The sequence below is a fragment of the Zalophus californianus genome, chromosome 1, assembly GCF_009762305.2.
Source record: "Zalophus californianus isolate mZalCal1 chromosome 1, mZalCal1.pri.v2, whole genome shotgun sequence".
NCBI classification, from domain to species: domain Eukaryota; kingdom Metazoa; phylum Chordata; class Mammalia; order Carnivora; family Otariidae; genus Zalophus; species Zalophus californianus.
The window spans coordinates 14,510,972-14,746,989 of record NC_045595.1 but is presented as its reverse complement, the minus strand read 5'-3'; the positions used below and the strand labels follow the sequence as shown (position 1 = coordinate 14,746,989).

General features: G+C 51.0%; 10 protein-coding genes across 18 annotated transcripts; 4 read left to right on the top strand and 6 right to left on the bottom strand.

The window, feature by feature from the left end:
• Positions 1 to 3,283: 3,283 nt before the first annotated feature.
• Positions 3,284 to 11,737, bottom strand: CILP2 (cartilage intermediate layer protein 2). The gene is made up of 8 exons (XM_027587853.2): positions 11,623 to 11,737; positions 10,499 to 10,597; positions 9,266 to 9,538; positions 8,450 to 8,605; positions 7,134 to 7,412; positions 6,336 to 6,444; positions 5,985 to 6,142; positions 3,284 to 5,743 (listed from the first exon to the last, which is right to left on the bottom strand). The coding sequence occupies exons 1-8, from the start codon at positions 11,684 to 11,686 to the stop codon at positions 3,408 to 3,410; spliced, it is 3,474 nt and encodes a 1,157-aa protein (XP_027443654.2). The 5' UTR covers positions 11,687 to 11,737; the 3' UTR covers positions 3,284 to 3,407.
• A 597-nt stretch (positions 11,738 to 12,334) lies between these two features.
• On the bottom strand, positions 12,335 to 20,773 carry YJEFN3 (YjeF N-terminal domain containing 3). 2 transcript variants are annotated; one of them, XM_027587861.2, is made up of 6 exons: positions 20,184 to 20,773; positions 16,706 to 16,814; positions 14,512 to 14,622; positions 14,158 to 14,271; positions 13,949 to 14,077; positions 12,335 to 12,588 (listed from the first exon to the last, which is right to left on the bottom strand). In XM_027587861.2, exons 1-6 carry the CDS (start codon positions 20,381 to 20,383, stop codon positions 12,340 to 12,342), a joined length of 912 nt encoding a protein of 303 aa, XP_027443662.2. In that variant the 5' UTR covers positions 20,384 to 20,773; the 3' UTR covers positions 12,335 to 12,339. The 2 variants fall into 2 exon arrangements, with proteins under 2 accessions (XP_027443662.2, XP_027443663.2); XM_027587862.2 differs by having other exon boundaries at positions 13,927 to 14,077; positions 20,184 to 20,769.
• Positions 20,774 to 20,823: 50 nt separating this feature from the next.
• On the bottom strand, positions 20,824 to 30,299 carry NDUFA13 (NADH:ubiquinone oxidoreductase subunit A13). Its single transcript, XM_027587864.2, has 5 exons — positions 29,970 to 30,299; positions 23,043 to 23,121; positions 21,706 to 21,777; positions 21,242 to 21,311; positions 20,824 to 21,020 (listed from the first exon to the last, which is right to left on the bottom strand). Exons 1-5 carry the CDS (start codon positions 30,061 to 30,063, stop codon positions 20,901 to 20,903), a joined length of 435 nt encoding a protein of 144 aa, XP_027443665.1. The 5' UTR covers positions 30,064 to 30,299; the 3' UTR covers positions 20,824 to 20,900.
• Positions 30,300 to 30,770: 471 nt separating this feature from the next.
• Positions 30,771 to 32,226, top strand: TSSK6 (testis specific serine kinase 6). The gene has a single exon (XM_027587863.2). The coding sequence runs from the start codon at positions 30,924 to 30,926 to the stop codon at positions 31,743 to 31,745; it is 822 nt and encodes a 273-aa protein (XP_027443664.1). The 5' UTR covers positions 30,771 to 30,923; the 3' UTR covers positions 31,746 to 32,226.
• Positions 32,227 to 35,327: 3,101 nt separating this feature from the next.
• Positions 35,328 to 139,820, bottom strand: GATAD2A (GATA zinc finger domain containing 2A). 5 transcript variants are annotated; one of them, XM_027587854.2, is made up of 13 exons: positions 125,827 to 125,953; positions 99,754 to 99,842; positions 74,009 to 74,277; positions 50,971 to 51,103; positions 50,717 to 50,848; positions 49,376 to 49,465; positions 48,596 to 48,727; positions 47,932 to 48,099; positions 46,019 to 46,298; positions 42,054 to 42,352; positions 41,310 to 41,384; positions 40,817 to 41,012; positions 35,328 to 38,889 (listed from the first exon to the last, which is right to left on the bottom strand). In XM_027587854.2, the coding sequence occupies exons 2-13, from the start codon at positions 99,766 to 99,768 to the stop codon at positions 38,759 to 38,761; spliced, it is 1,920 nt and encodes a 639-aa protein (XP_027443655.1). In that variant the 5' UTR covers positions 99,769 to 99,842; positions 125,827 to 125,953; the 3' UTR covers positions 35,328 to 38,758. The 5 variants fall into 5 exon arrangements, with proteins under 5 accessions (XP_027443655.1, XP_027443656.1, XP_027443657.1 ...); XM_027587855.2 differs by lacking the exon at positions 125,827 to 125,953 and adding an exon at positions 139,521 to 139,820 and having other exon boundaries at positions 38,759 to 38,889; XM_027587856.1 differs by lacking the exon at positions 125,827 to 125,953 and adding an exon at positions 107,618 to 107,730 and having other exon boundaries at positions 38,759 to 38,889.
• Positions 125,849 to 146,877, bottom strand: LOC113916078 (transcription initiation factor TFIID subunit 4-like). The gene is made up of 4 exons (XM_035726870.1): positions 146,832 to 146,877; positions 139,819 to 140,039; positions 139,521 to 139,737; positions 125,849 to 126,213 (listed from the first exon to the last, which is right to left on the bottom strand). The coding sequence occupies exons 1-4, from the start codon at positions 146,875 to 146,877 to the stop codon at positions 125,849 to 125,851; spliced, it is 849 nt and encodes a 282-aa protein (XP_035582763.1).
• A 9,582-nt stretch (positions 146,878 to 156,459) lies between these two features.
• Positions 156,460 to 183,867, bottom strand: MAU2 (MAU2 sister chromatid cohesion factor). Of its 3 annotated transcripts, none has more exons than XM_027583053.2 (19): positions 183,547 to 183,867; positions 176,226 to 176,243; positions 175,773 to 175,838; positions 175,002 to 175,097; positions 173,819 to 173,913; positions 171,834 to 171,861; positions 171,395 to 171,550; positions 170,057 to 170,203; positions 169,880 to 169,970; positions 168,594 to 168,697; positions 167,945 to 168,022; positions 167,616 to 167,681; positions 165,605 to 165,691; positions 163,965 to 164,014; positions 163,705 to 163,782; positions 163,392 to 163,503; positions 160,661 to 160,751; positions 159,638 to 159,765; positions 156,460 to 159,258 (listed from the first exon to the last, which is right to left on the bottom strand). In XM_027583053.2, the coding sequence occupies exons 1-19, from the start codon at positions 183,820 to 183,822 to the stop codon at positions 159,184 to 159,186; spliced, it is 1,842 nt and encodes a 613-aa protein (XP_027438854.1). In that variant the 5' UTR covers positions 183,823 to 183,867; the 3' UTR covers positions 156,460 to 159,183. The 3 variants fall into 3 exon arrangements, with proteins under 3 accessions (XP_027438854.1, XP_027438855.1, XP_027438856.1); XM_027583054.2 differs by having other exon boundaries at positions 165,608 to 165,691; XM_027583055.2 differs by lacking the exons at positions 175,773 to 175,838; positions 176,226 to 176,243 and having other exon boundaries at positions 183,547 to 183,861.
• A 305-nt stretch (positions 183,868 to 184,172) lies between these two features.
• SUGP1 (SURP and G-patch domain containing 1) lies at positions 184,173 to 216,459 on the top strand. The gene is made up of 14 exons (XM_027583052.2): positions 184,173 to 184,213; positions 185,921 to 186,095; positions 191,900 to 192,000; positions 194,202 to 194,402; positions 196,479 to 196,602; positions 197,135 to 197,235; positions 198,172 to 198,295; positions 206,136 to 206,491; positions 213,167 to 213,273; positions 214,161 to 214,338; positions 214,721 to 214,827; positions 215,647 to 215,792; positions 215,879 to 216,008; positions 216,260 to 216,459. Exons 1-14 carry the CDS (start codon positions 184,180 to 184,182, stop codon positions 216,284 to 216,286), a joined length of 1,911 nt encoding a protein of 636 aa, XP_027438853.1. The 5' UTR covers positions 184,173 to 184,179; the 3' UTR covers positions 216,287 to 216,459.
• A 2,734-nt stretch (positions 216,460 to 219,193) lies between these two features.
• TM6SF2 (transmembrane 6 superfamily member 2) lies at positions 219,194 to 226,075 on the top strand. Of its 2 annotated transcripts, XM_027583057.2 has the most exons (10): positions 219,194 to 219,437; positions 221,054 to 221,157; positions 221,587 to 221,684; positions 221,753 to 221,856; positions 222,266 to 222,348; positions 222,745 to 222,869; positions 223,065 to 223,166; positions 223,467 to 223,559; positions 224,242 to 224,361; positions 225,299 to 226,075. In XM_027583057.2, exons 1-10 carry the CDS (start codon positions 219,343 to 219,345, stop codon positions 225,503 to 225,505), a joined length of 1,131 nt encoding a protein of 376 aa, XP_027438858.1. In that variant the 5' UTR covers positions 219,194 to 219,342; the 3' UTR covers positions 225,506 to 226,075. The 2 variants fall into 2 exon arrangements, with proteins under 2 accessions (XP_027438858.1, XP_027438859.1); XM_027583058.2 differs by lacking the exon at positions 221,054 to 221,157.
• A 948-nt stretch (positions 226,076 to 227,023) lies between these two features.
• On the top strand, positions 227,024 to 233,705 carry HAPLN4 (hyaluronan and proteoglycan link protein 4). Its single transcript, XM_027583056.2, is given in 11 exon segments — positions 227,024 to 227,155; positions 228,065 to 228,182; positions 228,480 to 228,842; positions 230,395 to 230,730; positions 231,141 to 231,169; positions 231,171 to 231,233; positions 231,235 to 231,387; positions 231,389 to 231,406; positions 231,408 to 231,428; positions 231,430 to 231,471; positions 231,473 to 233,705. Coding segments are annotated over 11 exon segments (1,197 nt in total). The 5' UTR covers positions 227,024 to 227,152; the 3' UTR covers positions 231,524 to 233,705.
• Positions 233,706 to 236,018: the final 2,313 nt, after the last annotated feature.

Genomic DNA, 236,018 nt, shown 5'->3' with positions numbered 1-236,018 from the left:
CCCTTCGGCTTCTGCTCTCCATGTCCGCATGAGGATTCCCTCCTCCTGCCTTCACAGACACAATTCTAGCTGCCCTAAACACCCTTCCTGCCTTGCCTGTGGGCAAACTCCTACACATCCTGCAAGACCCAGCACCTATGTCCCCTTCTCTGGGAAACATTGCCCTTCCCCCCAGCGTACAGCGTCCCTGTTTGCTTTGTGAGCGTGGGCAAGTCCCTTCAGCTGTGAAATGGGGGTTGTGTGTGTGAAAATTACCCTCCCTACAAGCCTATTTTGAACCCCAAGACAATAAATGCACATTAAATACCCTTGAAGTGAGTCAGGACTTGGGGCAGCAGGGAGGGCTTGCATCCAGTCAGTGCTTAATGTGTGCTCATGACTCTCTTCCTCCTCTTGGATTCTGAGCTTTTAAGACTCTCTTGTTTTAAGCATTGTTCCAAGATTTTTCTCCCACTCATGGTGTTAGGAATTTTAAGAACCCCTGGTTCTAAAATTATAAAAGTCTAAAATGCCGTGGGCGGGCTCGAGGGCCTCCTTGTGCCCTGAGCTGACCCCAGGGCTGGCGGAGCCAGGGTCTCTGGGGGGGGGCCTCATGCCCCCCACTCTCCCCAGGCTGAGGGGGTGTGGTCTGGCAGCCCCTGTGGGGGGGGAGAGCAATGGATTTCCCAGGCGGCGGATGGCCAGCGTTGCCGGAGGGAGGGGGCTGGACTCCTGGCTCCGCTCGATCCGGGTCACAAGGCAGCAGCAAGGGGCACAGGGCTGTCAGCTCAGGCTGACGGCTTCTTTGTCTTGGAGACTCAGTTTCCTCATCTGGAAATTGGAGTTAAGTGCTGCCCTCTTAAAAAGTGTCAGCAGGGATGGGAGGAGCTGAGGCTGCCGTCCCTGCCGTGTGCCCGGCATTCGCTTTGGCTCTGCCCTCCACCTGGAATGCCCTCCCCAATCCACTTCCCTCCAGGAGCCCCTCGTCCTCCTGGCCCAGCCACTGCGTCTGGGGAGGGGGCTTAGAGATGACACTCATCCAGCCCTGCCCTGCCCCGGGGAAGGGAGGCCAGCTGCACGCCCCAGACCTGGCTGCCCCAGGCCTGGCAGCAGCCCCAGCCCCAGCACTCTCTCAATGAAAGGTATTTGGCCATGGAGACTGACACCTCATCACTCTCAGCCTGGAAGCCAGCTTTACCCGCCGGCTGCAGGGGGAGGCCCCCTGGCTCTTGCTGGTCCCCGGGGACCCCACCGGGCAGCCTGAAGCAGGGCCTTGGGGCAGGTAAGCTTGGAGCCCAGGTTACCTTGGGCAAGGACCTGCCCCTCTGAGCCGAGCCCTCCCTGTCAGCTAGCGGTGTAGACACAGTAAGTTCTGGGTAAATGCACATGCCCCCTGGCTCCCGAGGGACCTCAAGGCTTCTCTCACTCCAGTCCATTTTAGCCTATCCAGGGAGAGGCTGGGGTGCCAGCAACGAGGGCCTTCCAAACCTCGACTCCAGCAGAGTCCTGAGGCCCACCCTCAGAGACTGGGGCTGAGGCCCTTGAGTTTGTCAGATTCTCCCCCACCCTCTAGGCCCCCAAGGCCACCCCCTGGGCAGGGGAAGGTTGTTGCCCCCAAATGAATGGCCTGAGCAAAGACACGAGGGCTGGAGAGGTTGGTAATTGTCAGACTGAGAGTTCTCTAGATGGACAACAGCCAGCGGACCGTGTGGGCCGAGTGCTGCCCCCACAGGTGTGTTGGGGTCTGCGTGGGAGCCCATCTCCCTACCAAGGCCAGGCCCTGAATGTTGGCACAGAGCTGACATCTGCAAATGCTGGACAGGTAGATGGGGGGTGGGGGTGGATGGGAGGGGTGGGGGCAGCAAGTGGGTGAGCCGGCAGGCAGGTGCTGGAAGCGGAAGTGGGTGGTGGGTATGCAGAAGGCCTGAGCATGCCCTGGGTTAAGGGAACAGCCCTGCACCCCCACTCCCTGCTGTCACCCCATCCCTGGGGCGCTGAACGAGGCACAATGCCTCGTATCCCAGGTCCCCAGCAATGCCGCTTCGACGCCTTCCTGGGGCCAAGGGAGTCTCATGCATGTGCTGGAGGGGGGCTTCTGGGCCATCCAGGCAGCCCTGCTCCTGCCAGGATTCACCCCAGAGTGTGGGCAGCCCTTCGCCTCTCCTTCTGGGGGCTCAGTTTCTCTCTCTGGAAAGTGGGGGTGTGGTCAGAACAGGGCCTGTGCCATGGGGTGCCAGGAGGACTCGCCCACAGAGCACCAGCAAGCAACATTCTGCTGCCTCCGGCCCGAGTCCTGCTGAGGTAGAGGGCCCAGGGCCGTGGCGGGGGGCAGCCTGGTCACCATGTGGCCGAGGCGTGACCAGGCCTCAGCCAGGTGGGGCTGAGGGCGGGGCAGCATGGCCCTGGCTGAGGAAGTCCAGAGCAGCCTCCGCTCCTGCCGCCTGGGGCCTGCGCCCCCTGCCAGGGCCCCCTCCCCACACGCCGCAGCCCTTGGGCCTGGGGCCAGATGGGAGCCGCCAGCCACAGCCAGGCTCAGATGAGAAGGCCAGGGCGGCGGCATCTACCGTGTTCAGCTGTCGGGCCGCTCAGGCTTGGGCGGCCCACGAGGCGGCCCTGCACACACGTGTCACAGACACTTCTGCGCGCCTCAGCCAGGACCCACGGGCCGGCCTGAGGCCCGTCTGGGACCTGGCCAAGACCTCTGAGCGGCTTGCACACCCATGTCCGGGTGTCCACCTGCCAAGGTCTAGGGCTAGCAGCCCCAGCCTCCAGCTTCCCTCCCCAAGACTGACACCATGAGTTGGAAATGAAGCGTCTTTAATTGATTCCCTGCACCAACCCCCCTGGGGGGGAGGGTGTCTCCAAGCACCAAACCTGTGAGAATTGTGCCCCTCAGCCCCAGGAACCAAGAAGCCCCTGCCCGACATTCACTGGGCCAGGACCACCCCCCTCCTACCCCCTTGACCAGCCCCGTGGGCTTCGTTTCAATAAATAACCCCCAGAGCAAAGCTTGGGGCAGAGGACCCAACAAAGCACCCAACTCAGCAACACGCAGAGGGCGCTTCAGGCAAAGGTCGGGAGGGAATCTCAAGGGGCAGCATATCTGAAACCAGGGTCAAAAACCGCACATAAAATCAGAGCCAGCGTGCGAGCTGGGAGCCAATCGCCCCAGGCGTCAGTCGGATGCCTGATGGTCTCCCAGGATGCTGGCTCCTGCCATCAGGAAGAACGCCATTCTGTGTCACACAGCAACAGTTCCCTGCCTGGTCTTTACACATCGGACATTCCTAGGTCTTGACTCTGAATTCTGGGCAGGGGAGGGGGGTGGGCAGAAACCTGGGGAAGGGAGCATCTGGGGAAGGGGGCCGAGACTTCCCAGGTCCAGAGGAGTCCAGGGCAAGGCAGAGGAGGGAGGTGGCGAGCCCAGGTCACTGCCGGGCCCTGCCCCGGCGGGTAAGGAGGGGACCTGTGGCTTGAGCCTGTGCCCGGGCTGCCGCGCCCATCTCCCTGCGTATGTCACCAAGCGCCGTTGCTGGGGACTCCAGCAGCCTCTGGAAGAGGCTAGGCCGGCCGGCCGGAGGCTCCCGACACTGGAAGGTGACCGCGGTGCCAGCATCAGCCTTCATCTCCCGAGAAAAGCCGTCAGAGGAACCATCAAAGCAGCGGCCGATGGCAATCTCCTTGGCCAGCCTCGGGCTCTGGTCGGTGACCGTGTAGACACCGTAGTTGTGACCCAGAGGGTCCAGTGGGGCCAGCATGCTGAAGGCAGCGGGGTCGTCAGCCGGGGCGGTTGGGGGGTGCCGGGCCAAGTAATCCCGCAGGAGCCCGTTGACCGCCACACGGCGGCAGCTGCCCTGGGGCATGATGGTCACCAGCGTCCTGTCCACCTGACGCTGGTCGAAGAGCATCCCGCTGCACTTGAACTCCACGCAGGCGGCGGACGTGCCGGGGCGTTCGGGGTCTCGGACGCTGCGGGCATCCCGGAGCCCGTAGAGCTGACCCTGGGTGCGCGGGTGGCTGCCCCCCGCGTTGTGCGCGCGGACCATGTACTCCTGGGGGCCCTGGATCTTCACTTTGAGGAAGCAGGCCCGGAACTCCTGGGGGTTGGGCCACCAGGCCAGGAGGTCTCCAGTCCAGGAGGCCGGCGCGCCCTCGCGGAACGGGACCACGTTGTACTCGTATTTGTCGGCCTCCACGCGCGCGAAGCGGAAGTGGCTGGCGGTCACCGGGGCCTCCTGGCATTCCCGCAGGCTGCGCCACGGGTACACCGGGCCGTTGGCCTCGGCCGGGTCGCCGGGCCTGGGTTTCGCCAGGTTGATGCGGAAGCCGTTGCGTTTGAGCGCGGGGTCGTCGTGGTCGGTGCGCTGGTAACCCAGCTTGTCCAGGAGCGGCTGGGCCACGCCTACGGTGGCCGGGAGGGGGCGGGGCCGGGAGGGGGCGGGCTCCAGCTCCTCCCCGCCCAGGGTGGCCGTGACCAGGGCCGTGTAGGCGTCGGGCCGGTCGGCGTCGCAGAAGGCGGGGAGGCAGGCGCCGTTGGGGCCGGTGACCGCGCTGTCGAAGCGGCCCCAGGCACGGGGGTTGGCCGAGAAGCCGGGGGCCGGCTCCAGGTTGACCAACGTGACCACCACACCCTCCACCTGCTCGTTGGGGGTGAACTTGTCGTTGGCGTAGGCGCGCACCTTCACGAAGCAGCGGCGGCGCTCGGGGACGTCCAGGTTGAACAGACGCCGCTCGCGGATCTCCACGTTGCCCACCAGGAAGACCCGCTCCTCCCGGCGGACCCGAGGGGCTGCCGACTCCTCTCGCTGGAAGCCGCTCTCCTCCTCCCACAAGCCTGTGTCGGGGTTCAGCGACCAGAGCTTGAGGGCCTCCACGTGGCCCGCCATGCGGATCTGGCCGGCGTTCACGCGCACCGCCACGGGCCCCGCGTGCAGCAGCTCCGCGGAGCCGGCCGCACGGAGGTCCACCGAGAACATGCCGTAGGTGCGCAGCGGGGCCAGCTCGCCGTCACTGTCCACAAAGCGCAGGTCACTGGGGGCGGCGGCCGCCGACGTGAGGTCTCGGGGGTCCACGAATGTCACCCGGGCCTCCACAGCCCCCGTGTAAGGCTCACCATCGGCTCTGCGGAAGGCTCCCGCGGGAAGGACCAGCTCGCCCAATGGGGCCTCGTCTTCCAGCTCCCCAAGAGGGATCGTGTTGCTCTCGCTGGCATCTAAGATGATGGGGGCTTTCTTCCGCATGGCCTTGACGTCGTGGTACACGCCGCCCCCTCGAGGGTCAAAAGGCAGCACTTTGACAGTGTCCATGAACTCCCCACTCGGGTCCACGAAAGTTACCACCAGCCGCTGCGTGGAGGGTGGCACCTCGATGGTGAAGTCACCCTGGTAGGAGGTGAATCCAATGGGCTCCTGGCCTAGCAGGATCTGGGCGAAGCTCAGGGGTTCCCCTGAGTCAGAAGCCAGCACACGTCCCCGCACCAGTCCCCGACGGGGCAGACATTTCTGACAGCCGCACTCAGCCACCACCTTTACCGGGAGGACGTAGTTGGAGCAGTGGATCTCCCTGGTCTGCAGGCGGCGAACAGAGCAGCAGCGGGAGCCCGCATCCCCACATCGGGGGCTGGAGCCTGTGGGGCTGGGGCAGAGGGTGTCCGGGCAGAGGCCCACATCCAAGTAGGTGGGGCCACTGCCAGGCTGACCACAGTCATCTGGGAGCTTGATCAGGTGCTCTTGGGGCTGGGGATTGCAGGCTGGCTGGCCTGGGGCTGCAGAGCAAGAAATCAATCAGATCAGAGGAAGAGGGAGGGCTCCATCTGAGTCCAAGTTTGGGGGCCTGAATGGGGTCAGGGGCTCAACCCAGGGGCTCAGTGGGGGCCTGGGATCAGACTCAGCAAGGAAAGAGAACAGTCTAAAGTTGGGGCTCCATTTGGGGTTGAGTTTTGGCTGGTGTTAGGTCTCAGTTCAGTTTCAGAGCATGCTCAAGGTTGGGGGGCTGAGGGTGCTCACCAAGCACGGTGAGGCGGGCGGTGCCCGAGCGCACAGTGCCCGCGTCATTCCATGCTTTGCAGTGGTAGGTGCCTGCCTGGTCTGGCCGCAGCCCCCGCAGCTCCAGATGGGCCCCGTACCTGTGTTCTTGCCTGTCCAGCAGGGTCCCGTTGTGGAACCTGGGTGGCAGGTGGACAACACCGTGGAGGCCCTTGGCATAGGGAAGGGGCTACATGTGCCCCCAGCCCCCCACACACAGCCCAGGAAGGTTGCAGAGCAGCTTCGTCCCAGTCTCTGAGGCACCACATTATCTTGGGAAGTCGAGTCAAACCACAAAGCTGAAGGCCCTTGGGCATGGGGCAGGGCACTCACCAGGAGTATTTCTTGGGCATGGGGGTGCCTGAAGCTTTGCAGCAGAAGGTTACATTCTGTCCAGCCTCTTGCACTCGGGCCTCAGGGTGCTTCACCAGGTAGGGCTTCTCTGGGGGCAAAGGCGGCAAAGGTCAGGGCCCTGCCCCATCCCAGCTTCTCCCAACAAACCTTCCCAATGGCAGGGCCCCATCCTTTCTCTTCCAGGGATGCCCTGTTTCACCTTTGCCTCTTCTGATAACCTCCCCATTCAATTTCATCCCATGGCTGCTCAAAATGGTGCCCCATCTTTTTTTTTTTTTTAAGTAGGCTTCACAATCAAGAATCACATGCTCTACTGACTGAGCCAGCCAGGTGCCCCAAGATAGTGCCCCATTTTTTTTTTTTTAAGAGAAAAAGAGTGTGTGAGCAGGGAGGGGAAGAAAAATAAGGAGAGAGAGAATCTCAAGCAGGCTCCCCATGGAGCCCATAGCAGGGCTTGACCTCATGACCCTGAGATCATGACCCAAGCCAAAATCAAGTCACTTAACTGACTGAGCCACCCAAGCGCCCCAAGATGGTGCCCCATCTTAACGCTTCCCTCTGCAAGTCCCTGTCTCACCTCGCACCTTCTCCAATGTCTCACGTTTTATTCATGCCCCCCATGATGCCATATTTAGTGTTATGCCTCCTCCAATGTCACATCTTATTTCTTCCCCAGTGACCTCATGCTGCATCACATCCTCCAAAGTACTTGGTGTCATCCAGAATTTCCTTGTTAGTTTCTCAGCCCCCTCATTCACCTTTCCATAGGGCACTTACCCAACTTATTGAGGACAACAGTGACCACAGCAGACATGGAGCCATTGGCCTGGGCCTGGCCCAGGCCTGCAGAAAAGCCATCCCTTTGGGCACTGACGTTGGCCCGGCTACTGGCACAGACTCCAGGCATCCGGAAGGTTCCATGGGCATCAGTGATGGCCACAGTGCCAGACCAGTCTCTCAGGGAGACCCTGGCTCCTGGCAGTGGACGCCCAGATGGGGTGACCACCAAGCCCAGAAGGATGTGGTCAGGGCACTTGCAGGTCTTGGAGCTGCACCCTGGGGGACACAGGGAGGCAGAGGGACAGGGGGGCCTCTTCACTCCCTCCTGGGGAGGGCCTTCCACAGCAAAGATGCCTAGACACCCCCCTTTCTGACCCTCAGAGGCCTCAGCATGACCCTGCTTGGAACAGCCCCTAGTATGAGTGGGGATATGGGGTTGAGTAGTCAGAACTGGGGCAGAGGGAGGGACCTGTGGTCCAGAGGGATGGGGGAAAATGCCATGGAGGAGGGGACAGAGGAGGTGACTCTCACAGGACAGAGAGGCTCCTTCCAGCATGAGAGAAAATGTCCAGCAGGGGCTGGGGGCCCGGTTAGGGGTTGGGTCTTGGGCTCAGAACATCTCCCTCCCCTCCCAATCCTGCGGTTTCTCCATAAAATGGAAAATTCCGCTGGAAACTTCAGGGCAGAGGCGTCAGGAGGGCAGAGCCAGGCGGGGTAGGGTGGGGACCCCACTACCCCATTGGCCACCGTACTCCCCCACCCTGCCATGGGCTCTGCGGGCGCAGTCTCCAGACCATGTTTGTGGAGCCCAGGCGAATCGGAATTTCCAGTCGCCTCCTGGCTGGCCTGGTGTCTGGTCCTGGGAGGGCTTGGGCATGGTGTCTGCCAGGGTGTGAGCGCGTGTCCGCGTGGGCGTGAGGGACAGGCGGGGGGCTGCGAATGCCACGCGTGTGCACCCCGAGTGTGTGAGCCAGCTTCTGTGTGTGTCCCACGTCCAGCAGGACATACACACACACGGCGGTGTACCCAAGGTAATGCCCACTTGGATGTGCACACGCCTGGACGCGACGCTCAAGGCGTCCACCCACCCAGATGTACACATTCACCAGTGCTCCTCAGGGGCCCAGAAGGGAATGAAGGGCCAGTCCAAGTTTTGGCCCTCCAGGACCCGCCTCTTCCCTTCAAGCCCCGCCCCATCAGGCTCCATCCCAACCGGCCTTTCCCCCTAGGTAGCCTTGGCTAAAAGCCGCCTTGTTCCACATCCAGGCTCCGCCTCTAACTCAGCACTTGCCTCCAGGCCCCATCCCTCCTACCTGGACATGTAGGGCGTACACACTTTTGAGCCTCCAGGGGACGCCCTGGACACGCATCCCCAGCCGGGCTTGGACAGCGGCGGCGGCGCAAGCGACGGCCTGGCCCGCAGCTCCCTGAACAGGGACTCCACGGGCCCCACGCGCCCCACGTGGCCTCTGCGGTAAGGGCGGAGAGGGGGGAAGGTGAGGCGGCCGCCCACCCTTCCAGGGACTGCGCCTCCCTGGAAATCTGGTAACAATGTGGGACTGGAGGATGCCCCCCCCGCTAAGTTCATCAGAGGGTGGGTATCCCCCAGAGAGAGGCCCTGCCCACTGCCCCCATCGGTTGTCCTTCAGGCGCACCTGTCGAAGGCGCAGTTAAGGTACCGCCCCATTTTCCCCAACCCCAGATAAGCTTCCCGAAGTTAGCCCTGCTGTTCTCCCTACGTCCCTCACATATTTGGGGTCAAAACACGCCCCCACAGAACGGGGCTGTGACAGATTAGCAAATGAGGACAGCTGGAGGGAGATGAGCTCCTGGGGGGTCCTTCCCGTTCCCTACCTGGGCCCCTATTGGCAGCCCCTCCCTTCCAAAGCCCCGCCCCCATCTGATCCTTCCGGCTCCTGGGGCTCTGCTAAAGAGCCCCGCCTCTTTCTAACCACGCCCACATCCCCCAAACCCTGCCCCCTCCTCCATTACCGCCCATTCAGGCTCCACCCACCAATGACCCATCCCGGCCAATCCCCACTCTTTCCTCAGCATGACGGCTCTCGAGCCCGCCCTCTCCCCAGACCCGCCCATCACCACACAGGCCCCGCCCCCGGCCCCGCCCTCACCGAGCGGGCAGCGGAAGCGCACATGGTAGTTGGAGCAGCGGCGGCCGCGGGGCTGCTCACGGTTGAGGCACCAGAAACCTCGCGTGGGGTTCAAGTGCACGCGCTCGCCTACAGTGGACGGCAGGGCCCAGTCCGTGGTGCGCGCCTCTAGCGCCAGCGGCCGCGGGCACACGCGCGCTGGTCCGTAATAGAAGCGGATGGCGGCCAGGCTCTCGAAGTCGCCATCGCCGCCGGGGTGGTCCACGTTGAACCAGGACGTCCACTCGCTGGCCTCTGCGGGCACCGCACGCGCTGGGACCCGGGCCGCAGCCTGTCGGGCCCCATCAGTGCACGCAGGGGCCCGGGAAGCTGCCTGCCCACCCCCATCTCCGAGGTAAGGGCCTTACCCTGCTGTCTAAAACGGTCACCCCACCCCCAGTGAGCACGGGCTAACCCAGCCCGCCCATGACCCCGCCAAGATCCAGGGTTCTCTTGGGCAGAAGGAGCTATAAAGGGATCGCGGGAGGTTGGCCTCCCCTAGCACCAGCCCCAGTTCTGCTGCCCAATTCTTGAGCTTGCCCATCGGTGCAGGCCGACATTTTGCCACGCTCACATCTTGCCACTGTCTGACCAGTCCCCAACCTTAGAATTGAGCCTGCCCCCCATCTCAGAATTCAGAACCCCTGAGGTGTGAGGAGGTACAAGGGCAGCAGGAGGAGTCGGGCCTGAGACCAGCCCTAGCTGTAGCTTTCTGCCGCCTGGCCGCTCCAGGTCAGAGCCAGCTGGGCCCTTGCTCACTGCCTGGCTGAACCCCTCACAGAAGTCACAGGTGGGAAGGGTCTGGCCTCCCAGAGGTCAGATTCGGCTTCCACCAAACACCCCCCCCCCAGGGGGTGCTCATTCCTTTCCTGACTCAAGAGTGACTTTCCCAGCTAGGAAACTGGAGACCCAGGTTCCAGAACTAGAGGTCTGGAATCTACTGGAAGCACCCTGCATTGATGCCTCCAGTAGGGGCGAGGAAGTACCCCCCCATACACCCTACATTGGTTTCCTCCTTGACAGCCTGAACTCTCACCCCTCTGCTCCTAAAATTTAGACCTCTTGGGACACCTATGCCAGGGGCCACCATGTCCAGGGACCAGGATGGTACTGGCCACTTCTACCCCTTGCGTCCCCTCCTCACATGACCACACCAGCTAGAGCTCGCACAGTGAGTCCACAGCAGAGTCAGGACTTGGACCCAGGATGACTCACCTTCCCAGTCCTCCAGGGCTGGCGAGGACTGTCCAGGGCGCAGTGATGGACCTTCAAAGCCCCAGGCAGTTGCTGTGGGCTCCTCAGGGGGGGGTGTGACTGTGGAAGGGGTGAGGAGCGGGGGGGGGGGGGCGGGGAAGGAAGCATACTGATGGGGACTTCTGTGAGCTCCTTCTATGCAAGGTGCTGTCATGATCATCCCCATTTCACAGGGAAGAAAATTGAGGCTCTGAGAAGCCAGAACCTAGCTCTGGCTGACCCCAAGGAATGCAGAACCTCCCCCTCCCCTTCTAGGAAGCCTCCCTGTGACCCCTACCCCCAATCTCCTGCCACCCCATCCCTCCCTCTGCCCTGGCCCAGATACCATGGGCTGGGGAAGTCTGTGTGTCTGCTTTGCTCCCCAGACCCAGTTCTCCCCGAGTGTACTCAGCGGCCATGAGCTCAGTTGGCTGTTCCTCTGCCCTCAGGCTGAGCTGCATTCCCCTTCATCCATTTGTGGGCTGGAAGTCCCTCCTTCAGTGCACCTTCCATCCCTTCACTTGGAGCCCAAGCTGCCACTGGGAGGAAGTCTTTGGAATCTAGCCTGGCTTCTCTGACCTTGAGTTATCTAAGATAGCCAGGCTGGACCGTGACCTCAGACAAGTCCCTTCCCTGTCTGTGTCTCAGTCTCCTCGTCTGAGAAATGGATCCAGTGCCCTCTCCACTGAGGGGGATTCCAGAGATGGGAATTTTTGTGAATGGTGTGTGTGTGGAGGAGGAGAGGAGTTATGTGAGAAGGGATGGCTCTGACCCCTTAATCCTGGTCCAGGACCAGGTGCTTCAGGGCTGAGACAGGCCCCCTGTGTTCCCCGGGAAACCAGAGGAGCCTAAGGTTCATATCTATACTCCAAGTGCCCCTACTTCTCTTTGAGGAGGGAAAAGAACAGAGGTTTCCTCCCCTCCCCGCGTTGTTGGTCCCAAGGATCCATCTCCCCGACGCCCCCACTCCACTCCCGGGCTGACGAAGGGGGACCCAGGCCTGCGGATACGAGCGGATCCCTCGGTTCTGTCTCCGGGAGCGGCTGCAAGCCAGGCGGGCTGCCAGGGCTCCTAGGGGTCTGGGCTGGGGTCAGGGGGCGCCTCACCTCGAGCCCCCGCCAGGTGCGCGACGACGACAAAGAGGCAGAGTAGTGGCGGCAGTGACGCCATGGCCGGGTCCGAGCGTCCGAGGGAGGGTCCGGGCTCCGCGGCGCGCGCGGATCTGACTCCCGCGGGTCTGGCGGCCGCTGGGGCTGAGGATGGGGGCGGGAGGTGACCGCAGGCCACGCCCCGTCCAGGCCACGCCCCGTCGGAGCAATGCTCCCTGGCCCCCGGTGACTTCGGTGCGCTCGCAACCTCTCCCGGTCGCCCCCTTCGGTGCGTCCGGCTGTGCCTCCGCCCTCAGGCTGGCCTGCGTCACTCCCCCCCACTCCCCCGTCGCCAGCTGGAAGTCCCTCCCTCAACCCACTCTCCATTCTCCACCTTGGGTCCCAAGCTGCCTGTGGGACGTGCCTCTCTTGGACTCGAGCCTGAAGCTGCCCAAACACTCACGCTTTAGGCAGCCCTTTAGGCGGCGAGAAATCCTCCATCGGGTCTAACTTCAATCCTGTTGGCGTTAGGCCACCCCGAGCAGGCTGGAAGTCCCACCCCGAGTCTATCCTCTACTCTTCTGGCGCTAGTTTTCTCGGCCAGCGACGACTACCCTCCATCCCTTCGGCCTGGGCTCTGGGGTACGGTGGCAAGTCCCTTCCCGAGTTTGCCCACCCGGGCGGCGAACCCGGCGCACAGAGAAGGAGGAGGCCAGGTGGTGGTGGGACGTCTGTTTATTGGCGCGGGTCCAAGCCGCCAGAACGCAGGTGGCGGTCACAGCGCCGCGACGCAGTCGGTGCCGGTGTATCCCGGCAGGCGCAGAGCGAACTTTCGGCGCACGTCGTCGGGCACGAACCTGCCGGCCACGAAGTGGTGACGGCCGGAGAAGCGGCCGGCGCAGCGCTTGGGCGCGGCGAGCGATACCAGCACGTCGGGCCGGAGCCCATCCTCGGTGTCGCCGCCACCGGTCTCCGCGTCCCAGCCTGAGGGAGGAGGGGCGGGAGGGGAGGGAATCGGGAGCTGGGAGGGGTGCTTGCCTTCAGACGAGAGACACTTGCCTCCTCACCGCCCACTTCCCCTTCCCCATCAGACCCAGCCTCTGCTCTCTGACACGTGAGTCTTGGTCAGACCTGCCTCCGCCCGGAACCTGGGCCTCCGCCCTCAGACCAGTGTCTCCCCTTCTTTGGAGATGTTTCCCTCCTCTGACCAGAGCGTCTGTCTTCATACTTTTCTGCCCCTGCTCCCATCATGCTACTAATTTTTCTCCTCTATCTGACTCAGCCTCTGCCTTCAGACTACATCATTTCCACTTGCTGCCCTTTCCCAGTCAGACCCATGCTTCTGCCTTGTGACCCAGCATCTGTCCCCATTCCTCCCTCCCTATCAGTCTTGAGCTTTCCCACTTAGACTAGAACCTCCTTCCACCCAGGCTTCCTAGCTGCCTTCCCCCTCTGACCAGATCCCCACTCTCCTTTCAGAGGACAGACTTGCCCCCATCCTCTGACAGGCTTCCCCCATCAGATCTGTCTCCTTACTCCTGGTCCTTGACTCTGACAGAACATGGCCTGAGCATTCATCATCCTCACTCAACCTGAGTGTTCATCATCCTCCTTCTGACTAGAGACTCTTCCCTCTGACCTGACATCTCTGTCTTTGCCCTTGGACTAGATCTTGACGCACTCCCTCACTGGGCCCTAGCCTCTACCACCTCTCAAATGAGCCTCTACCTTCAGACTAGGGGTCTTGCCTTTTCCCCTGCTTCTGACCAGAGTTTGGAGCCACTAACTAAAAGCCTCCTCCCTCTGACTTTAATCCTTCCTTCTGTGACCCTAGTCTCCACCCTTGGACCAGACAGCCCATCTCTTCATAGCTAACCCCCTGCTCTGTGGCACCCTGCTGGGATGGCCTTGAGGTCTTGCAAGCTGGGGGACATCCCCCTGAGTGTGGCCACCCCCGTGGAGGGTCTGGCTGGCCAGCAGCTGTTTGTTCCATCTGCCCGTTGCCTAATGGCTCCAACAGGCGTGGGGCGGCGGCCAGGACGGGTGAGGCCTTTGCCGAGTGAGCTCACGTCTGCCCAGGCAACTGGGCCAGAGTGGGCAGCGGGCACGTTGGGCTGGGTGTGGGGAGATGGGACAGGGAGTCACCTGGGCAGCAGCCTCGGTCTTCCCTATCTGAGGGATGGACATGACCCTCACCCAGAGTGCATGAGCCATCCACGCTAGGGAAACTGAGGCTCAGAGACAGGCTGGTGCCACCAGAAGCTGGAGTGCAGAGGGCCCCCACCCAAGCCCCCAACAGGCCCCCCGTCCTGCCCGGCATGCCTGAGGGAATGTCCAGGCTCACAAGGGGGATGGACAGCAGCTTGAGTATGGCCAGCGTCCGCGTGCAGGGGCCCCCGATCTCCCCCGGCTGCACGCCAGGGCCCAGCACGGCGTCCACCACCAGCCCATAGGCATCGTTGATGAGCTGGACCTGAGAGAGCAGGCAGGGTCAGGGGGCAGCCTTTGGGCACTGTCCCCTACTCCCCCCCTCATTTGCCACCAAGCGCTGACCTCCGTGGGCAAATAGGACAGGAAGGGGATGTCCATCTTCTCACACTGGGTGGTCAGGTCCCGGTGCAGCAGATCCAGTGAGCGTGTAGGGTAGAAGATGGTTGGTTCGTACTCCTGGGGGCGGGGCACGGAAAGGAGTCAGCACTGGGGCCCCTTCCAGGCTCCCTACTGGGCCTTAGCCCCCAGACCTGGATACCAGGCAGCAGACCCCGCCTAGGGCAAGCACTGGGCTTATTCTGTAACCTCTCCCGCCTCAATGTTCCCCTGGGACCCTATCAAGAAGAGGGAGCAATTTCTGCAGGGACAGGGTTGAGGGGGTGACCCTAGGAGGCCAAGGGGGTCCTTGCTACTCACAAACATCTGCAGGTGCCGGGCACAGACCAGCCCCACGGCTCCGTTCTGCTCCGGGCCACACACGACCAGCACTGTCCTCTGCTTCCGGGAGAGAGTAGGCAAGGGGAACACCTGGCAGAGGGCACAGCAAAAGCAAAGACATGATGTCTGGAATTCCTCCTTGTTCGGGTGGGGAAACTGAGGCCCAGAGTAGCAGAAGGGATGGGCATGGGCCTAGAGGCAACAGAACAGGAGAGGCATTCTGGGCAAAGGGCATGGCCGCTGGGGGCCTCAAGTTCCTCCTGGGAGATGCAGAGTCCCTGCTTCAGGCTCTGCCAAGCTGGAGCAGGAAAACGTGCCGTCTGCCACCACTCGGCGCCCAGAGTGCGGTTTGTTTATTCTCCGCCTGAGTTGCAGACATTCTTCCACCTTTTTCCACCGCAGTGGCTGCCCCTCCCCCGCCCACGTTTCCAGGTCTCAGCCCCTCCTGGAGGCCCCAAAGCTGGGGGGGGGTGTGCTTTTCCAACCCAAGATGCCCTGTCTCTCTCCATCTGCCTCGCCATACCTGTCTTCTCTATGTCTGACTCTGTGTCTACCCCCCATCCGTCTCTCTGTAGTCTTTCTGTGCCTGCATTTCTGTGTCTCTCTTTGTCTCTGTCTCTGTCTCCCAGACTCTCTGCGTCTCTGTGGGCCTGTGCATCAGTCTCTCTCTTTTTTTAAAGGTTTTATTTATTTATTTGAGAGAGAGAGAGAATGAGAGATAGAAAGCACGAGAGGGAAGAAGGTCAGAGTGAGAAGCAGACTCCCCGCTGAGCAGGGAGCCCGATGTGGGACTCGATCCCGGGACTCCAGGATCATGACCTGAGCCAAAGGCAGTCGCTTAACCAACTGAGCCACCCAGGCGCCCTGCATCAGTCTCTTTAATGCAGGAGTTCAGAGCACTGGTGTTCCAGCCGCAGCACTGCCCTGACTCCCTGTATGGCCTCAGCCCCCTCTCCTCTCCCAGCCTCCCTTGGCCTCTATCAAATGGGAATGACAATGGCACTGACAGGGTCACAGGGCCTCTCTGAGACCAGGGGCCCCAGGGGGCCTGGCTGTACCCTAACCTCCAGCTACACAGAGGGCTTAGTATTTCTTTGTCTCCTCCCCAAGGTCTCAGTGAGGTCCTGCCCCACCCCGAGGGCACCTGCGAGCCCACCATGCCAGGCCCAGAGCCCGAGACTGGAGATGGGGGGGGGCAATGATGTCTGGGCTGGCTGGGACTGAGGGCCTTCTGGACAGACTTGGGGCTTTCAGGACAAAACAAAACGACATTCAGTCAGTAAGGGCCAGGCAAGTATTTACTACGTTGGACTCTGGGGCTTTGATGGTCATCATTTCCTTCTCCTGTGGGAGCTTCACTCAGGATATGTTTCATTTGGAAATAGGAACGTGAAAAAAAAAAAACAACAAACTGAGCCTACATAAAGAAAGAGATTGTGTTTAACAAAAGTCTGCAGTGGTGACAAGAAGAGGAGGAAGAGAAAGGTTACATGCTGGAGCCCTGATGCCATCAGGCACTTCTCTAAGGCATTTGTGTTTATTAACTGGTGTCAGTTTATTACGCTTGCTTTGGAAGAGGAAACAGGCCCACAGTTTGACGACGTGGCCAAAAGCACTGGAAGGCAGCATCATCATTGCTTATTACTCTCGTGTCTCTTGGAGACACCTCGAAGCTGGGGCTTTGCCCTGGATCCAGACACAGCTCTGCTTACTTACCCCGTGGGACCTACACTTTGCAGGCCACTCCCTGCCTCTGGGCCTCAGTTTCCCTACCTGCAGCATGGGGTTATTTGGAGGTACTCAGCCTGCAGGAATTGATGTCTCCCTTACTGAGATCCAGGAGATGGCAGAGGCGGGTGGTCACAAAGGGCCCCAGGAGCATCCTGCAGTAGCCTCAGTCTCTGCTTCCCAGCCTCCAAGTCTTTGGGCACTCCTATCTCTGCCCTGACCCTCACTGACACCTAGGGTCTTGGGTCCCTGCCTGGTCTAGACCAGTGATGAGCCTCTCTAGGCCTGTTTCCCCATCTGAATGATGGGCTGGAGTAGCTCCACACAAAAAAGTGGCTTCTTGAGTCCTGGACCATTTTGGCCAGCCAGGTCATGCAGCTAGGCCTCGGCTCTGATGGGCTGGCCATCTGGATGGGGTCAAGGTCAAGGTTCAGGGGTCAGATACCTTGGTCACAGCCACAGCACTAGCATGGCCACACAACTCCACCAGCTGCTGCCGCCCAAAGCGATAATCCTCCAGCAACTCCCGCTCCAGGGCAGCCGCCTCAGCAGTGCTGGGGGACAGAGTGGGGAGAGACGCTCAAAGACACAAAGAGAGAAAGACTTAGAGAGGTTCGGATGGAACCAGTAACCTTCCACCAACGTTCCCAGCCAGGCCCTAGAGCCACCCCCAACCTGAGTTTCCCTGCTAGACGTGCATGCGGTTGAATGGAGCAGCGGGTTTAAGCTGAAACTCAAGGCACGGGCGCCCTCTGGTGGTCGAGGAGCGCGTGGTGGCGCATGTTGGTTCTACTGCCCCAAAGCGGGGGACACTGGAGCCCCGCCCAGATGCGCCCACCCCCACCGCGGGAAGAACCCAGAAGGAGGAATGGGCGGGAAAGACTGATGACGGTGATGGGCGAATTTCATGCAGCGGAAAACAGTGAGCAAGCTCCAGAACACTGGAGGGGGCAGACTGGGCTGGGGGAGGAGGTGCATGAGGGAGGTGGATTTTGAAGGCTGCAGAGGAGTTTGATGGCTCACTTCAGGAGGTGGATGTGGAACCCACAGCTATCAGACCTATTGGTGACCCTTCAATAATTGTGGCTAGAGAGATGGGGTTTACTCATTTGAGGTGAAGGTCTGCCATCAACTCCCTGAGTGACTGGGATCTGTCACATCTTAGCTTTGCTTCCTTTTTTGCAAAAGTAAAGTCCGCGTAGGCTTAGATAAATTTCAAGGCCCATTTCAAAATGCAAACACGGGCCCCATAACTTAAGAATTTTAAGATAATGACAACCAAGCGTTGGACTCTTCCAAGAGCAGGGACCAAGCCGGCCCTGGCTTAGGGGCTTCCAACGGGCATGGGCTGTAGTGGCGGCAGAGAAGGAGAGCTGGCATTGAAGATCGGAAATGGTCCCCCAGAATAAGGGGTTGGGGCAGCTGGGCAGGGTTTATGTCCTGATGCTAGCTTCCCCTAGCAGGACTCTTTCCTGCGGGGGAAGAGCACCTACCCCCAGCTCAGCAGACCCTAGAGAGCATAGTAGTAGTAACAGAACCAAGCCCAGAATATTCAACCACTCAGGGTAACCAAGTGGCTTGCCCAGAGTCATGCAGGAAGCAAGTAAGAAAACAGACTTCTATGCTTGGTGTCTGTTTCCAGAGCCATACAGGGTGTGAGCAAAGAAGCAGAGGCAGGCCTACAGATAGCAAAGGTTTCTTGGGGTGAATCTTTAAGTTCCTTCCTTCAATTCTGTGAGCAAGAGACCACAACCTTCCGACCAATTTTGCAGCAATCAGGCCAGGCAGCAGGAGGGACATAGGTTAGGAATAAAGACTGCTGCGGGAGGGGGGAATCAGGAATGGCTTCCTGGAGGAGATGGCCTGGAGCACTTTGGGAGGTAATCCATGTGGAAGAAGAGTGAGGGCCAAGGTCCTGTAGTGGGAATGAGCTTGGCCGATTGAAGGGACAGAAGTGAGGCCACTGTGGCTGGAGCTGAGCAAGGGAAACTGAGAAACTGGGTCAGAAAGACACTTTGGGGGCCCACGCACATGGGGGGGAGATGGAGGCTTAGGGCAGGGAGGACACATGCCCTGAGTCACCTCAGCAACCAGAGCCAGATTCAACCCCAGCTGACTTCAGATAAGGTTGAAGGACCAGCTGGGGAAAAGGAGCTCACGGTGGGGCAGATGAAGAGCACTCCCTGGGCAGGCTGGCCCGGCTCCCAGGAGAGAACACTGGAGAAGGTGTGTTTGGAAATGTGTCTCTCTCATTCCTCCACCTTCATCTGTGACAGCTCTGGCTGCTGCCCCCACAGGAGGGTGAGGGGAAGATGAGAAGGGCGGGAGGAATACCCCTTCCTCCTCTTCTTCCTCGGTCCCAAAGCTTTGGCCTCAGGCCACCACTTGGAACATTATCTTCCTGCCTAACTGGTCATCAGAGTGATAATGGGGAGGATGGTGGCGGCTCCTAGCCTGGGGGTAGGGACGCTGGCAGCTTTAGGTGGGGTCTGAGTGGGAATCCGAGCTGGTGGGGGAGGGGGACAGGGCAGCGCCACTGTGGGACTGGCCAGAGGTGGGGGGCTCCGTTACGATGTGCCCCTCGCTTCTCCCAATGCCAGTCCCCAGATGAGAGGAACTGTGAGGTCCAGGATTTCCCCGAGAGCACAAAGGCTGAGGTGACCGGCCTTCAAAGGAACTGGGCCAGTTCTCCCAAAATGCTTCCAGGAGCGGGCTCTTTTGGAGGTGAAGCCCTGGGGCCAGGCTGCCCATGCCAGACCCTCCCTGCTCTCTTGGCTCCATCTGCTTCTGACCTTCAGGCCTCTGCCCACCAGCCCACCATCATTGCTCACCGGGCTGCCTAAAACAGTCTCATGGCCCCCAAACTCCTCCTCCACACAAGAGCCGTGGGGGCTTTGAAAACTTAAACGCCAGATCACATCGCCACTTGTCTCACACCTGCTTATGGCTCCCCAATATTCAGAGAATATTCAGATTCCTCCCCACGCCTATGCGCCCATTGTTTCTAACCTCATTGTCTCCTCTCTCCTTGCTTGCGCATTCCACTCCTACCCACCCCGGTGCCACATCACTCCTCCACTGGCATCTGAGACGCCGCACAACTGGCCCCACCATCCCCCATGCCAGGTGAAATCACAGCTCCAGCTCTCTTCTGTCTAGGATGTGTTGGGTCTACAGGCTCAATCTGAACATCAGCCAGTCAACTGGACAGTATCTGCCCTGAGGGCCTGAGTGGATAGTGGGCAGAGGAGGCCAGACAGGGGATATCAGATGAATCTGGTTTACATTGAGGTCAACAGCCCTGCTTGGGGTCCCAGATCACAGGATAACTCAGGATAAGGTGGGAGACACAGCCACAGCTGCCAACTCCAGAGCCCAAATCCAAACTACTGGCAAGTGGCCCACATATTCAAAAACCCTAGCCTTGGCTCAGACAGTGGTTTCCCAACCCAGGCCTCAGTTTCCTTCCCTGATCAAGGAGATAGTAGCTGGTGGGCCACCAGGAGGGGTGTGAACGTTTGAGGAGCTAAGAGCTCAGCTCTTCCCAGATGGGGAACAAAGGGTGGGAGCTTCCAGGTTTCCAAGGACAGATGGAAAGGGCAGGTGGGCCTGGATTGGGTTGAGGATTGATGGGAGAGCTACTAGCGGTGCTGCTGAACGATTCACTTAGGGGTGAGCCCCAGGCGGATGTAGTTTCCCTGGCAACGCAGCTTACAAGGCACTGGCAGCAGCAGGCTGCAGGCTTCATCTCTCCAGGTTAATGCGGGTGGGCCTCAGGACTCCCCAGGCCCCATCCTGGCCATGCCCCTTACTCTGATCCATCCTGCCCATGAGACCTCCTCCCAGCCTTGCCTAGTCCATGATGCCCCCGGCTCCGGGCTGCATCCCTGCCATGGTCTTTGGCATCCCCATCCCTGGCTGACCTGAGGAAACGCCGCTCCTCGGGCGCCTCCGTTGGGTCCAGGCGGGCTGCGCTGCTCATGGCCGAGGTGAGCCGGTGCCCAAAGCCCAGCTGCCACAGCCACAGCCTTTTAAGAGCATCCCAGGGCACAGGGGCCTCCTCCCCTCCCACCCTGTGCTTCCGCCAATCAGGCGGCGCCGCGAAGGCGCTGTGCGCGGCCATTGGCTGGCGGGTGCAGGCAAACTTAACCCTTTCGTGCCAGGAGTGACGCCGCCCTGGGAAGGGAAGGAAACCAGACAGGTAGCGACCCCCGTAACGGAGTCTCGGCCTGGGAGCAAGGGGACACGCCTTCGGTGCCCCTCCATCCCATGCTCTGCTCTTTAGGTCCTCCACTCACTGATGTGCTCAGGGTGCGGGGTTGGGGGCGAACCCCAGCCTGGAGGGATGGGCTATTGACAAGGAGGGTTTCAACAGAGGTAGGAAAATCCAGGCGTATTTGTGAGCCAAGGCTGATGGATCCAGGCGCAGTCTCTGGGTATGTTTTGAGGCCACCCCACCTGGCATCTTCTGCAGAATCCCCAGGTCTAGACCCTATGTCATCAGGCCATGTGTAACCCAATGGTGCCCCACTCACAGGTCGCTCAGTCACTGGGACACAGGCAGGCAGGTCTCCACAGCATTTATTCTTTCCCAGTGGGGAGGGTGTAGGGGGTCCAAGTGGTCCGAGGGGAGCAGACCCCTACGTGTACCACATGAAGCCGTAGGTGGCGTTGAGAATCTCCTCATTCGTGCGCAGCCCATAGAGCTCGCCCATCATGGGAGTCACCCAGCGCGTTGTGTGGAACACAGACTCACCCACCTGTGGAGACAGAGGAATATGGGTGGGGGTGCAGCTACCCCCTCAGGCCCACACTACCTACTGGGACCCCACTAGGCCTAGTGGCTACTGTGACTACACCAAAAGCTTCTGCCTTCCCCTCCTCATGCCTGGCCCCCACTACTCCTCTCAGCCACAGGTTTCCCATGGTGCCTATGTTTCTACAGCGGCCTGGACCCTCGCCCTCCCTGCCCAGGACCCACCTTCCAGTCAGGCACATCCTTCATGATGATGGCCTCCTCCTCCAGGTTCTCTCGAAGCATCTGCAAGACCCTGTGGGGATGGAATGGAAGGTGAAGGACAGGCCTGAGCACCCCGAGGGACCCCTGCCTAACAGACCTGCCAGGACCCTCCCTGTTTTACTCCCCATCACCTCCTGCCACTTCCAACCCTGCACATGCTGACCCCTCTTGTCCCTTCCCCCCAACTATAAATTTCTACTGTCCTCCTGCTGCAGCCTCAATGTCTTCTCCTCCAGGGAGCCTTTCCATTCTGTCCCTTGGGTCTCCACTTTAAGTCAAGTTTGGGGCCCTCTCCAAGTGTGACAGCAACCCCATGTATGCAAGGACACAGCTGTCAGTCCCCACGTGCATTCTGGCCAGGTCCTGCACTGCAGGATGGGACACTCAGGCCTGCGACCTTCCAACCCTGGTCTCAGTGGCCCCACCTCCGGTCCTTCTCCGCCTGCAACAGTGGCATCAGCGCGATGCGGGCCTCGAAGTCCTCAATCTGCAAGCGCCTGTGAAACCCCGAAACCAACAGATTAGATCACGCTGGAGCTGGGGTAGATGACGTGGCCTTAGACCCACAGGGTGACGCATGGGGAAGGGGGTTGGGGGAGAGGCAAGTGAGCGGGGCAAGGCTTGGGCAGTAAGCTCTACCTGCCAGAAGATGGGAAATGGGGGGGGGAGGCACGCAGGTGGCACAGGCGCTGATCCACAAGACTGCTGGCTTCACACTTTCTTTTTAATTAAAAACTTTCTTAATCCTAAAAATAGCCCTGGCCTGAAGATTGTGGTGAACCAGGGACGGGGGATGGGACCTTCATCACAGGGCTCTGGGCCTTACAAAACCATATCCTCTTCGTGTCAAAATAACCCTGCGGTGTGAGCCCAGGGCAGGCAGTTCTGTCTCTTTGAGCCACCAGCCCCATTCACGCTGGGGGAGCAGCACCCAGTGATGTGGCCATGCAAGTGGCTCCTCATCCCTAGGAATCTCACAGCCACACAGGGAAGGGTTTGAATGAGCTTCAGCTTCCTTCCCTCCTATCCTTCCAGACCCACAGCAGCAGCCCCACTCCAAGCCATTGCCCCCCCCCACAGCCACACAGTTGTCACTACTGTGTCCATCTCTCTGCGGGTGCTCCTGGGAAGCCGGACCTGGTCTTAGTGCACTCAACGTCCAGTACCTGACACATGCTGGCTGCCTTCAGCACTACCCTCCGGGATTCCCAGACTTGTGCGGCAGGGGGGGGGGGGGGGGGGGAATGAGCTCAAAGGGGGTGCTAAGGACGCGTAACACAGGGTGGAGTGGGGCAGGGCAGACGGGCTCAGCCAGTAAGGGGTCAATGAGGAGGGGTCACCAAGCAGGGCACTGGGCCAGCTTTAGAGGCAGCCAGAGTCTGAATGGAGGCCACCATCTGCCTTGGTGCCTAAGGCCCCAGGTAGCTGGCAGGACCATTGTCTTGCGTGGCCTGTTTCTAAGCCCTTATTGTCCTCACTGCCTGGTTAGCACTGACAAAAGTGCACCAAGACAGCATGTCCTGGGTCTGCCCCTCCATGTCCACCTGATGGGCTGTCCTAATCCAGACCTTCGGGTCCCTAGCAGCAGAGGCCAAGGGATGCCCAGTGACAAGCTGCTCACTTATGAGTCCTTTCTTGAGTGGAAAGTTCAGAAATGGACTCAGTCCAGGTCCATACTTCTTGGGTCTTGAGGGGTTGACAAAGGGCCCCAGTGGACACCAGGTGCACTCCCGCCCTCAGCAGCCTGGGGCCTGGGGCCTACCTGCGCTCGCGGTTCCACTTCATCATGCTCCAGTACCCGAAGAGCAAGGTCCCAATGCCCAGAGCAAACATGCTGTAGCCTGTGGGGAGAGCGGCCACCAGCTCAGCACTTGCCCCTGGGACAGACCACCCCTTGTAGTTTCTTCTTGTGAAATATTAAATGGCTTGCCGTGCAAATACACCAGAAATACTGATGCAGGAAAAGGTGAAAGTCTTAGTGACCCCCTCCTAGAGATGGCCAGTACTGTCTCTAGTGCATATTTCTTCAGATTATTTTTTTGTCCCTGTGGAATGTCCACCGGTCTCTTCCCTTGGACCCCCTCCTACGAAACTGCAGACCACTCTTTATTCCGTTCACCTACCCTGCAGGCAGGGGCACCAGGGTGCCTCAGCTTTTCTCTGACAAGGGAGGTAGCTGCAGCTGCCATACCTCTGCCCCCATGCCACAGTTTCTAGAAGGTACAGTCTGGGCAGGGACTGCAGGAGAGCCCGAGGGTCTTGCTGTTTATGGTTGGGTGGCCCCAGCCCCACAATCTTCTCGAAGGTTGTCTGGTTCCCAGTCAGCAGGTGCTTCCAATGGGGAAGGATGGTGTCTACAGCCGGGTCCAGCTCCATGGTGGCTCCTAGCTGCCTAGGCCACTTCTCTGAGTGCTGCCCACAGAGGGCTGGATGGGGCTGCCACAGGCAGGCAGTGCCCTGCAGGGTCCGCCCAGCCACCCCTGGGCTCCCTGGGGTACTGCCTCCCGGCCCAGCAGGTTAAGCCCCCTGCCTGGGCACCAGGGGACAGAGGCTGCCATGAATATTTACTGACACCAGCAGGCACCTGCGCTGTAATTCTGACTGACAGGCTGTGGGCCTGCTGTGGTCTTCAGGGAGGCCCAAGTTGCCTGCGGCCTGGTTGGGGCTGGCTCACCCCATACCCTCTAATCTTTTGAGCTGTAGGCTCTTCCCTGGACAGGCCTTGTGGTTGCCCCGAAAAACTGACAAATTTGGCCAGGTCGAGCTCCAGTTAACACCCAGGAAATGACCAGCAAATGGTGGGTGAGGCCACTCCCTAGGACTGGTGGGGGGCAGAGGGGCTCTGGGAGTCCCGGCCCTGCTTGCTGCCTGCAGCGGGCCTCTGTTGTCCCTGTCCTCATCTTTCTTCTTCAGCTCAGTTCAGTACACGTTTTTTCTGGCATCTCTACTGGACCCAAAGATGCATGAGAAGCTGGTTAGATTTTTCAGCCCCTCAGTTAAACCCACTAAAAACATTAGCTCAGGAGCGCCTGGGTGGCTCTGTTCGTTAAGCGTCTGCCTTCGGCTCAGGTCATGATATCAGGGTCCTGGGACGGAGCCCCTGCATCGGGCTCTGATCAGCAGGGAGTCTGCTTCTCCCTCTCCCTTCTGTGCTCATGCTCTCTCTCCCTCGCTCTCAAATAAATAAATCTTAAAAATGCAAAACAAACATTAGCTCAGAGTAAGACACTTCCATGTTACAGGGGGCAGACAGCGAGGGCGCCCTGGTTCCTATGCACAGAGGGAGAACCTCTCCCGAGAGGCCTGAGTGCCCAGGACCAGCTCCCAGCACAACTATGGCTCTTACACATGGCTGACCACCGGGCTAGACAGGAACATCTTAGAAGAGCTGCCTCTTTCTTTTCAGTAGCTATAGAGAAGCCCAGGGGCCTCTTCTTTTGACCTGGCCCCAGGGCATAAGCCTGGGCTATCCTCATGGAGACCCGTTGTCTTCACACCAGGTACTCATGTGTGGGCCCATGTGTAAGATAAATTCCAAGATAAAGGTAGCCTTTACAAATGTACAGCTCTTTCTTGCTGACAGTGGTGAGGCTGAGACCCCGGACCCTCAGCGTGGGTCTGTACCTCAGGAGCTGCCAGTCTGGTGGGGGAGGCTGAGGGGCATGCCCAGAAGTGGGTGCAAGGCTATAAGTAAAGAACTTGAATAACTGGAAACACATCCTGTGTTCAGTATCAGCACTTAACATTGTTCAGAGGCAGCACTCCCCAAACTAAGGTACTAGTTCGATGGAGTCCCATCAGAATCCCAACCTGCCCCCCTTACCAGCCCTACAGAAACCGAGGAGCAGATTGTGAAATTCATATGGAAATTCAAGGGCCCAGATTAACCAAACAATTCTGAAAAACAACAAAGTTGGAGGACTCACACTTCACAATTTCAAACTTAACACACAGCTGTGTGTACAAGACAGTGTGGCATGGCATCACGATAGACATGTACATCGATGGAACAGAGCTGAGAGTCCAAAAATAAACCCTCACATTTACGGTCAATTGATTTTGGACAAGGGTGCCAAGATAATTCAATGGGGAAAGAATAGTCTTTCAGCAAACTGGATAAGTGGATAGCCACATGCAAAAGAATAAAGTGTGCTTTTTCCTTCCCCCATACACAAAAATTAACTGAAAATGGATCAAAGACCTCAATTTGAGAGCTAAAACTATAAAACTCTCAGAAAACAGATTTGTCAGTCTCTGTGACCTTGGATGAGGCAATGGCTTCTTAGCTAGGACACCAGAAGCACAAGGGACAAAAGAAAAAAACAGATGAATTGGGCTTCACTGAAATGAAAAACTTTTGTGCTACAAATGATGCCATCAACAAGATGAAAAGACAACCCCCAGAATGGAAGAGAGTTTCTGAAAATCACGTATCTGATAAGGGAATGGTAACCAAGATGTATAAAAGATGAACAACCTGGGGAACCTGGGTGGCTCAGCCGGTTAAGCATCCCACTCCTGGTTTCGGCTGAGGTCATAGTCTCAGGGCTGTGGGATCAAGCCCTGCATTTGGGCTCCATGCTGGGTGTAGAGCCTGCTTAAGATTCTCCTCCCCACCTGCCCCGCGCCTGCATACTCTCTCACTCAAAAAAACTAAAAAAAAAAAAAAAAAAAATGAACCACCCAATTAAAAAAATGTATAAAGGACTTGGAAGATATTTCTCCTGGAAAGCTATACAAATGGCCTATAGACACATGAAAAGATGCTCAACATCGTTAGTCACCAGGGAGATGCAAATCAAAACCACAATGAGATATCACCTCACACCCATTGGGATGGCTAGAATTAAAAAAAAAAAGGAAACTAATTAGTGTTGTCCAGATGTGGAGAAATTGGAAATCCCATAAACTAACTGCAGGGAGAAATGTAAAACAGTACAGCCAATTTGGAAAACAGTTTGGCAGTTCCTCGAAACGTTAAATGTGGAGTTACCATATGACCTAGCTATGCCACTCCCAGGTGAAATTTCCCACAAGAAAAATGAAACCTAGGGCGCCTGGGTGGCTCAGTTGGTTAAGCGACTGCCTTCGGCCCAGGTCATGATCCTGGAGTCCTGGGATCGAGTCTCACATCGGGCTCCCTGCTTAGCAGGGAGTCTGCTTCTCCCTCTGACCCTCTTCCCTCTCATGCTCTCTATCTCTCATTCTCTCTCTCTCAAATAAATAAAATCTTAAAAAAAAAAAAAAGAAAAATGAAACCTATATCCACACAGAAGCCTGCACAGGAATGTTCAAAGCAGCCAAAAGGCGGCAACAACTCAAATGTCCATCAAGTGGTAAATGGATACACAAACTGTGGTCCATTCATACAAGAATATTATTCAACCAAAAAATAAACAAACAAATAAAATGAAGCTTGGACACATGCTACACCATGCACATTAAAAACATCCTGCTGAGTGAAAGCAGCCAGACACCAGAGGCCACATAAAATAGAAGCCCATTTACATGAAATGTCCAGAACTGGCAAATCCATAGAAACGCAAAGCAGACTGGTGGTTGCCAGGGGATGGAAGAGGGAGGATGAGGAGTCACTGCTCATGAGGTCGGGGTTTCCTTTTGGAGTGATGGAAGTGTTATAAATTTATCTATTTATTTAGATTTATTTATTTATTTGAGAGAGAGTGTATGCACGCACACACACAGGGGGAGAGGGAGGGGCAGACAGAGAGAGAAACCCAACCAGACTCCCCGCTGATGGCAGAGCCCCATGCAGAGCTTAATCCCATGACTCTGAGATCACGACCTGAGCCGAAACCAAGAGTCAGACACTTAACCGACTGTGCCACCCAGGTGCCCCCCCAGAAGTGTTATAAATTTAGATCCTGGTGACGGTTATGAAACTGAATAGACTAAAAATCTGTGATTTGTACACATGAAATAGGTGAATTGTATGGTATTGTCTGTGAATTAAAAAAAAAAAAAAAGTTAAAGACACAGGGAAAAAAGAAAGGGCCACCCACTGGGCACAAGAGGGAGTGGAGAGAAGAGAACTGAGTGGAAAAGACAGGGGTAGCAGTCACTTCGGGAACAGTGTGGATTAAAGGTGGTCTGAGCCAGCTTTGCAGGTTCTAGGACGCTAGTGGAGAGTGATCTAGGCAGGGAGGAGGGGAGTGGATGCCAGGCTTGTGTGTAGGACTAATGGGGAGAGGGCCACTGGGGACTCTGGCTCAAACGCAAGGCTGGAGGAGGGCACAGGACAGATGATTAGGGTAGAGTGCAGGATGGAGAGCAGGGCCATTGCACTTGCTGTTCCCTTCACCTAGGGGACTTTCAGAGAGGTCCTTCCAGCTCACCCTGGCTGAAGCAGGCCCTGGTTAGCTCCGGCCTTGCCAAAATGGGAAATTCTGGTGCGCTATGTTCATCTCCTCTGCTAGGCTATGAGCTCTTCCAGACAGGGCTCAGTGCCACATGCACACTCAACAAGCAACTACTGAATGCAGGGACATAACAAAGACCATGCCACCAGAAGGGGTCTCTTCCTCACCCCATTGCAGCCAGGGGGCAGGTTTGTATACGCTACAACGCAAGTTGGTGTGAGGGGTGTAACTAGGAGGCCCAACCCTAGATAATGGTATAGAGGGCACATGGCAGGCACTACCATGTCATGAACTGGAAGAGGACTGGGATTAAGGGCACATTTGTGACTTAAAAATAAAAAAGAGACATGCTGACTAGGGGCAGCCCAGTCAACCCAGTCTGGCTACCGGTCACACAGGGGCACATGTATAAACAGACCTCATGCCGCACACCTGAGGGGTACACTAGCCTGGGCGTTAAGTGATACTTGAGAAAAGAAATTGAAGAGATTCAGATCACATTATTTTTGTCCAATCTGTTCTGGGATGAGTCAAATGCCAAGGTGGTGCCAAATCTAGCCTGTAACCTGTCTCTTGGGCTAAGAGCACTTTCAGGTTTGTAAACAGCTGTAAAAATGCAGCAGCAGAGGAGTGCCTGGGTAGCTCAGTTGGTTAAGCATTCCTTCGGCTCAGGTTGTGATCTTGGGGGTCTTGGGATTGAGCCCCATTACAGTCTCCCCACTCCGTGTGCTTGTGCACAGAGTGCTTGTCCCTCTCTACCCCTCCCCCCGCTTGTGCTCTCTTGAGCTCTCTCAAATAAATAAATAAAATCTTAAAAAAAAAAAAAGGCAGCAACAGTGGACAGAGACCATCTGGTCCCCAAAGTGTAAAATATTTATCTGGCCCTTTCTAGAAAAAGTCTGCTAACCGAGGTTTTGGGAAACAAAAAAGCCAAGACGGGGCTGGAAGGAGCTTGAGTTTTCACCTGATACTTTCCCACTGTCTGAATTCTTTTTTACCATGCCCGTGTATGTTTTTTTAATCGAGGCACATGTGCATAACATTAAATATAAAGTTTGATGAGTTATGGGAAATGTATTCATCCTTCTTTAAAATTTTTTTTTTTTAGGGCGCCTGGGTGGCTCAGTTGGTTGGGCGACTGCCTTCGGCTCAGGTCATGATCCTGGAGTCCCGGGATCGAGTCCCACATCGGGCTCCCTGCTCAGCAGGGAGTCTGCTTCTCCCTCTGACCCTCTTCCTCTCGTGCTCTCTATCTCTCATTCTCTCTCTCTCAAATAAATAAATAAAATCTTTAAAAAAAAATTTTTTTTAAAGATTTTATTTATTTATTCATGAGAGACGGGGGAGGGGGGAGGGGGGGAGAGAGAGAGAGAGAGAGAGAGAGAGAGAGAGAGGTAGAGGGAGAAGCAGGCTCCCAAGGAGCAGGGAGCCCGATGCGGGACTCGATCCCAGGACTCTGGGATTACGACCTGAGCCGAAGGCAGACGCTCAACCATCTGAGCCACCCAGGCGCCCCTCTTTAAAATTTTCTATTTCTCAGGGTGCCTGGGTGGTTCAGTCGGTTAAAGGTCTGCCTTCGGCTCAGGGCATGATCTCAGGGTCCTGGGATCGAACCCCGCATCGGACTCCCTGCTCCGCGGGGAGCCTGCTTCTCCCTCTCCCACTCCCCCTGCTTGTGTTCCCTCTCTTGCTGTGTCTCTGTCAAATAAATAAATAAAATCTTAAAAAAACGAAATAAAATTTTGTATTTCTCTGTTAACCCTAGGTGCAAAGTATGTGGCCCTTCTACTTTTTTTTCTTTTATATTTTCTTGTATTGAGCCCAATAACAAAATTTTAAATGTTACTTAAAACATTTGAAAAATTTAAGAATACATATTCCTGGGACATCCGCAGGTAGGGACTACCAGAGAGGAACATCTTCTAAATTCCCTCAATGTTTCAGTTTCAGCACGAGTTTTACACTGGGTAGCCCTGGGGGCAGGGCCTCAGTTTCCCCACTTGTGAAACGGAAGTGTGGCCGCGGGCTCGGGGCACGGGCTACATTGATCGGTCTAACCAACAGTGGAATGGGAAGAATTAACGGGACCGACCTCCCGGACTGTTCTGTGAAGAAAACAAAGCTTAATAAGCGTTCGACAAACTCCAGCAGTTATCCTCGTTACTACCGAAGCTATCGGGAATCCCTGGGCTCCGCCTCCCGTTACACTGCGGCGGAAACTGAGGCCCGCGAGACTCCCCGGCGCCCCCCCCACCGTCGCGGCGCCCCGAAGCCCCAACCCTGACACCCCGGCGTAGTGAGACACTGACCCGACAGTCCCCGACGCGGGAGGTTCCGCTTGTAGTCGATGGGGCTATAACCCCCCGGCGGGGGCATGTCCTGTTTCACCTTCGACGCTGCCATGCTCCCAAGACCCCAACTTCCGGCCGCGAGCGGAAGTTACGTCCGGCGGCTGCCGCCATGATGAGTGTGGCAGACTGTACCGCGCATGTCTTGGACGGGGCTAGGGCGCCTAGGACGCTAATGTAGCGATCCCATCGCGAAGGAGAGCTTGGGCAATAGGTCCAGGGATCGACTGGGCGGCCAGGCTGTAGCCGAGGATTTCGTATTTCTTCTCTTAGACGGGGCTTGGCTCCGTCGGTGTAGACGCCTGTAGCCCGTCCGGTCGCCCGGGTCCTTGCCCTAAAGCACCTCCGTACACCTTCCCTCTGGTGCGGTGCTGAGGCCATTCAGAGACCCCAAGCTCCTGAGGGAGCCGGGTCACCGAGTTACCCAGTTAAGCCCCCTCTCTCGTTTTCTCCCTTTCGCGGGACTGTGCGGGCGTCCCAAACCTCCACATGGCCAGAGCTGGGTACACGAAGCTGGGGGGCGACTGCTGCTCAGATTCGACTCATGAGGAGCCGCCCCAATGCCAGGCACCGATTCTGCTCCCGAGTGATGGTCGGGACCCTTTGCCAGGATCTCTCATGGGAACTGGGCCATTCAGAGCGATTATGAGTCACAAAGCCTCATGGCCTTGGGGGGCCCTGTGGGGCGGGGTCCAGGGGCCCCCACGCCAAGGCGGGGTGACGCCCGTGGTCACTTCACAAGGCAGAAATTGTTACCTGGGCAATAAAAGGCACCGCTGCGGCGGGGACCCGGGAGTGGGCACATGGGGGTGCGGGTGTGCAGGTGCCAAGCGCCATGGGTTAGGCCTGAGATTGGAGTCCGGCCGCCCCCCGACAGCAGCCGCCTCCTGCTCCCCGCGCGCCCCAGGCGCCACCATGTCGGGCGACAAACTTCTGAGCGAACTCGGCTATAAGCTGGGACGCACGATAGGCGAGGGCAGTTACTCCAAGGTGAAGGTGGCCACGTCCAAGAAGTACAAGGGCACAGTGGCCATCAAGGTGGTGGACCGGAGGCGCGCGCCGCCCGACTTCGTCAACAAGTTTCTGCCACGCGAGCTGTCCATCCTACGGGGCGTGCGACACCCGCACATCGTACACGTCTTCGAGTTCATAGAGGTGTGCAATGGGAAGCTCTATATCGTGATGGAGGCGGCTGCCACCGACCTGCTGCAGGCAGTGCAGCGCAACGGGCGCATCCCCGGGGGTCAGGCGCGTGACCTATTCGCGCAGATCGCTGGGGCTGTGCGTTACTTGCATGACCACCACTTGGTGCACCGGGACCTCAAGTGCGAAAACGTGTTGTTGAGCCCCGACGAGCGCCGCGTGAAGCTCACTGACTTTGGCTTTGGTCGCCAGGCACACGGCTATCCTGACCTGAGCACCACCTACTGCGGCTCGGCCGCCTACGCGTCGCCTGAGGTACTCTTGGGTATCCCATACGACCCCAAGAAGTACGACGTGTGGAGCCTCGGCGTCGTGCTCTACGTCATGGTCACCGGGTGCATGCCCTTCGACGACTCGGACATCGCTGGTCTGCCCAGGCGCCAGAAGCGTGGCGTCCTCTACCCGGATGGCCTCGAGCTGTCCGAGCGCTGCAAGGCCCTGATCGCAGAACTGCTGCAGTTCAGCCCGTCCGCCAGGCCCTCAGCGGGCCAGGTAGCGCGCAACGGCTGGCTGCGTGCTGGGGACTCCAGCTAGAAGCCGGGGTTCCCGCCATTCCCGCCGCCCCGAGCACTGCGCAAGCGCAGTGCACGCGCGCCAGGCGCGCTTCGGTACCCCTGCGAAGCCGACACGCGCCATTGCGCACGCACACTTCCCCCTTTTTCCGGTCTCTGGACGTCCGGGGCGGTAGTCGCCCTGTTTAGAATCTAACTCCTCTCCCTACGATCTCAAGAGCAGGAGGGCGCAAGCGCTTCCTCTGTTTCCCAAGAGAAGGCCTCAGGAGGGGAAGGGACGAGAAGAAATGGAAGCATTGCGCCAGCGTGGAATGAGCGATGGCTGCGGGCAGGCGTTGGCTACCTGGAGGAGCTGCCAGCGAGTGGACGCGTGTGGAGGGCGTCCTTCTCTAGGCAGCCACGCAGGCTGGTGGGGGAAGGCACGCTCCGGGCGCTGCCTCCTTGGAACTTGCAATAAACTCGCTCTTCCTCGCACCTGCCTCTAGCAATGGCCCCCTTTTACCAAGTAGGGGTGGGAGGTTGTCCCCCTGGGGAAGGCAGGCGTGGCGCCCCATTGAAGAGAAAAGCTTGTTGAGGTTCTAGCTCTAGGTCTCGAAAGGGAATTGGGAGGATTCAAACCGGACTTTCGGGCTCTCCAGCCTCAAGAGAACTCGAAAGGTCGTGCTGGGGTCGCGATGGCCCTGGCAATAGAGATGCGGGGCTGGGGAGCAAGGATCCCAGCACCCTCACCGTGTTTAAGGATTCAGCAGCGGGGGGGGGGGGGGGGGGGGGCGCGGGGGGCCGCCTGTCTCAACAGAAACAGGGTTTATAGATGAGGAAATTGAGGCCCACACAAATGACACTTGCCCAATAACACATCTGGAATTTGAAACTGGATATGGCTGGAGTGGGGTGGGGTGGTGGTGGAAGCTCTTTAGTAAGGGCCCTTCCTTGGTAAAGAAGTTGTCTAGGGCGGGGGAGAGTCAAGAGTGAGGCATGAATCTGCTGGGCAAGCTGGTTACTTCAGTCGTCTCTTCATTCATGCATTTATTGAACGCCTACTGTGTGCCAAGCTCTGGGACTCCACAAAGAGGTTTGGATCCATCCCTGCCCTCAGCGAGGAGGCAAGTGAAAAGTCAAGTAAAAATGAATAGCATGGAAAGAAAATAATTGTAACTTGTGCTAAATGCTGGGTGAGGGGAGGGGCAGGTGACCAAGGAAGGACCGAAGCAGACATTTGAGCTTAACCCTGATGGACTCAGCCACTGGAAACAACAGAAGGAACGTGTTCTGAGTGTTCCCAAGATACATTGAAGCTGGTGTCTCTGGGGAATGCCACAAAAGTCCTATGGCTAGAATGGAGAGGGAGGGAGAAGATGCGGAGAGGTAAAAGTGTATGTCTGGAGAGGGGACCCCACAGGGCCTGGGAGAGATTGGGGATTATTTTGTTGCAATGAGGTTAGTGGGTTTGGTGACAGCGGCTGTCTCTCATTTGGGGTGCATGGAAGATGTCTCCCTAAGCCCTAATCCTACCTGCCTCCAAGCCCCACACAGTCCCCAAGGAGGCTGGTCATTTTGTGGGTCTGACCATTCCCTGCTCCTGCTCACTCAAGCTTTGTGTTCTCAGGTGCCCTGGGGATTAAGTGCCAACTCTTCCCTAACCCCTTTCAAATAGGCAGATGAGGAAACCGAGGCTAAGAGAGGGGAAGTGCCTTGCCTCCAGTCCTGGCTGGTTCACAATCTGAGCTGAGAAAGAAAACCCAACCCCTCTGGTTTACACTAAGGAGGGCACCTCTTCTGGTCTGGACCATCCTTGGGCTCTGCACCTGGAAAATGAAGGTAGGAACCTTTCCTCCAGGTTGTAGGGAAGGGCTGTGTGGCCCATTGAAAGACCACACCCTGAGCCTTCCTGAGGCTCCCACTACACTCAGAATGAAACCCACATCCTCACCCCTTTTTCCTGTGGCCCAGGCACACTGCCTGCCTTGTCCTTGACCCTCTAGGTTTGGTCTCACCTCTGAGCCTTTGCACTGGCTGTTGCCATTCCCTGAACCACTTTCCCCCTTTCTTCATTCCAGATTTGGTTTAAGTCACCTCTTCCCTGACACTCCGTTCTTTTTTTTTTTTAAGATTTTATTTATTCATTCATGAGAGACAGAGGGATAGAGAGAGAGAGAGAGAGAGAGAGAGAAGCAGAGGGAGAAGCAGGCTCCCAAGGAGCAGGGAGCCCGATGCGGGACTCGATCCCAGGACCCTGGGATCATGACCTGAGCCGAAGGCAGACGCTTAACCATCTGAGCCACCCAGGCGCCCCTGACACTCCGTTCTTTTCTTCCTTGCCCTTGTTCAAGGAATCCTAGTGCCTTGGGTATGGTATGTGCCTTTTTCTATCCATAGATTAAACTGTGTGAGCAATGGGGCCTGGGTCTCTTCCTACCCCATGGCCACAGACCTGTGGATCAGTTCGGAGGGGACAAGACCTCAGGGATTGGGGCAGTTGTCCCATTTGTTGGCTGGAGAAGCTGCTTGAAACTCACCCCTGTTGAGTCAGTGGGTCAGTTGAGGAGCCTGTGCCTAACCCAGTGAAAACTCACTTGAGGGCTGAATTTGGGGCCCCGGAGAGCCCCATAAGTGTGCTTCTCACAGCCAGTGTTGGGGCATAGGGGCACCGGTCAGGATGTATCACAGGTAGACTGGGGCAGGTTTGGGTTAATTTCTGTAATGTCTTCTATCAGTCCGGTGCCTTGCCCATGTTAAACCTAGCTAGGTATGGTGGTTGGAGAGGACCATCTACCCCCAGGTTGGAGGCAGGAATGTCTTAACAAAAAAGACGAGAAACTGCAAAAAATAAAAATAAATGAAAATAATAAAAGCACCTAGGAAAACAGGGTCGTATTGTAGGCACATTAGAATTCACCAGTCAGTGGGGCAACTGGTCGGCTCAGTCGGTTGAGCATATGACTCTTGGTTTTGGCTCAGGCTGTGATCGCAGGGTCCTGAGACAGAGCCCTGCACTGGGAGACTGCTTGAAGAGTCTCTCCCCCTCTGCTCCTCCCCCACTCGCACTCTTGCTCTAAAAGAAATCTTTAAAAAAAATCTTAAAAATTCACCAGTGAGCACAGGTCCCACTTTATGAATAACTTTTGAAACAGTGTATCAACATCTGAAAACAAATTTTCACCAGAAATTGTTCATTTCAGAGCGGGCAGGGCATATCCATCTGTGCTAGAACCTGCATCTGTAATACCTCCTGTAGCAAGGACACCCAATGCAGATGCCAGGTCTGAAAATTGGCCCAGAAAAACTTACCACTCCGGGGTGGAGGCTGGAAGGGGTTAAGATCTAGTGGATGGGCAAAACCCACTGGCTTCTCACCTCACTCTCTCAGCTGTGGATAAGTAGGCCACAAAGCCACAGGTTCTGGTAAAGATGGGAGGCCCAGAAGCAAAGCCACAGTGCCCAGTTTGGGGAGGTACTCCACCCACTTTTGGAAGTGAAGTCCGAAAGAAGCCCAAGAAGCAGGTGTCTCACTGTTTCCCCATTAACAAGGGGTCACCCTGCTACACCTTCCCCAGTAATGCAGGGAAACCAGGGCCGAGGGGACAAAAGAAAAATACAGCCAAGACATTGTCCATTTCTTTATTTTCCGTCAGATTCTAAAACTTCCTCGTGACACAAGCATAGCCATTGATTCCAGCCTCTGTTTATTGGAACTTCTATTCCGGTTTGGTGGTCAATCTTTTACATTTATTATCAAAGATTTAGCGTCACAATAAATACAAGTGACAACCTCCCCACCCACCCATCCCCCAAACCCCCACCTTCCAAATACCCTGAACTAGTGTAACTGTCTATTACACTTTCATTGTTAAGGATTATAAAACTTTAGCTGTCCTTTTTTTTAAAAAAAGCTCAGTCCAAGTTCTTTAGGCAACCATAATGTGCAGCATAACTCGGCATCAAATAAAAACTCTATGGTGCAGCAGCAACGCCGGCCTTTTCCATGATTTACACCCCTGTGATGAGAATGTTTATATAGAAAACTCCTCCCCATGTCTTTCTGTCCACAGGAAAATGACACGTGGGACACAGGAACCACAACACACAGCAGGGCTGTACTCAGGTGTCTTTCATTCCCTCTGCACTGGGACCAAGTTTTGCTTTGTGAAGGTCTTAGGGTACAGACAGGAGCAGAGGCTACCCCCAGGAGGAGGGCAACTGTTGGCCTTATCAAAGGTGTGGGTCCCAACATCACAGTTGGGACACTGGGGACCCAGTGACATGGGTAGGATGGCCAGAGCAATGGGAGGCTCCAAGTGGACACACATGTATCTATGTGCACATGCATGTATACACATATGGCCATTTCAAACATGCAACCCTTCACCCTTGAGTGGCTAGCATCTTGAACACTTTCCAGTTGCCGTTCAGAGTTCATGCCACAGATAACTTGCGACCATCATCATCATTTGGGACTGGGGGCTCCCACATTCTCACTGCTCCTAAGAACCAGGTCCTTTCAGTCCTGAGGCTCCTGGGGTAGGGGTGGGGGAGACAAGGACCCCAGCACTGTGACCAATTTTGGCAGGCTTTGCTGCTGGGAGAACACTCTTAACATTACTATCCCTTTCCTAGTATGTCCAAACCCCACACGCAGAGAGGTATTTAATATGCCTTTCCTGCAACATCATAAACCTCATCAAAGAACTACTCATTTGGGGCTTATCAGAGAAGTTATACTGCAAAGGGGGAAACAAAAGAAAAGGGGGGGTAAGAGTTTTGATACAGTAGAAATGAACAGAAGATTAAGGCATCTCACGTCTCCTTTAAAAAAAGTTACATGTCACAGTAAGTGGCCCCTGATGGGATTATTCCCAGGGACCCTGGGCTGGAGGCGGCACAGCCAGGGCCAGGGCCGGTAGCCCCATCCTCCACCCGTGGCGGTTGGGTTTGTACTGAATTCATGAAGCCCACTTAACAGCTCAGAGGCCAGGAGAAGTCTAGCCAGGCAAGGTGAGTAGAGGTGGTTCCTGAGCACAGTGATGAGCGAGGTTCTAATGGGCTGGGGTTGAGGGCCAACCTGTACAGCACAGTTCAGCTTGGGCCCATGAGTCACAGACCCATTCAACCCCAGCTGGGGCATGACAATCCTGTCACACCCCTCCAGTGCAGAGGTGACTCTCGCCTGGACACCTGATCCCGAGTTACTGCATAGAACTGAGGTCTGTTTGCCCATGGAACTGGCCAGCCCAGGTGCTCCTTCTTGAAGGATTTGGAAAATCTGGCCCATGTCATTGAACAGAGAGGGCTAACAGCTCAGGGTAGTATAAGACAAGTATTTATTTGCCAGGCACACAGAAAAATGTGAGAAATAGAAATGCTTGCATACTCTTGATTTTTTTGGTGTAAAAACACCCCCCATGTCAATTTCCCTCCTTTCCCCCAAATTCCTGGATCTTGGAATGAAAGCCACCCTTCCCTGCCCTCCCCTCCTTCAGCCCATCTAAGTTATGCACTCAAAACAAAAATCAATGAGAAATACAGGGTTTTACACAACAAAAAATTAGAATGTTGCAAAACTAGGTCTTCTACCGCGGGTCAAAATGTTGCTAAACATGGATATTCACACATGAGAGAGGGGGTTAAATGAGCCTTTATTAGAATGTTGTAGCAGTGTGTTTTGAAGAAGGCGGCCCTACAAAATAAGGATTTTAAATTAAGTCCCTAACTGCATGGATAGGAAAACTAGGGCTGGGGCTGAAGTGGGGAGCAGCGTACCCCATCTCCACATCGACAAACACGTGTGTGTGCACACAGGATGCCCTCGCACCTGCAAGGAGACAGCCTTGTGCACAGCACACTCACGACAGCTTCTGCCTATCCTCATGGAACCGATTTTTAAGGAGTGGGAGAAACCAAAATGAAACAACTAAGAGCAGACCTGATCCTTTGTATAAGACATTTCTGTAGACTCGAAAAAGGGTTAAAAACAAAAACAAAAAAACAGTCTGAAGGCGACCCTGGCAGCATGGCCCTGTTTCAAGGGAAGGTTCTAAACTAGACCCAAACGGAAACCCTGAAGTCTTGGAGGGGCAGGGGCACCTCCCCACCAGACACACCTGACAGGAGTATAGGCCAGGGCAGCTTAGGATGGTGTCCATCAAAATAAGTAGGAAAAGAAAAGGAAAAATTTAATAAAATAAAACCACAACAACAAAAAAACACAATAGCCCGCCCCTCCAACTTCCCACTCAGGCTCTGGATGTTGCTGCCAATTCTCGGCTCCCTCCACTACTGGCGGTGCGTGGCTTCTGGGATCCCAGGCTCTCTGGCTGGGGTCTGGGTTGCAGTTTGTTCTTCTGCTAAGTGTGGGAGGTCCGGGGTCTCCAGGATGAGCAGCAGCAGAGGCCTTCCGCTAGAGTGAGGGCTGGGCAGTCAGTGGCCCACCCTCTGGGGTGTGGGGGCCGTGCTCGGCAGGGACCCCTGGGTCTGCACGGTTTACTTTAAACTCCATCATCATGAGGTGATTAAAAAAAAAATCTGTCAACCTAAACATTGCCATGAAGGAAGGCAGTCAAAGATTGGGAGGCTAAGATGGGGAAAAGCAAAAACAAAACAGAACGCTCCGCTCGACTTCAGAAGCCCCGGGCGCCGGTCTTGCCGAGCGTGTCACAGTGTCCAGGGTGAGCCGTCCGTGCACCCTGCCGGGGGTGGGGGGGGAGAGGTGTGGAATGGGGGACAGAGGGGGCTGAAAGGAAGGGCCGGAAGCAGAACCAGCCCCCGAGGTCCACTTTTCTGCTGGTGTTGGGCAAACTAAAGGCAAAGAAAGGAAAAAAGCCCAAGGGAAAGGTCCCTCAGTGATAATCCTCGTCCACCTGTGAAGCAGCCCCTCAGCTGCGACGAGACTTTGCAGCCAAGAACGGAGCCCTTGCTTCGGCAGCGCAGGCAGCGCTCGCTCACTCGTTTCTCAGGGAGTATGAGGTCTTCCCGAGTGGAGGGTGGCAGGGCCAGGTGGGAGGGAGGAGGGAGCCTGTTCTCCACTGGGCCCGGCTCGCACTATTTCCACGTGGCTGACTGGGGGATGGAGCGTGGCGGGATCATGTCCAGGAGGTACTCCCGCTGGCGGTCCACAGCTGAGGAGGTCTTGTGCACTGCCAAGCTCGGGCTGACAAACGCAAGGGCCCCGCCTGCAAAAGAACAGAGTGACAGAGTGACAGAGTGACAGGGTTTTTAATGGTATGGTAATATTCTCTCATGAAAACATTAAGAGGGACACGGAATGGTGACAGAGCATGATGCCTCTGGAGGCAGGGCACTCAGTTAGTTACACACAAGGGACACAGCAGTGAAGAGGCAGAATGGAGGAAAAGCCCCGAAGTATAGCATTTGTTCTCCTGGAATAGAAACACCATTCTCTTCTTTTTGTATTCCCCAAATTTCCCCAATGAGCAAGCATCTCTTTTACAAGTGGAAAATGAACAAATGACCCCCCAATCTCCAACACATACAGATATTTGGCTGGCATGGGGGTAAGGACTGCCCTGTCCCCTGCCCCCATCACCGTGTTACCCCAAGAGTATTTTTGGTGGAGGTTACTACATTTTGTGGAACAAGTGTTCTGAGGTCAAATGCAATAGGGAAACCTCTCTACATACTAAAGAGAAACCTGACTGGGTCCTGCCCAGAAACCAAGGGTAACCTGGAGTGCTGGTAGAACTCTTGGGAAATGCTGCTTTTAAGCTACTACACATTTACCTCTAGTTCTACTGCTGAACATAGCAACTACTTATTCCTTCATATTCCCTTTCAAAGACTTTAACGCAAGATTTTCATGTCTGCTACCACTGTGTACACATGCACACACCTGTATCTGATTTTGTATACTTCCAAATTTCCCATAAAAGCAATTTTCAAACAGCTATGAATTCTTAGCTGCATCTTACACATGCTGCACAAAAGCCTCTCTGCCTGCTTACATTTACAAATGCTCTCTAGGCTACTCAGATTCTTTTGCAAACAGAAAAATGTACTCCCTCTCCTGAGCTTCACCCGGTGGAAGGCTCTGATTCTTGGCCACATTTCTAACTCTATGGTCAGCTGCACACACGGCTGACTCCCGTGTTTTGTTTGCACAGCCAGCCTGGCTTTCCCAGTTCTGCCTAGGGAGAGGACTCTCATGATGTCACCTCCTTTTTTCTGCAGGGATACAGCAAACTTGGGTGGGGGGCAGGGAGGGGCACTGGCTCCCATAGTGAAAGTGCTCACCTGTCTCCTTCTCTCAGCCCTTTGTGCCTACCTTTCACTTTCCTGTTTTTGATGGAAACAAATATTTAACTATTACCTTAATGCCGGCACATAAATAATTAAAAACAGGGAAAGTGGTGTGGGCATTGACCCAGGGATGATGGGACTGTGGCAGACTAGGGAACGCTCACCTGAGGGTATCCCCCTCTGCTGAGTTGTTCCTCAAATGTGATTTTCTCAGAATCCTCTGCCACCCACCCTAGTTAAAATCTTAGCCCCTGCCTCAGGGATCTTACCCTTATCCACCTCCCCACCGTCTTGTTCCTGGTTTACACTTTGCACCACCTGACCTAAGTCAGAGGGTGGGAAGAGTGTCCCACAGAGCAGGGAATGAAGAACACTATCTGGGTGAACAAGAAATTAAGTTAGTGCACCAGAAAAAGGTACAACATAACAGCAAAACAGGTGTTCCCTATGGCAGGAAGGGGTGGGGGGGCCCAGAATTGGCAAGATAAGTGTCTGTGCTGACAGGTGTCTACTGGATTGTGTATGTGTGTGTGTGGGGGGGGGGGGAGAGGGACAGAGAGAGACTACACCTAAACTGGGTTTGCCCAACATTTTGGGTCAAGAGCTAAGAGTGTGGGTACAGAGCGTACAAAGGATGGAAATTAGTATCTACCCAAGGCTACCACTTGTTCGGAGTATCCTATTTGGTGAACAGAGATCAAGCTGAAGAGTCAAAAGCAGCTGCTCTCAGGGAACAGGTCTGGGGTTTCAGGACTCTATGCACCATTTCTGTTCACTTGTATGTGTGCAAGTCCTAGATAAAAGCAAGGAAGGGATGGACCTCACCGTGTGGGGGCGGCTCACCTGTACTCAGGGGTGCCTTCTTCCAGTTGGTGGAGGCGTTGCCCTTGCCGGTGCTCACAGCTCTCTCGGAATGTCTGCCGGTCCTGCTGACAAGGGCTGTGGCTGAGGCTGTATTCTGCAGTTTGGGTGACTGGCTGAACGTGTGCAGGACACCACGGGGCGTTGTGGCCGAGCCCCGGGACAGCTGGCTGGAGGCCTACAGTGGAGAGAGGGTGTGATGGCTCATGTGGGGAAGGGGGTGACAGAGGGCGAGACGCTCAGCGCAGCCTCTCCGTGCTCTGGCCGACCTCTTCCCACCCACACAGGGTCCCTAAAGTCCAAAATCAGGAGACCAGGTAAGTTACACCAAGGGGGGAGGGGAAGGAGGGAGGGAGAGAGAGAGAGACAGATAGACACAGGCAGCGTGACAGTCGGCGACTGACGTGGTCACGGTCTGGGGCGTGAGGGCTGGTTGGTGGTGCGGTGCAGGGGCTCCCGGCACCGCAGTTCTGACCTGTAGCACAGCCCCGTTACTCCAGTCGCGGGCCTCTCCTGAGCGGAACGCCAACTTACGCCGGGGTTTTATGACCTATACAAATGGGGGGGGGGGGTTGAAATCGACGTCAGCACCATCCACAGACGGCCTAGGGTGACCTAGAGTGACCAAAGGGCAGCAGCTGTGGCCACACGAGGCCTAGTCCCCACGGGATGGGCCGCTTCCCGAGGGCAGTACAGCCCCCCACTATATAAGGATCTTGAGAAGATGTGTTTATTAGTGAATTACAAATGACTTCCGAGGACACAAAAAATTGCCAACGGGGTGCTTTGGGTCTACATGGGGTGGGAAAGCAAAGCATTAAAAAAAGCAGCCAAAAAACTTGATTTCAAACTTGCTTCTCTCAATTTAGCTAGAACATTTCTTCCAAATGCCCCTTTTGCATCTCAATGTGGCTTTCAGAAAAGTCCTTTTAGACAAGAAGTACTTGTCAGCCGGAACACTGCACGTGAAAGCTACAAAATCTAAAGAAACTGCAAATTAGTATTTTCACCACCAAAGGCCACCATTAAATGCAATTTAGACACACAGTTAACAACCAGGCAGATGACTGCCCAGTGTGGGACAGAACGTCAGAACATCTTGCTTGCTAGCAACAACTCCCTGCCAACGCAACAAGGCCCCCTCTCCTAGAAGGTGAGGCCGCCCAGCCCACGTTCCCAGGCCACAGGGCCGCAGCTTTGGCTCCCCAAGGACTCTCACCTGCTTTAGCGCGGGGTGTGGGGCAGTGGCAGGCTCAGCCTTGGCCTGTGCGGGGGCGGCACCCTGTTGCAGGAGACGCTGCTCAATCTCCTGCTCTTGCTGCAGAGCCTTCACAAAAGCAGCCTTCAGCCGGCTCGTGTGCTCTACCTTGAGTGCCTTCTTCTGGTTGGATGCCATGCAGTTCTCGCACATGATGGCACCACCCTTCTCCTCCCGCCAACGGCACGTGAAGTCCGTCTTGCACTGCGCACACATGTAGGGCTCCCGGGACAGAACAGCAGCGGCCGACATCCTGCCCGCTGCAGGGAGAGGTAGGTGGACTCATGTCATAGGAATAGGATGCCCCAGAGTCAGAGCCCCTACCATCCCAGGACAGGATGAGGACATGTGACAGATCTGGAGCATTGCCCTGGATTATATGGCCCAGCTGGCATCAGGAAGCCAAATTCTAAGACATTGTTTGGCACACATGTATTGGTGCCAACTGTGTGTGGACACTAGGCCAGCCTTGGGCTTTGGGAAAGGTTTGCTGATAGAAGGTAAGCAGCTTTGGGAAATGCCATGGATTAGGTGCACTGGGTACCAACTCTCAAGAACCTTAGTGCTCTCTAGTGTGCCTGGGCTTCTCAGTTGGCTAGGTGTCTGCCTTCAGCTCAGGTCATGATCCCAGGGTCCTGGGATCAAGCCCCAGGTCGGCCTCCCCGCTCAGCAGGGGAGTCTCTTTCTCAAATAAATAAATAAAATCTTAAAAAGAACAAAAGTATCTCAGATTGGCTCCTCCCGACTGCCTTTCCTACCCTCCCACACCTCCTCACAGTGAAGAGGAAGTAACCCTCCAGGTCCCACCTCACTGTGATAGGCATCCTTGCTAGTGGGCGAGTCAACTAAGGACTGAATTATCCAGCAAGTGCTCCTGCTGACAAGTGTCATACCCAGTGTCTTGTGCATACAAAGGTGTTCGATTCTCACAATAACCTCCTAACAGGGCACCCCACCCTGTTATCTTGAGGAGGAAACCAAGGCTGAGGAGATGAAGTGACTTGCAGAGTCACATGCCAGTCGTGGCAGGGCCAGGACTCACATGTGCTGCCCAGATGAGGGCACATAACTGCTTTGGGTCCTTGGCCCACTTGTCTGAGAAATGGGAACACTGCATTCCCCTCAGTTGGCCATAGGAAGGGTGACTGGGGAAGCCAACTAAAGTACATGCTCAGGCATGGGATCAATATTCTTTTTGTCATTGAAAGTGAAGTAAAAGGGGCGCCTGGGTGGCTCAGACGGTTGAGCGTCTGCCTTCGGCTCAGGTCATGATCCCTGGGTCCTGGGATCAAGTCCCGCATCGGGCTCCCTGCTCCTTGGGAGCCTGCTTCTCCCTCTGTCTCTCTCATGAATAAATAAATAAAATCTTTAAAAAAAAAAAAAAAAAAAGAAAGTGAAGTAAGGAGGGGGTGCCTGGGCGGCCCGGTCAGTTAGGCGTCCGACTCTTGATTTCGGCTCAGGTCATGATCTCGGGGTTGTCAGATTGAGCCCTGCATTGGGCTCTACACTCAGGGCGGAGTCTGCTTGTCCCTCTCCCTCTACTCCTCCTCCTGCTCGCTCATTCTCACACCCTTTCTCTAAAATAAATAAGTAAATAAAATCTTAAAAAAAAAGGAGAGTGAAGTAAGGGGCACTTTTTGCATTTTGTAACTATCTTTTTTGTGTCTAGAGTATTCAAGGGTTTAACTTCCTCTTAATATCAGAGACACTGCTGCCAAGAGACCCTTGGCCTCTCTCTCCAGCCCTGGGGCTGCCCAAGCTGCCCCTGAATGCTGAGGGGCTGGCTGTACAGGATTGGACTGGGGGAGTCCCTCACCCCAGGCCCCCAGCTCCAGGCCCTCACCTACAGCTAACATGCCCTGGTGAAAAGAGCACATAACCTTCCAAACATCCAACCCTAGAAGACACAGTACCTCTTTCTAGGCCCCTGTAGTAGGCAGGACCAACATCAGAGTGGAGACCCTGGTACGAGGCTGCACTTAGTCACCCAGCCTGGGGCTCTGGGAGGTATCAAGGGACACCTCAAAAGGGGCTCAGAGCTTCCTCCCACAGTTAGGTCCTGTTTTGGGCAATACGAGAGGGATACTGACTCCTGATAGAGACAGGCTGATTGGGAAGAGGAGATGCCCAGGGCACCCAGGTACAGATGGGTGGGCACTGTGTCCTGACGGGCCTCCCACCACCCACCCATCCTGCACTGGCCTCATGGCAGCTCTTTTGCCAATATCACTCCATCATAAAGACACCAAAAGGATCCAGACACATCCAAGCCATGTGAGAGCTCACACCCTTCCCTCCTGGGCCTGGCCCCCTGACAAGTGGAAGCCACCATGGCCAATTTTACAGAGGTCAATATTGGTCCTATGTGGCCTCCCACTCTCAGCCTGACCCATGGTCAGTCCTTGATATGGCCCTGCGGTTGGCGAGTATTTTTAAGAGCAATGGGGTTGGATGGGTGGGTGGGTGGGGTACAGTAAGGAAGCTATAAGTAAATTTGAGGTGACCAGCTGGGCATCCTCTGCCCGGGGTCTGGCCCCCAACCAGGTATGGAGGGCTCTACCTCTAAGAGGAACTGGATACAACATCCAAGGATATGATATATACTCTGTGATATATTGACTAAAGAGGGGGAAGAGAGCACTCCCTCTAACACCCTGACACCAAGCAGGCAGAGGGTGCTTTTCCTCTGTACAGGCGCCATTACTGTCACTCCCAAGTCTGTGCTGGTAAGAGCAGCCCTGGGAGGGGTTGGCATGTACCAAGGGACAATTCGAGGTATGTGGTCTGAAGCCTACCAGGCCCTCCCTTGCCCTGGACCAGTTACAGCTCCACCTCCTCCTCAGCTCTGAGCATCTGCTGAGATCATGCAGGGAGAGGATTCAGGCTGGCTACCCAAATAATATCACCACAAACTCAATCTCAGAGCAGAAACATCTTCAAATCGTCTGGTGGAGGCCCCTCAACCTGGCTTCCCACCTCCATTTCCAGTGTTACTTTTGATCGCGACCCTATGTATGCCCTTTTTATCCCTAAAACCTCCTAACATGCAAGTCGTGCTTTCCAAACTGTTACCAAGGAGGGTGATAAAATGAGTCTGGTCCAGGCATGCGTGTCCCTTTCCTACCTTCAGGGCTCAGAGTACTCAAGGCTCTGGGAAGTTCTAGCTGGAGAGACCCATCTGGAAGCAAAGCCTGTCAGCCTCCTGCAAACGTTCCTTCTCATCCCTCTCTGCCTGCCCCGATGTTAGAGAGCAGCAACCCCCTCAGATCATGTGTGCAGGGCCTTGGGCTTCCCCAGGGCCCAGCTCTCAGAAGAGGCCCCAACAAAAGAAGAAAGGTGACTGTGATATGTTTAAGAAGTTATCTAAGGTGATAGATGGGGACCACATTTATTGTGGTGAACACTTAATGACCTATAAAATTGTTAAATCACTATATCATACACCTGAAACTAATGTAACAACATATGGCGACTATACTCCAATAATAAATATTTTCAAAAATGTAAAAACTAATGGGGCACCTGGGTGGCTCAGTTGCTTAAGTGTTAAGTGTACAACTCTTGATTCTGGTTCAGATCATGATCTCAGGATCATGAGACTGAGCCCAGTGTTGGGTATGCTCAGAGCATTAAGTCTGCTTAAGATCTGCCCCCTCCTGCCCGCCCCCCCCACCCCCCCCACCCGGTCCCCAGCCACTGCCACTTCCACTTCTCACAAACGCTTGTGCTCTCAATGAATGAATGAATGTAAAAACTAAAACAAATAAGCAAAAAGTTAAGCCTCACAGAAAGCAGGACTAATAACAAAAGGTCATCCATAAGATGCTCCACCCCAGACAGCTCTCATCATGCAGCAGGCATTGAAAATAACCTATGTAAGAGAAACTTCAGTGGCAAGAGATGAAAATGGCCCCAAGGCCACTCACCTTGGGTCTCTAGCAGGTTCTGCACCACTTCCTCCAGGCCAACCAGGTAGATGAATTCGTTGTTGGCAGCGCTTGGTAGGAAGTTCATCTCCGGGGCAGGGGGCTTGGGAGGGGGGATTTCAAGCAGCGTCTTCTCCAGCTGTTTGCGCAGCGCAAGCTTGGCAGCTGCCTGACGGCTAGCTGGAGAATCAGCAGAAGTGACCACAGAGGCCACGCTGGTGGGGGTGGAGTTGGCCTGAGCAGAGGTGGCTGTCGTCCCTTTCAGCGACGCTGGGGAAGGCTTTTGGGAGATAACAACCTGGTCAGGGTGCTGGGGGTGCCTGATCCCAGTCCAGGATGGCACTGTTGGCTGCACTAATGAGTCTTTAAGGTAGTAACTCCGAGCTGCCTGACATCAGCAAGCCAACAGGCAAAGCAACATTAAACTCATCACCGTATGAAATGACCAATCTTGTAAAACATACTTGTTGAGGTTTAGCTAATATCCAACAACTACACAAATTTACAATCTGTATTCTGTGTTTTGTCACATGAGGACACCTCTGAAGCCATAGCCATTACCACGATCAGGACAGTGGGCAACCCCGCTCAGGCACCCTGGCCACTGTCCCATCACTATGGCCTAGCAGCCTTCCTCCCAGCACAGGTCTAGATGGCTGCCTTCTTCACAGGGGTATGACAGCAGATCACTACAGCACTGGTGGCATTTCCTTCATGAGCACCTTTGTATGTGGTTGTCTGGAGACTCTAACGTTTTACTTACCTCATGTGTCCTCATTGGGGTTATAGGGGAGAACAGCTTTTGGACCAACTCCTGTCCGCCCCTTCTCCCCTGATTTTTGGTGCTCCTATACTACTTTCTTGTCTTCATCTGGACCCCAGTGGCCAATGCTCCATTGTCTCCTTGCTCTAGTTCACCCAGCCCCCAACCCTGTCAAGTGCTTTCCCCAAAACCCAGAGCTGATCCCACCAGTGCACTTTTGTAGGGTTGAGGACCCTTCTGAAAATCTAAGGAAAGCAGCATATGCCACCCCCAGGAAAACACACACACCTGACAACTTGCACACAACACATCATAGGACTCAGGGAGCCCAGAATGGTTTCCTAGGACCCCCATCCTCACAGAGGGTCTCCAGAGCTGAACAGGTCTCCCAACACAGAGGACACCAGCCATCACAGTACCTTGGCCTGGCCTGACTTTAGAAGGCAGGGATGCTCCTCAGAACCCTGCTGGTCAGGCTCTTATCTGAGGGAGGCAGACAAAAATGTACCATGCCAGAGGAATAAGAGAAGCTAATACACCCATCAGCAAAAGCCCCTGCAGACCCAATAATTTTATCTGTCAATAAAGCTCTTGCTTCTAGCCTGGCCACTCACCCAGTCCCATCTTCCTGCCTCTCCTGGGTGGGAACAGACCCACCCCATCTCAGAGGCTCTGTACAGAGGTGAAAGGACTCATGGCTAAGAATAGATGTGCTGGTGCTGTGAGGACATTTGCAGACATGCTCCCTTCATGTGCTCATGGACAGGGAGGAGGGTAGGGAAGGCTCTGGTGCCCCACTCCCCCATCCCAGCCATCTCCAGGCCTCATCCATCCCCCAAAACATGCTGGGTCCCACACGCCCCCCAACCCTTCAGCTCAGGTCTGCACCTCTCCCCTTCTCAATACCTATCCACCTCTGCTAGACCACAGTTCTTAACATAGGACTCCAGCCCATGACTTTTATACCGCGACAGGCCCGGAAGAGCTCCAGTCCAAACCCCCATGGGGCACCCAAGGCCTTGCCTGGCTCTGAGGGAGCAGGCAGGTCACACCATACCACTCTGGAGACCTGACTATGCCTTAGGACTGGGCACCCTTGATGTGTGTGTGGGTCGGGGGTGGGGTTAGATTACATCAGCACAGCCCTCACCTGTGGGATGTTGACAAGCAGACTGGTGTTGGGGACATTGGCGACGCGGATGAGGCCCTGCTGGATGATCCTCTGTCCCTGAATTTGCACACTGGGCACAGATGCCCGGGGAGCCAAGAGGAGCGGCGGCGGCCCCGTGCTGGAATGTTGTCTGATGTTGTGGATTTGCTGTGGGGTGGGACAGGGGACAAGATGGTGAGAGGGATGGGGCGCCTGGGTGGCTCAGTTGGGTAAGTGTCCAACTCTTGATTTCGGCTCAGGTGATGATATCAGAGTCGTAAGACTGAGCCCCACGTCGGGCTTTACACTGGGCATGGAGCTTTAGGATTTTCTCTCTCTCTCCATCTGTCCCCCCACTGCACTCTCTCTCAAAAACAAACAAACAAACAAACAAAACAAAACCCCAAAAAACAAACAGTTTTAAGGCTGAATAACATTCCACTGTATGGATACCTCCCCACACACGCACTCTCTCTTCCATTCTAAAAAAAATAAAAAAAAAAATAAAATAAAATAAATAAAAAGATGATGAGAGGAACAATGGAAGGAGGGAAGGGGTGGGCCCCATAATCCCCAACCTGATGACCAGGAAGGGTTCTTTGTGAGGTGGCTGGTTGGAGTAGCCTGGACACATTCTAACACCCCACAAGCATACCCTGCTCACCTGAGCCCCCCTGACGAGTGGGGGCATGACGACCTGTGAGCTCGCCTGTGGCCCCAGCTTCGAGGACACCTGCTGCCCGCCGCGGACCAGGGGTGGTGGGATGACACTGCCAGGCATTCTTGTTGAAGAGGTCTGTCAACAGCACCAAACCCCAGATTTTAAATGGCTTTTTTTTTTTTTTAAACAAACAGGTTTGCTGTTTTGTAAAGTACATACTTGTTTAAAGGGGGGGGGGGCACTAAAATGTCTATTTACTCTAAGCACAAAAGAACAAAGAACATGGATTACAACAATAGCCATGCAGACTGGACTCACTCAGGAGTGAATTCCACCAACAAGGTAGCACATTTTCACCCACACGACCCCTACCACAGCAGAAGTCCAGCTAACCCGGGCTGGGTGCCACTTTCTTGCTGGTCTGAGGTGAGGGCACAGGCTTGTTTGAGGGAAGGTGGGCCCCTGTTCAGACCTTAGTCTTGTGTCTGGGAGTGGGAGCTCTGGCCATCTCATCCTGTGGGTAGGAGGTCCTGCTGGGTCCCACAAACTTGGGAGTGTCGAAATGAAAAGGAACCTGGCCTGCCTAAATCTTGGTTCTCTCTCCGATTTTGCTAGGAGCAGTCAAAGGAGGAAACCTCTCAGCACTGGCATGATTTGTTCATGATGTCAACAGTGGCCTAAGTAAGTTTGGGCCTCACTCCAATCTAATCATATGGAATGGGCAGCCTTTCACAGGAACTGGATCAGGACTGCTCAGGAGCCTAACACAGAGGGAACACTGACCTGAAGGGATGGCTTGCCAGAAGGAATGTTCTGGGTGCCCCGCACAAGCGGGGGAGGGGTGGTCACGGCACTCCCAGCAGAGCCTGTGGGCTGTAAGAGAGCAGGACATGTGAGAGATGAGGGAGTCGTCAGCCCCACTCCCCTCACACCCAATCCAGACAGAGGAAGGTTGGTTTTCTTCCTCTTCCAAAGGCATCAGGCTCTAAGGTTCTGCTTCCATCCTGCTAAAGTCTGTAGCAGGAATTGACTCGCTTGAAATGGGCAGAGGAGAGATTTTCCAGCACCCCTCACCCCTGGGGATGCTTGACATCACATTATGGTTCAAGAGCAGGTTTTGCCTTCCAGGGTTATGTGAAGGGCTAGTGACGGTGACTGAGGCAAAGGACCCCAGGCCTGAAAAGATTAATCCCAACCTTGGTGACAAACACCAAGTCCAGGCACTTCTTAAAGTAACATATTCCACTAGGTAAGGGACAAGGACAAACTTGGTTCACTCCACTGAGTCTTAAACAACTGGAAAGGAAACAAGTAATAGGCAGACTCTGTCCACTAAGAGATTAATAGATGCCAGGCCATGTCCACTTATTGACATATGTTCAAGTGAGAGCTCAAGCAAAGCCCTAAGTGAGACCAATGAGTATCCTCCTGTCCTGCTCCCTTAAGGGGACTTGTGTTCTATATACTCTGTCAGCTCATACTGCCCAAGACACATTTACTTTCTGGTTTACTGAGATAGTGGTTAAAGTAAAAGGAAGGGTAGCTTTAAAAAACCCAACAAAACAAACCAGACCTTGGTCTACACAGTAACCTGCATTTAGAAGCAGCAAAAGGAGCCTCAGACACCAGGGGAGACAGGAGGAGGAGCCCCAGGAACAGAGACTCTGGGGCCTGGGCAGCACTGCGGCATGCCCCTGCAGCATTAGGGAATCTATCCACAAAACCATGGTAGCCCCTGATGGCCAGCATGGCCCACCCACAGAACAGGAGGCCTCTCTGTAAATGGGTTTGGGAAAGAACTCCTAACCCAGAACTTCCAGCAGCTTCTAAGACATCTGTTTTCTTGATGCTTCCAATCTACAAGTTTTACATACTCAGATCGAGAATATTCTAAACCAAAACGCACTGTAATATCCTCTTACTCTGACTTCCTTTTTGCAAAATCTGTAATTCAAATTTCCATTTCAGACCTTGACCCTTATGCCCCTGAGGAAACTTGTCTGCCTGTGACCAGCTGCTCCTGTTCCTGGCACTGAGGTGGGCCAAGGTAATAAGTTTGGATTTCCGTCTCCTGTTTTAACTGGCTCCTGCTGACTCTTGAGGAGAGAATGGACACACACACACCTTCTGGGCGGTAGTTTCCTTTTGTATTTGACTCTGCCGCAACTTTTTTAATAAAACGAGTTTTGCTTCTTCTAATCGTAACTCTTCTTTCAGTTGCTTAATCATCCTTTCTCGTTCTTCAGGACTGCTTTTCTGCAAGGGCAAGAGAACAAGGGTTGAAAGGGAGAGCCACAGCCGGGGAGCACAGGCCCCACCATCACCATTGGGGGATATTGTCGGGCAGGGTCATCCCCCAACATGGGGACAAGGCTCACCATGAGGGCCTCGGTACTGGTCTCCTTCAAGGCCTCCTTCGTCAGCCCATTCACCCTTGGGCTTGCAGGCTGCTCATTGTCAGAGAGCACAATCACATCAGGAGAGGGGGCTCTTCTCTCAGACTTCATGTCACTGTGGAGCAGGGAAAGCAGGTTGTTACCAGAGTGCCCAGACGCTCTGCCAGACACTGTTCCCCAGGGTCTGGCACGCACACACCACAGATCCCAGATTTAGACAGTCCCAGCAAGGAGGTGGAGAGCATGGCTGCCCCACTCACTCTCCCTAGCCTCTCTCTTTGGGCGTTCTCCCTACCATACACCCAAACTGCCTTCTCTCACTGTACTCACCAAGAGGCACCCAAACCCACAGCTAGGCCCCTAGCCAGGACTATTCTTGGTGCCCACCTCTGTATACCCAGGGCTGAGGACACCTGTGTTCAAGTGTGATATGGCCGTTTTGGAAAATACCGCAGCTCCCTTCTCTACCATGTGGCTCAGTGTCCAATAAAAATGCTCAGCTTGAGGGGCGCCTGGGTGGCTCAGTTGGTTAAGTGCCGACTCTTGATCTCAGCTCAGGTCGTGATCTCGGGGTGATGAGACTGAGCCCTATGTAGGGCTCCATGCTCAGCGCGGAGCCTGCTGGAGATTCTCTCCCTCTGCCCCCTCACTGCTTGCACAGGCATGCATGTGGGCGCGGTCTCTCGCTCTCAAAATAAACAAAATCTCAAAAGAACAACAACAAAAACCAGGATCCTGGGGCTGAGGCAGGGTCTTTCTTGGCCCCTTGTCAGGGCTCCTGTGTGTGACGCTGAGCTTCTACTGTGTTGCTGACCCTACATACAAGGTCCCAGAGACAGTGCTTTGCCCCCAACCAAGCAGCTGTTTGCTGAGGGCCCAATGTAAACTTTCCCTTAAGACCTGGCCTCCACTTGTGTTGAAGAATTAGGATCCTTTTCATCAGTAGGAAAACCAGCAGAGAACCAAACAAACCCACCAGGTGGCACTGTGACCCAGTGAACAAACTCGATAAAGTTAACTGGGAGAAAGAGCTCTAGTTGTCCCACTCCTCCTACTAGACCCCAGCAAAGCAGGGACAGAGTTGTAGATGGAGAACTAGTTTTAATAGCCCACTCAACTGCCTTTTCCATTCCTGGAATGAGCTCTGTCTTTAGGCAAGGATGGGTACTGAGGACCAAATGCTGAGGGTTCATGTTTGCCCCTGGAACTTTCCCCCCAACCAGGGCTCTTCCATCTCTCCTAAAGAGCCACATGGTGGCTACACCTCAATACTCCTAACCTTGATTTGATTTAACCAGTGCAGCTGTTGGTCGAACTCTTCACAAGAGATCAGGGGCCTGGACGAAAAGGTGCCATTTCAAGATATACAGTCTCCTCAGTGGAGTGATTAATCTACATTCTCAAGTCCAGAAACTAGCTGGCTATTTATAAAGTAACCCAGGATGTCACATTCAGGCCTCACCAAACCAAAGACCAATGCAATTTGGGAACCACCACTCATTCTGTATGTCTCCCTGCTAACTGCCCACTCTGCCCAAGATCAACTTTCAAGGTGACCTCAGGGCTCCAACTATCCAGGTTTTCTGGATACAGACACAGATATTGAGGGGTAGTGCAAGGCCCCAGCACACGAGCTGTAGCCACTGGTCCCAGCCCAGGTGAGCTCCCAGGTGGCTGCATGCAGACAGAGCAGCAGCCCAGGCAGAACCATGTCTAGAACTGCAGACTGCAGGCATATCCTGAGCAAGAGTGCACGGAGACGATGGTGATCACTTTTTATCATCTTACTGAGGGCATGCACTTTTTCTGAAGGTTGAGAAGTCTAACAAAACTCAAATCTGCCTGAGGGAAGAGGGCAGGCTGAGGGACCGAGACCATCTGGAGGCTGAAGCTTCCTGAGATGGCTACTCTGACCACAGCACTCCCAGGTCTCATCTTGGCCTGAGAGTAATCAATAACTCATCCAAAAGATGACGTCATCCCCACCCCCATCAATGATCACTCAGCATCCCAGCAGCCAGCAGGGAGTGAATTTCCTGTATGCTAATCAGTCACCAAAAAGTCACGTGACAAAGGCATTTCCCTCCTTCGTCATGTGACCCTTTAACTGTGCCTTCCAACATGAAAACCATGGCAACAGCCAGTTCTAACCGGTTTGTGACACACAGCCTTCATTTTGAGAAGTGAGGTAGGGTTCAGGTGCTGTCAGAAAATGGAGGCACCCAGCTTACCCTGGGGCTGCCCAGCTGCAGGTACTTCCTATGTGGCACCAGAACCACAAGGAACTGTTGGTGTATTACAGGGGCCAGGGCCACCTCTTCCAAACACAGAGAGGCCACCAGCCCCTCTAGCTGCCCACATGGAAAACTTTCCTAAGCTCAATTTTTAAAGTAAAGGTGCTTCAAAAGTCTTCTCAGTACTTTCACGGGGAGTTCTTTTAATTCAGGAGAAAGAACACCCCATCTGACACAGGCTAAAATTACTATGGGCATTCTTTAAAAAAAAATTGTTCTAAATTATAAAACCATTTAGGCAGAAGGACAAAAGCAGAGGAAATCTAGCCCAACATGCCAGGGGGATAGCACTGTGGTCAGGTACACTGCTTTCTTGCTTCAGTCCATGGTGGGCACGTGGGCACCAAGTTTATTTGGAAGCTACATGATTTCAAGGCAAATCCAATAAGCCCATCCTGCCCATCTTGGGGACTCTTGCGTAAAATATTATGATCAAAAGAGATTTTATGTGACCTATGAAAATCCCTGGAAACAGACCATGCTTTTATCAACAAAAACGGTCTCATCACCTCCTCCCCTGTATGCCAGCCCTGGCTAAACACAAAAGTTCTGTCACTTGCTTGGAACTTTCATCAAGTTTCCTAGAGGGAAGGCAGAGATTATATAATCTTAACTCAATGACAGACCCCATGTTCACAGCACCAGGCTACGATCCCAACTGCTCACCAACCAGCAGTGTGTGCAAAGTAAAAATTTAGTGTCCTCCCAGTCCATTCCAGGGGAAACGGCCTCATCAAGAGAACAGAGAAACCATCGTTCTTGGCAGCTGTAACCTTTGCTGTTCTCTGAAAGGGCTTGCCTGATGTATGGGAAAGGGACACTTCGTCCACACTTGTTCACTCACTCACTCGTATTTGCTGAAAACCTACTAAGAAAGCAGGTGCTGTGCCAAGCAGTAGGGATAAATCCCTGGATAAAAGGCAGTTCTGTTCTCAGGATCCATCAGGAGGGACAGACCCCAAACCAGAAGGTGAGGGGCAATAGGGCATATCCACAGGTGGGAATGGACCACCACTTGCCTTGGCTCACTGAACAGCAGGGAAAGCTTTATTTTACTGGAGCTTGAAGAAATGCAGCATCTTGCTACCCCACAGACCTGCTCCATCAAAGACTGCATTTCATAAGATCCCCAAGATTCTTTTTTTTTTTTTTAAGATTTTATTTATTTATTTGAGAAAGAGCACAAGCAGTGGGGAAGGGCAGAGGAAGAAGCAGACTCTCCCCTGAACAGGGAGCCCAATGTGAGGGCTGACCCCAGGATCCCAAGAGATCATGACCCGAGCCAAAGGCAGACGCTCAACTGACCGAGCCACCCCAGAACCCCAATCCCCAAGATTCTTGCACACGCTAGGGAAGCTAAAGAGGACTGTAGGCCCAATGAGGCCTCAGGGCCAGCCTGAGGAGACTGGTATGGCAAGCCACAACCATTCCCTGCCAGAACCCTCTCTCTTCCCCTTATCTGTTGGGCCTGGCTGGGTGGGGAGAGACAGGTAACTACTTACTAGCAGTGTTTAAGGGTGGAGTGGGGGACACTGCTAGACCAAGCACCAGCCTCACCCATTCCTGCAAACACTCACCTTGGCTCCACCAGACCCTCCCCCAGTGTGTTCCTCCACTGGAGCCCATTCACACCTCCCAGGCCAAGCCGATCAACTGGCTTTTCCAGCTCCCAGCCCCTGTACCTCAGGCTCCTACTCACAGATACATCCTGCCTGGGTTCCTCCTGCCTTCACTATGGGTCACTCCATGGAATGAATGTCCCTCCACCACACTCCTGAGGCCCCCATGTAAGCCCCAACTCACACTTCAAGACACAACTTTAAAACCATGTGCCCTCAGAAAGGTCCCTGGCTGGCCTGGTCCTGGCATGCTGGCCCTGGGAGCATGATCAGCACTCCTCTAGTGAACTCATGGGGAACACCCCCACAACATGCATGCCTGAGGAAGCCTTTTTAGCTATGCCTAGTACTGTCCATCATGGGGGGGAGGAATTCAGGGCAGAATTCTGGGGTTCCACTGAAGGGCAGCACAGGCCTGAGCAGAGGCTTCCTTGCCAGCAACCAGCTTATTCACCCTCACTCTAGCAAACTAGTCCAAGGAAAGTACCTTCACCTTTCTACTGGGTCAACGCACCACCCCACAGCCTCCCAGGGTGACACTGTCATTGCCTGTTTGTCAGGCAGGTTCCCCCACCCAAGCTGGGGCTGGACAAGAGGGGCCCAGCCCTGATGTGACACTACAGCCCCAGGAAAGGGGATGATGCCACCCACTTCCCGAGAGCCAGATGGGCAGGAATTTTCCCCTGGTGCCACACTGGCTGGGAACGGGGGACAGGCCACAGGGCCCCCTCCAAAGCCTGTGGCTATGCTCACGAAAGCTCACATAAGTAGGCACTATGAACCAAGCCTGCACACTGGGGGCTTCCCCCACAAAGCCATCTGAAATTCACTTGGTTCTGTCTCTTGTAAGTGAAAAGCCCATGGCAAGACATTCCCCTCTTTGTGCCTCCTACACCAGGATAGGAATTCCTGCCCTGCTGCCCCTCAGGATTGCTGGTGAGTATGACCTCAGTGCTGAGGAGGCCTGCACACCCTAGAAGACCATCAGGGAGGTTCAGGTCCCAATCTTTCCTAAAACAGTAAAGAGATGCTTGCCATGAATGCAAGCCTGGCACAGAGCAGAGAACTGGCCATTGTGGGTTAATATTTTAATATTCTCAAAACCAGGGAGGGCAAGAATGTATCTGTTTTATGAACTGCTCTGTCCCAGCAGCTGAAGCAGGACCTGGCACAGTGGGTGCTCAGGCAACATGGCCGGTGGACATACCCACCTCTTCCTTTTCCTAAGCACCTGGTTCCAGGCTGGGATCTGTGAGTTCATGAGGAATCCAGTGATGCCTGTAGAGACTGACTGATCACTTTGCACATGTGGTGAGCTTTTTCCACGTGCAGATGGCACATTGCTAAAGGATGTGCAAATTCACTTAAAAGGATTTCTGAAGGGGCACCTGGGTGGCTCAGTCAGTTAAGCAGCTGACTCTTGATTTCACCTCAGGTCATGATTTCAGGATCGTGAGACTGAGCCCCGCGTCCAGCTCTGTGCTGAGTGTGGAGCCTGCTTAAAATTCTCTCTCCTTCTGCCCTTCTCTGACCCCCACTTGCTCGGGCACGCTCTCTCTCTCTTAAAAAAGGGATTTCTAGGGGTCCTTGGGTGGCTCAGTCGTTAAGCGTCTGTCTTCGGCTCAGGTCATGATCCTGGGGTCCTGGGATCGAGCCCCGCATCAGGCTCCCTGCTCTGCAGGAAGCCTGCTTCTCCCTTTCCTGCTCCCCCTGCTTGTGTTCCCTCTCACTGTCTCTCTGTCAAATAAATAAAATCTTAAAAGGGGGGGGAGGGGCGCCTGGGTGGCTCAGTCGTTAAGCGTCTGCCTTCAGCTCAGGTTATGATCCCGGGGTCCTGGGATTGAGCCCCGCATCAGGCTCCCTGCTTGGCGGGCAACCTGCTTCTCCCTCTCCCACTCCCCCTGCTTGTGTTCCCTCTCTCACTGTGTCTCTCTCTGTCAAATAAATAAATAAAAAGGGGGGGGCGCCTGGGTGGCTCAGTTGGTTGGGCGACTGCCTTCGGCTCAGGTCATGATCCTGGAGTCCCGGGATCGAGTCCCACATCGGGCTTCCTGCTTGGCGGGGAGTCTTCTCCTCCCTCTGACCCTCCTCCCTCTCGTGCTCTGTCTCTCTCTCTCTCTCACAAATGAATAAAATCTTAAAAAAAAAGTGGGGGGGGAAAGGATTTCTACATTCTGTGTCATTACGTCTGTCTTTTCAAGCAATAGGTCCTTGAAGTGCAACTCCTAACCTATGAGTCAGAACTGTGGTGGATGTTAAGAAGGAGCCCTAATACAGTCAACAAAATCATGTACAGAAGACCACCACACTACACCCTGATGAGACCGCCCATACCTCTCCATGTTCACACATCCATTCAGTCCTGTCCCCAGAACCTGGGCTGGTTTTATGGCTCACTCTGTGAACTACAGGAATGCAGAGGAAGCAATGCTACAAGCTTTTGAGGCAAGGTCACAGAAGCCTTGCAGTTTCCGCTTGAGCCCTGAGAAGGCGTGCTCCGGTGGGGTCTCACACTGTGTTGAGGATGTCAAGTTAGCTGTATGGAAAAAAGGTCAAAGACACACAGAGATGGGCCTAGCCATCTTACGTGAGTGACAAAGCCACTGGGAACATCCAGCCTGGTTGAAAAAGGAATGCAAGGATGAGAGTCTAAGAAGCAGCGTCCAGCTAGGACCATCCGACCAGCAGACAGGACAGACAATGCTACACCAATACATCATCACTTTAAACCACTAAGCTAGCAGGGCTGACAGCCCAGCTCTGCCCCCAGGGAACTATCCTACACCACTGTAACTCCATATTTCTCAGGCTGTCCCCAGCAAGGAGACCCACTCTAGAAATTACCCTGGGACAAAGCAGAGAGAAAGAACATGGGAAAGAAACAGTTTACCCAAGCAACCACCCCAGCTGAACCTCGAAGCCCCCCGAAAGGACCAGCAGTTCTCTGTGCATGAGGGATGGCCATGGCAAATGCAGACTTGAGAGGATACAGAAGCACAGCTCCAGAAAGGCCCGAGACCAGAGCTGCTCAAAAAAGAAAGGAAGTGAACAGAGGGTCCCACAGGAGAGGAGGGGGCCATCTGTGTGTCTGGGAGCCACCACAGCCTCAAGCATTACACTGAGTGGTGTGAATCAAAGCCAGAAAGCAATTCCGCATGCTTTTAATCTAATGAGCATCCCCATTCCAGAAACACTTCCAGAAAAGCCCTACAAGAGAGAAAGATGGTTACCACAACTTCCCAGGTTAGTTCTACCACCTGGGAACATCTCACTGGCCCCTGCACATACCTCTGGGATCTTTCATGGCCATCTGGATATGGGAGCTGCTCACTAGGACCCCTTACTACCACCCCCTCCTTTCCCACGGGGAGCCGTCACTAAAGGACACTTGGTGTGATTAGAAAGGGAGCTCTGCTGCACACAGACCCAGGCTGTCCCCCAAAGCTGAAGACTTGCCTGCCCCAGGGGATGGTAGGCACGGACAGGGGCCTGGTCCCCTCCCCAGACCTCCAGGACCCTGGAGCCCACCTGCTTCCTGCCTGCCTTCAGCCCCTCTTCAACTCCCTGGACTCCCTTCTTGGCATCCATTACCACCTCTCCCAGCCCTGTAACTTGACACTCTGTTGGCTGGGATGTCAAGAGAAAAGCCCTGAGCCTGCTTTGTAGGGGCTGGGAAGTCAGAACACATTTTGCTTCTTGGCCACAGAGGCCATGGAGGTGAGCAGCTGGGGATGAGATTTTTGAAACCCAGCCATCATTCTTCATGGAGACTTAAGGTCCAACTATCACTCTGGGAATCCATTACGGCATACCCTGCCATAGCTACCACTGAACATCTCACATGAGAAGGAGCGCCTGTGGCCAGACTCTGGCCCTGAGAGCCCATCCCCCCTCCAGGGCCCCCAGCACAGAAGAGGGCAGTCCCAAGGCACATGGCCAGAGCAGAAGAGCCCTGTGTTGTCAGCAAGGCCAGGAAGCACTCAGCCTGTCCTGCTGGGGCTCCTTCTAGGAACACAGGAGCCCCCTGGAAGTCACAGCCTGTCCAGGGAGGCCCAGAGGACTTCACTCCAACTCAAACAACAGGGGTCAGTTTCAGAAGCGTGCAGAGTCACCAAAGGCTGTAGAGACAAGGTGAGGATGGGTGAAATAGAGCACTCCCTGGGCCAGAGAAATTAGCTGTGACCCCACATAAAGGCCCCAACACCAAATGGCAATGGGGCAGCCTTTAGGGCCAGCATCCACCCAAGGAGGTCACAGTAGCTTAACCCTGCCAGCAGCCAACATGTCCAGCTAACATCTGATAACACCAGAAAGGCTAAATCCAATTCAGTATGCTCTGCTCAGAAATTTGGAAATGGGCACTTGTTACAAATGACCACAATCATAGAACTGAAAGGCTGATGTAACTTGGGTTTGGAAAAAATCACCCAAGACATTTGGAGACCCTTTACAAGGGCCATCTCTGTGCCAAACACCAAGATGCACACTTCTGTGTAATCCTCCCAACCGCCTGATCCTCACTCCACTCTACAAGTGAGGAAACAGTCTGAAAGGCATGACTTCTTGAGGTCACACACCTATGGCCTGCAGATAATCTGGGCTCACACTAGGCCCAGGCTTCTGTGGACTCTTGGCAATCCTGCCCAACTCTGGGACACCAAGGGCTGCCATGTGTACCCTGCACTGCAATGGGACCCAGGCCTCCACCATGGGTCAGATCAGCTGGGTGCCCGTGGCCTACAGAGGGCTCAATGGCACCCCAGAAAAAGCAGCAGTCAGAGGGTGGGAGAGAATGCATTCCACATGACTGTCAACTCTGACACCTCTAACTCAGGTTATCAAATACCATTTTTGGACTAAATTAAAGAGGAAAATGTTTTTATTTATTCTTAGGATCCTGGACAGCCAGCAGCATCCACATGCCAAGTCCCCGAGGTGAGAAAGAGATGACAGTGTGAAAACACGGATGTGGTTCTTGGACTTGACTGAGAAACAGCTACACATGGGCTGCCGCCTGCCCAAGAAAGCTGGGTGGGGTTTCAGCACTCTGGAATCCAGACTCCTGAAGGGCCCGGGGCCTGGGAGAATATGAGAAAAAGGACCATGGGACCCCGAATGCCATAGCACCAACGCTAGCCTCCTTCGTCTGGTCACCATACCCACATGCCAGACCAACCTTCCTCCAGGGAGGAACACAAAGAGAACCCAGGAGCACTCTGTGGCATGAAGGGACTTCCTACATCACATGAACCCAAACACACTTCCTGGGATGCCAGCTCCCTCACCAACTCACAGCAAGAGAAAGTCACCTGTGTGCAGATGAAAACTACACACCAGAAACAAACATTACTTTCCAGCTTGCAGCAACTACATACTTCTGTGATAAATGGAAAGTACTTGCTTTGCCTGAAAATTTACTGCCCCTTTCTAAAAATCTGTCTTTCAAACTGCTGGATCCTCCCCCACCTTCCCCTGACAAATCCCAACTTGCCCTTCCAGCATAGCACCAGTGTCCCCCACCCCCACCAGATCTGCTCCTGCTGCTCTGAGTACAGTAGGACCATGGGAGGCTAGTCATACCTCTGCAGCTGTGAGGACTCCACCCAGTCACCAAACCTCAATGAACCTCAGTTCCTTCATCTGCAGAATGGGATTCCACTGACCTCCAGGGGATGTTGTAAAATGTAAAGGCATAAAACGTGCACCTAGTTCACAGACAACAGCCCCAGCTCTTTCCCCCATTCTCATGGAACATGATGCACAATCAGAACAGCCCCCATCACCTTTGCAGCTATAATTTAGTTCTGAATTGACTCATCTAGCCACCCGCCCTGCAGTCAGAGGTCCCTGGGGACAAGATCTCACAATGAAGGCTTCTCTTCCTTCTATTGTCTGCCTCCAGCAGGCCATTAACCACTGCTGCCTGAGATGTGAGCACACAGCCCTGATGGACGTCCTTGTCTTTGCCCACTCTAGAAAGCCTATTCCCAGCCCACCTAAGCTCCTCTGCATTGCCCTGGGCTCTACCAGGTCGTGTTGTAACACTGAGACAATGGTCTTTTACACCAAGTTAGGACAGTAGTGCCAAACTGCCAGTATGCAGTGACACCATGCTGTAGGCAAAGCCCTGGATAAAGTACAAGCTACTACTTTATTAAACTTCAACCCTTGAGCACATGTCTTTTTAATATTCTGTGACAAGATAAAACACTTCTCCTGCGTACCGAAGCAGGACAGCCATCCAGAAGAAAAGCATGTGCGTGAGCACTCACAAGGCTTGAAGGAAGGACTGACACACTGTGGTTATTCAGACTTTGGCAGACATTTTCCCCAAAAGGGTTAAAGGAAAGCCTGTTTCTTCGGGAACAACTACCACTATTTGTTGCCAATGATAAAGTCCAAGCTTCCAACAAACAAAATATAAAACTTTGGAAAATTTGTGTTTATAGCCATGAGCCCAAGAGGTCAGACATTAACTAATCTGATTTTGTCATATTGAATAATGCAATGTGTCAGTATTTCAAAGGTCTCTGTAACTCTGTAAACTACTATTTTCTAATGTTCAATGGCATTACAAACTCAAACATGAGTAAAAGATCATCCAGGGGGTGAAGACACAAATTACCCAGGCAGAAGAATCCCAAATAATTTGTGTAGCTGCTTTGCTCTTGAGGAGGGGGTGTGGGCTACATGTGGTGACTTCCTTCCAAGGAGTCCAGCATAGAAAGAGGGGACAGACTAACTTTACAGTGGAGACAGATGCCACCTCAACCAGGTGATTAAGGTCAACATCACAGTGAAAAGTCAAACTGATGGCATGTGGTGTTGATACGGTGTGGTAAGAAGGGTACTTTTCATCTATGGTCCTCCTCAAACCCATTGCCCCAGGCCAACCATGAAAAAACTCCAGATAAATCACAACTAAGGGATTTCCCACAACACTCATGACCAGTTCTCAAAACTGCTGAGGTCACCAAAAACAAGAAAAGTCTGAGAAACTCTCTTAGCCCAGAGGCGTCTAAGAAGATAGGATGACTAAACCCAGGACAGAATTAATAAATATTTTCAAATTTCTAACAAAGCCAATGGACAACAGATATTTTTCACATGGCCAAGACTTAAAGGGGGTTACACCAATGTTTTCAGCAAAGGGTTTCCCGTGGCAAGTGCTAGTCTGAGCAAAGGCTCCTGAATGGAGTCCTCCCGACACATCATGGCCCACATGGCTTTCACTTGATGCCAAAGTTGTGTTTTGAAAAGACAAACATACTAAAAATTTCAAAGGACTCACCCCACAGATACCCCATAATTTCCCTGTAAGATCTATTCAATTATAAGCCAACAAAATTCGGTAACCCTGTTCTTGTAGCCGTAAAAGCAGCAACTGGACAGGCTCTGCAGTTACCCAGTTCACAGAGAATATGGCACCGCCCAGGGAAGCCTAGACACCCTGCATCTGCAGATGAGGAGGCCAACCATAGACTTCCCTTGGAAGTCAGCTGGGTGCCCCAGGCTCCCAAGGCCAGGACACTATCCTGTCCATCTCACACCCCATTCCCCCCATACCTCCATTCTCCAGGCAAAGGCATTTCTCCCTCCTCCCAACATGTCCACCTCCACCCTACAGTTCAGGTGTCCCAAAAGCTTCTGGGCTCCACCCAGGCCCAGAGCCTTAACTCTCTCCTCTCCAGAGGGCACCACATGGCCCACCCGTCCCACCTGCTCCAGAAGGTGCTCTAAGGCCCTGCTCTGACCTCCACTGTGGGCCTTCTCAGACCCTCTCACCAAACCCAATGGCTCAGGGACCTGGAGCCCCTGAGCACCCCAATTTCTGGGATGTGAGCTCCCCAAAATATGCTACCCAAATCACTCTTTCCCACACTGCCCATGGACACTGCCAAGTCCTCTTGAAGGAAGGTAATGCTGTGTGCCTGGACTGGTTTTCTTTACAGTGTGGCTGTGTTAAAGTTGCTTCTGAAAGCTATCAAGGCCCTGCACTGAGGAACTCTGCATCGTACTAAGACCGGAACAAAGCTTTTCAAAGTGGTTATTTACATCCCAACTATTTTTAAGATTTAAGCTCTAAAAATAAGCAGTGTTAGGGCTTGGGACCCAGGGAAGGGGATTAATAACGTCTGGTATGTCTCCCATCTCCACCCATCGGACGCTCCCCACCTCCTCTCCCACCCCACCCCCAGGCAGGCCCCTCTCACTGACATCTATGCTGTTTCGGCAAAAGGAACTCAGCGTCTGTGAAGGCAACTGACCCTGCTGCCACCACCTGCCTCCCACAGGGCTGTATGACCATTCACCTGCCCTCTTCTCCCTCATTCTTGGACATCCATAAGTCCCAAGGCTTCTTCCTATTATCACTGTGACAAACATTATTAGACCACACTGGGAGCTTCTAAGGCTTAAGAACGACCAGCCCCACTTCAGAGGAGACAATGAGCTTCACGAGGGTGGAGTAAATGGTACCAGGGCACATGGGGATGTGAGTGGAATCAGGCTGCTGGACACCCATTTTCTTTTTCCCACCTGCTACTCCCCTCAGATTCACAAAATACAATTCACATGCTCATCCCTCTGAAAAAACAAAAAACAAAAAACAAAAAAGCCACCTTGGAAATCTCTTGCCATCAGGCCAGCTCTCCTTTTTCTTCAGGGCACTTTCTGCTGAGAAAGGTCTGCTCAAGGTCTGACTTTTGCTTGCCCCACCTGGAGTCACAAAGCACCACCCCCCCTTCGTCCCACTGTTTCACCAGGCTAGGTAGCCACAAGGGACATGACGGGATCCCTCAGGCCAGTGTGCTTGCCATCCCCCCCAACCTTCCAGGTTTGTTACGATTCTGGTATAGACTATTTTCAATACAGCAGAGAAATGGCTGCAAGATATAAAGCAAAGCAAATGAAAGCAGTTTTAGCATAGCAGAAGGCTGGTCAGAGCCCTCACGTACTTCACAGGTGAAACACTTAAATGATCTGCTACAGCAGCCAAGACACCAGTCACAGGATGAGGAGTCTGTCATCATGTGACAAAGCACTAGCAGGAAGACGTACTGAAGAGGTATCAGAAACTTCAACTGCAGGGGCGCCTGGGTGGCTCAGATGGTTTAGCGTCTGCCTTCGGCTCAGGTCGTGATCCCAGGGTCCTGGGATCGAGTCCCGCATCGAGCCCGCTCCTCCCTCTACCTCTGCCTCTCTCTCTCTCTCTCTCTCTGACTCTCATGAATAAAACATTTAAAAAAAGAAAAAAGAGGGCACCTGGGTGGCTCAGTCGTTAAGCGTCTGCCTTCAGCTCAGGTCATGATCCCAGGGTCCTGGGATCGAGTCCCGAGTCGGGCTCCCTGCTCGGTGGGGAGTCTGCTTCTCCCTCTCCCACTCCCCCTGCTTGTGTTCCCTCTCTGTCAAATAAATAAATATAATCTTTAAAAAAAGAAAAGAAAAAAGAGAAAAAAAGTTCAACTGTAGATTGAAACCAAATAATTTCAAAATAAGAAAGTGATCTGCTTAATCTACAAATCTGCCCAATTCACACATGTGTAAAGAGTTCATGACTGCTAAAGGATGAGTGTTTACAGGTGCTTACTTCACTGACTGTACATAGTGGCTTTCTGGTTCCTGTCAGGGCCACCATATCCCCAAGAAGGCAGGCACTACCCACTGAGAAAGAGATAGACAGCCCCTACATGACCAGAGGAAGGTGTTATAAAGGCAATGGCCAGGTGGCTTCTCACCTGTCATCAGGCTGGCTTACACTAGGCCCCATGTGAGCTGGGTCTCTCTGGGAGTTAGAAACAGGACACCCAGAGTGTGTCACTCTGATAGCCCAGCATTACCTAATGAGTTTTAGAAGTATAGGTGAACCCCTCAAATTTCAATTTCAAACCTGGGATAAAGATATGGTTCAGAGTAAAGGCAGGTAGACAGAAAGAATTGGGATGAGGAGCCTACAGGGAAGGGATAAAGCAGAGAATGACACAAGAGCGGCCACAGCTAAGACAGGGAAGGAAGAACAGAACCAGGAACAGATTTCAGAAGGAACATACCTCTTGGTTCCCATACACTAAACACGCTAAGAAAAGCATGCAGGCCATGGAGATTTCTAGTTGGAGCTGCTCCCCGAGACTGCCCAGCCTCTCCTGGAAGTTACCCAGCAGTAAAGACAAAGAATTAGCAAGTAAAAGCAGCAGCCAGGCCACAACAGGTGCTGCGGAGGGCCTAGGCTCCAGGGAGCCTTCCACAAGAGTGCAGGAGCCCCCAGACTCTGGGAAGTGGTGGTCACACGGAAGGAAATAGGCTTTTGGCTAAGGGACTTCCAAAGCTCTCACATGTAAGGGGGGGGTGCGTTGCAGGGGTCCAATCCCTATGAGGAAGTTTGTCAGAGAGCCAGGGTGAGGGCCACAACCACACCTACCCAGGCTGTGCAAGAACCCAAGCCATCACACCCACAGCTGTGTCACATTCACCCAGCTCACTCAAGAACACACATTCCAGCAGACAGCTGGCCAGGCCAGGCACAGCTGTGATGGAGCATGGTCCTGAGAACAGAGTAGGTGGGGGTTCAAGTCAGTACATGGCTGGCGAAGACCCCATTTCCATCCCCACACGGGCAGCCAGGGCAGCAATGATCACCCTTCTATCACCGTGGGAAAGAGGTAACAGTCACACAAGCAAGCCAGGACCTGGACCCAGACCTCTCTATAGACTCCATGGCTAAATTTGTAAAGAATGATGATACCAAACTGAGAATGAAGCAACTGAATCCCCATACCTGTGAGTAACACAGTCCAGACATTTTGCAGGGGGAAGGCCTGGCAGTTTCTTTAAAATAATTCAACATGCACGTATTCTGTGACCCTGCAATTCAACCCCTAAGTATTTAGCAAGATAAATGAAGGACTAATGCCCACGCAAAGACCTGTAGGAACGATCACAGTAGCTGCACTCACACCAGCCCCAAATTGCAGACTGCCTGGTGTCTATGGACAGGTAAGTGGGTACAGTGTGCCTAACCACACAGGAGACATTCAGCAAAATGCTACATACAACAGGGATAAATCCCAAAGCACATGGAGTGAGAGAAGCCAAACCCCACTGAGCACATGCATGATTCCGCTTCTAGAATCCATTTCTGAGAAGAGGCAAGATTAGTCTAGGGTTAGAGAATATACCCTTCTTGACTGGAAACGTATAAATGGCTCCTTTTTATGGTGACTACTAGGTTCTGTATCCTGATAAGGCTTTGGACTACACAGGTGAAAAACACACCAGGAGAGGCTCGCTGGGCTTTACTTCCTCACAGGGCAGGGAACCCCAGTTTTTATTCTTCCTCTCACAAGAGGCTGCTTGTAAAGAGCATCTGCCAAACAACAAGAACTCAACCTATGACCTAGGGAGTCATCTTGGATAAGTTAAGGGATGCAGCCCTCTACCTGCAGGCCCCATTTCTACATAGAACAGAACAAGGCCATCCACATAATCCCACATTATAGACAATAGGCAGCTGCACCATCATGTTACTTTCAGATTCATTTTTGCTTTGTAAGAGAACTCAGGCATTGACATGAGTGTGGGATGATGTGCCCGAACACAACACACCACTCCACGACAACCAAGCCCTGTTTTACTACCAAACGAGTAGTGACGTCCCTGGGCATAGAAGAGGTGACTAGTTTAAAGATGTGTCATCCCCATGACACCCTTGGTGAATGCCAAAATCTCTAAAGAAAGATGGGACAGTAATTCTGTCACATCAAGAACACCAGCTTTAACAAAAGGGCCCTGCTTTTGCAGGCCTGGTAAACAGAGGGTGTTTTTAGTGCATTTTTAGTCTGTTTAAGTTCGCAAGTGCTTGACTGAGGGAGGTGGAAAGCCAGAAAAACTAAAGCCAAGAATAGCTCTAATGGCTCAGATGTTATTGCCAGTAGGCCACGGACCCTCAGTGGCAGACAGGAGCCCCTTCTACCCAGAGGGCAGGCCCTTGGTCCGAGTGAAGCCCTGACCTGTAGCAAATGAGATGCATGATGCAAAGAGGGATGGGGAGAGAGGAGGGAGACATGCAGCTACCCACAGGCCACACACCCCAATAGAACCCAGGATGGGAAGTCATCAGAACATCTGCCCCACATCCACTGAGGCCCATGTAGCAGGCTATTGAGAAGTGGAAGCTGGCCTACTTGTCTGTCCCTGCCTCACCCATGGGACCCAGGGAGCCTCAGCTGTTTCCTCCCAGGTAAAATGAGGAAGTAAAGACAGGTCTGCTTTGGTGCCTATGGACTTCCATCCTCAGTGAGCCATACCCCTTAACCTCTGGTCTTTCCCCAAGACCTCTGCACAGTTTCATATTACAGTACACCAGAAAGTAGCTGTGATTAGCCCTACCCTTTCTATCCCCAAGGACCACCACAGTGCAGGCCACAGAGTCAGCCTGGTCCTGGCCTGTTAACAACCCAGGGAGGGCTAATGTCTCAGAAAAAGGCATATACAAACACGTTTTCAGTAAAGCATGGGGGTGGCTGTTCATGGAGCCCCCACCCCACAAAGGCCCAGAGTGACAAGACACCCAGTCCTTACCTTTCAGGGGCAGAACCTCTAAAGAAGAGGTTCATGTTTTATTGAGTTAAATGCTCCTCCACCCAAAAGGAGGGGGGGAAAAGGTTATTTATCACTTGTGTAAAGTGTCAAATGCAACTAACATTGGTCATATTACACAAATAATCCCAGATTATTTCTAAAGATCAATGACTTGTGAAACAGAGACTCTCTATAGGAAAGTACAGTAGAATCTACTTATCACAGAAACAAAACAGAGAACCCAGCATAGCTTCCTCTGCCTGCCCCAACTCTAGCCTCTTCCAACAGTCCTGACTTGGGGTGGGGTAGGGGGAGGGAAGGCATGTGCCCATGACCTTTGGGTTGGTCTCACAAGTCTAGCAGACTCAACTTCCACCTCTGTGAATTTCTGTTTTCTATGAGCACGTTTATAGATGCCAGAACAGAAACCAAACTATTTTAATCTCATTAATTTTTTTAAATGTCCATATTGAGGTATAATTTACATACCACTAAGATTCATTCACTGTAATACAATTCAATGATTTTTAATAAACTTAGAATTGTGTAACCATTACCACAATCCAATTTTAGAATACTTCCACCACCCCCCAAAAGTTCCCTTGTGCCCATGAGATGTTAATCACTGCTCCCAGCCGCCCCCACCCCCGGCCTCAGCAACCATTGATCACTGTCGCTATAGTAAGTCTGTTTTGGACATTCCCTGTAGATGAAATTATACAACATGCAGTCTCTGGGTCTCTTCTCTCCCCACCAGCATGGCTAGTCTGAGGTTTATCCATGCTGCAGCATGAATCGGGAGTTCATTTTTTAATTTCTGAATAGTAATCGACTGCATGGATACAGCATGTTTTATTTATTCTTGCTTGGCTCTCTGGATTGTTTCCATTTTTTAGTTATTATGAATTATGCTGCTATGAACACCCATGTACCTGTCTTTGTGTGGACACGTTTTCATTTCTCTTGAGTATGTTCCTTGGATAGAATGCAGGGTCATGTGGTAAGTTCATTTGTAACTTTGTAAGAAACTGCAGAATGTTATGCCATTTTACAGATGGCATACTTTAGCAAATTATGAGGGTTCCATCTTCTCCATATCCTCGCCGACACTTGTTACTGTCTTTTTTTTTTTTTAAATCAACCATCCTTGAGACTTGTTTTATGGCCCAGCATTTGGTCTACCCTGGAGAATGTTCCATGAGCATGTATAAAGACGTTTTCTGTAGTCACCAGCTACTCTATAGATTCCTGTTAGGCCAAATGGGTCGACAATGCTCTTCAAGTCTTCTAGAACCTTACCAATTTTGTTTAGTTGCTCTACCAACTGTTAAGAGTGGAATACTGAATTCTCTAACTGTAACTGATAAATTGTCTATTTCTACTATCCTATCAGTTTATGCCTCAGATTTTGGGGCTCTATTCTTAGGTGCATATACATTTATGACTGGTACGTCTCCCCGAAATATTATTATAAAATGTCGCTCTTTGGCTCTAGTACTATTTTTTCATCTTAAAGTCAATTTTATCTAACACTGATAATAGTCACTCTAGCTTTCCTATGGTTACTTATGGTATAGCTTTTCCCATCATTTTACCAAAGGATAAAAGCATCCTTAAATCTAAGAAGTGTCTTTTACAGACAATATATAATTAAGCTGGATCTTGCTTTTTTTTAATCTAGTCTGACAATCTCCGCCTTTATAATTGGGGTGTTTAGACCACTCACATTTAACACAATAATTGATATGACTGTATTTACATGTGCCATTTTGCTAGTTGTATTCCACACACATTCCTTTTTTTTTTTTGGTTCCACTGTTCCTGGCTGACAGTCTTCTTTTGTGTTAAACATTTCTTAGTGTACCACTAAATTTTTCTGATTTCTTTTTTATTATGAAGTTATTTTTCTTAATAGTTGCTCTAGAGATTATAAAAAACATCTTATTAATTTACCACAATCTGCTTCAAATTACTAATTTGATTCTGGTAAAAAGTAGAAAAACTTTACCCCAGTGGAGCTCCATTTCATTCCTCCTGTTTTGTTTGTCTGACATATCTGTCACCATTATAAACACAACAGATTTTTGTATGCCTTTGGTCAATTTCCAGAGAGGTGAATGGTTATTTTTGTCTATTATGACCAATGTTAGTTGCAGTTAACACTTTACACAATGTTATGTGTTTTAAGAAGAAATGAGAATAAAGTCTTTTATATTAGCCCACATATTTACCATTTCCAGTGCTCTTTTCTTCCTGGGAACCTAAATTACCAACATGTCATTTTCTTTCAGACTGAAGACTGGCAGGTCTGCCAGTGACGGATTCTTTTGGTCTGTATCTGAAAATGTCTTTTTTGCCTTTTTCTGAAGGAGTTCTGCTGGACACAGAATTCCAGGTTGACAGTTTTCTTCTTTGAGTACTCTGGATATCATTCAACTCCTTTTGGTTTCCATGATCTTGGGTGAGAAGCTGGCTGTTAATCATATTAATGCTCCCCTGTATATGATGAGCCCTTTTTCTCTTGCTACTTTTAAAATTTTCTTTTTCTCTGGCTTGTAACAACTTGACTATGATGTGTCCAGGTATAGATCACTTTGTATTTCTGCTACTTGAGGTTTGTTGAGCTTCTTGGATGAGTGAGAATTCTCCTCACATATGTTTTTGCCCATTATTTCTTCAAACAGTTTTCTGTCTTGCCCCAATCATGACTGCAACCTTGGGCTAACAGAGTCATTGTCCTTCCCCATTTGCCCATCTCTAAGACTGTCACTTCAACCAATAAGGCCACGGGCCCAGGGCTGCTGCCCAGAACTCTCTTAAATTGAATGAGCCTCATCTCACTCCTGCAGAGAAGGGGTTGGTCTTCACAGCCTGTACCTGACAGGCAGAAGTTCCCTAGCAGTAGAACTGGGGAGAGGGCATGAAAGGAGCACCAGGCTAAATGCCACAGATTCTCCCTATTCTTACCCAAAGTTCAGTAGTTCCTTAAGCACAAACACTTCTCAGATTATTGTATGCCTCTGGTCAGTTTCCACAGTGCTGAAATGACTGACATTTTTTTGGCAATTTTATCCTGTTTTATAGCTGTGGGTGGGTGGGGTTGAAAATCTCTCCTCACTCAATCACTGCTGGAAATTACCCTCCAGCTTTGATTTATTTTGAAAATAAAATTCACACAAAGTGGGAGCCTAGGTCAGAAAAGCCGCCAGAGATGGAGAGGAGAAACGTAGAGAGGCGAAGAACTGACTTTTACCCTTTTGTCTGCCTATGTATGCTACACATCACCCCAATATAGTTTAAAAAAAGTTTTATCTTGGTCATTTTAATTTACCAGCCACTTCCTTAAAGAAAATTATCTCTCCTAGAAGCCACCAGAAACTCCCTTTAATCTTCAAAAAGCCCAATTTGAGTCATAAAACAGCATAAGGGGCGTCTGGATTAAATGTCTGCCTTCAGCACAGGTCATGATCCTGGGGTCCTGGGATCAAGTCCCAAGTCTGCTTCTCCCTCCCCCTCTGACCTTCCCCCTGCTCATGATTTAACTTGTGTAAAATGAGTAAAGAAAATCTTAAAAAAGACAGCGTGAAAGAAAATGAGGCAGTTGTAAAACAGAGCCAAACAGAAATTCTAGACACAGAATACTATGCAACAATGAAAATGAACTAACTACTGCTAAACTCAACAACATGGGTCAATCTCACAAACACAATGTTGAATGAAAGCAAGCAAAGGGTACAGACTGCATAATACCATTTATTTAAAGTACAAAACCAGGGGCGCCTGGGTGGCTCAGTCATTAAGCGTCTGCCTTTGGCTCAGGTCATGATCTCAGGGTCCTGGGATCGAGCCCCCCATCGGGCTCCCTGCTCAGCAGGAAGCCTGCTCCTCCCTCTCCCACTCCCCCTGCTTATGGTCCCTCTCGCTGTGTCTCTCTCTGTCAAATAAATATTAAAAAAAAAAAAATAAAGTACAAAACCAGGAAAAACTAATCTATGCTGTTAGAAGCCAAGAAACTGGTTACCCTTGGGGTAGTGACAATAAGCAGGCATAAGGGGGCTCCAAGGTTGTTTCTTGATTCTAGCTACAGGGATGTGTTCAAGTTTGTGAAAATATATCAAGTGGCACTATTCTGTACTTTTCAGTATGTGTCCTTTATCTCAATTAAAAAAACAAAACTGAAATTCTCTCAGAACCATCTAAAATTGGCGTGTTGGTCTTATAAGATTCAGTGAACCTGAAGCCAAAGAGCTTCAACCCAACTAAACTATGGTTAGTACAGCTGTGCCTTTTGATCTGCCCAATGTGGGATTTCACACTAACCTGGGAACCAATGGAACAACCATACCGTGATACAGGGAGGTTCCTAAAGGGATGTTCTCAAGCCAGATGCTCTTAACAAGGATTCAAAGACTGCCTATTTCTAACACAGAAACTGGGGCCACGCACTCCAGAACAGATTACAGTTTTAGAATGGCTGTGGGGTATACCTGATCGTATGATTTTTGCCAAAATTCAAAACTGTACTTCTCAAATTAAACAGAATATTCTATGTGGGAACTCAGGGACATACTAGCTCTACATGTGGACATTTTGAGTGAAGACTGAAGGATAGTTGCCACCAACACTTCCTCCCCACACTAGGACCAATTCTGGGTACACATCTGTCACCCAATAACCTGCAAGGCAGAGATTATCACCCATTTTACTGATGAAGAAACAAAGACTAAGACCATCTGCACAAGATCAGTCAGGGAATATGATGTGACCCCAACTCCGCCTGCCGGCCACCAAAGCCAAACTCTTTCCACACTCTCATACTGCTCCATGAGTGTCCTGGGGCATCTCTAGTCCTGTAGGATCACCCCTGCCCTGTGTGCCTGGGTTAATCCATGATCCCTGCTCCCTCGCATCCTTTGTGTCATAAGGATATCATCCCCATCAACCTCAGAAAACATCACATTGTCCAAGTGACCTTGGGTTGGAAGCCAATAGGTATAATGGAGAAGTCTGGAAGCAAGAGGCCCAGAGGCCAAATGTAGCCCCAGGCTATATCAACAGAAAGATCTGGTAATCTCTCCCTCACAATCCACTGGGCTGCCCTGCAGAGGAGAAAGGTGATTATAGAAGAAAATGCACACCAGGAGCCCAGGAACACAAGAACCCAGCAGATCTTCACAAACATGGGCTCTTCCTCCTCCTCAGCTACCTGAGACAGCCCCTGAAACACTACTGAGGACCAAGTCAGACAGAGGGAAAGGAGGCCCAGACTTACAATTTTATTTCTGAAACTTTCAAAGAGGCCTCTGGTTTTAGAACAGGGACAGCAAAAAGCAGAGCCAGACAGAAAAAGGCCTTTTGGGGTAGTAGAAACAGAAAGTACCCCCACCCCACTTTGAATGCTTCCCCAATAGAAGGGGTTGGATTTTCCTATTTATCTCAAAGAGGTTAAGAATTGTAAAAGCTGAGAAATGTCAGGCCAGATGACCTCTGAAATCCTTAGGATTCTGAAAATCTGGACTCCAAAATGAATTTAACATGAAGACTGCAGGGTGGAGTCATCCCTGTGTGGGTTAGTCAACACTCATGGGAAGAGAAGGTGCTCCCAACTTCCCTGGCTCTGCACCTGCTACCCTCACCCTCACCCCCCCACTCCAGGCAAACAGACACGGAAAGGGGTCTGTAGGGGAGGACTAGGGGGTTAGTGAGGGAGGGCCAGGAGGCCATGCCTATACCCACACACCCACTGTGGCATATCTGGCTCATAAGACATCTAGGTGTGAACATTCTGGAGAGAATGGTTCTCTCACCAGAGCTCCAAGGGTTAACAGTGACAGCAGATGCTAGGCCCAGATTTCTCTTTACAAGAAAAGAATGTTTCTGAGTGAAGAAATTGGGGGGAAGGAGGGTATGACAGGAATGACACTGAGTCTTAATTCTTTCAAGTTTTTTCCTTAAGAACCTCACAAAGCTGAGGATCAGGAAAACTACTCTTGAAAGTAATCAGTACTAAGGAGAAACCAAAACACACCACAGAAGATGAACAGAGTGACCTCCTCCTTCATAATGTGCTGCCTATAAGGAGTGGTGGCACATGTGCGAGGTATCCCTGAGCTGGCCTCCAGACTCTGCCCCCAGCCCAATGACCCAGAAAAAGTGTAGAACCCCTGCCCTCCTGAAACCCAGATCTACAAAGCAAGGAAATACATTCAAATTAAAAACTCCAAGTTTTCCTACAAACCAAAAGCACCAGTTGAACAGACAACAGGTGTGAAGACTTGCTGCCTTACAGGAGAGCTGATGGAGAATACTACCCCTCCTCTTGTGAGAATCACACCCTCTGCCACTGACATCCAGGCCCCAGTGGGGAGGTCTGTCCAGGACAGCACAGTGATGCCAGGACTGGAACCCACAGCCATCTCCACCATAACTCACCCAAAGCTGCTTCCTGCAGACCTGAAGGGAAGCCTCATCCCCATCTCCTCACCACCTCTTCACACCCAGGAGACCTGGTTCCAGGTTCCTCCTGCTCACCTGTATGAGGTACGCATGTCCACGGGCCCGTCACCCGCCTGCCCTTCGCATCTGCCCATGGTCGTCACCTCTGCCCCCCTCAGCAACCCTTGGGCTGGGGCTGCTCCTGGCTCAGGCGTCACTCTCATGTCTCCGTCAGTGTTTAAATCTGAAGACAACAATCCTCTCTCCATTTTTATTTTCTTGCTTTCCACATCATCCTCTGCTGGGTCCCGTTCAAGCGCTCGTTTCTGACTCCGTGTTCGGCATGCTTCTTCAGTCATTCTGAACTTTGGGAGAAGGAGAAAACATGACATTTAAACTTGGCACAACCAAGTTGCTACCTTCTTAGAAACTTCTCAGTGTCAGCTTGGAGAGTTTTCCTTGCCACATGCTGTTAGCGGAAGTAGGCATAACAAATGCAGGACCCACAAAGTATGCCCAGGACCTTTCTTCACTGCCTGGGGAAGGCTGGGCAGGATCAGTGGAGCATCTGGGGAGCTGAGACATGTGGGGACCTGGATAGGAACAATGGAAAGTGGCTGCTTATCAGAAAGAAAAGGAATTCTCTGTGCTCCAGACTCAAAAGCAAATAGAGGAAAACTGTTCTAGATCTGAACTCCCTGCCTATGGGATTCGGAATACCTGCCCTGGATTGGAGGTGTCTGGAATCCAGCAAAGGGAGACCACGCTGTCCCAGGAGCAGGGTCACTGCCCAGGTCCAGCCCCGCACTGCACTGACTCAGGTTGACCCTTCTTTTCCCCTTTACTGAGGGACAGCCTCCTCACTCCCTGCTCACCTCTGGGGGGTGAGAGGTGGGGGTCACGTTTAACCCTCTGACTGCCAGTAAGGTAAACTTTGAGTGGGGTGAGAGCTGGCCTGTCACCGTGCCAGCACCGTGTACCTGCAGCACACACATATCTTGATTTAAAGAAAGAAAAGAAGAAAAAAAACAGCTGAGTCAGTTTTTGATCCCATGACATCACTGGGCTCCACATGACCCTTCCCAGGATTCAGTCTGAGAGACAAAGCACTTTCCAGAAAACCAGTCTGAACCGGTTCCAGACAACAAGCTGAAGTGTTGTTAACCCTCACGGAGACAGGACGGAGGACAGCGCAGTGATGTCTGTCTGCAGGGAGGCTGCTGGCATTCCACAACAGAGTCTGGGACACAGGCGCTCGCTCTTAAAGGAGCCACTCCAAGCCCAGCCTTGATGTCCCAACAAGGCAGGACACAGGAAATAAGACTGTAAGAGTCAGGATCTAAAAAGCCAAGCCAGAGTTCATGAGGGGACAAAAAAGAATTTAGCTGCCAGGCTCTAGTAGAATTCCCAAAGTGCCAGTTCTACACAGGATAATACGCATTCACACCTACCAACATGGGGCCCATTGAGGAATACACGACGGGCCCCTCAGAGAATCTCAATTCATACCTGTGGTGTGCCTACACTGAAGGCACCTGTGTCCACAGGCACAGGCTCTACCTGTGTCCACAGGCAGGGCACCTGGCACCTCAGTTTCCTCACCAGTGAGTATCCTAGGAGGCCTGTCCTGGACAGGGCCAGTCATCCCCAGTCCTGGAGCCCACCTTCTGGGAGGCTGGGGGCAACATGGGGCAATGAAGGGGCCACATCATCATATATGGGACACACTCCTGAGATGACTCACTCACAATCTTCTTTAGGAGCCAATTCCACAAATGAGCAATAGTGCAGGGCCTTGCCCAAGTGGCCCCTTTGGTGGACTTAAAGTGAAAGGAAGGAAATGGACAGCTGCTTCATGCTCCTGGCTAAGAAGGCAGAGTGTCCCATATACACTCGTTAGGCCAGTGTGGCCTGGCCAGGGCACTCAGGTTATCTGCTCCTACAGGCAGTCCAAATGGGTCAAAATGAGCAAGTCTCCTGGTGGTCATGTCACCCCCACAGTGCTCCCCACCCATGCTAAAGGAGGGTAGGGCTGGAGAACTCTGAAACTCAAGGGCATAGGAAATCAACAAGACCTCCATCTGCCCCCAATCCCTCCTGGCATCCTAGCCTGTGCCTGCCGCCCACCCTGTACCAACTGCTCAGTCCCAGTCACCCCTCAAAAAAAACCCCATCCCCGCCTCCCATTCTATGTGTGGATATGGTCTCCTAACTGGCTCAGAGAAAGCAAGGAATGCCCCCTTGTCCCTCTTAGCCTAAAGCTCTATGCTTCTGTCCTTTCCTATGCCTTCACAACAAACCCTGTCAGCCTGCTCACTGAGTCTATCAGTCCCGTCTCTGTGAGACTGCAGATAAGTCACTGCCCTGAGTGTCAGTCACCGACCCCTCCCTCACTGTGGGCACATGGGTCATCTTTCCTTGGGGACTCCTAAAACAGGAGCTCCTTGAAATTTGGGAATTAGACAAGAGGAACAATTTCAGTAGCTGCCTTGGACAGCAGGTAGCTGTGCTCCCAGGACCAGAAAGGAGCTTGTCAAGATCAAAGAGGAGAGGAGACGAAACCAGAAAAGAGGGAAAGAGGGCCCCCACTAGAGTCAGAAGAAATTCTGTCCCTAAGGGAAAAGCTCCCAGTCTGGCCTGGTACACACTGGAGAAGAGGGAATGAGGTAGATACAGAGGATGCCCTCCCAATACTGTACTCAAACTCCCCCATGCTTCTCCACTCTGCCTCTGCTCCATCTTGGCACCCTCACCCACACACCCACCCACCCACCCTGCCAGCCAGCACAGTCTCTGGCCTTGTAAGCTCCAGGCTCCAATCCATGAAACTCATCCAAACCCAGACCCTACATGAAGTCCTTCCTCTCAACTGCCCACAAAGATAAGGAGAAGGGGGAGAACCAACAACCAGATTGCTGTGTACCAGGTCATCAGACTGGCAAGGTAGTGCCCACGTGACCTCACTTCATTATCACTGGTGTAAAACAAGCAATGGCAAAGAGCCAGAGCAGAGCCTCACACCCACAGGGCTGCTCCTTCCAGCCCCAGTGACCACCCTGGGTCATAGGGCCCCCCACAGCACCCCAGTTTGGGTAGCTGATCAGGGTCCCCAGCAGAGGGCACAGAACATAGCCTGTTTATGCTCTGTGTGCAGTGTCAGGGTAGCTCACTCTGAAGCTGAGGGGCTGGAACCCTGCCAACCCTAGGCCCAGAAATAATAGCCATCCTGGCAATGCACACATGCCCTGCCCCTCCAGCTCCACGTCCCTCCAGCTCTGGTGGGGGATTCTTGGGGCGGGCGGGGGGGGGGGTGAGCAGCTACACACCTCCCCCACCACAGAAAGGACCAGCATAGCTGGAGGGGGCACGGGGCTGACCAAGGCAGAAGGTGCCTCCAGCTCTGCACCCCACCCCCTGCCACGCCTTGGGTGGTACCTACTCCACACCAAGGTGGTTGCCTTAGAGGCCACATGGGGCATTTGCTCCCAGGGAGGGCAGGTGCTGGTAAAGAGCAGCTCTCCCCTCCTCTCAGCATGAAGGACCAGTAGCCCCCGCACTTTAGGGCTAGCGGCCACCACCCTGCAGGCATGAACCCAGGATCCAGCCACAAACCTATAGGGAAGAAACTAGCCTTGAGGAATGAAGCATGACCTACAATCTCTGCAAAAAAGCAGTGAGGAGGTACATCAGAATACTTTCTAAAGAGCAGGTGACAAGGCTGGATTACTATGATAGCAAATTAGGATCTGCTTCAAAATCCCTGGCCAGTAAGGGTAGAATGAAGGGAAAGACAAGAGAGGTTCTACCACAAGCCCATTCAGGAATGGCCAGCCCACAAAGAGCAGCTTTCCTACTGAAGGGGGATCCTGTGCTGGCACTACATGCAGGCAGGGGCAGATCCTGACAGCAGCATGCCCACTGTAAAGATGAGGCTCCCAGGACTGCAAGGCGGCCTAAGGCACAGGATGCTACCCAGGAAGCAGGGCTAGAACCCAGGTGGCCTCAGCCCCTCCTTCTCACTCTCTGCAAACACAACCAAGCCAAGCAGAGCCTGCTCTAATACATCCTCAGACAGGGATGGGAGAGCAGAGAGGTGGGCAAGATGAAGCCCAGATCTTCCTCACTCCAAGAAGGGAGGTTGCAACCACACTAGAGGCTACACAGGCACAGCACAGAGCAACCCCAGACTAAAGGGGCCACCAAATCATAGGTGGAATGACAACATGGAGCTTTGGGTCGGTGCAAATTGTAATTGCCTCTACCAAAAGCTACTTTAAAGATTTTATTTATTTATTTGAGAGAGAGAGAGAGAACACACACATGCGGGGGAGGGGGCGCGGTGAAGAATCTCAAGCAGACTCCACACTGAGCATGGAGCCTGACATGAGGCTTGAACCCACAACCCCAAGATCACGACCTGAGCCAAAATCAAGAGCCGTCTAACCAACTGAGCCACCCAGGTGCCCCTACTTTATTTTAATAAAATGCCACTGTCTAACTGATCTGAGAACCTCAGGAGAAAAACCTGTCTAAAACAACTCCAAAGGGGTGAATGATGTAGAAACCAGAATTTTTAAACAAGACTCAGGAGACCAACGGAAAGCACCTGGCACAAGCTGAGCACACAACACCAGTAAACGTCTCTTGATGATTAAAAAAAAAAAAAAAAGTAAATAAACACAAGTCATGGAGCCATAACCCTAAGGCATTATCATTACTATTATCTGTACTTGGAAGCGTTATTTATACTACGCTGTTACTAACACACCAGCAGGAATACTACCAGTAACATTCCTGTTCCAAGCATGAGAAAAGTGCTTAGCAATACATGCTTGGGAGAAATGACCAGGCTGATGCTCTGAAAAGTGGACCTGGGGTGCTCTTTCCAGAGCTCAGAGAAGAGTAAGCATGAGGAGGTGGGGAAAGAGGGTACTAAGTGTGGCCTGCCCTCAGGGGGAGCATGGATGGGTGGGGGGAGATCCAATTTGTTCTAAAGGATCATCTGGCTGATCTGGGGATAGACTAGAGCTGGGGTGGTGGGGGAGCAGTCTTGGGAGGCTTCTGTATCTTGTGGATCAGGATGGGAAGGAGACTGAGCAGTGAAGGAAACATGACCAAATACTAAGTATACTTTAGAGGATACAGACAACACAACATGCCAACAGCTGGATGGGAGGCAAAAAAGATCACTTTGTTTTGTTTGTTTTTGCCTGAGCAACTGGAATGATGGAATTGATCTTCTGAGATGGGGAAAGAGCAGATCTGAGAGAAGGCTGGGAGTGGGGTAGTTTGGACATGCTGAGCATGAGTCTACCAGACCCACGCAGGGAGAATGAGGAGCGTCTGCTGACAGGTAGAGGCCTGCACATGGCGCAGCCACTGTCTTCAGTAGCATAGGGCACCCCTTCCTGTCAGGAAGGAAGAAGGGCCTGTGATGCATCCAATGCCAGCTGGGTGACAATGAGATCCAGACACTGGCCTCACTTGGCACTAGCCAATCTCCACACTCAACACACAGGCTCTGCTCGGTGGGCAGTTCCATCAGGACTCAGCTGGGCACCCACCACCAGAGTGCCCCAGAGGAGATGCACAGTGCACGTGGATGTTTGTGTCGTGGTGGTCCTGAGGCTGGGGCTGTGCTGCCCCCCTGCACGGCCTCCCCCTTGTCTCCTGCCTGAACCCAGGAATCCTATCCACCCTCCCCAACAGCCTGAGGAAGCTCAGAAAGATGAGTCCCAGACCTGTACACCCTCTACCCACCCTCTGGAGGCTCCCCACATTCTTGACAGTCAAACCCAGGCACCTGAGAAGGGTCCAAGGAAGAGAACAGCTAAGCTGTACTTTGGTGCCAGCAGCCTCTGGCTGACAGGCAAATGTCTTCCCTTCCAGAACAGAGACCTCACTCTGTTCAAGTCCTGAGCCACTCCCTGATGCATCTCTCTGAGCGACAGTAGCAGAGATGCAGTGGCTGTGTTCTGGAAGGAACTCATACTAGAGACGCCAGTTCTCAAGTTTTAAACGTCAAACCCTCTTAAGGCCGAGTATAAGGGATGCAATTTAACTTGGGAAATAGAAGGATGATTACAACAGCCAGCCTCTACTATCAGACACAACCGAGAACAGAAGCCAGATCTCAGGGAACTGGCTGAGGGAGATTGTTACTCTTTGAGCCTCAGTTTCCCTACACATACCTCATAGACATACTACGTGAAGAGACACACAGTGATGTCAGAAATAACTTGAATAAGAAAATCAAATTGCAGAATAGTATAATACCATTCACATGGCTTAAAAAGGCTTTCTTCAGAAAAAAATACTGAAAAAGCTTATTAAAATCAAAAGTGAAAGAAATTGGGCTAAAAGCCACAGCACTCATTTCTGAGGAATAAATTAAGAAACTTTCACTTTCTGTATTAAATATTTCTGTATGAAATTATTTCTAACGATGACTTCATATCAGTCTTATATTCAAAGAACACAAAGATAAAATGGAGAGCTAGATAAAGTAACACTCCAACATGCAGAGACTGAAAACTGAAAGGACAAGTGTAGTGGGAGTGAGACAAGGGAAGAGGGCCCTTTGGAGGGAAGTGCCCCCAGGCCAGAGGAAGGGTGTTCTGTAATACAGGGAAATCACAAGGCTGGCTCCTCCAACAGGCAGAACCAAGAACATAAGACAAATATGCAACCGTCACTGGACTGAGAGGGGATGCTGCTTCGACCTTGCCATCCATTATTAGCAAGTGTCTATGCAGCTTAAGAGTTCACCCTCTGCGTCACTGAAGAGACTTTCAAGCTCTAAGCAGTAAACCCAAACCCTTCAGCTCATCCCCACAGCCCACCTTCTACCTGGGCTGCCAGTTGTGAATTGGCTGCCAGGCCACGGCATCAGTGTGGGCTCACTCTGAGGGAGCTCCTCATGAGGACTGCCCACAGCAACAATCCTTATACTACTCAGCAGCTTCATCTCTTTTCCAAGCTTGTTGCTAAACTCTTCCATGTAAGAAACTTCATTTTCCCATTCACCTTCATATTCAGTGTGGAGCCTGAATGAATTTCATGTAGCCTCATGAAATGTACGATTCCTGGGGTTTGCCCTATAGGTCAAAATGAAGCAAACAAGTACTTTCATTAAATACTCTGCATTCAGGGGTGCCTAGGTGGCTCAGTCATGATCTCTGGGTCCTGGGATCAAGCCCCATGTCAGGCTCCCTGCTCCGCAGGAGTCTGCTTCTCTTCTCTCTCTCCCTCTGCTCCTCGCCCTGGCTTGTGCTCTCTCTCAAATAAATAAAATCTTTAAAGATTTTTGTTTTAATTTATTCATTTGAGACAGATACAGAGAGAGCATGAGGAGGGAGAGAGACAGAGGGAGAGGGAGAAGCAGGCTCCCTGCTGAGCCAGGAGCCCGATGTGGGACTCAATCCCAGGACCCTGGGATCATGACCTGAGCTGAAGGCAGACGCTTAACCATCTGAGCCACCCAGGCGCCCTCAAATAAACAAAATCTTAAAAAACAAACAAACAAACAAAAAACCAAAAACACAAACCTCTGCGTTTGGACTTGTACAGACAGAGTCTCACAGACTGAGGCTGAGAAACAGGAATCTGGGGAGATGGTCTAGGCAGGAGAGGGCCAAGCCACTGAGGGAGGGTCTCAGGCAGAGGAAGGGAGCCACATGAATCCTGTGCTACAGGTTTGCTCAAAAGGAGAACTAAGTCTTACTACTCACTGACTGAAGCTGGATTCTTAACCCTTAGGGATCTGAAAACCTAAGATATTCCAAAAATACAGGTGTTTTCTCTCTTGTACACCATCAAGAAGGCACTAGGCCCAGCTGCCTGGCTAGGAGCTCCCTGGGCCTTCAAAGACCTAGACTAAGAGGATGCTAGGGAGACCCTCCCTGCAGCAGTCTTGTGACCAGGGTGGGGGTACACCCACACATGCTGGGGGGTGATAGCTGACACTCACCACTCACTCAACAAGCCTCTGCTTGTGGAAGATGAGCATGTCACCCAAGGTGGGGAAATCCAAGTCTAGGTAGGCGAAGAGTCTGGGCCTGAAACCAGGTCCACCATTCCTTTCTACCTGGCACTCTCACAAGCTGCCCACTGTGAACATTCCACTACATAGTCAAAAGGCCTTTTGTTAAATCAAGTTTAAACAGTTTGTTTTCATCTAGAGTGACAAGCACATGGTGGGGCTAAAATGATGCTTGTGCTAGTAAGGAGTAAGATAAAACAGCCATCCTCAAAGGAGAGGGAACTGAGCCTGAGGAAACTAAGATTTGCCCTGCCCAGGGCCAGGCCAGGGAAGACCCTGCAGCCAGAAGCTAAAGGGACACCCCACAGTCAGATGTCACCACCACCCACCAAGTAACAGGCTACATGACAGCTGGGCCTCAGTGTCAATGTTCCTGTATGTCCCTAGCCCTGGAAGAGAAGAATGCGGGCCACAGAGCAGACAGACAACAGATACCTGATGATTGAACAAATATAAGTTTTATGGAGAGGAGCTCCCAGTAGGGGAAAGGGGGCTGGTCCAGACACCTCAACCCCATTTCAACACTGAGATCCTCAGATCATGACCCAAGTTTATTGCTCCCCTGCTGTTAACAGAAATGTGGGGTCTTCTTACTTTTAAGGGCAAAACACCTAACACTGAGCTTTTACGTCACATGGATCACCTCAGATGATCCTCATAACCACCTGTGAGGTAAGTGTCATCATCTGCCCCCACCTTACAGGTGGAGAAACTGAGGCAGGTCGTAGTCAGCAAATGGGTGAGAAATGCTGGGAACTGAAGCCCATACTCCAGGCAGTCCCAATTGAAAGACCCCATTAACCACCCAGAGTCACATCTGGGTGAGGTTTCCAAAGGATACTGGGAGCTCCTCATAAGTACGAAATTGGGCTTGACCTCTCACCTACAAGGTCCAGATGAGATATTAATGATTACAACTTTATGTTGTTGAGTGAGATGTTTTTGATGTTTGCTTTCTAAGTACAGTAAAAGTTCTGCTGGTGCACAACATATATGCATTTCTAAAAAACCACGGCATACTGCAAAATTATGCAATAAAAACACAGGGCTATGGGAACAATAGGGTTAGGTACACAACACCCCAAAACTTCATCATGACATAAAGACAGGAACCTGATTTTTAAATGGTAGCACGTTAAACAGCCAAGAAATACACAAATGCTACCTGAAGCTTGACCCCTCGCCTGAGGGAAGACCTGGCATTTGCTGTGGCTGTTTTCTGAGTTACTGTGACATGCTGGAAGGAGGCTGTGTGACCCCAAGAGAAAATGGTGTGGCCTAGAGGGGGCCTGGTGCATATCTGAGGTGTGTGCATTTCCATTTTGTGTACTGTCAGGTGCTCTTTTAGCTGGGAGCAATTTTCTGGATTCACCTAGTGCAGGAGTTGGCAAACTTTTTCTTAAAGGGACACAACACAGTAAATATTTTCAGCTCTGTGGGTCATTCTGTTTCTGTCCTGATTACTCAGCTCTGCAGTTGTGATAGTACGTCCTCAAATGGGCACAGCTGTGTCCCAACCAAACTTTATTTACCAAAACAGACCACCAGCCTGTGGGCCATAGCTTCCCAACCCCTAGCCTGAACCTGGCATTTCTCCTGGACAAAATCATACGTAACCACACACAACATATGTGTCGTGCTTTCAACTCTGCCCTAATATATCAACAACAAATATGCTTTTCCAAAATAAGTGTTATCAGAGAATTGACTACAAAGGAAAACAGGTTTCTAAAAAGGACTTGAACATGTAAATTCAATCTGAGCCCAGGACTCAAGGTTACCCCTTTTGACAAGTCAAAAGAAATTTAGTTTCAAAAAGTGCTGAGTGCAGAGAGCTCACCAAAGGGTCAGCCTGTCTCACTATATGGGTCAATTTTATTCCATCCTAAAAGCCCTACACACTCTCAAGATAAATAGGTCCATCGTATAAGGAAATTATGTGCTATAAACTCAATTACTGCAGTGGCTGAAACCTTAACCCACTTACAGAAGCAAGCGGTTCCTCAGCACTCATGCCTGAGCATCAGACCAAAGCTCTAAGGAAAAGCACAGGGATGTGAAGGACCTTGATGGGCACAGGGCTGGGAGGGGATGGGCTGGGGTGAGTCCTTCTTGAAATAGGGATGTTTGGGGCACCTGGGTGGCTCAGTCATTAGGCGTCTGCCTTTGGCTTGGGTCATAATCCCAGGGTCCCAGGATCAAGCCCCTCATTGGGCTCCCTGCTTGGCGGGAAGCCTGCTTCTCCTTCTCCCACTCCCCCTGCTTGTGTTCCCTCTCTCGCTGTGTCTCTGTCAAATAAATAAAATCTTGAAAGAAAAGAAATAGGGATGTTTGAGCTGGGACACAAAGTGACTTGAGCACACTGGGTCTGATTTGCTGGAGGACCAGGGGGTCCTTGGGGATGTCCTGTAGTAGGAAGGGAGCTGCAGGGCCCAACTTCTCCAGGTGACCGGGACTTTCCTTCACCCTTGAGGGCTAGGAAGAAAGGGGTCATCTGTGCCAGGGAAACTTCATGAAGGGGGGGTGGGGAGCACCCCTTCTGGGGATCAGGAGGATGCAGATCCATACCACAGTGCCTCCAACTGCCCCACTCTAGGACAGGTCTTGGACAGACAGGCAGCACTGTCATAGCCTTGCACCCTGTCCTGCCCCACAGAATTGATAGAAATCTCTCTGCAATCATGATCTTCACTTGGTACATTCTGCCTGCAGCTGCAAGAGAACCCCAGGGACCTTCCTGGGGACCTGTCAGGGGCTCAGACTCCACTTAGTCACCACTTTGGTCCTTCAATTCTGCTGACCTTTATGTGAACACTGGGCCTGACTGGTGGGCATATCACTTCACCCCCAGCCTGGTAGTGTCCTATCAATCCCACATTGGGACTGCCTGGGCCTGGGGTCTCAATGCAGGTTTTCTGAACCTTTGGCTTTGTGTTAAAAGAAGTGAACACAGCTCACCAGGTGGACAACCACTTTATAAAAATGAGACACATGACCCCACCAAATTCTTCTTTGAATCCTGTTGAAGGGGCTTAGTCACTCTTTCAAAGGCTTCTCCCAAGTTGGACAATCTATCAACCTCCAATGGCCATAGTGCCTGGGCTCTGGATTCTGGGGAGGCGGAGGGCAGTGAGAAGAGAGGGAAAGGGACAAGGAACACATAACCCCCCAGACTTGGGATCATTTGACTCCACTCAATGGACACCTTATTGGTAGGAAGACATGGAAACTGGGGCACTGACAGTTACCTCCCAACTCCACAAAGCTGCAGCACACCAAGCAACTTTGCACTACAAATATACATGTATGTGCACCCACACTCATGCATACTCATAGACACATGCACCCCCACACGTGCACAGAGTTTTTATCCCCTCCTCCCACTTCCAAATCTTGCCCAATTATCTCAGAAAAGGTCTTTCTCTGTTCAATTCTGAGCAAACGATCAGCATTTATTATGGGTGATCAGTGTCCATTCAACTTCTGATCCACCTATCTCAAAAAGGAAAACCCTGAAGTATGAAAATGAGACTAGACACAGGGGCCAGAATCACCAACTTCTAAAGCACATGAAGAAACCCAGAGCCCTACGGGGCCTCACATGAATCCCCATGCACCTCAGCCACTTTAGCCCACACTTCCCCAACCCCTGTCCAAGACAAATGATTTCATACCTGGCTGGATCAGCAGAGCATTTTCAAATCACCAGCACTGCAACCATGTTCATTTCTACTACTTTGTGCATACTGTAAGTTAAGATTCCAGAGAAGGCAAAACCTAACCACTCTTTACTGTTGTTTATCTGAGTAATGCCTAAACCCAGAAGGGAACTTCTGCAGCACAAGAAGCCTGGTCAGTTACTAACTACCTAGGACAGTCCATCATCTCCTAGTTCACAGCCTGTCTGGCCCAGCAGGATGTGGATGCTGACAGGCTCCTAACAAATGCTGATACCACACCAGACAGTGACCTCTCCAAGGGACCAGTGACCCAGTGGTGCCTGCTCTGTGGAGGGTAGGAGGAAGAGTAGCTCAGGGCCCCCACCTTCATGGGAGCACAGACCTAATAAAGGCTGTGAAATGCATGTGCTAATCACCATTTTATTACAACTCAAAACCAGAAAAGAAGTTCACTCTGCTGGTGGAAGGGAAGAATTGAGAAATGCTTCATTTGAGCTGGGCCCCAAGGGCAAAATCTGGACTTGTAAAGAGAGAGGGAGGAAAAAATGATAGAAAAGATGAAGTGGCAAAATATATAGGTGTGTGAAAACCCATCTCCAAAAAAAGGAAATGAAACCAAATAAAAAGAGATCAAAACTTTTTATTTATTTATTTTTAAAAGATTTTATTTATTTGACAGAGAGAGAGAGTGAGAGAGGGAACACAAGCAGGGGGAGTGGGGAAGGAGAAGCAGGCTTCCCGCTGAGCAGGAGCCCAATGAGGGACTCGATCCCAACCCGAGCCGAAGGCAGACGCTTAAGGACTGAGCCACCCAGGCACCCCAGATCAAAACTTTTAAACAGTTGTTTTTTAAATGGGATGAAACTATGTAGAAGGAAAAGGAATCCTTGGACCACTTACATTCAGTGTGAGAGGCTCTCCGTGATGGCAGGGCCTCCCATGGACTTCCCTGGGCACCCAGGTACCCTTCAGGAGTTGAGGGACTGGGAGAGGGGTGGAGGTCAGAACCAGCCATCAGCCTGTGAGAGTGAGAAGGGCTAGAACCTGTAACTGGATCCTAAAGGACAGGGTGGGAGGAGGAAGCCCTAAGAGCTGTGAAATGGAAGAGTATGCTCCAAAGACAAATATACACAACTTAAATCAAGTGCCTCCAGTCTCTCCAACAAACAAACCAATCTGAGCACTGGCACTCTCTTCAGGGGATGACCTCTCTGCTCCTAGCCCCTACAAGGCTCTCCACCTAACCCTTCTGGGAAAAAAACGCCATTTGTAAATGCAGTGCTCAGCTTGGACCAAGAACCAAAAGGGAAGGTTAAGTTCAGGAGCATCTCAGCCTCCTCCTAACAGAGCACTTCAAATATTCCAGGTGTGCCCACACACTGCACTCCATCTGAAATGCTAATAACCCATCAAATATATAAGCCTGTTACCACCAAGGGGGTGAGGGTCATCCGAGACAGGCCACAACATCATCTATCTAGTCACCTCCAGCCCTTGGTTCAAGAACCATCCAGAGAAACAGGTTATTAAGACTGAAAAGAGTAAAAAGAACTGGCACCTCTGGTTTTCACATTTACAAATAAACACACATTTACAATCTGATTTTGTTAAAGTGGAGGACTTGTAAATGATGTGATGTCTCTGAATTAACGCTTTTGGGGGATATATTTAACAAAGTTAAGCTGGACAGGAGGAACTTTAACACACTTAAGTGGTGACCATCAACACTTTTTATTTATTCATTTATTCATTTTATTTTTAAAGATTTTATTTATTTGAGAGAGAGAGAGACACAGCTAGCAGGGGGAGTGGAAGAAGGAGAGGGAGAAGCAGGCTTCCCACGGAGCAGGGAGCCCGATGCGGGGCTCAGTCCCAGGACCCTGGGATTATGACCTGAGCCAAAGGCAGATGCTTAACGACTGAGCCACCCAGGCACCCCCAACATTTTTTTTTTTTTAAGATTTTATTTATTTATTTGACACAGAGAGTGAGAGAGCACAAGCACCGGGAGGGGCAGAGGGAAAGGGAGCAGGCCCCCCGCTGAGCAGGGAGCCTCATTTGAGACCTGATCCCAGGAACCTCGGGATCATGACCAGAGCCTAAGGCCACCACTTAACCAAATGAGCCACCAAGGTATCTGACCATCAACATTTTAAAGACAAAACCTTAATGGTCCTCAAATTCCTAAACACAAATCCCACACAGACTGCAAAGTAAAGAACACAGCACTCGTAGTAGTTCACTCCAGCAGTGTGTGGGAATAAAGCAGGGTTCAGGACAAGTCATCTCCAGAAAATAGACAGTCACAAGGCCGGCCTGCTGACAGTTCACCAGGCTGCTCAAACTCGCACGCGGGATGTGCAACGCCAGGCCTGGGACATCAGGTCCTAGACCTCAACTTCCCTCCCTGGAGTCATGGGAGAATGGGGCGGGGGCACTAAAGAAAGCACAGATCCTATCCTGGAAAGACAGTGTAGGGTATATATTTTTATCTTCTCTCAGACACAGCCAATCTCCCGCAAACTTCTGAAAACAGGGAATAATGTGGATCACACAGATCCCCCTCAACTACATCTGCACCACAGCCCCATACCTTGGCTTCTGAGCACCCCTTCCCAGAGACATGAGATGAAAGCCAGTCTTCATCTCCAGCCATAGGACACAGTAGGGAGAAAAGTGCACCTACACTGATCATGTTAAGAAGGGAAAGACAGGTAGCAAGTGTCTTTAAAACTAGAGTAGCTCCTTCAGGCTCACACTGGAGATAAGAACTTGGCTTTTGTGTTTGCTCTCGAAGTGCCCAGTGAGCACCTAATACCACCCCCTGGAAGTGGCTCCCCACAGGCTTCTGAACCACCAGCAGCCAGGGCCGTTGGGCAAAAGCCCAACCCTGCGGCCAGAAAGAAAGAGATGCTGTTGCAGGAGCACACAACACAGAAACAAAGGTACTGCTTGTGAAGGGGAATCGGAGCAATATTAAATGTCCACAGGGAAAACAGTAGCCAGGAGTCCCCCTGGTGCAGGATATCACTCTAAGGGCTAGTTGGCTACATTTGCCTCACATGGGAAAAGAACAGCCCTCTGTTCCTTCCCAGCTGCCTCCTGGGCCATGTGCCTCCATGGCCTACAAAGGGTTACACCTGCCATTTCCATGCCATCTGCAATGTGCCCATCGGGTGTCACATCACAAAATGGGAAGCCTTAACCCTTCCAGTGCCAACTCCCTCAGGGTCAAGACATAGCTCTAACCACCAGCTCCACTGAGGCCCGTCACTGGAAATGGCAGAGAGGTTTTGCACAGACAAGTGCAGAAAGGACCAAAAAAGTCACCTCCATTCCTAGGAGGAGACATGAGGAGAAAGTGGGGGAACCAGGGGTGCCTCTTTTGACGTTTTTATCAGGGCACCCAACAATATAGTAACACCTGGAGGCCTTTCCTGGGCTTCCTTTGTCAAGCTCCTTCCTGCACATATTCTGTGGTATCAGAGCACTGGCAAATGCCCCAGGAGGATCAGAGCCAGTAGGGAAACTTACTTTTAGGACTAAGTTTCCGGTCTCAATAAAGCCCATGGGACTAAGAAACAGTTCCTACCAACGACAAGTTCTCTCAACACTTTCTGCACAGCTGTAAGACCTGAAACAGAAATCCCACTTCTAGCCTCTACCCTGTAAGTGGAATTCTTCCCCTTGGGCAGGGAGTTGTTCAGATACCTGCAACAATCGCTGGGAAAGAGCGGAGCTGGGCTTGAGGGTATCACATTAAGTGGTCCTTTTGTAAAAGATACTATTCAAGGTAAAAACAAGGCCCTCACCACAGCCTTAAGGTCAGGTCAGCCTCTCCGACCTTGTCTCCTGCCATCCTGTGGCCCACCCCATCCTGACCCCATTCTCTTAGGCCACAGTGACATTCTGGCCACTGACAGTCAAGCTCACTCCCACCCCAGGGCCTTTGCACTTTCTGCTCTCTCTGCCTGGAAGGCTCCTCCCCCAGGTCTCTGAACTACCCTCTTTTTCAGGTCTCAGCTGAGACAGCAAAATGACATTATCTCCCCTCCACACAATCCCCTCTGTGGATTTCTAACTTCTTTCCCACTTCATCGCCACTTAACATTCTATTCACTCATCTCTCTGTATACCCTCCTAACCCCATCTCCCATAAGACAAGGAATACCTCCTTGTTCAGTGCTACCACCCTAGAGCCCAGGACAGAATAAATGCTCAACATATATGTTAAACATACAAGAAAAAGTATTTTCAGAACTCCCAGCTATCACTCTCCCTTCCTGGTTAAATAAGCCAAAATGTTTTCAGGCCAGTAAAAAAGATAAGGATCAAAAACAAAACCCTTACCTTTTAATAAAAATTAACTCAAAATAGATCAAAGACCTAACTATTAAAAGCTAAATCTAGGGCGCCTGGGTGGCTCAGTTGGTTAAGCAACTGCCTTCAGCTCAGGTCATGATCCTGGAGTCCCGGGATCGAGTCCCACATCAGGCTCCCTGCTCTGCGGGGAGTCTGCTTCTCCCTCTGACCCTCTTCCCTCTCGTGCTCTCTATCTCTCATTCTCTCTCTCTCAAATAAATAATAAAATAAAATCTTTAAAAAAAAAAAAGCTAAATCTATAAACCTTAGAAAAAAACGGAAGGGTAAATCATGACCTTGGATTCGGCAACAATTTCTTAAATGTGAAACCAAAAGCACAGTAGCAACAGAAGAAAAAAAAAGGCAAACTGGACTTTACCAAAATTAAAATCTAATGTGCAAAGGACACTATCAAAAGAGTGAGGCGAGGGGTGCCTGGGTGGCTCAGTCGTAAAGCGTCTGCCTTCGGCTCAGGTCATGATCCCGGGGTCCTGGGATCGAGCCCCGCATCGGGCTCCCTGCTCTGTGGGAAGCCTGCTTCTCCCTCTCCCACTCCCCCTGCTTGTGTTCCCTCTCTCACTGGGTCTCTCTGTGTAAATAAATAAATAAAATCTTAAAAAAAAAAAGAGTGAGGGGAATCTGGTTGGCTCAGTCAGAGAAGTGTTAGACTCTCGATCTCAGGATTGTAACTTTGAGCCCCACATTTGGTGTAGAGATTACTTAAAATCTTAAAAAGACAGAGAGAGAGAGAGAGAGAAAAAAAACAACCCACAAACTGGGAGAAAATACCTTGCAAATCATCTATCTGACAAGGGTCTAGTGTATAGAATATATAAAGAACTCTGAACAATTAAACAACAAATCCAATTCAAAAACAGGCAAAGGACTTGAATAGACATTTCTCCAAAGAAGATACACAAATGGCCAATAAACACATGAAAAGATGTCCAACATCTGTCATCAGGTGAATGCAAATCAAAACCACAATGAGATACTACCTCATACCCACCAGGGTGGCTATCATTAATTAAAAAAAAAAGTGTTGTCAAGGACGTAGAGAAACTAGAACCCTCATACATTGCTGACAGGAACATGAAACGGTACAGTGATGAGGGTAACAGTCTGACAGTCTCTCAAAAAGTTAAATACAGCATTACCATATGACCCAGCAATTCTACTGCTAGGTACATAAGCTAAGAGATGTGAAAACGTATTCACACAAAAACTTATACACAAATGTTAAAAGCAGCACTACTGGGGCGCCTGGGTGGCTCAGTCGTTAAGCGTCTGCCTTCAGCTGAGGTCATGATCTCAGGGTCCTGGGATTGAGCCCCACGTTGGGCTCCCTGCTCAGCAGGGAAGTCTGCTTCTCCCTCTCCCACTCCCCCTGCTTGTGTTCCCTCTCTCGCTGTGTCTCGGTCAAATAAATAAATAAAATCTAAAAAAAAAAGCAGCAGGGGCGCCTGGGTGGCTCAGTCGTTAAGCGTCTGCCTTCGGCTCAGGTCATGATCCCAGGGTCCTGGGATCGAGCCCCACATCGGGTTCCCTGCTCAGCGGGGAGCATGCTTCTCCCTCTCCCACTCCCCTGCTTGTGTTCCCTCTCTCGCTGTGTCTCTCCCTGTAAAATAAATCAATATTAAAAAAAAAGCAGCACTATTCACAATAGTCAACAAATAGAATCAACTCAAATGTCCATCAACAGATGAACAATGAACAAAATGTGATATATCCGTACAATGAAATACTATTCACTCATAAAAAGGAATGAAGTTCTGATTCATGTCACAATGTGGATGAACAGTGAAAATACTACATTGAGTGAGAGAAGGCAGATAAAAAAGACCACACAGAATAAAAAATGATTCCATTTAGGGGTGCCTGGGTGGCTCAGTCGTTAAGCGTCTGCCTTCGGCTGAGGTCATGATCCCAGGGTCCTGGGATCGAGCCCTGCATTGAGCTCCCTGCTCTGCAGGAGGCCTGCTTCTCCCTCTCCCTCTCCTACTCCCCCTGCCTGTGTTCCCTCTCTCGCTGTCTGTCTCTGTCAAATAAATAAATAAAATCTTAAAAAAAAAAAAGATTCCATTTATATGAAATGCCTAGAACAGGCAAATCCATGGAGACAGAAAGTAGATTAGTGGTTGCTAGGGCCCTGAAGGGCACAGAGGTGGAGGAGTGGGGAGTGATTGCTAATGGGTACAGGCTTTTTTTGGGGATAAAAACATTCTGGAACTTGACAGAGACAATGATCATACAATATTGTGAGTGTATTAAATAACAACTTTAAAATGGCTAAACTGGGGCGCCTGGGTGGCTCAGTTGGTTAAGCAACTGCCTTCGGCTCAGGTCATGATCCTGGAGTCCCGGGATCGAGTCCCACATCGGGCTCCCTGCTCAGCAGGGAGTCTGCTTCTCCCTCTGACCCTCTTCCCTCTCGTGCTCTCTATCTCCCATTCTCTCTCTCTCAAATAAAATCTTTAAAAATAAATAAATAAAATAAAAAAAATAAAATGGCTAAACTGGTGAATTTTAGGTTCTGTGACTCAACCATCCAGTTCTCACAGCGACTGAAGTCACACAAACCCACCATACAAGTGGGAACTAAGAACTGCCTCCAAGCAAAGGAGCTAATGCCTGGAAGCATGGCCATGTGGGCAAAGATCAATTTAGCAATGGGGAGCCAAGGCAGAAAGAGGGCAAGGCCTCAGACAATTGGGGTCACACAAACCACCACCAGCAGAACATGATTTAAGTCAGGTTCATTACAGGCTTCACACTGCCTAAAACCAAAACAACACACACCACGGTTTTATATTAATACACTACTGGGAATGTGCCACCCGCCTCAGTCACACAGGTGTTTTACTCATTCATCCAATTATCTGCTTAGTTTCCACCAGGAACCAGGGGCTGACTGGATCCCATGACAGGCCTCCTCCCAGGAAACTCTGGGAAGATACACAAGGAGGCAGGTAAGTGGACACTGGACACCAGGCTGAGAGACGGAGTGAGAGGTCCCTTCCACTTGGAGAGTTGCAGTGATCCCTAGATCACACAGAGGATCAAACCATCTATTTTATCCATCCTGACTGGGTATAGCTACTATGGAGAGATGACACCAATAGAGCAAGACTGGTCTCTAATCAAAAATATATTATGTCAGGGGCGCCTGGGTGGCTCAGTCGTTAAGCGTCTGCCTTTGGCTCAGGTCATGATCTCAGGGTCCTGGGATTGAGCCCCCTATCAGGCTCCCTGCTCGGTGGGCCTGCTTCTCCCTCTCCCTCTGCTGCTCCCCCGCTTGTGCTCTCTGTCAAATAAATAAAAATAAAATCTTTATATATGTATATTACATGTGTATACATACACATACACACACACACACACACACATTATGTCAGAAAACTAAGTATGGGATATCACAAAGTATTAAAGTGAAGAAGCACATGCAGTGGTAAAATGAGCTCCAAGTACTGGGGAGGGAGGCCAGAGGCTCAGGGAAAGGAAGGTGCATCACAGTGCATCAGGTAGAAACCAGAATGCCTGGTTTGCCTCAGTTTCCTCCCCGTGAAATGGGAATACTACCCACTTTATCACTAATGCTCTCTGAAGGCTCTGTGAAAGGTAGCTGTGAGTATCATTATTACAGAAAGTAACAATGCTGTAATCAGAGGATGTTCCACATGACAGGCCACAAGCCACTTCACAATTCCAGAATCTTTGAAGGTTTTCTGCTTGAATTTAAACTAACCACAAGCGGCCACCACCCTCACTTTTGTAAACAGCTGTCTCTCCTGCCCTGGGCTCCCTGAGGGAAGGCCTGGGTTAAGCCCATTTTTCAAATCTTTGATTATGGAAAACTGCGAATATACCCACAGAAGTAGCAAGAAGAGCATGACTCACAGCGCACATGCACCACCCAGGTTGCAGGTCTTCTACACTCGGCCTTACCCCACACCTACTAGCTCCTGTGAAGCAAATCCTACATAGCATTCATTCTATGAATGAACTGGTCAGTATTTATCTCTATAGCACAAGCAAACGACAATCCTATGAGCTGACCTCTAACAATTTAACAAGCATTTCTTAATCTTTGTCAGTCACACTTGGTTGAAATCTATAGGTGCCCCCCCCCCAACCTTTCCTTTCAACCATACGTTTATTTATCCTGTTTCCCAGTCAGGTTTGCTGGTGGCATCCCTGTGGTACAATGCAACATGTCCCTGATTTACTGTAAACTAGATTTTGAGGCCCAACCAAGCACACATCATTCCAGAAGGACACGCACCCTTCTTGAGGGCACGCAGCCATGGAGGATCACTATCTGGATTCACCATTTCATTAAGTGTCCAAAAACTTATAAGCCTATAATTCCATCATTTCAATTAGCCAGAATATGTTAATAGCTACACTGTCCATTAGCCACATGTAGCTATTTAAATAGACTAAAGTTAAATAAAATGAAAATTTATTTCTTCAAACTATTCCAGGTGCCACATTGGACAGTGAGGATACAGAGTTCCAGGAAGTTGTGTTGGGCAGCACTGACCTGTGAGAGAAGGTTGCTCTCACCCACTATTTTGTTCCTCGAGAGTTCAGTCCGTACAAAAAAGAAAAAATGCTAGTTTCTATTTACCAGTTTTCAAAATGAATTGGTTCCCTAGAACCTTCTAAAGAGGACAGCGGGTTTCTTCCTTTCCTTTGAGCACCAACATAAATGAACCTGTGGATTTTTAACACATCTAATGCTCCAACTTGGGAATCCATTCTTTTTCATACTCATCTGTCCCATCCTTGATAGTCTTACACAATCAGGACATTCCCAATGCAGATTTAGAACTAAAACGTTTTGGGGCGCCTGGGTGGCTCAATCGTTAAGCGTCTGCCTTCAGCTCAGGTCATGATCTCAGGGTTCTGGGATCAAGCCCCGCATTGGGCTCCCTGCTCAGCCTGCTTCTCCCTCTCCCACTCCCCCTGCTTGTGTTCTCTCTCTCGCTTTCTCTGTCAAAAAAAAATCTTAAAAAAAAAAAAAGAATTAAAATGTTTCAAGTGCTTTGATTTTATACTTGTATTTTTCTTTGTTGCTGAAAATTCTGACTCTTAAAGACATTAACTACTTGTTTTCTTCTACAATATAGTTGTCCCCACTTATCCACAGTTTCAGTTATCTGCAGTCGATCACGGTCCAGGAGCGGACGATCCTCTGGAGTACCAACATAAGTCAAAAGTAGCCTAATGCTATGTTGCAATGCCTACGTCATTCACCTCACTTCATCTCATCACATAGGTATTTTATCATCTCACATCATCACAAGAAGGGTGAGTATAGTACTAAGATATTTTGAGAAAGACCACATTCACACAACTTTTTAGCATAGCTATAACAATTCTATTGTTATTAGTTGTTGTTGTTAATTTCTTACCATCCCTAACTTTTAAATTAAACTTTGTAAGTGGAAAAATCATAGTATATATAGGGTTTGATACTATCTGCATTTTCAGGCATCCCACGATGGTCCTGGCAAGCATCTTTGTAGGGAAGGGGGCACTACTGTATATAACAGTAAGACTATTGGTATTATTAACCTAAAACCAAAAATAATTCCTAAAAATAGTTTTTTGAAAAGAAGTTTTTGCCCTTATGACATATCGCACTAAAACATTTACAGTCTAACTACTATGTTTAAAAGTCTAGTGAAGGAAATCCTGAGACGTTAAGTCACCAACTTGAGTCACAACTGACATATACCTAGATTCATATTCATTTCCTTTTGCTTTTGGTTTTTAGGGGTTGCTTCTCTCCCCCCTCCTCACAACATCTGCCATACTTTTGTTTATAATTATGTAAAACACCCATCTGGTGCTACATAGAAAAGAAAGCCAGAGACAGCTCCTGATAACCCTGTCTCCTCCCAGCCCTCCTCCCAGAAATGACCATGTTGTTCATTTATGGTTTAGATTTCCTGTATTTAAAAATAAAGTATAAGCAAACACACACACATACATCCATGTCCCCCCCCCACCTTCCCTTGGATAGGTAAGTGTACTACATCTCTTTATCCTCCACCTTGTTTTTTCCACTTCTTATTTCACCCTAGAAATCCTGTCACCAAGACATGAGGACATGCCTCCTTCCTTCCTTCAGGGGCTTGACGCCACCCCACCAGGAGATCCACCCCCATCCATCTCCAGCCCCAAATGACAAACATCTAAGTCATTTCCAGCTTTGCTACTTCAGAATTGCGTAATGAACATCCTTGTCACAATTCTTATTTCTGACAGTATATCTTTGTGATACATTTCTAGAAGTGGAATTTCTGGAGCAAAGGGTAAGCCAATCTTTCTCTGAGGAGTTGTGAACCTCCAAAAGCAACATATGGCAGTGCCTGATTTCCACCAACAGATCGGTATCCACCTCTGGGGACAAAAGGTCAGAAATGTTGTTTTGGGGAAGCTCCAATGAACATTCTTAGTATCAGAAAGACCTGAACATCTTCCATACCTTGGTTAGGGCCATCTGCATTCACTTTCTCTGTGAACTGTTTTTCTGAAAGTCACACCCACTTTTATTTTTTTTAAGGTTTTTATTTATTTATTTGATAGAGAGACAGTGAGAGAGGGAACACAAGCAGGAGATGGAGAGGGAGAAGCAGGCTTCCAGCCAAGCAGGGAGTCTGATGCAGAACTCGATCCCAGGACCTGAGCCGAAGGCAGAGGCTCAATGACTGAGCCACCCAGGTGCCCCAAGTCACACCCATTTTTAATCCTTAACATCCAACATAAGGCTAGTCATTCAGCACATGAGCAGTGTGTACTTGAACAGGGCTTCTGACAAGCAAAATTCAAGGGGCAGATGCCACATCCATTAGCCCAAGCAGGCAGTCTGACCCAAGGTGTGCACACCTCAACTGTGTACAGGGTGTGGCACTGTGTGGGGGCTATGTGTGTGTGACTCAGGACTCGCCTGGAGCCAGCCTTCCTCTTGCCCTGCTCCTCTTCTGTGCCCACTGAGTCCTGGGTGGCAGGAATGGGGAGACCCTAGCTGACCACAGGCCATGGTACAACGAAAAGTGGGTGTGGGCTGGTATTAACCAGAGAAAACCCCAAATCAATCAATTTGCTGAGGTGACTTATACCCCACAACAAAAAGTACAAGCTGACATATTTATAAATCTTAAAAAATAATTATTCAAGGGTGTTTCTGCCTGTGTAGCATTAAGCATTACATGTCATAACTGTTCACAGACTGTCCCTTTCCTATCAAGCCCCTTCATATACTGGGTGGGGGAGGCAAGGCCAGAAAGAACACTTAGGATGACTTCCAGGACTTTAAACCCCCAGACTCTCTGCTTCTAATGCTATGGCTGTGTCTTCCCTGCTTGCCCTGTGACAGGGAAGGAGGTTTGTTTGTTTGTTTCATTCATTCATTCATTCATTCATTCATTCAGCAAGTACTTACTATACTTCGGAGTTAACAAAGAACCAGGCAGAGGGGGGAGCACCTATCCCAGAACCTCAGAGAACCCTAAGCCAGCCCACTGCCTTCAGACAATGACCTAAGCAGCAAGACAAGGGCAGTCACTAACCCCACTGGGCCGGGGTTCAAGTAAGACCTTTTTCAGATGTAAAGTTCCTTGATTTTTAAATGCTAATGTCTAAAGATAGCCTGTCAACAGCCAAGTGCCAGGCCCACCCTCTGTGGATGTCCCACTATGCCACCAGCACCAGATAACAAGCCACCAGGACCAGGTATCAAGCATCATCAACACTGATGATCCAAACCTCATCTAGCTCTAGGAAACCAGCACAGACTTTAGGTCACTTCTTTCTCCTCTGGGGGACTCAGGCAGGGCTGGGCTATGTAAAATAGTACAGCTGCCAGGACAACAGTCTGGCAGGTCCTCAAAATGTTCCTTACCACATGACCCAGCAATTCCACTCCTAGGGTATATACCCAAAGGAACCAAAAACGCATCCACACATATTGTGTACACAGATGTTCATAGCAGCACTATTCACAATTGTCAAAAGGTGGAAACACCCAAATTTATCCCGGATAAATAAGTGGTCCATCCATGCAATGGAATTATTACTCAGCCATAAAAGTGTATGAATTACTGAATCATGCTACAATGTGGATGAACCTCAAAAACTATGCTGAGAGAAGCCAGACACACAAGGTTATATATTGTATGACTCTGTTGATATGTAATGCCCAGGACAGGCAAATACATAGAGACAGAAAGCAGATTAGTGGGAGAAGGGGGTTAAGGAGAGACAGCTAATAAGGATGGAGTTTCTTTTTTTTCTTTAAGATTTTATTTATTTATTTGACAGAGAGAGAGACAGCGAGAGAGGGAACACAAGCAGGGGGAGTGGGAGAGGGAGAAGCAGGCTTCCCGCTGAGCAGGGAGCCCAATGCGGGGCTCGATCCCAAGATCCCGGGATCATGACCTTAGCTAAAGGCAGACGCTTGATGACTGAGCCACCCAGGTGCGCCAGAGGATGGAGTTTCTTTTTGGGGTGATAAGTGCTCTGGAACTAGACAGAGGTGATGGTTGCACGACTCTTAAATATACCAAAAAAAAAAAAAAAAGAAAGAAAGAAAGAAAATCACTGAATCATATACTATAAATGGGTGAAATGTATGGTAGACAAATTCTGTATGATAGACAAATTATATCTTGATTGTTGAAAAAAATTTTTAAAGCCAGGCTCCCCGCTCAGCGGGGAATCTGCTTCTCCCTCTGTCCCTCCCCCCAACTCATGGTTGCACTCACTCTCTCAAATAAATAAAATCTTTAAAAAACATTTTTTTAAAGCACTGGTAAAGCTTATTTCTTAGAAGAACATTCTGGAAATGTTTTCCCACTAACAGGATTACTTGACCATGTTCATGTGTTTTGCTTTTTTTTTTTTTTGCTATATGCAAATAAGAGCCAAAACCTCACAAAACCAATCCCAACTCTTGTCAAGAAGCGGGCAAATCCAGGCGGCTGGTTCTCATCCCATGTGGCTATGGCGCTGTTAAAGGAGCACGCACTCCTCAGGAGTCACCTGTTGGCTGGCCTGGAAGAGGAGCAGCTGACCAACCCAGGAGCAGCTGACCAACCCAAGAGGTCTCCAACCTGCCTTCAAGTTCTAACTCTTAGCTCTACATTCTTCTTCAGATAGACAGTCCTGGGCCAAAACATGGCTGCCCAGACCCTGCTGGTTACAACACAAAAACCCCACTGAGGTGTCAAGATCTGTCCTGCTGGGTTCTGACAGCCCTTGAGAATCCACTTGAGAACCCTAAGCAGGGGGTGAGGTTGGCTCAGTTTCCTCACAGGCTTGAGTCGGGGGTCAGGGCAACCAGCTCCAAGCACCAGTGCCAGGCCCTGTGCCACCAACAGTGGGGTCAGAAAAAAATTCTACTCATTTTGGTCACTGTTGGGAAATCACAAAAATGGCCAGAGGGCAAAGGCCATCTGGCCAGGATTATCCTCTGCTCCTGATACTCCCAGGAAGGTTTATCCCATTTAGGCCTGGGCTTTTCAAGTGAGTGAACCCTGAGACACAAAGTGAGAACAAATGGCCTCCCTGGAAGCAACAGGCAGGGCCTGGGTGATCCCATGGTGACAGCCTCCCTCCATTTCCTCTAGGAGGTGGCTGTAAGCTTCTAAACAATGCTCGGTCTCAAATGTCCAAGGAGCTGAATGAGGCTCACCGGGCAGGTCAATCAAGAGCTTTCATTCCACAGATATCAGACCCCAAACACTCACCTGGCTTCTGTGCATGGGATGCTGGTCCTACCAGCTGGCCATGGCAGCAGCTACGTCAAAAGGCAACTTGTGTCAACGTGCTGACCAACCTAAAGTAAACAACAGAAAAAGAAACACTAAGTTTCCAAGGAAAGTTTCTGGAATATATGGACAATTTTCAGTATCTCCCACCCCTGGAATTACACAGCAAAATTTTAGATTTCAACCACAGCTCTGCCTTTGCTACATTCCACAGGGGGGCAGGCTGAGGAAATAAATTTCTATCACTCTCTAACCTATGACCCGATACAGTACTAACCAATAAACCCTAGCATCCCAGACACTGACTTCAGCAATATGGACAGAGATATGAGGTGGTAATAAGCAGCCAGATGCTGACATACTGAATATACAGAAATGGTTCAACATTTTGGTTGTAACAGTAATAACATTAATAACAGAAATAGTAATATCTAGAATTTAATAGATACTCAGTAGCGTGTTCCAGTTACTATGCTAAAACTCCCTATCTCTTTGAATCCCCAGGACAATCTTGGGGTTACGCAATCATCCCCATTTTACAGATAAGGGATCTGATGTGTCTAACATTCAGGAATTTGCCCAAAGTCACCCAGGTCTCCCTCTACAGACATGACCTCTTTGCTCCCCGGTCCATGCTCCCTCACACAGATGTCAGGGAAACCACCCACTGTTCCAGGCAGTTGTAGGGTTTGCCCTCAAGAAGCTCAGGGTGCAATGTGCCTGGACCCTGGCAGACTTTACCTTCATAGGGCAACTCAAAGTTTTACTCTGGGATCATTTCCACAGGGATTACAAAACTGCCCAGGGAGAAAGGAGCTGCCTGTTTTACAGACAGGAAAATTAAGGATCAAGAATGTTCAGAATTCTCCCAAGGTCACAGAGACAGTGTGGCCCTAGGACTTCCCCTCCTTTGTGACATCAGACACGCAGGGCTCCACCCACAGAGGCTAAACCTAGAGAACAAGCCAAATCCCTGACTGCTAGGCAGTGCTGTCAGTTGTAGCTTGCCGAATATTGTCAGTATCACCTCTGTTGTCATTCTTTGTGCCCACATGACTACCAGGAGCTTGGCTCTGATATGAAACCTTTCTTTTTAAACTGGGTTCACAGCAATTCACAGTTCATGGATAGCAAGAAACACACCCACAGGAGAACTTGCAAAATAAGCAAATATCAGTGAACTCTATGGAAAGACCTTTGGGCACTGAGGAGCACAGGGCATCCTCCTCAGGGAGGCCCAGGGCTAGCTGCAGCCACCATCTGGGCTAGTTCCTGGGGAAGAGGGCACTTTCTACCACTTTTTTTTGGCCCCATTCAGGCCAAAAAACACAGTGGACACCGCTAACCCTCGTTCTTTCATATCTCTTGAGCCATGGCCTCACTCTGCAATGGAGGGGAAAGCCCAGAAGCAAAGGCTTTCTGAATACCTACCCTCTTCAATAACAAGATCAATAGAAGTCAGCAGTATTTTTTTTTAAAGATTTTATTTATTTATTTGACAGAGACAGAGACAGCGAGAGCTGGAACACAAGCAGGGGGAGTGGGAGAGGGAGAAGCAGGCTTCCCACTGAGCAGAGAGCCCGATGTGGGACTCGATCCCAGGACTCTGGGATCATGACCTGAGCCGAAGGCAGACACTTAACAACTGAGCCACCCAGGCGCCCAAGTCAGCAGTATTTTCACACACAGATTTTTAAAAATCCATTTACAATAGCATAAATATGAAATACTTAAATCTTTAAAAAAAATTAATCCTTATTTATTTTCGAAGAAGAACGCGCGTGTGCGCGCACACACGGGGAGGGGCAGAGGGAAAGGCAAGAGAGAATCCTCAAGCAGACCCCACTGAGCATGGAGCCCAACATGGGGGCTCCATCCCAGGACACTGATATCATGACCCGAATGGAAAAATCAAGAGTCGGATGCTTAACCGACTGAGCCACCCAGAAGCCCCAGGGTAAATTTAATTTTTAAAAAGATGTTCAGGTAGACGAACCATTAGAGACAATGGACTCTGAAAAACAAACTGAGGCTTCTAGAGGGGAGGGGGGTGGGGGGATGGGTTAGCCTGGTAAGGGGTATTAAAGAGGGCACGTTCTGCGTGGAGCACTGGGTGTTATGCACAAACAATGAATCATGGAACACTACATCAAAAACTAAGGATGGAGGGGCGCCTGGGTGGCTTAGTTGGTTAAGCGACTGCCTTCGGCTCAGGTCATGATCCCAGGGTCCTGGGATCGAGCCCCGCATCGGGCTCCCTGCTCGGTGGGAAGTCTGCTTCTCCCTCTCCCACTCCCCCCGCTTGTGTTCCCTCTCTGTCTCTCTCTGTCAATTAAATAAAATCTTTAAAAAAAAAAACTAATGATGTAATGTATGGTGATTAACATAACAATTAAAAAAAAAAAAAAAGATGTTCAGGGGCACCTGGGTGGCTCAGTCGTTAAGCTCGATCCCAGGGCAATCGAGCCCATTGGGCTCCCTGCTCCGCGGGAAGCCTGCTTCTCCCTCTCCCACTCCCCCTGCTTGTGTTCCCTCTCTCACTGTGTCTCTCTCTGCCAAATAAATAAATAAAATCTTTAAAAAAAAAAAAGATGTTTAAGGGCAACCCTCTTGGGTCCTCTCCCTCCTCAGGAGCTTTGTGCTATCACTTTGATATCACTCAATAAACTTTGCTTTGCTGCCCACCAAAAAAAAAAAAAAAAAAAAAAGTTCTAGACCTATGAAGTAGAACTACAATAAGACATCACTGAGACAAATGAAAGAAAACCTAAATGAAGATATGCCTTGTCCATGAGTCAGGAGGTGTCAATTCTCCCCCCCAAATTGATCCACAGATTGAATGCAGACCCAATAAAAAATTCCCAGAATGTTTTTTTTTTGTAGAAAAAACAATCTGACTCTAAAATTTACATGGAAATGCTAAGGACCTAGAATAGTGAAAACAACTAAAAAAAGAGGAACAAATTTGAAGGACTTACTCTACCTGATTTCAAGACCTACCATAAAGCTACAGTAACCAAGGTGCACCTTGATTCTGGCTCAGGTCATGATCTCAGGGTTGTGAGATCAAGCCCCGCATTGGGCTCCTCACTAGACATAGAGACTGCTTAAGATTCCCTCTCCCTCTGCCCTTCCCTCCCCCTCTTAAAAAAAAAAAAAGCTACAGTAACCAAGACAGTGTGAAAAAGACAGAGGAAAGATGGATAAACAGAATACACCCATGCACCTGTGGACAACTGATTCTCAACAAAGATCTAATATCCTTTTTTTTTTTTAAGATTTTATTTATTTATTTGAGAGAGAGAGAGAGAATGAGAGATAGAAAGCACGAGAGGGAAGAGGGTCAGAGGGAGAAGCAGACTCCCTGCTGAGCAGGAAGACCGATGTGGGACTCGATCCCGGGACTCCAGGATCATGACCTGAGCCGAAGGCAGTTGCTTAACCAACTGAGCCACCCAGGCGCCCTTACTCTGCAAGACCACAAGACACACTGGACGACAATCTCCCGAACAGTTAACCCTGCAAGGAAGAAGGCCATCTTAATGTGTTATAACAACACACACCCTGCATCAAAGGATAGAATGCAACGTGCAACAAATTTTAAGGTAAAATCCCACTTTCACACTCAACCATGGCTCTCCCCATCTCAGTTCATGGCAAACCCAGCCTTTCAGCTGCTCAGATTAAAAGCTGGAGTTGCCCTCTTGATAAGACTACCCCACTATCCAGTCGATCAGAAAATCCTACTGGTTCTGCCATCAAACACATCGGAAGTCCAACAGCTTCTCATACCTCCACTGCCCACACCATGTTTGGTGTTTGCTCAGAGTGAAGCCCTATTATCTCCTGGCCCCAGAGGCCTGCCTGGTGCCCACCTGCTCATCCTGCCGCAGCCATGCTGGCTGCCTGGTCATGCCTCCAACATACCAGGCACCCTCCCACCCTGGGGTCTTTTTATGTTTTAAACAAAATCCCAGATACTTTATCATTTTAACAATCACTTCTTCAACTGGCATCCCCAATTGAAAATGATCTTTGAAAACATAACTACCATATAATAATCCCTAAATGTCAGTAAATGTCCAATTTGTATTTAGCTTCACACAATTTCTCAGAAATGTCTGTATGGTTTAACAGTAGCTGCTACAGTGTTTGTACTACACCTGCTCCTCAGCCTTGGTAACTCTCACCCCCCCAGATGGCAGACCTTCCATGTCCATGCCCCCTCCTCTCCTTGAAGAGCCCAGGCTCTCCTTGTCAAGTCACGGCTCAAAATGTCTCCTTTACAGAGGCCCACCCTGCTCCTTCTCTCCCACAGGCCTGGCCTCTCTGCATACTCCATATTATGCAGCTACTGTCTATGGACTTTCTCACCCAATAAGAACAAAAACACCACAAGGAAAGGGATGTCTTGTCTGCGTGATGCGTGATTTTATTTCAAGCACCTAGAACAGTGTTGGACACACACCAGGTGCTTGATAAATACTTATGGAATGAACAGGGAGGGATGATTTAACACTGAAGGAGAAGGAACCTATCTGAGGATCCCACAGCAGCAGTCCCTCCCTACAAACAGTGTGAAATTCACAAAGGAGCAGAAACCAAGCAGAGATCACTTAGCACAGTCAGAACTAGGAGCATTTCTCTAAAATAAACTGCAGTTGCTTTTTATTGATACATCATCTGGACTGTTTTGCACTGGCTGGGTTAGAGAGCTTTTACTGTTTTTATTTCCAACCCATACATTTAAAACAGTATCAAGTAACCCTTAAGTACATGATTACCAATTCGTATGAGACTCTTCCACTCCCTTGATAAATCGTTATGGTTTGGCTTTGACCCCACACCTGAGTGTAATGCACACCCATGCACACACACACCACCCCAAATCTACAACCCACCCAAACACAATGACTTCCCAGTCTAAGGGAAATCACACTTGGTAAGAAGGTAGCCATAGTAATTTACATGAAATCAAGTCACTGCACTTTGGGGAACAGAAGTCCTTTGTTGACATTTCATCCTCTCTAGCTCAGGCAAAGTGAGGTTGGCTCCCTTTAAACTTCAGGGGAGGAACACTGGCCCCAAACCAGCTGCTGTCTGGGGAACTCCAGTTCTGTGGATACACTCCAGTTGCAGCATCCATGGCCTGCATAGGGATGGGTCTCTGGGGCCATAGTCATCTGACTAAGACGCCTGGGCTCTCCAAGGCACCCCCAAAGGGCCCCATATGAGGCCAGGCCCTATGAAAGCTGCACACCTCTGGTCTCCTTCTACCACCATCTGCACTCACCAAACATTTGTGCTATCTAAAAATTCTTCAACTGTGTCTGTAACCAAATATTTACCACCCTGGCTCTAATCCAGTTCTGGAAACATGACATTAGGCCAAAAAACTCCAAGATGAAACCCAACCCCAATACCCTTCACCTTCCCACCTCTAAGTCCACAAAGTCTACTTGCTCCATGAAAACTGAGTGCCCCTTAAGAAAGGGGTTACCTAGACCCTCTCTGGCAAAGTTCTTAGCGACTGCACCACCAAGTGTCAAAGAGGGGGTTCCCTGTTCACCCTTATCAGAAAGGAAGAAACTGAGGCAGGGAAACAGTAAAACATCACAAGGAAGCCCAGAGGTCATACTGCTCCATGTGCTGGCTGGCTAGGGAATGATTAACTTGGGCCAACGATTCCATTTCTAATCCAGGGTTGGCAAACTTGCCTGAGCTGTCCTGGTGAATGGTATTTCTGGAACACAGCCACACCCACAAAGTATGCAATATCCACAGCTGCTTCCACCTATAAGGCAGAACTGAGTTATAGCAACAGAGACAGTACAGCCCCAGAAGCTGAAAACATGGGACTACCTGATCCTTGAAAGCAGGAGGAAACTGCAGCCCTAACAATCTGTGCTGAGTATCAAAGGGACAGAGGTGACCCAGACACACCACAACAAAAAGTCAGGGCACAGGCACACCAAGGAGATGCTCCAGCTCTGAGTCAGCCCCAGGGCACAAAGCAGTACCTGCTCTCTCCAAAGCATGGAGCCTCATTAACCCTATGTCCCCATGGAGTAGGGGAGAGCATGACTTGGCATACTAGAGAAGCAAAGAACCAGCCCCATGAGAGCCAAGGAGCCGACAGTGAGGCCAGCTACACAAGCCCATCCTTGGCAACCAGAACTGGCCTGTCTCCACTGTCAAACCTAGGAGGCATCCACTGGCGTAACAGCCAGTATGTGCCCTCCAGGCCCCTGAACTGTCCCTGCCTGTCTTCCCTTGGCCATAGTAACTATGCCCTCACTGAGGGATGGATCATCCACTCACCACACCATGCCAGTGCAGCCATTCCTACAGCCCCTCAAAACCCCCCAATACTTGTAACATCCTACCCTGACCTTCAAGGCCCCGCCTGCTTTACGCCCACGTGACCCTATGAAGTCATCTGACATGCATGCATATGTGTATATACACAAAGGTCTTAGCGACTGTACCACCATATTCCTGGCTCCAACCACACTAGCCTTGTCTCAATTTTTCATACTGCCACATCTTGCCTCCACCACTGGGCTTTTGCACATAGTGTTCCCACCATGGGAAAGCCCTTCCCTCTTCCCACTCATCCTTCAGACTCAAGCACCTGTTAGTTAAGCATGCTCTCCCTAACCAGTCCCTCCTCATTCCCTTCTATCACTGAGGACTACAGCCCCAACACTTAGCACAGCTGATCTTGACATTTGACATCCAGACATCCAGAATTAGGCTCTCTTCCCCAAATACTCTTGAGAAAAAGCTCTTGTTCATCTCTTTATCCAATGCCTAATGAAGCAAGAGTAGGAAATGCCATCCTCCTTGAGTTATAAATACCCAACCACTATGTTTCCACCATGGACCTGAGGCAAAAACATAGCAATATAAATATAAACCCTACCCTTAATTAGAATAGCAAGTCAACACCAGGAAGAAGTAACATGGAGATAGGCAAGGCCACAGCGCCACCACAACCCCTGGGGGAAACTCTCCCCACCCTCCCTTACACTGCTGTTTGGAGAAAGGCAAAGAGCTTAGAGAAAGTTCCAGAGACCTCTACAGCTTTTTGTCTGGAAAGGCCTCCTTTGTCACTGCGGAGAACCATGAGCTACCCCTACCCCTGCACCCATGGCAAACCATACCCCGTACTCCCCTCCTCCTTTCCTATCCTATCCTAAAACACTCAGTACGGTCTTTGCAACAGATCCCTTTCCTCTCCAAGGCTTGCCTCCACCATACCTCTTTTCCCTGGGCATTCCAGGAATCCCTCCCTTTCATACCACCAAACCTGAATGTTCTAGTGCTTTCTCCTGATGAATCATAACCTGACCCCTGGGCAGACCTTCAGGCCTTAAGACCATCCTTAGGACCAAATGACAGGCCCTGGCACCAGGTAGGCTCTCAGAAGCAACTAGCTTTACTCTGAGTAGTGTCATTAATGTTATTCCTCAAAATATTTCAACTCCTATCTAGAGTTTCCATCCTTGCCCCCAGCAGTTGCCCTGGCAAGTCCACACAGAAGTTCAAAACTTCAGATAAACCCCCATATTTAAAATGCTCAAGAATCAAATGTCTACATCTATCTAGACACGTCTGAGACTTTGGGAAGTGTCTGAAGTGTTAGTGTTTAGCACTGAGGATGTTTGATGTGTTACATTAAAGGACATCTCAAAGAAAATGTCACAAGAACAAATGAGGAAATAACATCTGTTAATAATGAGAAACTAAGAACTGGTGTCTCCCATTCTGTGTATATGCACCAATATGTGCTATATTAAGGAAATTCGCTGACAAACAGCCATAGGAAAACAAGGAATACCTTCAATCTCTAAGCCAAGCACTGGAGCAGAAAAGACTTCAGATTGTTTCTGGACTCTGCTCTCCTAAGTCCCCTGAAGACTCTAAGAGTCTCGTGTCACCCCAAGCAGCTGGAGAAAGTGCATCGAAGCCCCAACCCTGTGGGGACCAAAGAACACCGGCAGAATCCCTGTGCTCCAACATTCCCAAAATGATGTTACAATGAGCCTTCTCAGAATCACACATATCCATATTCTTTTTTTTTTTTTTAACCTCATAGTATCCGGCACAAGCTAAGCCATAAAAATATGAGTGCCTTTGTTCTTTTCTCCCTAAAATAACTCTTGGGAGGATAAAAATGCATGCTTATAAGAATGCAGGATATTTCTGAATTCAAAGGTTCCACTTTTTTTCACTGTACTAAGATATAAGTAACATCAAATTGACCATTTTAGCTAGTAACTGTACAGCTCAGTGGCGTTAAGTCCGTTCACATTGTTGTGCAACCATCACCACCACCGTCACCATCCATTTCCAGAACTCTGTCACCTTGTAAAACTGAATCTCTGTCCCCAATTAAACACTAACTCCCCATTACCCCCACCCCAGCCCCTAGCACCTGCCATCCCACTTTTCTAGCTCCATGAATTTGACTATTCTAGGGACTTATATTAAGTGGAATCATACAGTATTTGTCCTTTTGTGTCTGACTTATTTCACTTAGCATGTCTCTTAAGGTAGAACCACATACATCATTTTAACACTTTGGGGCCAAAGTGTGTACAGAACAAAGTCCATAGGCCTTGTATATTCACAGCCAAATGTATGACTCTAGAACCCTGCTTCCCAGACCAGCCATGTCCCTGACATCCTCCACGATCAAGCAATCCTTCCCTCCACTCTCCAAATAAACTACACAAAATGTCACTGGAAAAACTTAGAATGGTAAAATGAGAGCAGCAGTAAACATTATGCCTCAGATGGACTTTAAGTATGCCTATCTTATGCCAGCTCTGACTTCCCAATGCACCTCATCTCCCTGGGATATACCTCTTCCAGCCCCATCTCACATCCAAGAACCAAAGGAATCAAGCAATGCCTGGTGGGTGAATGGTAAAAATGACTAACTTGTCTTGGACATAAACATTTCCTAAAATGGAAGCCAGAGATACCACAGCCCAATCCAAACCTACTCCCTGGAGCACTTGGGCTAGATGTGGAAACTTACACAGGCCCAAGAGGAGTGCAAGCCCTGAGCTCCTGACATGACCAACTCTACACAAGGGAGACCCATGCAACTAGCCCAAACAGCGTACCCGCCAATCACCATCAGTGAAAAGGAAAACACTGTACCACCCCCCCCCAACTTTTGAGCACCAAGCCCACCTATCTTGTGAGGCAGAGCCAGGCCCAGGGGATTCACCACACTGGCTGAGTCCATGGATGATGTTGCCTAGAAAAACAGTAACATCAAGTGACCCCAACATGAGGTACCCAACTCACACAGAGGGAGGGCATTTCATTGCCCATCATTTCAGATAGGAATGCCCAGAGCATCCCATCTCTTGGTCAACTGCTCCAGGATAGATTAAAAGAGGAATGGGGTGCCTGGGTGGCTCAGTCGGTTAAGCATCTGCCTTCGGCTCAGGTCACAATCCCAGGGTCCTGGAATCCAGCCCTGCATTGGGCTCCCTGCTCAGCGGGGAGTCTGCTTCTTCCTCTCCCTCTGCCCTCCCCCACCCCGCTTGTGCTCTGTTTCTCTCTCTCTCAAATAAGTAAATAAAATCTTTTTTTTTTTTAAAGAATTTATTTATTTATTTGACACAGAGAGACAGCAAGAGAGGGAACACACGCAGGGGAGAGTGGGAGAGGGAGAAGCAGGCTTCCCGCCGAGCAGGGAGCCCGATGCAGGGCTCAATCCCAGGACCCTGGGATCATGACCTGAGCCGAAGGCAGACGGTGAACGACTGAGCCACCCAGGTGCCCCAGTAAATAAAATCTTAAAAAAATAAAATAAAAATAAAAGTAAGAGGAGCAAAAATGATTGTCTGGGGTTCTCTGCCTAGGGCAAGGCAAGCAGGCAGTCAGTCTCCTTTGCAAACACGTGTGTCCCTGTGTGACCTGTGAATGTAAAACATGCAAAGAATCCTCCTGAGAGGGGTGCCTGGGTGGCTCAGTCGTTAAGCGTCTGCCTTCGGCTCGGGTTGTGATCCTAGGGTCCTGGGATCGAGCCCCATGTCAGGCTTCCTGCTTCGTGGGAAGCCTGCTTCTCCCTCTCCTGCTCCCCCTCCTTGTGTTCCCTCTCTCGCTGTGTCTCTCTCTGTCAAATAAATAAATAAAATCTTAAAAAAAAAAAAAAAAGAATCCTCCTGAGATGACTAAAGAGTAGTCTTGAGTCTCCAGGACCAGTCAAAACAGGAAAATTTGGGAGTGAGGATCACAAAAAGTCCCACTTGCAGAAGACATCGCCTCCATCTTTGAGGCAGCCAATAGAAAATCCAATGGCAGCCAGCCTTATTCCCAAGAACATATCATCCAGGCTGCCTCCATGTCTTACAGGATCTCAATCAGCTATATTAGCTTTATAGCTGGCTGCCAGGTTTATTTTCATGTCAAGAAATAAAACCTCCAGCCGTTCTACTCTTAGGGAAAATTTTCTTGAGTTTACTTTTAAAAAAGCAACACCAGGGCGCCTGAGTGGCTCAATCGTTAAGTGCCTGCCTTCGGCTCAGGTCATGATCCCAGGGTCTTCGGATCAAGCCCCACATCTGGCTCCCTGCTCTGCGGGAAGCCTGCTTCTCCCTCTCCCACTCCCCCTGCTTGTGTTCCCTTTCTCGCTGTGTCTCTCTCTGTCAAATAAATTAAATAAAATATTTTATAAATAAATAAATAAATAAGCAAGCAAGCAAGCAACACCTTACTTATCATAAAGGCAACCTCCTGGAAAGGTGAGAATTCTTCTTTCACCAGTGGACAGTTACCTTCCACTACCACCGAGGCATTGTGGGCCCTAGCCACAGGCACCATGTGCTCCCTCAACCAGGTCTGGGTGGCCTGGAGCCTGCATGCGCCATGCAAGCAGGAGCAAAGCCACCAGCTGAGTACCTTCTCCAAGCTGTGAAGACAGCCCCTAAATCAGCAACACACTCACTCTCCTTTGGTGACAACACGGGCACCAACCCCGATCTGCATATTCATGAGCAGGGCAAAGACCAGTAAATTACACCAAGTCTCTGAGGAGCAGCATAAAGGCCATCCACTGAGCTTTCTTTCCCACAAGCCATCTTCCAACAGGCGGTCGTGGAGAATAAGCAGCTACACTGGTACACCTGAAACTAATGTAACATTATGGTGTCAACTATACTCAAATTTAGAAAGGGAGGGGGAGCAGACAGACTGCCACAATATGGTAATCTTGAGCAAGTACTGCCCAAGTGTTTAAGAACCGTATCTTATTTTTCAGAGTATTTTTCTTTGGAAGGGAAAAGGGAAAGCTTTTGTTGTTATTCAAGAGCACCCAGAGGCAGCAGCATTCTAAAGAAGGCCCCAATAGTATACATACAAATGAAGACCTGGGCCTAGAAGAAAAGAACTTCACAGTCCTGAAATCCAAACAAAGTCTACCCACAGTAGTTCACATAACTTATCTTTGAAAGGTCCAAGACAAGACAGAAATATTTTGGTCAGTTAGCAGTTGGTGGGATGGGAGAAATCTCACCAAAGAAATATAAATGGGAGAGGACCTCCAGTTTTCACCTCTAAACCCCACCCCACCTCTTCTCTCTGTCTTCTCACTACCAAGGAAAGTACCCACTAGCCATCCTACTACAGCTGGATGGACCTGGAGCCTCAGGTGATCTCTGCCACCTTGATTCCCAAGAAGGGTACTATCTTCCAAGCTGGCAACGGGAGACCAAGAAGCAGTGACTCGGGTCTATTTAAGCTGGTAGTTTCCCCGAACACTAAAGGTTTGCCTAAATCCAAATCCAGTGGGGCTAGTAAGTACCCAGGCAGGCAGCAGGCGCCCCGATAAAATCTTTTAAAAAATAAAACTCTGAGGGGGACGCCTGGGTGGCTCAGTCGGTTAAGCGTCTGCCTTCGGCTCAAGTCATGATTCCAGGGTCCTGGGATTGAATCCCACATCAGGCTCCTTGCTCAGCAGGGAGCCTGCTTCTCCCTCTCTCTCCCTCTGCTTGTGCTCTCTCTGTCAAATAAATAATCTTTAAAAAAAAAAAAAAACAAAACTCTGAGGTGTCACAAGATACAATGCAAATGTCACACGAACCTCTGCCTTAAAAGAAAGCATAAAGAAATCTGTAAGGGCCACACAGGCTTAGACTGTGCCCTCGATGGGACTTCATCTGTACCTGAGACTAACCCCAGAGTAAGCTGGAGGCCCCACAAAAGGCAGGACTCTGCCACACAAAGTCCATGTCCAACATGGACTGGAGTGTCTTTCTTCCATTTGTACAAGCCAGAGTAACTGCACATGTCAGGCTCCACTCCAGCAAGTAGCGCCGGCAGACACGTAAGCACATATAAGGCTACCCACCCCCACACGTACAAGCATGCATGCACATACGCATACACACACTCACAAATCTGCACATGTGCACACACAAGACCAATACATTCAGGCCACCACACAGGCACACAAAAGGCCAACACACTTTGTCCTCCAGGCAAAGGCACAGTTCTAAACCATCAACTGTTGAAAACACAGACCACACATCCCAGAGAATCACTGTCCTACATGGGCCAGGTCCAAACTACCTCACTCTAGTGTCTCTGAAGCACAGTCTTGCCAAGACAATCCAACCCCAATCAAGACATCCAGTGGGAAGTTGCCCAGGGTCTCAGGCCATCAGCCCTCCTTGTAAGGGAGGCCAGCACAAGTGTAGAGGGGCAGGACCACGAGGGGGGTGGTGTTCACTCACCTAAATCTTTACTGAGCCAGCCTTACAGGAGACCCTCCTGCCTCCTCCAAGGCCCACCCCACTGCCCTGCTCTGCCTCCAGCTGCCTCACACAGACCCAGGTCCTACCTAACCATCCAGCATCAAGATCCAGCCTAAGACCCAGACCCAGCAGATCTGTCCCCAAGACCACAGTGACACTACTGCCAAGGCGGGGGCTCTGCTGTCCCCATGGTCCAAGCCTCCTCCTGAGTGCTCAAGCATCAGTGGGGGAAGAAGGTGAGGGCCTAACTCTTCACTGAGAAAGCGACCATTAGGCACACAGTTTCAAACTGCTACAGAAAAGCCCACTGACAACTTCTGGGTCACTGAAAGAATCATCTTTTACATGTTGACAAGAGATTTTGTTATAAAGGAGGAAAAGAAAAGCATAACAGTGGCTAACAATTATTGAATTCTTTATTTGATATCAGGCAGGGTGCCAGCACTTTACATGCCTGATTTCATTTAATCCTTATAACCACAAAACAAGGTACTGCCAATGCTACCCACTTCACACGGGATACTGCCAATGCTACACTTCACATGGGGGTATTTCCAGTGTTACCCACACTTCACACAGGGTATTGCCCTTATTACCCCTCCTTCACATGAGGTACTACCATTGATACCCACACTTCACACAGGGTACTGCCACTCATGCCCAAACTTGACAAGTGAGAAAACAGAGACTGACAAAAGTCAACGTGATCGGCCAGGGTCAGAGGGCTAAGAAGTCCTGGGATCCTCCTCCCAGGCCCAGGCTCAAATCTGAACCACTGTACCAGCAGGGACAGTCTGACTTTGAAACCATCCTGAGGCTGGATCCTTCCCAAAGTTCTGGGGAATTTTCCTAGAGCAAAGATCAGCACACCAGCAATTCCTCTTCTAAAAGCACACTAACTTAACCCTTTCCTGAATTGCTAGAAACCTCATGGAGGACTGAGCCTCAACTGTTGCAAGCTGTATCCTGTGGACCAAGTAGCAAATTCAATGACTCCCTTTCTTTAAAAGGCACCAAACCCCTCAGGTGTTGAAGCACTATTTCTGAGCCCTTACCTGCCAAGGTACAAGCCAAAAGGTTTAAGGGACCTGATCAACATTGCCAGCCTGGGTCACAAACCAGAACCAATTTTTTTTTTTTAATATTTTATTTATTTATTCATGAGAGACAGAGGGAGAGAGAGAGAGGGAGAGAGAGAGAGAGAGAAGCAGAGGGAGAAGCAGGCTCCCAAGGAGCAGGGAGCCTGATGCGGGACTCGACCCCAGGACCCTGGGATCATGACCTGAGCCGAAGGCAGACGCTTAACCATCTGAGCCACCCAGGTGCCCCAGAACCAATTTTCATCTTCATTCCTATTAAGATGTACACACATGCCAACCACACTCTAGCCCATCACAGGAGCAAACCAGGGTCCCCCAGCAAGGAGCATATATGCAGATTTCTCTCCTCCTTTGCATAAGAACAGCACAGGGCTCACAAGTGTGAGGCAGTAAACACAGGAGACACAAACTAGTAGGAAGAAGATCAGTCTCCAGGCCACTGACACAACAGAGAGGACAGCAGAGGACATAGGGCTCAGGACAGTCCAGGCCCTACAAGCTCTGTGTAAGGGGTACCAGGCTGCTGCCTTCACTTAACTCGCCTGATTACTTACTCCCATCCTCCCCCCAAAATCAGGACTCTTGACAGCGTATTGTTCATCACCAACCAGGTGCTACTCTGGAACCCAAGTCATTTCTTTCCAAGTGCCAAATCCCCAAGGCCCCTTTCCTTTCTGCAACAACATGCCCCCTCCCCCCCACTCAACACTAGTGTTGTCACTCTGTGGGATGCCCACCTGTCTTCTCCCCTGGACACTGCCAAAAGAACCATGATTTGAAAACATTTCAGCAATGCATGAAACAAGGAACCTTTCTCAAACCAGGAAGGAGCAGCTGTTGGAATAATTCATCTGAATGTTTCAGAGGAGTCTTAAACGCTCTGGGTCTCTCTGGAAAAGTGTCCACAACCTCAAGTTGGAAAATCCTCAGAATCTAGAAAATGCAGGTTACCAACCAGCTCCTGGGGCAGTGGAATAATATCAAGCCTCTTCCTGGTCTCTCTAATTGCTACAATTCTTCACGTTACGGGCTGTGTCCATCTAGGTTCCATTTGTCATTACTTCACTCTTGGGAACAGAGCAGAACTTTTCCTACATATACGAGTACGAGATAGTCCCTTTTATTCTTTCACCTATTTTTTATGCTTTCTTCGAACACAAAGCACAATTAGTTTGGGAGGAGGAGACATAAGAACAGATTAAGTTCTGCACCTTCCCCCACAACGGAGGTAGCCACAATCTGGCAGATTCACAGACATACCCCTTGCATTCAAGAGGGTTCTAGAGGTCACAGAGGGCTTTCATGCCTCAGCCCACTGTATCCTCCCTCCTAGTCACGTAAAACAAAGAGGAGGCATCCAGCACCAAAGGCCAGACTATCTCACCAACATCCACTTTTTCCCCAGGCAGTAGATGCTACCTTGGACCACCTTCTCCAGGACCCAGTTCACTTCACCTTTGCTCAAATTCAGCACCCCTGAAAGCAAAGACCCACAATCTTAGAGCCTATGTCACCTTCCAGTCCTCATCCTGCAGCTACCTCTTAGACATGCTCATACCCACTCTTCCCTCTCTCTCAGGGCACCCTATCCTCCCTTATGTGGCTCTTAAGACCCTTGAGGGCAAGAAAAGGCCATCACTGGACTCCAGGGGTACAGCACAGGCTGAGCAGGGAAGGGACCCCATTTTTTTTTTTTTTTTTTTTTTAGATTTTATGTATTTGTGTGTGTATGTGAGAGAGGGAGAGAGAACAAGTGGCGGGTGAGGAGGGAGGGGCAGAGGGAGAAGCAAACTCCCCACCAAGCAGGGAGCCTGACGTGACACTCAATCCCAGGACCCTGGAACCATGACCTGAGCTGAAGGCAGATGCCTAACCAACTGAGCCACCCAGGCGCCCCAGGACCCCAGTTTTTGAAGGACAGATGACTTGTTCTCAACCCCTGGTATCCAGCTAATCCCCACCCAATCTCCTTGCACAGTGTCTCTGGCACCTGTCCCTGCTTTTTATTCCCCACCAGGCAAATTCAAGGCCATATTAGCTCATGCCTGCCTTTTATCAATGTCCCTTTTTCCTGACTGGCTTCCCTGCTCAGATCAAGTGAATACTCTCCTCACAAACTTCTGAGGGCTCTCCATGTTTTTCAGATGAAGTATAAACAGTCTTCCATTTTAAGTCATCAACAATAACTGGAACAACCTGCATTTTTTTTTTAACCTTATTTCCCACTATGACTTTCCATAAACCCTGAGGTCTGGGAGGGTTATCTGCCAACTCCATCCATCCTTGATGTTCCAGTGCAAGGAAACACTCCTTGTAAATGGTCTAGTTCAACATCACCAACCTTTTCCACAAGAGCTGTAGACCTCCGGGGACCAAGAAAACAGTCCCTTCTCAGAAGAGTGTGCTGGAGAGTAGAGGGAGATAGATCAGAAGCCCCATCTTGTTCATATCATGGCATATAACAAAAATTACATTTGCACAGCACACTGGAGTATACTTAGGGTTACTCACAACCTGGGGCTAGGACCACCTGGCTGCAAAGACATCTCTGCAACACTGTCACCCATCCCAGCCAGCCTGCTAAGAAGCTCTAGAGAATCCCACAGCCAGCAACAATCTCCTGATCTGTTCATTCCACCATGTGGTGGTGAGAAGCCTACACTGCATTTCACTTGATGGGGCACCTTCCAGAGCAGCTTAAGCGCTTAAATGTAAATAGTTAACTTAAAAAAAAAAAAAAAAAAAAGGCCAACAGTGGTTCACAGACTCAGAAGGATGGTTGAACAGATGAAAGTTACCTTAATTTTTCTAAGCAATTTAAGTTTCCTTTTTCCCTTAAGCCATAAACCAAGGAAACAGAGTGGACAAGCTCTCCCACCATCTTAACCTTCACAAAAGATGGGTGCACATCTGAAATGCTCACTCGATGCCAAGCCCCTTCCCCAGGGGATGACCTGTCCACTTTCAATGCCTTTTGTGGCCAGGTCACCTGATCGTCTCTCTGAAAAGAAGGACCCCATCCATACTCCCAGAGGGGGTGAGTGGGTGCCTACTGGCACTAGCAGTAGAAAAGGCCTCTGTCAGACTGTGACTCACCAATGGGTGTCCCTGGAATCCCTCATGGCCCCCACCCCCAATCTTTTCTCTTCCAAACAAAACATGTTCAATCCCTCTAACCGGTTCTGTGATACAGTTTAAAGACCACTCCAGCATCAGATTGTGCTATTCTAGAATCATCTAGCACCCTCCACTGGGTGTTAAGGACCCCCCCCCCACCCCCGGACTAGCACAGCCAATCACTGAAGCCTAATTCAGCATCTGACATTTAGCCCATTCCACCTTATTTCCATGGTTGCTTGTCTGGATCTTGAAATGGTCACCCACATATCACCTGAAGGATTTCTGCAAGTTAAGTGCCATTACTCTTTTTTTAATAGGGAAAAGGAGTTTTATGCTCTTAAAATTGAAAGCCATCACCCACTCAATTCCAAAACAGGAAACACTGCTAGTTTTGTTTCTGTTTTTGTTTTTTTAAAGGCAGCCCTGAGTTCTTCCTCCCTATGTCCTGTCCCATCCTTATACTACAGACACCCTGACCACCTCAGGGCTCAAAAAAAGATGAGGCTCCTTCACTTGTCCTGATGGCACCATGTGATGTACAGAATTGTTGAATTACTATATCATACACCTCAAATTAATATGACACCGTACTGTTAACTGAATTAAAATAAAAACTTAAAAAAAAAAGATAAGGCCATGAGGAAGGAAACCTGCCATTAGACCTCCTAATTAGGGAGGAGGAACCTAGGACAAAACAGAACTGACCAAACCAGTGGATGGAATTAGAGGGTATTATGCTAAGTGAAATAAGTCACTCAGAGAAAGACAAATATCATATGATTTCACTGATCTGTGGAATTTAAGAAACAAAACTGATGAACATAAGTGAAGGGAAGGAAAGATAAAATAAGACAGAAACAGAGAGACAAACCATAAAACTCTTTTAACTATAGGAAACAAACTGAAAGTTGCTGGAGAGGAGGTGGGTGGGAGGATGGGGTAACTGGGTGATGGGCATTAAGGAGGGAACTTGACGGAATGAACACTGTGTGTTTTATGTAACTGATGAATCTCTAAGTTCTACCTCCGAAACTAATAATATACTATATATTAATTAAATTGAATTTAAATAAAAAATTTAAAAATTAGATAAATAAGTACCTGACCAAACCACAGAGAAGTAAGGACATGGGGTGCCTAGCTGGCTCGGTTGGTAGAGCATGCAACTCTTGATCTCAGGGTTTTATGTTCAAGCCCCACACTGGGTATAGAGATTACTTAAAAGTAAAATCTTTACAAGAAAAAAAGAAATAAGGATGACAGCGATCAGACCAAGGAGGCTCCAGAAGAGAACAGAGAGCTACGTTCTCCTTCCTTCTGCAAATTAAACCAGGGGTACGCCACTCCTCCTCTCAGGCCTCAGTTTCCAGTTTGTAACATCAAGAGCAGCCCCACTCATCTTGAAGTCTGTGCTATGTTCAGTAAAACAGCACATGGAAGCAAGCTAGTCCCAGGTGAATCCTAAACTTGTCTGGGGCCCAAGGATCAAACATAGTTACATTTTTAAAGCTCTGCCTGACAAACATAAACTGACTACAAGGCTGCAATTTCATTTCCATCCAGACTTGGTACGTTAATATCTCTGCCCAAGAAAACTTCAAAAGCAGACCAGGCAACTCCTACTACTGACACTGGAGGTTCCTCCTTCTCCCCAGACTTTACCAGAGACAAAAGCCTCAACAAGAGAAATTTCAAAGTTTGGGAAGGGAAAGCAAGAGACAGATGACCCACATACACACTGCTAAGACAGTTAATCAAACAAAAGTGTTAAGGAAAACACTAATCAAACCTGGAAATCTCCCAGGGTTCCAGTGCGTATAAGAGAGAGAATCCCAGGGAAGGTGTGGATTCAGAATCCTCTGAAAAAACCACTGCCATTGAAGGGGCAGGTGCGAACCCTTTACATGCACAGGAGTAACACATGAGACAACAAAAAATGAAGTTCAGGGGCACCTGGGTGGCTCAGCAGGTTAAGCGTCTGCCTTCTGCTCAGGTCATGATCCCAGGGTCCTGGGATGGAGCCCTGGAGCCCACATCACACTGGGCTCTCTGCTCAGCAGGGAGCCTGCTTCTCCCTCTCCATCTACTGCTCTGCCTACTTGTGTGCTCTGTCAAATAAATTAAAAAAAAAAGTTTTATAAAAAAAGAAAAATGAAGTCCAATCATTTGAACTGGCAACGTTCTGTCAATGATACACAAGTCCTGAGAATATCATAGGTCTGGAGTGACTTGACCAATTCAACCAATGCCTTCAAACCAAGAATTCAGTTTGCTACACTCCTACTTTCCCCAAACCATTGAGCAATTGGGAAAAAAATGTGTTTCCTCTGCAGATGTGAATAAGGTTGTAGTGGCAAAGTTTTCAGAACTTGCTGAGTAAACCTGGCCAAACCAACAAGAAAACTAAAACTCTCTTACCACCACAAAAATCCACCAAGTGAAGAGAATACAGGCCTGAAACCTGCTCACCTCCAAGGTCATGTTGAGCAGCTGCCTCTAAGGTAAGAATATGTGGAGTACAGTTTAACAGCCACTGACTCAAAGGCTAATTGCACAGAACAATTGGGATTAGAGGAAATGTTATGCTGGGATTATATGCAGGTTTAAAGCCACAGGGTTTCTTTTTTTTCACCTCCCTTCCAAATAATTTGATGACCTTTTTAGGTGAGATCTCCTTACAATAAACTCTAAAGACCTCCAAATTATGAGGCTGTGGTGGAATTTTGTTATAAAGAAAATCCAAAGCCTCAATCTGAGTGTTTCATTGTATGTGATAATAGAGATGTGCGACCTTCTGGGAATCATTATGTAGTTGTCATCTAGGGGCAGAATTTTGTCTTAGAGGTGAATGGAGGAGTCAGGAGCTGGGATACCTCTTTTGAACATTTCCATTTGTCCTCACAGCCATCCTAGGACATCAAAGATATATTCCCCATCTACAGATAGGAAAGCTGAGACCAGGTAGGCAGGCAACCCACCCAAAGCTGAAAAGCACTAAATTACTCAGTGGCGAAACCCAATCTGTCCAATTCCCAAGCCAGCTTGAGAGCAGTAAATCTGGAAGGAGACTAGGATTCAGTCCCAGGCTTTCCCATTTGCCACTGCATGCACCATCAGGAGGCAACCCACTTCCCATCGCTGGCCAGAGACCACTTAGGGATAAAGCCAAAAGTGCTAGGGGTCCCTCCTGGTTCTTAAAGGCAAGATCCCCTGGCAAATATCTTCCCATCTCACACATGGAGGCACTGTTCCTAAAAGTCAGAACATGAGATTCAGCAAAGCCAGGAAAGGGGCTATCTCCTTTCCCCTGGTGGGGCCCCACCACCCAACTATCTTGTATCACTAGGGAAGCGCCCAGGCTAGTGGAAAAAACATACAAAATCTGAACTCATACAGGCTGGAGCCCACTCCCAGTTGTAGAATATTCAGCAAGGTGGCCCTAGAAAGTGTCACCCTCTGTAGGGGACTTTGGCTTCTTCCATCTGGAACATGGGGACAGGCTATGGCTCCAAGGGGCACACAGCAGTGACAGTTTGTCCTGAAAATGTGGAGGTGCTCCACACCCAAAGCAAAGCAGTATCTTTGTGCTCTGCCTCATCCATTCTAATCATAACAGCATTCACTGAACTATATACACACTAGGCCCTGTGCTAAGCCACTTGAATTTATTATCACATTCCAACTCAGTTGTTCAAGGTAGACATTACCTCCTTTTTAGAAACTGGAAACAGAGGGTAAGGTTCAGTCAGCAAGGTCACTTCACTAGAAAGTGGCAAGTGGAACTTACACCCAACCTAAGGCAAAGCCAGGGCTGGTCTATGACACCACTGCAGGGACCTGCTGCCTGGAAATAGGGCACAGGGGCTCACTTCTCACTCAGCAAACAGCAGGTAGCCCTGGATGAGGAACTGGTTGGCCACTACAGTACAGCAGTATTTTTTTAAAGTGTGCCCAAAGGCATCACCTCATTTAGGCTGAATTAAGTTTGAAGATTCAAATCAAAAGATCTGATCAGCATGGCAGGTCAGGTGGTGCCATGTCTGGAGACAAAGCTGCAGGAGGAGGAAAGGCTCAAAGATTCTTCAACCTTCAACAAGTGGAGATTTTCTCATCAACCCCACACTGCCTCTACTCTCTCCTCAACCCACCCCACATCCCCAGCTGCAGCTAGCTATCTTTGAGGCCAAGCAACCTCAAAGTACTAGTCTCAAACCTTCCCCAAAACTCCTACCTCAATTTGCTGAGAGCCCACTTGCAGGTATTGTCCATATGCTGCCAGCACGCTCTATCTCAGATGCTGGTCTCTCTCATTCTCAGACAGATATCAAGCCTTCAGTCCTTTCATATAAGGAGCCAGGAAACAAGAAGGCAAGGCCCCTGACAAACTTGCCCAAGAAACAGGGTTACCTTTCTGAGGATCCTGAGAAAGTGGGTGCAGTGCACTGAGAAGCTGCAAGGGCCCTTCCCCCCCCCCCCCCAGAGGGTTCCGGAGGATTCCCAGTCACTTCCTAAGGCTACCTGCAGGTATTCAATTAGAGTAAGTTCCTTTGTCTTCTAAAAGACTAACCTACATTTTCATCAGACAAAAAGAGGTCACAAATACAGCCTAGAAAACAAGGGGAGAGGCAATAAGCCCATGGTCTGACATTCCTCTTGACTAAAAAGTCCTGGATCATGTTTGCCAGCATCTACAAGTATGCAGGATCTGTCCCCAGCTGTTACTTTTGCTTCTAAGAACACCAACCAACCTCACTACTTCCACTTCCCTGCCATCACTTCAGGTCCCATCTTTTATCTTAACCTTAACCGGTGGCCTTCTAATTCTGTGCAAGATGTAGCTTTGCACAGTTAGAACATCATTACCCAAAAGAATAGCAACCTGAAGCCAGACTGTCTAACTAACCTTCTAAAACAATTCAGATAACTCAAGAGCATCCATTCTAACAGTCGACCCCACTTAGCAGGCAACGAACACAGTCCTGTGAGCCTCAAATTATGACACTGCCAACTTGTTCTTCCGGTTTTGCCACACTTCCCAACCCAACAACTGTTACAAGGAAATCCCAGAGATGCTCTATTACCCCAGGACGACTGCTCATAAAGACCTCACCTAATCACCTGTTTCATCATCTTTCCAGTTTTCTACAATGAGCATAAATTAACTCAATTATCAGGGAGAGAAAAAGGTCTAGGGAAAATAGCCTTGCTCATTCCATCTAATGACCCAGAAACATCACAAGTCCAAGCAGGTAGTTCTCCAGACAAGTATCTGAGTTGCCCATACTTTTGGAGGTTAGCACACTGACATTCCTTAACTGAACTCATTGGTAAGGCCGTTACATTTTGGTCTCTGTTAGGAATTGACAATATCCAAGACTCTGAGAGTCATTCTTAATTTTCCCCCAGGAGAACAAATATCAGAAAATGCCAACATTTGGGGCACCTGGCTGGCTCACTTGGTAGAACATGTGACCCTTGGTCTCAGAGTCGTGAGTTCAAACCCCATGTTGGAGGGTAGAAATTACTTAAAAAAATACAGGGCGCCTGGGTGGCTCAGTTGGTTAAATGACTGCCTTCAGCTCAGGTCAAGATCCTGGAGTCCCAGGATCGAGTCCACTCCCTACTCAGCAGGAAGTCTGCTTCTCCCTCTGACCCTCCTCTCATGTGCGTTCTCTCTCTCAAATAAATAAAAAATCTTGAAAGAAAGAAAGAAAGAAAATAGGGGCACCGGGTGGCTCAGTCAGCTAAGCGTCTGCCTTCAGCTCCAGTCATGACCCCATGACTGGGGTCCTGGGATTGCGCCCCATGTCGGGCTCCCTGCTTGGTGGGGGCTCTGCTTCCCCCCTCCCTCTGCTTCTCCTCAACTCATGCTCTCTCTCATGCGTGTGCTCTCTGAAATCAAATCTTTAAAATAATAATAAAGAAAAAAAATAAATGTAGGATCGCTTTAAAAAAAAAGAAAGAAAAAAAAATGGCAACATTTCAGAATGGCTTCACTACTCTCCCACCCACACCCTTCAGAAGCATCCTTCAGTGATCTGCTACCTAAGGCTCAAGATGGTCCTGGCTGTGAACCCCATCACTGCCTTGTCCTCTTCGACAGGGATCCCACTGTTGTCAAGGTAAATCCCAGACCCTCTTGGGGTGTGTGTGTGTGTGTGTGTGTGTGTGTGTGTGTGTCTCTCTCTCTCCTCTCTCTCTGCTCCAACACACCCTAATCTTCCTTCGGTCCTAGACACTCTTATCAGAAATGTTCTTCCCTTTTCTCTTTACCTACTTAGCTCCTACACATCCTCCAATCCCAGTTGGAGAAATACCCCCTTCAGTCTTGCTCACCAGGTCACAGCGTCCTTTTCTCCTTGACCCTTTTAAGTTTCCCCATGTTTATGAGATTAATTACGATTTCTCTCCCACTAATCTCATGGTAAACTCCACTGAGCAGGGATTCCTAGCACGGTGCCGGAGGCACAGTATACACTCCGATATTTATCGAATAAGTCTACCCAGAAATCACGCTTGCAATGCCAGAAATTCACAAAATAAATGATGCAAAGCAAGTGAGAGCTACTGAAGAATTAAGAACTGGAGTCTTTAAACTGTGTTTTATTACTCAAAAAATGTTTCTTGGGGCACCTGGCTGGCTCAGTTGGAAGAGAGTATGCAACTCTTGATCTCAGGGTTGTGAGTTCGAGCCCCACATTAGGTGTAGAAATTACTTAAAAATAATGATAATAAAAAAATAAAAATATCTTTTTGAAATCATTTCTTGTTTTTTAAATAATCACAAAACACAGAGATATCAGAAAGTTTAAGGGAAAAAAAAAAAACCCCACTCCTCACCCTAACCCAGAAATTTTGTTGACATTCTGGTACAAATCCTTCCAGGATTTTATTTACACTCCAAGAGTAGCATTATTTCTTTCTTCACTATCAAAATATACGATTGTAGGATTTGCCAAATGATACTGCATTAACAGAGATGACTTGACACTAAAAAAAAAAATGATGTCATCTGAGTGGAAAAAACAATGCATCCAAATCGGTAATACAGGACCCATCCCAATTTCTATATCACATCCAAGATGAGAGGTAATCCTCTGTAAAAATCAGCTTCAGAATTTTAGGGGAGGAATATGTGATGAAAGACAAAAAATGGGGGACTACACGAGGAAAGGACCTATTGCAAATTGCTCTCAAAATCTCCATCCTAAACTACTTGCTCTAGAAAAAGGCCAACTTTTCTGAGTTGGAAGGTGAGGAAGCAAATGCAAAGTGGCAAGTCTGTGGCTTGACTCCTTCAAGGCCAACTCTGCTCTCTGAGAATAACACAGGGCTACAATGGTGTCCCTAAGTTATCAGGTCATCCCCCGAACTCCCAGCAGAAGTTGACTGGGGCCTGGACAAGTAAACGGCCTCTTGTTTTAGGAACGACCTGGAAATGCTCACACAGTGGGTTGCAAACAGGAACATTCCTGGGCTCTGATGCCCCCAAAATCAGGCTCAAGCCAAGCTCTGCCCCTCTACCACTCAGTAGCCTTGAACAAGCAGCCTGGCATCCAGGAGCCTTAGTTTCCTCACCTGTAATGTGGGGATTATATCCTCCACCACTCTGGAGTGTTATGGGCAAGGAAGATATCTGTGTACAAAAGGCATTCATATCTGGGGACTGGTGTCTATCCTGCCCTCCTCCACAGCTTGCTGTCAGGTGTAACATGCTACTAATCTTAGCATCCTGATCTGGTGCCAGTAAACATTATTTAACCTAATCTGACTTAGAAGAAAACTTGTAACCACTACCAGAAAAAAAAAAAAAGAACATCAAAGGATAGTACAAGTCTGAAGCAACTACACAGAAGGCTCTGTCCCTCAGTTTATCTGTGCTGCCACAGCCAGAAGGTGTCACTGTGCGAAATGGACACACAGAACCAGACACTTAACAAGCACTGTGTACTCAAGAAAACTGAAAGAAGTAAAAGGGTAAGGAAGAGAAAAAAATTAAAGGCTCAAGTGACTCACCCGGACTTTGATCTAAAAGAATCCAAAGCTCTCAAGATAAGGATGAGCTACACAGCTAAAGACGCTGGGTCAAATACAGAAAATTAAATAGCCCCCGCAAAGTTCCCAGGGCAGGGCTGAAACGCGCACCCAAGGGTTGACATTCAGTTCCTAAGAGAGGGATCCCCATTCATTTCTGGGTCCCAGTGTGTGCACACACACTAAGTGTCAATCACGCTCTAGGCTGGGGCCCTGCCCACAAGCCTTTCCTTGTTGAAGTGATCAATTCCGATTCTTGGCAATAATCCCTTTAAAAGGCCAGCTGCCGCTGTCTAGTCACCGATGCCGACCCATTCCAGGTGGGGGGGGGGGAATCAATACAGCCACCGCCTAAACGGGGAGGCAAATTTAAAGTGTACGTCCCTAAGAACGGCTCGAGCCCGAAGAGGGGGGAAGGATCCTGCGGCTCCCGGGGGTCAGGCAGTAAGGGCGCGAGGAGGGAGAGTGCCGGCCCTGCAGGCGTGGGCGCGCGGGGACTCTTATTCTGACACGGGATCCTCCGCCGCCGCCGTCGCCGCCGCCGCGGGGTTCAGCGCAGCGGCCAGGCCCGCCCGGGACCCCCGCCCCCCCTGCCTGGGACCCCCCGCCCAGCGCGCCCACGTGCCGCCCGCCCGCCGCCCCCGCCCGTCCTGGCCGCTCGGAAACGACCACTGGAGGCCCAGCCCCTCCCCCGACCGCGGAGGAAGCGCAGAAGGAAGGGGGGCGACGCCGAGACTTTCCGGGACCCCCGCCCGGCCCGGCCCCCACGTGCCTAGGAGGCGTCGGAGCGCGGAACTTTCTAGGGTAGTGCTAGCGAGACGCTCCCAGAATACAAGTAGATAGAACTCACTCACTCGCTCGCACTTTTCCATGCTCACGCGGGGGTCCCTCTGAGCCCACTGACCCCCGACCCTGTCCGACCCTCGCCACCCCCGCCGCTCCAGGCTCCACCTCACGATCCCAGCCCCGACCCCACCCCTCCGGCCCCTGCTCCCCGCCAAGTTTGGTCCAGAACTTACCGGGCCGCGGGCCGGCCGGGCCCTAGGGAAGCGCGCGGGTTCGTGGGGCCGTGGGGCCGGGGTCGCCTGCGGGGCCGGGCGGCGGAGGGGCCGGGGGCGCCGGGCCGCGCGTGCTCGCTCCGCCTGTGGGGCCGCCCGGGCCCGCGGCGCTCGCTCCGCCGGTCCGCCCGCCCGCCCGCGCCGCCGGCCAGATAATGCGCCCCTCGGCCGCACACATGGAGCCCGGCGCCGGCGTCACCGCCCGGGACATGCGCACCAGGTCAGCGCGCCCGGCCCGCGGCCCCCAAAACACCGGGGAGCTCTTAAAGGCGACGCCGCCCGCCCGCGCCCGGCTGGGCGGGGACAGAAGGCTGAGGGGCGGGGCCTTACTGTGGGGGCGGGGCAAGGCTGCGGGGAGGGCGGGGCAAGGGAGGCCGGCACCGCCCCGGAAACACCGCCTCTCCCAACTACGCTCCACGGGCCGCCCTGCTCCGCCGGTTGGTTTCCCACGCGGGTGCGGGCGGGTGCGGGCGGGCTCCCTCCCCGCAGAGTCCCAGTGCCTTCCGCAGGGCCGAGGGGTCGTCGCCAGCTCACCGGCGGCAGAGCCTGGCGGACCGCGCCCAGGGCTGACTCACGACGCTCTCACTACTGACCTCGCTCCAGCTGAGCTACTTGACCTGGAGCAACTCAGCTGCTTCTGAAAACGGAGGTTAGAATGCCACCCCCACGGGGGTCGTCACACAGAAGCTGCGCTCCCGGGTATCGGCTAAACCATCACTTCTGTGCAATGAAGAGAGTTCTACTGAGTAAGCTCCAGACCCACCCACTTCTAGACACTTGAGGATGACTGCTCTCCCTCTCCAGTTACCTCCCAATCTGCAACCCCCCAACCCGTGTTCTGGGAGGTGAATGCCCCCCCCCAAGACGGCAAATCTGCACCCTTCCCTCTCCAGTGACCAGAAGGAAACACGGGAAGAAGTCTAACCTGAGAAAGGATGGGCTTTTGGATATGTTAAAAACTATATAAAGGGAAACACAATTTCTTTTCTTTAAATTTTTTTTTAAAGATTTTTTATTTATTTGACAGAGAGAGAGACAGCCAGAGAAGGAACACAAGCAGGGGGAGCGGGAGAGGAAGCAGCAGGTTTCCCGCAGAGCAGGGAGTCCGATGCGGGACTCGATCCGAAGACCCTGGGATCATGACCTGAGCCGAAGGCAGACGCTTAACGACTGAGCCACCCAGGCGCCCCGGGAAACACAATTTCAATAGAAAAAATATCTAATATCACAAGAAAGCTCTCAATATCAAGATTATGTTTTGAAGAGTCACCAAAAAAAGCCCTTTTCATGTTCTTTTACCGGAGTTAAAACAATTCATAAGACTCCTAGACTCCTGATTATTGGTTTTTAATTTGTTTTATAACACATCTTAATACAACTGAAGCAAAAGTTTCACCAAACATACTTTAACCACTTGCAATGAACTCTGATATTAACTATTCTATTTCATTTTTTAAAAGAGATTCAATGTAATTTCAACCCACCATTGGTCTTGACTCCAAACCTGAAAAACAATGTAGAACAACTTTTACGTATAAAATTGTATTCCTGCCATGTGCCCCCCCACAATAAGAGGTTCAAAAATGCCTTTTAATTGTGTTGAGTTACACACATAATTAGCAATTTTTTGTCCTTGATTCCGCCCCCCACCGCACTCTCCAAATCTTCCAACTGCTTAATGCAACATCTGGCACAACTCCCCTGGGCCAAAAGCTAAGCATTCCTCAAAAAATGATACAAAATGCAAACTGTTGACCCCCAAATGCCTTCCCTGACCCAGTTTTGTCAGCAATTTGCTTTGCTACAAAGAATTTCAAATGTTCAAATTCAAAAACCAAACAAAAACAGTCTTCTCAAACAGGTGACTTGGTATAGGAATGCGGGAGGCTCCCTGATCCCACGCGCAAGAACAGGTTAAAAGCAAATATCCAAAATTTTCACTGTAATTTGGCAGCTTTATATTTTGAGAACTGCTTTACTCTAGGACTATTAATCAGATGATGTATATTAAAGCAATACAAGCAAAATATTACCTCACTGCTCCTCACCTGGGTCTTGATTAACGCCAACTTAATTAACTACAAACAGCAATGTGTGGTCAAGTGGGAGACCCAAGACTTGAGACAGACATAGAGATTCCAGAGTCTGAACTGGCGAGCCCTGTGTGAGTCACCAAGGTGACAACCACCCTGTTTTAAAGAGAGAGGCATCAGCTGCAACATATTAATGGCACACCCCTGTGGACTGAGGTGTGTACTGGTGACAGGTGGGCTGCTCCAGAGGGCAGTGCCAACATCTCCAGCTGGGAAAGCAGGGGTGGGGGTAGGATGAATTAGTTACAGGGTTTATTTTTGTGATAGGGCCAGGTGTGTAGATGGAAAAAGTGACAGTAAATCCAGACCTATTTGGGGTCCCCAGAGCTCAGGCAGGCAAATGCTAAGGCTGCTCAGACTAAAAACCTTACTACCTCAGGGTCTAGTACTGGACTAAACAGCAAATAGTTCAGCAGGCTGATTACGAAATATGATGCAATCACCTTTAGATTCCATTCTAAAGCTAAAGAAACTAAAAGACAAATAAGGCTAGTACCATGTTTTTGTTGAAGTTTTCCCTCTGCCCTAAAAACAAGGCAGTCAATTAATACTTACAGATACCAGTTAATATAATACTTTGAAAACACTTCTGTTATTTAGTTAAGCAAAATTTCCTTCCAAATTCACTTTAAACTTAATATCCTTCAAAGATCAGATCCTTGCTAATAACAGCCAGGCCTCCTTCCACCCTAACCACTGCAAAAATATTCTAATTATCTTTCTAACGTACTGTTAGATAAACTTCTAAATGCCATCTGAGCCTGTTCCTGCACAACAGAGGGACTAAAGAAAAGAAATTTGGGCCGAATTCCGTATGTTCATGGCCTCTTTTATAGCAGAAAATTGGCCAAAGGCTCCATAGTAGCATGAAACTGAAAAGGAGTAGCATCACCTACTGAATGTTTAAGGTACTGTACTTTTTTGTTTTTAATCAGGAGATTTCTTTAAAGTTTCTGGTGGACAAGATTCAAGATGTCTTATGTGATAAACACTGATGGACAAGAACTGTCTAAGAGACCACTCATCCCAAGGGTTTTGCAAGCTGAGGAGCCTGCAGGCACCATCTCCAGAAGTTCACAGGCTGGTGGCACAGAAAGGCAGAATGATTTCAATGCAGAAAATGCATTCATAGGAAAGAGAGGAATCACAGAGGAAGGGGCTGCTCCTCTGCCTGGGGAGGAGTCTGGGAAATCTTTGTGGATGTGACATTTGAGCCAGTTCTTAACAGATGAATATCCCAGGCATCCAGAACAGCAGAGGCAAAGGCCAGAGCTGACCACACCTGGAGTGTGGGGCTCTGGGGGCAGAAAGGGCTGAAAAGGGATGGAACTTTTTAGATGTCTTTCTCCCTCAAAACACAGAATGAATTGTCATCTACTTACTTAAATTCGAAGGCTAAGCCGACCTAGTTTTGTAGACTTTAGCTAATTTTGAGATTACTGCTATTAGTGACACTAGGCTCCCACTTGTTTTCTTTCTTTTTTTAAAGATTTTATTTATTTATTTGAGAGCGAGCGAGCGAGAGCGAGTACACGAGAGGGGGCAGGGTCAGAAGGAGAAGCAGACTCCCCACCAAGCAGGGAGTCCGATGCGGGACTCGAACCCAGGACTCCAGGATCATGACCTGAGCCAAAAGCAGACGCCCAACCAACTAAGCCACCCAGGCACCCACTTGTTTTCTAAAGAATAAACAGGTTGTTCATGCAAAAGTGTACCAAATCTTTTTAAAAGTACTTTTATGAAAAAGAGCACTGACCGCTTTCCATACTTTGTGTTTTTATTATTTTTTAAAATATTTATTTATTTTGAGAGAGAGAGGGCACAGAGTGGGGTGGCAGGGGAGAATAAGAGAGAGAATTTTAAACAGGCTCCATGCTCGGCGTGGTACCCGACAAAGGGCTGGATCTCAAGACCCTGATATCATGACCTGAACTGAAATCATGAGTCAGACACTTAACCTACTAAGCCACCCAGGTGCCTCCATACTTCTCATTTTTAGAGCTCAGAAGTCTAAAACTGTTTTCACTGAGTTTAGGGACAATCATAACTACAATCTCTAAGGAGGATTGTTTTAAAGTTTCTTATTTCACCCCGAATTCATACTCACATAGTGACATTACAATGCAATTGGTCGAGAAAGAGAAGGAAAAGATTCATTCCTATGTTAATATCATTTCCTTAGTACTTTGATGTTTTTGGTACCTTTTTCAAGGACCAGAAAATAGTTAAAGGGACTATTACAGTGGTACTTTATGAAAAATACAGTATTCCCAGTGCATTACGCCTGCTACAACAAATGTCATTTTTTAAGTAACAGCATTCTTACACTAGATTAGGAGTTTGTGGGAAACAGATCTGCACCCCTCTGACGCATCCCTGTCGTATATACACTGAAAAGCTCTCTGAAACACAGCTCTCTAGAGATGGGCCACTTTGTCAGCATATGTTTGTTTTGAGTGTCGTTTCTAACCACAATTCCGTATACTTAGTGTCAGGCAACATGGAGTTCAGGCTCCATCTGTACTTAGTCTCTGTGTGGCCCTGAGGAAGTCCCACTACTACAGAATTCTGAGCACAAATGTTCCACTGAAGGGTTAAATACAAACGGCTAGATGTATCACTGTGAACCCGGAAGTATATCTCCCACTCTGTCTTCATCTGCATGTGTCACCACTTGGCAAGGAATATCTCTTTTGTGTCTATACATGGCTTACAAAAAAAATGCCCACCTGATATAGATCAATTTTAAGTCTTTGAAAAGTTAGTAAGTGGGGGCGCCTGGGTGGCTCAGTCGTTAAGTATCTGCCTTCGGCTCAGGTCATGATCCCAGGGTCCTGGGATCGAGCCCCACATTGGGCTCCTTGCTTGGCGGGAAGCCTGCTTCTCCCTCTCCCACTCCCCCTGCTTGTGTTCCCTCTCTCACTGTGTCTCTCTCTGTCAAATAAATAAATAAAATCTTAAAAAAAAAAAAAAGTAAGTGAACTGTTTTCTATGAATTAAAAAAATTAAAAGGAAAAAAATCAGAAAGCTACCAGGAAAAAGAAAAAAAAAAGGCTGTATGTCAGTCTTAAGTCTAGAGATCAACCTATTCAAACCTACTTAGCAAAGAAAGAGTGCTAGTCACATCATTGGTCTGTTAATAAACATCCATGATTTAGACATGAAGAAAAATATGTTTTAAAAATTTGATACCCAATTCACACACCACTCCCTGGTTGTTAAATGGCAGATATTCTGGGCACCTGGGTGGCTCAGTTGGTTAAACAACTGCCTTCGGCTCAGGTCATGATCCTGGAGTCCTGGGGTCGAGTCCCACATCGGGCTCCCTGCTCAGCGGGGAGTCTGCTTCTCCCCCTGACCCTCTTCCTTCTCATGCTCTCTATCTCTCATTCTCTCTCTCTCAAATAAATAAATAAAATCTTAAAAAAAAAAAAAATGGAGGGGGTTGTGGGGGCGCCTGGGTGGCTCAGTTAAGCATCAGCTCAGGTCCTGATCACAGGGTCCTGGGATTGAGCCCTGGGGCAGGCTTCCTGCTCAGTGGGGAGTCTACTTGTCTCCCTCTCCCTCTGCCCCTCCCCCTGCGCACATGCACTCACTTGATCTCTCTTAAATAAATCTTTAAAATAAAAATAAATTTTGGGGCACCTGGATGGCTCAGTCGGTTGAACATCTACCTTTCACTCAGGTCATGATCTCGGGGTCCTGGGATCAGGCTCAGCATCAGGTTCTCTGCTCCACAGGGAGACTGCTTCTCCCTCTCCCTCTGCCCCCCCCCCTTGCTCTCTCTCTCAAATAAATAAATAAAAGCCTTTTAAAAAATTAAAAATAAATTAAAAAAAAATACAGGGGATGGGTCTTTCTGGTTTTCTCCTTCACAGCTTGATAACAAAACACCCATGCCTTCTTGCATGCCAACCTGATCAGGCCTACATTTTACCAACTCCTGGTTTGAGAAGAAAAAGATCTTTATTTCAAATTTAAGTCAAAAGTCAACCTTCAATAGAGATGCTTTAAGCGATTAAATATAAAACTTGAAAGCTTCGCAAATATCAATATAAAACCTAAACCTTGAAAATGTCATGGAAGTTAAAAACTTGTTTTACTATGTTAAAGATTTTAGACCAGCTTAAATGATAACAATTCTCAAAGAAAAGTAACTCAGAAGCAGCCTACCCAAATTTGTTCTCTTGAAGCTCCTTAGGAGATTAAACTTCATGTAGACTATATACCGTTAAAGAGAGTCCAGTTGGTCTGATTTCACTGGATATCATTGATATTTCTGATTGAAAATTCTTACTAAGATCTCAATTTAAATATTTTAATCTGAGTTCAGTTTTGAATTCTACTATGGCACATTTTATAAAACTTTCTACCTTTGAAGGTAACTGGACTTTTCTTGCCAAAGGTGCTCAGTTCAAACTCTGATTTTCAGATGTCCATAACCTCCTCAGGTCAAGAGAACTCACCGGGTTGTTTTTCACCTCCAGGTCCCTGCCCATGCCCATGCTATTTCACTCCCCAGAATGCCTAGCCATCTAACACGTAGCTCTCTCTATCACCCCTCCTTTGCCCACCCGCCAATTTGAGCCTTTTTCCCAGCTACCCTATCCATGCTTCAGGGGGCACTGCAAGTCCATATATTAAGTATACAAAGGCGATGCACAGCAGCGTAAAGCTCCGATGAACTGAGGAAACTCAGAAAAATCAGCCAATCTGGGAAACTCTAGATCATCGGTCCTCAGTTAGTTGCACCCAGCTTGTGGCCCCAACATGGACTGGTTTGCTAGACAGTATTAAATGCTATAGGTAGCTATCCAAACTTGGGTGCCAATCTTAAGAGGGCCAGTAAGCTTTTATATGATTCCATAACAACTATCTTTATTGGACACTTACAACAATCTGGCCACCTGCTTCATGCTTACCATCCCCACCTCACAAATGAAAAACTGAGACTCAAAGAAGTTAAGCCATTTGCAGTTAAGCCACTTTCCTGAGGTCACAGAGCCAGCAAGTGGCAGAATCTGGATACAAACCCAAGTCTTTCTGACTCTAAAGTTTCTACTCCACAGAGGGTACTCTTCTAAGATAATAAAGACAAATAACAATAAACCATTCTTCAAGAGCACACTCTTGCAGAAGGACCTTCTAATGTCTGCTTCCTTGAGTTCTATACACATCTCCAGAGCAGCCCTCTGCAGGCAAGCTCCTGTGGTAAGCAAAGGGAACCATCCTGTTGGCTACCCTGCCAGTTTGTAGGTACATTAGCTGAACCCCCAGAACTGCCAAGTACAAGTCCCCTGGTGGCTCCCAGCTCTGACAAAGCAGCTTACCAGGGAAAAAGTGAAAATTTGAACATGTTTTCTATGCTCAAATTGGGGCCCAAGAACTCCGCCGGAGGGCAAGGGAACAGGAAGTGAGGAGGGAGCAAGCATCCATTTCCCAAGGGCAGCAGAGCCCAGAGGTGGGAGCCTGGTCACGTGCACAGTTGCATTACTTGCCCACGCCCACTTCCGGCCAGAGCCTGCCTCTTCACCTCCGTGTCAGTACTTTGGTTGAAGGAAAGGAAGACAGACTACCAGAAACTCTCCTTATAATCTCCCTCTCCCCCTTGGAGCCTGTGTCCTGAATGAATACCCACCCCAACTCTCTGGCTCCACCCCCCACAAATACCCTTAAGAAAAGCACCTGTAACATAACTGACCTCTATGGACTAACATCAAATCTGACCACAACATAGGAAAGTCAAAATAGTGTTTTCCCAGTCCCAGTATAAGAGGGAATCCTGGGGCAGAGGGAACTGTGCACCAAGAACCTACTAATACACAACAAAGCAATCTAGTTGAAATCTCACTTTTCTTTCCTATGCCATAAACAACAGCCAAGCACTCCACTTGTCTGAATTTGTTTTTAAGATTTCAAACGAGGTGGAAATGAAAATGCTCCTAGCAGTGACCATCCCAGATTCTCTCGTTTCTCTAAGATTACAGTCACCATCATCCTGGATCAACTAGTGCCAAAAGCCAACAATCAACCAGGAAAATGCCAAAATTTCTGCCTTCTAGAGGGAGGAAACAGAAGCAAGAAGCCCAGTGAGGAAATTAGAGGGATAGTGAGGTTTCACTTCTAAACCTCCAAGAAACTCTACCTCAAGTTCCCAACATCCAGGGATATTCCCAAAGAAGCCCTGCAGTAGTCTTTCTTTCGATTGTTTTCTTGTCTGTGACTGGGATGTAAGCTCCTTGAAAACCGACTTCATCTGTCCTACTCACTGCTAGGCCCACAACACCCAGCATGGTGCACCTGGCACACTGTAGGCACGTAAACATTTATTGCTGGATTATTTGCTGGCATAGGAAGAAGTTACATGAGCCAGAATATTTAACACTGTATCTCAATCCAATTTAAGTTAAACTAAAAAAATAAAAAAATGGGGGCGACTGGGTGGCTCAATTGTTAAGCGTCTGCCTTCGGGTCAGGTGATCCCAGGGTCCTGGGATCAAGTCCCACATCGGGCTCCCTGCTCAACAGGAAACCTGTTTCTCCCTCTCCCACTCCCCCTGCTTGTAGTCCCTCTCTTGCTGTCTCTCTCTCTCTGTCAAATAAAAAATAAAAAGAAAAAAGAAAAAAATGCCCTACCTTACAGCCACACAGAAAAACCTCGTTTAGTTGGGTGCTAAAACTGTCCCTTATAGGCCAGTTTGAAGTGATAAATTCTTTTTTTTTTTTAAAGATTTTATTTATTTTTTATTTATTTGAGAGAGACAGATACTGACAGAGATAGTGAGAGAGAGCACAAGCTGGGAGGAAAGGGAGAAGCAGGCTCCCACCGAGCAGGGAGCCCAATGCGGGGCTCAATCCCAAGACCCTGGGATCACGCCCTGAGCTGAAGGCAGACACTTAACCAACTGAGCCACCCAGGTGCCCCTGAAGGGATAAAGTCTTATTCAGACAACACACCACTATAAACAAAGGCAGCCAGGCTGCAGAGAGGATAAAACCAAAATTAATACTACAAATTAAAAATAACACCTTCCATTCATTTGGATGGAACAACTTCATACAGTAGTTATTTCCCAATTCCAAAAGAGGTCAGCTTCTTTCTAATCATCAAGATCCACAGGGATTTAATGCCCCCAGTGCTGTCTCTAACAGGAAGGAAACCCTGACTTCCCTAGCTATTTCAGTTATATAAATCAACAGTCTATCGTCCAGAGTTAGAATCTGGGCAGTGTTGGGACCCACATGCCTTTTAGAGCTCCCCACCGACAGATAACCATGTTACATTACATCTAATAAATGTACCTAGATCAATATCATTTCTAACTATCCAAGGGTTTTTATTGCTGTAAGGATCTTTCAATTAAAACAAAAAGTTAAAAAAAAACTTCCTGTTAGATAAAAGAGAATTGGTGGTGGCGCCACCATCCACCAAAGTGAAGTCTGTGGCACACAAAAGATGCAGCATAATTTCAAAAGGGATAGTGATACCTTTAAAGTTATTTACCTTATTTTTTTATACTTTAAAAATAATAAAACTTTGTTCCTTTTTCTTTAATGAAATTACTGTCCTTAAAAGAATTAAGAGAAATTTAAGATTGGTGGTTCTTTGCCTCAATAGCAAAGTCAAGAGAGAGAGACAGACAGAGAGACAGGCAGAGGGAAGGAAGGAGGGAAAGAGGGAGGGAGTGGGTATAATTTCAAAGGTGGGGGGGAATCCTTCAAACCTGGGAGTAGCCCAGTGGAGGCCTAGCTCAGATTTTCACCCATTATTTCCCCCTGGGTTTTAGATATTAGAGGCAAGTGCCATCTGTCACCACACTAGTAAGTGAAAAAGGCTAGGCCCAACTCACTGGTCATGATTTTAGGACTTTCACTAATGGCTAAAAAAAAAGAATCCTCTCAAAAAAAAAAAAAATGTCCTGCCCACCCTAGCCCCTACCTCCACCCTCACCCCCAGAGGCTGAGTTAGCATCTTCTACAGCTCTCTAGATCCTGGGAGCTCAAGGTGAACTCTGATCTCCTCATGGGCACTAAGCCACACACTGGCCCTCTCAATGCACTATTATTATGGGACATCAAATGCCTTTGTACATCACTTTCCCAGTCTTTTGTCCCCAAATCTGATCCATTACTCTAAAAGAACATTCTGCTTTTAAGGTTCTAATGTGTAAGAAGAGACATTCACCAAGTAACTGCTGTATATCACTCACTCAAACAGTCCCAAAATATGGATATGATCCTTTAGGTTTATAGTTCACCTACTTTTTTCTTCCCACAACTCCTAAAGTTCATTATAAACTTCTATTTTTCCTACAGTCTAATTATGGTAATACATCTCCCTACTTGCCCTCAACTCACAATCACCCCATTTTACAGAGGCAGAAGGCAAGGCCAAGGCAACACAAATGTCTGCTACACAGCAAATCCATCTCACATCTGCTATCTGAACACAGAAAAACGCTACAAGACCCAGGGTGGCAATGGGTTTTGCAAGAGACATACCACATTTCTTTCTCTATGAGCATATTTAGCCTTGGCAGAATATCAAGTGCTTCCTGGTCTGGAAGTTCAGACCAGAACCTTAATCTCTTGAGCACAACAGTCAACCTTTATTGCACACCAACCATGTGCTAGGCATTATGCTGGCTGCCTCCCCTTCATTACCTCAGATTCATTCATTCATTGTCTAGGAAGCACTTCCCATCTGTTGGCACCTTCACACACATAGATATGTGACCCCTCAAATATTTAGTAATGTGCTGATTTTGCATTATAACTTGTAAAAGACCACACAACTAGGAAGGACAGACCAAAACCTGAATCAAGTCCTTCTGACTTCAAAGCTCCCCCTTCCCTTTCCAACACCCCATCCTACTGGTCCTATGGGTTTCATTCAAAATAATAAATATGTGCTGGCACTTCTCTGCCCTGTCTCAGGAAACCCTAAGCCCCAAGCTCCCCAACATCCTTCCCCTTCCCATCAGGGCAGTGCCTACAACTGACCAGGAAGAGGCAGTAGGAGAACATCCAGGTCTGCGGCACCTTCCTGCCTGGACTTGACTACCCCAGGAGCAAAGGGCCTAGGAAACTCTCCAAGCGCTTCTCTACAGAAGAAAATAGCTCGAGTTGAAACTTGTGTCCACATGGTCCACCGACAGATTTAGAACTCAAATTATAGCCTCGGCAGGAATCTTCACAAAGGACTCAAATTAAGCAAGACCCAGATGGAAATGAACAGGAGAGAGACAGCCTGAAGTCACACTGTAAAGTGAACTGCAGTTCTAGCACAGTCAGAGAGAAGAACTTGTTGAAATGCTAAACAAACAGTTCAGCCTACATTTCAGAACTCCACATCAAATACATTCTCCCCAGTTTTTTAGCCCGAGACTTGTACATGGACACGAAGTGGTTACAAGTTACTCAGGTTTCAAACTGAGTTCATTCCTGTCCTTTGGACCATCTCTCAATGCCAGCATTCATCTACTTGGGCTCCAGAGAGCTCTGCGTTTGGCAAAGCAGATAAAATTAGCTACTGGAGTGAATTTGGAATCCAGGGTGGGCCATTAAAAAAAGTACACATGAGATTTGTAAAAGCCGTGTAAAAACTTCCTTTGGGCCAGGCTGAAGTTACCTAAAACTTAGAGAAATACTGTCAAATTCCTGTCCTTTGCCTCCCTTCCACTGTTCTGGATCTAAGGTGACCCATTTCCTGCTTCTTGCCCTGCCATTCAAACCAGACTGGCCCACAAACTGGGGATCCTCTAGAGATCAAGGGGCAAATCAGAGAAAACATAGCAGGAAGACTGAAGGAGTGTTTTTGCTTCTCCTTTTTTGGGGGGGGGGTGAGACGGTGGTGTGCTACAACTGTGCAGAAGGACTGAGGGATGGGACAGGAAGTGGGTCGGTCCCCACAGCCTGACAGTGTGATAATGGGGAATAATAGGAGGACAATGCTCCAGCCCTGTCCCTCCCGCCTCCACAATGGCCTGACAACACTGTGGTGGCCCATGGCTCAAAAATGGAGTAACCAAAGTGGTCATCTGCAACAGCCCCTGCTCCCCCTCAAATCTAGCAGGTCTCAGAAGGACAAGAGAAACTGTCTGTTTGACTGTCTCCCAAATTCCTTTCCAGCCACAAAATTCTCCAGGTCCTTGGAAGCTGAGGTCAAAGTTCAAAGAACTCCTCCTCCAATCTGGCAAGAAAGAAGACAGAAGAGGGGGGACATTTCTGGTCTCTCCTTCCAGGAAGGAGGAAGAGGGTACCCCAAACAGAAACAGGGGAAGCTTGAAGTTAGGGGATCCAAGGAAAATGAAGGGCTTATCCTTAGAGAATCAGGCAGGAAACCTCAGGAAAGGGGGAAATGTCCTCAGGCAAGTGAGAAGGGAATGCCTCAGAATGCGGGGGGCACCAGAGAAGTGAGGAAATCCACAGTGTTTCCCACCAGCAGAGGATATCTTGGAAAAGTGGAAAGCACACTTAAGAGACATGAGGATCGCCTAGGAGAAGGACATCCCATATTAGGGGGAGAAGCTCTGGAGGAGCCAGGGACCCCTCAGAAAATTTGTGGCTTCCAGGGATTAGTGGAGAGCCCCAAAGAAAACATTTTGGAAAAGTGAGGAACTTTTCCTCTGGGAACTAAGGATCCAGTCAGATGAATGGGCATTTCAGAGTAGTGGGGGACCCCTCAGGAAAGAGAAGGCACCCATCAAAAAGTAGGAGGTCCCATCAAGAGTGGGGATAGTTCAGCAAAGTGGGGAACACGCCCAGAAGGGATTCTGACAGAAGCAGCAATACCTCAGATTAGCCGGGGTCGCTTGGGAGAAGGAGGAGGCCCCCCAGGGAGGGGGGGCAGCAGGGAGAGCATCTCAGAAAGGTAGGGGGAAAGGGGCCCTGTGCAAAGTGGGAGACACCTTAGAAAAGCAAGGGCAAAAAAGGGATGAGGACAACAGCTCAGAGAAGCAGGGCTCTCCTCAGAGAACGTGGCGGGGGTCCCTGGAAAGGCCCAGAGGTCTCCTCAGAGAAGGTGGGCCCCCCCAGAGAAGCGAGGAGGGTCCCCCAGAAGCAGGGTGTCTCCTGAGAGAAGGGTCCCCAGGAAATCGGGGGGGTCCCTCAGAGACAGAGCACCGCTCAGAGAAGCAGGGGTCTCTTTAGAGAAGTTAGGAGGGGGCTCAGGGAGGCGGAGCCCTCAGAGAAGGGGCGAGGGGCCCTCAGTGAAGCAGGCAGTCCCTCAAAGACACGGGGAAGGGAGGGCTCCCTCGCAGAGACAGGGGGTCCCTCAGAAAAGTGGAGCGTCCATCAGAGAAGGGGAGCGCCCCTCAGAAAAGTGGAGGTCCCTCAGAGGAAAGGAGTATCTCAGAGAGGTGGGGTCCCTCAGAAAAGTGGGGGTCCCTCAGAGATGGGGGTCCCTCGGAGAAGGGGGTCTCCCCTGAGAGAAGCGGGGGTCCCTCAGACAAGGGGGGTCCGCGCATCGGAGGCTGTCCCCTCAGAGAAGCGGAAGCCCCAGAGAAGCCCGGGGCACCGGAAGCCGGGGACCCGCCACCAGCGGCGCCAGCCCTCACTCACCGAAGTTGCTCGGCGCCTCTGCGGGCGGGCTGCTGGGCCCCGGGTGGCCTCGGGAGGCGGGGTCCGGTCCGATCAGCTCGGGTCCCGCGGCGGCGGCTCCCTCAGGTGGCGCCCGCGGCGGCGACGGCGACAGGACGACGGACGACCGACCGAGCGACTGCGCGGGCGGCGCGGAGCGCGCTCGGGTGGCGGGGATGCGCGTGCGCGCGCCGGGGCGCTGACCCCGAGCGGGAGGAGCCGCCGCGCCGCGCTCGGAGCCGCCGCTCGGTCTCGCCGCTCCTTCTCACACTGAAATTGCCCGCTTCGCAGCCCGGCTTCCCCGGTTGCTAGGCAGATTTCGCCTCGCACACTTCCGGGTTGAGGCGCGTCTCGTCGAGTGGCGGCGCCGCAGGCCAATGAGGTCCGGCTGAGGCTCCGGGGATCCGCTTCCCATGGAGGGCGTGGCCAGCCTCAAGACGGACAGTGCCCCACAGCCAATGAAAGCGCGAGCCGGCTGGCCCTCGGGATCGCGCCGGCGGTCTGGGCGGTCCCGAGGAGGTGGGACGGGGTGACTGACAAGCGGTCTGCCAATGAAAGAGTGGAGCGGACCCCGGGGCCAGTCATGGCCCTTCGGGGGCGGGGCCTCGGCTTCGGGGCGGGAACGCCACGAGGGGCGGGGACTTGGAGACGCGTCAATTCTTGGCCGGCTCGCTCGGACCCCGGAGGGCGTTTCGGCTGGGCCGCCGGGCGGCCGACAACTGGCTGGGCAGGGGGTTCCCCGCAGTGCTCAGCAGGGGCGCCCCACCCACAATGCACCGGAGAGGGCCTGGGCAGGGCGGGCGTGGGGCGGTTACGCCGGGCAGTGGGCGGGGCCGCGTGAGGCGCGCTCTGAGGAGACTGGGCAGCCCTTGGCTCGGCCTTGTTCCCGAGGGAATGCGTTATCCCCAGCGCTCTTTTATGACAAGAGTTGTGGGTTCGACCTCTTCTGATAAGAATCTTGGGGATTCTTGGCCCTGGCCCCCGTTCTGAGGAGAATCTTCGGAATTCGTTTCCTAGCCTCCATTCTGAGGAGAATCCAGGAATCTTGCCCTAGTCCCTCTCCTAAAGAGAATCTTGGAGGGTCTTGCTCTGGCCCTCTTCTGAAGAAAGTTTGGCGAGTCTTGCCCTGCCCGCTTTTCCGAGAATTGCCAGGATGAGGGTGATTTTGTAGATTCGCAACCCTAGCTCTTGTTTTCTAAGAAAATTGGTAGAGGTTCAGGCCCTTGCCCCCTTTACTAAGGAGAATTGGGGGAACTCAGGGCCCACTTCCTTTCCTGGGCAGTATTTTGGGGAGCATACCCTAGCTCTTTTCTGAGCACTATAGGGGCCACTGGCCCGCTCCCTCCCTTGGCTGAGGGGGAGTGGGGGCTATGTGCTGTGGCCTTCCTATCTAAAGATAACTCGGGAAATTCCTACCTTGTATGTCCCTCCCCCGACCAGAGGAGAAACTTGTGACTTCAAGCACCTCTCTTTTCTCCTCCCTCTTTCCTCTTTTTTTGAGAGTGTTTTTCTGTGCAGCTCTCTTCTCTTTCCCAAGGGTCAATCAAATCTGTGGCTATTCCTGATTCTGACCCCTGTCGAGTTCTTCAGCCCCTTTCCTTCTCTACTGGGTGGGTCCCTTCCAAGAAGCATTCCTGCTGGGACGCCTGGGTGGTTCAGTCGTTAAGCATCTGCCTTCGGCTCAGGTCATGATCCCAGGGTCCTGGGATCGAGTCCTGCATCGGGCTCCCTGCTCGGCGGGAAGCCTGCTTCTCCTTCTCCCACTCCCCCTGCTTGTGGTCCCTCTCTCACTGTGTCTCTCTGTGTCAAATAAATAAATAAAATCTTTAAAAAAAAAAAAAAAAAGCATTCCTGCTTCCCACCCACCCCCAGACAAAATTCATCAGTCACTCAAACTGCAGTGTTTGCACCTCTGCTGTAGTAGGACTTACCATGGCCCACAGGTGTCAGAGTCCTTTGCCTCTGTCTTCCCCACTGTTGATCTGAACTCCTTGCCTGATATCCCCCTCAAAGAACCCAGCTTTGGGCAGTCTGGCTGGCTCAGTTGGTAGAACATGGGACTCTGGATCTCAGGGTTGTAAGTTCAAGCCCCACATCGGGTATTGAGGTTACTTAAAAATAAAATCTTTTAAGAACCTAGCTTTGGGACACCTGGCTGGTTCAATCGGAAAAGCATGTGACTCTTGATTTCAGGGTCGTGAGTTTGAGCCCCACGTTGGGTGTGGAGATTACTTAGAAAGCAAGGAAGAAAGGAAGAAAGAAAGAACCCAGCTTTGCCCTTAGTAGACAACCAAACAACCATTGAATCAAAGGGGTGAAGAAAGCAGCCATGAGAAAGACCCACAACACAGTGAGGTTTCAATACAGCAAACTTTTATCTCCCCCACTTTGTGCACAGAAATGTGCAAGGTACTGAGATACCTGAATTATAGGATGGAACTTGTGAACCAAGATGAATGCAATAAAGGGAAACAGGCCTGTCAGGCAAGGCAGAATGTTATACTAAAGGGATACCAAGAAGATATTGTAGGAATGTGATTAAATGATGTGAAACTGTTTTGTAAACCATGAAACGATGGTGGAAGGGATTATTGTTATTGTTACAAGTAGGCTGTCATTCCTGGAAGAAAAGTAAAGGATAAATCCTGAGAGTCACAGGAATGGGAGGTTGGCAGGCAGCCCTGTGGGGCCTGATTCCCTGACTGAACTCAGCCTGGCTGGACTCAAGTGGCAAGGTTGACAGAGTCCTTGGCTAGGGAAGGAAGCCACTGGAAACATGAAGACAATGTGTTCCCAGAGCCCCTTGTTTGCACCTCTGTTGTAACACTTACCACATTCTGCAAGTGTCTGAGCCAGTCTGGGTGACAATAACCACTCAGAATTTGGTGGCTAGCAGAGCTGCAGTTGAACCCACAGGAGCTAGGCCAGTTACTTTACTCAGCCATATCAGAAATGAGAACACCAGTCTCAAAGTTTGCACTGAGGAGAGTGCACCGTGTACGGCACTTTCCTTTCATTCCCATCACTAAGCAGGATGCTTTCTGAGAGCAGGGATCCAGCCTTATTCGTTTAAGTAGTCCCTTAGTGCTTTTATAGTGACTGAATTGAACTGGGATCAAAGAGCAGCTCATTGTCCAACGCTTCATTTTATACATGAGAAATGGAGAGACCTACAGGGCAACTGCGACTTGTTCACATCCCACTGCTACTCTATGGCTGGATCCTAAACTTGCATTGCCTTAATCTCACTTTGGGCCTATGTGCAGGAACGGGGAGAAGAAGAGGGGCCTATCCTCTTGAGTCCTTGTGCCAAGTTGAGACATGTTAGGAACCAAAAACTTCCTGAGCCTTATCTCTCTCTTAGACAAGCCGTGGGAAATTTCTGGATACAGGTCTGCTAGAGTCCCCTAACTCCAAGAGAAAAGGGCAAGTGGGGCACCATAACCAGGGTCAAGGCCGCCGAAATTAACTTTGTCAAAGGGAGATTGCAAATGAAGTGAGGTTATTTCAGGGCTGTCTTGTGTAATTCCAAGACTGATCCCTAGAAATGTCAGGACCTATAATTATGTTTCACTTTTTATTTTAAGAATGTACAAAATTTCTTTATTCTCTGGAAAAAGGCATTGCCTAGAGGCAGAGATGTTGGATTAAGGGATGTCCGAGAAGTCTGGAATCTAAACATAAACAAGAGCCCTATTGCCTGGGAAATTGTATCCTGGAAGAGTCCAAGGCAAATGGGCATTCATCAGAGGAAGTGAAATGCCCCACCAAAATGGATGACACAGGCACAGCTTCTGACATAAAAAAAATGAAAAGGACATGTGACCCATACCAAGGATGGCTTTCCTTTCCACAGTGGTAGTAGCGATTGCATCTCTCTGCATCAAGGCGTGTCCCTTCCCGGGTCTGGGAAATCATGTGGGCAAACTGGCTAAGTGACATTCACATCCAAATAGGGAAATGGGAACTGAGCCAGGTGACTGCACAGGCAGCAAGGAAGGCAAGGCCTCAGTGGTAGTTAGAAAAATGAGGGGCCTGGTGGGTGCCAGCCTGCAGAGACCCCCTACTGGTGTTAGGGTTGTGGACAAGGAAGAGTGCCCACTAACAGTGAAGAATAACAGCTGGTTCATACCAGTGGGAACGGTACTAAGCACAAAAGTTAAAGTCCTCCAGTGTCACTTGCCAGTTCAGGTGACCAGAGCAAAGTGCCCCTTCCATCATTGCCTCCTAAGATTGTTGGACTGCAAAATTCATTTGGGTTTGCCAAGCACTTTGAGGTTCACATATGTGAATTGCTAATCTACTGAAACTTGCATCTTTTAGCAGGTCATAGGAATTGGCTCTGGGTCTCCCAGGGAAAGGATAGTAAAAAGTCAGTGTCTTTTCAGAGAGAAATAGAGACTACCAAATCAAGAGGTTGGCCTAAGTCATCCTCCTGCTCCCCACAAGAGAAAGTCAGGTAGCACCTGAAGTATCCAGGGGTGGGGAGCAGAGTGTAGTTTCTTTGGTGTTGGATGGCTGGAAACTCTGGAATTGAGTCCAGATGGAGCCCAGGAGCCCTTTCTGTCAGGCTTCTTTAGTCTCTAGGTCAAAAACCTAGACTGTAGTAACAAATCTTACCTGGTTGTTATTGACATAATTAAATGGCACTAGTGATAACCCTTTGCTGGAGCAAAAAAGTATTATGTACACCTACATGCCTACAGCTTAGAAGACTACTAAGTCAAAAGGGTGACTTCCCCACCAGGATGGAAAGCATTTCTGAACAGGAGGGAGTTGATCTTTGACATGTGTGGCCACTTTTTGTGCAGAGGGAGGAGCCAACTGCAGTGCTAGGTGGGAAAGAGTTTCCTTACTACCACCAGTGAAGAATTCCCCTTGAGCTTCTGTGGGATCTGAAGGCCTTTAGCATCCTAGACAAGCACTTACATCTGAGCCTAAAACCTAGGTCAGGGCCTTCATTCCACTGCATTTCAGACCCTTCCTCCAACCTCTCTCGGCCTTGAGACAAGAGCCCTGTGCCCTAGGACTGAAGTGACTGCCTCTGCCTCCAAGGGACATGCATGTTATGCCTGTGGACCTGGCTCACTGCTTTCATTCCCTTGCCAATTCCTTCCTCCCTGTCAGGCTGCTGTCTAATCCTGCCACTAAAATCCTTCTCTCATATTACTGAGAATGGAGTGATTCCCCTTACAGGAACTCTTCTTGGTCTGCATTTTCTCCAATCTCCAGCATCTAGAGGACACTCCCTACTTCTTGAAATGTCTTTCATGGTTTCTGGGGAACTTGCCTCTTCTGGTCTCCTGTTCAGTCTTCGTCCAACTTCTACCTGGAAATTCTGCCATCTCATCTCTTGCTACTAGTCTGTGCTTTCTATGTTTCTTCAGAGAATGAATCCCTTCAAGGAGCAGGACTCTTAGGAACTCCCAGATTTGTATTTCCAGTCTGCCTGAGTTCCTGTCTGGGATTTCCTTCCCCTCTAGATGGGATGTGACTGAAACTCAACAGCTACGTATGTTTCAGACAAAATTTGATGTCTTTCTCTTTAACCCATTCTCAATTCTTTTTTTTTTCCAAACGAAAGCTCTCATATATTTATCACTGAACCAACCTACTAGTGCAGAAGCAGAGAAACAAAGAGAAGAAAATTATTTTCCTAATAAAACACATCCAACTGTCCAGAGAGAGCGGTGACCTTTTCAACATGACATGGTAAGATGTTAGTGACCTTGATACAGTATAAATATGTGCCATCTCATAAGTGATTCCTTATACATCAGTTTGGTTCTTCTCCAATGTCTCCTCTTGGAGTTATACCTGTTTTCATCGGAATCCATGGGGAATAGGTTGATTCTACTTCTGTTTCTCAACCAGGAAGCCCTTGATCCTAAAAGTTGTGTAAGAAGATATGAGGTCTGTGCACAGAGTCAGATGCACACACCACAATGGCAGAAAGAGGGAGAGGGAACCCTATCCTTTCAACCAGCTTCCCTTTGTCACTCTTTTCTTCTGCACTAACATCACCTTCCTGGTGTTCCAGGTTGAAAACTCTTAAAACTTTGGAGATTGCTTTAACATCACTCATCAAACTCAAAGTTACTTGCTCAACATTATGATATGTCCCCTTGCTTTTCTGTCTGTTCTTTTGATTTCTGTCACTACCACCCATTCCCAAAAATGCTCTTAGCGACTCTCTCATAATCAATTACACATAAACTGTTAGACTGATTTCTCTTCAATCAAGAACCATGTCACACCCCTACTCAAAAAACTTCCATTTTTAAGGAGGTTGTATTCTATTGGTTTTGTAATTAAGAAGAAAAAGAAATTTTTTTAAGCCCTCCATCACCAAAGGTTGAATCTTGGCTTGGCATTCAAAGTCTTTCTCTTCTTTGGCCCTCCCTTCACTCCAGTTACTTCCTGGAATGTGTCATAACCCCCTTACCTGAGGTTTCGCTTTCCCTGGTTTCAGTTACCCGAGGACAAATGCTGGTCTGGATACAGATGATCCTCCTTCTGAGGTATTGCCCGAAGGTCAATAGTAGCCCAGTGCTATGTCACAATGCCTACATCATTCACCTCACTTCATCTCATCATGTATGAATTTTATCATCTCACTTAATCACAAGAAGAAGGGCAAGTACAATACAATAAGATATTTTGAGAGAATGTGAAAGAGAGGGCGCTTGGGTGGCTCAGATGGTTAAGCGTCTGCCTTCGGCTCAGGTCATGATCCCAGGGTCCTGGGATTGAGTCCCGCATCGGGCTCCCTGCTCCTTGGGACCCTGCTTCTCCCTCTGCCTCTCTCTCTCTCTCTCTCTCTCTGTCTCTCATGAATAAATAAATAAAATCTTTAAAAAAAAAAGAATGTGAAAGAGACACCGAATACTCTTAACTTTTATTATATTGTTCTATTTTATTATCAGTTATTTTTGTGCCTTTCTAATTTATAAATTAAACTTTATCATAGGTATGTGTATATATGAAAAAGTCATAGTATATACAGCATTCAGTATCACTATCCATGATTTCAGGCATCCCCCCCATGAGGATACGTTGATCAGTGTAAAATGTCCCACTCTGGATTCCATGGGACATCAGAAGGCCTCAAGATATCAATAGGGATTCTGTGATTAGTTTCTCTCTTATAAAATTATTTTTTCAACTAGAGGATTTTGCTAAACCTTTTCCTATTGATAATGGATGTTGTCATTGTATATTGCAAACTTCCTTGACAACGTGGTCTGTTTTCTTTCATTCTAAGAACATCTATTAACCTCCTGGAGAACTCACAGTCCGTGGACCGTGGTTCACGATTTGAAAAGGGCTGGTTCCCCATGCTGCCCTGGGCTAAGCCAGCTTCTGTCACCCCTGATTGCACCCCCCTCTCTTAGTAGTTATGTGTGGTCAAGGGATAGACCTCCGTTTTGGAGGGGATGCAATTGAAGCTCAGGGATTTTTATTTGGCCAGGGTCACAAATAAATAAAACCAGAACCTCGGTCTGGATTCCAATCCTGAAATCTTTGCAGCTGCCCACACTCTCCCCAAAGTCCTCCCAGCCACTTCAAATTAGCTCTTTGGGGTGCCGTGTGGAAAGGCGGGAAAGGTGCAAGGAGTGAAGAACAAAATCCCCAACTCCAAGCAAGGCTTTCCACCTGCTGGGGCCACGAATGTGTTGGTGTCTAACATTTTCTGTTTATAATCCTTTAGTTTTCGTGCATTTTGTATTAATTCACCACACAAAGTAGGTAAGATGGCTCTCCTTCCTTCCTTCTCTCCTTTTTCCCTCCCTCTGCTCCCTTCCCTCCTCTCTCTTTCTCTTTCTTTCTTCCTTTCTTATCTCCATTAGATAATACATTCCCAGAGGATAGCACCATATTCCTCAATATACACGTCATAAATACACATACATGTGTAATACACACATGGCCAATTACCTATAAACAGATAACTGCCTGGGTCGCCCATCTTCTCGGAAACGCCTCCTCATTTCTCCCCTCTGTGTCCCCTCTTCGTGTAGATAATCCCACGTTGGGGTCGGTCAGAGCAGAGAGGAAGTTAACAAATCAGCCAGTCCACCTTCTACTTTTCCCAAGGGAGGAGTGCCCAGAGAGGGTGTGACTTAGCTCGGTAGCAAGGAGAGGGCCAAGCTGGTCTCTGAGCTGAGCCTGACTGAGTCTCAAAGGCCAGATTCCCTGCACTTTCATGCTTATTTAAGCTCCAGGGGGAGAACAGACAGCTCAAGGATCCAGGGTTTGTGCGCTTGTCCTGGGTTTAATTCAGCAGTCCCCAAGGAGCTCTGAGCCCTCAGGGACCATGCCCCGAGAGTCACGCATGTGTCTTAGCGAGGGAAGTTTCCCTGTCGCTGCCGCTGCCAAGCTGCTGGCGTCCTCCATGTTAAGGCCTTTGGGCCAGTCTGCGGCGAAGCAGCCACCAGGGCTCCTTGCCTTTGGCTTCCACCCAGACTGAGCCAGGCCTGTCCTTCCTGTTGCTCAGCCTCTGACACATTTGATCACCAAGGCTCTGGTCTTCTTTATGAGAATTTTCTCCTCGACTATTGCTGAAGCGTGGGCAAGAGAGCCGGGAGAAAGAGATTTTCCCCCGGACATACAAAAACTATAGAAACAGATCTGATCAGCACGATTCTCCTCTGTCTCCCCTGTAGACAGGCACGGGACTGGCAGTGGACAGGTGAGCAGGGTGAGCACCGCGAGGGTGGCCCGGAATGAAAGGTGCCCGAGAAGATGGGCGACGCAGGCAGTTGTCTGTTTATAGGTAATTGGCCATGTGTGTATTACACGTGTATGTGTATTTATGACGTGTATATTGAGGAATATGGTGCTCCATCTCATTTTGCTCTTTTGGTTTTAATTGTTTGTATGTTAATTTATGCCACAAATGTTTAATGTGCTCCTAATAAGGGTCAGACAGCCTGAGGCAGCAGGCAGCCTGGGCAAAGGCTCCAGGGAGAAGGCATCTCTCTTGCCTTGAACTCCGGGCCTCCTGTCTCCTCGCCCACAGGCTGTGATGTCAGGCTCTCGCATGTCCCTCCAGAGGAGTTCTATTTCATATACAGACGTATGAGGCCCACTTTGATTTGGTGCACACACAGAGGTACAGTCAGCCCATGGGCTCCGATCTCTTAAATTGAAAGCAAATGGTCTGGTGGGCGATGCTTCTCACCACAGATTCAAGTCACCAGCCTCAATCACTGATTCAGGACTGTCCCGTGGGGTTTGGTTTCAGCCTCTAGAATGTTCCCTAGAACGAAGCACCTTGTTGTCCACCACAGAAAGTCCTAGAAGCTCCTGTACTGGGGAAGTTGCTGGGATCCTTGGAGCAAGGGTCTTTCTTTTTCTTTCTTTCTTTCTTTCTTTCTTTCTTTCTTTCTTTCTTTCTTTAAGATTTTATTTGGGGCGCCTGGGTGGCTCAGTTGGTTGAGCGGCTGCCTTCGGCTCCGGTCATGATCCCAGAGTCCTGGGATCCAGCCCCATGTCAGGCTCCCTGCTCAGCGGGGAGCCTGCTTCTTCCTCTCCCACTCCTCCTGCTTGTGTTCCCTCTCTTGCTGTGTCTCTCTCTGTCAAATAAATAAATAGACACAGGGAGAGAGGGAACACAAGCAGGAGGAGTGGGAGAGGGAGAAGCAGGCTCCCCGCTGAGCAGGGAGCCCGATGCGGGGCTCGATGCCGGGCTCAATCCCAGGACCCTGGGATCATGACCCCAGCGGAAGGCATACGCTTAACGACTGAGCCACCCAGGCGCCCCAGGGGTATTTATTTCTACATGTCCTGGGTTGGGAAATGCTGAATCACAACTTTTGCTTAGATTAAGAGATTAATTTACCTTCTTACTAGTATAGGAGTCCCTCGAACTGCCTGGTCTTGGCAACCTCCTGCTCCCGGTGATGCTGAGAGCCAGGAGCTTGCAGCATAGGGGGAGATGGCACTGTGGCAGGAGTTTCGGTGCAAGGCCTGGGTTCCTGATTGCAGTTGTCACCCATGGATACTCAGAGGCCTGTGATCATGTGTCTGGATGCTGTGGTAATCAAGGTGAGTGGGAAGGGACAGACTGACAAAAAAATGAACAAAGTAATTTTTTTAAAGTTATTTTTTATTCCGTGTCTGATATTTTTTCTTTTTTTTTTTAAAGATTTTATTTATTTATTTGACACAGAGAGACACAGCAAGAGAGGGAACACAAGCAGGGGAGTGGGAGAGGGAGAAGCAGGCTTCCTGTGGAGCAGGGAGCCCGATGCGGGGCTCAATCCCAGGACCCTGGGATCATGACCTGAGCTGAAGGCAGACACTTAACGACTGAGCCACCCAGTAATTTCAACTACTGATGATGATGATGATGATGAAGAAAAATAATCAAGGATGTGACACAGTGACTGGGGAGGCCTCTGGCCAGGGCAGGAGTCATGGGCTTGCAAGCAGGTGGATCTGAGCAGAGACCTGGATCTTACAGAGTCAAACTGGAAACAAGCATTCTGGGTAGAGGGGAATAGTGAGGGGAACAGGTGGCACCAAGTATGGGATAGAGCAGTGGCAAGCTGGTGGGCAGGGATGAGGTGGGAGAGGCTGGCTGATATTTTGGGCCTGGGAGGAGGTGGGATTTTTTTTTTTAAGATTATTTATTCATGTATTAGAAAGAGAGAGCACAAGCAGGGGGAGCAGCAGAGGGAGAGGAAGAAGCAGGCTCCCCGCTGAGCAGGGAGCCCGACTTGGGGCTCGATCCCAGGACCCTGAGATCATGACCCGAGCTGAGGGCAGATGCTCAACAGACTGAACTACCCAGGCGCCCCAGAGGTGGGATTTTATTCTGATGGGAAGAAGGAAGCGTAGTACTGCAGAGCCCTATGAGTTCTGTTTCCTGCCGGTAAAATTCCTTATTTGGACTCAGTCAACTTCCAGCTCTCCGATCGCAGGCCTATGTTCCTTTATTCAAAGATATTATTGAGCCTCCAGGGTGGCCAGACCTAGCAAATAAAAACAGAAGACGCCCAGTCAGATTTGAATTTCAGATCAATAATGGATAGTCCTTTAGTATAAATCTATCGGAGAATGTCAGAGCATCTTGCATGTGCCAGGCCACCACTAGGCGTCAGTCCGGGTTTGAGTAATCCATTTCACATGACCCCATGGCTTGGTGTCTTTGGAGGAACTGGTCAAATGTGAAGGTTAGAATCTGGTGTGGCTCGGGAGAGAGAGATGAACCAGTTTCAAAAATCATCTTTGGCTCCAAATTGTGACCTTGAACCGGTGATTCTTTTGGGTGCCCCAACTCTTGTTAGTTGTCCACACAACATTGATTGAAATGCCTCTGATGTTCCCTGCATCACAAACGTGTATTGTGTTGTATCCTGTTTCTCAGACGGATCTATGTTCTGGCCTTTTTCACGGGAGTTAAGAAGGGAGGGGAGCATGTTCCGCACTCATCCACTGTCCTCACTGGCTGTAAGTACCAAGGTAAGGTGTGAAGGCTGGAAGAATCCAGAGAGAGGTGATGTGGCCACGGGCTGCTCTTCCCATTACAGGGACTGAGTGGACACTGCCGTGGCGTCTCTATGTGCAAAGCCCACCTGGCCCCACACTCTGCAGTCAAGGTGTGTGGGTGTCCCACAGCCAGGACAACCACAAGTGTGGCCTGTGGCCATTTCAGGACACAGTCAGGGAGGGGTAAATAATCCCTCAAAAGTAATCTCCTTAAGCTTTTGGGTCTGAGGAGAACTAGATGCGGAGAGGGAAACACATCCTGTGAATGAGGGATTTGGGTGTGGCCCAGCTGGGACTTCCTTCTGTTGGCACCAGAAGACAGAGGAACATTCTGGAGGCAGGAAGAACTTCTTTAGGAGATGAATTCCCTTTTCCTGGGGAGGGGGTGGCTCAGGAAATAGTGTGGTCGCTGCTGGGCAGGGTGTTAGGAGTCCTCGGATCAGGGACCTGGCTCCGGAGCATCTGTTCTGGTTGGTTTGTGGTGATGTCAGGAGTGCCCTGGCCCCTGATCACCTGCTGTTGGGAGTCTACATTATAAAAGGGGGTCAGTGACCCCATCTTTGTTATTGTCACCATCTGACCCACACCCCTGCGCACATTTAGCCCTGTTCGCACCACCCTCACCCCCAGTTTGTTTCTGGGATATTGTCCTGAGTGTGGTGGGGGGAGAAGGCCCTGAGAGGATCCAGGGATTTGATCCCTCTTCCGGAAGTGGGGGCTCAGCCACTTTCCCCACCCATCAGTGTCCCCCCGACATGACTCAAGGCAGAATGCCACCGGAGGGCTGGCAGTTCCGATGCCCTCCCAGTATCCTCTTGAGTAGCCAGACACCAGGGCTGGCCCATCCCCTTCCCACAGTCTTGGTGTCTACGTAGCAGAAGTTGAAACATCATCCAGTTCTGACTGGCTGGCGGAGGGAGGTCTCCCCTCTGTCCTGTCACAGTGTCCCCCACCTGTCCCTGGTTTCCCATCCTACAGTATGCTACTCTCATCTCACAAGTGGGGCATGGCTCACTCCTACTTGAGGCCCATTGTCAGACTTCTGGTAGAATGTCCACTCCCTGAGGGCAGGGACTTTGCTTGATACGGCTCCTGCTGTGTCCCCAACATTCAGCATCAAGTAGGTGCCAAATAAATGTTTGGCAAGTAAAGGAGGGAATGGTGCAGCCCTGACACCTAGAGATCAGCATCTCCCATCCCACATGATACAGGAGAGGAACTGAGAGACTGTGGTGAAGGTTATTCTGCATCCCTGCAAATTGAGGACAAGGCCAGGCCGCACTGAGGACTGGCAACTTCCAGCCCATCCTCCGCAGCCAGGCGCTGGACTCAGGTCGCTCAACCTGGTGGGAACACTGCCCAAGCCGCTACGCCCCCTGGTGGCTGAGGATGGAGGAGCCTGAGCTGCCCACAGCAACTGGTGACACATGCAGATGAAGACAGAGGAGGAGATACACTTCCGGTTCAAAGCCATACTTCTGAGCAGTTTGTACTTAACCCTTTAGGGGAGCATTTGTGTGTAGAACTCTATAGTAGCAGAATTTCCTCAGGACCACATGCTCAGTCTGGACAGAGTGTGACTAACTGCAGATGGAGCCTCAACTCCATGTTGCACAGACAGTAAGGGTGCGGGATCGTGGTTGGAAATGACACTCAAAACAAAACAAACACACACTGACAAGGGGGCCCATCTCTAGAGAGCTGTGTTTCAGAGAGCTTTTCAGTGTATATACGACAGGGATGGGGCATAGGGTGCTGATGTCTCTCCCACAAACTCCTAGTGTAAGAATGTTATGTTTTTATTTTTGTTTTTTAAGATTTTACTGAGGGCGCCTGGGTGGCTCAGTTGGTTAAGCAACTGCCTTCAGCTCAGGTCATGATCCTGGAGTCCCGGGATCGAGTCCCACATCAGGCTCCCTGCTCGGCGGGGAGTCTGCTTCTCCCTCTGACCCTCTTCCGTCTCGTGCTCTCTGTCTCTCATTCTCTCTCTCTCAAATAAATAAATAAAATCTTAAAAAAAAAAGATTTTATTGAATGGGGTGCCTGGGTGGCTCAGTCATTAAGCGTCTGCCTTCAGCTCAGGTCATGATCCCAGGGTCCGGGGATCGAGCCCCACATCGGGCTCCCCGCTCTGCGGGAAGCCTGCTTCTCCCTCTCCCACTCCCCCTGCTTGTGTTCCCTATTTATCTGACAGAGAGAGACACGACTGGGCCACCCAGGCACCCCAAGAATGCTATGGTTTTAAAAATGACATTTATTGTAGCAGCCGTAATTCATTGGGAGTATCATATTTTTCATAAAGCACTAATAGTCCCTTTAACTATTTTCTGGTCCTTGAAAAAAGTACCCAAAATATCAAAGTACTTAAGGAAATCAAATTAACGGAAATGAATCTTTCCTTCCTTTTCCCAACCAATTGCATTGTAATCTCAGCATGTGAGCATGACTTGGGGGTGAAATGAATTTTGAATTCTTCAGCAATCCTCCTCCTCCCCCTCCCTGGCTCTCTGGGGACCAGCAGCAGCCCTTGGAGAGGGTGAGGGATGAGGGAGTGGAGCCCCTGTGGCCCTCAGAGTCCAGGTCCCCCTGCCTCTGTCCCTTGACCTAGGGGGACACCGCACCCTCCTCTGACCCCAGGAGCCCTTCAGCTTCTTGTGTCCAGTTGGCAAGTCTGAACTGACTGGGGTTGCATCAGCGTGGTTCAAATCAAGGAAGCCATGTCAGGTGCTGGACAGACAGGACCACAGAGGCAAGACTGCCTGCCTCTCTCTGAGTAGCTTTCTTTGTGGGGAAATGTAAATCTAACGGGTTCAGCTAGGCCAAAGGGGAAAGCCAATACACATTGTGATCATTTTCAATTTCCAGGACCCCCAGTGCCCATTGGCCTGGGGCTGTGAAGTTCCCACTCCCTTGCAGTACAGCAGGGTCCTGTGAGCATTTTGGGGGCGGGGGGGGGCAAGCACAGCGACCGAGCGTTCTGACACCTGCAGACAACGTAGGCAAGTGTCCACAGTGGCGTCTGCCAGGACTGCCTGTGTTCTTCCTCCTGGGCTGTCTCCTGGACCTGCCAACATGTGCCAGGCCTGGGCCGGGACATTCCTGGCTGATGCTGGGCTGCTGAGCGGAGCAGCAGCGGGGAGAGTGCCCCTGGCAGGCAGAGAGGTGGGAGCAAGCACAGAGTGTTCCAGGACCATTCAGGGAGGAGGTTGGACAACATCCAGGTGGGAGATGTGGCTGGGACTTGGGGAGAAGCAGTTAGCCAGAAATGGGTGGAGTGACAGGATTTCTGAGGGTGTGTGTGTGTGTGTGTGTGTGTGTGTGTGTGTGTGTGTGTGTACAATGAGCCCTGCCCTGGCCACTCAGTGCTTGGGCCAGCTGCCCCGGCCACCCGCTGGCCTCTCCGAGGTCCACTCCTATCCTCCCTCCCACCCCATCCTGTGACGATTTCCTGGCTGTGCTCGTCGTCCACTTCCCCAGTGTGTCCCCTGCAGACCCCGCAGAGCTTCTCCACACCATGTCCATTTGTGCTGAGCAGTCCTGCTGAAAGGAGCTTGCTTGGCTCTACCCGAGACGTTCCCCAAAATCTATGACTCCAACAGCCACTCTTCGTTCATTAATATCTGGCAATTTGTGGAAAATTTTCTGGGAACTGCTGATTTATTCAACCAGGGCATTGTTCTGCAGCACCCAAATGAGCCTACTTCCTGTGAAAACAGTGGCCATCTCGAGACTGGCTTACTAGTCACACGTGATTCACTCCCAGCTGGTGGCCACATGCCTGCCGGTGGGTGGCTTGTCACATGGTGGATTTGTGGCTGTGCTCCAGTTGGGTAGGCTCAGGCTGTGATTCGTGCAGAAGGGCTGTGAAACTTGAGGTAGGGAAAATGGTGTCTAAGCCGATAGGGCAGGCAGTGTCCACCCCAAGTGATAAAGCCATTTATGGCTGGGTTGTTGGGTATGGGGCAGAGGGGGACAGGCATCAACAGGGGGTCGATGGCATCACTGCACTGGGGGAGGTCCTTCCTGGCAGGGCCGTGTGGAATCTCGGATACATCCAGTGGCCAGTGGTTCTGCCTCAGGACCAAGGCCCAAAGGAAAGCTCAGACATGCCCTAGGAGTGAGCAGTTGAGAGCTCCTTGGTGTTAAGTGAGCAGCGCGGTGATGAGAGCAACACGAGGGCCTTGACAAAGTGTGGGGGGCAGCCAGGCACCATCTCTGCACGTTAAAAACAAGGCACAACCCAAGAGAATTGGAAAACACGTTTAAACAAAAATGTGTAGGGGCACATTCGCAACAGCAACACTACTCACAATAGCCACACGGAAGCAGCAGCCCAAACATCCATCAGCAGATGAACGGGTAAGCAAACTGGCCCAGCTACACAGTGGAGTATTACTCACCTTTAAGGAATGAAATTCTGATTCATGCTAGGTCAATGAACCTTGAAGTCATGTTGAGTGAAAGCAGCCAGACACAAAAGGCCACATGTATGATCCCATTTATAGGACGTGTCCAGAACAGACAAATCCAGAGCCAGAAAGCAGATTAGTGGCTGCCAGGGGCGGGGGAGAAGGGGAACGGGATTGACAGTTAATGGGGACAGGGTTTCCTTTTGAGGTGATGAAAATGTTCTGGAACTAGACGTGTTTGTTGTACAACATTGGGAATTTAATGCCACTTAACTGTACCCATTAAGTGGTTAATTTTATGTGACTTTCAGGGCGCCTGGGTGGCTCAGTTGGTTAAGCCGCTGCCTTCGGCTCAGGTCATGATCCCAGGGTCCTGGGATCGAGCCCCACATCGGGCTCCCTGCTCATGCAGGAAGCCTGCTTCTCCCTCTGCCTGCCGCTCCCCCTGCTTGTGCTCTCTCCCTCTATCTCTGTGTGTCAAATAAATAAATAAAATCTTAAAAAAAAATTTTATGTGACTTTCATGTCAAAAAGAAAAATGAAAAAAAAAAACACCACCACAAAAACAACCCTAGGCACATGGAGGCTGGCTAATGTGTTTCCTAAGAACACAGGAAACAGGACGCTAGGTAAGCAAGCAAATGTGTCTGTGGTAAGGGCCAGGGAGGAACAGGCAGCTGTGGGGCAAATGTTTGAGGTCTCAGGGGTCCCCTCTCCTCCAGGCGGGTTGTTCCGGAGGCACATCATCAGTAGAGGAGAAGACTCAGGTTTCCACCAGGTCCTCCAGTCCAGGGGCTGGGGCTCTGTATCCTCACACCCTGTTGGTCCGTGTAACTCCCTGATGCCCACTTGCCCAGTGGCCCCACTGACCTGGCAAAAGGGCAAGAGCCATCTCCGAGTGGCACACACAAGGGACAACGTGACAAAGACAAAGCGAGTGACGGCTCCTGCAAATTATTTTACTTTGAATATATAGGAAAAGAAATCCACAAACGGGAAGCTATGTTCTATGGTTATGTCTTTTAAACAATGTTTTGTATTTACAAAAATTTTTTTCCTGATTAAAAGCACCAGCTGAAGTTACAGGCTGCTAAAACCATATTACAAACCCATTAAAAGACATTATGCCAAACATACTTATTAAAAACCCTTAACAAAACAGAGACAACGCAATCAACAAATTTACCCACTGCACCAGGCAGCCCTTTTTTGATTTCCTTGCCAGTGTTCCCAATAAGTGGGGTGGGGCATGCTTACCCAGGGAGAGGACCCTCACTTTACCCGTGGATGACTGCAAACACCCAGCACAGGGGAGACTGCAGTGTGTGTATGCCAGGGAACCCGGGATCTCCCGGCCCAGTCCCCTCTGATCCACAGGCCCTGAGGACCCCAGGAGGAGGTGGGAGAGCACACGAAAGTCAGACTGGCTCTCAGTACCTGCCAACAGGGATCTTTCTGCTGCCCCCTTGCATCTCTATACACTGAAAGGCTTGAAGTTTTTATCTGTTTTTCCTAAACAGTTATGACACTGTGTAAGGTCTCCCTGGGGGCTCACTTGCTGCCTATCTTAACTTCTGATTGAGTGAGAAACCATGAGGCACTCAATTTGGACTCACAGGAAGGTACTTATGACAGCTTTATGTAACCAGAAGATGGTACAGTGAAGGGGAGGTTCAAAGCTTGCACATGCAGAAATGCATGTACACGCAGTTTGGCTTTCATAAAGCTATAGTGGAATATTAAATATTGAGTACTGAATTTTTAGCTGTAAACATAAAAACTTATCCTTAACTTTACATGAACATAGATAACAGAGTGGTCACTAAAAGCACTTTAACATCAGGACAGATGTTAAGTTTTGAGGTTCTTATTTCAACTGCTCTACATAAAAAATGCTCTAGAAGCAAAGAAAGGCTTAAATAAATACGCAGAGACAAACATGATGTACAGCGTGATTGAAGTAATGAGGGTCTGGAGAGGTCAGATAGTGCGGGGTCTAGGCCAATAGGGGCAGCTTGTGGCAAGAGGGGGGCTCTGTCCCATGGGTGGAGGGGAGGGCCGAGGGGATACCCTTGAGGGGGGAGAAAGACAGGACAGGGCAGCTTGTGGCCACATGTCACACCCTCCTCTGTAGGCAGGCCTCATGGGCCCAGGGGGGCAGCCAAGAAGGTGGCCCTGAGCAGCATGGGGCAGTGCTAGGCTCTCCTGGGTGACCCAGGATGCCACACAGATGGTGGGTCCTCTTAGGACAAGCCCTGGCCAGCCCATGCCTCCAATCAGCAGCTCACTTTGCACGCCTGTCGCTGGCCTCCAGTGGGCAGCAGGGGCCTGACGCTGGCCTGGTAAGGGCAGTGGCCCTGTGCAGGGAGGTCTGCTGACAGCCCTGCTTGTGGCTAAGGCACACTCAGGCCTCAGGGCCTGAGCAGCTGACCTGAGTGATCCCAGTGTTCCTTCTGTCAGACACTGAGGCTTCGAGAAGCAGCCCTCATAGTGTAAGGGTAACAAGAGGCAAACTAACAAGCCACCCTGACTAGCATGACCACTCAGCACTCCTCTGTGAGGAGACGCTCCCAGGCACTGGAAGCTGGAGGTGGCTACCTCAACTGCCCCCAATGCCACCATCACCACTGGGGTACCTCCTCAACTATCCAAGAGGAGCACAGAACCGAGCATGGTTGTCTGAGCCTAGCAGAGCCTCCTGGGGTCCAGCTCAGGAAGAGCTTTCAACGCTGTCCCAAGACCCAAGGCAGGTAGGTCTCCTCATCCTCCCTCCTGAGAACAGCGGGAGGGGCCAGGCGTCTGTGAATGTCCTCTGCTGAGGAGACCACAGAGCTGCCAGGAAGCAAGCCCCTTCTTCGTTCAGGTACCCTGAGTTGGGCTGAGGAGGGTCCCCCTCCCTTCTCCTCTGCTTTCTGCCCAGCAGTATGTATGCTGATACTGCTGCAAACATAGGAGTCTCGGCCCCCAGCCCCAGCTCTGCGAATCACCACACACACGCACGCACACACATGCACACCCGTGTCTACAAGAACGTGTGCACCTCCGTAGCTGGACACTGAATCCAGGCAAGGTGCAGATGTTTGGAAGCCGAGTTCCTGGGTCCCCCAGGATTCCTGACCAGAGGCCCTGGCTGTTTGATGGGGGGACACTGGACAGAAACGCAAGCTGGGAAAAGTGTTATGGTGGGATGTGCATTTTTGTCCCTGACATGCGCCATCACTTCTTCCCTCCAATTCTGGGGCAGAAACTGGCGTTTTGCCTCTGGGCTCTGGAAGCTGCTGTGAGCAGAGGAAACACTCCGGCCAGGCACGGAGGCCCAGGCGATGGAAGTCATGTGGCAATGCACCAGCGGTACCACCCACCCTGGCAACTGGCACCCCACTCCCCGCCCAGACACGCTCCCTTGAAGGCGTGACTCAGACGTGGAAGCAGAACTGGCAATTCAAGTCCACTTTAAAGGATGGCTCTAGAAAGTTGGCTCCAATATCCCACCTGCAAGCCTCAACACTGGGGGTCTTGTTACATGGTGGGAATGGCTGGCCAGCCCTTCCTGGGAGGGCGGAATCAGCCCTGCACACTCCCCAGGGACTTGGAAGCTCTGGAGACAGTCAGAAAAGAAGCCTGGGGACACCCACTCCAGCACACCTCCAAGGAAAGCTCAAGTGCCGTCTGGATGGAAGTAGGGGACACACTGGGCCCCACAGAGGCCCTGAGAACCTGGGCGGCTCCCTTCAGGAGCCTCACAGGAGGCTGGCCAGGCTTGTATTGGGTCCATTCTGAGCTTGGAACTGCACAGGGGGTGGGCCATCCGTCCACTGCAGAGGGGAGAGAACACACAGGTGAGGTCCTTCCTAGGAAGGGGCAGAGGTGTGCCAGGCTACGGGTCTGCCCTGGACTGCCGTGCTCTTTGGGCTGAATGCCCAGCCAGGGCCCTCTGTCCTCCTCGCCTGAGTCAGCGGGGCCCCTGGGCAGTGCCGTATATCCCCCACTTGGGGACTGATGCCGTCTCCCCCATCTGAGGGGCCCCTGAGGCTAGGATGAGTTAGGGACATTGGAGACGTGCAGGGAGACGGCAGCCAAGCGCATACTTCCCCTCTCAGGGAGCGTGTCCCCTGGGGGCTGTGAGCCGAGGGAGCAGACCCTGAGGAGTCAACCAGCCCCCGCTTTTGACCTCCCCAAACCCAGTGCCTATACCGTGATGAGGTTGTGTTCAGGGAGACTGCAGGCTTCGATGTGGTCCTGGAGCAGCTGCTGCGAGAAGTTCTGGTGCATCTGGGCGGCTTCGTGGGCGTCCATCGCATTCCCGCAGGCCTTGTTCAGGTCTAAGGGTGGGATGTACATAGGGTGGATCCACCTCGCCGTACCCCACGTCCTCCCCGTGGACGTGGGTAGAGCCCTAAGGTCAAACCCTGCTCTACCGGTGAGTTCCTGTCTATCTGGCATGTCACCTGCCCTGAGCACTGTCTGTCTCAGGGTCAGCAAAGCCCACCTGCCAAAGGCCCTCACACATGTCCTCCTGAGCTCCTGAGTCACATTCTTGGAGGTGGGTGGGTGAGCAGTGTGGCCGACACAAGGGTCGGTTGGGCAGTGAAAGCCTCAGGGCTGTGTCCTCTGGACACTGGCCCTCCTGGGGAGGTCCTGGCCAACCCTCGGGCACACAGGAACTCATTAGAGCAGGGCGCCCAATACCTACTCCCGAGGCAGAAAGACTAAATGGGCCCACAAAGCCCACTGCAGACGGGAGCAGCCTGCCCTCTGCCTCATCCCCACGGCCCTTGGTAAGACTCTGGAGTTTAGCAGCACAATCTACACACGGGAGCAGCAGTAACAACACTGACACGGCTCAGAGCCTACCGGGCACCCCGAGCATCCTGGCCAGCACGGTCCGACAGGGACAACTGCCGCAGCCAGTCAGAGAGAAGGAAACCAAGGGTGAGGGCTAGGGCTCCCAGCCCACTTCTTCCCCCAGACTCCAAGAAATGGCCTTGTGGAGAGGGTGAACTGATCCTGTGTGGAGCTGATGTCATGAGTGAGCCTAGTGCCTACTGCCCCCAAACAGGGTCTGCCGTGGAGCCTGAGCATACACTAGAATTGGGACTGTGGCGTGTAGAGGCCCAGTCTGAACACAAGCTCATCAGGGCTTACCTGAGATCTTTTAGACTTGGGCTCCCAGCATCCTGGGTCTGATCTCTGGGAAGGGCTGGCTATTGCACTCACCTCTCAGCAGGGCTGAGGACCACAGCTGCACGGACATGTCTGGGATCTTGCTGGCCAGCTGCATGGCAGGCACCACCATGTTGTTACTCTCCTGTTGACCGAGAGCAACCAGGGAAGGGAGTGGGGGCTGTGGCCAGCAGCGGGGACAGCCCAGGACCCACCGGCCACACCGAGCCCAGGCTGTGCCCTCCTCCTGCTGCCTGGAAAGCTCCTACTCCTCCTTCAGAGCCCATCTCAAATGACCTCCTCTGATGTACTCTTCAACTGCCTCAGGAGAAAATAAACTGCCCCCATTCGTCAGCTCTGCAGGTACCTCCCCATCGGGGCACTGCTGGCTCCGGGCAAGTCTACAAGCCCTTGTCTCTAACCAGAGCAAAAGGCACTGGTGGCAGTCAGCTCTGGGCCCAGATCAGGAGCCGATTAGAAATGCACATTCAGAGGTCCCAGGGCCTAGGAGGAAGAAGCAGTCTGCCCTGGTGGGGGTAAGGAGGGCTGAATGGGTAGAGAAGAGAGGAAGGGAAGTGTCTCTTCTACATACAAGCCCACTCTTGTGGGAAGCTACCTAACACGTGGGGCTGTGGGACACCAAGGCACGTTAACTCTCCAACCCTCACGGTGTGACTGCACAACACCGCCCCCCTCAATACCTAGGATGTACTGACAGTGGGCGGGAGGCCCTCAACACCCATCCCTGACCCCACGATGACTGGAAGCACTGCTCGACCCTGCTCGACCTAGGCACAACAAGCTCTGCTGGCCTGGATGTAGGATTCAAGGTGACAGGGGAAAACTCCCTATATAGCAGCCCCTGGCAGATACCTGCCATGTAGTCAAGAGATTTACAAATCCTCAAATCCAACTCCTGAGGCCTAGCTTTGACATCGGCAGGACTATGTTGAAAACATAAAAGCCCAATAACTTCACACTGCCCTGCGGCTGGCACCTCAAAGATGAGCTCCAGGTGGGTCTCAAAGCTTTTCAGAATTAAATAAAGTCTTTTCAAAACCTCAGAATGCACAACAGAACACGAAAAACTACTCTTCTCCTTGAGGCCTGAAGTTGGGCCTCTGTTTGGAGGCTGCCAGAAGGAGAGTGCCCCTTGGCTCTCCTATGCAGGCTCCCCCATGCCAACTTGTGGCCCCACAGAATTTGGTATGAAGATGTGTGATTCGGAGAACTATCCTGTGTGGGGCTGCTCACAAGCTCATGATGCCTGTGGACACTCCAGTCTGGCAGGCTCAGGGCAGAGTGGGCGGTGTCTCCCTCAGGCCTGGAGCCGCTTGAGGCCAGGCCTAGGCCTGAGGGCTCTTGGGGCCCCCATGTCACTCCACATAGGTCCAGACACACGGGGAGCAGTGGAGGTTCCTAAATAAGCTCGTAAGATGCCCCGGGATCACCTCAAACATGAACCAGAGCTGCTGCTGAAAAGCTGCTTTGCCTACCCTGTCTCATGCAAGGGAGCTTCCGGAGACTACTAGACAAATGAGAGCCAGTGAGGTCTGGTTCTAAGCCTGGGTCTGCAATGTGGGGCTCTGTGACCTTAATCTCCCCAGCTGGAAAACAGGGGAACCACATCCACCACACCAAGACATGAGGCGGGGGGCCCACACTCAGCAGGGCCTCATGTTGAGCCCCTGGTTCCCAGTCGGGCCCGACGCACAGTGAGGCCACTGTTTGCAAGTGTGCTCAGAGGCTGAGGAACAAGGTGACAGGGTATTCTAAAAGGAGCAGAGCGGCACTCTGAAGGGAGAACCCACAGCTCGTTCTCTTCCTTTACAGGTGGTGACGCCCCTGGCCCCTGGGGAATGCGTGTCATGGTACTGTGGGGAGGGGGACGTGCCGAGGTTGTTAAAAAGTGCTCATTCTTAGGGAGCCCTAGGGTTTGATCAGATAAAGCTCTACGGGCCTAGACACGTAACCCATGTCAGCGAAAGCGAGGCTGGTTAAACTACGAAGCATATGCTACTTCGAAATTCTTGCTGCCACTGAAGAAAACTCTCACCCAGTGGTGCAGAGAAAGACAAGATACCAAATTATGGAACAGCCTGAAAAACAAAACCTACATGTAGGCAGAGACAGGTGGAAAGAACTTGGAAAGAAGTTCTTGGAAAGAACCAGAAAACATGCAATCATTTCCTCTTTTGTTTCTCACGCTTTCTACAACGAACATACCGTACTATATAACGTGAACCAACACTATCTTAAAAAAACGGCCCCGAGAGGTCAGCAGGTAAGAGCCCAGCCCAGGTTCCCCATCTGACTCGGAGACTTGGAGTCGGCTGATTCCACTGGGTACCAGCCCCAGGGGGCCATTCTAGGCAAAGGTGAAAACATGGGGTGCCCTGAGGACGACACTGTATGTGCTGGGCAAAATGGAGCCCAAGGGATCTGGCTGAGAGAACACACCTCTCCATCCCCAGGTATTAACACACAGAAAGGGGAACCTGCCCTCAGCCCTGCCAGTTCTGGACAGCTCTGGACAGCCCGTGGGACTCTGCCTGACCACTGCCTGCAGCCGGCACTGGGCCTGTCTGCCACACAGACCTACCCTCCAGGATCCAAAGCTCCCCTTCACCCATGCACCCCCTGCCTGAGCCTCATGGACCAGTGGGGAGTGGGGAGGTTACTGAGATAAGGTCACTGAGGGGCACAGGATGCAAAGTACTGCTAGGTGGCAGTCTGTAAGCACCTTGCCAGCCCCCTGCCTCTTGGCCCAGCTCTAGTCACTCACTCTGTGGTTCCCCAACACATAGAAGATGTGGCCCAGGAGCACAAGGGAGCAGGCTGTGAGTCGGTTCAGGTCCTCCGCGTTGGACATCTTCAGAGTTTCTCGAAGAAATCGCCTATGTGGGAACAGATGCTGAAGGCCCATTGGGACGCCTTATTGGTAGGAAGAGGCTGCAGCCAACTCAAGGCCCTGAGCAGAGCCCACTCGTCTCGGGGACAGAAGCCCTGGGCACACACGGTCAGGGAGCAAAAAGCACCCCGAGGGCCGGCCCAGGAGGTGCCGGGCAGGGGGCAACCGGTCCTCTCCCCGTACTCACTTGGCCTCATTGTAGCGTCCCTGGAAGAAGGAGAAGAGCCCGCGCACGTAGAAAGCTGCTGCTCGCAGGCAGTGTGAGCTGACGAGAGAGACAGGGGCACACTTTGGTGGGGTTTTTGTGAGTGCAGCAGGCTTCCAAAGGGGAGCGAGAGGCACCGGGTACACAGGGCAGTTGGGTCCCACCAGCACCAGCCCCACCCCAAGAGCAGAGAAAGCGTAAGACAATCGGTCAAGTGGGCACTCAGCACTCGGACCACCTACCTGACAGGGAAGCTATGGTCTGGATTGATCCTTTCCAGCAAACTGTACAGCTGTGGCAGAAATGTTAGTTAGGATCATTTTGTATTTTGAAACATGAAAAAATTCAGCCTCAAACATGCCGCTAAATTGACTAGGGCTGCTTGCATCTTCCCAACCCAACCTGAGAGCATCGTGCCCTCCCCCCAAATCCCATGCCTGAGTAACCTGAGCGGGGAGCGGGGTCAGGACCTGCGAAGACAGGTGAGGGCACTCCCGGAGACTGCATGCCGCTGTTTACTTCCTCACCCCTCCACCCCACCCAGTGGGAATCGTGGCCCCCAGTATGAAGGGTGAGGGTTGGGGGGCCTCACAGCCCCAGCCTATCCCACATCAGGTGAGGGGCTGGGCGGTCAGGGAAGCGGCTCCGTCTCAGCCTTTGTATGGTCAGAAGGACCCAGTGTGGGGGAGTGAGGTGGGAAGATAGGCCTACATGGGTCTTGTGGGCTGGGGGTGGGGTTTATCTGGAGGTGCAGGGATCCTGGGAGGCTCTGATAGGCAGCCACGTGACTGATGTTCTAGGTCTCCTCTGGCTGCCAAGGAAGGAGGGGTAGAGGACACGGCTGAAGTGAGATGAAGCTGCTTCCGGTGTCCCCACAGTACCTCCAGGAGGTGGACGCTGGGATGGCAAGGACACAGGGAAGCCAAGCTGTCCCATGACCCACCAAGTGTGACCCACAGAGACCACTCCTAGCCCTATGATGACCCTGCCCGTTGCTTCCTAACTGCTGGAGTGGACAAGGCTGGGCTTTCTGCTCCCTGGAGCCCAAAGCATCCGAACCCAGAAGCTGGGAGGTCCGCTAACCTCTTTTTTTTAAAGATTTTATTTATTTATTTGACAGAGAGAAAGACAGCAAGAGAGGGAACACAAGCAGGGGGAGTGGGAGAGGAGAAACAGGCTTCCCGCTGAGCAGGGAGCCCGATGCAGGGCTCGATCCCAGGACCCTGGGATCATGACCTGAGCCAAAGGCAGACGCTTAACCAACTGAGCCACCCAGGCGCCCCTCGGCTAACCTTTTTATAGACTAAAGATAAATCGAAAGCTATGGAGGTGGAAAAACAACTAAACCTCAGATACCCTGGAGACAGGAGGCAGGAGGCCAGGGCTGGGAGAGAGTAATCCTAGGGCTGAGCGGGGGATCCCAGGGCTGAAGAGAATCACAGGGGGAACCTGGTGCGAGGGCACTTGTCCTATAAGGACAAGCCCTGGGAGTCCCCTACCCTTTATGAGGCTGGGTCTTAGGACAACCTAGGAGCACAGTGCAAATGGCTGTCTGAGCTGCTGCTCCTCAGAAAAGAGCCATGAGGGCTCACTGACATTCTAGAACAGACAGCTCAAAGTAGAAGAAACTGGATTTTTTTTCTGTGCAATTCAATAAAGCTTGGCTCATTTTTAACAGGGAGAAGTGTTATTTAGCTAGGAAACGTTCCTGTCCTAGACCCCATCTGCCCCAGCCATGCCTGCAACTCTGGGTGGGACAGTGCCGTTTGCTGGACGGTGAAACCCTGGGGCTGCTGAGATCTGCTGGTGCCTGAGACCACCCCAACCCCACCGCCCCCGAATAAGAGTTGAAAAGATACCAAACATGAAGCATGTCACCTACTACCTCTTGGTGTCTATTTCCTTCCCGTATATACACACTCGCCAGATTGGTCACGATGAAGGCCCACAGCTCCTGGTGGTTGGTGAGCTAGAACAGGACACACGGCCATTAGAGGGCCAGGCTGGGCACAGCCCCATCACACTGGGGTCACTCAGTGGCACTGGAGCTGCCCAGTCCTCCATGGCAGCTAATCTGGAATCACTTTCTTTCTTTCCTTTTAGACAGATCCCCTCACCTGCTTCCTGAACCCCAGAAGCATAGAGCTGTTAGTTCTCTTCACCATAAAACCGTCATCCACATTAGGAACTCAGGAAACAGAGAAGAGGAAAATCAGCCACCCCTGATCCTGCCCTGAGAACATACTGCACTTCAGTCTATTTTCTGCTTGTTTCTCAGGACTGAGACCCAGACAGCCCCTGCCTCCACACCACAACCAGTGACCCCTGGGACCCCAGGGTGGGCGGATACAGCAGAGGCAAGTGCTGGTCCTGGGGAGGACACGGCCAGGAGGGTAACTAAGGCTGTCTGACACCAGAGATGCCAGTGATGGCTGGTGGTGGATGGACCGTTGTCCTCAATTCTTGGGAAGTTAAGAGTGGTTGAAGGGGGGACCAATCTGAGCAGCCCAAGTAGTACCCAGCCCCTGGTTCCTGGCGGTGCTGAGGCCACACAGCTGTGCAGGAGGCTGAGGCTGCCTAGGAAATGCAACCCCCCCTGCCCCGCCACAGGACCCCAGCATGTGCCGAGGGGGCCCAGGATGTCTTCTGACGCGAGCATTGCGCTCTGGTTTGTTTGTTGGAGGACTGCAGGCAGAGCACGGGTCTAGGGCCAGGGGGGTTTGGACGCGTACCCTGGCTGTATCACTTCCTATGTGGCCTGGAGGCACGCCGTGCAGACTGCCCTGCAGCGCACACCATCAAAGCAGCAGCAGCCCCTTGTGGGATGCCGAGACGGGGAGACATGAGGCCACGGGGTAACTGCAGGGAACGGTGGCTGTGTGGGGGTGTCCCGGTACCACCCAGGGCCCGGAGCAGCAGGCACAGATGGAAAGGCTCGGAAGGCCATGGGAGTGGCCCTGTCCATCCCTCACACTCTGGAATGCTGCCAGAGGCCCCTGCGCATTGCCAAGACAAGTGGCGGGGTGCGGAGCACCTCAGAGAAGCAGTAATACTGCTGAGCCCAGCCCCAGGAGCAAAGAGATCTGGAGACTGGCACGAGGGACAGAGCAGAACTCCTCAACCAACAGGGTACACACAGCACCCCCACTCCCCCACCTCTGCTTGGGGCCTCCTCAGGACCCCTGGGTGGAAGGTGTTGCCAGCCTCCTTTTCCCGTGAGGACACTGAGGCCAAGGTGGAGATGTGCTTATCTGGTCCTGGAACAAGACAGGCAGAACTGGGACCTGGCACTGGGCTATCAACTCCCGGGCCCGGGGTGGCTCTCTCCAGGAGGCCGCTGCACCAGTTTTCTCCCAGGGCCTGTTGCGATCCTGTCTGAGGCAAGGACGTCGCCCCAGTGGAGCTCCTTCATGACCCCCAGAGCAACCGGGCTGCCGCAGGGTGAGGGCAGACCCCGTCCTGCCATAGGGGTGGCTCCAGGGAGCCCCTGAGCCCTGCCGAGTGACTCTGCATCTTCAGCTGTGACAAGAGCCAACACCAACCTGGCAGGTTATCAGGAAGGCTGGGAATTAGGAGTGAAAGAGGCTGAACAGGCCGTGGCACCAGTGGGCACTGGGCTCTCCCTGACGGCTGCCCTCCAGGCTTGCCCCACCCCAGGCTGGCCAAAAGCCTCCTTGCCCACAGCTATCCCTCATCATCCTGTGCTGCCAGCGCTGGCCTTGCCGGGGACAGCCCGGATGAATGGCACGTCACTATCGTGGCCGGCGTCAGGCTGAATGCTGCAGAGTTGCCCGCTGAGCACGGTTTTGTGCAGAGGTTGTCCTCATCAGACCACGCCCGACTCCTCACTGAGAAGCACCGCCCGCCCCTTGAAGTGAGGGCCGGCACCTTACCCGCAGGGCCGTGGTGAACTGGGCTTCTGCATTGTCCATGCAGTTGACAGAGACACAGTATAGGCCCTGCAAGAAGAAGGCACGGAGGGCCTGAAGCCACGCAGTTTGCCCAGGGCCGTATGACTCAACAAGTGACTGCTGAGCCGGCCACCTCTGAGCTTTACTCCAGCAAAGGGGTGGAAAGATGGCAGCCTAAAGTATTCCCTCCTCCCAGGACCTAACTCAACTCAGACTACAGCCCCCCGGAAACATGTGGAACCCAAGTAGGGCAGTGGTCACGGGATTCCCTGCTGAAAGGGGGCTGGGGGCGGGCAGCCCCGGGCACTCACCAGCAGCGTGTGCAGCTGTGCCGCGTGGTTGGAGAAGAGCCGGGGGGACTGCTGGCACAGCTGGCAGACCTGGGAGATCTGCCAGGAAAGAGCACGCTCACCGTCACGAGGCCTCGAACGTGGTGCCGGTGTCCCAGCAGCCTTCGGGGGACCCGAAAGCTGACAGGCGTGCCCACATCCGACCTTCCCTGGGCCACAAAGTCCCAGCAAATGCGTCTGTCACGAGGGCCAAGTGCAGCCCTGACCTCCTTGAGAGCGATGACTCCTGTCCGTTACCCCCATTTAATCCTTCCTTTCTAACATGCGTCTCAGCCATACAGCGCTTTCCCCTACTCAGGGCCCCCACAGCCCCGTCGGGAAGGTAAACATCAGAGAGTCTGGATTGGGGCAGGAGGAACGCTAGGATCACCGTCGGGGGACCCCAAATCCTCAGACCCTGGGTTCCCTGGGCATGCAAACTCTCAGAGAAAGGACCACTGATTTCTGTTATGTGCATCGAGGTCACGAACTAAGAGAGCATAGTGAAGTGACAAGATCGAATGTTCTGACACACACCGGGCAAATTTACACTCTCCCGCAGGATGACTTCTGAGACCCGGCAGACTCCAACAGCTTTCCCACCCATGCGCATGGCCTCTGGCAGCATTACCTCCTGCAGCGCAGTGGCCTTGTGTCCCGTGACAAGCCTGCACATGATGATGTGCTCGAGCAGGATCACTTGGAAGGAGGACAGGATAGGGCTGCAGTCAAGCACTGGGGGCGAGAGGTGTGGGTGAGCACTCAAGGGGCAGCTGGAGAAGAGACCCTAGGAGATGGACACAGAGCCTCCTGGGGACTCTGTATCCTCCCACTGCCCACCACATTGGCCCCTGGGCTACCTAGGTCTGAGCCCATTTGCTCTGCTGGGCACCAGCTCAGCACCAGCTCTGTCACCTCTCTCAGTGCCCACTGCACCCTAGAGTGAGGGGGTTCATCTCCCTTTCCAGGTGGGGAGACAGGCCCAGAGCCAGGTTTTAGTGACCAGAGCGTTCTAAGAGTAAAAATCCCTGGAGAGATTTGTCTTCCATCCTCACTCCACTGCGACCCAGGAGGGTGCTCCAGAGCACTCTGCGCACAGTGGGTTCTAGAAATGTTGCAGTAGCCCAGAAGAGTGAAATTGTGCAACAGGCCTCAGGCAGCGGTGAGGAAACCCAGCTCTTGGCTTCCCTGAGAGGCTGTCCTTACATTGGAGCCAGATGGCGCCCACAGCCCTTTCCCAGCTCATCTGGAGGGAAAGAACCACCATCCCTGTGGGCTTTGATTCTCTAGTTCTGAAGGCTCCTCCCCCAGCAGCACTGATGAGGGCACAGGAAGCAGATGAACAGATTAACGGGGGTGCCGAGCCAGCCAGGGACACATAAGGCTCTGGGTTCCTACTAGTCAAAGGTCCCTGGTCCCGCAGGATGGATTAACTGAGCATCCAGGAAGAACCCACGACCTCCAGAGGACCTGCCCTTGATTAGGAAGATCTGAGTTCCAATCCCAGCCTCACCCGGCATGATCCATGTCACGATACTGAGAACAGACAGCAAAGTAGCCACCGTCTCTTTCAACTGAGCACTGCTGTCCCAAAAGGCCCTGCTCGGGACCCACTAACCCTCACCGCCATCTTGAGCAGTGGCGGGGGGATACGACAGATATGGCACAAGAACCCCTCTGGCCAGGGATCAAGGATCAAGCCTAGGCTTGGCCTGCTCTGTGCCGACCCCAGATTGCCCGCATCTTCCAACTGGGTTAACAAGACCCACGGGTTTGGGTTAGGGTTCTGCTCAGGGCTGCTGTCATTCCGGGTTCTTCAGGCCAGCCCGAGGTGGCACTCAGGCCATCCACCAGGCGGCGCTGTGGCTCCGCAACCTGCCAAGTAGAGCCACTTCCATCCAGCCCCCCGAGACTTACTCTTGAGCTTCTCCAGCTGCATGAGGGCTTTGTCCGTGTACTTCTGTGCTTTCTCCAGGTAGCCGGCCTGCATGGAGTGCATCACGGTCACCTGACGACAAGACCAGACAGCAGTGGTCACTGTCACCCTCTTTTCCCCACTGTAGCCACCGGGGCCCCAGTCACCCGGAGACTCACCAGGTAGACGAGCACACACATGTGCTCCTTAGGCAGCCAGTGGAACAGGTCAGCGGGGTTGCTGGGCAGGATCTCATCATCGTGCAGCGTGGAGATGGTCTGGATGCACTGCTGCAGCTGCTTCAGGCATGGCTTCACGCTCTTCACCTGGAGTGGGCGAGTGGCGCCACACACCTGAGGGCCTGCCGACTCGCACCGGGTGCCAGGCCCCTCAGGATATGAGGCCCTCAGGCAGCTAGCCACGGCCTGCCTGTCCAGCCACCTCTCAGCCCCTTCCCCCCAGAAGTCCTGTCATGCTCACCGCCTGCAGGAGCCCCCCCACGATGGGTCAGCCAGCTCTTGGGGCGCAGGGCAGGGCCAGGGAGGTCATCTGTAGGACTGAGGCTTGGCCACCACCCAGTTTGGGGCCCAATACCAAGGCCTGAGAGAAGCCTGCTCAAAGACCCTGCCCAAGCCACGCTTCTTCTTTCCTGTAGTAAACCTCAGGAGAGGAAGGTAGGGCTGGAGCAGCCGGTTACCCTGGGGGGTGCGAAGTTGCTCCCTGGCAGTCCTGCAGGCGCCATGGTTTGTACAGACTGGCTTCTCTGCACTGGGAAGCCCTATGCCAAGGCCCCCATAGGCCATCTCCGCAGCCATCAGCGCCACATAAAAGTCTGGTCTATACTCCTAGGTGTTGAATGCAGTGTTTAGCCCAACAGGCATAGCTGGGTGCAAGTGGGGGAACAGAGGAAGCCCCTTACCAATGAGATACCCACTAGGCTCTACCTGTGGCTCCTAGCACATCAGAGAGGTCCTGCCTGTGCTTGGTCCCTAGGCCAGGGGACAGTAAAATGGAGTAGCATCCCCAAAGGCTGTGATGTTCACCCATGCACAGATGCAGCTGCTCCTCAACCACATGAGGATTATTGTCTACTCTCAGACACAGCTGATCCTGCCAGTCCCTTCTCGAACTCCATAAAGCCGTCATCAGCTGGGGGATGGTGGACACACTGCTGGAGCACCTGCTGTGGGCCAGGCACCATGCCACAATCCTCAGTTTATTCTCATGGATTCCACAAACTGCCCTTAGACGCCTTCAACTGTCCACGCACTGAGTGCACCATTACTCCCGCCACGATGCTAGGTATAGGAGACCCCATTCCAACAATGCCCTCTGCCCACGGGGACAAAGCACTCGTGCCAGACCATGATAAGGTGTGTAGGGAAGACTGAGCCCTTAATGATAGACATGTCATGTGGCTAGCGACAGGAGGCAACCACAGAAGTGAGGTCTTGGCCTAAAGCCCACTTGCAGCCTGCTCACTCCCCATTAGCCCTTGTGTGGGAGGCATTACATACCTGCCCGGCATCCAAGTAGTGGGTCACTTGGAGAACCAGGAAGAAGACACGCAGAGACTCCTTCTGGATGGGGTTCCCTTGCCAGTTCTCAACTATCTGTCCACAGAGGGTCAGCAGCGGGTGCACTTCCTGTAACTTGCGCTCCATCAGCAGCAGCTGGGGAGGGAGGAGCAGGTGCTGGGAGCACCTCTTGGTGCCCAGGTCTGCCCCCCTCCAGGGGAACACCAGCACCACACAGAGAGGGCAAAAAACCAACCCAAGGCTGCTTCTTCCTTAGCACAAATCCTTGGAATCGGAGTTTCACTCTGGGGGGTCTCACCCTTGCCACAGCCTGCTGTGTATGAGGGTCTGGGCCCATAAGAGGCTACACTATGGCAAGTGAGCGGGGCCTGGCCTCATGTCCTCCACACTAGCCCCACTCCACCCAGCCTTGACTTACCATTCCTTTGCTGAGCAGGAACAGGGCCCTGGAAAAGAAAGGGTGAGTCAGTCTGTGAGGCCCTGGCACCTCCTGGGATGACTGTGCCACCCCAATGTTCATGGGGACCTAACGTGCAGCAGTCCCTGGTGGTCCCCAGTGAGGTCTGTTTTATTTACGAGGTTGTTCTACTTCATCCTGTTTGAGCTTTCTTTACTTTTTTTTTTTTAAAGATGTTATTTATTTGAGAGACAGAGAATGAGAGAGAGAGAACACGTGAGAGGGGGGAGGGTCAGAGGGAGAAGCAGACTCCCTGCCGAGCAGGGAGCCTGATGCGGGACTCGATCCAGGGACTCCAGGATCATGACCTGAGCCGAAGGCAGTCGCTTAACCAACTGAGCCACCCAGGCGCCCTTCTTTACTTTTTTTTGCCTGGGTTAGATGTTCATGAGGCTCAAAAGCCCAGACGGCATAACCAGGTGCTCAGAAGGTGTGGAGTAGCAGAGTACGGAATGGCAAGCGTGCCACAATCCCAACCTGGATTACAGAGTAGAGAGGGGCTCTGTGTCAGTGGATGGCACTGGGCAAGCACTGGGGGGAGGCAGGGGCTGCTGCTTTCAGGAATCCCTATGGTTGTGCAGAGCCCACAGGCCCCCCGTTTGTTCAATATCGAAGTCTCTGTCCCGCCCCTCTTGGCAGAATCCCTGTGTGCTATGACATACTCCATCAGGTAGGTACCATTCTCCCCATCTTCTGGATGAGGAGACGGAGGTGGGGAGATCACAGTCACCTAGAACAGATGTCTATGCTCCAGGCCACCACACCATTCCCCGCTGTGACCTCAGGGCAGGTAGACTGTAGGGTCTACCTGCCCATTGTTCAACCATCAAAACGTAAGGCTGGGAACTTTTTATCAAGGTTCCTATGGTGTCACACATGTTATCACCCTAGATTTATGGTCAGAGGTTCTGGGCCAAGGGATCTGCAGCTGCTGTGCCCTGATGGAGCTGGCCCAGGCCGCCTGTCCACAGCAGTGGCAAGAAGCCTGGCAGGAGACACTCTTGAGTGAACATGTGTAGTGTTCAGCTGTCCCCATGCCCTGTTGGGCCTGAGGGGTACTAGGAACCCAGGGATAGCTACAGCACAAAGGGCTCAGGGAAGGCCAGGAATGTGGGGCCAGAGTGTGTTAACAGCCACCATCTCGGGGCAGGGTGGCCAAGGGTCCAGGACAGCCTGGAGGAAGCTGAGTGACTCCAGTGGGCACTTTCAAGTCTCGAGTTCAGAGAACAGAGCCAGGGACAGTTTTTTCCCAACAACTTCACGGGCTAAGATTAGCCTCAGTGAAACAAAACGTTTCAGAACCCTAATGCATACAACAGAATAAGAGCACCGGTGCCTGATGCCTGTCCACTGTAGAGCTCTTTAAGGGGGAAAAAAAAGAGACAGAGTGGAGGCCTTCACAGAGGGTACACAATGAAGCACCAGTGCCCTCTGACCCCTGGCCCCAGGGTACCAGTCTCCAGACCTCAGTCTAAGCAGTTCTGCGGGTAACATGAACCTACGTCCCCTCTTTTATACAAACGTCCACTTACTCCGTCTCCTATTGCACATCTAAAAGCTCCTCAGTGTCCCCTGAGAGGAGACACCAGGGTTGCCCGCAGACACTGCCAAGCATACCACGCACGCCCTCTGGGAGCACCACTCGTGCATCTGTGCCTCAAAGGGTCCAGCCCAGCACATCATATGCGCACTTTTTAAGAGATACTAGATCCATGCAAGAACTGAGAATACAGGCTGCCCACCCCCCTTCAGTCTACTCTCCCCTCCAACTTCATGAATCAACAGGGCAAGAGATGTCGGGTGCTGCTTTCATCTGCATGGTTTTTACTTTGTGCAAAAGTGATCCCCATTTCGAGCCAGAATGCCAATATTCTTTGTTGTCCGGGACAAGATAGCTGGGCTGTCTCCAAGTAAGAGGGACAGGGGTGTGGAGAAAGGGTGCCTACCGTGTGTACTCGGATCCCACCACCCGGGCGTACTCAGCCCCCACGCCCAGGAGGTCGCAGGCTGACACCAGGTCCTTCTCAAGTGTGTGCAGTTGCTAAAAAGGAGAGAGTAACGACACTTGCTTTACAGTACCTAGTACCTGACCTTAGTGCTCCGTCGGTGACTTAAAACTGAACCTCCCCACACACCCACAAAGTTGTTTCAGTTTTGAGCTAAATCAACCAAATTATCTCATCATATTAACTGCTTTGGGTATAGAACTCTACTTCGTCTACAGTGTACCTCATTTAAGCTTGATGGCTCACCGAGCCAGCAATTAACCCTTACAGGCACAGACCCCCAAGACTTTGTGAGTGTGTTGTGTACTATGCAGATCGCCTTTGGAGGCTAGTCACTAGGGAGGCAGCCAGAGGGGCCCGAAGGCCTTGGTCAGGAGCTTCGGCTCCTACATGCACCAATGCAGGTGACTCACAGTCTGGCTGCACAGGCAGGTGACAGGGTTGTCATGGAGGGTGGGCAAGAGCAACCTGGTAGGCAGGCTGATTCTGAGACAGGAGAGACTGGAGGCCAGCCAATGAGGGGGAGGTGTGGGCAGACTCCAGAACAAAAGAGGTATCCCTCACAGTAGAGCATACCTGTCCCCCATCCTCACCCCCAGCTGGCAGGCCTCTTCACTGTGGCCAGGAAGGCCAAGCCTAGAAAGCCCACCACCACTGAAGTGTCTCAGAGCACAGGGACCAGCCACATCTGGGGAACTGAAGGGAGGCCGGGCGGGGGACCTACATGGAGCCTGGGCTTGACTCAGGCACCCATTGCCCAATAGTCAGTCCCTCAGAATCTCAGCTCAGCTCTTACAAAAACACAGTGGATCACTGGAAAGAAACGCTCCCCGAATTTAAAAGAACGCAGGCCAAAGGAAGCCCCAGAAGGGAGGAGAACATGAAGACAAGGCCCTGTGTTCCCTGGATACTCCCACCATCACCCTGGGTGTTGCATGGGGCAGGGGGGGTCTTGCTGAGGACAAAGGCTGGTTAGCATCCCTGTGTCCCCACCCATTCAGTGCAGCAGCCTAAGGAGGGCCAGTGTGTCCTGGAGGGTGTTATTTGTACTCAGGCGGGCCTGCCCCAAGGTCAGGGCTCCTGCTGAGCACCCATGCTTCTTGGCCAGTGCGGCAGTACTCACAGCAAGCTGGAAGAGCAGGCGGCAGTGCCAGTATGGAGTCTGCTGTGAGATCTGGATCGCTTTCCGCAGCAGTGGCTTTGCTGCATCTACGGAATTCTGAAAGGAAACAGTCAAGTTTGGGGAGGAAAAAACAAGCCGGCAAGCAAGCTGGATTCCTTATGGAACAGCTGCGGTGCCAGAAGGCCACTCCTGTTCGCGCTCACCAAAGGATTTGTGGGTTGCCAATTTACTTTATTAAAAGAAGAAAAGATTTTATTGGACTCACTGGCTGGGAGTTTTTGCATTGCTCTTAAAATAACTCCTCATTCAACTAAACTGAAAAGTAGCTTTAGTCCAAAATCCTCAACAGTCCAATTAGACAACAAATTGCCATCTTTCCTGTTCTGCAACGAGAGAGAGGGGCCAGGGATGTGAAACAGGCACTCCCTGCTGCCCAGGGAGCCTCATGCGTGGCTGCTCAAAGCAGGGAAAGGTGATTTTCAGCTATGCCTAAAATCAGGCACCAGGTTAAGAAGGCATATGGACTTGTTAGGAACGAATTGCCCTAAACCTAGGAACAAGCCTATTTTCCAACAGTCTTTGATAGAAAAATTCTTCTGGCCTTCATAGCAAGTGATGACCCATGGATGCTCTATGCCAGGGTATGGAAGGTAGAAAAATAATGGGAAATATTAAAAGCCAGAAGGGAGTCCACTTCTGAGCGCCCCAATTGCTATTGTGCCTTTGCTCCAGGGAGAACAACTGCTTTCAGAAACCTTCATGTGCTCTTACCTCTTGACAGTATAACTCAGACAAAAGACTCGCTGCTTCAAATTTAACATCTTCAAACTGTTGGATCTAATAACATCCAGTTAAGGAAGGAGAGACACGGCAAAGAGGTCAGTTCAAAAGGGCCACAACTTGGGGTTCTTACATGGTAGAGGCTGGCGGGACAGAAGCATCCCTGCCTGCTCTGAAGCGTCAAGTTCACCTACTCCTCTAGCAACCCCCGTGTCTGATGCCGGCTGGGTGTAGAGCTAGATGACAGGGCACAAACAGGAGGATGGCACCCAGGGAGAAGATGCTGGTCTGCAGGGGTAGCAACATCAAAGAAGGGATTCTTCAGGTGGGGCAAAGCCTAAAACTTTGTCATGGGGGGATTAAAATTTACAATACAATCTTTGCTCCGCCCCCCTACAAATGGAGCTTTCCTTAAAAGGAATGGTACCAACAAGAAAAGGATACTTGCTGTGATATCAACCACTGAAAAGAAAAAGAAAAAAGGATTAATTCTCAGCCAAATACTAGGTGCCTGCTTAGTGGCTCCACTTTGGGATTTACACAGGTTGTCCTGTCACCAAAAGCTGCAGGTGTTCAGTTTAAGTGGGAAGGTGGCCTGCTTGGCCTGAAAGGGTAGGCTCACTTTCCCTGCAATCCCACAACCAGAGTGCACCTGGGAGAGAGAGAATGTTTACCTGCGGGATCCCCTATGGATAGTTTTCTGTCCTGCCAGCCCCCAAAGTCAGATTCAGAGTCCCCTCCTACCACAGCAGAGATGCTTTAGGAGTGCTGAGAGCCCCGTGTACCACTCACTACAGTACATGGACCATCGGCAAATCATGACACAAGGAATCATTTACAACTGGAGAGTGGGTCGGGAGGTGTCAGTCCTTCCTGGAGAATTAACATTTAAAAGATGCTTGGAAATGAGCAAAGCTAGTCTCAGAGTGGCGGTGGAAGTGCTCCGAGAAGGACTGGTGTGGGCAAATATGGCCAGGTGGTGGCGGGATGGCTCTAAGACCTGAGCTCACTGTCCTACCCTCTGCTGGCACACACACCAGCACAGGGTTCAAGTGACGTGCACCCACTTGGGGACCGCTGTGCCCTGCAGCTCCATGTTCCAACAGGAGGTGGTGGTCAGGACATGTGTGGGCCAGTCCTCCACATGAAGTACACCAACCATGCTCTGTCAGACCGCACAGGACCCAAGCATACACCGGACACTGTTCTTGTCAACCCATTCATTCTACAGACATTCACAGAGCCTTGCCAATTGCTGGCAGGAAAATCTAGAGCTGAAAAGAAGACCCTGACTCACCATGTTCTATGGGAAAACAGTGTGTGCGTGCAGGGATGATGCCTGGGGTTGGGCCTTGAAAAGTGAGAGTGTAGAAAGTGAGGGCGGAGGTGTCCCCAGACAAAGAGGGAGTAGGAGGTGCTCCAGGCAGAGAAGAGCCCATGAAAAAGGCAGAGGACCAGGAAGGTTAGGCCCAATGCTTCTCTGTGCCATTCATGTGGCAGCCCTGCCTATGGATGAGAATGCCCCAATACCATTCCCGGAGTCTTTCTCAGTCCGAGGCATAAAACAGAAGCACCTGATCAGATCTGGGTTTTAAGAGTACCTAGAGCAGCAAAGATAATGTGTGAAGGGAAGAAGACGGCCCATGGGGCTGCTGGTCTTAGGGCTAGAGATGCTTCTGGGCCAAGGGTGAATGGTGGCCCAGGAAGTCACAGAGGCAGGGAGACTTAAAGCTGCCTGAGACCAGCTGCCTGCAACACATAGATGAGCCAGGAGGGGGCGCTGTGGGGGAGGGAGGGAGAGAGAGAGAGAGAGAGAGAGAGAGAGAGAGAGAGAGAGAGAGAGAGAGAGAGAGAGAGGAACAGACCGGCTCCTGACAGACGCATGCATGAGCACATTGCAGGGCCCAGGCAAAAGGCACTCTGCAGCCAGCCTGAGTGTCCCTTCCCAAAGCCCCCCCTGCAGCAGGGACAGGAGGAGCTCAGGGTCCCCGGGACGGGGGGGGGGGGGGGGGGGGGGAGACTAGCTTCAGCCACATGGGTGATGTCAATGGAGCTGGTAAATACAGAAGTCAGGGTGTGCTTTCTACAGAAACCACTACTCTCCATGGGGAAGTTCAGTGCAGGGAGAGAAGCTCCTAAAGACCACCAGTTGGAAGGACAGGGGAAACCAGTGGAGGAAACTGTGACTGGAGACATGGTTGGGCCGGGAGAGCTGCAAGACTGGTCCGGTGTCAGGGCAAGTCAGTCACTTTCCCAAACAACTATCAGACTTCACTTCTGTATCTTTGTAACACTTGGAACATAAATGCACAAACCAGAAAATATGGACACATCAGAAAATACATCTCACAACTATATACATAGAATACCTTACCTAAGGTGGCTGCTTAATTCAAAGTTGCTACCTGATCTATACGTTTTACTACGCAATGCTAAAAAATAGCTTTTATGTCTCCTTCCTCATGATAGAGAGAAGCCAAAGTGAGAGCTCTCCACTGCTGGGCAGCCTGCAGCTGTGGGGCAGGGATACAAACTAACCTACCAGAAGTTCCTGGGGTTACCTTGGGGCCCTCAGGGGGAAGTAAGGGTTACCACCACAGGGCCAGCACAGAGCCACAGGGGGTGGATGGGCTCGAATGAGCACATGCCTGGAAGATTCCATCCAGGGCTGACAGTGTTTCAAGGCTTCTTGTACCTCAAAATCAAGATAATGTTTTTTAAATTAGGTTTTTAAACCATCAAGATGTGTAGAAATAGTTATTAACCGCAACTCCTTTTGGATGCAAGCACAGCACTTAGGAGCCAGCCTGCCTCCTTCTGCTGTGTGACCTTGACTAGGAGAAAGCCCCTGTCAGCATTGTCATTAGCAAGTTGGAACTGGTCCCTACCTCATGGGTTTGTTGAGGATCCAATGAGATAGTGTCCCTGAGAAGACCACATGCAGAGCCTGGCATGTAGAAGGTGACAACAATACTTCAATGATTTTCAAGCAGGAACAGGAAGAAATCAGGGGTTGGAGGGGAGGCAGGGGGACGAGTTGGTGGAACCGTGAAGGGATGGTTCCTAGACAGATTTCACATCCTGAAGTCAGAGGAGGCTCAGAGAGTGAGAGTGAAGAAAATAGAAATGAAAACAGGAGGAAGCACAGATCACTCTTCCCTGAAAATGTTTAATGCCAAGCTCTGCAAATACAGCTTCTGCACAATGTTCTGCTCCCAGTGATGGGGCATGGAATTTGGCAGGACATGATGCTGAGGGATGAAAGATGTGCTCCAGCCACGCCTGTTGATGAAAGGCCCAGAACTAAGCCCGCTCGGGCCTTAAGAAGAGAAAGGGAAGCATTTAATCACTTGCTGAGAAGGTAAACCAGAGATTCTCAGGTTAAAGCTGGAAGTGGAATTCACAATCATCTGGACGGCACAGCTTGGAGCTGCTTTCTAAGTCAGGAAGCAAAACCACCACTAAAAAGCAGCTCCACTCCAACCAAACCCAAAGAGAAAGCAAACATGGCATTGACAGGGTTACCACAGTCAAAGAAACTAGTGTATAAAGGAAGACTACCTGGATTATAGAAACTAATGAACAATTCATTGCAGAGAAGTAGCATTTATTCCTCTGTGGCTTTCAAATCAGCAAAGTCTAAGATGATGATGCATTTTCTAGGCCAAAAGATAAAGAGAAATATGATCAAAAGTTTAGTTAACAGGGTATAGACATACATCTAAGTACAGACATGCAGATTTTTTTTGATTCCACAGAGGACGTGCAAATGACTAAAATGGAACTGTCTGCTGGAACGACAGTGTGAAAAGAAGGCAAGAGAAGACTGAAAATGCACACAAGAACAGGTGCACCAAGAGGAAAGCCAAGGTGAAAATGAAATGAAAGGGAACACAATATGAAAGAATCTACAGAAAATAGCTTCATAAATTCTCTAGCCAAGAGATTTGAGAAAAGCGACATCTCTTAAAATCATGAACTATTTACTCCAGGAGTCCCAGAGCAGCCAAGAATTCTGATGACACTCACACACCATTGCCAAAACCATAATCTAAAAGGGGAGACTCTCAGGTGAAGTGTCCAGCCATGCGCTACAACAGCTATAGGAGTCGCTGAGAAGACCCGGGGAATGAAGAAGCCAGGAGGTGATCCAAGGGCCTGCAGAAGCAGGAACCAGAGACCAACAGCTTTGACCTCAGAGAAAGCTGCTAAGCAAAGGGAGAAACATCCTCCATACCTCTGATGGAAACACTTAACAGATGATTCTCTCAAAGTTGACAGAACTGATGAAGCCGATGGGTAAGTATAAAGATTATTATTTTTAAAGATTTTATTTATTTATTTAACAGAAAGAGACAGTAAGAGAGGAAACACAAGCAGGGGGAGCGGGACAGGGAGAAGCAGGCTTCCCGCTGAGCAGGGAGCCCAATGGGGGCTCGGGCCCATGACCCCGGGATCATGACCTGAGCCTAAGGCAGACGCTTAACTGACTGAGCCACCCAGGCACCCCAAAAGATTATTATTTTTTAAAGATTTATTTATTTGAGAGAGTGAGCGAGTGAGAGAGCAAGAGCGGGGGGGTGGGGGGGTGGGGACAGAGGGAGAAGCAAGCTCCCCGCTGAGCAGGGAGCCCAATGCAAGGCTCAGTCCTAGAACTCCAGGATCATGACCTGAGGCAAAGGCAGAAACTTAACTGACTGAGCCACCCCGGTGCTCCAGATGGGTAAGTATCTAATACATTCCTTCTACAAATTTTACAAATGCAGTTGAGGCAGTTAGACACTGACAGGAAGCAAACAGAGAGTAAATAATCTAACCTTACATTAAAAAAAAGTGATTACCAAGGAGGCTGGGGGTTTCTCAAGAGAGAAAAGAAAAAACATGTAAATAACAGGGAAGCTGAATGTGGTAGTAAGTTCAGAAGCCCATTAAAAGTTTTACCTACAGCACTTACAAGTTACAGAAAATTAGTTCAGAAAAGAACAGCAGAACGAATAATCAAGGAGAAAATAGTCATAAAATACTTGAGTCATTTACATTAAAAAAAAAACTTGGCAGAACATGCGACTCTTGATCTCGCATTGGGAGATTAGAACCCCACATTGGAGGTAGAGTTTATTGAAAAAAAAAAAAAAGATGCTTTTTGATACTCTGGGTTGGCTCCCTAAAAAGAAATTGGAACCTCTTTGGCCATTTGCTCTTCAGGACTAGAAACAAACCACTTCTAAAAGAAGAACGTATTATGATTTTTTGTTGAGCAAGTCTGGGAAAAGAATGAATAAAAGGTGAAAGCAGCCTGACTGGGGGAAAATCACAGGACTAACCAAGAATGAAGATTAAAGAAACATGCTTGTGTTGCAACACAATGGGAGATTACATACAATTGCAGAAGGAAAACAGCACAGAGAACAGCCCTTTAACTGAAATCTGGACAAATTCCCAGCTGGGGATGCAACTGACAGAAAGGAAGGGATTTCCAAGTATAACATTAGTGTGAGGTCCCCCCCTACAGAGGGGACCTTGTGGCTCTGTGGGAAACCCCACAAGATTCAGGGTTCTGTAAAATCAAGGGAAGACATTTCACAAGCATAAGATTTAAATTATGGGTCCAAAAGCCCAGTGGCTACAAGGAAGCAAAGCAAGGCATGGCTGCTTCCCCTCTACAGCACTGGGTGGGCAAAATGGGACAATATACACAGCAAATATGAACCACTGCTAGAAAAAGACTCAATGACCCCCGAGACAAGGGAAGGGAGGTGGTAGGATTTGTTGTGAATCCAGAGAAGGGAGAGCTTCAGAACTGTAATTCACTGAAGGCACTGGGCCACCAGGCCTGAGCGGTCAGCCTCCAGCACGCCCATACCCAAGGAAGTCTGGGGCTTCATTTGATTTCAGCCTCATCACTACCCAGGAGAGACCTTACACCAACTGGTCACAGCTCAGGCACTCCTTGGGATCGAACTGACATCCTGAGACGTTCTCCAGGTTCACTTTCCCCATCCCATTCAGGCTACTCAAATGTCACTCCTACAAATAGACTTCCTCACTACTTCTGCCAAAAAAAAGCTCCTCATCAACTCCATCTCTTAACCCTGGACCATATTTTCCATGGTTCTTCTATCATGGCCTAACCTTTTACTACATACTTAATGTTAGTCTCTTTCACATGAAAACATAAACTCACGTTGACAGTGACTATTTTAGTCATCACTGACCTATGGCACCTAGAATAGAGCTTGGCACCTGGTGTGAGCTGAATAAATATCTGCTGAATGAATAGAAGGGATAAAAAACTTCATAAAAACAATAATGACTTGTTGTCTAGGCATTGAAGTTGGCGATCCCGAGCCCAGGTTTGAGCCACTTTTGTTAATAACTTGATGTGTAGCTTTACGCAAATCACTTCATCTCTCTGGACCCATACTGCCTCACTCCTAAAACAAGGAAGGTGATCAAGCAAGGACTAAAGTCCCCTTCCAACTCTTTACACTCTGCAAAACAAAGATTTGATATCGTCCCAAAGGCAACTCATTACTGGCCACAGGTGGGCTGGGATTTACCTCAGATCAATACATTTCAAAAACTTAAGTTGATTCTTCCTAAGAAATCTCTCCTTTAAGTCAAATAAAGCTGGGTAAATAGCAAATGAAAGCCTGGTCTGACAGGGAGCACACTGTTACTGTGACAAGAAACAACGCCAAGGGCGCCTGGGTGGCTCAGTTGTTAAGCAGCTGCCTTCAGCTCAGGTCATGATCCCGGGGTCCTGGGATCGAGCCCCGCATCAGGCTCCCTGCTCAGTGGGAAGCCTGCTTCTCCCTCTCCCTCTGCCCCTGCTTGTGTTCCCTCTATCGCCGTGTCTCTCTCTGTCAAATAAATAAATAAAAAATCTTAAAAAAAACAAAACAAAACAATGCCAAGGCCAGAAGGGTCACAATGACAGCCACCTTCCCACATTCTTTGAAGCACCAAGATCCCACAAGTCAAGTTGGGGTTACGGGGTCTCTTCTGAAGGGGATAGACTAATGGATGATGGGAGGAAGAGAAGTCACCAGGGATACAGAGAGAGCAGGAGCTTGGAGATCCCCCCATCCCACCCCACCGAAGCAAATGGTTCTGAAACCTAGGCCCCCCTCAGTTCTGCCTTGAAGAATTTTAACCTCTTCTCTCTGAGCCTCTGCCTCCCATCTATGACACCCTGCATCAGTGATAGGGGCACAAGACCCTCCAGACACTTATCAGACTTCCGGGTCCAGACAGAGGATGCCATCTTAGGTTTCCTGAGAAACCAAACTTCAGATTCCCAAGAGATGCCTGCACTGTCACCTTGACCCTCCCCTATCCTGTGTCACTTCAGGAGGGAGCATTCAGGCTGACTGATGCTCGAGGGGCTGAGCCCTGAGGAGTTGGAAGCTGCAGGTCCCAGTGGCCGATCTGGTGGCCTTCCCTAAGGCGCCAACAGATGATATTCTCCTGAAATCCTGAAGAATTTGGGGACCCTGTTGCTCCTGATAAGAGACAACTCTCAAGTACCCTGAGCGAGGTCCTGGGGCCCTGCCTGTCACCAGAGACTTTAAGTAAGGTACAGAGAGAGGCCCTCGGGTCCCCTGAGAGGCTGGCGACTTCGGGGTCCCGCTGCCCGTGCGGAAGTCGCGCCCCAGGTCCCCGAAGAGAGGCCAAGCGGCCCCTGCCCGCTGGGGTCGCAGTCCGTCAGCCCAGGCCCCGAAAAGAGCCCGCGCCTCCTCCCTCGCGGCCGGGTCCGGCTCACCGCCTTCTCCAGGTGGCTGCGCGCCTGCTCGCTGTTCTTGGTGTGGTGGTAGAGCACGGAACCGAGCTGCAAGTGCGTGCGGGCCTCGATGCGCTGCGGCGGCTTGAAGGGGAACACGGCCTGCAGGCAGTGCACACACAAGCGAATCTTGGGCGGGCTGGAAGTGCGGAAGTGCTCGGCGAAGCCCAGAAGCGCCAGATACCACGACTCGGCTGCCTCCGCCTGCGCTGCCTGGGCCGCCGCCGCCTGGGCAGCCGCAGCCGCTTGAGCCGCCATTTTGGCCTCCACAACAACAAGCCGCCGCCACAGGGAGGCGGAAGCAGGCGCGCGGGGCGGGGCCGGGGGGACGTCTCACGTCTCTCGCGATAGCTGCCGCATAAAGCATTCTGGAACCTGTAGTTCGTCTTTGGAGTGGCCGCGGCTCCGGGGAAGTGTGCGAAAAGTCGATGCCCTTTGGTCCGCGGGACTAAGAACAGACGTTGCCAATAGGCTGGGGTTTGTTTTTCTTGGGGAAAGGCCCCACGTATCAACTCAGTGGCCGGACTTGGTGGGCCGACACGGACTACGTCTCCCATCAGGCCATGCGCACTATAACAGGTCTTCTCAAGTGGAACCGGAGCATTGTGGGATTGGATGAGTCTCAAGATGGACAACCGGGATGTTGCAGGTAACAGCCCCCGCCTCACTTGAAGCGCTCGTCTGGGTCCGTGGGGCTACCCGTCGCCGTTTCGTCCTCCCATCGGGTCTGCCGCGGCCCACCGGCCCCTCGCCTCAGCCCCTAGGGCGTCCCGAAGCGGCGGCTTCTGCATCTTCCCCGTCTGCCGAGACCCCAGACCCGGTTGCTGCCCCCACCGCCCGGTTTGCTGTGGGCGCCTGGTATTCCGTAAAGGCTGCCACTGGGTCGGCCCTGCTCTCCCTTTCCCAAATAATCGCCTTCGGGACTGGTCAGAGCTCTGCTTCCCGAAACAGCAGCAACCTTGGGCTGTCCTGCGCCCCTCTGTTCGTAGCAGCCGTGGTCTGGCCTGTGTCCGCTTTCTGAAAAAGCTGCTTTTTCGAACTGCTCTAGGACTCTCTGTACACACTTTCTCAGTGTTTTGAGCCCCCACTTTACACAAATCTTGCCCTTCCCTCTCTCCCAGACCTAGCCCGTCCCCGCCCCCCCCCCCCCCCCCGCGACTGGGATGCATTCACCCATTTAGCAAATACTGTGTGCCAGGCACTATGCTAGGCGCTGGGGATGCAGTGGTAATCCAAAAACGGTCCTGCCTTCCTTAAGGTTATTTTCTACTGGACCCAGACAATGCACCCAGAGGAAATATTTACAGACACACAGATTATAATGATGTGAGAGAATGGGGGTGGAGGCTGCTGATATTGGGTGGTGAAGGAAGGCCTTTTTCAGCAGAAGACATTTGAGATGAGAAGATGCCAGCTATGGGAAGGCCTGGAGGGCAGAGCTTTCCACGCAGAGGGGTGACAGCCAGTGCAAAGTCTTTGGGGTGTGATGGGCTTGTCATTTTGAAGAATGTCAAGAATGAAGTGGAAGTGAGGAGGGGAGTCTTTTCTGACAGGGCCCTGAAAATCAACTTTCAGAATCTGGATTTTATTCTGAGTCCCATGGGAAGCCTTTGAGGTGTCTTCTCCATCTCTACACTTCCCACCCTCATCTGAAGACACCATCATCCTCCAGGACACCATCCAAGCCTCCTTGTTGGTCTCCTTGCTGTCTCTGTGCACTCTACAGTTAGTAGTCGGAACGATCTTTAAAATACTGTTTGTGAGCTTAATTCTTTGCTACTCCCTAGAGCCCTTCAAGTAAAACCAAAACTCCTATCTTGCCCAACCCTCACCTCCATTCCTGGAACAGTCCACTCTGGCCACAGTGGGCCCTTGCTGGTCCTTGCATGTACCAGGCTTCTTTTTCCTTAGGTTTTTGCAACTGCTCCTTATTCTGCCCAAATAGTTCCTCATGTGGCTTTTCAGGAGGCTGGTTCTTTATTTTTCTGGTTTCGGCTTAAATGTCTTCTAACAGTTGTTTTTTGGCTGCCTAGCTGTATAGGTGCTTCTGTGTCATTCTTCCACCCCTTTTTTGGTTTCTAGCAAAGAGCTCTTGTTACAGTTTTACAGCTACTTTTTCGGTGTAAGTCTGTTGCCTTCTTGGCCAAAGGTGAGACCCACATTGGCAGAGACCCCTTCTTTGGTTGAGCTGAACACCTGGTACATTAGCTCAGTAAATGTTCACGGAATAAATGAAGAAATAGAAATTTGAATGTCAGTTGGTGCAGGCAGCAGCAACTGGGCTGCTCCTGTAGGAGCCGCTGGACATGTTTATGGTTGCTGATATGCATACACTGATAGGCTTTTTTCTCCTCAGGAAAGGCTAACCGGTGGTTTGGGGTTGCTCCTCCCAAGTCTGGAAAAATGAACATGAACATCCTTCATCAGGAAGAGCTCATTGCTCAGAAGAAACGTGAAATTGAAGCCAAAATGGAGCAGAAAGCCAAGCAGAATCAGGTGGTCATCAGCCCTCAGCCCCCACATCCTGGCGAGTAAGTGCCCCCCCCCCCTGCAGCTGGGCTGGGGTGTTAGAGGGTCACTGCAGAGGGTTTTGTGTTCAAGAGCAGTCAGGGTATTCTTGCACCTGGCCACAACCTGATGATGCAAGGAGTGACACAGATGCTCTCAGGAGGCTCAGGTGGCAAGAGAGAAACGAGTGGTTTGTGGGAGCTCAGAGGATGGCCTGGCCGAATTCACCAGTTACTTACTCCTGACCAGCTGTGGGCTAGGGACCAGGGATGTAGCACAGAACAAACCCCAGACTCCCATCTCTACCCTTATGGGGCTCACGGTCTACTATCAAAGGGGGTGCCAGTTCTACCCCAGAGCTGCCAGTCCGTAACGTGAGGCGGCGTGTTCCCTGGTGCAGCAGTTGCTGTGGGGGCCCAGCAGAGCCTTCGCGTTCTCAGAGCCAGTCCACTGAGGTAGCGGGGAAAGGCCTAACCAGCAGAAGGCAGGAAGGGAAGAGAGCCCTTGTGTGTCAGGTGGCTCAAGCTGTTGCATCAAAGGCGTTTCAGAGTGAAGCAGGAGGTAGATCAGGCAGGGTTTCCTCCTGCCTGTCCTGAGAAATGCTCAGGACACCCAAGAGTTTTCAGCAGGGGTGGTGTGATTAGGATGACAAGATCCCTTCCTCTGGAGTTTGAAGCATGGAATATGTTAAACCCTTTACAGAGCTGTCCCAGCTCTCACCTTTTCTAAGAATCTGTGGCATGTCATTGAGGGCAGGATTTAGACTCTATTCTTTTTTTTTTTTTTTTTTGAGAGAGAGCATGAGAGGGGGGAGGGTCAGAGGGAGAAGCAGACTCCCCGCTGAGCAGGGAGCCCGATGCGGGACTGGATCCCAGGACTCCAGGAACATGACCTGAGCCAAAGGCAGTCGCTCAACCAACTGAGCCACCCAGGTGCCTTTAGACTCTATTCCTATGGGAATCCAGAGCCTGGGATCTCCAAGGGACTTAAGAATGTGGGGACTGGAGGGGTGCCTGGGTGGCTCAGTCATTAAGCATCTGCCTTCAGCTCAGGTCATGGTCCCAGGGTCCTGGGATCGAGCCCCGCATCGGGCTCCCTGCTCCACGGGAGGCCTGCTTCTCCCTCTCCCCCTCCCCCTGCTTGTGTTCCCTTTCTCATTATGTCTATGTCTGTCAAATGAATAAATAAAATCTTAAAAAAAAAAAAAAAGAATGTGGGGACTGGATATGGAGTGATCTGTCAGTCAGTGGGCTTGTAGGCTCTTGCCCTAGGGTTATAGAAGGACTTGGAGATGATGGGAAAGATCTATAGACATGCCTCCAAATAGGTCTCCTGGAAGCAGCTGGATCCCAGCACCAGGATCAGGCAGCTGAAAGGGAGCACCTAGTGGGTGGGTGCATAATACAGGTGGCTTTGGAAATAAGGTTATTTTCTTAATTGTAAAAGCATAGAACAAATGTTAGAATTTCTCACTGAAGAAATAAACATTCGAATTGCCTCAGGGCAACCATTTTGCTATATTCCCCCTGTCTTTGTTTCACAAAGTTGTGGTCCATTTCATGTGCTACTTCCGCCTCAACTTTTTAAAAAGAAAGCTTTTCCCTGCATTGCAACTCTTTAGAACCATCGTAGTTTTTAAGTTTTATTCTCACTGAGATATAATCAATATGCCATAAAATTGATCTTTTAAACTATACAATTCAGTGATTTTTTGGTGTATTCACAATGTTATGCAACCATCACCAATATCTAGTTCTAGAACATTTGTATCATCCCAAAAGGAAACCTAGTACCCATTTGCATTCACTCCCTATTTTCTCCTTCCCCAGCCCCTGGCAACCCCTAATGTACCATCTTTTTTTTTTTTTTTTTTAAGATTTTATTTATTTAAGAGAAAGAAAGTGAGAGAGCACGGGCGGAGGGGGAAGTGCGGAGGGAGAGGGAGAAGCAGACTCCCCACTGAGTAGGGAGCCCGATGTGGGGCTTGATCCTAGGACCCTGGGAGATACTTAACCAACCGAGCCACACAGGCACCCCCCTAACTTACCATCTTTGTGGATTAATCTATCTTGAATATTTTATATAACATTCCGCCTTTTGTGTCTGGCTTCTTTCACTGGACAGGATGCTTTCAAGGTTCATCACTTTTTAGCATGCATGAGGACTTCATTCCTTTTCATGGCCAAATAATACTCTATTGTGTGGATGGAACATGTTTTGCTTATCTGTTCACCAAGAGCCAGAATTTTTAAAGGCTGCACAATATCCCTTACCATCTGTTAATGGGTGGTTTTCAAGTGGGATTCATTTGCTGCTTGCTGCTGCCCCGAGGTGTTTTTTCTTGTCCTGCATTGTCCCCACCTTCTTTCCATCCTTCTTGAGGGAGATATTCATAGTATGAGGACAAGGCCAGGGTCAGCAGAACCTTCTCTTTTGTATGGGGAAAAGAAAAACAAAACTTTACAGGGGCACTTGGGTAGCGCAGTCAGTTGAGCATCCAACTCTTGGTTTTGGCTCAGGTCGTGTGTGATCTCAGGGTCATGGGATCGAGCCCCACGTCGGGCTCCAGGCTTGGCACGGAGTCCACTTGAGACACTGTCTCCCTCTCCTGCCCCTCCCTGCTATGCTCGCACGGGCTCTCTTTCTCTAGCTCTAAAAAATAAATGAATCTTGGGCGCCTGGGTGGCTCAGATGGTTAAGCGTCTGCCTTCGGCTCAGGTCATGATCCCAGGGTCCTGGGATCGAGTCCCGCATCGGGCTCCCTGCTCCTTGGGAGCCTGCTTCTCCCTCTGCTTCTCTCTCTCTCTCTCTCTCTCTCTCTCTCTCTGTCTGTCTGTCATGAATAAATAAATAAAATGTTAAAAAAAAAGAGTTTAAAAAAAATAAATAAATGAATCTTAAAAAAAGAAAAAAACCCCTCAACTTTACGTATATGTGGTAGACTTGAAGGAAACTAAAGGAGAGGAAAACGAGGCAAAACCAAAGTCATAACCCTGCAACCCAGAGACAGTGCTGTTTGCATTTTGTTGGTTTTTTCTTTTTACCTTTTTTTTTTTTTTTTTTTAAGATTTTATTTATGAGAGGGGCGCCTGGGTGGTTCAGTCATTAAGCATCTGCCTTCAGCTCAGGTCATGATCCCAGGGTCCTGGGATCGAGCCCTGTATTGGGCTCCCTGCTCCGCGGGAAGCCTGTTTCTCCCTCTCCCCCTGCTTGTGTTCCCTGTCTCGCTGTCTCTCTGTCAAATAAATAAATAAAACCTTTAAAAAAAAAAGATTTTATTTATGAGGAGAGAGAGAGAGAGAGCATGAGCAGGGGGGAGGGGCAGAGGGAGAAGCAGACTCGCCACTGAGCAGGGGGCCTGATGCGAGCCGAAGGCAGATGCTTAACTGACTGAGCCACCCAGATGCCTCTTGATGGTTTTTACTTTTTTTTTTTAAGATTTTATTTATTTATTTGACAGAGAGAGACACAGCGAGAGAGGGAACACAAGCAGGGGGAGTGGGAGAGGGAGAAGCAGGTTTCCTGCTGAGCAGAGAGCCCACCTTGGGGCTCAGTCCCAGGACCCTGGGATCATGACCTGAGCAGAAGGCAGCTGCTTAACTGACTGAGCCACCCGTGTGCCACTAACAATTTTTAATTCAAATATTTTTTGACATAAATAGGGCCATACTGTAGTTGTTGATTGATTTTCTTTGGGGGGGGTAGAGGGAGGGGGGAGGGAGAGAGAATCTTTTTTTTTTTTAAGATTTTATTTATTTATTTGAGAGAGAGAGAGAGAGAATGAGAGATAGAGAGCACGAGAGGGAAGAGGGTCAGAGGGAGAAGCAGACTCCCCGCCGAGCGGGGAGCCCGATGCGGGACTCGATCCTGGGACTCCAGGATCGTGACCTGAGCCGAAGGCAGTGACTTAACCAACTGAGCCACCTAGGCGCCCTGAGAGAGAGAATCTTAAGCAGGCTCCAGCTCAGTGCTGAGCCCGATGCTGGGCTCAATTTCACAACCCTGAGACCTGACCTGAGCAGAAATTAAGGGTTGGACGCTTAACCACCCCTGTAGTTGTTTTATATCCTGCTTTTTCTTTGTTTTGTTTTTCACTTAGTATCGTACTTTATTGCTTTATCTCTAAAATTTAAGTATTCAGGGCTGCTCCATCTGCCCTATGGAAGTCCTGTGATTTATTGAACTAGTGCTATTTGTTAAGTTGTTCCCATTTTTAGTTCATTACAACAGATTTTTAGAATAAGACTTTTTATTTATTTACTTATTTATTTTAAAGATTTTATGTATTTATTTGAGAGAGAGCGCGCACGCATGAGAGAGCATGAGAGGGGTTGGGTCAGAGGGAGAAGCAGACCCCCCAGTGAGCAGGGAGCCCGATATGGGACTCGATCCAGGGACTCCAGGATCATGACCTGAGCCGAAGGCAGTCGCTTAACAACTGAGCCACCCAGGCGCCCAGAATAAGACTTTTTAGAATTTTAGAATTTTTAGAAGAATAAAACTTAATTTTAATAGAAAAAGGCTAGGCCTGTGGGCTCCCTGAGCCTTTACCAATTATTGGATGTGTCAGTACAACAGTGACTAATAATAATTATACTGTGATAGTATATATAACGTATGGTAATTGTGTACTGTATATCGCATATATAAGTGGGTTGTGTATTAGGTATGAATATCTGTAGATACATAGTAGATGTAATAGTAACAGAAATCGGAGTGTTGTGTGGCCCTGAAAGCAGTATATATGAAGAACTTCTGAGGTTTGGGGCAGGATGGTATGTTTATAGTAGAAAAGGGAAGAAGTAGGATCTGGGCGCCTGGGGGGCTCGGTTGGTTGGGCCACTGCCTTCGGCTTGGGTCATGATCCCGGGGTCCTGGGATAGAGTCCCGCATCGGGCTCCCTGCTCAGCGGGGGGGTCTGCTTCTCCCTCTGACCCTCCCTCCCCCTCTTGCTCTCTCTCTTTCTCTCTCTCTCTCAAATAAATAAATAAATATTTAAAAAAAAAGAAAATGGAAGAAGTAGGATATATATTATGATCGTAGCCTAATTCCTTCTGTTTCTAAGTTAGGGGACAAAAAGAGTCGTGGCTGTTCTGAGCGGAAGAGACTCTTTTGGATGTTTCCCTTTGCTTTCTATTTTTCTATGTTTCCGTTTGCACCATAATAAACCTCTGTTGCTTTTATGATCAGGAAAAATGAATTTGAATTAAACATTTGGGCTTCTGGGTTTGCTTTAGTGCTGACTTGTTGAAAGTACATGTTTAAACATACGTTTTGCAAACAAAAGAGAGTGTAAAAATAATAAGAATATAAAATTCCCCTTTAATTCTTCCACCAAGAGATTGCTTTCGGTATTTTGCTGTGCACCTGTGATACCCACAGAAGCGCTGACTGGCTCAGGTCCGGAACTGCAGTCACATGTGGGTACAGACACAGGCCCTGCCTTGGAAATCTCTGATATCCAGCTGAGAAGACAGACATGGGAGCCAGTAACAGCCCAGATAATTAGTTAACAAGTATGCAGGTGCTGTGCAGGAGGAGCAGGTGCTTCTGAGCTGTCTTGTTGGAGATACTGTTTGAACCTGGAGGGTCGATACACAGGTAGCGATAACATCAATATAGACAGTATTGCTTTCACTAGAACAAGATTATTCCGTATTACTACAAAGGCCGCTCTGTGCACTCAGTAGTCCCCAGACGTCTTTGGGGCAGGGTTTTGGGTCCCATTAGGTGAGAACGTGGGGTGGGTGTGGGGCTGAGATGGGTAAGGCAGGCCCCTGCCCCTCCTCTTGTGGCTCACCCTCTCTGTCCTCTGTCTCGGGTCTAGAATTGCGAATGCACACAACTCTTCTGTTTCCAACAAGTTTGCTAATGACGGCAGCTTCTTGCAGCAGTTTCTGAAGTTGCAGAAGGCGCAGACCAGCACAGGTGAGTGCTGTCACCCGCTTCCTGAGTCTCCCTCTGCTGGGGCTCGCCCTGCTGGCTCTCTCCTCCGGGAGTCGCTGGGTGTCACAGAAATAGCAGGTCCCGCCTGACTTATTCTTCTCATCCCACATTGATTGGGATGAATTCTGTTCGTCCCTACAGTAAATGGTCGGGGAGAGCTCAGACACAGCCTTCAAGGTGCTTACCCTATAAGAGCAGAGACAGATAAGCCAGGTTTCAGTGTAGGGGTTAGTGGCCTGACTAAACATGCCCCGGGTGTTGGGGAATGTCACGGAAAAGATATGCCCTCCATTTGACTGGTGAGCTGGACCCTGGCTGGCACTCAGAGGCCCCTTGCCCCCTCCCCTGTGCTTGGAATGCGGGTTCCCTTTGTCTTTCCCACTCCCAGAAGCTACTCCAAGCACATAGCTTTGAGATAGTGATGTGGTATTGAGAACATCTGTGAGTATATGTGACTGAATCCACTTAAGGTCTCCATAAACTTTTAAGATTTCGTGGGTGGGTGCGGGGATCCATTCATTTTGCTGCTGCCCAAGACAAGCCTCATATGTAAGTTCCTTTTGCTTATTACAGCTACTTACCAACTTGGAGTGGCCTGCCTTTTTCTGTGGTCTCTCCCTGCTCTCTGAGTATAGGGGCCAGGTTCAGATTATACCAGGGAAGCTCCCCGGAGGGTTACAAACCAACACTAGGGCTGTGGGACCACAGCATGGGTTAGAGCAGCAACTTAGGTTTGAGGGATGGGATCCCATCCATAGGTGGGAGGGCCACCTGGCCCATAGGAGCCCCATGATTACAGGGAGTCCACTCATATCTATGGTTGTGTAGTTTACCAATCAGCTTAATTTTTTTTTAATTTTTTATTTCAGAGAGAGCACGCACGAGTAGTGGGGAGGGGGAGAGGGAGCTGAGGGAGGGGCTGAGCAGGGAGCCTGATGCGGGGCTCAGTCCCAGGACCTGGAGATCATGACCTGAGCCGAAGGCAGATGCTTAACTGACTGAGCCACCCAGGCACCCCAGCTTAATTTTGTTTTTTAAAGATTCAGGGGCACCTGTGTGGCTCAGTCATTAAGCGTCTGTCTTTGGCTCAGGTCGTGATCCCAGGGTCCTGGGATCGAGCCCCCATCAGGTTCCCTGCTCAGCAGGAAGCCTGCTTCTCCCTCTCCCACTCCCCCTGCTTGTGTTCCCTTTCTTGCTGTGTCTCCCTCTGTCAAATAAATAAATAAAATCTTTATAAAAAAATAAAAAAGATTCATTTATTTACTTTAGAGCACCTGCATGGGTGGGGGGAGGGGCAGAGGGAGATAGAATCTTAAGCAGACTCCCCACTGAGCAGGTAGCCTGTAGTGGCACTAGATCTCATGACCCTGAGATCACGACCTGAGCCAAAATCAAGAGTCGGATGATTAGGGGGCGCCTGGGTGGCTCAGTCAGTTAAGCGTCTGCCTTCAGCTCAGGTCATGATCTCAGGGTCCTGGGATCGAGCCCCTTAGCTGGCTCCCTGCTCAGCGGGGAGCCTCCTTCTCCCTCGGCCCCTCTCCCTGCTTGTGCTCTCTCTCTCTCTGTGTGTCAAATAAAATCTTAAAAAAAAAAGTCGGATGATTAACTGAACCCCCTAGGCGCCCCTCAGTCAGCTTACTTTTAATGTAAGAAAGTTGCTGGCAAAACAGCTGACCTTCAGTCTTTGTCAGTCTTTCTAGGAAACAGCTAAGACCAAATTCACCCACAGAGAGGGAGGAAGGACTGTATCAGTCCTTCACTGCAAGATCTTAGGCCAGGAGCTGTGTTTGAAAAGCCCGAGTAGACTGTCTCCAGCTTGCCACCGACAGTCGGAATTGTTATAAGCCAGGTGTGGGATTCAGGCCTTATCCAGAAGAGCTGGCACATCCCTGGGCTTTGGGCACAAATGTTAGGGAGTCTTCTGCTAGAGCTGCTGCCTGCAGAGCCCAGCCTTTCTTCTCCAGGCTGGGTGAGCGTGACAAGTCATTCCTTTCTGAGCCGTAGTGACCTCTTCTATAAAACGAGGGTGGCGTCCTCTCTGAGTGCCCACTCCCTGCCAGTCACCATGCTGGAAGCCAAGGGCTCAGCCCTACTTAATTCACTCGCGCATCCATGTTAGGTGAGGAGATGGGGAAATGTGCATCTCAGACCTTGAGCATGGGTGTCTTTCTTTCTATCCCAAGATGCCCCACCTAGCACGCCCAGTGCCCCCACTCGAGTACTCCCCCGCACCGGGAAGAGGCCCCCTCTCATCAGCAGCCCACCAGGCCAGATGAAGAACTATGTGCATGCCAAGCAGCTGCCCGTGGCCAGCCGCCCAAGTGTCTTCCAGTCTCCTGATGAGGATGAGGAGGAAGACTACGAGCAGTGGCTGGAGATCAAAGGTAGGGTGCGGGAGCTACCACCTTCCTTTGACCACCGCCCCTCCAGCTCCATGGGTGGGACCCATGGTCAGCGGGGAAAGTGTGGCTAGTGGTGGGAGGCCACTAGCCCTCCAGGCTGAGCCAGGGGCCAGCGTGGGACCCTCCAGGGATGGGAGGAGTGAAGAAAGGGTGTTGGGGAGCAGTGAAAGGGAAGTGTGGAGGGCTATAGACTGTGGACTTTGACCTGGGAGCCGTGGGAAGCATCCTCCGCCCATGTGGGTTGGTCTCCAGCCAGGGCAGGGGTATTCTCAGAGGAGCATATTCACTTGTGTCTCTTCTTGTCCCAGCATGAGAGGAGGAGCTTCCATGGCTCCCCTGTCTGGTTGCACACTTTCTGAGCGCTCTGAGAACCTAAAGTGCCTCTTCCCGTTGTGGGTTATTGTCCCCACCAGGTTGGGCCAGAGGTCCAAGCCCACAGGTTGGAGGGCACGCTTTCCTGCCCAGGGGAAGGACGGTCATTTTTCTTGGAGAGCCAGTCCAGGCCCTATCGTGCAGGAGGGTGGGGGGTGGCAGTGGCAGCACCCCCACTGTGGCTAACTCCGTCTGCATTCAGAAGAAGGCCTCTGTGCCTCCTGAGCCATGTGGAGGCCTGGGCCACCTCTGCCCCAGACAGGCTGATACAGTCCTATCACCCTGATGGTGAGGACGGATTGAAATAAGCATATAGTTATGCTGTGACAGCCTTCACACTTGTTACTCTCAATGAGGGGGCCAGCTTATGGCCATGCATCTGAGCAGATCAATGGCCAACCTCTGTCAGGATGGAGCCAGGGAAGGGGCTGTTTCCTGAGGCATCACAGCAGCTCTGACAGTACCCTGCTGAGAAGTGATGCTTTACAGGGGTCAGTGAGTGTCTCAAGGGCATTGAGGCCTCTTATGACCTGCTGTTGACATGGTCTCAGAAAAGCACCTGTGTTGGTAAATGTCAAACAGGTCAGAGTCATTGCCAGGCACTCAGGAAGAGCGGAAGGCTGGGGGAAAGGTGGCTACAGAAAGTTCCTGGGACCTCTTGAGGGTACTCCTCAGGCCACAGGTCCCTGAACTCCCATCCCTCAGCTTCCTGGCAGCCAAAGCAACAAGGGGAATAAGTTTGGCTGCAGGTTCAGTGTCTAGCCCTATTGCTGAGAGCAGTGAACGTTCCTAGGCAGTGGCAGGGAGAAATTTCTCCTGGGAGTTCTCATAAAAGGGACATGAGCTGTAAATTGGCCGACAGATGCCTCAGGAACAGGCCAGCAATAAAATACAAAAGAAGTTCCATGCGGATCAAAGGGGAGGCTAATACAAATACAAGAGGAACATTTCTATAGCTCTGTTCACTGTAAAGGCCCTGAGGTAATGATTAAGCCTGTTGCGGCAAGCGCCCCTGGCACCCAGATGGTGATCTGGAGACACATTTTCTCCCTCATGGACACCAGGACTTCTTGGAGAAATGGCTGGCTCTAGGTCTGGTCAGGAAGTGTATGAGATGATCCTGGAGCACCCTGTCCCAGCAGATAGCGAGGAGGCCGTCAGAGACTCCTGAAGAGGCTCTACCAGCTGCAGAGGGGACAATTGAGCTTCTGTGATGACATTAATTGCAATGGATTGAAACCCACCTGATATGTTTAAAATGGATTGAAACTCACTCGAAGTGTTTAAGTCAGAGTTTGTAATGACACTAAAAGGAATTTGTCATCTTTGAAGGTGACAGGAAACCAATTTGTTAAACTGAACCCTGGTAAATAAAAGGAATTAAGCATTTCAGAAAAAAAGGGGAGACTGGTTATGTTTTCTGACATCTCCTTCTGAGCCTAGGATCGGCTTGGTCTCCCAGAGGCTCCCACACTTCCCTCCCGCCCAGTGTGTGTGTCTCACGAAGACTTTAGACTGCCTTCCCCCTCGTCACAGTGCTTTGTGCTTGGACCCAGGACACCCGACAACCTCCCGCATTTCACCCTCTTCTCCCCCACCCCTCTGTCGTTGTGGTCCATAGAGAGAGTGTGCCTGTTGACTGTGGGGTGTGTGAGTTGAACCCCAGTACTGACAGCCTCCTTAAAGTTTCACCCCCAGAGGGAGCCGAGACTCGGAAAGTGATAGAGAAATTGGCCCGCTTTGTGGCAGAAGGAGGCCCCGAGTTAGAAAAAGTAGCTATGGAGAACTACAAGGATAACCCGGCGTTTTCGTAAGTATTTCTGGGAGGGGAAGGCCACCACTGCTTAATGTTCTTGTCACACAGTAGTACATGTGTTCTTGTAAAATCCTACTGGTTACTGAGGCTGGTCGGGGTTGGGTGCTTGTTCATGTGGGCCAGACCACTGGTCCGAGTTTCCAAGTGCTTTCTAACTCACACCAGAGGTTGCAGGAGCTCTGGTGTGGTACAGAGGCTTAATCTTGGGCCTCATCAAGGTGTCTCTGCTCACCAGCTTGCTTTTGTTTTGCTTTTGGTTTTAATGTTTTTTAAGATTTTGTTTATTTGAGAGAGAGAGCACGTGCACAAGTGGGCAGAGGGGCAGAGAGAGAGGGAGAAAGAGCCTGACGTGGGGCTTGATCCCAGAACCCTGGGATCATGACCTGAGCTGAAGGCAGATGCTTAACCGACTGAGCCACCCAGGCGCCCCACCAGCTTGCTTTTGCACAACGTTCTTCAGAAGCTGCTTGGGCCAGCCCATCCCCACTGCTCATTCTCCTGTCTGTTTTGCGAAACTTCTCTCCAGGTTTTTGCATGATAAGAATAGCAGGGAATTCCTCTACTACAGAAAGAAGGTGGCTGAGATAAGAAAGGAGGCACAGAAGTTGCAGGCATCCTCTCAGAAAGGTAAGTGGGTGGAGGGGGTGGGAGGTTCTGGGGAGGTGTGTGGACAAACCATATCCCATGTGGAACCGGGGTTCTGGGAGGCTCTGGTGCATGGGGTGGTGCCTAGGGCCCAGGTCTGTGCCCTGTCAGGCAGCCAGGGTCACGCTGGGAATGGCATTGCCCCTCTTCACCAGTGGTCTGAGGTAAGGGAGAGTCTGAGGGTGAAGGTCAAGGTCATTGTTATGTTCAAGAGTGCTGCTCTGTGCATGTATAGGGAGCAGAGGGGGGAGTGTTTGTTGGTTCTTGGTCATTTAAGTAAGTGTTAATGAGCTCCTGCTGCCTGTCTGGCACTGAGAGCCTAAAGACAAATGTGCTTGACCCTTGGGGAGGGTGATAGAGGACAGAAGGGATCAGCTGGTGAACTCCTGATGGGATGAGTATCAGGGGAGGGGGAGATGCTAGCTGGTCTCCAGCCATCATGAAGTAAAATCCCAGCCAGATTATAGTGGGTGGCAGGGGCATCAATGTTTAGGCCAAACACAGGCCACAGAGGTCGGTGTGTTTTGTCTGTCTCCTGCCGCCCTGTGCCTTGACCTTCTCCCCAGGAGAGGAGGACCAGGCCCACTTAGGTGTGTGACCTGGATGGGCAGCCCCTGGCAGAAAGACTGAGGTGGGGCTCCCATCTCCCCTCCAGCCTGGATCCAGACCTTCTCTCACATTCCGTTCTATGATCTATGGGGCGGGAAGGGGCAGGGTGCAGGGTGGGGGCAGGGGCTCAAGATATATTGTAATATTAACTCTGGTATTTGGTCCCAGTGCAGTAATCTGATTCCCATTTGCCTGTTTTTCTTTGCATTGTTCCTAAAATAAACCCCTCTTGTTACCCATGGGGTTCTTAGCAGAAATTAGGCTGTTGGGTGTGGTGAGTTGAGCTCAGTACTGACAGCCTGCTTAAAGTTTCACCCCCAGAGGACGAAGAGGCCAAGAACCTTGCAGAAAAGTTGGCCAGGTTCATAGCGGACGGGGGTCCAGAAGTGGAAACCATCACTCTCCAGAACAACCGCGAGAACCAGGCATTCAGGTAAGAGGGGAACTAAACGGGGACATGACCCCACACACATCCTGATCACAGCACCACCACCCCCTGCCCCCAGTGAGCTCAACATATCAGAGTCCCACAATCAGAATGTGGCAGGATTGGGCCCAGGAGCTCTGACCCCCAAGCCCAGCTCTGCCACCCCATGGGCAACTACTTGTCAGAGCCTAAATCATTTCTGAGGCAGGCATGCAGGGACCCTTTGGGTGTTCTGTTTTGGTTTTTTGGGGTTTTTTTGTTTTTTTTTAAAGATTTTATTTATTTGACAGAGAGAGACATAGCGAGAGAAGGAACATAAGCAGGGGGAGTGGGAGAGGGAAAAGCAGGCTTCCCCGCCAAGCAGGGAGCCCGACTCGGGGCTCGATCCCAGGACCCTGGGACCACGACCTGAGCCGAAGGCAGAGGCTTAATAACTGAGCCACACAGGTGCCCCGGGGTGTTCTGTTTTCAATGGGCCTCATGGAGAAAGTGTCTAGTGCCCACCCCCACCCCCACCCCCACCCCCCCCCCCCCCCCCCCCGCCCCAGCTCCCTTTGTAACAGAGATGGCAGCCCTAGGCTAGGAGCAGGCCAGGCTCTTGGGCAGAAACTCCCAGAAGTGTTGTTCGCTTTGCGCTTTTGTAGGGTCAGAACTTTCCAGTGGGGGAATGGCAGGAAAGTGGGAATGTGGTACCTTAGGCTCTGTGAAGTGGGAACCCTCAGCCTGTACACAGGTTCCACGGAGGGCTTGGGACAAGCAGCTTGACTTCCCTGCTGTCTCCAGCCATGCAGCCACATCCTAGCCCCTCAGGCTGGGTCTGTGTTTACCTTTTCACAAGTTGGGTGGGTTCAGCACCTCCTCTTTGCTGGGGGGAGGTTATGGGGGGGCAAGGTGTTGGAGTGGGGGCTGGGCAGTCACTGCTGCTGGGTAGGGACCAGCAGGGGCTTATGAGATGAATACTGAAGTTGATGTGGGGATGATGCATCCGTGAGAATGTTTTTGGCCATGAATAACACAAATTCTGACTCAGAAAGCGAGGAGATGTGATGGCATGTGTAACAAGAAGTCCAGGAGCAACAGTCTGGGCTAGTTGAGTAAGTGACTGTAGATACCATTGGGGACTCAAGACGAAGGAAGCAGGAGTGAAGCAGCAGAGATCCGAGTGCCACGCCAATGTGGCTGGCATGCAGGGAGAGTGTCAGCATGCGGTGTCCCTGGGCTTGGAGCCAGGCAGGGCCAGGTCCCAGAGGGCAGGTGTTCACTGACAGCCTTTGGAGGGTCCACATAGTGACAGGGTAAACTGTGCTTCCAAGGTCACTGGCCACAGTTGTAAGGGGGGTCAGGCACACCAGGTCAAAGCAGACAGGCAGAGGAGAAACATGGGGAGGGGCAGTGCTGATAAAACCGTGGGGACTAGGGGAGGGAGGGCCGAGGCTCAGTGACTCAGTGGACGAGGGCAGGGAGAGGGCTGCTGGGGAGTTCAGGGATCTATGTATGTGGTACCTGGGCAACCAGGAGCCCTCATGGGGGCCATGGGGTGTTTGGGTCCGGAGTTCAAGAGAGGGGTCGGCCTGGTCTAGAGATCCACCTGAGATCTCCTCACAACATCGTGATACCGGCCACCACTCTGCACCACCCAAATCAGCATTGACTTAATATTTTATTTCAAGTCGTTGCATTTATTTTTTTAACTCTGTTTACCTAAGTAAGTTTATTTAAGGACATTTAATTTGCCATCACTCGTCCTAAGTAGAACTGACTATGAAAAGATCTATGGTAGGTAAAGCAGGCAAGGTTATGGATTTCTGTCAAGGCTGCGAGCCCAGGCTGCTCTCCTGGGTCAGGAAGGTCCAGGGCCCAGCAGCACTGGCCGAGCCTTCCCCCTGGGGTCAGGACTGAGAGACGCTCTTGGCATAGGCAGCTCTGGGTCCTCTGTGGGGCTTCACTGTTGGTCGCCCAGCTCATTGGGTGTTACTGTGATGAGGCCAGAGGAAAGAATGGGTGCCAGGGTGAAGGCAGAGCCTGGGGTCCCTGGTGGGGAAGTGGCTAAAGGTGAGCAGCGTGATCTGTTTAATCTCCGCATGGAGTCAGGTGTGAGGCAGTTTCTTTCACCCTCAGCTGTAATAGGAGCCGCTCGTGTGTTTGCCTCTCTTGGCCCTTCCCTGCCCTCCTGATTCCTCACATGGGCTGGGCACACCCCAGTGGCTCTGTGTTTTGGGAAACAATCTGTAACAATGGCTTATCTGTAAAGAAACTGGAAACACCCATTCCTTTGACTGACGCCATCCCCAGAAATGTTAAATACAGCATCATCCGTAATCTTGAAAAATGAGTCACAAATTGAATGTCCAGCCTCAGTGGGCTAAATTCTTAATAACCGCATCTCCTTAGTGGGATCGCGGCCATCAGATCAGTTAGATGAAGGTTTAGCACAAGCACTGCATCCACCACAAGCCACATACCTCTTTAACCTGTCACCCGGGTGAGCCACGTTGTTCTTTTCAAACCCTGTTGCTGGCCTCTTATAGGGGACGAAACTGAGGCAGAGATCAGTGGGAGGAGGTGCGTTCATCACCATACTCCATGCCATTTTAACAGGAAAGTCTTATGTTGTCAAGTTAAAAAATCTTTTAAATCAGAATACAGAAACCAGATAGCCTTAAATCCCTATCCGACCCTTCCTGGTTGCCAAGTGTCTTTTTTCACATCCAGCCAACTTTTCCCTTCCCTCTTTGAAAATTTTTTTGCTTTTGTCTCAACTTTTTTTTTTAAGATTTTATTTATTTATTTGAGAGAGAGAGAGTGAGAGAGAGAGCAAGAGCAGGTGGAGAGGCAGAGGGAGAGGCAGACTTCCCCGCTGAGCAGGGAGCCCGATACGGGGCTAGATCCCAGGACCCTGGGATCATGACCTGAGCCAAAGGCAGATACTTAACCGACTGAGCCACCTTGGCTCCCCTCTCTCAACTTTTTTTTAAAATTATTTATTTATTTATTTATTTATTTATTTCCAAGATTTTATTTGAGACAGAGAGTGAGAGAGAGAGCACAGGCCGGCGGAGTAGCAGGGAGAGGGAGAAGGGAGAAGCAGACTCCCTGCTGAGCAAGGAGCCGGATGTGGGGCTCGATCCCAGGACCTGGAGATCATGACCTGAGCCGAAGGCAGTCGCTTAACCAACTGAGCTACCCAGGCACCCCTCTCTTAACTTCTTTTAAGATGTCATTTTTGTTTAGGGCAGTTTTAGGTTCACAGCAAAATTGAAGGGAAGGTACAGAGATTTCTCATGTGCCCCTGCCTCTACACGTGCACAGCCTCCCCTATTATCAACATTTCCCACTAGAGAGTAACAATTGATGAAGCTACTTTGATATTTCATAATACCCCAGAGTCCACAGTTAACTTTAGGATTCACTCTTTGCGTTGTACCTTCTGTGAGTTTGGACGAATATACAATGACATGTATCCATCATTATGGCATCATGTAAAGTATTCTTATTGCCCTAAAATCACCCATGTTCCACATATTCATCCTTTCTTCCTCCCCAACTCCTGGCAACCACTGATCTTTTTACCGATTCCATAGTTTGCTTTTTCCAAAATGTTATATAATTGGAGTCATATAGTATGTAGTCTTTTCAGATTGTCTTCTTTCGCTTGGATTTAAGACTGATTCTTCCATGTCTTTATATGGCTTGACAGTTCATTTCTTTTTAGCGCTGAATAATATTCCATTGTCTGCATGTCCCACAGTTTATTCATTTAGCTACAGCAGAATATCTTGGTTGCTTCCAAATTTTGGCGATTGTGAAGGAAACTGCTATAAACATCTGTGTGCAGGGTTTTGTATGGACATAAGATTTCGACTCTTGAGTAAATACCAAGAAATGTGATTGCTGGATTGCATGGTATGTTTAGTTTTGTGAGAAACTGCAAACTGTCTTCCAAAGTGGCTGTATCATTTGCATTTCCCTCTGCAGTGAGTGAGAGTTCTGTTGCTCCACCTGCTCGCCAACATTTGATGTTCTCAGTGTTCTGGATTTTGGCCATTCTAATACATGTGTAGTGGTATCTCAGTGTTGTTTTAATTTCCATTTTCTTGATGACATATGTTGTGGAACATCTTTCTATATGCTTATTTGCCATCTGTGTATCTTCTTCGGTGAGGTGTAAAAATCATCGGCTTGTTTTTTAATTGGGTTATTTGTTTTCTTATTGTTGAGTTTTAAGAGTTCTTTGTATATTTTGGATCATAGTCCTTTTATCAAATGTGTCTTTTACAAATACTGTCTCCCAGTTGGTGGTGTGTCTTCTCTTGATAGTGTCTCTTTTGCACAGCAGAAGTTTTCAATTTTAGGAGCACCTAGGTCGTTCAGTCGGTTGAGCATCTATCTGCCTTTGGCCCAGATCATGATCCTGGAGTCCTCCAAATCGGGCTCTCTGCTCAGCGGGGAGCCTGCTTCTCCCTCTCCCTCTGCCTGTCACACCACCTGCTTGTGCTCTCTCTCTCTGTCAAATAAATAAATAAATCTTTAAAAGAAATAAATTTTAATGAAGTCCAGCTTATCAGTTGCTTTCATGATTGTGCCTTGAGTCTATCTAAAAAGTCATCACCATCCAGGAAGTCATCTAGGTTTTCCCCTATGTTATCTTTTAGGAGCCTTATTGCTTTGCATTTTACATTTAAATCTATGATCCATTTTTAGTTAATTTTTGTGAAGGGTGTGAGGTCTGTGTCTAGATTCTTTTTTTTTTTTTTTTTTGCATGTGGATGTCCAGTCCTCCAGTACCATTTGTTGAAAAGAATGTCTTTGCTCCTTTGTCAGCGATCAGTTGACCATGTTTATATGGGTTTATTTCTGGGCCCTTTGTTATATTGATCCGTTTGTCTATTCTTTCACTAATGCCACATGGCCTTGATACTATAGCTTACAGTAAGCCTTGAAATCTGGTCATGTCAGTCTTCCAACTTTGTTCTTGTTCAATATTGTGTTGGCTGTAATGGATCTTTTGTGCCTATATAAGCTTTAGAATCAGTCAATATCCACAAAATAACTTGGGATTTTGACTCAGATGGAACTGAATCTGTAAATCAGTTTGGAAAGAAGCAACATCTTGACAATATTGAGTTTTCCTATCTATAATCAAGGAATATCTCTCCAGTTATTTAGTTCTTGGAATGCATTCATCAGAGTTGTGTAGTTTTCCTTATATAGAATCTGTTCATATTTTGTAGACTTATACCTAAGTACTACATTTTTTTGTGTACTAATGTAAATGGTATTGTGTTTCTAATTTCAAATCCACTTGTTCATTCCTGGTATATAGGAAAGCAGGTGACTTTTGTATATTAACCATGGTATCTTGCAGCCTTGTTACAATCACGTATTAGTTCCAAGAGTTTTTTAATCAGTTTTTTCTTACATAGATGATCATGTTATTTGTGAGCAGAGAGAGTTTTATTTCTTCTTTCTGAGTATACTTGTTCTTACCTTTTTTTATTGCATTAGCTAAGACTTCTAGTACAGTGTTGAAACTCATTGGTGAAGTGGGATATTCTGGCCTTGTTTCCATTCTTAGTGGGAAAACTTCTGGTTTTCTCACTATTAAGTATGATGTTAGCTATAGGGTTTTTTGTAGATACTCTTTTTTTTTATCAAGTTGAGAAAGTTCTCTTCTGTTTCTAGTTTACTGAGTATTTTTTATCATGAATGGGTGTTGGGTTTTGTCAAAGGCTTTTTCTGCAGCCATTGATATGATTATGTGATTTTTCTTTTTTAACTTGTGATGGATTCCTTTTTTTTTTATAATGAAAGATCACAGTGTTTATTCACTTTCATTCCTTCTACTGAGATCAACAACAGGTTCAAACTAGAGGCTCGGAAAAAGTTTGAGGAAAAAAATGCCTTATTCCCTTGTTTCTCACAGATGTGATATATCCTCACGTCATTCACTTTTCTTAGGCACTACCTCTTAAGGCTTGCTGATCTTCTTTCTTTCTCTTTTTGCCTGGAATAAATCCCACTGTGTATAATTCTTTAAATTAAAAAAATGTTAATTGAAGTATAGTTGACATATATATGGTTTAATGTGTACAACATAGTGATTTGACAATTATATAACATCACGAAATGCTCATGATGAGAAGGGTAGTTACCACGTGTTACCACACAAAGTTATTATAATATTATTGACTGTATTTCCTATGCTGTATTTTTCATCTTCATGACTTACTTATCACTGGAAGTTTGTATCTCTTAATCTTCACATATATCGTCTGTCCCCCCATCTCCCTATAATTCTTATACATTTCTGGATTTTGTTTGCTAATACTTGGTTGAGAGTTTTCCCATCTATGTTCATGAGAGATATCGGTCTGTAGTTTTCTTGTGATATCTTTGTTTGGTTTTGGTATTAGGGTAATTGGATGAGTTAGGAAGTATTCTCTCTTCTATTCTCTGAAAGGGATTGTAGAGAATTGATATAATTTCCTCCTTAAATATTTGGTGGAATTCACCAGTGAACTCCTAGGCCTAGTGCTTTCTGTTTTTGAAAGGTTATTACTTACTCAGTTTTTTTTTTTTTTAAAGATTTTATTTTTAAGTAATCTCCACACCCAACGTAGGGCTCAAACCCACAACCCCAAGATCAAGAGTCCTGTGCTGTACTGATTGAGCCAGCCAGGCATCACACTCCATTTCTTTAATAGAAGTAGATTTGTTCACACTGTCTACCTCTAGGGTGAAGAAGTACAAAGCAGGGCAGAGGGGAGGCCACCATCTCCCTGTCCTATCCTGTCTTAGGGACTGATGTTGGCGGGGCTGGGATCCTTCTGCCCCTTCCTGGCTCTCATGTAGACACACAGAAACAGTCTATGGGGTTTCTTTCTCCTGTCTTTCTTGTATAAAAAGAATTTACAGCATCCTTGAGCCTGCACATTGCTTTCACAGCAGACCATTATGCTGTGACCAGAACCTCAAGATCCATGAGTGCAGGTCTAGCCCCTCCTTGTTGAGACCTTGTATAGCTCATGCTGTACACAGGTTTTGCTTCATGGAGCTGAGCTGTGACTCCTCCATCTGGTGTGGACCACAGAGGTGGGACTGTCAGCTCAAGACATGCATAATCTGATAGATGCTGGGCAGTTGCACAGGGAGCCATAGTTTCTGCCAGCTCTGAACCCAGCCCTACCTGCTTCACACTTGGGACTGGGGTTGGTGGGGAAAGACCAGGGGCACCCTCAACTTCCAGTGAGGTGGGGGCTTCAGGTGGAGTCCAGCCCCTGTCCATTCTGATGTTCAGTGTTTCTGTTTTGCCTCCATTTGCTATTGATGTCTCTCAAGGGTACATCAGAGAGAAGCACAGATTTTCCAAGCTGTCAGGTTTGGGACAAATCCTGCCCTTTCTGGCACCAGGTATCTCTCCCAACTCAGGATTTCTTGGTTTGAAGGCACCAGTGTGCTCATCTAGAACAGCAGGGGAAGAAGCCTTGCAGAGCCTGGGGAGATCTGACAGAACCCACTCCTTTTTCCTTTGAAGCAGGGGGTCAAATATGTTGTAATGGGTGCCTGATAGAGATGGTATAGGGACTTGGAGTGACCAGTGGCCCACAGGAATGGCATGGTAACAAGCATGAGCACATCACACTATTTATTCCTCAAGCTTGGGCCACCAGAGCCAGAAGCCACTGAAGTCTGGCAGTGCGGGAGATCATGGTGGAGACCTCGACCCTCCTATGACCCTGGCTAACCTGGACACATGTGCACAAGGCCCAAGCTGCTCCTGTCCAGAGTCAGGCAGGGGGCTTGGGCCCAGCTGACAGTGTGCCCCCCCCCCAACTCTTCTTTGCAGCTTTCTATACGAACCCAACAGCCAGGGGTACAAATACTACCGACAGAAGCTGGAAGAGTTCCGGAAAGCTAAGGCTGGCCCCACAGGCACTCTCATGGCACCTGACCTCAGCCTGAAACGCAAATCCCCTCCTGAGACCCCATCGGGGTCCTTGCCCCCAGCTGCTGCCTGCCCTGCCTCATCTGCCCCCTCGCCTGCAGTCACCCCAGCTCCAACCATCCCCGGGAAGCCAACCACCACAGCCACTGTGAAAAAGAAGCGGAAGAGCCGGTGGGGGCCTGAAGAGGAAAAGGTGGAACTCCCACCCGCCGAGCTGGTACAGAGGGATGTAGACGCCTCTCCCTCACCTCTGTCAGGTGCGCTGACCCCCTTCCCCCACCTCTGTCAGGACAGCCTGGCTTCTTTCACTCAGATAATGTTTCCACGCTTCATCTGTGTTGTAGCATATGTCAGAGTTTTCATTCCTTATGGGTGAATGATATTCCATTTCATGGATGGACTACAGTGTTTATCCATTCATCAGTTGACGAACACGTGGGTTTTTCTACCTTTTGGCAACTGTAAATAGTGCTGTTGTGAACATTGGTCTACAAGTACTATTTGAATCCCTGATTTTGATTCTCTTGGGTCTATACCTAGGAGTGGAATCACTGGGTCATATGGTAATTCTGTTTAATTTTTTGAGGAACCGCCAAACTATCTTCTACAGCAGCTGAACCATTTGATAGTCCCACCAGCAGTGCACAAGGGTTCCCATTTCTCCACATCCTTGCCTTTATATAATTGCCATCCCAGCGGGTGTAAAGTGGAGTCACATTGTAGTTTTGAATTGTGTTTCCCTGATGTCTGATGGTGTTGAGCATCTTTCATGTACTAATTGGTCATTTGTATAGCTTATTTGGAGAAATGTCTATTTTAGTCCTTTGCCCACTTTTAAATTGGGCTGTCTTTGTTGTTGAGTTGTAGGAGTTCTTTATATATTCTGGATAGTAACCTCCTATTTAGATACATGGTTTGCAAATATATCCTCTCATTCTATGGATTGTCTTTTTGTGCTCTTGATAGTGTCCTCTGATGCACAAAAGTTTTAAATTTTGACTAAGTTCCATTTATTTTTTCTTTTGTTGCCTGTCCTTTTGGTTTCATTTATGAAACCATAGCTAAATTCAAGGTCATGAAGATTTGCCCCTATGTTCTAAGTTTTTTGTAGTTTTGGGACTTTGATCTATTTTGAGGCAATTTTTGTATATGATATAAGCTAAGGATCCAACTTACTCTCTTGTATGTGGAGATCCAGTTTTCCCAGCACCATCTGTTAAAGAGACTTTTCTTTCCCCATTGAATGGTCTTGACACCCTTGTCAAAAATCAGTTGTCCTTAGATGTAAGGGTTTATTTCTGGGCTCTCTATTCTGTTGTACTGGTTTGTATGTCTGTCCTTAGGTCAGTACCAACTGTTTTGATTACTGTAGCTTTGTAGTAAGTTTTGAACTTGGGAGTGTGAGTCTTCCAACTTTTTCTTTTTCAAGCTTTGGCTATTGAGGGTCTTGAATTTTCAGATGGGCTTTTCCATTTCTGCAAAAACACTGTTGGGGTTTTGGTAGGGATTGCCTTGAGTCTATAGATTGCTTTGGGCAGTATGGACACGGTAACAATACTTAAGTCTTCCTTACAACAACAACAACAACAACAACCACAACCACCACCAGTCTTCCAGACTGTGAGTACAGGATGTCTTTCCATTTATTTAGATCTTCTTTAATTTCTTTCAACATGTTTTGTAGTTTTCATTGTACATGTCTGACACTTCCTTGGTTAAATTTGTTCCTAAGTGATTTTTTTTCCCCTGAGGCTATTGTAAACGGAATTGCTTTTTAAATTTTCTTTTAGAATTGTTTGTTGCTAATGTGTAGAAATAAAACTGATTTTTGCATGTTGATGTTGGATCCTCCAACTTTGCTGAATTCACTTATTAGCTCTGACGATCTCTTGGTGGATTCTTTAGGTGTTCCGTATGTATAATTATGATCATGTCATCTGCAAGTAGAGATAATTCTACTTCTTGCTTTCCAAGTGGGATGCCTCTTATTTCTTTTTCTTGCCTAATTGCTCTAGTTAGCATTTCCAGTACTAAGTTGAATAGAGGTGGGGAAAATGGGCTTCCTTGTCTTGTTCCGATCTTAGGCGGAATGTTTTCAATCTTTTACTATTGAGTATGATGTTAGCTATGTGTTTATCATATTGAGGAAGTTCCTTTCTGTTCCTAGTTTATTGAATGTTTTTATCATGGAGGGGTATTAGATTTTGTCACATGCTTTCTCTGTATCAGTTGAAATGATTGGATGGGTTTTTTCCTTCAGTCTGTTAATGTGGTGTATTACATTGGTTAATTTTCTTATATTGAACCATGTGATATTGTGGTTTATTAGAAATACATATTTGGCCATTCAGATGACCAAAATAATATTTCTCTTATGTATTTGGTCTTTGTTCACAGTTCCTGGCTCACAGTTCCTCCCAAAACCCTTGGAATTTCCTGAGTGATAAGAGCAGTGGGAGCATCTTTTGTTGTATTATTTGGTCTCCGTCCTCAGTTCATGAAAATGCTTCAGAGCCATAAAGGTGAAATGGGGGTCTTGTTGTTTATAATAAGCCCCTTTCCACCACAAGTGGGTTTATGTTACTGAGGTGACTTTTGGAAAGCACCTAAGGATGGGGGTTGGTGGCCAGGGGAACCAACCATGAATAGAGGGTTGGAACTTTCTGTCCCACCTCCTAGTTTCCAGGGAGGGGAGAGGGGCTTGAGGTCTAATCAGTCAACATCAGCTAGTGATTTTATCAATCATGCCTATGGGGTGAAGTCTCCATAAAAACCCAAAGAGACAGGGTTCAGAAAGCTTCCAGGTTGGTGAACACATGGAGGTTCAGGGAGGGTGGTGTGCTCGAGAGAGCATAGAAGCTCTGGGCGCTTTCCCCATACCTTGCCCAGGGTGTCTTTTCCATCTGGCTTTCCTAACATATCCATTTTAATACATAAGTAAAGCAGTAACCTGGTAAGTAAAATGTTTTTCTGAGTTGTGTGAGCCAGTATAGCAAATTAATTGAACGCAGGAGGGGATCATTGGAACCTCTGATCTACAGCCAGTCAGTAGCATAGGTGATGACTTGGGCTTATAGTTGGTGACTAAAGTTGGCTGGGGAGGCGGGGGGAGCAGTTTTATAAGACTGACCCCTTAATCCATGGAATCTTATGCTATCTTCTGGTGGGTAGTGTTAGAACTGAGTTGGCCTATTGGACACCCAGCAGGTGTCTGAGAATTGCTCGTCGGTGTGGGGAACCGTCCCCCCACCCACACACACACTTTGGAATTGGTACCAGCACTCTATTTAAACCACCCTTGCATATCTGGGATAAACCCCACTTAGTCATGGTGAATAATCCTTTTAGCATGCTACTATATTCAGTTTGCTGGTATTTTGTTGCGTATGTCTGCATCTATATTCATAAGGAATGTTGGTCTATAGTTTTCTTGTGGTGTCTTTGCTTTTGGTATGAGGGTAATACTAGTGTTATGGAATGAGTTAGGAAATCCTCCAGTTTTTTGGAAGAGTTTGAGAAGAATTATTAGCATTAATTGTTCTTTTAAATGGTTGGTAGAATTTACCAGTAATGCCATCTGGTTCTGGGCTTGTTTTGTTTTGTTTTTGTTTTTAAAGATTTTATTTATTTATTTATAAGACAGAGAGAGACTCAGAGAGAGAGAGAACACAAGCAGGGGGAGTCGGAGAGGGAGAAGCAGGCTTCCCGCAGAGCAGGGAGCCCGATGTGGGGCTCGATCCCAGGACCCTGGGACCATGACCTGAGCCGAAGGCAGACGCTTAACAACTGAGCCACCCAGGCGCCCCTGTTGGGGGGTTTTTGATTGCTGATTCAATCTCCTTCCTTGCTATAAGTCTGTTTAGGTTTTCTCTTCCTTCTTGAGTTAGTTTTGGTGGTTTATACATTTCTAGGAATTAGTTCACTTCATCTAGGTTATCCAAGTTGTTGGCTTAACAAGTGTTCATAGTAATTTTTTACAATTCCTTTTTATTTCCATAAAGTCTTTCGTAATATCTCCTCTTTCATTTCTGATTTTAATGAGTCTTTTCTCTTTTTCCTTAGGCAGTCTGTCTAAAGGTATGTCAATTTTGTTGATCTTTTCAAAAAACCAACTTTTGGTTTCATGGATTTTCTATATTATATTTCTATTTCCTACTTCTTATACCTTCATTCTGATATTTATTTTCTTCCCTCTGCTAGCTCTGGAATTAGTTTGCTTTTCTTTTTCTAGTTCCTTAAGGTGTACAGTTAGGTTACTGATTGGAGATAATTCCTTTTAATTATGTGTAGGTATAGGTATAGATTTCTCTTGTAGCACTGCTTTTGTTCCGTCCCATCAGTTTTGCTGTCTTGTGCTTTCGTGTTCCTTCATCTCTTAAATTTTTCTAGTCTCTCTTGGTGATTTCCTCTTTGATCCATTGATTGTTTAAGAGTGTGTTTAATTTCCATATATTTGTGAGTTTTCCAATTTTCCCTCTGTTACTGATTTCTAGTTTCATTCCATTGCGATCAGAAAAGATACTTGGTATGAATTCAGTCTTTTAAAATTTCTTAAAACTCGTTTTTATAGCCTCACGTGTAATCTGTCCTGGAGAATGTTCCATGTGCACTGTATTCTGCCATTGTTGGGTTGCATGTTCTGTATGCGTCTGTTAGGTCTCACTGGTTCTAGTGTTTAATCTTCTATATCCTTATTGATTTTTCTATCTAGATACCTGTCCCTAGTTAAAAATGGGTCATTGAAGTCTCCAGTTGTTATTGTAGAACTGTGTATTTCTCCCCTCACTTTTGTCAATTTTTGCTGTATACTCATTATATTTTCTTAGCGTTTCAAATTTTTTTTATCAACATAGAACCTCCTTCTTTGTCTCTTGTAACCTTTTTTGGCTGGAAGTCTATTTTGTCTGATGCTAGTATGGCCATCCTAGCTCACTCTTGGTTACTGTTTGCATGGAGTATATTTTTCTGTCCTTTCGCTTTCAACTTGTTTGTGACTTTGTATCGAAAGTGAGTCTCTTATAGACAGCATATAGATGGATCCTGTTATCTCCCTTAAGCTTTAAAGTACTGTCAAAGAAAGCTCAGGAAATGCATGATGATAAGCACCGTGATTACCACAGTCAGTTTTGCGCAATCCGCTCCAACGTCCGCCTCCTTGACAGCGTGTGGTCTCATTTCTCCTTTTCTACCACAAACCCACCACGGTGAGGAGTCTGTTGTCCTTCCGTTATGCAGGTGAGAATGGGTGATTGAGAGAGGCTGTCTCATGGCCTCTGGCTCACTGCCCTCCACACAGCTTGCACTGCAGGCAGAACCCTCTCCCCTGCCCTTGCCCCTGGACACACAAGGACATAGAGGAGTCATATGTGCCCTGGCACTGACACCTACATTTCTTTTGCAGAGATGGGCGGAGGGGGAAGGCAGCTCACCCAAGTCATGTGGCTGGCCTGTTGGCCTTGTCCGTCCAGCTCTGAGGGTGGGTGGTCTTCCAGTCCAAGGAGAAAGCCTAGTGAAGATTCTACTACTCCCTGGGGTTCTAGATAGCATTTCTCCCCAGGATTGATGGTGTCTCAGGTTGGATTCCCATCAAGTGTCAAACTCTGGTGCCCACTATAATGGAGGGTGCTCGGCGGTGAGTGCTGTTCTGATGTGTGTGTGCCGCGATTCTGAACCCACTCCCCGAGGCCTGGCCCCAGCTCCCCGCTGGCGAGGTAGCCTCCCAGGCTCACATCCAGGGTTAAGTCCCACTGATCCGTATCCCTGCGGGAGTGTGAGTAGCCCCCATCTCCTTGCTTGCTGGAAAAGTGGTCTGAGGAGAGGGATAATGGGCATGCTCCAGGCACACAGCGGGCTGCTCAGACCTTGACCCCTTGCCCGGTTCACAGGGCTCCCACACAGACCTTCTAGAAGGTATTGAAGTATAAGCATGGGCTCAAGGAGCACTTGTGGGTGATTCTTACAGGCGAGGCCCCAACCCCCGGTGCACTGGGAGGACCTGGCTCTTTGCACGTGCCAGAAGGGCCTCTGTACCCCCGTTTGCCCAACTTCTCCCTCAGGAAGCTACCGCCTGAGGGGTGGTGGTTTCTGCCGCCCAGATGGGGCCGTCACAGCGTCTTCATGTGCATTAGTGTTGCTGGCTCCAGCCAAGCTCCGAAGCTGATGCCAAATTAAATGTCAGTTGCTTTGAGGATGGTCGGCTGCCTCCCCGGAAGGAGCTAACAGCCACACAGCTGAGTCTTATGCCAGACTATGAACCCTTGTGTGTCTACGCTGGGTGTCTGTTCCCTGCAGAGCTTATTTCCAAGAGTCGGTGTGTGAATGCACACACACACACACACACACACACACACACACACACACACACACACACACTCACTCACATGCTATCTGCACTCTCATGTCTGCCTTTGCAAAGTCCTCGTCTTATCACCCATCAGACACGTGACCTTGAGCGAAGCCCTGGATCTCTTAAGTTCTTTTTTTTTTTTAAAGATTTTATTTATTTATTTGACAGAGAGAGACACAGCGAGAGAAGGAACACAAGCAGGGGGAGTGGGAGAGGGAGAAGCAGGCTTCCCGCGGAGCAGGGAGCCCGATATGGGGCTCGATCCCAGGACCCTGGGATCATGACCTGAGCTGAAGGCAGACACTTGATGACTGAGCCACCCAGGCGCCCCTGGATCTCTAAGTTCTGATGTTGGCATGTGCAACGTGGTGGTATAGAGTCTGCCTGGAGGTCACGTGAGGATGAAACTGGGTGCTTGTGATAGAGCCTGGTGAGGCCCCCGCGGTCATCACATGACACGGGATACCAACTGCTGTGATGTGAAGGCTCTGTCATGTGTGCTGGGTGCCTCAGATGTCATCAGTGCCTGGACACTGTGCCACATGCGGGAGCATCCATTGTTGACCAGCCCGTGTTTTGTTTCCAGTTCAGGACCTCAAGGGGCTTGGCTATGAGAAAGGGAAGCCCGTAGGTCTGGTGGGTGTCACGGAGCTGTCAGATGCCCAGAAGAAGCAGCTGAAGGAGCAACAGGAGGTAAGTCTGGAGCCGAGCAGGCAGGCTCCAGAGGGGCTGGTGGAGTATCGTCCCCCACCTCATCTCACAGTTCAGTGGTCGTGTCGTGTTCTTTCTGAGCCTCCCTGTGCTGGGTGGGTCCCACAGTCAGGGGAGAGGTCCTTGGGCAGCAGGCCCCTGTCAGCCGCATTCCACCTCCCAAGGGCCCGCCCCAGCTTGCGTTGGCCTCAGAGCCGAGGCCTTCTCACACTGCCTGGGAAGCCCCTGAGGCTGGTGCTCTGTAGCTACTCCTCAACACGCTTGTGGGCTCTTTCTGACTAGGTGGTCTCCTTTTTTAAGTTTCCCTTCCAGTGCTCCCCAGCAGCCAGTACAGGACAGGCCTGGCTAGCACTGGGGGCCCTGAATGGTATGACAAATGCTCAGTTGGTATTGGGCTGTGATTGGGGTGAGGGCTGGCTTGGTCTCTCTGCTGCTTTCCTGGGGGGCACTCCAGGCACCTGTCTGTTGGTCCTTGGGGACACTCAACCCCAGTCACCTCCTCCAGGCTGGCAGCGCCATCACCTCACCTTCAACCGTTCTGTGGTCAGGGATCTGCGGTGCCCTCCTCTGGTGTCCGCAGCAAGGGTGCCCAGGATGTGCTGGGTTCCAGGCCAGACTGGGTGAGGCGGAGAGGGGTCCTCCCTGCTCACCACGGGGATTCAGGGAGCCCAGGGCGTGCCCTGGTACCAGCCCTCGTGTCTCCTCGAGCACTCGCTCTGGGCCCTGTTCCCGTGCCTGCCCCGGGGGGGGGGGGGCAGGGGGCAGAGAGAGGAAGGGTGAGGGCGCCTGATGTGCGCAGGCAAGGCAGAGGGGCCGGCCTCCTGCACGTGCGCCCCCCGGCGCCGCTCACTGGTGCGTGCCGCCCGCAGATGCAGCAGATGTATGACATGATCATGCAGCACAAGCGCGCAATGCAGGACATGCAGCTGCTGTGGGAGAAGGCCCTGCAGCAGCACCAGCACGGCTACGACAGCGACGAGGAGGTGGACAGCGAGCTGGGCACCTGGGAGCACCAGCTGCGGCGCATGGAGATGGACAAGACCCGGGGTGCGGGCGGGGCGTGGCCCGGGGTGCCCGGGGAGGCTGGGAGCCCCCACTCGCCTGCTCAGGGAGGCACCTGGGGTCTTAAGCTGCCTGCACGACGTGTAAGGCCTGGAGTGAGAGACTCGGCTTCTCCGCCTCCACCCCTCGGTGGGAAGAAGTAGCTCTGTGAGCGCCCGTGGCCGTTCGAACCTGGCACTCAGCAGGGCTGCCTGGGGGGGCAGGGTTTGGGTCGAGGCCTCTGCCAGCTGCCTCGTTCCCCCACCACCTGAGGCCCCGCACCCCGCCCCAGACTCACACCTGTGCCAGGGGGTCACCTGGCCCGCTCTCCGCGCTCTGCCTTTCTCTCACTTTCCACACACACCCCCCTCCCCGCTTCTCTGGGCAGAGTGGGCTGAGCAGCTGACAAAGATGGGCCGCGGCAAGCACTTTATCGGAGACTTCCTGCCGCCAGATGAGCTGGAGAAGTTCATGGAAACCTTCAAGGCCCTGAAGGTGAGCTGGGAGGGTCCCCGGGTCCCCGCTCCTGTTGTGGGCTGGCCGGCAGGCAGCCATGCCAGTGGCCCAGGCGCCTGAGGCAATCTCGGGGGCCCCCCTTCATTCACAGGGGGAGCTGGGCCCTCTCGCCTCGGGAGGCATCTGTTGATGATAGACACCGTCTGTGGAGGGAATTAGCAGAAAGCAGCCCAGCTGCTGCTTTAGAAACATTTTCCAGGGCTTCAGGGAAATTCTGCTTTCGGTGGAGCAATTAAGTGCAGTTTACAGGCAAAGCGTTTCTCAAGACAGAAGCCCCCATGGACTGGGTTCTCCAGAACAAAAATTCACATTCCTGCCATGCTGCCATCATGCTTTTCTCTGAGGAGAGATAGCTGACAGGGCACATCCCATGTCATCTTTTGGGGGATTTTTTAAAAACTGCTTTGTACCGCATAACCTCATCAATAAGGCCGTCACCTTATTGACCCCATCTTTTTAGCATTCTGTGTAACGAATTGCCCTCAGAACCTAGGACTTGACTTTACTGATGAACCATTAATCTTTCCCATGGTGGGTGAAGCCTCTGTGACCTGTCACCTTGCCCTCATTGACTTTGCCACCAGGCAGCTTGGTACAAAGTCTGACCCTGGGGACCCTGAAAAGGAGCATCTTGGTCTGTTCTTAAGGAATCTGACCTGGTACAGAGGCTGCAGATGGGCAGATGGTCCCAGCGGCCAGTCAGGCCATTGGTGGTGGGAAGGGGTGGTATTCAGGCCAGAGCCGGGACCCGGGACAGTTGCAGCCCTGGTGGATGACAGCCACCTCCTTGCCCTGCAGGAGGGCCGAGAGCCTGACTACTCAGAGTACAAGGAGTTCAAGCTGACAGTGGAGAACATCGGCTACCAGATGCTGATGAAAATGGGCTGGAAGGAGGGCGACGGGCTGGGCTCAGAGGGCCAGGGCATCAAGAACCCGGTCAACAAGTGAGTGTATGCGCCCTCTGCCACTCCTCCTGCTGGCACCAGCCCGGCCCCCTGCTCACTTGGCCCTGTCATTCCCCCCTCTGCAGAGGCACCACCACAGTAGATGGAGCAGGCTTTGGCATCGACCGGCCAGCTGAGCTCTCCAAGGAGGATGATGAGTATGAGGCCTTCCGCAAGAGGATGATGCTGGCCTACCGCTTCCGGCCCAACCCCCTGGTGCGTGTGTCCCCAGCGCCCCATATGGCTCCTGGCTGGGCTGCCCAGAATCTCAGCACGGGGGTGGCAGTGCTGGTAACAGAACTGTCTCTCCTTCCCCAGTCCAGCTAAGCCAGGTCTCACTAGCAACTCCCCACCTCTCCACCTGCCCTCCCCTCTGTGAGCTCAGCTGTCCCTGGAACATTCTGGGCAGGAGGAACCACTGTGTTTAGCATTGACCCCCTCCCCTTTTTCTTTTTTGCCTCTCACAGAACAACCCCAGACGGCCTTACTACTGAGTATTCTGGAAAAACGCACAATTGTATTTTCCAAACGACCGACCTTCCCTGGACTGTGGAATGTTCTGGCCTGCATTTCTGCCTGCCCTTCCCGTTGTCTCAAGTGTCATGCCGTGTATTAAAGTTCCAGTGCTTGCCTACCAGGGCAGCCTGGTTTTTGCCATCACCAGAAACCCCTCTGTTTCCGTAGCAGCGGGGCTGGGCTGGGCAGATGGGGCTGGGATGCTGCTGGGAAAGCTCCCTGGTGCCTGAGAAATACGAGAGAACCATCTAGAAATCTGTCTATGGGGCCCCTCACCATCAGCTTGGGTTAGAGTTGAGGGGAGGATCCACAGATCCTCTGAGAGAGACTGGTGGCTGACCAGCCAACACCTGGCTGCACCTGCACCAGGGGCATTAGGGACCTCCCAGTGTAGCACTGTGCTGCAGGAGTTAGGTTGGAAGGGGTCCCCAGACAGGGCCCAGCCCTCTTCAGATCTGCGGGGCAGGTGGACCCAGGGCGCACCTGTGCCAAGTCACCCCACCAGCAGGTGGCGTTGATAGCTCCTCCCCAAAGCTTGTCTGTGACAGCTGCAGCCCAGGCTACCCCAGTAAGCCAGTGGGGTGGACACAGGAGTCCCTGGGGCTCGTGCCTTTAGGGGACGACTCTGTGGACAGATGCAGCATGCCAGGTGCTCCCTACATCTCCAGAGCCTGCACCTCATATTTGTGCCAAGACTACCTGGGGATCTCATTCAATTGTAGCTGCTGAGTGAGCAGCTTGGGTGGGGTCCTAGGAATCCAAGAGCCATGCTTAAAGTATGAGCCCTGAGGGGATCCCCACAACCCACCCATCTGCCCACACATGTGCCTAGTGGGTCCTGCTCAACCCCTTCAGGGGTTGAAGACTCCAGCTGGAGTTGGGCTTCTGGGCCAGCCTGCATCTCGTAGTCATTTAGTAAACAGCACCAACTGTGTGAACCGGATGGATAGGCTCTGCTCCCTGGCAGCCAGTCTGTTGTGTACATGGTGGTGAACCTGAGACTGATAAATGCAAAGAGGAACTGGGTGCTGTCTTGGCGGCAGCCTGGGGAGTGTCTCAGTATGGGGGAGGAGGGCACCCAGGGACTGGAGTCTCAGCACAAGAGCCCAGGCTGGGATGACATATACCACCCTGTCTCCCTTCCATAGACACTGTGCCCAGGGCAGGGCCAGGGGTGACATTCCCACGTGTGGAGGCTGCCCAGTGGTCCCAGGTCTTGAGCACAAGAGTAGCTCTGGGCAGCCAGAGGTTCCAATGATAGGGACCCTAGGCCTTGGTCCCAGGCACCTCGCCATCCAGGTCAAGGTCACCCTTCAATTGAATTAGTGACCTGGAGGTTCTCCAGACTCAGCCCATGGACTTTACCCCCAAGCAAGTGGAGAGGTGGAAGAGAATGGCCCCCAAATTCGGTGTGCATGTACATGCACATCCTAGACACAGATGCAAGGCCAGGTTGCTAGAGAGATCTGGATCAGACACCCCTGCCCTTGGAGGAGGAGGAGCGGGGCTGGGGTGGCAGAGAGGGCTACCTGGAGGAGGGGACATTGGGATCTGCTTTAAGGGCTGAGGAAATACTAGAGGGTCCATCTTGCAGACAGGAAAGAGGCCGGGGGGTGGGGTGTTGGCACCGCTAGAGTTGGGAAAAGTCAAGAAACGAGACTGGAGCCTCAGGTCAGCCCAGAGGAACCTGAACTTAACCCATGGGCAAGGGACAACTGGGGAGGGAGGCTAGGAGGGAGGCTGTCAGGTCGGTGGCCAGAAGATCATCTTGTCACCCAGGCTTAGAGATGGGACCCAGGTGGCACAAGGCCCAGGGGCTGCATGGGAAAAGGGTGAGGGTTAGAATCTTCCCCACACACAGACTGTGGGCCTCCCCAAAGGCACCTGCTCACTGTTTTCCAGCAGCCACAAGTAACACATGGGCAAGAGTCCAAAGTGGGTTGGAGACAGCTGCCTCCTAATTCTCTCCCCACCCTACTATAGTCCCCTCCCTGGCGCAGCCCGCCCCCCTCACTCCATGCCCTTTGCATTTTCCCCTGAACCAAGCACCGCCTCCTGCAGGCTGTTCAGAATCCTCCCTCAGCTATCCCCTCTGAGCCCCCCACCACACCCCAACCCCAGGTCTGAGCTATTCTTGCCAGGAACACTGTTCTAAACTCACCAAACTAGCAATCCACGCCTAATCTAAGCCCACCCTTTGGACTCCCTCCCTTTGACACCACCCACTGAGCCAAGGGGCATAGCCTCAGCTGCCCATGAGGTGCCCAGGCTACATGGAAGGAACACAGCACATACAGTCCTTCAAGGGACCCGCCCAACCCATGACCTTGACGGCCTGCCTTGAGATGATCCCCAGACCCAGTCAAAAGCTTTACACCCGGACATGTGTTTAAATGTGTGTGGCCGCTGAGTGAACACTCAAATCCAAGGGCCCTGCAGGCAACTGCTTGTGTCCAAGCGACTGAGGTTCCTCCATTAGCGCAGAATGCCGCCAATGCCCCCTTGATCCTAGGGGTAAGAAGGTCTAGGGAATGTGAAATTAAAAAGGGTCCCCTTCAGGGTCGAGGTAGGTACACCGGTGGCTTAGGACGGAGAAAGCAGAAGTGCAGAAGGAGGCCTGGAGAACAAATTCCCTTAGAATGAAGCTGCTGGCCCAGGGCCTCCCAAGTTGCAGTCCCGGGCCTCACGAGCGGAAGCGTCGGGAGACATGGTGTTCTAGCCTTGAATAGTGAAGCTGAGGCTGGGCGACCGGGAAGGCCGCTGAGAACCGCGCTGAGTCCGGTGACGGTGAAGCCGGGGGAGGAGTGGGGGAAGGGACCGCTTCAAGGGGGAGGGGCCTCAGAGGCTCCCCGGGAGCGCGGGGACGGTCAAGTCAAGGCGGCCAGACCAGGGCGCAGCGGCGGGCGACCTTTGCGCAGGGCGGGGCGGGGCCGGGTCCCCGGCACCCTCCCCCCACCCAAGACGCGCGGCCGCGGAGGAGCCGAGCGCCCTGGAGGCCGTGCCGGGACCGAGCCGGGGTCCGGGCGCCGCCACTATGGACATCCCGCCGCTGGCCGGCAAGATCGCGGCTCTGTCGCTCGGTGCCCTCCCCTGGTCCTATGCGCTCAACCACGTCTCGGCGCTCTCGCAGTGCGTGAGGGGAGGGGCCGGGGCGGCCTCCGGGAGGGGGGCGGGCGGCGGAGCCGGGTTGGCGGTGGCGGGGAGAGAGGATGCGCGGGCGGCGAGCCTGGCTCCCCCGAGCCCTGAGTCCCTGCGCAGCTTCTGCCAGGAGGAAGGGACCTAGGCCAGAACTACCCCCAGCCCCTGAAGTGCCCTCTCCGCCGGCCAGGAGGCTGTGTGGTGGGGGTGGGGGCGGTCCTGGGACGTTTAGGGCTTGAGGAGAAAGGAGGCTGAGAAGCAGAGCCCCCCACAGGGCAGAGTTTTGGAGGGTTTCTGGGGTTTCCCAGGGATGTGCCCAGCTCCAAAGTTACCAAAGGTCAAAGTATTGCCCCAGATAAGGGCCTGATGACCCAGCTCTTGACACATGGACACTCGGACACGCGTTCTATTCCACCAACCCTAGCAGATGGCCCCTCCATTGCCTGTCGGAGGCCTGAGACTTTCTTCTGTTAAGGTTTGGCCCACCCTGTCTTTAGCCTCAGTTTCGCCTACATGCTGTGACCTCCCTTGTCTCCTAAACTAAACCCCAGCCCTGTGGATCCTGCCACTGGAGTACCAGGCATATGCAAGCCCCTCACACTCCCAAACCTGGCTCAACTCAAGACAGGGTACAGGGAGTATTGCCTGTGGGGTTGGCTCCTTGGGTACAAATTCCTGGCTCCATCCCCTTGGATGAATGAGTCAGGTTGCTTCTGGGAGCCTGAGTTTCTTCAGTGTGTAATGAACATAATCCTCGACCTCGTCCCATAGTTATAAGGATTACAAATTTTGTGCAAAGACTTGTGTGGTCTTATCTGATTACTATAATTGTCATTGTTGGTCCGATGGGGCCAGGATGGGGATCTTAGGTGTCAGAGAGGTCCATGAGAAGGTAGGAGCCTGGACAAAGTGTAGAGGAGTCTGGGACCCTGGATAGCTTTCCCAACCACCCACTCTGCCCACCTGTGTTGGCGGCTTCCAACCTAATTTCTATTTCTTATCTATGCAACTGGTTGACCTGTCTTATCTGGTTGATGGGACAGATCAGGGTAGGGGTGGGGTGGAGTTGACAGAAGCATTTGGACTTCAGCTAGGAGGAGTCAGGAGTTTCAGAAAGTGAGGTGTACAGTGCTGAGCACTAGAGACCTGGCAGGGGCTTGGGAGCTGGGTCTGACCACAGAGTGGCTTGGTGATGTTGAATGACTGACAGCAAATTGAGTTAAACACGTATCAGCAAGTGACGGGATGGACTGTAGAGTCAGAAAGAGTTGACTGATGCCCCCTCTGTACTTGGCCTAAGTTGGGCAATGATTCTAAGGAGTCAGGGAGGGCTTCCTGGAGGAGGAGCCATGAAAGATAGGCCATGAAGGATGAGTAGGCATTTGCCAAGTGGAAGAGACTTCTGGAAGGAGTTTCCAGGAAGGAGAAACAGCTCAGGCAACAGCCTAGTGATGGGAAAGGGTAGTTGCAGGGAACGAGATTCCTGGATGGAAAGACACTTCAGTCTCAACATCTGGAGCACCCTAGAATCTGCTTTTGCCCTCACCAGGGTGGGTGGGGCCTCAGCACTGGGCCTGGCCTCTCTGACTTGTTTTCCCTCTCCACAGCCCCCTGGGGCTGGCATTGGTGAGTGCCTTGATCCTGGGTCTGCTTTTTGTGGCTATCTACAGTTTGTCCCCCGGCGAGATCTACTATGACCCACTCTATGCTGGTGAGTCAGTCGGAGAGAACTGTGTGAGCAGGGGCCTCCGCCATCCCCTTGAAGGGCTCCCATCAGGCTGGAGAACCTCAAAAAGACTGGAGAAACTTCATTGGTTGGGGAACCTCAGAGGGCCTACCCCTTCAGACGTGGGGCTCCTGAGAGCAGGACTGTATCTTCCCATCAGACTGGGAACCTCTGAAAGACCACACTTCCTCATCACTTGGGGTTTCCTGGGGGCAGGGTCAGTGCCTTCTCAGCCTGAGGCCTCCCAAAGGCAGGGACTGTGCCGCCTCAAGAGGCAGGGCTGTCGGTCCTGTGACCTGTGGAGGGGCGACTGGGAGCAGTTGGGTGTGGTTCCTTGCCTGGACTCTGGTTCCCAGACAAGTGGCCTCAGGCCCCCCCCACGTCCGGGCCATGCCCCGCCCACTCTCCCCACAGTGTTCGCTGTCTTTGCTTTCACCTCGGTGGTGGACCTCCTTATTGCTCTCCAGGAAGATGGCTACGCGGTGGGCTTCATGGAGTTCTTTACCAAGGAGGTATGTAGGGGGCCGCCCGGGATGCCTCCTGCCCTGCTGCCCAGCTGAGCCCTGACCTGCCCCTGCAGGGAGAGCCGTATTTGCGCACTGCACATGGAGTCTTCATCTGCTACTGGGATGGCACGGTTCACTACCTCCTCTACCTGGCCATGGCTGGTGCCATCCACAGAAGGTGCATGGTGGGGGAGTGGAGGGGGGTGGCACCTGGATCCTGGGAAGGAGATCAAGTTCTCGGAGTGGGGGGTCCCATGCCTGGGTGCAGTCAGCAGTGTCTGTAGGGGAAATCAGGCCTCTCTAGGGCTCCAGCCAGGAGTGGCCAGGAGAAGGTTCCAAGGAATGTTACAGGTGTAAGTGGTAGTCAGCTCTCTTCTCTTGTACACCCCTGTGCCTAAGCAATCACTTCTGTCCCTGGACAGATGGTCTGTTCAGTCCCTCATTCATCTCCCTGTTGTCCCTTCTGTCCTGGACAAAACTGGGAGGGACCCAGAGCTGGGGAGCCCAGGGTGGACTCTGGGCCATGGCTAGGGCTCTGAGACTGGGGAACAGGCATCTGTTGGTCACCCCTCCATCCCCCACCCTAGGAAGAGATACCGGAACCTTGGACTGTACTGGCTGGGATCTTTCATCATGAGCATCCTGGTGTTCCTCCCAGGAAACATCCTTGGTAAGGACTGGACTTTGAAGGATTCCCGTCTCCTCAGGCTGGGTTACTGTCCTGTGCCTAGAAGGTTCATAGGTAGGTCTTGGGAGGTAGAAGGGAGAGGCAGCCCAGTATGTGGGGGTGGCTGAGCAAGAGGGACACCCAAGATGTATCCAGGAGAAGCAAAGAACAACTGAAATATAGAAGCCATATCCAGAAAATAAATCGAGGCAGGCCAGGCTGAGGAGTCTGGACACCATCTTATGAGCACTGGGGAGCCAGAGGTGCTAGAGCTTGAATAAAGACTGCATTTATGAATTATTACTTCCAGCCAGGGATTCTGGTGTGACTCACCTATGGGTCTGGCCAGGCCTGGGTGATCCTTGATGAGTGACATCCCCCTCTCTCCTACCATGACAGGTAAATACAGCTCAGAGATCAGACCTGCCTTCTTCCTTGCCATCCCCTATGTGCTAGTCCTATGCTGGGCTGGCACGAGGGTCTTCAACCAGTCCCGGGCACCAACGTGCTGTACCGCCGATGTGGTAAGTGCCTTGCTGCCAGACAGTTCCTTGTGCCAACATGCCTGAATGCCCCTCCCCCCCAATTAGAGTTGCTTCTGATCAAAAACATTGCCTCTTTGGAAGGATCTCGTTGGCCTTTAGGAAAGAAGAGATGAGCCTTTATCGAGTGCCTGTTGGATACCCGACTTCTCACACTGTCTCTCTCCCATGGGGCAGGTACAGGAGGAACAAAGAAAGGGCATCCTGCGACGCCCGGTTGACCTGGCCCTTGTCATATACCTCACCCTCGCTGGGTTCTTCACCCTCTTCCGGGGCCTGGTGAGTCTGCAGTGGCCAGCCTACCTTTCTTCTACCTCCAACCCCCTTTCCTGTCCCCACCAACCATGTTCCTTTCACCAGTGCAAAAAGGCCACTGCTCTCCTGTCTGGTCATCCAGGGAAGTTCTTCATCAAGTCTGATCTGAGTGTTCCATGACAAAGCCCCATTCTCTGTAATCTTCCCAACAAAGTGAAAGAACCAAGCCTCAGGGAGGCCAGAGCAAGGGGTATGGGAGGGTGGAGAAGGCTTCTTGTGGGAAAAATGTTTGAGATGGGTTGTTGGTTTGTCTGTCTGCCCCAGGTGGTGCTTGACTGCCCCACAGATGCCTGCTTTGTCTACATCTATCAGTACGAGCCATACCTACAGGACCCTGTGGCCTATCCGAAGGTGCAGGTGAGAGGGCAGATGGGAAGAGAGGGCCATATGGTCCTGCCATTGGTAGAGGTCTAGTAAGTCCTCTCTGAAGCAGGTACCAGAAACACAAGTCAATCTGTATCTGTTGTCCTACCAAAAATGTCTGTCTTCCAAAATGAAGACAGATATGGTCTTCAAGTATGGCTGGATCTAGGAGCTAAGGATAACTGTCTCTGGGCTCTGCTTTCTTTGCATGGACTCCACTCCCAGGTAGTCACTTTGTGGGACTGTGGTGACAGCCCTGGGCAGCAACAGGCCTCCATCTGCCCTACTTAGCCACCCCAGAGGAATGTGAGCGATTATTTCTCCAGAGCTTAAGCACAAATCTCCGGCAGACTCTGATTGGCCCACGTGCCATCATCACTGAATAACATGCACATCCTGTCACTGATCATTATGGCCAGGGGGGCTGGAGTGTTCCAGTTCCCAGGCCAGGGTCACATGCCCCTTGTGGAGTAATGTGGGTGGGCTCAGTGTGTGTGTGCATGTGGTGGCAGTGGTTGGGGGAGGGGCAGATATTGTGAGGAGCAATGTGCACAGGGTTGGGACGTGCAGAGAGCCCCCATCCTGAGTGGGTTCTGAGGCTGGCTAGATCCCCCCTCCACCTCAGGGGGCTCAGGGAAGCCGCTGCTGCTCATCCTGTGGTTTGTATGCCCCTCAGATGCTAGTGTACATGTTCTACGTGCTGCCCTTCTTTGGCCTGGCTGCCTATGCCCTCATCTTCCCTGGCTGCTCTTGGCTGCCTGACTGGGCCTTGGTGTTTGCTGGAGCTGTTGGCCAGGTATGGTAGGGTGTGGGGAGGTGCGGTGGGGTCTGTAGGGAAGAAAGTTTCTGTCTACCCATCAATTGCTTTTGTGCTTTCCCTGAGCAGGGGGATGCTGAGCCTCTGAGAGGCCCCAGCCCCAGCCTGATACCTTAGGATTCCCTAGTCTCGGGGAGAAAGTACCTGACACTAACACTCCCAACCCCATGGTGGTGGGGGGGGGGGTCAGAACTGGAGAGAGGTAAAGATAAGGGCTGAGAGCAATTCCAGAAGGGGAAGATTTCCTAGGAGAGTGAGCCTAGGAGCTGGGCTTTGATGTATGGGTATGAGTTCTCTAGGCAAGGAAGAGCATTTCAGGAATTGGAACAGCATAAAGATGCTAAGGGGGATAATGGTTTAGCAGAGCCACAATATGGATAGAGGCAGAGGCAAGAGAATTTGACAGCTAGATGCTGAGGGCTTTGAACTCTGAGCTTGGAAGAGCCATGGAATGTGTCTGAGCTGTAGAGGGCCCAGTCAGAGCTAGGGGACCTGTTTCAGGGTTCCTGATGGAAAGTGATAAAGCCTGGGCCTAGGCCTGAGCAGTGGAGGCCAAGAAGACATCCCCAGGGTAGAATCAACAGGATTTGTGTCAAGTGTGCTGCTTGGGGTAGGGAAGAGCAAGAGGAGGAACTGGACCCAGATCAAGGAGATGGGAAACAGGGAGGGCCCAGCAGAGAGTGAAGATGGTTCTGGTTAGACAGCTGGGGAGAGGCTCACACACAGATGGACAAGGACACAGGAAATGTGGGGACAGGGAAATTTAGAGGCAGACAGATGGGCTAGAGAAGGGAGACAGGCCAGCAGCCAGTGAGAGGGACAGAGACCCTCTGGGCTCCCTAGGGTGGGATGCTGGTGATGCTGGGACTTGTTCTTTCCTGGCCCCTGACATGCATCCTCTCTGTATGGCCACTAGGCACAGTTCTCGCACATGGGTGCCTCCATGCACGTGCGCACGCCCTTCACCTACCGTGTGCCTGATGACGCCTGGGCCTGCTTCTTCGGGTGCAACCTGCTGTATGCGCTGGGTCCCCATCTGCTGGCCTTCCGCTGCCTGTGGCGGCCTGCTTTCTTCCTGCGCCCACCCCCTGGTCCCCTGGACCGCCACAAGAAGGATCACTGAGAGTGCTGGGGACTCCCCAGGACTCTGTTTCCATGCCCAGACAGCCCTGCTCTGGGAAGGGTGGGCTGGGTCTTTTAGAGGCAGGAAGTACATCTCCAGGTGTCTTTGGTCCTGGCTATGGTGGTATCAGGCCAACGCATGGGATGGGACAACTAGGGGCCAGATGTTCCCTTTAGAGCCAGACACGCTCAGCTGTCACGGTACCCCAATCCCACACGGACTGTTCTACTACAGAATTTACCCATCATACCCCCATGGATCCTTTTAGTAAAAAACAAAACAAAACAAAAACAAACAAAAAAATCTTTTGATGCCCAAATATTGCTGCTGCCTGAGTGTTTCGGGATTCAGAGGTGAGGGACCTGCTTCTCAGACCCCATGAGGGCCTACCCATCACTGCCAGCACGAACATCAGGAACTGGAGGTACTGGCCAGCAGAAGTCTGCCTCTGGTTGGCGTGCACAGCTCCATCTTCCAGATGGGGAAAACTGAGGCTCAGAGAGGTCCAAAGACCTGCCTGAGGTCGCAATCAGGAGAGAAACATCCAAAATCCAAGCTCTGACAATAAATTATAATAACTAATTTCGTGGCAGTTATTAAGCTCCTACAATATACCATTACCAAGGGCCAAACTCAAGTGCTACATGCTGGATCTCACCCTACAGTCCAGATGGGGAAACTGAACCTGTAGGCAGTAAAGTTCCTGGTCGGAGGTCATGGCTCCTAGATGCAGCTGAGCTAAAGGACCCAGTGCCAGCCTAGCCCATCCAACCATGGACCCTATAACCCTCTGCTGTATGGTTGGCTCATGTTTTGGGGAAACTGAGGCTGAAGAGGCAGCCAAGGGGTTGAGTGAAAGTCATATTTTTCCTGATTCGATTTTTGAACTTGGGCAAAGGGCCAGGTTTGGGGGTGACTCAGGCCCAGAGTGGGTCAGGGGCTTGATCAGGCTCCCCTGCTACCTGCTCCTACCAGCATTTATTAGGCACCTATTGTGTGTCTAATCATTGGATCTTCACCAAAGAACCAGCACTCCATTTTCTGGAGGTGGAAACAGGCTGAGACCAAGCCTCTCTTCCAAGGTCCTCCAGCTGGTGAGAGAGTCAGATTTGGACCTGTTGCTGCATATTCCCTCTGCAGAGTGTGTGACTGTTGTGGGGCCCCACCCGCAGAGTGAGCACCTTTTGGGTGCCAGAGCCCAGGACGAGACGATGGCCACCGAGTGACAAATGGGAAAACAGACCTGCAGGCCTAAGCCCCTTTACCTAGCTTACTCAGCCCCTGGCTCACCTTGGGCACCTAGATGGAAGACTCCGTCAGGACCCCCTTCCCTCCATTTTAAAGAGTTAAAGTGCGGCCCAGAGGTTCCTCTTCCCGCCCAAGATCAGTCAGCAGGATCAGCGACGTGGTCCTGCATTCACCGTCTAGTGCAGTCCTTCCTCCGCCCGCGCCCGGGTTTATCCGCGGAGCGCGCGTCGCCGCGTTCCCTTTAAAGCTCCTCCCCGCACCCCCCTCCGCCTCCCTCCTCCCCTTGCAGGCAGACGCCGGGATTGCGCCGCCCGAAGGGACTTGCCCAGTCCTCCCTGGGTGTGCGGGGAGCGCAGTCCCGGCGCGTAGGGGCCGCTCGGCGGGGGCCGCACGGGCAAGATGGTGAGTGGGTCGCGGGCGCGGGTCCCAGTAGGTCCCTCTCTGGGATTCTGTCTCGCTCTGTGTCTGAATCTACGTCCCTCCGTGTTCCTCTTCTCAGTCTCTCCCCGCTCCGTCTCTCCAATCCCTTCCGTCTCTCACCCTCTTGTTATCTCTGTTTCTCGAACTCTGCTTCTCCTTTTATATCCCTCTCCGCCTCTCCCCACTTTTCTCTCCCTCTTTTTGTCGTCCTGGTCCCTTTTCTTTTCCTCTGAGTCTCCGTCTCTCCCTACCTCCAAGCCCCCTCTTGCTCTCTTTGCTCTCTCCCTTTCAGTCTCTGTCTCTCTCCATCTTTCCTTACCCGTCTCTCCCTCTCTATCCCCATCTCTCCTTGCTTTTTTCTCTGTCTCTGTCTCTTTCCCTTGCCTCGCTCTCTCCCCGTGTCTCTACCTCTCTCCGGCTCTACCCCTTGCGTCCCCCGCCCCCCGCCGCCCCCCGCCGCCCCCACACCCCGGCCGGTTTGCTGCAGTCTCCTGGCGCACCGATAACCTTGCCGCTGCCGCTGCTCCAGCTCCTCCCCCCTCCCTCCCAATCCCCGCCAGGGCCGGCCAGAGAAGGGGGCGGAGCTCCGAGCGGCCGGGGTCGGGGTTAGGGGATCTGGCGGGTTGCCCGCGCTGGACTGAGGGCAGGTGAGCCCGGGGGCGTGGGCTTTGCGTAGGAACTAGAGTGTGAAGTCCCGGGAGAATGCGGGGGACAGGGGATGAGGGCTGGAAAGGGTCTGCCAGCTTTCTCCTTGGGAGAGTCCTCTGGGACCCTGGCCGGGGTGGGGACCTGGGCATGCGAGAAGTCCGCGCCGTGGGGAACGAAGGTCAGGGGGCTAGTCCTCCGACAGGCAAAGCCCAGGAGGCTGGACTGAGTACCCTGTGCCCCAAGGTGTGTGCTCGGGCGGCCCTCGGTCCCGGCGCGCTCTGGGCCGCGGCCTGCGGAGTCCTGCTGCTCACGGCCCCCGCAGGGGCGCAGCGCGGACGCAAGAAGGTCGTGCACGTGCTCGGTGAGTCTGGATAGCGGAAGCGGGTCTTGCCCCGCAGGAGCCGTGGCCGAATGTGATTGCCTGGCTGCAGGGAGCATATAGGGGGTAGGGTATGGAGCGTTCCTGACGGTCATACTTCCCCCCCCCCAACCCCTCCTCCTCTGAGTCCCAGTTCCCTTTCCTGATATCCTTTAACCTTACGATCCCCTGACCTCGGCCCAAGCTTTCTTCCCACAACACTTCCCTGGGATCCCCTTCCCCGGGTTTCCCACCCCGCCCCCTGGGACCTCTTCTGAACCCTGCTTGGCCCTCCCGCAGAGGGTGAGTCGGGCTCGGTGGTGGTGCAGACGGCGCCGGGGCAGGTGGTCAGTCACAGGGGTGGCACCATCGTCTTGCCCTGCCGCTACCACTATGAGGCAGCCGCCCACGACCACGACGGCGTCCGTCTCAAGTGGACTAAGGTGGTGGACCCGCTGGCCTTTGCCGACGTCTTCGTGGCGCTGGGCCCCCAGCACCGAGCATTTGGCAGCTACCGTGGGCGTGCGGAGCTGCAGGGAGATGGACCTGGGGATGCCTCCCTGGTTCTCCGAAACGTTACGCTGCAGGATTATGGGCGCTATGAATGCGAGGTCACCAATGAGCTGGAGGATGACACTGGCATGGTCAAGCTGGACCTGGAAGGTAACAGCTTGTGGACGGAATAAAGCGTGTGTCTAAGGGAGGAGAGTGGGAAATATTGCAAAGGACAGAAACCAAATCAAGTTGGCCTAAAGGAATTTGAGGCTTGGTAGGGTAGGGTAATCGTTCTGATTTGAGGCGAATTTGCTCCCCAAGAACATCGGCAATGTCTAGAAAGGGGTTGCTGATGGTATCTAGTGGGTAGAGGCCAGGGAGGCTGCAATACATCCTACAATGCACAGGACAGCTCCCCCACAGCAAAGAAGGATCCAGTCTAAAATGTCAATAGTAAGGACTTTGGGAAACTCTGGAGGTGAGATCCAGGGAGATCCACTCACACCATATCAGGAATTCCTCCCTCAGCCCTCTTTCCCTAAGTGGGCTTTCTTCAGGCAGGTTTCCCCTGATGGAGCCAAAAAGTAGTGCCAGGCTTCCATCCTCCAACTTAGCAGTTAATTTCCTAGCAGTGCTAGCTAGAGTCCCAGAGTTGTCCCTCATTGGCCCAGGTTAAGTCATGTGCCCATCCATGAGCCAATCACTGTGACTGGGAGATGGGATGCTCTGATTGGCTGGCTGTGGAGCTGAGAGGCGGGGTTTCTACCTGAAGAATTCTCTCCCACCTGGTTTGTCTTCCTCAGTCCACCTGAGAAGATTCTAGGAGAGATTTCAGAATCTGTACCTCCCAACAATAGCAAATAATAATAGCAGCAGCTCTTCTTTATTGTCCATATTAAACAAGTCTCTTGTTTAATTTTCCCAAAAACTTTGAGGGAGATGCTATTACCAGCAGATGGGCAACTAGCTCAGAGAGATTAGAATCTTGCTCAGGGTACATGCAAGTGAGTGGCAGAGCTAGGACTCAAGCCTCGGTCTTCAGCCTCTAGGTGTTCTTTCTGGCCCGTTTGTTCCTCCCTGCGTCTCCTGAAAGAGGCACCTGCACCTCCAGGGTCTGCCCCTCAAACACACACACAGAATGCTGCTGAGCTGAGCTGACTGTGGGTCCAATGAAGAGCAAGTTTTAAGAACTGAAGGTGGAAGAGAAACCAGTGGGAACTGCCCTGGACAATGCTGGGGATCAAAGAGGTCTTTGCCCAGGGTCATACTTTCAGGGGCTCCCTGTGGGGGAGTCAGCACTGGACACAGACATTCCCAGCTCCATCAGCTCAGGGCTTGACAGGAGGGAAGCTTCCAGTGCTGGGGGAATGTCAGAAGCACTAAAGATTGAAGGGAGAAGTGTTGTGGGGGTTTGGTTTTGAAGGATGAATAGGAGTTCAGCAGATGTAAGAAGTGGAAAGTACATAAGCAGAGCTCTCCAGTGGTGGAAAGGGGATGGATATGATTAAGTATCTTAAGAGGAAGAGTCAAGTGAATCCCAAGCTTACGGCAAAGGGATCACAAGGAGAGTGAGCTTGGGAACAGCGTGGTCAGGTCTAAGTCCAGAGTGAGGGATGGAGTGGAAAGTGTAGGTTGAAGAGTCACGCAGCACCCCAGAATGTTAGGTGGGTAGGGGAGGGCTGGGATTCCCGAGCTGAACCCCCTACGTACGTCCTCCCAGGAGTTGTCTTCCCTTACCACCCCCGTGGAGGCCGCTACAAGTTGACCTTCACGGAGGCGCAGCGCGCCTGCGCCGAGCAGGACGGCATCCTGGCGTCGGCAGAGCAGCTGCACGCGGCCTGGCGCGACGGCCTGGACTGGTGCAACGCTGGCTGGCTGCGCGACGGCTCCGTGCAGTACCCAGTGAGCCAGCCCCGGGAGCCCTGCGGCGGCCTGGGCGGAGCTGGGAGCGCCGGGACGGGCGGCGGCACCGCCTCCGGGGGTGTGCGCAACTACGGCTACCGCCACAATGCCGAAGAACGCTACGACGCCTTCTGCTTCACATCCAACCTCCCGGGTGTGTAGGCCCCGCCCCTAGGAAGGAGACCCCGCCCTCCACAGGCTCGGGGTCCGCCCTGCCAGTGAGGCCCCGCCCCCAGAGAGCCCTCTCCCGGGTCCCCCTCCCTCTCAATCTCTTTCCCACCCTCTCAGTTTCCTCCTTTTAGCCCGTCTATCCACTCCGGCCCTTGGGGGTCCAGACCAGGATATCCCAGCCGCGGACTGCCATGGCGCAGCAACCAAGCGTCGCCTGGCATCAACAATAGCCCAGGCCAAGACTGGGGTCCAGGACTGCAGGGGGAGAGGGTGTTTCTGAATACTCTGGCTGGGGTCCTGGGTTGCAGGCACGTGGGGGGTGGGAAGCGTCCTGAATCCCGAGGAGGACAGATCCCGGAGCGGCCTTAACCACTCTCCCCCACTCCACTGCAGGACGTGTGTTCTTCCTGAAGCCGCTGCGGGCCTGTGCCCTTCTCGGGAGCAGCGCGTGCCTGCGCGGCGCGCGGCGCGGCCGTCGCCAAGGTGGGGACAGCTGTTCGCTGCGTGGAAGCTGCAGGCTGCTGGACCGCTGCACACTGCGGGCTGGCTGGCCGACGGGAGCGCGCGCTACCCCATCGTGAATCCGCGCGCGCGCTGCGGCGGCCGCCGGCCGGGCGTTCGCAGCCTGGGATTTCCCGACCGCCACGCGCCGCCTCTTTGGGCGTCTACTGCTACCGTGCACCCCGGCGCGCCGGACCCCGCACCTGGCGGCTGGGGCTGGGGCCTGGGCCGGAGGTGGGGGCTGGGCCGGAGGGGCGCGCGATCCCGCTGCTTGACTCCGCTGGGCGTGTCTAGGCCCTGGGCGCAGTTGGTTGGGGTGCTTGGGCGCGCTGCCGAGTGCTCTGCGGTCTCTTGGAGACAGACCACGGACTGGAGACTGGCCACGCGCCCCTGCGGTGCCCTGCGGGCTGACCAGGCCTCCTGTGGTCTTTGAACACTGGCTGCGCCCCCTGGGGTCCTCATAGACTGGCCAGTTCCGGGAGACTGATCAAGCCCCCACCTCTCCTGGATAGTGGATTTCCCCTCCTCCCTCGACTTTCCCCAGGAGATGGGGCATGCCCCCTGAAGACCCCTGGGAGGCCAACAGACCCTGAGGTCTTCTGAAGACTGGCCACCTCCTCCCCAGGTTACTTGAAAACAGACAGTGACCACCCCCCCCACCCCACCCCGCGGTCTCCTGGAGGCTGGACCCCCAGGATTATCTGGAGATTGGCCTCAGGCCCTCTGCATCTCCCTGGAGACTGAAGACTGATCCCTTATGGTCATCTGGACACTGAACCCTCTTCCCCCTCACATGTAGAGAAACCTCGGAGCTCACCAGGTGATCACGCCCCCGTGCTCACATGGAGTCTGGGCTTCTGTCCTCTCCCCTGTGGTGACCTGGAAATTGGGTATTCCCATTCTTGCCCCTTTCCCTGCGAATCCCTTGAAGTTTGCAGAATAACAGGCCCATGTTCCCAGGTCACCCTGAACAACCCCCGCCCCTACTTTCAGGGGAGACCAGCCTTTGTCTGTCACCACTTAAACAGAATGACATGCCCCTCCCCTCAGGTATCTCTTTGGAGGGAGAAAATCCACTCCCACCTGATGGACGGCCTCTTTCCTGGCTGTCACCAGAGACCATTCCCTTGGGCCCAGGGATCCATAGGATCCATGTCACTCACTTGGAGACAAGCTGTCCCCACTTCCCATTGTTACCAAGGCGACCAGCCCAACTTCTACCTGTAACCTAGTCGCACAGCCTTCCCTCATCAGTCACACCCATGAAGATAGTGCCTCCCTCCTCCAGATGTAACATGGATACCACACGTTTCCCATTCCCACCTCCGGGACAACCAGAGAGCAACAAAACTCTACGTCTGGATGTCCCCATTCTTACCAACAGCCATGAAGACCACCTTCCCCCCCCCCAAACTGTCCGGAGAGTGACCCAACATTCAGTTCTCCAGCTCTCACCGTGGGAACAGTCTGCCCCTTTCCCCAGTGCACCCCAGCCCCTTGCCACCCCTCCAAACTCTGCCTCCAAGGCTGCTAAAACCCCATAGCTGTTGCCATGGAGACCAACTCTGGTATCTGAGGTAACAGAACAACCTTACCCTCCCCTAGGCTTTCCCAGGTCTCAGAGCCCCTGCCCCACCAAACTATCACCATAGAGACTGTCAGCATCGTCCCCATGACAACTCCCAGCTCTCAGGAACTTCTTACCATGGGCCAGAACTGCACCGCTTTGGGCTTCATGTCTGCCCCTTAACCAGATAGGCCCAGCCCCGGGCAGCATGCCCAGATATGGCTGGACTTCTGGAGCTGTTGGACACCCTTCGATTGCACGCTAACTATATCCCAGACAACAGTGCACGAGACACCCTTGCAACCCCCAGGTGTTTGCATTGCCGCCGTACAGATGAGCAAACTGACTCCGGCAGCCCTGGCCCTCTATGCCATGCAAGCACTGGGCTCCCCCCTTCCCTTCTAGACCACATCTCCATTACCACGGAGCTCCTCTCTCCTCTAACTGCTCCCCCTGCCCCACATTTCACTCCTTAGAGATCCAGGAGAGATGGAATGTTTTTAAGCTTCAAAATCCACAGTGAGCTCCAGGTTCTAATGTGCAATTTGTGCTAAGAAGTCAGGACCCAGCCAGATGGCCCCCACCGCCCAGTGTTGAGAGCCAGTTCAGGAGAGATGGTCCATGAACAAAGCCACTCTAGCTATGGGAGACCTCAGCTCCAAGGTCTTCCATGGAGTAGGACAATGCGCCCTCCTGGACACCCCCCCCCCCCCATTGTCACATCCATCTTGAGGAAACCCATCTGTGAGTTTTGGAATCAGGTGGGGCTCAGGGCTCAAATTCTGCTCTGTGACCAAGTGACAAACCCCCTGAGCCTGTTTCCTCCTCTGTACCAGAGCTGTTCTGAGGTCCCAGTGAGTGCAAAGCATACAGCAGGGGCTCAATAAAAAACGTGTAGTTTTGTTTTGTTTTGTTTTGTTTTTTGGGATGAATGAGAAAATGAGACAGCCAGTGGGTAATTGCTTCATAAATGCACTTTGGTGGACAAAATGTTTCCCAGCCCGGGGGGGGGGGGTATGGATGATTTGGTTGGGAAGCATCCCCCCTCATTCCTCAGGACCATCCTCACTTCCCAATTTCTCCCCCTCTGCCTTCCCCCATTCTGCCTTCACTCTCTTCCTTGCATTATCCCCCATGTGTCTGGCCCTTTTCAGCCCTGTCCTGATTGGGTCGTTGACACATGCAGTGATTCCTCTCAACCCCCCAGGCACAAAGTGTGGAAAACTGGATGGAAAATTCTTGCACCAGGAAGGCAGATTGCAATTTTCCCTGGTGAGGAGGTGGAGTTGGGGTGGGGGGGGGATAGTGGACGGAGAAACATTGAAAGTTTCTGGGATACAAGCAAAGGGAGAAGAGAAAAACATGTAAAAGTGATTAGGCTGTAGACGTGAGATAGTCGATGTTACCACTCATCCTTCAATACCAGATGTGACAGAGCTCCTAGAGACTCAAACCGCTTGTTTGAAGGCAGGGCCCAGCCCCTTGGTTAGACTGCCTTGGGCCCCAGCTGGGCCTTCACTTCCTTGAATAGGGGGATGGTAGGGGCATATTTCCAGGGATGAGTGCATGGGATTTTCTTTCACCCCGCCTTTTCCCGGCTGGCATCCTCTCTCCCTTCCGTGGTTCCAGTTTCCTAGTTTTTTTTCATGAATATGTAACTCTTTAACTATCACTCGTACAATGAGAGTCAGAGGGGCTGACACCACCCCCTTCCAGTTCAGCCAATGAATGCTGTGGCACCCTCCTGGGAAAACCTGATTGGTTTAAGGAGGGATAGGGAGGCGGGTGGACTGTGTGACTGAGTCCCTGGGATTTTGGAGAACCAATTGGGCCAAGGGAACCTTCCTTCTGCTGGAGTCGCTTCATTGTTGGAGTGGAGGTCTCCAGGGCCCACCTGAAGGAGAGCTAAGGGATGGTAACCTGGATAGAGCCCTTCCTGACGCCAGATATTCCGAAAAATCGCTCTTTCCCATCCTACACCACCCAGTTCACTGTCCGGAAACATCCAAAGTTTCTTACAAGCCCTTCCAGAGATGTTTTATGTTCATTCAAGCAAACACGCATATGTATTTCCCCCCATTTTTACACAAATGGCATTTACACAACTCACACTGTTGTAGCATATCTATCTAGTTCCAAGACATTTTTATCATCCCCAAAGGAAACACCATACCCATTAAGCAAACGCACCCCATTCTTCCCTTCCCCCTCCCCTCTGCCCTGGCAACGCTCATCTACTTTCTGTCTCTATAGATTTGCCTATTCTTGATGTTTCATATAAATAGAATAATATGGGGGCACCTGGGTGGCTCAGTCGTTTGGGGTTTTTGTTTTTGTTTTGTTTTGTTTTGTTTTAGACTCTTGATTCCCCGCTCTGGTTGTGTTTTCAGGTGGTGGTATGGAAACCTGCATTGGCTCCAAGCTGGGCGTGGAGCCTGCTTGAGATTCTCTTTCTCCCTCTCCCTCTGCCCCTCCTCCCTGCTCACTCTCACGCTCAATAAATAAATAAATAAATGGAATCTTATAACATGCGTCATTTGTGTCTGTCTGGCTTCTTTCACTCAGCATAATGTTTTTGAGGTTCATGCATGTTGTGACATGTATCAAGACTTTATTCCTTTTTATGGCTGCATAATATTCTGTGGTATGTATATACCACATTTTGTTTATTCATTCATCAGTTAATGGACATTTGGGTTTTTCCACCTTTTGGTGATTGTGAATACTGCTGTTAGGAACATTCATGTGCCATGTTTGCTTTTAAAGTCACTCTTCTTTTACTTAATACTGTATTTTTGAGATAGTTTCAATCACCATATAAAGATCCCCTACCCCCACATTCTTTTGAAGTTTGGCAGAGTATTCATTGTTTGGATGCACCATAGATTTTGTAGCCCATCTCCTTTTTTTAAAATTTTTAAATTTTTTTAATTTAAAGATTTTATTTATTTATTTATTTATTTGAGAGAGAGAATGAGAGAGAGAGCATGAGAGGGGGAAGGGTCAGAGGGAGAAGCAGACTCCCCGCCGAGCAGGGAGCCCGATGCGGGACTCGATCCCGGGACTCCAGGATCATGACCTGAGCCGAAGGCAGTCGCTTAACCAACTGAGCCACCCAGGCGCCCTGTAGCCCATCTCCTAATGGCAGATGTTTAGATACCCCTATTTTGCTGTTAATAATAAGTGCTCACATCACCTCACAC

Coding starts and splice junctions, on each gene's coding strand:
- CILP2 (XM_027587853.2), bottom strand. CDS start 11,686: ATGGCGTCACTGCCGCCACTACTCTGCCTCTTTGTCGTCGTCGCGCAC. Junction 10,598..11,622: donor GCACCTGGCGGGGGCTCGAG/GTGAGGCGCCCC, acceptor CCCCTTCCACAG/TCACACCCCCCCCTGAGGAG. Junction 9,539..10,498: donor AGCCCTGGAGGACTGGGAAG/GTGAGTCATCCT, acceptor CGGTGCCCGCAG/AGGCCAGCGAGTGGACGTCC.
- YJEFN3 (XM_027587861.2), bottom strand. CDS start 20,383: ATGGCCGCGCACAGCGCCTTCGCGGCGCCGCCTGATTGGCGGAAGCAC. Junction 16,815..20,183: donor GAGGAGCGGCGTTTCCTCAG/GTCAGCCAGGGA, acceptor TCTGTCCCCCAG/CACTGCTGAGGCGGCTGCCC. Junction 14,623..16,705: donor GTGCTGTGGCTGTGACCAAG/GTATCTGACCCC, acceptor GCCCTCTGCCAG/GTGTTCCCCTTGCCTACTCT.
- NDUFA13 (XM_027587864.2), bottom strand. CDS start 30,063: ATGGCAGCGTCGAAGGTGAAACAGGACATGCCCCCGCCGGGGGGTTAT. Junction 21,778..23,042: donor AAGTGGAACCGCGAGCGCAG/GTAGGCCCCAGG, acceptor GGGGTTTCACAG/GCGCTTGCAGATTGAGGACT. Junction 21,021..21,241: donor AGGATGTGCCTGACTGGAAG/GTGGGTCCTGGG, acceptor CTGTCTCCACAG/GTGGGTGAGTCTGTGTTCCA.
- TSSK6 (XM_027587863.2), top strand. CDS start 30,924: ATGTCGGGCGACAAACTTCTGAGCGAACTCGGCTATAAGCTGGGACGC.
- GATAD2A (XM_027587855.2), bottom strand. Junction 50,849..50,970: donor CCAGTACCGAGGCCCTCATG/GTGAGCCTTGTC, acceptor TTGCCCTTGCAG/AAAAGCAGTCCTGAAGAACG. Junction 48,100..48,595: donor CACTCGTCAGGGGGGCTCAG/GTGAGCAGGGTA, acceptor CCCACCCCACAG/CAAATCCACAACATCAGACA.
- LOC113916078 (XM_035726870.1), bottom strand. CDS start 146,877: ATGGGGAACCAGCCCTTTTCAAATCGTGAACCACGGTCCACGGACT. Junction 140,040..146,831: donor TGAACCACGGTCCACGGACT/GTGAGTTCTCCA, acceptor GGGACCGCCCAG/ACCGCCGGCGCGATCCCGAG. Junction 139,738..139,818: donor GAAGCCGGGCTGCGAAGCGG/GCAATTTCAGTG, acceptor GCTCGGGGTCAG/CGCCCCGGCGCGCGCACGCG.
- MAU2 (XM_027583053.2), bottom strand. CDS start 183,822: ATGGCGGCTCAAGCGGCTGCGGCTGCCCAGGCGGCGGCGGCCCAGGCA. Junction 169,971..170,056: donor TGTGTGTGCTCGTCTACCTG/GTGAGTCTCCGG, acceptor TCTTGTCGTCAG/GTGACCGTGATGCACTCCAT. Junction 167,682..167,944: donor CACAGCTGCACACGCTGCTG/GTGAGTGCCCGG, acceptor TTCTTCTTGCAG/GGCCTATACTGTGTCTCTGT.
- SUGP1 (XM_027583052.2), top strand. CDS start 184,180: ATGAGTCTCAAGATGGACAACCGGGATGTTGCAG. Junction 184,214..185,920: donor GGACAACCGGGATGTTGCAG/GTAACAGCCCCC, acceptor TTTTCTCCTCAG/GAAAGGCTAACCGGTGGTTT. Junction 216,009..216,259: donor GCTTCCGGCCCAACCCCCTG/GTGCGTGTGTCC, acceptor TGCCTCTCACAG/AACAACCCCAGACGGCCTTA.
- TM6SF2 (XM_027583057.2), top strand. CDS start 219,343: ATGGACATCCCGCCGCTGGCCGGCAAGATCGCGGCTCTGTCGCTCGGT. Junction 221,857..222,265: donor GCTGGTGCCATCCACAGAAG/GTGCATGGTGGG, acceptor CCCCCACCCTAG/GAAGAGATACCGGAACCTTG. Junction 222,349..222,744: donor CCTCCCAGGAAACATCCTTG/GTAAGGACTGGA, acceptor CTACCATGACAG/GTAAATACAGCTCAGAGATC.